A 202,627-nucleotide genomic window follows, 5' to 3' on the forward strand; every position below is an offset into this window, starting at 1 on the left:
GGGAGCTCCATTTCTTCCGGCAGTCACGCTGCCCACCTCACGCGGCGTTAAGACGGGTTTCCAGTTTAGCCCCCCCCCCCTCCTGTTTCTAGCAAAGGTTCTTGAATAATGAAGAGCACGCTATCACAGGTCAGACATTGTTATTCTTAGATCTTGACATCGCCAGACCGCACGTTAGAGGAATGCCCAGGCCAGGCGAATCGACGCCTTTTAATATTGGATGCAGAGAAGCAGGGCGCTGCGTCTAATTCACGGGCGGAAGGGAGACGGTGGATCGGGCCAAGTCACCCAAAGTCCCAAGTCTACCTGTCCTGGCGTGTCGGTGGATCGTCCAGCTTGCACCTTTTGGCGGTCGGCCGTCTCTTTTGACATTGACTGATTTGATTGATCTACCGTCCTAGCACATTCGCGACTTGTTGTAGTAGCAGCAGCATCAACAGCGAATGGAACGAGATGGGCGCAAGTCGATCGCACAGCAGTTGTTGCCCTTTGTAAACGTGACCTTTTGTGGCACTTTCCTGGCCAAGCAAAGGGTAGGAAAAGAGAGAAACCCGAAGGCAGGATGTATCACCGTCCAACAGGCATAAGGTACACCGTCAGGTAGCATATCCAAAGACAGGCAAGCAAGCAAGCAAGCAGGCCGAGACAGGCCAGTAGGACTTAGATGAAGAAGTGAAAAGGTACCTTACCTTGCCTAACATGTGCACCTCCCGCAGGAGAAAACGGCGCATCCAAAAAAGTACTCGTCCCGACCCTGACTAAGGTAAGGCGCCCTCCACCGACGAATACCTACGGATACACCAACAGGAGGTGGTTGGTCCCCTCCCAGCGATATCCCGTCTTGTATCCAGACTCTGGGCTTGTCTGCCAGTTTTGGTACCGTCCTATCAATCTATCCCCAGCTTTCGACGCCTGTCCCAACCAAGCACCTCCAGTCTCCAGTCCCCGACCCAGTTCTAGCCCAATGCCGATGACTTAGCACCAACGACGACCAGTAACCCAGCAGCACCCTCTTCCACCACCACCACCACCACCTCCTCCACCACGAACCACCACGGCCACCACCATCCTTCGACTTTTTGCCCGCAACATTTCCTAGCCGCCAGCAACAAGTTACTCAGCATTGCTATCGCCTGCCCGCACAACTGCGCTGCCTTGCCTTAACCCGACGCTCCTTTTCGCATCGTCTCGAGATAAACAAAAGTCGCCAGATTTGCCGTGGCTCGGTTTCTTTTTCGTCGCCTTCCCTGTTTCCTTTCTTCTTGACCCCCCCTTCGACAATCGCCCGGGTCAGGGCCCTGTGTCAAATCATAGGCCCATAACGTCACCCGGCCCATCCTAGAAAGGGGACGCAGAACACCTAGAACGAAGGGGAAACGGATAGCAACCACCAAAAAAATCTCCCCCACGCTGGCCACCGCCTCTCCGCCAAACCGACGACTGCCGCGTCGACCTCTGCCTTCAGTTCCGCCAATTGTGCCCTTCGAGTTGTTTGGGCGGTCCTGTGTCTCCTCGCCATAGTCGGCGGCCGTTGAGGCCTTACGTTGTTAGTACTACACCTCTCATTCTCTTGTACCACATTTTTCTCCACCTTGGCACACTCGCCATCTCTCCCCTTTAAACCAACCCACGACCAAAAGCTGATAAGGGCCTTGTCGCCGACTTCCAGTTTCCTTCATCGAACCCATCATGTCCGACTACCGCGGCGACCCGAGGGGTCACTCGTCCAACTACCAGCGCGAAGCCGCCTACTCTAACATTTTCGGCGCCAATCCCCCGCCGGGACGTTCCCAGACAATGACCTCTTCTTCGATGCCTCCCCAGATGATGCCACAACAGCAAGGAGGAAGGACACAGACAATGTCATCCTCCATGTCGTCTATGCAGCGACAGCCGCCCCCGAGGGTGCCTCCAGGCCAGTACATGGACCGCGACCCGGGCTCTCCGAGAGGTGCTCCCATGCAGCCGAATGGGTACCCGGCTCAACAACGCTCAGCGTCCGGCGGCTACCAAGTGCCCAACCCGCAAGCACAATACATGCAGCAACAACAGGCTCGCCGCCCATACGGAGGACCTGCCGGGCCTATCCCCCAGCGTGATGGGAGGGGGCCGCCGCCATCCCAAGGGCAGTACGGTCCGCCAAGAACGGCAGCACAGCGATTTTACCAAGGAGCAGGAGGCGCGGCGCCAGCTATGAATAACGATGCGTACCGCTCACAGTCTCTTGCATCCGCCCCGAGACCGAACATGTACCAGCCTTCTTCAAATGGATACGGCTCACAGCAGCCGAGTCACCAGGCCCCGGCCAATGCTTTCCGCCAGGCTCCGTACAATCCGAGCTCGTCTCGCACAACAGCACAAGGAAGGGTCGTTCCAGAACGCCAAGACGATCGAGCCATGTCAATGACTGGCTATCATCCGCAGGACCGCGATATGCACCAGTATCAGAATTCCCACCAGACTATGAGCGGTCGGGTCATTCCAAACAGAAGGGCGCCCGTAGAATTGCCGGCTACCAATGGAAGTTTCGGAGGAGGCTATACACCAGCGCCAGGTTCCCAGACGAGAACGATGAGCATGGCTTCTTCGACGGCCGGTGATCCGAACAATCAGAGGACGATGTCGATGGCGTCTACGGTGGCACCAACGATAACGCCTTCGGAGAGCGAGGCGACCCTGGCGCATAGACCTTCTATGAGCAAGTCTATCGACGGTGAACGACCTCCAACTGGCAAAATCCGACCCCCCCTGGTATATCCCGCACTGCTATCGCGAGTGGCCGACTGCTTCCGGCAGAAGATCATTACGGGCGACCGAACGAAGAACGAGCTCACGTATAAGAACGCCTTCAGTGGTGCCGAAGCTGTGGATGTCTTATCGTATATTATTAGGACGACAGACAGGAATCTGGCGCTGCTGTTGGGACGAGCTCTTGATGCCCAGAAGTTCTTCCACGACGTCACCTACGAACACCGCTTGCGAGACTCCACGTCAGAAATGTACCAATTCCGGGAAACTCTCGTGGAAGAGACGGAAGAGAGACCTGCCGTCGACGGTGTCTTTGTGCTACTTTCCGAGTGCTACTCGCCGACTTGTACAAGAGATCAGCTCTGCTACTCCATTGCATGCCCTCGTAGACTGGAGCAGGTATCTCGGCTGAACTTGAAGATTCAGCCTGGCCTGAAGAAGGAGTCTGAGAACGTCTCGAACGAAGACGATGTCGACCAGACCGATGAGCAGAAACTTTGGATCAACTCCGTTCCGAAGGAAGTGGCCGACAGCATAGGCGACCGAGAGAAGAAGAGGCAGGAAGTCATTTCAGAAATCTGCTATACAGAGAGAGATTTCGTCAAGGACTTGGAATATCTGCGCGACTTTTGGATTATGCCTCTGCGCTCCAAGGCTTCTCCGATTCCTGCCAACAAGAGGGAGAAGGTTGTCAAGGCAATTTTCAGCAATATTGTGGACCATCCGAGTCTGCATGCTGTGAGCGCAAAATTCGCCAAGATGTTGACAGAGCGGCAACAGAAGAATCCGGTTGTTGGCGCTATTGGCGACATTTTCATGGAGTGTGTGCCTCAGTTCGAGCCATTTATTTGGTATGGTTCCAAGCAATTGGAGGCCAAATTCGAATTTGAGAACGAACGATCAGCCAATCCCTACTTTGCGAAGTTTGTTGACGAAATTGAACGACGGAAAGAGTCGCGCAAGCTGGAACTCAACGGTTACCTCACCAAGCCGACAACCCGTCTGGCTCGTTACCCACTTTTGCTAGAAAACGTGCTCAAGTATACAGAGGACGGTAGTTCCGACAAGGAAGACATCCCCAAGGTCCTCAAGTTGATCCGCGACCTCTTGACGAGAGTCAATGCCGAGTCAGGAAAGGCCGAGAACAGATTCAACCTGAGGCGACTCCATGAGCAACTACGCTTCCGGCCCAACGAGAGGGTGGATCTACGACTGACGGAGGAAGGCAGAGAGTTGGTGTTTAAGAGTCAGTTGAAGAAGACACCGCAAGACGCGTCTGAGATCACTGCTTTCTTGTTCGACCACGCGGTACTTCTGGTGAGAATCAAGCAGGCCGGCAAAGGCGAAGAGATCAAGGCATACAGGCGGCCGATTCCCTTGGAATTGCTCGCTATCCGCGAGATGGAAGAGGTTATTCCAGGTTCTGGTGCCATGAAGCGATCTTCGTCGAGCTTGCTTCCCGCGCTTCGAGCCAACACCAATGACAACAAGAAGAGCGAGGGCTGGCCGATCACGTTTAGGCACTTGGGCAAAGCCGGGTACGAACTGACGCTTTACGCGTCTAACCAGGCTGCACGTAAAAAGTGGCTCGAGTTCATTGACAGCGCCCAGCAACGTTTGAGAGCCCGCGCCGACTTCTTCAACACAAGCGTTATCTCCACAGGCTTCTTTGTGGGTACAAACCAAGTCAACTGCGTTACGCCGTACGATGGTGGCCGCAAGTTGCTGTACGGCACGGACAATGGCATTTACCTCTCTGATCGCAAGAGCAGAGACGCGATGCCCAAGCGCGTCATCGAGACGACGAGCGTCACCCAGCTCGACGTTCTTGAGGAATATGGCCTCCTTCTGGTGCTATCCAACAAGGCACTCTATTCATACCCTCTTGGAGCATTGGATCCGAACGAACCTGCTCTTTCCAAGCGACCCAAGAAAATCCAGAGTCACTGCAACTTCTTCAAGACAGGTATCTGCCTCGGCAGGCATCTTGTGTGCTGCGTTAAGTCCTCAGCTCTCTCGACTACAATAAAGGTGTACGAACCCAACGATGCCATGTCGAAGGGTAAGAAGCAAAAGGGCTTCGGCAAGATGTTTGCTGGACAAGACGAGCTCAAGCCGTTCAAGGAGTTCTACATTCCCACTGAATCATCGTCCGTACACTTCCTCAAGTCGAAGTTGTGTGTGGCATGTGCCCGTGGATTTGAGGTGGTGTCGCTTGAGACTCTTGAGACACAATCATTGCTCGACCAGGCAGACACGAGTCTTGACTTCGTTGCAAGGAAGGAGAATGTCAAGCCAATTCATATTGAGCGTCTCAACGGCGAGTTTCTCCTCAACTACTCCGAATTCTCGTTCTTCGTCAATCGTAATGGATGGCGCGCAAGACCTGAATGGCGGATCGACTGGGAGGGCACACCAGGAAGCTTTGCTCTTAGCTACCCGTGGATCCTTGCGTTCGAGCAGAACTTCATTGAGCTCAGGAACATTGAGAATGGTGCTGTGCATATTGTGCCACACAAGAACATTCGGATGCTGCACAGCAGCACGCATGAGGTAATGCTTTCTATCCGTCCCGTATTACGCGCCCCACTAACAAATTATAGATCATCTTCGCCTATGAAGACGAGAAGGGAGAGGACGTTGTCGAAGCCATCGATTTCTGGAAGAGCAACAGGAGATCCGAAATCCCTTGATTTCACTCCACGACCCAGCTGCTTCTCATCAGTCTTCCGAGGGAAAACATGTTTTAAAGATCGATACCAGAGTGATTTTACTCAACAAATTCTTTTCCAGCCGCATCCGTGGCAGCCTTTTGGTCATGAAGGGGGTTGCGGTCTACCTGACGTACGTCATACTCCGGGGCCGGCGGTGTCGGCGATGATGCTTCATGTAGAAGGGGTGACAGCAATCCTGCTTCGCCATCGATACGTGGTTCTTTTTGCATTGTTCTTTTTACTTGGATGAGGATTATTGTTCGACTGGGAACTCAGCCCGTCCGCATGCCAAGGCTTGGATGTGGGAGGGATTGGCAAGGAGACAGGATGGGATTGGGAAGAGAGAGAGAGGATTGAGGGCGAGAATCTAGAGAGAAAGGCGAGCGGCTGGCTGGAACAATTCGAAAGAAGTTGTTCCCATGCAAAGATGCTTGTGTATCGCGTGAACCGTGAGGAACGTGAGGCGACGACGATGAAGGTAGGAATGGGGGCATGGCGTGAGGGAATTATCTTACGCATTGTCGTTTGAGCTTTGGGTCTGACGTTGCATACAGTAGTGCGCGGGCGGTTGGATTATGTTCAACTCTTTGTAATTGCATGAGCATGTTGGAGAATAAGATATGGACGTTTACTGGCATTGTATTGGTCCCTCTGCTGGTGTGATAAGTGACGATGTGTCCATGTGTCGAACGATGTTTGAGAAGGGAGAGTTATGCTGTCCCGTCTACCTTTGGAAATCGAGCATCAAGCGGGAGGGATGTGATATGAAGCTACTCGAGGGGGGGACTTGAGAGGACGTATGAGCCGAGATGTGCGGTCCCAAGTCTTCATCACAATCAAGTGATAGTAAGATATGGCGGAAGGCCTGCTATGATGCCCAGTGCCGCAGCCAAGGATGCCCTGCATGTCATCGGCGCTATTATATAAAGGGGTGGGAATCACTTGCTGTATGCTGTAAAGATGAACCACACCGCGTCCAGTGGCAGTTGGTCATTGCGGCGCTCGGAGCAGAGGGAACCCAGGGGCTTCTTCAGTTCCTTTGCAGACAGTTGCACGGCATTTAATAAACACCCAATCAGACGGGATCTAGGCTTCACCCTGTCTACCATTTGTGTTCCCCCACTTGTCGGACCTGGTTATTATTCGTGTATTGGTAGTGGAATAACGTCGGAATGTGGAAGGGCGGCTACGGTCGTGATGCCTGTTTGTGCTGTCTTGTCTGTATGCGTCTCTCTAGCCGGTTGGACAAGAAAGCGAGTTCCAAATCGGAGTCAATGCGAGGAACTCAACCGCCGTGGACAGAATCCGGTGGTGTATCCGGTGGTGTGGTACCTGTGGAAGATGCGCCTCCTGAAGACGAACAAAAGGCGGCAAACACTTCGTATTTGTATCTTGGGTAGGTTCTTCTACCTCCAGCAGCTCGCCTCCTGCGGGAACTTCCAGTGCGAATCACCATCAGTGTTTTTTGTTTTTTTGTGGAAATGTCGAGGCAGGCTTCAGTCCCATGAATGCTCTCGGCCGCTTGAGTTCAAGGGAGCGAGGAGGTGCGGTGTGAGACCTCGACCGAGCAACCTCAGTTGATCGAGGCACGTCCTCACGGGCGCGTGGGTTAGACTGGAAGCTATCTAGTTATCTCGTAAAGAGGTTATTTTCGAGGATGAGGTCGTCGGAGCCTGTCCCTGGAGCTTGGTGGTCTTTGTCGGCTCGCCCCTAGGCGGTCGCTTTCTTGATGGTCCGGCGCCTGTAGGCTATCTCATAATGAGAGGAGGCAGCTCACACTCAGTCGTGACATTCGAGGAAGAAGGCTTTGTACAAATTCAAGTAGGCTGGGTCCAAGGGCCTATTATTTTCAGTAACTTATCAGTCATTATACATAAGAATGTAGTCACTCTGGTAGTAATAGTGACGAGTTTCATCGTGCCCAGTTATATGTTGTCCTCTGCGAGAACTATACTCGCTTGACTGCGATGCTCATGTTTTTGTACCGGCTTGGATCCTATATTGCAGTTCCAAAAAGCCTCATCTAAGTGTCACTACACGAAATCACACCCGCCTGTTACTCAGTTCGTCTGAAAGACCATTGTATTTTCTGAAGTGACGAAACCTCAGAGCATACATTTGCCAGAGCATTGGGTGCTGAACCAAGCTTCTGGAGCGTTAGATAGACAACCAAAAAGATATTCTCAATATGATCAATATATGTATGCTATCCTCACTTCTGTTTCATATGTATCTGCCGAAAAAAAACACGACTGCCAGCAAAGTTTCAAAGACTCTGTTCAGGACTGGCGCTGTCAATCTGCAAAGTCAGGCCAGTCAACCCATGAGATATAAGTGATCATATAAGTCAACGAACTTACCTGCTTGCTACCTTATATAACGGCCAAGTCGCATCTAAATCTTGACAAGAATCTTTCTTTGGCTTTTCAGCACAACAAACGCAGATGTAGGGTAACTTGAATCGTCAGGAAAATGCCTGCCTACGACGTCTTATTAGATAGGTAGGAAGGACCTGGCCTCTATTCTCCCACGTTCCTTTCCTGCACACTTTCACCGACGCACTTGCCTTCTCATCGATAGCCCAGGCGGCCTCAGCCCCCAGGGCTTTCCTTCCTCGCTTCGAAACTGACCACACCCTTCTCACACTTCACCATTTACTCTTGCCACAAAATGCTTCCACATCTTAATCTCATTCTCACCACGCCAATACCTCATACCTACTTGCCACAAACCGTCCACCTCACTCAGTCAACCCAACCGGAAAGGCTTGCACGATGGCTGAGGAGAATCATCGATGGATGATTGAAACCGGCAGGTTGTCGGATTTCAGACTCATCTGCCAGGGCAAGGAGATCCACGTTCACAAGACAATGCTCGCCAGTCACTCCAAGTACTTTGAAACTCTTTTTAACAGCGGCTTTAAGGTTGTACTCTCCGGATGGTTTGAATCATGTAACTAGAACTGACACGCCAGATAGGAGAATATGGATGGCGTGGCTTTTTTCCAAGACATTGAACCAGAGCTTATGCGTCACCTCCTCGACTACTTCTACAAAGGCACCACCGAATGGAATGCCCCAAAGGCCGATTTGGAGCTACATGTCCGACTCTGGATCCTTGCCGATCGGTTGGAGGCTTTGACAGTCATGCTTACTATTGAGAAGCGAATGATGGACGCGCTTTCGTCTTACCAGAGCAAGCCCCAGGCCATTGATCTCATCGATTTGGTCTTCGCGCACCAGGCTTGTGCAAGATCTGCTATGGGATACATCTTTAGCGAGGCCGCTTGGGTTGTGTACCTTGATACGAAGCGCCCTGACTCTGCCACACGTGTGGCGAGGGCATTCGGCAGACATCATTACCTGGCAAACATGATGGTTTGGTGGTCTGCTCGATGCATCATATCCAGTAACAAGCATGACAAGGCCGTTTTATCGACAAGAAGTGTGCTTGCAAGAGACACTGCGATCAAAGATCATCTCACGAAGACGTCCTGAAATCCGGTCAAGAACAAGCCGGAGCCAGAGGCCAGAGATCGAGGCTCGCCTCCCGTCGACCGTTAGAGTCGAATCAGATCGCAAAGCCACTCCGTTTGCATACCTACATTCACCACGCAACACACTCAGAACCAGGAGCATTGCTAAATGGTCTGGGGAGCGGCTCTTATTGTCAGCCACTGATGGTGAGAGGTCTGAGGAAAGGGGGATGAAGGGGGATGAAAAGCGTGAGATTCGCATTGTTCGTCGCGAGGGGGTCGCTTATCACCAATCCACCTCTCGTCGTTAGGGCTCGAAAGATAGAGACAGATGGGTTACACGAGCATTCAATGAGAAGACGAATCTGGTCCATTTTCATCGGCCAGAGTAACTGGTGTTTTCCACAGTGCCTTCCGCGAGGATAAAGTTATTTGCACCTTGCTTTGCGGGTTTGGCTTGTGATATAAGTGTTATTGTATTCTAACGTGGTATCGAGCTAAAGTAAACACAAGCGCCGTCATGCAAACCATCAAATCATCACCGACCATCTCCATTGTGACACAAAAACCAGACTACTCCTCTATTTCTTGGTACCAGCCAGGTGCCACTCAAACACCTTCCTAAACCTCTCCTTTCCATCGCCCTGGATGGTATCTCCGTGGCAAGGAATAAGCGTGTCAAAGTCCCACGCGTCAATCCTCTGGATGCTCTCGTTGAAGCTCGGTCTGTCCTTGCTGCTCATCACGTACCACTGGAAGCGCTTCACCCACTTGACGTCGCCCTCGGTAGTCTGCAGGCCGCCGAAAAGCTTGTTGCCGAACCCGGAGGAAGTGTCGCGCTCGCCCTCGGGCGCCTTGGAGTACTGCTCCCTCGGAGGCAGGTTGAAGAGCAAATCAGCCTGGATGAGCACGCGCTCAGGCTTGAAGTAAAAGACGAGCTCCTTGTTGGCGTGCGCATCGACGTACTCATACTCGAAATCGGCATCAAACTCGGGGGTAATAGTGACGCTCCTCTTCTCAGCGCCATCCTTGAAAACGACAAAGAACTCGTCTGCCGTGTTGATCTTGGGATCGCCCGTCTGCTTAGCGCGCTTCTGCGGCAGGCCGTCGGGGCCGATGATCTTGGCTTGCGGGTAGGCGGCCTTGTACTCGGAGATGAAGATGTGGTGCTCCATGTCGGGCGCGATGATGTAGGCGAGGTTCCCGCCCTTTTCGGCGATCTTGGCCTTGACTGCGTCGGTGAGGGCGACGGGGCTGAAGACGGCGAGGGCGCCGGATGTGAGGCGGACCAAGGTGGCGCGGCCGCCGATTTTGAGGGTGCCGAAGCGGGAGAAGGGGACGGAGAAGGTTGTGATGTTTGGGGTGAGGTCGCGGATGACCATCACGTCGGCCGGGTTTTGGGGGATGAGTTTTGAGGACATTGTGAGTTTGTCCTTGGCGGATTTCAGAGGGTTGGTGTTGTGGTGGTTGTCTTTGAGTTGTTGTTCTGGCGAGTCGAGGGTGTGTTGGCCCTGGGTTGGTGACTGCGAGTTGGTGTTGCTATTGTTGGTTTGAGATGAGGTTCCTGCTGCTGATTCCTGTGCTTGGGACTGAGCTTGCGGGTTATGAGTTGCCGTGAACGCTCTGCGATGAATGCGCGAGGGGTTGAGGTTGCGGGCGTGGGCTGTAATAGCCGGGTATCTCAGTAGTCTCTATTATATGAGGGATGGTATTAGAAATGCGAACGTGCGTGACGAAGTGCGAAACGGCAGGTCTTGGAGCTCTTTATGACTTGTGTGATCAGAGTGAGGAGGGCGGGCGACTATTTATGAGGTAATGGGGCGGCGTGCTGCTGGGATGAGGCAAGTTCACGAGCTAAGAAAAAGCACGTACCATTTCAAATTCAAAGTACCTTGAGGTAAGGGTCCAAGTCCGAGGGACGTCGTTCTAGAATTGGGAGGTGGGAGGGCGCGGGAGTGGTGGGGGATGCCGTCAGCAAATGGGCTTTGCCAATTTTTCAGAGGTCTTGGGAATGGTTTGATAGGTGATTGGGATGAGTTCCGCGCAGAGAGAGATCGTCCGGGTGTGGTCGGGAAATGGTGCTGAGTCGGGGAGACGACGTTTCATGGAATCCGATGGGGTGACCGGCGCGTGGGAAATGAGATTGAGTGCCTTGTTCGGGTCGGCCGAGCTTTTTCTTCTCAGCTGCCTATGGGACCTTTGGTAGGACCAGACCAAACCAGAACTCTTCTTCTCTATTCTTGTTGCGGCGAGCTTTGCTCTTTGTCTGCTATCTTTGTTCCACTTTCTGGCGATGTCTTACTGTAAGATCCTCGATGTGTAATGATTGATGTTGACAGATGATCGGCCTCTGGCTGTTGCAAAAAGTCTCCAAACAATCATTTGGATTGACATGCGAGTGCGAATATGTCAAATTGGTATTCAATGTGTTGGTGGTGGTCAGTTGTATCTCCGGACCAGCCGCAGCGGGTGCTCCTGCAGCATGCTGTCAGTCAGAACGTTGTTTCCTTTCCCAGCCCACTGACAGGCGCTGGGCGTGGCACCCCCAAGTCATGACATCACTGGCCAGGTTGTGTGGGAACTGCATCAGAGTGACATCTTCCATTGCGCCTTACACTACCGCGCTGTTACTAAGCCAGCGCCAGCAGCATCTGCAATAGCATATTAGTGCCTTTGCTAATCCCAAGCTCCAATTCCAAAAGAGCTCGATATTACTCTGTTTGGTATCTCGCGGCCGAGGTAGAATCGGAGACGGCGGATCGTAGACGCCGCTCAAGGCCCCGAACGAATGGGTTTCGATGAGTTGGTGCAAGTGCCGGGCCCGGGTGACGGGATCCTCTCTTCCTTCAACTTGCTTGTCTTGGTAATCCAAAACGTCCCCAGCAAGCAGCGCGCTTGCGGTTCCGCGAAACGTTTCCTCCGATTCCCTTTTATTTTTATGGGAACCGGGGATTCGAGTCGTTCCGTTCAGGGCAGAGGTTGCAAAACAGAAAGGTACGGGGGCCGAGGCACAGACGCCGGACTAGACCGAAAGTGGGAATCTTCTGGATAGTGGGGCTCCCGGTGCGCTAGTCCCTTTTCCGCCCCGTAAGTGCGGTGACAGAATTCGGAATTGTACCGTTGCGCCATATACAAAAGAGAGATCCCTCTACTGCATTTAGGTAGTTGTGGGTACATATAGTTTCCGTCATGCGGCTTCTTTCCATCTTTTCTTCTCTCTCTTTTCATGGTGGGCGTGGCCCAGGGTCCCGGGACGGAACTGGAAACTGGACATGAATGACACGACAAGGGCCCGGTTCCCCGAATTCCAAATCATGCATCGGAGGGCTGAGCGGAGGTCAGGCAGTCGTAGGTCAGTTAGTCAGTCACGTACGCAAGCCTGTCGTTTTCGTTTCCTGTCAAGGCCCTTGTCAAGAGGGGACTCACGGATCGTCAACTGGCAAATGATGCTATGTTTCTCAAAATCTCTGCATGCTATTTCCCAAAACAGTACCCATCCGTAGAAACAACCAACACTCTCGTTCATGAGGTAAGCAATAAGCAAACTAACGAGCTACAAACGCCGTTGAACTCCGTGGAACCCTAAACCGACGATCCGAACAATTGCTCCCTGCAGACTTCCCGGACATGCATACGCAATGCCGTTTATCGTTTATCCATCATCAGGCGAAAGGCTTCTACCATACACACACTTTGCCCATTGCCAAAATCTCCGTCTACTGACAGATCCCCCGCCAAGAAACGCCGGACGTCCTCCCGTCTCCCGTCTTCCGCCTCCCGCGCCTTCCACGGGCACATTCTCTAACCTCAAAGTTCCTCTTCTCATACCGCCGCCCCTTCGCCAGTAGTGAAAGGCACAGCAGGCTTAGTAGCAGAGAACCCAGCAAGCCTCATATCGATCCCGTCGATACCCCACCACCTCGACCGCTCCGGGTGCAAAGCCCTCTCGATAAAGTACGCCCTCGTGACCCCGTTGGCCATATCGTAGATCCTCTGCACGGCCCACGTCGCCGTGAGCGCCTGGTACAAGCAGTAGAACCAGTACAAGACGACCGCGTCTTTGATGACCAGCGCCGCGGGCTTGGGCTCCGGAAACGCTGGCCTGCTCGGCTTCCAGCTGCTGCCGGGCAGCGGGTAGACGAGTAAGCAAACGAGGCCGTCGAACGCAAAGTGTAATGCCTGCCGCCATGAGACGTAGTGGATGCGTATGCAACTCCAGAAGGCGAGGAGGAGGCGGAAGAGGTAGCTTGGGCGCGGGTGCGCGATTCGTTCTCTCGTGGCGCTGTCCATTTCCATGATGCCGGCTAGTCGCACCAGGAGAAGGCCGTCGTCTTCGGGGACCATTGTCTCCGTTCCGGACTCGGGTCCGGTGGCCGTGTTGCTTCCGTCCGTCTCGCCGTTGGGCTTACGGCCACAGCATCTTTTGTACTGATCGTACACCTTGACGAGGTCGTTGACATGTTGTCTAGCAGCCGGAGTCGTCTCCTGTGAAGCTGCCGACCTGTTTGATGAATCGCAGCCACCGAGACAGGGGCAGCTACAATTCTTGCCGTTTCCTGTCTGTTCCTTACCTGGTCCACGAGGACCGCTGACCGGTCTGCCGCCAGAGTCGCCGCTGGAACCCTCACCGGGGTCATCGTCGTCATCATCGTCGTCGTCGGGATCACCACCAGGACCACCAGGACCACCACCAGGTACGCCTGCGCGCTGCTTCCCCTTATCCTTCACGTCCTGCCCAGGCTTCTCTTCTGACGTTCCCTCTCCAGCAGCTTTCAAGTTCTTTTCATCTTGATCGATCATCATATCTACATGGTCACGAAGCTGCTGCTGCTGCTGCTGCTGCTTCTCCATCAGTGCCATCCTCGCCCTAGCATGTTTGAGCTGCATCCTTTCGGCCTGCAACTCCAATTCGCAGAGACCGAGTCGCCGCCTTTGCGAAGACATAATATCTCTCATCTTGGACTGCTGAAGCTTGATGGAAATGTCTCGTTTAGCCAGTCGGTCATCGTAGTCTTGCTTTTGCTGGGTGATTCGATGTTTGTGTTGATCATACAGCTTCGCCCACTGCCTCACCTGCTCATTGATGATGTCAATCAAGCCCTCCTCTCGCTCCGTCTCCCCCTGTTCCGGGAATTCTTGGACCTCGTAGTTGTCGATTGCGGAAAGATCTAGGTGTAGAGCGTGAGAGATGCGCTCCCTCATCCGAACTAGCTTTTGTGCGTCAGTTCCCGACGATCCGTCCGTGGTGATGTCTAGTGCCCGTTCCATATCGGTTGTGAACGTCTTGCCTCTGTCCTCCAACTTTTCGTTGTCCTTCCGCAGCTGGCGGATCTCTCCTTGAAGATCTTTGATGGCCTCGATGGTCTCATCGAATAAGGCACTCTTCGACGACTGCTCCTCGGCAAGCTTGCCCTCCAGCTCCGAAATCCTGCGCGTCTTCTTTTCTATTTCCTTCTTTTGCTCTCCGTAATAGTACACCGTCTCACGGATCTGCTTGTCTACACCATCGTCGATGGCCTCTTGCCTGTCGTCTTCCATGGCGCTGATTTTCTGTTCCAGCTTTTCCTTGATCGTCTGCAAGGTCATGGCGCGGCTGTTTGCACGGAAATATCTCGTTCTGGTCTCGCCCTGTATACCCACGGCTATCTTCTTGTAATCCTTGAGCTTCTTTTCCCACACTTCGTTCTCTTTCTTGAGCCGCCGAGCCTCTTCGACGAGCTCGCTGTCCGACATGCCCACGAACTCGTCAGGCTCCCTTGCCTGGAGGTTAGCGACTGTCGCATTGGCCTTTTCGAGGAGGATCTTGAGCTGTCGAGCTCTGCTGCGTAGCCACTCGTAGTTTTGGGAATTGACGCCGTCGTGGATGAGGCTCTCAATCACGTAGTCGAGTCGCTCAAGGTTGCTATAAACATTCTCACAGCTCATGGACCACTCGTTCAGGGGGTCCCAAATGCTTCGTGGGAGGTAGGAGGGCAGGATCCGGTCCGTGGCGTGAAGGGCGACGAAATCGCTGGAAGACTGCGAGGAAAGTTCGGTTGTGAGGTCGTCAAAGGCGTTGTGGCTCTGGAATGCCCGCCGGGACTCGTCGCTTGGGCTATCCGGGATGGCTGGCTGCGCGGTAGTCGACGACGGTCCTGCCTGAGGAGATCCTGGGTCTACTTGATTCGCGGGTGCGCTGGGGAGCGGATGTGCGGAAAGTCTAGAGGACGTTGGCCCTGGCTGCTGACGGATGGGGTCATCGGCGACTTGCAGATTCCGCGTTGCCTCCATGATGGCATTACGAGCGAAAATGCAAGCCCGTTGTTCCGCATATGTTTGCGTCAAAATCTCCCGGATGGCATGTACGCGTGCCTCCCAAGCAGTCCGCTTGGGTGAACTGTACCGATCGATGTCCCCATCGACGGAGCTGTCACCTGAACTTCCTGGATCGCCGTCGTCGGGGAACCTGTAAGCCTTCTTCTTCCCTCTCCACTTGTCCAGGCCCTCTGGCAGACGGTTGAATGTAGAATCCGGGGGCAGCGGAGGGTCGGCGACATTGGGCTGGGCGCCGGCGGCTGAGCTTGGCCCGGCCACGGTGGCCTCCGAGTCATCTAGGTCTCTGACGGCCTGTGCCACGGCCTCTATTTCTCGTTGAATTTGTCGGGCTGGTTCGCGCGGGTTGCCTATATCTTGATATATCTGGTTGAAAATCCCTCCGAAGTGATCGATAGTTACGCGCAAAAGTTGCCCTTCTTCCCGCAGAGTCGACTCGGCTATGTTCTTCTTGCTCTCCAACGCGTGGATGGATTTGCGGAGTTTCTTTGGGTCGTTAATGGGGTCCGGTCCGTCTTCATCAAAATCACTATCATCGTCGCCGCCAGAAGGAGTTTCGCCACTGCTAGCAGTCTCCCAGTCACTGCCCCCGGACTGATCAGGTTGATTCCCACCACCACTCCCGCCGGCACCGTTTCCGACGCCATCTTCGTCGGCTGCCTCCTTGGCCGCCATGGTCTCGATCCTCACGAGTCTTTTCTTGTACTCATCAATCTTCTTCGTGAGTGCGTATAGTCCCTCCGGGTAGTGCTCGAAGGTCACTTCAGCATGATGCTTCTTTTGCAAGGCCAGTTCTTGCATTTTAGTGCGAGCTTCGTGGAGGGCGTTACGCAGGTCTACCATGCGGTCAACCTGGTACTCGTTGGGATCTTCTGGTAGGTCCATTTTCTCCAGTGTGTCGCACAAGCTCTTGAGGAAAGAATCAAGCTTGTTAGCAGTGGTTGAATGCATTTGTATCAGACTTCTAAACGTGTTTTGGAACTGCTGGTGCATGGCTCTGAACTCAGGAGGGGCGTGTTGATTGCCTGATGTCGTCCCCAAAGTCTCATCGCTAGGCAGTTGGTAATCAGGAATTCGCGTCAAGTCTTCGACCGGCGATGTGTCGCGAGTCTGCGTGCCCTGATGAGAAGTCATGTTCCCTCTTGGCAACGTCGTGCCCGACAAGACCCGTGTGAGTTCGTCGTTCTCGGCTGTCAGAGACTGGATTTGTTTTTCGAGTCCAGCCACCTCTGTTAGGCGTTTCTGTTCCATATCCATCATAGTGAGCATCTTCAGATGGTCTCCCTTTTCATGATTCCGAATCTCAAGCTTGAGGGAATCCACCGTCTTCTGATGTTCATCTTTGATCTTGGCCAGATCAGCATTCTCGTCAGCGGCTGGGTTTCGACTCTCCAGCTCTTGAATTCTGAGCTTCAGCTCTTGAATTCTGAGCTTGAGCTCATCTAGTGTTTTCTGGTGTTCAGCTGTGGGTTCCGTCGGACCAGCACCCTCGCAAGCAGCCGACTTGCGGCTCTCCAGGTCGCGAATCTTGAACTCGAGGCCGTCCACTTCCTCCTGATGAGTAGTTTGGATTCTCTCCAGCTCAGCTTTGCCTACTTCGGCTCTTCTCTCCAAGGCCTGGATTTCTTTCTCTAGCCTCTCAGCAATTTTGTTGTGCTCCGTCATCCAATCTTCTCGCAACTCTTTGTCTTCAGTAACAAGCTTGCCCTTGATCTCGTTTCTGAGGTGTTCGACACCCTTTTCCTCCAAGATAACGCGCCTCTTTTGCTCACTTTTGAATTTTTCTTCAGCAAAGCTCCATTTGTTACGGAAATCGAACACGCTCTCTTCAAGTCTGGCTATCTCCGCCTTGAGCGTGGCAATCCGTGGGTCCTCGGACGGGCCAGTTGGCGGGTTCTTCAAGTCGGCGACCTGCTTCTTGAGGCGCTCGCCGTGCTCGTGGCAGTCGTCGAGAGCCTCCTGCTTTGCTTTCAATACCTTCTTCTTTTCCTTGAGTAAGAAGTCCTTTTCTCGTATCTCCCCATCCTTCTTTTGGATTTCTTCGTCCTTGTTTTTGATCTCTTCAATCTTCTTCCGCATTTGCTGCTCGATCTGTTGGAATTGGTCCAGGAGTCTGACGTTTTGTTCTGCAACTTCGTCCGTAGAATCCACGTACGCCTTGAGATCCTCCTTTAACGCATCTTTCTGTTGCGCCAGTTTCACCTTTTCTTTTAGTAGCTGGTTTCTCTCAAGAGCCAGACTGTCCCTTTCGTCCCGGAGATGCTTGATATCCTCATCGAGGCCTGACACCATATCTTGGATCTCTTGAAGATCTTTGCGGCTCGCCGCCTGGTCGCTCTCCGCCTTGTCCACGCGGTCGATCAAGTCGGCCACAAGCTGAAGGTGTTCACCCGGATCGTCCGGCAAGCTCGACGTGATGCTCGATTCGTCCGCTGTGGCCACCTCTTGTGCCAACTTTTCTCGTGCCAGCTTCTCTCGCGCGCAGGCAAACGCAGCTTTTGCCTCAACTTTGCCGAGTTTGTGGTGGACTGCGCTCAATTGCCCCTTGAGCTGCTCAGAGACCTGCGACATGAAATTGTCCCTCTGCTTGAATTTCTTGAGCTCCTTAGTCCGTTGCTTGAGCGTAGCTTCTAGGTCCTTGATCTTATTGTCGGCATATTTGCGACTGGTCTCGGCTTCGTCTTCGTCGCGCGCCTGGATGGCCGAAATTCCGTTGGCATCTTCCCTCATTCGGCCGGCAATGGTTTCGCCCTCCTTGATGCTCTGCTCCAGCACGCGAGCACTTGCTTTTAGCTCCGCAATCTCATCAACAAGTTTCTTGGCATCGTCTCTGAGTTCTTTGATCTCCTTGTCAGCTTCCTTGCGAAGATGTTGACACTCATCCAATGCTTTCCGAGTATTGCGAAGCTCAAGTGAGACGTCCCCTTGGCCGATCTTGCTCCCCTGGGAGCCCTGCACACTGGTTAGTATTATCTCAAGAATGTAGGGGCTTGAACTCACTGCCGAAGACACTCTATCAAGCCTGGCGAGTTCATCCTCGAGTGTCTGTTGTGTTCGATTAGGGCTGCTCTGGTTCTCTTCCGGTTCCTGTGGATGCAATTAGTGTTGTTCTCCAGTCTCGAGAGTATCGATTCATCTTACCATGGAGGACTGGCTGTTGCAACCTTCGAGCTCATTCGCAAGGTTAAGTCCCCCCTCAGGCTCGCTCTCGGTCTGCGATGCGTCGGATTTCAACGCCACCGCCCCAGAACTTCGCTTGGGGGGCGAGAACAAATCATCAGACAGCGACTGCGAAGGCTTTTCGTCGGAAAGCACAACGGCGTGAGGGTATTTGTGGAAGCCGTCGTTGCCGTCGCACACCAAGTCCGATAATCTAGCTTCCTCTTCCCGCCAGTTGCTGTAGAGGTTGCTCACGGCATCCTCCATAGCGAGGCCGTAGAAACCGACGAGCTCTCCCATGACCATGTCCCGCACATCGTCCATGGGAACGTCTTGATTTAGAGCAACGTCGCGATCAGTCTCTGCTTGAACGAGACGCTTTTCCAAGTCTGATATCTCGCCTCTCGCATTGTCGACGAGCTTACGGAATTCGGCAAGGGGAACGATCTTGTGATCGACGTTGAAAGCCATGTTTTCCGCCTCGATTTGGGCTTGCGCGGCTTTCCTGGTCTGCTCCACCAATTGCTTTTGCAAGTTCCTGGCCATAGCTTGCGCTTCCTTGACTTGCTTTTGGTGGTCCACCAACTGCTTTTCCATGTAAGAAATGTCATCTCTATACCGCGTCTCTTTGGCCTGCGATCCGTTCCTCTCCTCCTCAAGTTTGCGCTCCGCTGCCGCCTTGGCTGTGATTTCGTCAATGAGCTTATCTCGGAGCTCGGAAATGGTGTTTTTCAGTTCTTCCTCGTTCACGGGAGGAGCCATCTGCTGGATGCGCATCTGAACCTCATTGTGCTTGGCTGTGACTTGCTGGAGGGTAATCTCCTTTTCGTTAAGCTCGTTCTCAGTCATCTTGAGCTTCTCTTGACTTGCTTGTAGGTCCGACTTGAATCTGTCTCGCTCGGTCATACAGCTTTTGACCTGGTCACCAAGTTCTTGTGCCTTTTTCTCAAGTAAGCCGAATTCGCCCAGTTTGTCTGCTTGCTTCGCGACGATCTCTTGCAGTGCAGTCTTCTCGCCCTCAAGTTGCGCGTGTGCTTGAGACGAGGCCTCGAATTTTGAAGTCTCGGCCTGAAGCTTCTTATGACTCGTACTGCATTCTTCGGAGATCTTTGAGGCAAAGTTCTTGAAGAGCTCCTCGCATGTTGTGGGTGCCGGCTCCTCGTTGACTAAGTGGAGAATGTTGTGTGATTCCGCGAGGCTTCTCAAGAACTTCCTCGTCTCCTCGAGCCTCTTTGACTCAGTCGACTCAATGGGCTCTGTATCTAGAGCTGGGGCGCTCGGTTGCTTCTCCTGGCCTTCTTGTTGGACTAGCGGAGTCGACTCAGGCATGGTTGGAGCCGGACTATTGGGTCGGCTTGTCTGCCTTTTTTGTTGAATGGGCGTAGTGCTATTGCGAGAGTTGGAATTGCGACCTCTTCCCCTGGAAACTGAACCACCGCGCTGGGAGACGTTTGAGCCCCTGGGGGCTGGACCTGATGGCACTGCTTCGTCTTTACCTCGACTGACTGGAAGCCCTGCTGGTGAAGCAGGACGACTGGAGGGTAGGTCCTGTATGGCTGATACAGGCGTGGCTGGTGTTGTGAGATCACCCTGCGAAGGGATCGCCACGCTCCGCATATCCAACTTTGCCCCAGTGGCACCCTTCCCGGCCATAACAGCCCAGGACAATATGGAGGAATTGACTGTTGTTGGCGAGTCATCGTGAGGCGCTGATGACATAGACGCTCTGCTTTCACTTCGCCGTTGCTCCTCATTTGCTGGAGGCGGTTCGGAGCCCTGGTCCGACGAAGTCCGCACATGCAATTCATCTTTCTCAGATGTTGTTGTGGCTGGAGGACCCTCGCGAGAGCTTTTTCGGCCTCGGGAAACCTCTCTCTCTGGAACCTCCTCACCCTTCTCCCCAGCCATCTCGCTCGATGCCAAATGTGTCAGTCTCTTAGCAAGGTGTACTTACAGTTTCTCTCGTATAATTTGTGGTGTCTGATAGCAAGGAAAACAGAATAGAGAAAGATAACAGGAGGAATGAAAATAACAAAAGCTGCTCAAACGTCTTTGATCTGCGTGGACACACCGTACTTATGCCATAGCTTATTTCCAGGATGTCGAATACTGATTTGGTCACGAGAAGCTCCAACGTAGTAAAGATACTGAGGGTAATACCATCGGCTTGTTGAAAGAATTCGACGTTTTCCCAGGGGTAGATTCTCCCAAGTCGAGGGAGATGACAATGCCTCCGTTTGCATACCAGACTGCGCTGGCGTCAGTGCAACTCCCATTCAACTTTCAACAAAGCTTCCAACACCGAATCTGGAAATAACAATTCAAAGGATCATTGACGCATAAGGGAGCCTGGAACAACAATGAGTACTCTAATATTGGGCAAAGACTTGCGGACGTGCGCATCCCTCGGAGTTTTGGGCCTTCTTTGTGGACAATTTCCCCTACCTCGCGCCCTCGCCTCGTTGGTCTCTTCGTACCTTACCTTATGACATGGCACATTGTTAGCAAGCGCATTCTGAAGTTTCGGTAAGGCAGGGACGGTCCAGAGAGTGATGATGCTGCAGACGGCGTCAGTTGCCCCATTCATTCATTGCTAGGTAGGTCAAACAACTCCCCAATATTGGCGTCCATGGGAATATTCCTCCAATCCTCCGTTCTGTAATGCCTCCCACAAAACTCCATTGCAACATCTTGACCTGGTATTCTATATATCGTTCAGCACCAATGAACGATGGAACTGAAATGCAATGCCGAAACTCCGAATACGCCGTGTTGTCCTCTTCTAGCTGTACCATCCCCTAGCTCCGGGACCTTGCGCTGTTGCTTCTTTCCGATGGGTAATCATCGGCTCTTCGATCTCAAATGTGTCAATGATATCTTGCCATGTCTGCATATCCATGGAAAAGATTGCTTGCTGCTTCGCCGCCTCACGCTTGGCCATACCGTCCTCATTCGCGTCTCCATTGCTGATGGGATCTAAAATCAGTCAGTACAGTTCAAGTGACCTGTTAGATGAGGGCCGGCTTACTGAGAGAGGGATACTCGTCGCTGTCAAACTCGATGCCAACCTTTCCATCACGAATGAGGAAACTGACGTAGAACATGTTTTCGACCGTTTGGCCGAAGGACCTGGGGTTGACAACAAAGCGAAGGAGGTCAACACCGCCTGTATCCCGTAGACCATATTTCTGCATAAGTTGAATCTGCTCGGCGTCGTCCATTTCGGTGGTTTCGAATATTTCGGAGAGTTCGGTCTGAATGCTGCTTTGCACCTTGTCCAGCTGCTTCAGAATCTTACCGCAGATAGCGGTCAGATCATTCTCCTTCTTGGCAAGGTCCTCAACATTCAACACCTCAGGTCTTGTCTCTTCAAGGTTGTTGGGTCTGAAAGGGGCGGTGCGCTTCGATATCTTGCGGACTTTCTTCTCCACGGACAAGGGACCAAGAAGAAAACCGGGCAGGGCTGGCCGACGAACATTTGGTAATGATGCGAAGCGTCCGAGATGGCTCCAGTTGAACGCCTCATCGTTTCCTTCATCCTCGTCATCGCGGGAGTTGCCGTTCGTGCGGCGTCTCCGTCTTTGTGTACCCGATAGCTCTGGCGCCTCGTCGTCTGCGATTCCACCGGCTTGCCGCATGTAGGTGCAGCACTTGGAGACGAACTCATCCACATCGACACCCTCAGTGGAGCTTCCCTGCATCAACCTTACGGTTTTGCGGTACGACATATCGACAGCACTGACAAGCAGGCGAGAGTCGATGGTCGCTTCCGTCGTTTGTTTCACGCCTTTCGCGACCCGCTGAGCCATCATCAAGGTATCCTTTAGACCCGTTGAGCCTGGCAGCATGTACTCCTCCATATTTTCGGTGATGCCCTTCTGAAGATCTCGTAGCTTTCGTTGGATCTCTCGACGCTCCTCCATCGGTTGGTCTGGGTCGTAGATATCTGAATCGTATTCCTCTTCTCTCTCAATGGAGCGCGTAGCTCGGCGACGGGAAGCATGACCGCCATTTTCTGTGTCTGTACGTTTCCGCTTGCCAATGGAGACATCGCGACCTTTGCCTTTGTCTCTCGCGGCGAGATGGCCGCGCGCAGGACGGGGCGCATCATCTTCGCTCGACTCGGGGGAGGACGAGCCTCCTACTCTCGCCGGCATTCTCGATGTCGATGGGGCTGGTAGGTGGCAAGTTGCTGTGTGCTCGATATTATGGTCGTCGGGGATTTTGACGTGTTATGAGGTCGAACCTGGCGTAGAACAAAAGAGCACGCCTTCTGCCCGGGGTTCGATGACGATTTCGGGTGGTTGTGCAGGATATCGCGCGTGAAATTGCGACTGAGCATGGAAGACGCGACAGGCACTTCCCAGGCGACCCTTCCACTCAACGCGCTCAGCAAGGTCCAACAATCGTTATCGTAGGTACCTGTGAATGCGTGGGGTGAATGTGGCTGAGTGCGACTATCGATAAGAGATAAGCACACTGACATGTGGCTGAAGCGGGGCGGGCAGACGATAGAGGTCCACAGCTTGCCCGCCCATGCTGGGGTGTACTAATGCGCTCCACTGGAGCTTCCCACAGTCAGCTGCCGCCTACCGGTGGCTATGCAGTCTGGGGCAGTCAGTGACCTCAACCTGCGCTACTCAAACACATGCAACCGCTGTCTGTCGCATTCGCTGAACGACATTCTGCAACTTGCCAGCTTCATTGCATAATGGACTCATAACCTCCTCGAATGAGCTCCTATCCTCACAATGGAGCCATTTTCATTTGCCAGCTCCGAGTCTCTAGACTACCCAGTCAGCATTCGCATGTATGCGCCCATCCACTGCGTCGTTCCCAACCCGGATAATACGCGAGACTGACGCTGCCATGATAGCATTAATCTAGAGGGCGACGAAACACCATTTCTGCATTCTACTTTATTGGAAAAGGCCGAGCTGAGACACATCGGTTCTAACACAAGGTGACACCCTCTGCGTAGCTGCTGACCGCTATCGCTGACTTGCTAGTTCGCACTCCGATCTCTACGTCACCGTCCAGGTATGGGCTGGCTCGAAGCCGTTGACCGTGCCTATTCAGACGGCATACAAATCGTTTCGCAATGAGAGGAGGTAAGAATTCCCATAGGTCTGGTTCTTGGTCCTAGAGAAAGCCCTCTGACGCAGAGTGCGCATAGATGGAACGAATGGCTCACACTACCGATCAACTACAAAACCCTCCCTCTAAACTCCTGCTTAGCCATCACATTATGGGACTCTTCACCAGCTGGAGGAAAACAGGCGAGAGGCCATGCGATCCCCTTCGGCGGCACAACACTTCCACTATTCGACCGAGACAACCAGGTGCAGAAGGGCCGGCAGAAATGCATGGTCCACCGACACAAGAACGCTGATGGGAATGACAATACCGCTACGCCTGCGGTTCCGCGCAAAAAACGGGACAGCTCGAGGAAAGGAGCGGCTCCAACCGTAGATAAGGATGCTGAAGAGCTGGAGCGCATGGAGAAGCTGTTCAAGAAGCACGAAATGGGCGAGATACCCAGAGTCGACTGGCTTGATCAGCTTGTCTTCCGTGGCTTTGAGAAGCGCGGACTACAGTCGGCAAAAGCATCACTCAAGACTATGCAACGCCAGAGGACGACAAATGGAGATGCGTCAGCCGAAAAGAAGGGAGTTTCAGACGACAAAGGCACTGTGGACACCGAGTCCCATCCAGGGTTTTCCAAGTTTCAACTTAACGTTGAGTTGCCGCGATTTGACTTTCCAGTTGTTTTCGCCGACCTGGAGTACGACCCCCCGCCGATTTCGGCGCTTCAGCATGTGTCTGCTTCTCAGTCTAACGTAATGCTGAAGCCACCTCCTGAAGTGCAGTTTGGTCCCGGTATCGACGCGCTTGACGATTCAGCTGGGAGTCGATTGATGAAGGTGTATGATCCTGAGGTCGGTGCTCGTGACAACCCAGCCGAAAGCAAGCACAGGAGGCTCGTCAGAAGTCAGCATCGCCATGGGGTTCTTGACAAGGATCTTAAACCAAATGCGAAGGTCCGGGATGAGCTGAACCTGATCATGTCGTATTCGCCAACCCACACGTTGACCCCGGAGGAGAAGGATTTAATCTGGAAGTTCCGCTATCATCTCACTCGCGACAAACGGGCTGTCACCAAGTTTGTTAAATCAGTCAACTGGCAAGACCAAAGCGAAGCCAAGCAGGCGGTGCAAGTCTTGGGACGCTGGACCGAAATCGACGTCGACGACGCCCTAGAGTTGCTTGGCCCCACCTTCGACAACCAAGCTGTTCGGGCATATGCTGTGGAAAGGCTACGTAAGGCGGATGATCATGAGCTGCTCCTTTATCTGCTGCAGTTGGTGCAAGCCTTGAAGTACGAGCACATCCAGGCCGACTCCTCCCAGGAGGCCATTCATGATTCGTCTCTGGCTCAGTTCTTGATATCCCGAGCAGCCGGTAACTTCCTTCTTGGCAACTACTTCCATTGGTACCTGATGGTCGAATGCGACGATCATAGCCCTGAGCAGGGGTTAGATAACCGCAACATCTACCGAAAAGTGGCTTACGACTTCATGACTGAACTGGTGAAGCAACCGGATGGGGTCGAATCGAGAAAGACACTCCTGAGACAGGCCGAGTTGATTGCCATCTTATCCAAGATCTCTGGAGAGGTCAAAACGTCACACGAATCTATCGCCAAAAAGACTGACCGCGTCAAACACTTCTTAGCAGATCCAAAGAATGAAATTTTGACAATCGACCCGCCATTGCCTTTGCCGCTCGACCCTACCATGCTAGTTGTCGGAGTGGTTCCTGACGAGACAACGGTCTTCAAATCATCTCTTTGCCCAATCAAGGTCACCTTCAAAACCAGCACCGGCAAGAAGTATCCCATCATCTTCAAGACTGGTGACGACCTGCGCCAGGACCAGTTGGTCATTCAAATCATTACTCTCATGGACCAACTCCTGCAGAAAGAGAACTTGGATTTGAAACTATCTCCCTACAAAATCCTGGCCACCAGCACCACGGCAGGCGCATCTCAATTTGTTCCATCCGTCAGCTTCCAAAGCATTGCTTCGAAATTCAGGAACAATCCGGCACTGACCTACTTGAAATCCAATAACCCAGACGACCGACAACCCCTAGGGTTACGTCAAGAAACTCTGGACACCTATATCAAGTCTTGTGCAGGATACTGCGTGATTACCTATATTCTAGGTGTCGGCGATCGGCATTTGGATAACCTTCTTCTCGCTCCGGATGGTCATTTCTTCCACGCTGACTTTGGATTCATCCTCGGACGAGACCCAAAGCCATTTGCACCAGTCATGAAACTCTCCAAGGAAATGGTAGACTGTATGGGCGGTGTCAACTCAGAGCATTTCAAACAGTTCAAGCAGTACTGCTTCCTGGCATACACTGCTTTACGTAAATCCTCCAACCTCATACTCAACTTGTTCAGCCTCATGGTGGACGCGAACATTCCTGACATTCGACTCGAGCCCGACAAGGCGGTCCTAAAGGTTCGTGAGCGATTTCACCTGGAACTCACAGAGGAGGAGTCAATGCTGTTCTTCGAGAGGATCATTGAAGACACACTCGGAGCCATTGCTCCGGTTGTCATTGACAAACTACATGAGCTCGTGCAGGCTTTCCGAAACTAAAGGGCGGGTGTCAGGCTTGGAGAGTCCTTATGCTTTAGAGTTTGAGGTCATAATGAACAGCAACAACAACGTTGACAAGTACCAAGAAACTACAGAAGTCTCGCGGGTCCACCTGATTCTTATTCTTCACTTTGGTGGAAATCCCTTATCGGAGATATCATGCACGTCGCTGCCGCTACCTTGATGGGAGTCTGTACTGTCCGGTGTGAGCAAGATCGGGAAGACTACGACCTTCACAACGAGGGAGCAGAAGTGCTATGCAAGGCATTTTCATAGCGAATCAGTACATAATGAAGTACATTCTGTGTGCGAAACTCTTGCGAATTGTGTGTGTCGTATACGGTCACTTGAGACACGGCTCGGAAATCCATCACAGTCCAACTATATCCTGCACCGGGTTGGCTAAACTATAGTGCCAGCCAAAGGTAAAACCGGACCCATCTCCGATACATAGACTCATATTGGGATCTTGGGAACTCACGGAAAAAATATATATAAAGGCCCTAGGCCCTTCGTTAGAAGTCCATTCTTTCTCAAGCCAACAACTCCAACAAGTCAATCATAATCCACTTCTCTTCAAATCCCTCAATCTTCTATTCCGTCTCTTCGACTAAAGTACAATTAAATGGACGCCCATAACCTTCCCAGTGTTGAGGAGCGCCTTGAGCGACTTTGGGAAGTCCTCGACTTCCTCGGAGATACCGACCCTGCGAGCGTGGCTCCTGTGCTGCGTGAGCCTCTGAGACTATTGGGCTTTCGCGCTCATGCTTGCCGCGCACCATATATTGCAAACGTCGAAGAAGAAGTCGCAATGTGGAAGGACTTCCTCAACATCAGGGAGGAAATCCACAGAGTCACGAATTACCGCCGCTTCCTCTGTAGAGTGAAGGAAGCAGACACAAAGAACTTACTCGACACTTATCTCTCAGGTCGACGCTGGGCCCGAGGGTGGTTGCCGAACGGAGGTGCCGCTCGAAAGGCCTGTGAGCAATGCAAGAATTGGCTCCCTAGTCGTGAGCAAGAAACCGACTGCCGGTTCATATCCGAGCCTCTGGATATAATCTTCCAGGATTACCGCCGTGAACGAGCTCAGTTTAACAAGTGGCTTATCGATGCCGCGATGGAAAAAGCAAACGAGCCTCAGCCACCGTCCCCCGTACACGACTTCATTCTACGGGCCACCAAATATAGCATGGAACACGACGCCTATGGAAAGAAATGGGATATGGAAGATGTCTACACTGTATTGTCACAGGCGCACAGCCATGCGAGGGGCGATCAGATCACTTGCCGCGACTTCCTCCCGATGGGTTGGAAAGCTACGATGAAGAGAATCAATTGGGACCAGAAGACCGTTCTCACTCGCGTCCGCAGTACTCTCAAGGACGACGAGACTGAGGAGCTCGTGGAGGCGATTCATTACGATGGCCTGATGTACTACGTCTCATCATTCCATCTCGACAACGATGGCACATATGTCAACCAACAGCCCCGCCAATGGGTCATCAATGCCCTGGAAGCGAATCCGCGGCCGCGGGACATCTATCATGGCATCCCGTTTTGCCGCATTCAGACCGTCAGCAACGTCAGGCCCACTTTCTACTTCGAAGACGCTGGGGACATCACGATATTCTGCCAGTTCGCAGAGGATGGTGGCGAGTGGACGGGATGTTGGGTCGGCTTACTCCGCCGAGCCCGTTATAACGATGGGGCTGTATTGCAAGAGGATGGTGTATTATATGATGGGCGCCGTCGTCATCAACCTAACGTCAACGTCGGTCATGACGACGTGCCGGTAAACGATCCGGAGGATGATGACGGATCCGACATTGATGACGATGGCGTCGTTGCTCCTCCCGGCGAAGAGGCACCGGGTCATGGAACCCCTGGCGAGGAGGAGGGCATTGGTCGGAATGAGGCGAGCCTCGACAATGTCGCCTCCGCTCTCACTTCCGCTGCTAGTGATGCAGCCCGTCGTGTTGCCGAGACACGACCCTTCGTCCAAGTCTACGAAGGAGTCCTCAGAGGAGTCGATGCTCTCGCTCCGACTTTCCAGGAATTGGCGGAGCATCTCGGAAACATCGTGGATGAGGATGGAGCGGCTGCGGATGTTATCCATGATGAGATGTTGAATGAACGGCCGGGGATGTGAGACGTGGTGATGACGGAGCCATTGAGGCTAAGGGATTGGGGTGGTAGACAAAACTCATGTAGTCTACTGTAATATACAGACTACACCCACCTATTGTGCCTTTCGTGAAGACGTGTAGGCATGTTCCGCATCACAGGCGAGACATACCAGTACGAATACATGCGACAGATGCTGGATATGTTTTACTCGTTCTATGAGTTCAACATAATCTCAGAGATTGGGATTGTGATAGGATGCTAAAAGTCGGGTCTACTTCGAGCCCGACCCGTAACTCGGAGCCTATAATAAACAACTTACCGCACGCGAGCCATCTTAATATGAAGCTGTATAGTTTATCGAGCACTAATCTATGGTAGAGGCACTAAAAGGAATAGAAGCCATCCTCTCCATGAGGTAGGTATACATCAGGCAGCAAGAGTCAGGGTGGTCCCTTCCTCAACGGCTACTAAAACCACGACCTCGCGCCTTCCCTTGGCCTTTCGCAGGCTGCGCAAATTTTATGAGAGACACACGGCGCGTTAGAAAGTTGCTTACCACCAGAACTTCCCAGCCCTCCTCACCTTTCCTCACGCTCACCTTCTCACACTCGTCTTCTCATACACGTACCTTCACCTCGCCTCATCACTGCCTTCATCTAGCCCCAAACTTCCCCACTCCCTCTATCACTCAATTAAACTTCCATCGGGATTTTTAATCATCATACACAAGTCCACTGGGCCTCTCCAAGACTTCCTCGACAAGCCCATCAAACAATGGTGCGGCAAGTCATCACCTCCGCACCCTGCATGGCGCCGCCAACACCTCCACAGTCTCGAAAAGAGGCGAAAGCTCCTCCGAAAGCGAGGCGCTTCTAGTGGGCAAATAGAAGATTCCGTGGGTGGATAATTGAGGGAAGCATTGAAGATTCTTGCCGACCAGCTGTACAGCAAACCAGCCCATTTCATCTTGGAGCTCCTTCAAAATGCCGACGATAACGACTACTCCGCGGTCACCAAACAGAACTTACGCCCAAGCTTCTCAATGAGTCTCAAGGCCTTGCTTTTGATGCCGACGGGAAGAAATCCTACGACTTAGAGACCGGATGCAACGAGAATGGCTTTTCTCTAGAGCAGATCGTCGCCCTCTGCAGCATTGGAAAGAGCACGAAGAAGTCAGCAAAAGAGGTCCACTCGGGATATATAGGAGAGAAGGGCATAGGCTTCAAGTCAGTTTTCAAGGTTGCAAGCGTTGTCCATATCTCGAGCGGCTTTTACCACTTCAAGCTCAACAAGACTGAGGACATGTTGGGCGTATTGCTACCCTTGCCTTCCCCAGTCATCAACAAACAGCATGACACGGAAACAACAAGAATGAGATTACGTATCAGCGACAGACATGCTCACGGGAGAATCGCCAAAGATCTGCGCAAGATCAAACCAGAAGTCTTGCTCTTTCTCCGCCGACTGAGGCATTTCGCTGTCCAGGTGGGAACAGAGGAAGCTGAATACCAAGCTACGTACACAAGTCACGACGAGGAATTCCAAGGGGAACTGAGATCTGTCGCCATAAGGAAGAGTTCCACGGAGTCAAAGAAAGAGAGGAAGTACATTATCGTTCGGAGAACAGTAGATGAGATGCCAACAGAACCCAAGAGAGAGGGCATCCACCAGTCAGAAGTGACTTTGGCATTTCCTGTCAAAGATGATGGCAGCGCTATCATTCATGAGCAGCAGACTTTTACCTATCTTCCAGTTGGAAATTACGGATTCCGGGTAAGACTTGCGCATTCAAAGCCCCACCAGAAACGACTAACCAAAGGCACAGTTCCTCATTCAGAGCGACTTCATTTTACTCGCAGACAGAGAGCGCCTCCCCCAAGGAAACGCGTGGAACAATAAACTTGCAGAAGTAATTGTAAAGGCGTATTGGAATGCAGTCGAGAGATTCAACAAGATCGGCGGTTCTCTACAGTACTCATGGCCCCAGTACTTGGAGAGGACGCCGTCTCGCGACGCTTTCTGGGATAGTCTCGACGCCGAACTAGTCAAATACCTCATGTCTCTTCGAGTTCTTGAAAGTCGTTCAGGCTGTTTCCAGGTCCCCGACACTTTGGTCTTCATTCCACCCGAGTTCTGCCTCGACGATGCGCCCCTAATCGACTGCCCGAAACAGCGTGCTCGTCATCTAGCTGCCGACTACACACCACAGAACTGCCTGCCTCTAGGTCTTGGTCGTCTCGGGGTAAAGACCATGAACCGGAAGAGATTCATTTCCGACTTTTGCGATTGGGTCTCTCAAGAAAAGCCTGATCTTGGTTCCAAGTCCCCTTAATGGCATGGCAAAGTATCGGCCATTTTCGTCGCTACCGGACAATGCTCAGGGAGGTTGCGCAGCTTGGCAGTTTTGCCTACAATGAATGGAACATTCGCGGCTGCCTCAACGACTAACTTGTTCTTGGCTTCGAGAGACGTGGCTTGGAGTGCTCCTAAGGGTCTAGGGTTTGTCTTTGTGGACCCTGAGGCTCGTGATGATCATCGCAGAGAGGCCCTCTTTCACGGGCTCGGAGTCAAGAAGCTAAGCAAAAGAGAAATTTGCGAACGGATTGTGGAAGACCACCGCACGAAGGACAAGCGCGATGGCCCGCGCCCGCTAGATTGCCTGGTAGAGGAGATGGTATATCTCTTTCTCCATCGTCACTTACTGAGCAGCTTGAGAGACGCAAGGGACCTCCAAAGTATCTGGGTTCAAGCTGATGACAATCTAGGTCCAACCCGCGCCCGATATGTCTATTACGTCGCCCCAGATGCGCCTCCTGACCTTCTCAGCCAACATCTTAGGAATTCACCAGCTCCCATGAGAGTATTGCACCCGGCATACTTTGAGCGGGCAAGTTACCTGCTAACGATTAGGGAGAGCGCAACTCTTGAAGATTCAATAGCAACAGCGGATCTCCAGCTCGAAGCCGGGTTGGCTGACGAGATCTCGATGCCAAATAAAGAGAAACATCCCTTCATCAAATGGCTACAGTCCTCCTGCGGAGTAGCAGTGCTCCCAAGATTAACGTTCTTTGATATGGACCTCAAGGATAGGACGTTTAGCAGGGAATTCCATTGGTTGATCGCCAATGACCCTGAAGGACTTTTGTTACTCCTCAGAGATCACTTGCTGAAGGACTGCCAGTCAGATCTCTATTACATACGGAACGAGGACCGGGAAATGCAAATTTCTTGTCGAGATGGTCGAAGGCGGCAACTGAAAGACACTGCAGTGCCGTCTAAATCCCTTCTCGACTCTTGCCCTCACCTCAAATTTGGAGAGTTTCCCGATCCGGATAACCCCAAGTGGTCATGTTTCTCGAGCTTCTCGGTGACCACCGAAGCCAGTGTCATGGCCTACATGCAGGAGCTTAAAGCAATCCGCCTGTCGTACATCGGCACAGAAGCTCTGGGGGCCGTGGGGCAGATTTACGAGTACCTGTCCAAAAACTGCCACAAGTTGAAGGGGGATGCAAAGTAAATACATAATCTATCGAGTCCGAAACGACAAAGCTGACAGCCACACTACCAGCGACAAGCTCCGATCTGTCATGGATTTCGTGTACCATCCGCAAGGCGGTTGGGTGCCCTTGGATGCCTGTATCTGGCAAGGCTCTAGTTATCTCCCAAACTCTCTGGCGCTCGCCAACGTCTATCCCGCTTGTGCTGAGCTTTTCCGGCGCAGGCTGGGGGTTTCGGATGTGGGTGTCGCCGAAATTGTCAAAGAGCTTGTTCGTGTCGACAACATTCCGGATTCTTCACGAGATCACCCTTTGTTGAAGACAACCATTCTTGCCTTAAGCGAATCCCGGGGAAAAGGCCAACCGAGTCCAGTCAAACTGAATGATGACCTCCGAGGTAAGATGCGAGATTTGAAAATCTTCCCGATGGCCTCAACAGCCGAGTCTTCAGGTGAAGCCCCCAGTGTGGTGTACAGATCCATCGACAAGGACTGGTACATTGGGGACAGGAGCGTATTGAGACGAGCATTCGTCGGAAAGGTTGACATCCTGAATTTCGACATTGGGGATATTGACAAGCTCATGCCCTTGATCAAGTGGCTATCTCTTGACAACAAACTTCTGAGTGCAGCAGTGCAACAACGGACAGTTAACGTAGGATCACCCGTGTACAATCGCGGCTGGTCCAATGACATCCGGAAAAGAGCGAGATATATCGCTCTGTAAGTTCGCACATGCCGGACTAGAACGGACCGTGCTAATTCATCATAGTCTCGGCACCGACACAGACGTGAAGTTGCCCCAGTTCGAGGTGTCGCTCGCCTCAGGGTTGAGCGTGGAAAGGACAATCGGCGACATACGCGGCGAAACTGAAGTTGGGCATGTCTCCATCACGGAAAGCAACGACTCTGTCAAAATCGTTGTCTTGAAGGACCCTTTCAAGAATAGCAGCCCGCGGTTTGACAGAGAGCTCGTAGACTTCTTCATTCGCCGGTGTGCCATCGAGGACGTCAGCCGTGTCTCGCTCGTCTCGCTCGTCCTGAGAGCCAGCTTTGGCGACGTGCGAGATTTATTAGAGGGAGCAAATATCCGAGAATCCATCGAGGATCTTGACTTCCGCGTCGACGAGGCTGAAGAGCATGCTGCTGCCGAGACTGGAGGGATGGCGGGTGTGAACGCTGTGGCGAGAGGTCCAAATGCAGAGTTAGGTCTTGGGGTACTGCGTTCTCAGGCGTATGCGACTGATCACAGCCCTCGGATCTACACATCCGCTCAACGAGACTTGTCTAGCCGTTTCAAGGAGATTGGACTCAAGGCCGAGATACACGTGAGTTTGACATTGCCAAATATGATGGTGGCATTCTCCTAACAGTTTCCTCAGGTCAACGAATACTTCAAACAGCATCTATTAGACTGGAAGCCCGAGAAGAATTGGACAAGTCATCTTCGGGAAGAGAAGGGCCATCCCTTGTTCCTTGGCGACGAATCAACCACAGCAGACTTCACTTACACCGATATGGAGGGGAGAATGCTCGAGGCTCTTGGAGTGGTTCGCAAATCGTGGTTTTCGCATACGATCACTTACCACATCGAGGTGAAGGGAACAGTCTGCGAACTCGAAGAGCCCTTCCACTTCAGCCAGAACCAAATGAACTTGGTAAGTTTTGTCCACTGACTTCCAGGTTCATCAGAGATAGAGAGAATCTAACATGAATGCAGGCCCGAAACTACGCTTTCAAGCATGGCAAGATACCAACGGACGTCTTTCTTATTGGCCGTGTGTACAATGTGGAGAAGAAGAAGCCGGATCTGAAATTCTACTGGAACCCGTGGGAGATGAATAACAAAGGCCGGCTCGTCATGACAGTTAGTGAAGGGTACCGCATCGCCCCTGGCAATGCAGCAGCGACACCCAAAGCAGCTTGAGGGAGGACCTCAGTTGGGCACCTGATTTGGACAGGATCGATAGGAGGAAATACGTTGGACTGTAAGGATAGATAAAGACAATGTCGAAATAAGTTCTCCTCAGTTGACTTTGGTGCTTTCGATCTCCACTGAGCGCTTGCTTCATCATCAGCATGGTCGACCTTTGGCTCTCCAAACTGTCAAAATAACTATCGCGTGCAGTCGAGATATCAAAACTCGAACCCCGGGAAACCCGAACCCTATTCAAACCCACCGGAGACTTTCTAACTCCAACTTGCGGAGCACTAACGATCGATGGCTTCATCGAGACATGACCAGCCGGGCGGAAAATGAGCACAGCGGCCAGATGTGACCTTCAACGGGACGAGCTTTCGCGTGTGAGCAAAGAATATGAATTGTGGAGAAGGTCGGGCATTGCCCAGACAGTGTTGCCGGAGGAAAAAGAAAGACGACTCATCGGTTGTTGATATTCCCACGAGAGAATCGTTGCGGGGAGTTGCACGGCAAAAAACATGGGCACTAAGACGGGGATCAGAGCTCGTGTCGGGTGGGTTTATTGCCAGCGGGGATCGGCATATCAGAGCAAGGAATATTTTCCAAGGAACAACCTTTTGTGAGTCGACCAGCGACTGGAGTTGGAGGTCCGAACGTTGGTACCGAAGCGAACTCCACGTTTATTTGGTAGCCGAAGCTCGGGGAAGCTTCCAAGTCGTCGAACATTCGGCTTGCTGTTATTAATATCGTTCGTGTTTACTCCACGGGGTTACTACTGGGTTGCGTGTATGCAACACATGGCAAAGTTGGCGGTCAGAAGAAACGACTTCGAAGCCGTTGTGCGTGGAGAGCGGCAGGGTGTCTCTGAGAAGCGCGGGAGCGCCAGCGCCATGTTTCTTGTGATGAATAAACCAACCGAGATGAGCTTGAGTGACGGAAGAAAACCCCTCGGCTGATAAGGCAAGTCTAGAAGGTTCAATGTTTCTTTGCCTTTCTAACTAACCTTTTCCCTTTCCTTCTCAGTAAAATTAATCAGAAACTCTACAGTGCGTATCCCAGTCTGTTCGGCCACAGAGTTACCAGAAGGCGCCTAGGCAACCTGCAGAATAGAGTAGTTCATTGTTTATTCGCTGCAAGGAACATATTGTCAGTGACAAACTCTAATGAAATTGGTCAAATCAGGTGTTTACCGTGGGGCTCACTCTCTCTTTTCCCTCTTTACCACAGTCACCAGGACGGCAAAAACGGCCATTGGTCTCTTTGGTCATTGGGTTTCCCCGTGCGGCAAGTATTCTTACTGACCCCTGGCCCCTGGTCTGCTGGTCCCGCATGTCACCTCGCACGATGTCATGCCAGCCCGGCACTCAGGTCACAGAACCGGCCGGCCATCAACTCGCTCTTTTCGGGTCCTTTTTGCTACTACCAAGACGGCGACGCGTCAGGTCTGTCGAGCCTCGACAACTTAGCTCATCTCTGTGCGGATAGCTTGCCGGCGGCCGACCAGCTAAGAACAGTGAGAGCGGCAGACTCAGTGACTAACAAAACCTTGGAGGGGGCACCGGCGGCAAAGCAGGACTGATGGGAATAAAAAGTGCCGACACAACAGGGCAGATCATGGGCAAGTCGAGGCAATTCGATTCAATCCGATGGTTGTCTCAGCACAGCCAGCCGGCTCAACGCGTTCTTGGTTGGGCTCAAGCCACCTGCCATCCAATCAAAACGCACATATGCCCGTATTTCGTCCATCTCTTCGGCTGCCACACTTTTCTTGAGGCTGGACGCTAAGCCAAGATCGACGGGCAATCAAGAGTCAGGACACGAGCTAGACAGCTGAAGCGTGAGTTGTTTAGACGGACGGACGGACCGCGAGACAGCGTGGACCACCTAGATAGATAGCTAGACAGCAAGATAGCTGCTAGACTGTGGACAACCTCGCGGAAGAATCCAGCTCGTTGTGCGCCAGCCCGTTGCTCGAATGAGCTCGAAAAAGGGATACAGCAATTCGCTGACGTTCCATTGGAGCCAGAACGGTCAACTGGATGTCACCTCAATGACCAGCGCCACAAATCAGTTCACTCGCCCAGCTCAAGAATGACTGATTCGCCCGTCTTTCTTGCCCCTGCCAACCCTTTTCCACCCGGAGCCAACTTGCCATCCATTGACCAAAGAGATCATGGTTGCATGTTCCTGGCCAGAACCTGGTCAGTAGCCTAGGGTCTAGCTATAGGTCGAATGGGTCCAGGTCCAGGTTCCCAAGTCCCAGTTCTTCGCAGTAGTTCGACGGCCCCAAGGTTCACACCCCCTTGCTCAGTCAAGGTCGCGTCGCCCCAGCAGAAAAGCGAAAAGCTAACGCCTCCCCAAGCGGAGCTAACGTAACCCTCCACCCTCCACGAGTCCACCCCAATGGATATTGGAGACGCCGCCGTCGCGCGCGCCCGCCGCTGCGCGGTGCGGATATTTGGGATAAGCCTTTTGCGAGCAGAGGGCAGAAGGGGAAAAGCTTCAGGTCAGGGCCAGGGGTCCCTCTCACTCGCTCGCTCTTGTCGCTCTCTTGCCCGAAGGAACGTGGTGGCTTGCGGCACACGTTGGACTCATATTTATGGCCCATCCCGTCTCCTTGGGTCGACGTTGAGTACTTCCCCTTGATTCCTGTCTTGTTCAACTTCACGTCCACTCATCCCAACGTCCTATATCCTCCCGATATATCAACCTAATACCGTGTAATACTTACAACAACCACATAACGTTCACAATGAAGTTCACACTCGCCCTCGTTGCCGCCGGCCTTGTCGTCGCCCAGGACTTCTCTGGCCAGCCCCAGTGCGCCGTACGTCACAGTCCTCCTCCACCCCTATGACCCAAAACTAACATTCCTCCCCCTCAGATTCCCTGCCTTACGGATGCCATCCCCAAGGTCGGCTGCGCCCTGACCGACACCGCCTGCCAGTGCACCAAGGAGAAGCAGGAGGCCCTCGTCCCCGCCGCCGCCTCCTGCCTGCTCGCTGCCTGCAACTCGGCCGACCTCACCAAGGCCCAGTCCGCTGCCGCTGCCGCTTGCGCCGCCTACGCTGCCACCGCCGGCTCTGCCTCGGCCACTTCCGCCGCGGCTTCCGCCGCGGCTTCCGCTTCCGCTTCCGCTGCTGCTTCCTCGGCCGCCGTCTCCGTCTCCGTTTCCGGTGCCGTCTCCTCTGCTCTCGCTTCCGTCAGCGCCAGCGCGAGCGCCGCCCTGTCTTCTGCCTCTGCTTCCGCCTCCGCTATCGTCACCTCTGCCCGTAACGCCACTGCCCGTAACACCACTGCCTCTGTCAGCAGCGCTACTCCCTCCGCCTCCCGCACCGCCTCTACTGCCTTCACCGGCACTGGCACCGGCGCCAGCGCCACTGCTTCTTCCACCGGCAACGCTGCTCCCCAGAGCGGCGTCGCTGTTGGTGGCCTTGCTATTGCCGCCATTGCTGGTATCGTTGCTGCTCTGTAAGGGGTCGCCACTTGACGATGGTTATGGGAGAGGTTTACCCCCTGAAAAGGGGTAGCATGTATGGACATATTGTGTCGATGAAACTACGCCACAGGGATTGGATGTGTAGGATGATTTAAAGCAATGGGCACGTCTAGACTTAATGAGGATGGGCGGAGGAATGGGAAAGAAGAAAAAGTTCATGATCATGGCCTGTTTTGTTGCTGTTGGCGCAACTGTCTAGCAAAGACACAGGGTAACATACTTTCTAATCGAATATACCAAATATACAAGATCAACAACACCATTGCTTCCTCGTGGAACTGCCCACCGTCACAGCCATCGTTTTCGCTCGTTCCGTGTAGGTATGTGTTAGTATACACGTCAGCAGGGGCCTGAGGGCCGTACGAAGCTCAATAATCTTGGTATTGAACTGCGTATGTATAAGGAGGAAGTTGGTGGACAGAGCCCAAGATTCCTCCGTTGGGTATAAGTAGGTGGAAGGGCCGTTTGCTACGGCCCAGACCACCTTCCAAATCCACCTTTTCTGCCAATATTCCAACAGTATGTCTTTGAGAGGAGGCATCCTAAACTTTTATGATGCAGAAAGGCTGTCCAGGATCGGATGAAGTTAGGCGATGCCAATGTCACAGGCAAAAGCTTCGCTGGTGACGCCATTACTGACGTTGGGTTTCCCATATCAATCGGTGGTGCTAGGACCTTGCTTGTCCAATCGGACTCGTGATCAAGCCTTGCCACATCGTCTGTTGGTGAGCTCGCCAGCACTTATTCTCGTCTGCTCAATGAAGGATTTATGTCTCGAACTCGTTTGAATCAAGAATAACGGTGTGAGAGATGACGTCGTTTTCGGCTTGTGTTAGAACTAGGTGAATGAACTCTAAGATGGGTAGGCGCGTTGAACAGATACTAGTAGTTCTGTCCGTGTTTGACCCAGGCAGGTGCTTATCCCATCAACTGCTAGATGGCGTCACTACATCTGTCTCCAGTCTTTCTTTAATTTTGCTCTATTTCCCTTATATCCGCCTATGAATAATCTCGAATCAGATCAAAGTTAGAGAAAGACTGGAGACGGATGTAGTGACGCCATCTAGCAGTTGAAGGGATACCTCCTTAGATACGCGCTCTTCACTTGCGTGAGCAAGTACGAATCTGATGTGTCCGAAAGGCTCTATAGAGTGTGTTTCATGTGATGAGCTATGCTGATATACCGTCAATGAAACCCACCAATTGTACTCGCTCAAGTATCACCAGGGTGCCTCTCAGCCGGCTTTCTGTCCAATGGGCTTTACGAGCGGGTGTCTGGAAGCGCAACAACAGCAACGAGACCCAGTCCGCACACACAAAAGCAACAAAGTCAACGCCTTCGGTCTTTTCGACACTGGCCAGAGTAGTTCGCTCAGCGCAGCCCCCACTAGAGATTACTACAGCGAGACTATATGGCTAATTCCCAACCTCTTTTGGGGGTGTGCCATCTTTTCTTTCTTCTTCAACTCTACCAACGTAATCTTGACAAACAAGTTCGATGGGTGTCCGTTAAGAAATATGGCATACAAGGGAAGGTTGTCGCGCCGTTAAGCTATTTCTTCACGGAGCCAGGAGACATGTTTTACGAGATTCTCCTGAGCTACCTTTTTTCGTTCCATGTGACTATTCTCTTTGGCTTCATCACGGATGATTTGACATCAAAGCATATCACAAGATGTGGTAGACTCTGGATGCGTTGCTTTTTCTGGGTTTGGGCTCTTGGAACTCATGCTACATACACGATCCGGGTGCTCTATTCTCCCTCTGATTCCGAAGCACACAAGGGCGTCCGCTGGCAACTGGGAGATATTTGCATTGTCACATTGGCGATATATGGCATGTATACTATCTCCTCCATTTCTATCATTTTTCGTCGACTCCAGGAATCTATATAAAGGCTGCAATACCTGACTTCCATAATCTCATCGCGATATTTGAAGATGGAGATGAAATAAAACGATCTTTACAGAAATAAGTGCCACAATACGCAATATCCAGTCTACTGTTGATGTAGTTGATGAAGGACACTGATGAAAGCCATCTGAACTCCGAAAATTGGACTTCAGGCATAATAGCATCCCCAAAACCCGTTGTAGAAGTGTCGAAGTTGTTCAAGTGATCCATCGGGTGCACCGAAACTACGCCCACGCACGTCCGTTCCGATGTGGGGCCGCTTTCGGGGTCAACCAACGGCCGCTGTTGCCGCCCGCCGCTATGGGGACGACATACCGGTCAAGGAAAGCTGTTTTGTGGCCAGAAACGACGGCTTCTCATCTTAAAATGTCGATTGGTCGAAAGCTTTGCGCCCCCAACATGCAGGCAGAGCAATACCGTCAACTGTCAGGTAGCCAAGGCCCCTCCAGGATTTGATTTCGACACCCACAAGTCGTCAGGCCCGATCTCATAGGTCAGCCTGATTGAAAACAGCATCAGGATGTTGGCTCATTTTGGGTTCCACGACATCATTGATGACAATGCTCCCAGCATTCCCATTTAATGGTGCAAAAGGCACCTGTTGGTTCCACGAGGTCGTATACGACAAATAGTGGTAGCAATTATCACTCGTCTGTTGGTGATCCTATTGCTTGTTCTTGTTTTTTCTATCTTACATTGTAGGCAGGAGTCGGTCGAAGTAGGTAGTGACGGCCTGGGTGATTGTCCCACCTTTATCCGGCCGTGATGACTAAGCCAGTTGTCCCCCTTCGCCCAGGGCAGGTGCCAGCCAGCCCATGGTACCTGCCTATTACTCCTTATCAGCCTTTGCTGTTCCAACAGCACCGCTTTGGAGCGGGCGTCACATTGAGTGTACATGGGGCCATCCAGAGCCGAAGATGGTGTGGCTCCCGTCAGGCAGGGACATTCCAGCGCATGGGAGGCAAACATATAAGCTTACCACTAGGTCCATTCTCTACAATCTTTGATTTTGCTGAAGGTCTCGGCATTTTGACAAGGCTCTTTCCCTGCAAACCCCCCTACTTAATCATCTGACGAAACAATGGACATTGCTGGGTGTCCTTTCAACGTCAGTTGCGACGGGTTGAATGAGTGGAAATCGAACAGTGATGTAGCAGGTCTTGGGGTAAGTCTTATGCCCGGCGAGGATTGTGTTCCCTTTTTTGGTGAACTTCGACAGCCATAAGCAACTAACCTCGATTGTCGTTTCTCAAGGTTCTGATCGGCTTCGTCGGGACAGCTTACATTGTTTTTGCTCTCATCCTGGCCAACTACTTCGTTGCATACGATCCGGAAATCCCGCCGCCACGACAAAAACATAGCGTGGAACGTCAAATACAATCAACTGTGCGACGAGTTCTAACAAGTGCAGAACCTGCCGTCAACACGTCAGTGGATCCAGTTAATTGGGCCCAAATCCGATCGATGTCAAGTTGCTGGCTTGGTTGAGGCTCCAAGCCAGGAAGGTACTCAAGAAATGCCGAATTGTATTACCCGCCTTGGGACGAGCACGCTCAGAACAAGTCAGAATCGGCTTCAACAAGGTAGGCTCGGTGCCTATCGGCGTTATCCGGGACAGAAAAGGCTTCTTAACTAACAGCGAATCCTGCATTAGTCAATATTAAACATGTGCGACGCTCAAATACTTACAGGAATAAGTATCCTTGCTAGCGGTTTTATATCCCTAGACGATTCTCTATCATCTTTGTATTGGAAGATGATAGTGTACTTGGCTTGGTTTTCTTGCGTTACTCACTTGTCAGGCTTGACGGTCCTGAGGAGACACTTGCAGGGCGAATCGTGGGCGAGATACACCCGGTTGATGTTGATGTTCGTCCTCTTGATTATGCTTATTGTAGCTATGGTACCGACAGCTTTCTTCAACTGGGAAGAGGGCGAGAAAAAGTACTATGACAGCGCCGCCGATCTTCAAACACCAGCCATTTGCTTTTTTTCTATCAGTTGTGGGAAAGGGCTCTACGACAGGCAGCACCCCGATGTACCCATCAGCCGGACACCTGCTTTTGTGGAAATGTTGATCTCCCAGACATTCATTATTTTCGGATTCCTCGCAAGATCAATCAAGCTCTCGACAAGCCTGTCCGAAACGCTGCATCGGAATATTCGTACACCTTTCAGTAAATTCGCCCATTGTCGGCTACAGAGACTTGAGGTCTTCTTGTACAACAGAAGACCTACAAGTACTAGAACAAATGGTAGTTCCGACTTGGGATCTCTGCGGTATGGAATGATCATTCGGCCAATCTTGGCCTTGGTCATAATGTTTCGCACGCAAGCCGACTTGTTCTACTCCATGCTGGGAGAAGTAAACAGAATCCTTCAGGTGCTATCCGACAAACTGACTAACATTGACGCTTACTTAGATATTTTGGCTCTGGGTCACCCTGCTCTGGGGTACTTCGAAATTGGGAATAGCCTCTTACGACGAATGGGAACGTTCTTCCCAACAAGAACACCTTTCTCAGAGTGACCGCTGGCAATTTGGCCAAGTACTGCCAGTACTACTTCTAGCGGCACCTCTAATAACTTTTCTCGGTCCCTTTGTCTCTGGGTCAACATCTACCGACTGCCAGACTCATGGAACGGAACAGATACTGACTTCCGATCATGTTTCACAGCCCGCGCCTGAAATTGATCAAGTCCAGCATATCGATAGAGCTCCGATTTCCGTGGCAATGTCACCGCTTTTGGTGCGAGAGGCTAGCCAGGAGAGGCGGCAGCAGGAAACGGGTGACTTTGGCGATCACGTCAACGTGATTCGAGTCAGCCAAAGACGTCGCATGGGTTTAGCCTCCGCTGTCTCTGGTGAATACTATTCCGATATGGAATGGATGCTGCCCTACCTGGCCTCGAGCCTTTCCATAATTGGAGTACACGTCTTTTTTCTCTTCCGATATGCGACGGACATATTTTTGATTCTGTACTAGTATCTGGATAATACCGAGCCCGATTGGGTATATCCGTACTGGAACCCCACAGATTACATGTTCACCGAAGGTGGCGTGTTCTATCTAGTCATCTTGAGCTATGCGTTCGCAGGACACGCTGCCATTTTACTCGGATTAACAGCTCATGACTGGGCGAAGCAGCCTACTAAGACACTTGGCTTCAACTGGCGACCTAGTATCTTTTGGCTATTCGCAATTGCAGTGCAAGGCTTATACGCCTGGATTACATACTGGAAGGCGATCCCTTTGTACTGGAAGATCACATCAGTCATCTTACTAGCGTTGGTACTGTATGTACTATATGCTATTACCTGGTTCGTTCACTTCAGGCATCGAACATTGGAGCGGGTGAGGACAAACTTGGTGTAATCGTACGATCTGGTAGTAGATGGAGCCTCAGAAGCAGAGTGTCTTATGGAAATGCGAGTCTGTTATAGACGGACACGATAATCTATGTATGAGATTGGGATGTGATCAACACTTCCCTTCACCTAGCAACACCGCGCTAGGTATGTACGTGAAGTAAGCCGCCGGAATAGTCAATAACGAGTGCGAGTTTCCATCCATTGGTGCTAGGAAACCCGTGATGGTGATCTGCTCAAGAACTGGAGGTTGTAGGGCTCCCGAAGGATTCAAAAGACCCCCGCTGCCGAGCCCGCGGTTGCCGCCCACTGCAGCACCCCATAAGTGGGGCCGAAGGCCGGAGCCGATCTTGACGTCGGCGGGCGCGGTCCGTCTATTCGGACTCTACCAAGTCCTACTTTGTGGTGTAGAGGTAAATCGCCTTACGTAAAAGGAATTCATTTTCTGTCTGTATTATCTATCCTGTCGGCTACGCTCGATCTGGCTCCAAGCAGAATGGGTGTTGCGCATGCAGAGAGCCGGTAGCTCACATGCAGAATGGCAAGGGCTGATGGTGATAGGCCAGCCTGATCTAAATCAGTTTGCTATAACGATCATTGCGGTAGTACAGAGTAATCTCATGCGAAATGATACAATGATTCTGCCAGAAAATGTGTGATTTCACTTGTGAAACGGACTGCGAAGCTGGCGTCCTTGTGGCTTGGGTGCACCATGATGCAAGGGAGAGCCAGTGTCTCTCTCCTGCAGAATCACGATCAAGATTTCTACGAAATTTCGCACTCCGCGCTTAACTTGGCAATTCTAAAAGAATAAGAAGGCTGAGCCTCGCCCACAGATGTTTGCGATTCCGGTACGCTCCATCAAGCACCTATGCAGGTCGAACTCGACCCCACAGGATCCAGATTCTCGGCTCCAGGATAGTCAATACGATCTCCATTGGCACTTTTCATAATGTCACAATCTGCTTGTCCAGCCAGATTCAACTGCGAGTCAGCTGACGCCTGGGAGCCCAACAGTGATATAGCTGGCTTGAGGGTGAGTTTCTGCACACATCGTGCACATGAGCACACAAGCTCGTGATGGCCAGAACATAAGTGTGTATAATTTGCTGATAAGATTCCAGGTTCTGATTGGGTTCGTAGGGACAGGCTATCTTGTCTTTGCCCTCCTCGTAGTTCACTACTTCGTAGCATACGAGCCACAGCTTCCTCCACCCCAGCAGACACGGAATGACGAGAGACCAAGCCAAGCAGCGATCCATGAGCACTCGATGGTGAATCGATCAGAAAGTCGCGTTGTGAATGCCGGCACTCATACGGATCCAATTCACTGGGAGCCAAATCCCATCGACGTTAAGCTTTTAGCTTGGGTCAGATCAAGGACGGCAAAGCTTCTGGTCTTTCTGGGAGCGTCGCTTCCGCTTGTTAGCAAGACCAGCTCTAACCGTGTCAATTGTTGTTTCAACATGGTCAGTAATGGAGACCCATATTCCATTACTCAACAAAGACAAAAGCACCTGTTAACATACTGTGTCTAGGGTGTTGTCGCCATGTGCGACGTACAAATAGTCACAGGCATAAGCATACTCATCAGCGGCTTCATTTGCTTAGACAAAAACTTGTCGGCTCTTCACTGGAAGATCATCACTTACCTCGCATGGTTCTCCTGTGTCACGCATCTATCTGGCCTAACGGCCCTGAGGAGATATTTTCAGACACACCAACGAGAGAAGTCTCTGAGAATCACTCTAATGTTTGTCTTGCTGGCTATTCTTATAGTGGCCATGGTTCCATCTGGATTCTTCAACTGGAGATCGCCACGGGCTGACTTATCCATACCTCAGCCGACTGCAGCTTCAGCCAAAACGTCCGCGGCATGCTTCTACAACCTGGCCTGTGGCAAAGAACTCTACTACCTGGATGCAAGTCGTGTGAATTGCACCAAATCTTGCGCCAACTCCCCCAATAAGATGTTCAATCCGCACGACTGTAAAATTTCCCCAAGCTTGTCTACTGAAGAATTGGACTGCACTTCGTTGAGCAAATCATCTGCAATGCAAGAAATGATAATTTCAACCGTCATGCTTCTCTTCGGATTTTTTTCAAGGGTAATAAAGCTGTCGACTCACATTTCGAGCACAACTCGTCGGAGAATGGTTATGCCCATGAGAAACTGTACGGTCGGTCTACTGCTTCTTCAAGTTAGCATGCTTGATTTCACCCCCCGATGCACACACTACGGGAAAGTGGCACCTCCATACAACCTTGTATGAAGCATGGCGAGGTTTGGTTGTGAGGCCTGTACTCGGAATTCTAATCTTCGTGTCGGCACATATCAACCTTTTGAACTCAATGCTCGGTGAAGTAAGTCGTTCATCGTCTCATACTGCAGTTTCACTGATTACTTGGACAGTTGAGCTGGTTATTGGCTATTCTTCTTTGGGGCACCACGAAACTTATGTCCGCATACTACGACGAGGTGTTTTATACGTTGCAAAGCGTAAAGCAACAAAAGACCGGTAAAGACCCAACGAGATGGGAATTTGGCCAGATTCTGCCTATTCTACTCCTAGCTGCTCCTCTTGTTGCTGTCATTGGAACGTTCATCTCATCTGACAAGGCCGGCGAAGCAAATCCACCAAGAGACCGCCTCGAAGCCACAGACTTTGATAATACTGCAAGTGGAGACCACCGCTCTCGACGGTCTGAAGGAGGTTCTTTTGAGCCGGCAAATCTACCGATACCAGAGAGGATCCCAGAGAGGAGCTTGATGAATCGAAGGCAAGACGACAGCATCCCGATCCACGTGGAAGCGGGCCAGGCTGGTCCCTTAAACACTCGGAATCAATCAATCCATGGTCGCAATATCTTTGCAAGAGACTACTACAGCGAGACATTGTGGATGTCGCCTTGGATCATCTTCAGCTTTATGGTGATTTGGGTTCACACATTTTTCCTTTTCTGGTTTGCGACTGATGCTTTCATGATTTCTGATCCATAACAGTCGGGACCAGCGGGGAAAATGTCAAATGCGTTGGATTATCTCTTCCAAGGCTACGATACCGGCGTATTCTATCGGATACTCACGAGTTATTCAGTGGCTGGCCACGCAATCATCATCTTGGGGCTCACAGCTGACGAATGGGCAAACACGCACCATAAATGCAAGCCCTACCAAAGCTGGATGTTCTGGTTTTGGACATCCCTCATCCATTCTACCTATGTCTTTTCCATTTATCCGTTTGCTGGAGTGGTAAAGACTGCGGACAAGGGGGAAATTGACTGGAGTAGATTTGTACCTACCATTATTGGAATCATCAGCGGTGTGCTGTACGCGGTGTATGGATCGTGGTGTGTAACTTGTTCAGTATTAAGTTGGAAATATCGTTATTCAAGAAGAAGCTCTTGAGTCCATGGAACACAGCGTGGACTACTCAACCGTGCGACAGGTCGTTCGAAGATGTAGTTGATATACTCAGTCGTATCTCGTCACTAGTTTAGTCAACTGTCCAAGCCTATTCCATGAAAATTTTTTCCACCGTAATGATTATTCACTTCATAGCTTAGCATCCCGTGATGTTAATCACTAGTGACAAGAGCTGGAGGATTGCAGAGCTTCGGAAGGATTCAAAAGGACCCCCGCCGCCGAGCCCGCGGTTGCCGCCCACTACAGCACCCCACCAACGCATCCCAAAAGCACGCCAACACGGGCCATGTGCAGCCCAGACCCCGGGCAAGTGCGCTGACAGACGGGGATCAGGTCCCCCAAAAAGGGACGTCTTGGCCGGCGCGCCGTCCACTGGGAGGGAAGGCGGTGGCCCGGCGGTTAGGAAAATGGTTGAAAATCGGCCGGTCCCGCCATGTTGGGCCGGTTGCGGTGCAGCGGTGGTGCAGCGGTGGTTGAGAACCGGACCAGTCAGGCGAGCGGGAGCGTCACATGAAGAAGGAAACTGGCGGGTCTTCTCACCCCCGTGGCCCCCCCCCCCCCTCATGGCTCGTGGCGACTCCGATAGCTCCCCACTGCTGCATCCCGACCACCACCACCTTCCCTAGGGCGATAGTGCAGCTGAAGGTTTTTTTTTCTTTCTTTTCTGCTGTTGGTTCGGTACCCACTGGGATGTTGCCGCGATAGAAAAATCCAGTAGCCAGCCGCCTCGTCGCATTCTTCATACACTTCTCTTCCCCTCCCTCTCTTGCGACAGCTCGAAGCAAAGTTTTGCGCCGGTACCAAATCGCCTTCATCACGCGCTGCCGACCAAGAGGCATCTGGAAACCACTCCAACACACTCGACGACAATCATATGTTGCGCGCCGCCTCGGCCAACTTCTTCGCATACCACTTCCCGGCGCATCGTCCATGTGCCGTGCTATCGTAAGATAGACAATACAGCGAGCGACTTGAGTCTTTGCGCTTGCTGCCAGGGGACGAGAAAGACCAGAGCAGTTAATACTACCACAAATCTATACCAATAACCACACATCGCGACAACAGAACTCGACCGAGAGTTCAGACTGTTTTGCGCAGACGATATACCGTCTGAATACACTCGCGTGCGTACCAAGGTATGTTGAACGAAGCCGGCAAACAAGATGATCTCCACACATCTACGTGTGACAAAGACAGCAGACGACTAACCTTACCCCAGATCGCTGTATGCCCAGCATCGCATCCCGCCGCTTCGAGTCCATTCTGTCGCTACCGCTGCAGCTGCCGCGCCTACCCTTCACCAGGACCGCAGACACCAACGCCGACCCCGGCCACGCCTACGAACCGCTGCCCACCATGGCCGCCGACGACGACACCACCAAGAACCTCAATACCTCGCCGGTGACGACGACGCAAATCACCGCCGGCCACGACGAGTCCGAGCTCGTAGGCCAAGGCCTGCACGACATCGAGGCCCGTAAGGTGCACTGGTGGAGCTACTTCACCACTGTCGACTTCTGGATCGTCCTCATCATCGGCCAGATCCTCGCTCTGTGTATCACCTCGACAAACACCTTCACCTCCTTCCTCGCCAACAACGGAGTCTCGATCCCGGCCTTCCAAACCGTCTTCAACTACATCTTGCTGTTCCTCATCTACTTCCCCGTCACCATCTACAAGTACGGATTCAAGAAGTGGGGCAAGATCGTTCTCCGCGACGGCTGGAAGTACTTCATCCTCTCCTTCCTCGATGTCGAAGGCAACTACTTCACCGTCCTGGCCTACCGCTACACCAACATCCTCTCGGCCCAGCTCCTCAACTTCTGGGCCATCGTCGTCGTCATCATCCTCTCCTTCTTCCTCCTCCGCGTCCGCTACAAGGTCTTCCAGATCGTCGGCATCATCGTCGCCATTGGCGGCTGCGGCGTCCTCCTGGCCAGCGACCACATCACCGGCTCCAACGGCGGGCCCGGAATCGACATGGTCAAGGGCGACCTCTTCGCCCTCCTCGGCGCGACCCTGTACGGCGTCACCAACGTCGCAGAGGAGTGGTTCGTCAGCCGCCGGCCCGTCTACGAGGTTCTCTCCTTCATGGGCATGTGGGGCATGTGCATCAACGGCGTCCAGGCTGCCATCTTTGACCGCGAGTCCTTCCGCGAAGCCACCTGGAACGGCCCCGCCATCGGATACCTCCTCGGCTACACGTTTGCGCTCTGCCTGTTCTACAGCCTGGTGCCGTTGCTCCTGCGCATGGCTAGCGCCGCGTTTTACAACATTTCGCTGCTGACGGGCAACTTTTGGGGCATCATTATCGGTGTCAACGTCTTTGGCTACTCCATCCACTGGATGTACCCCATCGCCTTTGTGCTCATCATCCTCGGCCAGGTCGCGTACTTCCTCGCGGGCAGCATGCTGGGTGATTCCAAGAAGCCGTGGCTGGGCGACAACCAGGAGAACGGCGTCGCTGGTCTCGGCACGGCCAAGTTGAAAGCCATCAACGCGGCGCGGAAGAGGCAGATGGCTGCTGCTGAGCCTCCGGCGTACGCCTGAACGGGTCGTAAAGGTCAAGCCTGTACAGGATTTTGTGGGTTTTCGATCGAGGGGGGAGTATGAAGGATTCATGTTGACTTCTTAATCTGAGTGTTCAGCACGGAAGCAGTCGTCATCGTGGCTTACTACGCTTGTCAAAGCAAGCGCCCCCCTTTTCCCTGGAAAACTCACCAAATCTTTCCATCTCCAAATATACACTAACGTAATATCAATACACTATTGGATACCAATACTCGTTAGTTCCCGCTTAAGCTGCCGCTGCTGCTGCCGCTGCCGCGTCTCTGCCGCGTCATGACCGTGAAAATTAATTAGACCCTGGCTCTTATCTTTTTGCAGCCAATGTTTCCAAGTGATGGGATTCTCTCGACGACGCAAGCTCGGTTTACGTCTCTTTGAACAGGAAGACGAACTTCTGGAAGGTCTACGGGTGACTGAAGACTGAGGTATCGTAAGGAAGAGCGTAAAAGAGAGCCGCACGGCCCTATGCGAACTTCGACGACGTCAGGTCCGGTCTTACCGCCCGTAACCGTCTACCGACGGGGCGGATGGCACTGGTCGTCCGGTGGCCCCTCTCAATCCCAGGGCAAAGCAATCATTGCGCCTCGCTTGAGAAGTTGAGGCCCGGTGGCCTGGACTCGGGTCCTCCTTTATAGATTCTATGATGCGTTATGCGTAAATGCGAGAAGCGTCAAGATGTGACAGACCTCGAATCGGAATGATATAGCTTTGACGCTATAGAAGGACAGGACGACTCTTTGCATCTTGCGAGGTCATCTTTCCGTTCAATTTCGTTCGTCTCTCTTCCAGTTGCAAAGTTTCTCTCAAAGTTACGAGGTATCATCTTGGGGGCGTCCAAGTCGTGGACTAGCAAGCCCCATGCTTTCTTTATACCTACCTACCTTACGATGCCTTCCCTTAGGTAAGATAGGTAAGGTACCTCACAGACTTACCTAGATAACTTTGCACCAAAATACATGCACGTTCGACACTTCGTCCTCGGTATAGACAGCGCAGGAAGGAAAAAAGGAACCCCGAGGGCAGTGCAAAAACCACGACTTTTTCCTCCCCTGCTATGCCATGTTAGAAGCACCAACCAACCAACCAACCAAAGACTGAGGTGCCGACGGGAGCGCACGCTCGCTTCACACCGCTGCACGACGTCAGGCGGCAGAACCGGCCGGGCGCAGAACTATCGTGCCTGTCGTGCGCAGGCCCGCCGCCCGCAGGGTGCAGTTGTGACTTGCATTGGCGTCGCACTCACGGCACTCAACACTGCAACAGAGAGGGAGGGGAGGGAGATACGTGCGCACTTCCCGTCCCTCCCACTCCGTCCGCGTCCAGGTCCAGGTCCAGGTCCAGGTCCAAGTCCAGGTCCAGGGATCGAGGGTTGATTTTCTGGTAATTCTGCGAAATCGCCCCAATTGCCCCTTACCTGTGGCCCCCAAGAGTTCTCTTACAGCTATCTGCCTTTATGTACCTACCTCACCAACTCACGTCCGGCATCTATAGCTTATCTTCCTATCTCTCTTCTGCATCTTCAACTGTAGCAATTCCAGCGAGGGACTGTGACACGAATCATACACAGTAGATACCCACGTTACCCCCAAGAAGAAGAAAGAAAAAAAGAAGAAAAAAAAAACATTCTTCTGCACTAAAAACCTCTCTTCGGCGCCGGCACAGACACCATCACCCCCCGTTACGGATAGTTAGTCGACCTACGACCTACCTAGCCTCAGCTTTCATTAGTCCCGATCCCGATAGGCGTTCCTACTGTGTAGTCAGGGCGCTCGGGGCCAAAAAAGAGGGTTTCTTGGCAGTCCCGTCTGCCTTTTGCCAAGTCTCGCCAATCTCTACGAGGCGGCCCTAGGTACACTAATCCGTATCGTAGCAGGAAAGTTTAGAAAAATAGACAAGAGGAAGAGAGGGAAGAGAAAGCGAAAAGAGACTGTTCCTGGGTTTTTTTGTTTTTTTTTGCGTAAACGATTTCGCGGCGTCTGATTGTCTAATACGTCGGGCAACATGACTAACCGCCTTTGTCCCTCGTACGTCTTGGGGTGTTTCTTGGGTGTAAGCAGCGGCTACCTGCCTAGCCGCAACTCTCCCACTTTGCGCTGTGGCCGATAAGAGGAAAAGGAAAGCAGACACTAAAAAGAGACAGGGCACTAAAAGGAAGCTCTCGGGATTGGATGCGAGGTCCAGGACAACGGGCGTACGTCTTCTCACCTTAGAGAACACGACTGCAAAAAAGTCGCGCGCGATTGGAGGCGGCGGGACTTGAGAGTTGCGTCGTCGCCCTCTTGCGCCTCTTTCGAGTCCACGTCAAGGGTCAAAAGGCAGCCGCCCGATTGGCCACGCCATTTCCCAAGCTCTCGCCCGGCTCGAGTATTACACGTGTATCCATCCGTACGATTGTTACTTTCGTGAGGCCTCGAGGTCATGTTCGACAACCTCGAAAAGTGTTTGTGTATCCCCAAACTCGCCGCCCGGCTTGTGCTGTCTGGTCCAAATCTTACCCGCAGCCTCCGGCCGTCCTGGCTTTCTCACTTGCGGCGATCAAATCTCCTTGGCCTTATCCCAAGGACCCAAGCACCTCAACTCTCTGGATGATTGGCAAGTTGCTCGATAGTGTCGAACCCAAAGATGGATGCCTTGCTGCGCGAACTGCGCGGCCCTGTTCGCCCCCAATTAGTGGGCACAATCAAACAACCTTTTTCCTTCCTTCTTCCGCCCATGCCGTCCACGTAAAATGTCCTACTTTACCGCCTAGTTCTGCCATCCCTACGCTGGGACGCCGAGCCTCGAAGATCATTTCAGTTCCAAAAGTTTTGTGGTCTCTGGGTTTGCTGCTCTGCTGGCAAACAATCGCTGGGCTGTCCGGACCGCCAAGACTTTCCCGTACAATTCATACGCCAGAACCTCCCCCCCCCCCCCTGACTTCGTCTCAGAATTCTGCGTTGACCTTTGACGAGGGTTCTTAACTCTCTTCGTCCCGTCTCTGTGCTTCCTCTTTCTCCACGATTCTTATGCTTCTGGCCTTGCCTAATCTTTTTGCCTCTTCTTCTGTATCGGGATTGGCTTGTGAGAAAAGAGAGTTGCGCAGCGGGCGATTCCATCAACGACCAAAATAAGTGCTCGCCCTTTGCCGCCCCGGCCACCGTCCCCTGGGTAGCTCCGGCGAGAAAAGGCAGCTTACGAGTCGTCGCAACAAAATACAAAGTCTATTTTCGTTCTCGCCCAACCCACTTGTGTCCACAGATCGCAGGAGTTGTTTACTCACCCTGCCAAAAAAAAAAAAAAAAAAAAGAGGAGGTCTGAGCTCAACGGCCGGTTCGAGCGTCATCTGATATAGCGCGGGGTGTTCGCCCAAATTCCTGCGGTTCCCTTCACCTGTTTTCATACCGAAAGGGCCGTTCAAGGGTTCCTGGATTTATACCTTTTTACCCTTCTGGTCAACTCATCCCTCTCACAACATCAGCACGAGGAGCAAGCGGGAAAAGCAGAAGAGATTGGAAACTTACCGGAAGCCAAAGGACCATGGGTCCGACACACGACCACACCATGATCGCAAACCAATCTCGATGGGCAGTACTGAGGAATGGCTCCTCTCGCCGGTCAAAAGTGCTCGTCGGCGCCTTGCTCATTTTCCTATTGTCCGCGATCTTGGTACTGCAGCCACACTGGCACGTCGCCAGCTCCGGGCTACCAGTGCCTAGCTTACACCGACCTATACCAGAGTCTACACCGAAGGCGCCGGCCGGGAGCGATCGTGGCGATAACGGGGCCGGCTCACGTACAGCTGTTTTGACCCCCGACGCTGATGGGGTTCTGTTGTCTGCGGGAACGCCCATTTTCACATCCCCTAGCGGTCGTCATGCTCTCGTTCTACAGGATGATGGCGATCTGGTTCTCGATAGGGTTGATGACGACGGCAGCTCACATGCCGTGTGGTGGACCGCGACAGGTGATTTGCACAAGGGCGGGCGCACAGTCGTTCTTGAGAACAAAAAAGGTCATGTTCGTATCGTATTAAACGCCATGTTGAAGAACACTTGGACGACGGTTTGGCATAGCGACCTCGAACCGGCCTGTAAGAAGACGAACGGAGGCGTCATGGGACGTAGCGAGGACGACGAGTCGGAAACAATCGCCATGACGAAGAGAAGCTCTGGTCAACTTGAGCTGTCGGATACAGGGAGACTCGCGATTCCCGGGCTATGCGATTTGTACGTGCCACCGAGTGAGCGGGAAAAGGAGCGCAGCCTGGCTGTCATCATTGCCGGGTTGTACAGGACCAACCATGTCACCTGCAAGACGCACATGTCGGAACTCATCGCCGACCACCCAGCTTTTTCAAGAATCGACGTCTTCGCCTACATGCTCTACGAGCCCGCCGACGTAGATGTGTTCAACCGAACTAAGGAATCCATCGAAGCGAGCCTACGGGAGTGCTATGGCTCACACTTGCGGTCGGTTGACGTTCTGCCTGTAAGCGAGATAGAGGTAGAATACCCCGGCGGCAAGGAGGCGATGATGGCGACGCCGTGTGGTAAGAGGCTGGGCAGATTGAACAATCAGCTGAAAACTGTATCGCTGGCGGCGGAACGGTGGTGGGCTTGGAGTGTCGCCAACGGATATACCCACGATACAGTACTGCGGATTCGGCCGGATACGTCGTTGTGGGCGAGACCTCAGTTCAAGACGCTGGAGGAGCTGGGTCCAAACACGCTCATTCTGCCACACCCGCGAGGTGAACACTACTTCTACTGCGCCCGTATGAGCGGACGCGTCGGCGTTGGTAAGTGAATCTCCACGAGGCGTTCGAATTACGGCGTAGGATGACAGCTGACCTGATCACTCGGATAGGACCAACCGATCAAATCGCGTACGGAAGCGCCGCGGCCATGGGCCATTGGCTGTACATGTACGATCGGTTCCAACAGATGGTCGACCTTGCAGCGAATCCCTCTCGACCGGCGCTCCGTGACTTCTCCGGATGCGAGGTTATGCCATCAGGACCCTTGGCAAGCGACTGCCCAACGCCGGCGCCTTGCTCAATTGAGTGTCTTGTAGCCTGGTTTCTCGAGGCCCGCGGTGTGGACTTCCACATCGAGTGGGGATGGGAGCAGAACCCTCTGAGGTGGAAGGATATTGGCCAGCTTGGCGCAGAGGAAGAGAGGCTGGCCGATCACGACGATGAGGACGATGGGATGACGTGGGGGTAAGAGGGTTTGGAGGTGAGACAGTAGGAGAGGTGGTTCATTTTCCTATGTTGTTTGTTTTGGAAAGCGTGGTGTTTGGGTGATTTGTGAAGCCCTTGAATTCAAGTGCCAGGTTCGAAATGTGTAAGCGAAGGAAGGAGTGACGGATGGTTGTGCATGTGACTTGCATTGGGTATTTCTTCGCTTGAAGAATCGAAAAGAACAACATGAAAGCGGGAGAACCCGCGATAGCATAAGAAAAGGCTCATAAAGGGCACAGCTCAAGCCAAAAAAATGAAACAAGTTGAAAAGAAGTATTAAAAACTGTAGTCGAACTTTGACTCGTGATTCGCGTCTGCGTCCCAGATGACCTGTCCAAGGCAACGTTCTTGTGCGCTCCCGTCCCTTACGAGGTCTTGACGTTGGACCAACTGCATTAAAGCCACAACATCTTATGATTCTCTGCTGAGCATGGCGTCTTCTGGTGGTAGGTCTCGAGTTTCATTCCAACGGTCAATGATATTCATGAGATGAAGTTGACGGAGCAAGCGAGATCTGCCGACAGGGGTTGAGGACATCCGGGTGGTAAAGGATCGGGCGGGGTAGGTGGAATGTGGGTCGTTTTGGTCTCTTCCTCCCGTCTTCCTCTTGCCTTTTTCGGACAACACCGAGGCCAACTTCAATAATGTAACGACCCTGTGTTTTCCATGTTCATCTAATGTTCACAGCAGCTAATGCTACTTACCATCCAGATCTTGGCCAGAGCCTAATCTAACTTCGGAAACAAGAAGATTGATGGCCTCCATTGCTCTAAATGCAATGGGTTGGATAAGAGGTGCGAAACCACAGCAGGGCACTTGCCAGGCCACCCACACGCCTAGAACGGGCATGTTGTGGAGGAAATGAAGTATAGAGAAATGCCTCTTTCTATGCCAATCGCCTTATTGGATGTTGAAAATTTGGTTCAACTGTACCGAGTAAACCAGATCTTGGTTATTCGCAGGGATCCGCATCCGCCTTCTACATAGTACTGTAAAGGGCCGACCCAATGACATGGGGATGGGGCGTGTCCCCGTCTGCCACCCGTTGATGGGCGCCGTCATGGAGTTCTTGGTCCTCTTGATGTTCTTGGCGCGTGAAACAAAAGATGCTCGACGGCCCCCAAACCACCACGAGGGCAAGACACGTGCCAGCAACCCGACCCTTAGAACAGAAAGAGCGAGGAAAGTGCCTTCAGTGTCAAGGAACGTCATCGACAGATGTATTCGGGGCTTGGCTAACCAAGATTGAAAAGAGCGCGTTTGATGAGAGGTGTGTGAAAAGGACTTTGGTGCTGGTAGCTTACCAAAGTCCCAAAATATTGTGGACGGTGTGGACGGCGTGCCGCCTCTCTGCAGCCACCAATTTCCTATCTTCCACCGTTCGGTCGGTAAGGCGCATCCCACGACCCACCACAACGGATAAAACGTGATTCCATGGGGAAACTCGAACTATGTTGGTCTCGCTGAGGTGTAGCTGGACTTATGGCCTTGTTCCTCCTAAATTTACTCCGTACGTGGGTACGGATAGGAGTCAGTGTTTCTGGGGCTAGAAAGATGTCACCTTCATCACGTGTATGTGACCTCATGTAAGTGATCTCGCTCGCGGCCCAATCCTGTCACCTGCAAATAAGAATTTTCACAAACTCTCGCACCTTTCTCGGGGAAATCCACAGATATGTCTGCATAGATGCTGTCTTGGGCCTCAACTCAACTGAATTCTCCGAGGTAATTAGTGTGCCAGACCAGAGTGATCAAGGGCTCACAGCAAACAGGCAGCAAGACTACCACGGCATCTCCATCATTGAGACCCAGCGTAGCGGGATATTCTCTTATGATCTCTCCACCAACTGGGCTGAGAATATGACTAGTAAAAAAGACGGCTTCAAGACCGGAACGTCGGCCAGCTTCTGTCGTCGATGCAACCAAGCCCCGAAGGCCCAGAGCTGTGGGTTGCAGGTCCAACCGTGGTTGAAGTCTGCATTGGCGCCGCTGACAGGCAGTAGTTCCACCTAATTCAGGGGACACAGCGAATCAGACACGCGAGACAACCCCTATTCACACGTCGCTTGGTCGACGCTAGTCCTGTTCCTGTCCGTTCAGCAGCCTCCATTGGAGCCGGCCGGCGTTGTCGTGCGCCGGACAGCGAGAGCCGGACCGCCGCCCGAGAAGGCGCCCACTGGAGAAACGCTTGCCTATTGGGGAAGTCGTGCCTCCGGTGTGTGCCCACAGCCGCCCACTTTTGGAACCTCGTCTCTTCCATCGTCACCTCTTCAACTCCGCTCGCCACAACGCCGTCGTCCGCATTGTCTACACACCCACCCGCTAATACATGCATCCCACATCGTCGCCGTTGCCGCCTGCGCCGCTCGTGGGCGTCAACGCCTATTCGCACCTCTTGAGTAGTCCTCACGAGGGAGGAAATTGGTCCACAACACACCTCGCCATGGCTTACACCCACAAGTCAATTTGCCTCTAGGCAATGTTCTTCAACCGTCCCCTAATGTAGTTAGTCACTACATCGTCGCGCCGCTTCGTGGAGAGCGGCAGTGGTTCAGTTATGAACGAGAGCCTTCCCCCCCCGTCCCATGTAATCCTCCTTTTCTCTCTTTCCTGATTTCCTCACTCCATCTCTGTTCCTGTCGAGAAGCTAGAGACGGTGTGTGTTCACCATCTTGCGAACGTTCGTGTTTGCGTCCTTTCTTTGATCCTAGATCACATCTACACTCTTTCCACGGCCTCGGCCACCTTACGATCGTTGCGAATTACGTACAAAAACACTTAATTCTCTAATTCTACCACTACAAACATGCTCTTCAGCAAGTCATTCATTGCCGCCGCCGCGGCCATCAGCCCGGCCCTGGCTCATTCTTCCTCACGGACAACCACAAGTGCCTCGCCACTTCTTGGACTCAACCTGTACTGGGGACAGTACGGCCAGCCTACCGACCGCCTCTCAACCTACTGTGACGCTCCCGGCGTCACCTCCGTCTCTCTGTCCTTCGTCACATACTCCCCCAAGAACAGCGCTGGATACCCCGGTACCAACTTCGCCGGCCACTGCGGCGGCGAAGTCTATCACAAGAACCCCAAGACTGGCGAAGACACCAAGTTGATCATGAACTGTGACTACGTCAAGAAGGATATTCAGTACTGCCAAGCCAAGGGCATCAAGATTCTCCTGGCTATTGGTGGCTACTGCCCTACCGGAGGCCCCTGCAGCTACGACATTGACAGTGAGCAGGACGGTCATGAGTTCGGTGATTTGTTGCACAAGACTTTTGGTCCTTACGATCAGGGCTGGAACGGACCTCGTCCTTTTGATATCAGCGAGACCGAGCACGTTGCTGTCGACGGTTTCGACTTTGACCTGGAGTTCAAGTATCGTATGTTGATAAGCCTGCACCCCTTTTTATGATGGATGATGATATTGACCTCAACCATAGCCGACCAAAAGCCCTGGATCAAGATGGTTGAGAAGCTCCGCAGCTGTGGAATCTACCACATTTCTGCCGCTCCTCAGTGCCCGACGTCAGACACCTGGTTCCAGCTCAAGGAGCTCATCTACAACGCCCAGTTCGATTCCCTCTTCATCCAGTTCTACAACAACCCGGGCTGCCAAGTCACCGACACCCCCAACTACGACGACTGGGAGACGGTCATTTCTCAGACCTCCAAGAGCAAGGATGCGAAGCTCTACATTGGCGTCCTCGCCAGCGTCGAGTCCGGATGGAACGGTTATGCTCCTCCTTCCACCATCAAGGATTTGATCTGCAAGTACCAGAGCAAGCCGCACTTTGGAGGTGTTTCTATCTGGGATGCTACCCGTGGCGCCATCAACCAGATCAACGGCCAGTCGTTCCACGAGGCCATTGCTGATGCTATCAAGTACGGTTGCAACCCCATCCCTGCCAAGACCTCCATCATCAGCATCTCGACTTCGACTTCGTCCTTGGTGTCTTCCACCAGCACCTCTTCTGCCATCGTTTCCACCACTTCGACAAGCTCCAGCTCCAGCTCCAGCTCCAGCTCCGCGTCCTCAAGCTCCAGCCAGTCCGCCTCGGCATCCGTTTCTGCTTCTGCCTCATCCTCTGCTTCCGCGTCGGCCACTGTCTCAGCATCAGCGTCTGCCTCTGCCTCCGGCTCTGCTTCCGGCTCCGCTCCTGGCTCAGCGTCTGGCTCAGCGTCTGGCTCAGTATCAGCGTCTGCCTCGGTCTCGGCCTCAGCTTCTCTCACCTTCTTTGGCAACTCTTCGGCGTCCGCCACCGGATCTGCTTCGTCTCGCATCATCACATCCTTGAGCGCCAACGCCACTGCCACTGCTAGCGCTTCGGCGACCAAGTCTGCTACTGTCTCCGACACTTGCGACGAGGACGACGAGGACTTCCCCACCACCACGATGGGCAACTCCCATACTGCCACTGCCACTGCCACTGGCTCAGCAAATGCAACCAAGACTGCCTCGGGAAGCATCACCGACAAGGCCACTGGCCCTGCCACTGGTTCTGCTACCGGGCCCGCCCAGAACTCCTTGACGGTTTCCATCTCAGACAAGCCCAGCGGCAGCAAATCAGCTATCGAGTCCGCCAAGAACACACTCAGTGCCCCCGAGCAGCTGACCACGAGCACGGTTTTCACCACCAAGATCACCACCGTCACTTCTTGCAAGCCCGATGTGCCCTGCACTAAGGGCGCGGTTGTGACCGAGACCATCCCGTGGTATACCACTGTCTGCCCCGTCACGGCAACGGCGGACGACGTTGCCGTACCCACGATCAGCCCTCCCCCTCAATGGGTCACCAGCACAGTCTACACTACCAATACCTACACCATCACATCCTGCGCTCCTGATGTGCCCAACTGCCCTGTCGGCCAAGTCACGACTAAGGTCGTCCCTGCCTACACCACCGTCTGCCCGTACACTGAGACGACTCCCGGTAGCACTAAGCCTTCAGGCGACGTTCCCAACCCTCCCAAGCCTTCCGGCGACGTTCCTCAGCCTCCTAAGCCTACCGGCGATGTTCCCAAGCCTACTGGCGGTCAAGGAGGAAACAAGCCCTCTGGCGATATTCCCCAGCCTCCCAAGCCTACTGGGGATGCTCCCAAGCCCTCCGGTAGCCAAGGAGAGAGCAAGCCCTCGGGCGACGTGCCTCAGCCTCCTAGGCCTACGGGTAGCCAGGGTGGCAGCAAGCCTTCTGGCGACATTGTTCCCCCCAAGCCTACCGCAACCCCCGTTGTCCCTGGCAAGGAGGACGATTCGACGACTTTCATCTACAAGACCCTGACGGTCCCTGTCACGATTGGCAAATACAACTCCACACTCGCGGGTACCGGCTCCAACTACAAGCCCACCTCCACGGGCGGGTTCCCCAGCTACACAACGGCTGCTGCCGTCCCCAGCAAGCCTGTACAGGCTGGGGCTGCCAAGATTGGGGCTTTCGGAGTCGGTGGCTTCGCCGCCCTTGCCGTTGCTCTTCTTCTATGAAGTGTGTGAGAGATTGATGATTGGTCAACACGGGATATGGCATTTATTTCTTTGATTCTGTTCACGAGATGTATAAACATGACTAGTATTTCCTTTGTATATGGTACTGCACTCGGGGCATGTAAAAGCAAGCCTTGGTGTACAGAGCCTCGTGGAAGGGCACTTGGCGCATTGGATACCAGAGCATATAGTTGAGAAAACGTGATGTATGTATATGCAAGCAATGCAAGCAGCCCGTTGCTGGAAACGTATTATTGTTCCTTGAACAACCTGATGTTTGACTTTGGGAGTCGCCCATGCGCTTTTGCCGCCAAGGTTCTCTGTCGTTCGGCCGAATAAGCGTGCCCGGGCGCTGAACGAACCGATCTCGGGAGCAAGACCATCCAAATAGCTTGCTGACTGATGCCGGCCCGGTTCCAAAGGGCCGCCCGGCAGAGATTGCGCGCCGTTTCCAGGAAACATCGTAGTAAGGAGCGATCATGGTCAATCAGTCCCTGATGCGGTTGGTTTACGGAGTGCGACTAAGGTAGTTTCTTCAGCTCTTGTGTGTGGCTCAAACAACGGGCGCCACAGGCACCCGGCGACCTTTGCCTGTTTATGGTAAAGTAAGGTGCCTATTCGTAAGGCAAGGCAAAACAAGATACACGGAATTATTTTTTTTTTACCTTGGTAACCTTAGCATTTACCTTGCGGATACAAATTACCCCTCTGCATCCCACCGTGTCCCCCCCCCCCCCCCCCCCCCCAAAAAGGGACCAAAAGGGGTGTTATCATCGGGTGGCATTAAAAGGGTATTAGGGTGTGTCGCCTAATTAAGTCCGTTTCCATGGAAGACTCGCCATGTAGGATATGATAATATGATTGGCTGGGGTTCACGGATGGGATGGAGCCCGGAGTGGTTTCGTCATCCCTTGACCCCCCATCTCCAAGGACGGGAACGTCATTTCTGAATTTCTGGATTGCTGCAGGGAACCTGGAAAGGGAGGGAGAGAGAGCCTGAGAGGGGAGAGGGGAGGGGGGAGGGGGGGAGCAAAATGAGGGGCGCTCCACAGCAGGCCAAGGGTTGGATTTGCGATGACCTTGTTGCACAAAATCACACTAGGCGCCTTTCTGGACAGTCGTCGAGGTTCTATCGTGTTCATCAATGGGGCTATGCTGGAATAGCGTCGGGACCTTGGTTGCTTGGGTTCTTTATTACAACCTGAGCTGAGGTGGTAACCTTATGTAATTAAGGCGCAGATAGACTCGGCACGAGGGGAGATGGAGATATCCGTACCCGTGGACGAACAGTCGAGAAGAAAGAAAGAGAGGCGTATCAGCCAGCTCCTCCATCTATCTACCCATCCATCCGTCCAACCAACCAACCAACCAACCAACCATCCCACCTTGCTTCTACACTACCTTACACTACACTGCATCCTCAGCTCGCTTTCGTTCTCGTGCGACTTGCAGGAAACTTGGCAGCAGCAACAACACCGTCATCCTTCACGAACGACAGCGGCTTCCAACGTTGGATTCTTCTCTTTCGTGGGATAATTCGTGCGTAATTGGTTCCAACCTGCGCCGCTCACTCACCTCGATACCTATCTATCTCTATCATCGGATATTCATTACAGCCAGCATCCACAGCTCTATCCGTACGCATTATTCAACTCACCCCACCATTGTCTGTGGTCGCCGACCGAAGCGTCTCACATTCCCCCCAACCGAACCGACGTCCACGTCCCTCATTCAGCATCCTCCACCAATTCTCCTCCTCATCCAAACCCCCCCGCCGACCTATCAGCAGGTCCGAGTACCCAGTATTCCTGCGAGCATAAGCTATAAACTGCCTTACCTTTTCTTTACCCATCTTTTTTTTTGGGTTTTTTTTGGGGGGGCTCCGGAGTACGACGAATACAGCCTACGGATAACCAGCCCGTCCCTTGTGCTTGACCTCCAGCTGCTCCATTCTTTACCTTACATTACCTCCCCACGACACGGAGTACGGGATCAAGGACACGCTCATACGTAGTATAAACTCAGACTATCTTACGAGGAAGTGGGGAAACCAACCTTGGCTGGCCCGCGTTCCAGAGGTGTCCATAATAGCATCCTTTTACGGATACAGTTGCTCTCCAGCTCTCTGTGTGTGTGTGTGTGTGAGTGAAGCCGAGCTTCCTCACTGCTCTGCAAGCATGTCGGACGCTGGCGATAGGTACGTGATGATCCACCTCAACCTGCTCCCGTCTTCTCCACGCCTGTGGCATTTCAACTGCTATGCACACAATCTCCCTTCCCTCCTGTCATCATCCTCCCATTCCCATTACACTGTCATCGGTGCAGAGCTCCAGGCGCCTGCCCACACACTTTCCCAGGCCGCCTGCAGCAGCAAGCGACAGCACCAGCAGCACCAGCAGCACCAGCACCAGCACCAGCACCAGCACCTTCCGCATCCCGACCTTGGCGGCAGCAAAGCTAACCCTCTCCTGATTCTCCAGCACCCACAAGCGGTCAAAGTCGGCCGCTGCCCTCTCACTCCTCCGACGAAACCACTCCCGCAGCGAAGAAGATCCATCCACAACGGATGACGGAGCGCCGCTGACGTCGCCACCTTCTACAGCGGCTTCCGCGACAAACATCTCCATGGCTCAAAACGTCCCCCGCGGCAACACGGCCAACAGGCTCTCCATCTCCCCTTCCATGGGCCGAACCCCTTCCCACAACAGCCCGCCCTCCGCAACCGCATCCACATCCGCTTCCAAGATGAGCGTCGCAGGTAGCGAAAAGGGCGTCTCCCTCGAGCAGTCTGTTCGCAAGTTCCGCATCGTCGAGGCCCTGCGAAGCGGCGACACTGCCTCCATTTCCAAGGCCATCAGGGATACCGCCGAGGGCGGCCCCCGCACGAGCATCTCCTCCATCAACACCCTCAGCGGCACCGGTCTCGACGACACCACCGTACTTCACCTTGCGATCCAATGCGCCGAGTACCCCGTTGTCGAGTACGTCCTGTCTGACGGCGCTGGAACCATCGATATCAACGCGAGAGACAAGGATGGCAATACCCCGCTACACGTAGCTGCCGTCCAGGGTCGAACCCAGGTCGTCAAGCTCTTGCTCGACCAGAAAGAAATCAACGATGCCGTCGCCAACTACCAGGGCCGACTGCCCATCGACGTCGCTCGAAACCCCGACATTTTCCAGCTCCTTCAGCTGTCGCGGTCCATTTTCGCCGAGAACAAGGTCAGACAGATCCAGGGCTTGATTGCGCAGAACGACTACAAGGCCTTGGAGACTGTCTTGGAGGAGTCACGTCTCAAGCAGATTCTCGACATCAACAGCACCGAATTCGTTACCGAACCAACGACCCTCCAGGCCGGCGGAAACCTTCTCCACGAGGCCGCCCGCAAGAAGAATACCCAGCTCATCCAGGTCCTCCTGCTCCACGGAGCCGACCCCTTCCGTCGAGACCGCAAGGGCAAGCTCCCGCAGGACGTGACAAAGGACGATACCACACGCGCCATGCTTAAGCGATCCCCCGCTGCCGTCGCGGCTCAGAGAGGCATCCAGGAGAAAGCTGTTCTCGGCCAGGCGGCTTCGCAGGGCGCTGGGGCTGCGGCCTCTGCCGATCCTGTGGCCGGAAAGGAGGCAAGAGAGATGAAGGGCTACCTGAAGAAGTGGACCAACTACCGCAAGGGATACCAGCTCCGATGGTTCGTTCTCGAGGACGGCGTTCTGAGCTACTACAAGCATCAGGACGATGCCGGCTCCGCTTGCCGTGGCGCCATCAACACGCGCATTGCCAAGCTGCACATGAGCGCCGACGAAAAGACAAAGTTCGAGATTATCGGCAAGTCCTCTGTCAAGTACACCCTCAAGGCCAACCACGAGGTCGAGGCGAAGCGCTGGTTCTGGGCTCTCAACAACTCTATTCAGTGGACAAAGGATCAGGCAAAGGAAGAAGAACGCCAGCGCGCTCGCGGCGCCGAGCTTCTGAGGCAGGCAAAGGCTGAGCAGTCTGGAAAGTCGCCAGAGCTGTCCATCAACGAGGCTCAGAGCGAGAGCGCCAGCGTGGCCGATGGAAGAAGCAGTGTTCAGATCCCCAGGACTATGTCGCACAGCAAGATGTCCGTCCCCAGAAGCGACTTTGCTGGCGCAAGCACTGTCGCTAGCAACGACGATGACTTCGCCGATGCCGCGACAGATGCGGGCCAGTCCCGTGTAACGAGAGGGCATCACGGACCAGACGATGACGATGATGATGACGACTTTGAGGATGTCAGTAGTCGTGAAGAGCCCTCTGTCAGCAAGGACGCTTTCAGCATCACAGCTCAGTCGGCCAAGCTACAACTCGACACCATTTCTGCTGTCAACGCTGCGATGCTATCCGAGGCCTCCAAGAACCCGAACACGGTCGTCTCTGACGCAAAGGTCACTCAAGCTCTCACAACCTACGACGCAGCTGTCAGGAGTCTGACGGGACTTATCGGAGACCTGATGCGGATTTCCAAGGATCGCGATGCCTACTGGCAGTACCGACTGGACCGCGAAATCGACATGCGCCGCATGTGGGAGGAGAGCATGGCCAAGGTTGCCAAGGAGCAAGAGATTCTTGAGGAGCGTGTCGACCAGGCCGAGCAGAAGCGCAAGGCGGCCAAGCGTGCGCTGCGCGAAGTTATGAACGAGCAGCCAACGGCCCCCAGCCAGGATCTCGGGGGTGACAGAAAGGTGGATGGCACCTCGACTGTTGAGGCTGCTGTCGGCGCCGACGACACGAATATCGCAGCGCCGCCAGCGCCCGAGAGGACTTTGACAAGGAAGAAGACGGTTCTGGATTCGCTTGAGCTGTCTGACTCCGAGTCGGATGGTGAGGATGAGTTTTTTGATGCAGTTGATGCTGGAGAGGTTGAGGTCAGCCACTTGCCTCATGCCGATGCGGTGCCTACTCCCCACGAGGAGAAGGAAGAGCAGCAACTTGTTGTCTCTGGTGGCACGGATCTCAGCAGCTCCTTCAAGGGTTATGAGAATGGCATCAGAAGTCGTCTCAAGATGGATGCTGATGATCGGCCCAAGATCTCCCTTTGGGTAAATTACACCGTTCCAAGTGCTTTCTTTGCCCAGTTTACTAATGCGTTTGCAGGGTATTCTGAAGTCCATGATTGGCAAAGACATGACAAAGATGACGTTGCCTGTGTCCTTCAACGAGCCCACTTCACTGTTATACCGCGCCGGTGAGGATATGGAATACGTCGACCTTCTGGACCAAGCTGTGGAGCGATCCGACTCTATCGAACGTCTCATCTACGTGGCTGCCTTTGCCGCTAGTGAGTACGCCTCTACAGTTGGTCGTGTGGCGAAACCCTTCAACCCGCTTCTTGGAGAGACTTTTGAATACGTCCGGCCTGACAAGAACTACCGCTTCTTTATTGAGCAGGTTTCCCACCACCCTCCAGTGGGTGCTGCCTGGGCTGAATCACCTAATTGGACCTACTGGGGTGAATCGGCCGTGAAGACCAAGTTCTATGGCAAGTCCTTTGATGCCAACCCTCTTGGAACCTGGTTCTTGAAGCTTCGACCCAAGTCTGGGGGCAAAGAGGACCTCTACACATGGAGAAAGGTTACGACATCCGTCATTGGTATCATCACCGGTAACCCCACCGTTGACAACTATGGACCCATGGAAGTCAAGAACTGGACAACTGGCGAAGTGTGCCAGATCGAGTTCCAGCCGCGTGGCTGGAAGGCGTCTAGCGCATACAAGATCTCTGGCAAGGTCCTCGACTCTGATGGAAGAGTCCGGTACAGTATGGGCGGCCGATGGAACTCTAAGCTGTACGCTCGCCTCACGCCTGGATATGAGGCCACAGTCGAGGATCCCGGTGACTCGGCCTCGCTTCACAAGGGCAGCATCACCGACCCCAACAAGGCGTTCCTCATCTGGCAAGCCAATCCCCGCCCGCCCGGCATTCCCTTCAACCTCACCCCCTTCGTGCTCACCTTCAACCACATCGACGACAAGCTCAAGCCTTGGCTGCCACCCACGGACTCTCGTCTGCGTCCTGATCAGCGCGCCATGGAGGACGGAGAGTACGACTTTGCCGCCGAGGAAAAGAACCGTCTGGAGGAGGCGCAGCGCGCGAGAAGAAAGATGCGTGAGGAGAAGGGTGTCGAGTTCCGCCCCGCGTGGTTCGAGAAGACGACGTGCGAGATTACCGGCGAGGATTACTGGAAGTTCAATGGCAAGTACTGGCAGCAGAGAGAGAAGGCCGGTCCCGAGGGAAGCCCGCAGCAGGCTTGGGAGGGTCTGGAGCCCATCTACGAGGACGTCAAATAGGAGTCCCGCGTCGCTCTGGGAGGTGTTCGTTCTATGAGTGGTGGGGTCGGCGGTGGTGGTGGTAACAGGTATGCGGACAAGAAGCCGGAGCAGGTGCGTCTGGTGCATAGGCCGAGCGGCTTTCGGTGGACTGTTGCCGGAAACAGGTAGATCCCACCTGCACTGCGTGTCGGAAAGCCAGGATGCATACGATGTAACATAGATGATATTGAAATAAGCAATCGCTCGTTCTCGGCATGTGTGTGCGTGGTACTGTTTACTGTGAAGGTGAAAGGGCTTTAATTAAAGGCCCAGACTGCTGGACAGGGTCAGATGATGGATGATACGAGCGCTTCGCTTCGTTCAATGATCTGGGTGTGTCTTGACCAATCCCATTGGGAGACAGCTTGACTTTAGCAAAGTGAGAGGCTCGCGATACGCGGATGGTGTGTTGCTTGTTAAAGAGGAAGCCGAGAAAGGTCTGGTAATCAAGGAGGTCATTTTGGTGAAAGTGCGGAGAGTACCTTGGAAAGATAGACTTGGGTACTTGGACGGACGCGCCTGGAAATCTGCTTAATGGGTTCAGGGTTTTTTTCCTTAACACCTAAAGGTCGCGGAAGGCACGACCAGGTGGAGCCTCGCCCGCCCTCCTCGCCGGCAAAGGTATCTAAGGCAACCCGATGCTCGCCTCTGGATAGGTAGGTCTCACTCAATCAGGCGAGGTCATCACCTCTGTCGCTTGGGCTGCGATTCCTTCTCCTGACCCTCCATGACCTGGTGTATCTCAGGGCAGATGGAAGCGCAGCATCTCTTTGATTGTGACTTTCTTCTTGTCCTTGTACTGCGGGAGTAGATGCTGCCCGCTGGCGGGCTTGGTCCCCTCTCATGTATTTGGTTATGAATATGCGGGGATGAGTGTGGTATGGCCACAAGGCTTATATGTTCCCCGCCTCCTATTTCAAGCGGTATTGACGAGGCAGTTCGGGATTCCGATGGAGGTCGAAGACGACGATGTCATCGGAGCCTCCTCGGGCCCCGAAGCCCTGGTCGTCGCCATGGTAACCGAACTCGACTTTGGCGTGCTAGTCGACGTCTCCTCCGGGCTGAACCGCGAAGTTTTTATAGACATGGCGGTCTGGCTTGCGAGAGACACGAAAGAACCAATGCTCGACCTTTACCTACCGTACTTTGTATACTTGTATATATATATATATTTTTTATATAAATATATGTTCTACCTTGGGCATCAATGATGGGCGCCTTCCCTGCCAGCATAAAGCCAGGTCGTTGGGCTTTCGTTGCTAGATTTTGTCTTGAGTAAGTATGTGAAGCCAGGCATCGTGACGAATACCTGGATCAGGGCTTCGATGGTTATGAGCACCGTTACCTGCCTACCGTTTGCTGAACATGAGTACCTAGACGCCGTTGCCAATTGGCATTGCGATTAAATGTCCAAGGTGTGACTGAGATGAAATACCGGGAAGGCGGCAAGCACAAGACCCAACTTCCAGTTTCCAAAGAAGAAGTCTGTACCCCGATGTTTGGCTTGCATTTGGCATACTGAAGCTCTAGAGCCGAGGCATGCGGCGGCACGGGGCGATTAGTGAACCTGTGGAATGCCGGAAATGCTTCCGCAGACGCGCTTCGTCCGGACGGGGGAGATCGAACCGCCGTCGACTATCTGGCCTTCAAACCGTGATGAAACTGTTGCATCAAAAAGGTAGACCGCACAATTGAAATGTGTGAAGTGATATGTGAGGGAGTTTATCTACGGCCAGCAGTGGAGGATATTGTACGTCGCGGAGTTGCCACTTTGGGTATTTGTATGCCCTCCTTGGGAAATCTTCTGCCTCTCCGCAGTACCTACAGCGCAGTCTCGAGTGATGCTTCCCCTTGACCGGTCACCGCTGGTGCAGTTGAGCCTGTTGGGCATCTGCCCCGCCAAGAAGCTTGTGATACCGGTCGGAGCTCGGAGTGGAGGGCGGCGTGTGCACCGGCGCCCGTGGGAGATGGGACTCTTAGGGAGCCACTCACCGAATCCCGGGAGCACCTCGGTGAGCTCGGGTGGGTCCGTGATCCCCTGACCGCAGCAGTGACATCCAATAAAAAACGCCCCCCCTTGCTTGACCACTGACCACGACCCAAATTGATGTCACATTTAGGTGACCTGGTCGCGCATCTCAATCCGGACTCTTGGGTTCACAAGCGAATCCTTTCTCAGTTCCCCTTGTGTCAGTATCTTTCTTCGCTCTTCATACCATCCCTTTCTCCTCATTTGCTTCACGGCGTCGAGACGAGTAGATTGAGAGACGCGCAACGCACCGGAGCGGTCGTGTTTGACTCTGCGAAACGCCAAGACTCGATGTTTAGAGGAGATTTTCGTCGGGCTTAGAGGCGAGCTCATCAACATCATCATCAAAAGACGATAGACAGCAATCGATTTAGAGTCAGAATCTGGGTGCAGAGAGAATACCGGCACAATGGCATCAGGTAGATCAACAATCATCCGGCCCCCGCCGGATGACCCGAACAAGAGTCCGATGGAGAACGTATTGGAGGTGACGGAGCTCGGCGTCCTGGGTCCGGTGAGTGAATCCCACCGGAAGCCGTCGGCCACATGTCCCCCCCCCCCAACGACACGATCGTACATGTCACAGGAGAATGCAAACTGACTCCGTAAACAGGACATCTTCACTAACACGCGCACGCCATGGCACCCTCCCGGCGCTCGCGGCATCTTTGGCGGCGCCGTCATCGCGCAGTGCCTCGCCTCCGCACAGAAGACGGTGCCCAACGACTTCTTCGTCCATTCGTGCCACTGCTACTTCCTCCTCGCGGGCTCCTCCGAGATCCCCATCCTCTTTCACGTGGAGCGCGTCCGCGACGGCCGTTCCTTCGCCACGCGCACCGTGCAGGCCCGCCAGCGCGGGCGATGCATCTTCACGACGACGGTCTCGTTCGTCAAAGAGGGCAGCGGCGGCGAGAAGCAGGTCCGGCACGCGGCGCCGTTGCCTGACGGTGTGAGGGCGCCTGCCGACGACTGGAAGGGCGAGCCCGAGTGGAGCACGCACTCCCCGTTCCAGACGCACCGGATCTCGATTGTCGGGGACCGGAACAAGGGCAAGCGGCTCGACGAGCTGAAATCGCGCAACTGGGTGCGCGCGCGGGGCCGCATCTCGGTGGGCGGCGGCCACCAGGCGCACCTCAACGCGCTGGCGTACATGTCGGACAGCTACTTCATCGGCACCGTCGGGCGCATCCACAGGCTGTGGCGGTTCCCCTTCAAGCCGGAAGAGTTTGACGACCTCCCGCCCGAGCTAAGGGAGCAGGTCGAGCGGCTCAACGAGTTTGAGGGCAACACCGAGGCCGGCGGGATCGAGTACTGGAAGACGAGGCCGCATTTGGGTATGATGGTCAGCTTGGACCACTCCATCTACTTCCACGAGCCGAGGCGGTTGAGGGCGGACGAGTGGATGTTTACCGAGATGGAGAGCCCTTGGAGCGGCGACGGAAGAGGCGTGGTGCTGCAGAAGATTTTTGCGAGCGATGGCACGCTTTTGGCGACTTGTGTTCAGGAGGTGAGTTTTACCCTTCATTGCTGCTATTTTTTGTTCTTTGTCTTCTCCTTGATATGTGATCCGTGCTGACTTTGTCTGATACAGGGTGTTATTCGGTTGAAGCAACAGGAGGAAGATGACGAGAAGGAGCCAAAGTCCAAGCTGTAGGAGTGCGACTCTGGCGTGTATGAGTGTGTAGAGGTAGTGTACTAGCTCTGAGTCTGCTTTAATGTTCTCGTTATCCACGAACAGCGTTTATCATTTGGATGCTTTCATCACAAGGTCTTCCCGCTCATGGAACGATGGGGACTGCAATGCCCTTAACGAAAGCATCCTACTGGAACACGCTGTTCTTGAATGTTGAGGAGAGTCAAACATGGAACGCCGTTTACAACGACAACGATCGAGATATCCGAGTTACTCCCATGTGGGATTGTGAAGATTGCGATACCAGCGAGCCTTCGTACTTGGGCGTCCTCCGTGATGACTAGCAGAGTTCTGTTGCAGAAGCCGAGACTCGTTTAGGGAACCTGTCACCGGTCGCCTCTATCACGAATACGCGTCCGCACTGCCGACTGATGTACGTCACATACTTTCCAGGAACAATGCTCCTCCAAGCGTCCGAGAGGGTGGTACGGGAAGTCGATCAAGTGGGTGTCGAGGGGGGGGTGTGTGGGTGTGTGGTGTGGTCGCTTTGGGGAAGTCCAGAAAACCCTAACCGTACTCTCAAACTTGAAAAGCCTGAGAACCATGAAACGTATGGGTGGGATAAACAAGCTCAAGCTTCAGATTCAGCCTTTCCATTTCCAAAGCTTCAGGCTCAAGCTCCCGAGGGGAACCAGAATAAACGCAAAAAAGTTGAGATTGCAAATTAGAGAGGCTTCATTGGGCAGGAAAGTGCCGACTCTCAAAGCTCCCCCTCGCAACGGACCATCTTGATTGATCACTCAACAAACCTGCAGCACAGAGTCGTACACACGATAAAATTCAAGCTTGCATCCTGAAGCTGTAGGGAGGGTTGCTCTAGAAGAAGAGAAAACGCTAGGTTTCTCCGCCCCCGCCCGTCCCGTCCCTTTGCATATCGCAGCTCGGTTTGTGACGCAAACGCACATACCTGGCTTGTCAAATGGCATCCGGGCCACCCGGGCAGAAACCTCGTCTGATCAAGACCAACAATAACACACGATACCACGCCCATCTACAGGAGTCCGATGGGGATTGTCTATACGCTCGCGCGCGCGCGCAGCTTCCTTGATGGCATATTGGCCCCCCGTGAAACTCGTTCGTATCACAAAACATAACTCTGTGTGTGAGAATCATGAGGCCACAAGCCTGGACATGGGAACAATATTCTTCTTGCGTCGTCTCGCAGGAAACGAGAAGCATCATTGATCTTTGGTCACTGCGTCATCCATCAGACGGTCTGGATCGGTGCGGTTTCTTGGGAAGTGTAAATATAATAACATCTTCATATCTCCAGTAGCAAAACGCTGCAAGTTATTGACAACGCAGGCTTCAATCCCCGGGCCTCAAAACATTTACATAAGCATTCGTCATACTTCCGTTCTCGTCAACTTTAAGCAGCGAAGCTCGCAATCATGTCCGGCCCTCCTCCTAACCTTGGTCCCACGCGAGTGATTCTCCACGTGAAGGGAGACGTGCCAGACTGGAAGGAGGAGTTTAAGCAGTTCCTGTTGACAGTGAAGGATTCGAAAGGATATTTCCGCTACCGATGGGGTCCTTGGGAGGAGGACCATAGCAAGCTGGAGATCCTCGCGAGTATGTTCTCCTTGCTTCGCCCTGACTTATCAACACCGCAACCTCCTAACCAAGACCTGAATTGAAACTGACCTTTCTTTTCCTTCCCCAGCCTGGGCCCCAGTCGAGCACCGCCAAGCCTTCGGCCGCTGTGCCCACCACCAAAAGGCCATCGACGCCCTCATGCCCGTCCTCAAAGCCGTGCCCTCCAAGTGTCCCCGCGTCGACTTTGACGTCAGCACTATTGTCCCGCCGCCGCCGCAGCTCATCAACAGTCCCATATGCGAGATCATCACCATTACGCACTTCACCGGCGACAAGGACGCCGCGGCGGCCATGATTAAGAAAGTGGAGGAGAATGCCGGGTGTCTGGCGTCTCACTCTGGTATCACGGCGACGGATACGCCTGATAACGGCACCGTGTGGCTGGGCTTTGTGGGATGGCAGGATTATGCGTCTAGTAAGGCGTCGGATAAGAGTGCGTATATACCGGCTGGGGTGGGTAAGGTTGAGTCGCATCATATCAACTTCAATTTTCCTATTAAGGGGTTCTCTGTTACCAATCCTGGTAGATAAGGTACTTTGTAGTTGGATGAATGAGAACACTTGGATTTTGAGCCGAGACTTTTACTTGCTTCGAGCTGTGATGACGGCTCGCCACGTTATTTCGCGAATCAAAATCAGTTTCGAGCTTCTGAAGAACCATGACGCCGGTCCAATCTGGTGTAATATCTGCGCCGGTGGGTACGGACGGGAAGTCTCTCGGAGTGTGGGTGTGCTTGGGTGTAGGTTCTATCACAGAGGCAACATTCAGGCTTTCCGTTGAGAAAGATGATGAAGGTTTACTATGCCCAGAATCCAAGGCTGGTCAGCTGACCTCTTAGAACTTCCGAATCGAGCAGCTTTCACAAGATCACAGCTACATAGAACATCTGGCGCTTGAATCTCTGACCCTGGTACATTTCCGTTCTGGTGGTCACCGTAGATCTCCACGGGCGTCAACAAGGCTTACTCAAGTAGTTCCATGTAATGCCCCGGAACCATCAATTACAAATGTAAACAAGGCTGGTCAAAATATTTGAGGCTTTGGCTTCTGCTGTATCTGCTCAGTTGAGCCTTCCGCCTCCTTAGAATATATTGGCTGCCGCGGCATGGACCGATGGGATGTGTCAACCCAAGAAAACTTAGAGTCCGACTTGTCCATTCAGAGTGTTGGAACCTGGTGCGTACAACCAGAGCTGCGGTAAACCATCTGTATCATATGACTTGGTGCTCTAGTAGATCGGATGACAGCTGAAGAGAGAGTGTGTGCGAACGGCTTTCCAGGAATAGTTAGACGATGAACCTGGCACATGAATAGTGACGGCAGGGCTGGAATAATGGAGGTCGGCGATGTCATGTTGCGTAATGTATTCCAACCGGATGGGAGACCCGAAATGGTTACACAAAGCAGTGGACTATCGGAGGTTCACATGATGGTACAGCGAGGGGAATTCCGTATAGATTGAATGGTGGCCATTTCGAGTAAAGACCGTCTTGTTTCAACTGTCCGTAGATACGGTGGATGGAACTGTGTACTTTGAGTATTCAATTTATAGCATGAACCATCACGTCGGTAGTTGTCAAAGTGCCCTCACTCTTCCATCCACAGGACCCATCGTCCCGTTTCATTACGTCGATCAGGTAAATCTTAAGAAGACCCATGCAGACTTGTATTCGTATCTTCGAGTATTTACAAGGCTTGACTCAGCCAATGTACTTCTTTCCCATCATCCAAGCGTCCTTGTCGTAGCACTTTGGCCAGACACCGCCTCTTCCGGGAGCCAGAATGCCATTGGGGTCCAGGGTGTCGTGAATCTCCTCATGCATCTTCCACAGGGCTCCATTATTGAAGTCATAAGCATCCGCAACTTGGTCCATCAGACCCACGTGAGTCCTGAAGACGCTCCAACCGCGAGCCTTCCATTCCTTGACCAGGGTCCGGCCCAGCCACTGCGCGCGACCACGCATGTCCTTGTCCTTTCTGTCATACGGGATGATGCACACGTTGTCTGAAAGTGCGATGTCAGTTCATGTGAATCAGTCTTTCGAGCCTACGATCAAGGGGATACTTACGCATAGTCCGGAAGTATGCAACATAGTGACTGATGTAGTCGATGCCCGCCTTGGCGAAGAGCTCCTTTGCCAAGGAGTACTGCTCCCACACGGCCTTACCCTCCAGTCTGGAAATAGCCGCGACCATGATGACGGAGCAGTTGGGCAGCCACTGCTTCATCCAAGCGAACTCTCCCATGGACGAGATACCTTGAAGGTACGTGGCTCTGACACGAACCAGGTTCTGCTCGCCGGGGCACTCGTCGAGCGTAGCCCACTTGCTGCCCGGGACCTTTGTCAACTCCTTTTTGATATCCTCGATGAGAGCCGCGCGCACTTTGTCGGAACCGAATACGGCGCCAATGTAGCGCCACCGGCCCGTGTTGAGCTTCTTGGCCATCTTCTCAAAGTCCTCTTCGGGGATGACTTCCTTATGAGAGGCATTGGTGTAGCTGGACCTAGGGCCATAGTGGGCAGCCTCGAGCGTGAGGTTGCGCAGACTGACGGAACTCTGAAGTGTGCCGTTCTTTGTAGAATTAAGAGTTAATTTGACGCAACGATTTGAATCCTGGGCCATGGACTTACGAGATCAAGGGGTTGAATGCAGTCAACCAAGGCGGCCAGATCGGCCTCCCTCTCAAAAGTGACTGAGAACGGCGTCATGCCCTGAGGAGCAGGCATCAACTATGATGAAAATTGTCAGCAAACCATTTCTGACGATTTGGTCGTACTGAGCCGGGTTTCATTGGACGGTGCATCTCACCCAGAATCCCATCTTCGTGACAATGCCAGCATTGCCCTGCGAGAACAGTCCATCATTCATTGGACCCCAACCGTACGGGAACAGAGCGAAACACTCATTCAGCTTCTGATCGGCCGGGTGAACGCCTTGCTCCGCCTGTTTTCGGCCCTCCGGGTCCTGGATCGCGCCCATGCCCATCCTGGCGACCTCGCCGTTGGGCAGGACGACCTCCATTCCGCTGTGTTTTCCCCATCTGTCACCATACAAGGAAGCACCACCTCCGCGGTCCAGGGCGTTGCCAATCATGGATCCCCATCCGAGACCTGACGAGTCTACTCGGATCTTGTCCAAGAGACCGCGGTCGCGCAGATAACTTTTTTGTGGCAAGCTTGTCAGTCTCTCGGTTTCTGAGAATCTTGATGGGATGACCGCAACCTACTCGCTCATTTGCATGAAAGTGACACCCGGCTCGACGATGCAGACACACGCTGTCTCATCCAAGTGCAAGATACGGTTCATATGCGTGCTCAGGATCATGACCAGCGATCCAGGAACCTTGAGATATCGTCAGTCTACAATGGCGGGAGCTGTTTAATACAGGTTATTGTGCTTACTCTCGGTGCCGAGCCACCGTACGCGAGGTTTCGTCCCGTGCTGATGGGCCATACGGGGACCTTTGACTCGTTGCAAGCAGCAAGAACAGCCTGGATATCTTGCACGCTGCGCGGGTGACACAGAGCTGAGCCCACCAACTCGCACTCGTCGTCAAAGGAGCGGTAGTAGTCGTGGGTGCGGCAGTTGCGGCCAAAGTCATCATCTTCGTAGCCTTCAAAATCACAGCCAGCCGTGATGACAGTGAAGTTTTCGCCTCCTCCAACTGCTTGAATTACTTGGCGAGCAAACTTGGTGAATCCGGCCTGTGTCACTCCAGGAGGAAGAATCTTGGGGACTTCCACATCTTGTTGCTGTTGTTGTTGCGCCGGCGCTCCGTTCTTGGCTCCGTTGCCGGCACCGAGCCAGAAGTGGCCACTGCTGAGGTTAGGGGGAACAGCGGCGGTGGTCATGTTTCCGATCTGAGCTGATAAGTGTATTGAATGCACAGAAAAATAGAAGGAAGAGTTGACAAGTTGTATGCAGTGGCAGCGGCAACGATGGTAGCAATGTTCTTGTTGATATTCGAGATAAGTTGGTTGACGAGGAAGCTTACTCGCGCATATCTTATTTTATACCTTCTATTTGTCAAGATCTATATCCCTTCAATGTCCGAGTCCTAACCGCATCACCGTTCACAATCAGTCCACGCCCCCTCCTCGACATCACGAACTTCAGGTAAATGCCTTTATGGGAAATCATTGCTCATGGGGTCTCCCCCGCGAAGAGAGAGGCCAGGGACGGGAACCCAATTTCCGTCCCCCCCGTCAAGTATCTTTTCCATGGATCAACGATACTTGATGGGGGCAAAGATACAAAGTGTTAACTTTCCAATATGTAGGAAGATACTGCTAGCTTTGCCCTGCACGGAGCTCGATTCCGCCTACAGTATAAGCGCTCGAGTGACATCTGTGCGTATGTCAATCGCGGACGTGCCCGCGGGCCGAAGTGTAGTCACTTCCGTCTGTACACATTGGCCACTGTATTTCTACTAAGTTTTGGTCTAACGTTTCCATGCTTTCCACGCGCTCCCCCATGGCGCTAGCGACCTCCTCGCAATGTCTACCAATGCCCGTACGTTGCTTTTCCTATCTCCCTCAAAGCTTCTTTTCTAGCACTGAAACGGCGTTGAAAACACCAATACTCGTTTAACTGTGTGCACAACCTTTGTCATTAAGCTCCACGGAAATGGAGACGGCCAACCCAGATCGCCTCGGCCCCGGCCCCGATAAGGTTGCAAGCAGGACATTTCAGGTCTGCGTAGGCGATCGAAGATGATCAGCAGGCATGATGGACATACTTGCGGACAACTTGAATCCTCAGTTGACTTTGAGGAGTTACTTAGTCTATATACAGCCCCACCACATAGTTTTACTTCAAATCTTGGCAGCAGTCAGCCAGTATCACGGTCGACGACATGCTCGCCGAATTGGATCAGCACCATGGATATTTTGATATTTACAACATGTATCTTGCCTGTAATAACACGTATAATGGCCGACGGCCTTTTGGATTCAAGGCGGAATCAAATATAAGCAAGGCGGAAACTACAGTCTACGCCACGGACTCGCAGTTTTATCCTGATGCTTTCTGATCGCAGCATGTCCTTCAAGCGCTCCAGGGCGGTTTTAGAGTGCGATTAGATACTACATTGGGCTCGGTCCGATAACCTCGTAATAGAGTCCTATAAACGATCCTCGCGGTGGAGAAACAAAAGTTCCCTGCAGGCTGCAGACTGATGTAGCTGTTTTGGTACCAACAACTCGCGGGAGACATAAGTAAGTAACTGGACCTGTCCTTTTTTCAAGGCATCATAGACATCCCACATGTGTCAACCTTTCCCAGACCTTTCTTCTAACGAACTATTACATCAAGTCTACATTCACAATGTCTCATTCTTCAGTTGCCGCAGCACCCTTCTCACTTCATCCCGCCCTATCATCAACCCAAAAGGGACACCAAACTCGGAACAATGACTTGTTGCCGCAACGTACCCATGGGGTTCGCGAAAAGATGCTGTTGCAGCTCCACGGGCAAAAAATTCGCATTCCCGACCTAGGCCGGTTGATGAAAGATTGGCCGAGAGACCAGAATCCACGCCTTGATGCTGTAGATAGCAAGATTCTCCAGATCATCGAGAGGTAAGAGGATGGGATGATGATAGTTGGGGCTCCACTGACAGCAATGTACTAGTCACGCAGTAAACGATGCTGTTCGCGGACGTCTAACAAAAGCCATGCTATCGAAGCAACTAACGGGCTGGTACCCATATGCATCCTGCGATAGAATCGAAGCCCTCACCTCCTTCCAGGCCTGGATGTTTATTGTCGACGATATGCTGGACCAGTACTCGCTCATGCACAAGTTCGACTTCGCGTCGCTGCATGTTCTTCTGGCCGACTGTCGGGACTTCATTCACCGTAGCCTCGGACTCCTCACTACCTCTGAGACCAGTCAACCGCAGTACCGAGACCACGACGCCGTCGTATCATTTGCAGAGTACGCTCAAGCCGTCATGAAGGCAAACGGGGACAATTACAGCTATCGACAACGCATCGCCAAAGAAGCTACTGCCACCCTCGATGGCTACCGACAAGAAGCCGTGAACCGGTATGCTGGCAGGGCCACGTCGCTCCAAGAGTACCTCGGATACCGTGAGGCATCATCCTGTATCATGCAGGTGGCAGTCAACCTCGAGTTTGCCAACGGCATCAACCTTCCCGAGGAGGTCATGGCATCCCCTGAGATGCGTGAGCTGTACCGCGCTGCAGTCGCCATCGTCTGGATCGTCAACGACATCGTAAGTCTACGAAAGGAGCTCAAGGAAGGATTTGTCGAGAACCTTGTCGTCTTGCTAGCCAATGGCGATGCTCAAAAGGGGCTTGATGGCGCCGTGGCTCGCCTGGAGCACGAGGTCTCTGCGCTCAACGACGCCGTTGAAGCTTGTGCTCGCCGCTTCGACGACACGCCTTACAAGAGTTACGTCGCTCTGCTGGCGAAAAATTGCAAGAATATGTGCATGGCAAACTGGCTATGGAGGTAAGAAAAAGTCATGTTATTAATCCCGGTGCTTGAATCTGACCGCATCATCAAACAGTATGAAGACGCCCCGGTACTGTCTTTCAGACATCAAGCCTGATGCCGAAGGCGGGTATACTTTTACGGTTGACTCCACGCCGGAGGAGGACTGAACCCTTCATTCAATGAAGACTCCTGTAGCTCGCCGTCATGATGAACATGAAGAAGCATATAACGCATTGGTCGCCTTGAGATGTTGCAAGTTAGGAAGCTGGGCTGATTGATGATTCTAGACTGAGAGCCCGGTCGCTCTGTACGGTAGAACTTCATCTTTGCCAAACCCTCAAATTGAATTTAGATACGTGTTATCGGTATCGTTGAAGTTGCCCTACTAGGTGCATCGTTCAATGATGTCGAGGCCTTCGGATGTCTCATCATCAACCTTTGCAAGATTGTGTGGCTCAATGGTTCACCTGTGAAACTTTTGACCACCATCGACTCAAAGGTTGAACATCGGTATCGTTTAGCTCAGCATAAGCTTCTCATCTCCAATTGGCCGTGAATTGATTCGCTTTATCTAATGTAACACACAGTTTGTACCCCTTCGATCGGTTCTTCGCTTAGTGAGTCGTTCGCTTTCGCTTTTCACATGTATCGTGGTGTTCACCCTTCCTCCGTTATGACTGCAGCTTCACATGCTGTAGCAGTGTAAGGTCTACCTCGTCAGACTTGTTTGTGAGCGGACCACCTTTCATAAGGCCCGCCGGCCCGGTGGTTCGCCCGGAGCGTCCGGTGGTCCCGGTGTTCCAGGCCCAACTTGAGCAACTGACGTACGGAGTAGAGAGGTGTGGGTGACACCCACACATTTAGATTAGGCTTTGGCTGATTTCCCCAACCGTAACTGTAGTCGATCTTCATAGGGCGGGTGTGCTCCAGCGGCAAGGATTCAGGATCTTGCCCCCAGCTTAGTGGGGCGTTGCTCGTCGGAAAGGGCTCAAAGTGTCATGAAATAACATTCAGCCAACCAAACTCGCTGCTGTTGAGTGCTAGACAAGAGCTACGAAACATAATCCGCACAGCAGATGAACAACTCATATGTCATGAAAGCATACGGGCATGAAGGAAACACCCTTGCGAAACCACTTTAATCTGCTTACACGCCAAAGACTTACAACAGTATTCAGGAGGGCGAATGTGGAATACCAAGGAGGACTGAACGTGAACGGGTGGCCCGGGCCGTGACGGGTGAAGCAACGAGAAAATTGACTCTATTCAAGTCGAGCCACTATCGGCACAGGATAGATCCATCAGGGTACTCGAATTTGAAGTCGTAATTGAAGCAGCTCGCATCATTCGCAGCATATCTCTTGCAGTTATTGTAGAACTCATTTCCATCAATCTGGCCACTGATCGCCTTGAGCTGTTGTCATAAGTCAGTCATGCCGTTGCGGCTGAGCACGCTGCACTCAACTGATTGAGCCGGACTTGAACTTGCAAACCGCCCTTGGAACCTCGGTCCTGAACCAGATGACCGACCAATCCAGAACTGCCCTGAGTTTTGACCTAAATGTTGTAAGCTGCCTGACTCCAATTGGCAAGAGCAAGACCTACCATAGGTGTAGCCATTTCTGCAGTCACCGGCCAACAGATCAGTGGCGGCATAGTCGACAGCTGAGTTGGTTTTATATTGACATGCGCAGTAGTCGTGCATGTCGGCCATTGACAGACCCCTGGCGATCGTTAGCGACATTAGCTTAAGATTCATCAGGTAGGAATACTAGGGACATACAAGAAAAGAGTCATGACAAGGAGAACGGAGAAACGCATGTTGGAAGTTGACTGTGATTGACAAAGATGTTGGCTTGGACCAAAGAAGATAGTGAACGTGGTTAGAGAGCGTAGTTGTCTTGAAATGAATGAAGCGATGCACCAAAAGTTATAGGTCAGACCTCAAGTAAACAGCGACTTGGAACTTATATGCCTGGCTCTAGGGAACTCCAGGATTAGCGAACCCCGCGGGTTCCGTTCGCAAGCAGTCGCTGTATTGAGCGTAAGTTTAATTGCGTTCTCGTGATCATATAAGAGAGTCGGTTTTTGAGCTCCGAGTTCCGAACTAAGAGTCCGAAAGATTCCATTGAAAATAGCCACTATTCCCATTAGGAAAGGCAGAAGAAGTAAAGATTCTGGAATAGATGAGCTCACGTAAAAAGCAATCAAGGTTTTTGACAATTAACAACTCGAGTCAAGTCATAAGCCTTTAGCTGTGGGCGCTTTTAGGCCCGTGTTATGAGCCTCATATCCCAGCTGGGCAGCATCGGGGAGAAGCGTGAATATTCAACGTCGAAAACCCCGAAAGTCACATATTTGAATTTGAGACGTAAGATCACGAAGATATTGTTCCGCGTGCATATGCCGAACTCCATCATGTCTGTTCAGCTAGATATATAGCGGTGCACTCAAGCTCCCAGATCACGACAACTCTTCAGAGAAATCTCGCCAGCTCGACATTCAAGCCCAACTCACACCGTTCTTTCTTACACATACAAGACACTCTTACATCCAACACTCAATATGCTTTGGTTCATTGCCTTATTCCTCACTCTGGCTTCATGCTCTCCAGTTCTCCAGCCTCTGGTGCAGGAGCGAGGCCTGACATGTGTCGGTTACCGCGGCGCCCCAGCGGAACTCCCCGCCATTTGCATCGACCTTCGCAGCGACATCGAAGCCCACGTATTTGATGGCGCAAACCCCAGTCTTTCACAGCTTCCCCTGAAAACATGGGCCGGTTCGGATCGTAATCACCGCCTGGAGTACCGTGCATGGAGAAGCACCGGAAGTAACGGTATCTTCAACGTCCATCTCGAGGTTCAAGTTACCGGCTACGCCAACGTCTTCGTCAACTTTGGCGCACAATCTGACCGCGGTAACGGCGATCCGGGTCTGTCTCGTGTTGACAACGGCTTGGCTGTTGGTTCTGGCTCGAACCCTTACCCGAGGCGAACTTTCTTCAGAATGGCTCTTGGAACCATTCACCGCAACTTCAACTACAACTTAGCCGGAAATTGGAGTAAGTATCCTACCTGTATATTTATTACCCTGCAAGTTTTCTGACTATTTGTAGGGCTCTGAGTGCTCTCTTTCCATGCGACCCTTGGGACTTGAGGGGTTTGCCAGTCTGGTAGCAAGGTCATGGGCACTTGCCTTCCCCATACCTATCCCAACAGCATCACTCTGCCTATTCGCGAAACCGCCGTATCTTCCAAGTTCTAGGAGACTTCTTGGGGATCAGGACAATGGGATTTGAGAGTTAGTAGGAACTAAGGCAAGCTGCCAGGGACCGGAAGGGGCCAAGCATACATACATACCGACTTGTCTCCACCAGAAGCTTGAACTGAGATGGGTCCAGATGAAGAGGTGAAAATCACAGATGTAGATCAACTGGTTACTCGCATGAAACACTCTTGTCGGTATAGCGAAGCGTGCATGATGCCTGGAATGTCACAACACAGCATGTGACTACTGCATATGATACAGACGGTCTAATATCAAAAGGGTCACACCACGAGCAAAACAAAACATACAACACCAGGTATTCGCTGGTCGTCACCGACCCAACTACTAATCCGGCCCTCATTGGCTTATCTATGGGAGAGCGGACGGGATCCCGAGTTTTCCAATGGGTATGGTCGTATGTGGTGGTTGAAGCTCAACAGACGGGATATCAGGATCACACTGACAGCCGTCATCGTGACAACCACAACAGTGCTCACCAACGTTGTCGCTTGTAGCTCGTTACTTTGAGCCAATTAACCTAGGAGTTACCTTTATCAAAATCATATTCAAAGTTAAAAGGGAATCCCACTTGACATATCAGTCATAGCTGCTGTGAAGAAGATTTGGATTGGGTCATTGAGCTTTCATGTTTCGCCCAGCGCAACGTCAGCCATCCCGGCGACTGCTAGATAGCGTCAATATATCCATCTCTAATGTTTCTCTATTTTTAATCTATTTGATATCATACTTAAGCGAATAGAAAATGAATAGGTTCGGATTAATGTACAATTTATGGTGACTCTTTCGGAAAGTGCTTACATGTATTAACGCCATCTAGCACTTCATAGGATAAGACACAAGAAAGAAGTTCGGCCACTCCGATGCATAATACAAACCTCTGCTTTTCTTCTAAAACATATAGAGTCATTCGCATAGCTGCTTCCGGCTTCAGATAGGATGCAAAAGACTACTAAAAGTGCATGTCTTTGGCCTCCACCCCACTAGAACCACGACCTTGCCAGAACTACTCAGCTCTTAATGCCTTAGACATGATTCAGAAGTGTTTAAGCATCGAGTTAAAAGACTATAGGTCGTTGAGAATGGTTCTATCAACTGCTAAGGCTCGTAGAGCCTGTTTTTCCACAACAGCAGACAAGAAATAGTTGCAATTATCCGGGCGTGTATGATCAGGCTGTGCAGTATGCACCCGGAAACTCGATGTGAGAGCGACCTATTTAAATCCCGAGCTCCCTTTCTTCAAGGGCCTGGCACTTTGCTTGGAAAACCGACAACGAAGAAGAGAATCTACTATTCGGACCTAGGCACGGCTGTACTGTCTTTGATCTGCCTCGCCCTTGGAATCTTTGTGGTTTCCGATGAATACATCTCTTGGTATCTTGGTGTCAGGAACAATCAGCTCATCGTCGTCGGATTCCTGCTCAGCATCATGAGTTTGTGCCTAGGCAGCATCACGCCGACCCTGTTCATGCTCATCGAGGCCAGGTATGGCGAGTCCACCGTCCAGAACTACGACGCGCTTCTGCGCAACAAGCCTACCGCCTCAAGACTCGGTATCTCTTGGAGGGTCACTCTCAGTCTCATGTTGGCGCTTCCTATTGCTCTCAGTGTCGCGTACAAGACATTCACTGGCGGCGAGAGTAAGATGAAGATCAACAGCTTTGACTACATCTCCAACAAGACCTACTACGGCATGTTCCAGCCGCCCGGCATACTCTCGTTCCACGGGGCCTCTGGGTTTTTCAACGCAACCACGGCGTTTCGGGAAGCCACGAAGCTGAACTCAAACGGTTCTGAGCCATCTTTGCCACCGCTTCCGCACGCATATGGCTACAATATTCTGCTGGTAAATGAAACAAGCGTCGCGGCGCTTGATACTCTCCAGGCAGACTATGTAATCAAAATACAGGAGCATCTCGCAATAGGCGAATCGTGGACCATCACTGCACCGGTGATCGGGACAGTAGCCACCTTGAATAAGACGAGAACTGTCGAAAGCGAGTTCGCGTCTTATTGTCGGAGCAGCAATACCTGGAAACCGACACCACAAACATGTTCAACAGGTGGTCATTCACCCTCATGAACCAGGAAGCTCAGTCCGACCAATCAATACAGTACATTGGACTGGCACCAAGTGGCCTGGACTGTAATTCCCTTTCGAAACATGTCTATCTATACAAAATCTACCGGTAGCAATGCAATGGAACTTGGTCAGTTACTCGAGGTGGCTTTCCGCTGCTGAACGGCACTTGCGACGACGACATGTTGCCTCCGCCTCAGCAATTACCATTTACTTACACAAACCTCGCACTCTCGTCTTGGTACATGTACCCTTTGATGGAAATGCTAAGCCCTTTCTGCGGAGATAGCAAGGAGTGTAACAGAGGCCCCAAGTCCCGTTGGAGGAAGCCATATATGGCCACGTCAGTGGCTGCGATGCTGTGGTCAAGGAACGCATTCATGAAAGGCTATGGGCCCTTCAACTCGGAGGAGTTCAACATAAGCTCGATGAGCTGGGTGCTGGCGTACAATACCAATGTCTCATTCAAAGATGTCCGAAACAAGTACAGAGTCGATAAAGCCGATCAGACTATATTCTACAGCCGACCAACGCTGCGGAAATCGCCTTGGCTTTATCTGGTGCTTGCTATCCAGCCACTCTTGATAGTTATCATCCTGGGACTGATCGTCATGCTTCACTCAGAGCCCCTGGGCAGGGGGTTCGGCCTCTCAATTTTGTCGGGTATCGACCGTCAGAGTCTCAACAGCTTGGCGGGGGCATCGCTTCGAGGAGAGCTGTCACGGTCTGTCAAGCTGACAATGTCTCCTGTTCGGACTGGCGATACGAATGCGATCCAGTATCGTGCGGCGACATCATTGAAGGGGCAGAACCGTAATGGGAAGTTGGAAAGGAACGTCGTGTATCATTGAGACTCTTGGATCTTACGTAGGGCATGTAGAGAAGGACGATATCGCATCACTTGTATGTACCTTAGTAGTTCTGGCAGTGCCAATTTGGTTTAGTAGCCAGAACTTAGACATCATCAGCGAGATAATGGACAGAAATCTTCAACGCATGTTTCACTTCATTAGCTAGCTATTCGCCAACGACCAAACAGGAATTGTAAGTTGCCGTCACCAAAGCATAAAGAAGGCAACAGTAGCTGTTGGTATATTCCTCAGCAGGGCAGCCTGAGGGCCATGTACGAAGCTCAATAATCTTGGCATTGAACTACGTATATATAAGGAGGAAGTTGGTGGGCGTAGCTTACGATTCCTCCGTTGGGTATAAGTAGGTAGAAGGGCCGTTTGCAACGGCCCAGACTACCTTCAAATCCACCTTTTCTGCCAATATTCCAACAGTTGCACTTATCAAAGCCTTAAGCATCGGATTGAGTCAGATGAGGGATTATACAAGTCGGCAAGCGCCTGGAAACAGCCATTGCCGTATGCCACACGAGCAGGGGTTGGGGCATTTCAAGATATCCGACTATCATGAGACTAATGATGATGCCCAGCTCAGGGACAAGAGAGCCCAGGATCTGCGGCACTGCCCCTACCGACACATCCAACTTTCATCTCGTCCAGTGCCATCTACCGTACACATAGGAGATGGGCAGCACCTAAGGCGGTTGACTTTCTATCAGATTAAGGAGAGAACCATCAGTCTGGACGAGAGTGTTTCAGTTCCGGAACGTCATCTCTTCAAGAACCGCTTTCAAATGGTCCTCAAATGCTAGGAGTCTCACCCGAGAGAATGATATACTTTGAAGAACCTATGACAAGTCTCCATCTTGTGAACAGGCCTAGGGACAACCTTGAAACCCATGAAAAGGGTTTGCGTCTGCATACTTAGGAAGGTAGTCGTGGAGATGACCTCAGGGAAACTAGATAGGCCCTCAGAGGTGGGCATGTTGTCTAGATGACTTGCTCATCAAGACAACATGCTTGATACTATTGTTAGTATATCCTATCAGAAGAAAGATCGGAGGCAGTGCAACAGAAATAGCCAGACAAGCCGATGACTGAAAGACCTTACTCTCTTCTTTGATGTTGGGCTTGAACATATGAAGTGAGAAACCGAGGCTAGCGGGAATCAAGCTCATACTACGGGCGTCTTCGATGAACCTCATTCTCGCCAAGCCTCAAGTCGAGCTCACAGAGGCAGGCATCCGCAAAGACTCGGCCGTCTGACGTATCTTCCTTGGCCAGACCAGACTAGACAAGACCAAGTCCTCGACTCTGCAGCTTCCCGCCGGCCAACACCACGCCACGTGTTTCCGAACAGCAATTCGCCCGTTCAAAAAAGACTCTCATCCAGGGTTCCGAAACAGAGAAAATCCCGTCGGCCGCTCGCATCCAAGCACGACACAGCCGTCGCCGCTGGTCGTAGGCAGTCGAATCGGAGGATTTGATTCTGAGCCCTACCTACATCCCCTGAAGCTGAAGGAAGCGGTCAGAGGCCTGGCCCGGCACGTTCGCTGTTAGTATCTCATTGGTGAGTATGATGTACCGGCGGCGGCCAAGTGAGGTGACTGGAGATATGCGGTGTGGCAAGTCAGGGCCTCCTTCTCTTGACCAACATATGGCGTTACACGGTACGTGGGATGGCGAACTTGGTCCTGGCAATTTCACATCAGCGTATTCGGGTTGAGTCTGCCATGGACGAGCAAAGTGGTGCTTTACTGCATGCTTGGAGTTGAGGCGGCAAAGCGCAGATGACTGAAGGCTGCTCTTAGTCTCCAAGCCCAACCAGCAGACATCGACGGGCCATATTGCCAGTAGTCGAATCCTGAGCCGTAGGTCTCGCGACGAACGACAGCCAATGAAGCCAATATCGCAACGAGCCGGATCAGTGGACATCCGTGACCTTGCTGAATGATCTTCGTTGCATTAGGATGCAGTAGGCAGAGTCTGGGGGGCCGCGTTGGGGGGACCTGAACTCATTTCAACGTCCTCAAAATCGCAAAAGGGAAGGGAGTGCATCGAAGATAGAGAGAGAGAGAGCAGGGTTGACGACGACCTGTCGTTTGAGCGTGGTCCTGGAATTGGTTCTTCGCGTAACGGCAGGGCGGTACTGTAACGTCGACAACACCCCAGTTCACAGCAAGGTCCCCGCCAGACCGGAGAGTTTGGGCCGCCCTTTGGTCTGGGATCTGGGACCGTCTCATTGGAAACCACAGATTGACGACAATGCTTCTGTCCCAAGTTGAAGGATTTCGCGGGACGCGTTTCGGTCTTACCCCAGAAAAATCGCGAAATCTCGAGAAGTGTTCGCCACACTAGCAATATCTAGATAGGAATCTAGATCCCCATTTGAGGACGCGAGCTGATGTCGTTGCCAACTTTGGAGGATTCGGCATGTACAGGCACAGCACAGCCACGACACGTTAGTGAAAGGAGACCGGCAAGCAAGCATTTATGACAGGCCAAAGTCTCCTCACCAATAAAGAAAGCCGGAGCAAGGATGCCATGCGCCATCCGGTGGCTTGTTGACCAGCGCCGCACGGAATGGACGATGTATCCGTACGGATACAACATTTGTGCCACTCGCTGATCCACCTTGGAGATCTCCTTTCACACATCTAGCCGGATTAGAGATCCAGGCACCACTTGGCTGATGGTTCTACCGAGTCTTCAGGTTCCAGATTGAATTGATTTGCCGGCACTTGCGTAACTCGCTCTTAATCCAGGCGAATGACAAGTGCGTCGACGCTCGAGGGAAGACAGAGCGCCTAGGGCCCTCGGCGGCCGGGTCACGACTGATATATTGGAGATGAGAAGCAAAGGTTGGACTAGAACCAGCCGACAAATGTGCCCTTTCCCACAAGGTGCCAAAGCAGCCTGAATATTGCTTGCTGAGTTGCCCTCACTGCAAGCATATCAATCCAAACGATGCAAGACTCAGGAGATAGGCAGACATAGGCGCTGCTGAGGGAAAGCCCGATGTTCCGTTCGGTGTGAGCGGTGGTCGATCAGTGTCCCGCCAATTTCATGACAAGGATTGTTAATTGAGGCGACAGGTAGCCAATAACACCGAGTCAACGCTCATCTCTGGCCTGTCTGACTCTAATCATCTAATGATCGATCCATAGACATTTCAGCTGAGCAGCACACTCGACTTGAGGCCGCGGTGAAGGTGGTTCCGACCACAGTCCAGCATTGGATTAAGAAATTGCGTTATGCGAAGGACGCAACGCAGCCGCCAAGGGATACAAGCGCGTACTCGTATTGCCGAAACGCGTTAACGGCTGGCTGCAGACAAGATGCTGATTCTCAGCCTCAACCCCCTTCCGCGATGTCTTGCTTTTTCTTTGCCGTAGCCGCTCCTGCGAACTGAGGAACGGCTCTGAGCATAAAAGGAATCGAACGACCGGCGTTGGCTGGGTTTGATAACGGCTTTCGGTTGCATTGAACGCGCGAGACCGTGTCTTGGCTAAGCAGCTCGTGGCGTTGTTCCCGAAGAAGCCGCCTGTTTTTGGGTCTTTGGGAGGAGCGTTAAGAGGACGGCTAATATAGACGAGGATCCATGATTGTGGCGCGGCCTGTCGCCCTAAGAGGTTACGTTCAGCGTCCGTGAGTAGCATTCGGTGCGTCATCCATCAACAAGGTCAACTTTTTAATAGAGATTGGTCAGGGGGCAATAGCTCTCAGCAAAACGAGTTCGCGTGCCTTTGAGAGCGGGTTTCTCCCGGGAGAAGTGGGGGAAACAACGGTGTTCTGGGCTTTGAGATATGAGTCGGCCGCGCCGCGAGCTCAACAGCATCGAGCAAAAGACGATTGGTCATCCAAACATTTCGAGAGCGATTGAGAAGACAAGTCCGGTGCGGCGTTGGAAAAGTTTGCAAGGACCTAGACAGCTGAAGATTTGACATCCCGAGAGAAAATTTGGCCCCTGAGTCTTCCCGTCGCGGAGCTCATCAACGACTAGCATGGGCTAGCGTCCTGTCTGTCTCTCCAAAAATCGAGCCGCTCGAGTCAAGAAAAAGAGGGAGGTGGCACAGACGATGATTTGACGGGTGCCAATATGACGAATTGCTGATGACAAGACCAGTGCAGCTGAAGGATTGCTGCTAAGAGCCTGGGACCACGACCACGGAGGGCTTTCCCTAGCCTAGCCAGGTGCCAGTGGAGGACAGGCCAGGATGGCGAGTCTCGGGGGGCCATATCAAGCTGTGTCTAACTTTGGTGCTAAGGCGACTCAGCTGCAGGGATGCGCGGCACACCTTTTCAAGCACCTCACCACAACTTGGCATCTTGGATGGTCTCTTGCTAATTTCCCTTCCAAGGTTGAGATGCAGCAACACACATGGCCGGGAAAACAACCGAATCCTGATGTTGCTTTGGGGCCGCAGAATGCCTGCATGTCAGCCTGCTCTCCTGTCCGAGGCGTCTTTGGGCCTTTGGTCGCGAAGTATCCGTACGGAGTAGCTTGTTGCGATTGCCATCCATTGATGACCCCTGGTAGATGAAATCGGCCAAAGTGCATCTTCGCAAGTTCGTCAGGCCTGGGAACCTGTCGGGAGCGCATGCAGGGAAGCTTGAAAAGACATTTGATTTGCAATCCCGCGGCCGGGCTCGCCAGGCACGCCGACAGCCAGGGGTATGATTGACAAATGGGGCAGCCTAAATCATCTTTTGCCGGGGCTCCGGATCGCCTTTCTTTGGTATCTTCTTTGCTCTCGCCGACAACCTATATTCGTACAAGGTGGTGCGGTTGCTATCCGAAAGACGCGGCGAGCAGCCATAGACACGCGTATATTGATATTCGTGGATACGCCTCATCCTTGCTTGGCGGTCTTTCCAGCCTCTAGGCTCCGATGCGACTTCTGCTGTGCCTCCGTTCTGCGAGCGTGTTTTGCTGATATGCGGTCGAGAGGCCCGAAGATACATAGATAACAGTGGGGGGCCATGGGATATTATTGCTGCTGCTGCATTGTAACATGGCCCGTATCAAGGCAGAGCGGCAACGGGCTGCATGATACCTTGTGCGACCTCTGTTGCGCCCTGATGGTATAACCGGGTCTTGGCGACATCGACACGAGAAAGGCGCATGCGGAGCCTACAGAGACAGGTTGCAATGGTTAGCACTGAGGCTGGTGATATAGTTTGTGCTCATCATGTTCGGAATAAACAGCGGTTGTGGGAATGTGGGAGGGCCCAGGGGGATTGTTGATGGAGTTTTTTTTCCTTGGGGTGCGGCGTACCGATTTGAGGCGCCACTTTTGACTTGCAAGGAGTGGAGCGGAGTCTAAGTGCAATTGGGATGGAACGATGGGCGATCGAAGATCCAACAATGCTGGTGCAGCCGAATTCTGATTCTGGGCCTGAGCAGCAGCAGCAGGATGCAAATCTGTTAAGCGAACCTTCGCCAGCCTAGAAGGCTGCTTTGTAATTTGTTTGCGTGAAACGCATATCCAGTGCGGCGCAAGATGAAGCTGGAGTGAAGCGACAGCAACTTGTAAGCTGCTGATTCTTCAATGTCCGTTTCCGTTCTCCTGTCGGATGGCTGAGCACCTCAGGCGGAGGCAAGCGGATCCAAATTCTTCATCCATAACTTCGGGCCTGGTATCCGAGCAACGGCATGGCCTCCGGATGTTTTAGGTGGACGTTGATGGCATATGGAATGCAAGTTGACAACAACAGCTGGCGTCGAATGCTGATACGTCGTCAATAAGTCGTCATGTGCTCGACAATAGTGCTGGACTGTCTTACGGATACTCTGGGATGCGTCTTCATCTCGTCTGTATTCCAGGTGTCGTGGTGTTGTGTAACTTTGGTCTATCAACGGGGATAAATGCCGTCGAAAGGTCTTTGGCCGTGTTTCCAGTACCTGTGATATCCACCTTTATTGTGCATCCCGTTGGCAGTCTTGGCAGCCAAGTGGGACCGTGCAAGGAATGGGACGCCAGCAACAAGCACCGCCAGGCAGGATGGGGAATTGGAGTCTTAAGAGATGGGGATTTCGCTCCACCAGTCCATGCCGGTAGGGTCGCAAGCAGGCGGGCATCTGTGGTCCCTCCAGGCTGGCTTCGGCCGTCGTCTCATGCAAAAGAGGGAAAACCATGGCAGAGGCGGTAGAAAATAGTGGGATAGGTCGTGCTTGCGGCCTGCCAGCTTGGTTAGAAAGGCGCTCCCGTCGATAGATCATGGCAGCACGTCCGAAGGTCCGGCCGATGTGCAGAAAGGAGGAGTTGAAGAGAAAATACCTGTTTCGTGCTTGACCCAATTGAGCCATGATGTGGACGGATCGAATGCCATGATTAGCGAGTAAGATACGTATCGGCAGTCTCTGCTATTCCCGCTGAATCAGATGTGTTGACACTTGATATTGCTGAGGTGTTGCCGTGAGGAATCCGAGCTGGCCACAGACTGGCATGTGGATGACCGATGATGAGCTGCTGGGGGGTACTAGTACGGAGCACTGGGACTGGGAGTTTGTAAATGTTGGAATGGTGGATGCTGGACCGTGCCCACGATGTCGGACGGACCGTGGACGTTGGATGGCACCGTTTTTGATACAGTACAGCGCCGCAGCGCTACATAGGAGATGAGATGATGACGGGAAAGGGTATTATGGAGATTCGCCGGTCCGTTTTTAATGTCCTCGAGTAAGGTGCTTCAGCCTACGAAATATCTAGGTACTGTAAGATAGGTGCGAGGAAGGTAGCCCCCAAGACTGGGACACCCGTCGCAACTGCCTGCCCGATAGTTAGAGAGAACTTGGGAAGGAGATACGAAACAAGACGATTAATTGGCAACGTCTTGCCGTGGTTCGGACGGAAAGAGCCCCCCCCATCATGTTCATTGAACTTCTGACTTGCTTCAGCCTTCCTCATCTATGAAACCTTGGGGTGCACCTGGCCAAGCAGTCGCCTTCCCAGTTCATCCGTTCTCTCAGACACCTCGGGTTGATTGAGGAGTGGATTCGCCTTCTGGAAGGAACAACCTGAGCAAGTGCCTTCACGTATTCGTACCTACCTTTCTCAAGGCGTAAGTAAGTACCGGTACTCCATCTGAGACCTTACTTCCAATGCCTTCCATTGTACAAACACCCTCCCAAGCATGGAAAATCAGGACAAGCTCAACCATCGCCTCGATATTCCTGTCACCTTGATCCAATCTGTTGCTCTGACATGATGCCGCTGCCTGATTAACCGTTCCACATCAGGCACACGAAATTTCTCTTGCCAAGCAAACTCAATTCAAAGAAACCCAAAAAAGGTGGCCCGAGACATCGTTCTTCCGTCTGTGAAATTGACACAAAGTTATAGGCATTCAGGGTTGCTCTCTGCCTTAACCGCCTTTGGTGCTGTCGGGTCTTTCCCAATGCATCGGTTTCCCACGGAGACCCGGATCCCGCCGGGTCCGCCAGGCCTTCTCAACGGTCCCGTCCCGCCCGCCGATTGACGTGGGAAGTATCTGCATCGTCAAGCAATCCTGCACGCCACCAACGAGTACCCGCCTGAGACTTTGAGGTTGGCTACCACGCTGCCTTCTACGGATACGCTACCTGTCCTGTCAAACGCGTTGGCCTTTGATCTCCCTAACGATACATACTGCGTAGGCCTGCCTGTCAATACATCTGTCATCTGTCTGCTTGCTTACGGAGATCAACAGTTCGCCAAGTCCGTACCGCACCTGCGCAGACCCTCGCCCTCGCGCTCCCCACCTCAAAGAATCCAACCAGAAGGTTGCGGGCTCGTGGTTCCACGCTAAAGAGGACACAGCCACAGGGGAAGCACGATTTTGACGTGTTCCCGTGTCCTGAGAGTGCGTTGACTGCGTCGTATACCTTTGTTCTGCCCCACGTTAGAATACCAGAATACGGCCCCTCTGCCCAACCCCTGAGCAGTGAGCACGCCAATGGCCGCGACACGAACACTGAGGCATGAGGTGGTGTCGTCGCATTGGCAGTCGCTGTTGACAGCTATTGGTCGTGCCTCAACACGCAAGTCTGCGGGTTCCGTCGATTTTTTTTTTCTTTTTGGCCAAAGAACGAACCGATTGCTGACCTTGCCGGGGACAGACAGACTATTGCGTACAGTACCTCAGATCTGCGGGTATCAAGCCATGCTGCGAATATGGCGGGTGGATGCCATCCCCTTCTCAACTTTGTAAGACATGCGGCGAACCCCGTTACTGCAAAGGTTGGTCGTTGCGTTGTTCTGGCTCGGACCTCCGGCGCGCAACTTGCAAGATAGTCAGAAGAGTTACCGAAGCCACGCCACGACATGCACGACAACACACACATCAATGATCAGTGACAGAGGATGGAGGACCGGCGGGATAGTGTCCGACATCTGCCAGGCGTGCTCTATTACCAACGCTCGGGCACCGAGCTAACATCCTGGTGACGAGCAGAGGTGGGATGTTGACCGTCTCTTTGCTTACAGATCTCCGGTGTCTGTTCCCTCGCCTGCAAACGAAATGGGATGGGGGATTGCCTTATTGCATTTTCTTGCTGACTTAGCTGCAGCAGTCTGAGGGTTGCCGTTGTCTGCCTAACCCTTACCAAGCTGGAGCATACGGATACAGCAGCGTTGTGCTTGGACATTTCTTTCTTTCTTCATGGGCATCCCAACTTCCGACTCGCCCGCCCTGTTTGCCCGGCTCTTGCGCTGCAAGGCCTTGCTTCTGCATTGCATCACAGCAAATGGAACCTCGCAACGAAATACGCCCTGTGGCCCTGTAGTGCTGCGTCGCTCTGTCATTCTAACTTGGCTCGTCGGATTCGCCCCTTGTAGCCTGCCCTGTCAGGCTTGACAGCAGCGACTTCGGAAGTACGGATGCATGCCTTCTTTTTCGTATCCAACCCGTCCTCAGATGCTGGCTGCCCACAAACTGCCTGCTTCAACCTCAGTTGCTTTAAACGAGCCATTGAGTCCCAATTGTCGGTCCTGCGTTCTCTCGGGCACACATCGTCTTCAATCCTCTTTCCTTCTCCCTCGGGCCTCACTTGATGATCCAGTTGGTAACATTCGGACCGTCGGGTTTAGACGGGGTTGAATCATTCCTTATCGCCCGGTGCAAATTTCATAAGCCATTTATTTTCTTGTTGCTTCTGATCCAATCCAGCCTAGTCTGACCACAGGAGTGACCAAACAGGGGGGACATGTCCGATCCAGTCAACAACTCACCACCACGTAGACCCCCGAGCCAGTAGTGGAAGATCCCGCGCGCGCTCGCCGGCGGTGTCGTTACTCGAGTACCTATCCGTACTTAGACCGCCAAGGAGGGATAGCGCGATGAGATGCCCCTTGAAAGGTCGCTACAATGTGTATCCGTAGATGTATGGGACTATGGGTTCCTTCAATATCTTTAAAGACCCCAAGCCGGACCAAGTACTTGTCATACAAATACTGCTACTAGGACACTCTGTGATCGGAGATTTTGGTACAGGGAAGGGGCCTCTCTGCGAATGCAGCAAGGAGGTACTCGGTAGACTGTAGCACATCTCAAATGTTGGCTAACATACCCATGGGGGCCCAAAATGCCTCCCGAGTTCCCGGGGAGGAGAAAAGAACAAAACGGAGCCAGTGTCTGTACTATCTGCCCGGGTCGGTACGTATCTGACTATTGGATGGGTACCGACGTTTGGTGGGATGCTGCACGCAGTACAGATAGGAGGAGAGGAGAGGCATCTCCCCAAAGTACCTACATCTTTATTGGTCCTACTGCAAGAAGGTAAAGGCGTTGGCAAGGGAAAATCAAACACGCGGGAAACCATCGGCAATTCTTTCTCTTTCGTTTCTCCCTTGACTTTCCTCCGAGCTATGCATTTGTCGATAGACGCGCAGTGCAGCTTAGAAATGAGGTACAGGAAACTTACGGTCCGGCCTACGGCAATGGTGACAGGAGATGGAGGCAGACTGCCTGTCAGTTGGCAGCAGATAGGACAGACAGGCATAGAGATTTGAGAGAGATTGAGAAGGCCTGTCATGCTGCCCCAATTCAATATGCACCGGGTCCCAGTCAGTTTAGTTTAGTTTACCTAGTCCAGTCCAGTCCATCCCAATTGCAACCCACTTTCGATCCGATTGCCATCCCATCCCATTCCATCCGTTCTCCCCGTCCCCATTTTCTCCCATCCGTCCACGTTTAGAACGGTGAACTGGTGCCTGACTGACTGGGAGTCTGTCTGTTATTGCTTGGAGACTGGAGTGACGAACTAAACTCACCCACCCCGGCCTGTCCCATCTCTCTTTCCAATTCGCCCTGAGACAGACGCCCAGAAATGTCAATATTTGTCTCCATCTTGTTTTCTGTCTCTTTTTGCTTGAGAGTTGTTTTCGCGCTCTCGTTCAGCCCGTTTCTCTCTCCTTCTTTCTGCTACGATACCTTAAGTGCCTGACTGTGTGTCTGGTTCTGTCTCAGTGAATTTCTTTACGTATACCGAATTGGACGCCAGTCAATTGGAAGTACTTTGGTAGTTTGTCAAGCATCTGTGCCTAAGGTGCCTACCGTAAGAGACAATCCTCTCATCGCCGGCGCCTACATTCACGGTCCACGCCCGTCCTCCTTGAACCCCCCCCCCCCCCCATGTCCCTCCCGTCCTTCTCCTGCCTTCCGCAGACGCCGCCCACCTCATCCTCCATCTCCCCCAAATTCACCCACGTACGTCGTACGCACTACCTTCGTACGCACGGCACGGCCACACTGGAGACTTTTTTTCTCCTCTGCTGCTCCTGCTCCTGCTTGCTGGCACCGCGTGGCTCTCTCCTCATCCCATCATCCCAACTCTGTCACCGCACCTCCCTACGACTCTCCCCTACCTCCCTTTTACCTGGTCGTGACTTCCTTCGCTGGCATCCGCAGAGGTGTCTTTGCCCGAAACACACCACGCTTCTTACACACCTCCCGCACAGCCCGAGGTACCTCGCGTGTCCCTTGGTACCTGCCTCTCCTACTTTACTTTTAGACGCCTCCTCCAGCCATTGCCGCTCTCCACCACCTTTGGCTCACTCACCCTCCTTCTATCATCCCGTCCCAGTCTCTAACCACTCTGCCCTCTCTACCTTACCTCTTCCCTCCATATCCTCCTCGTTGTTTATTCGCACCGAGCGAGACTGTGTTTGTCCTACGAAAAGAACGACAGACAGCTCAATCCTAACCCGTCTCCTTTTCCTTCTTGTAATCCTAAACCTCGTCATCTCCTTTCGACGATCACGCCCCCCGTTCGCTGTCCTCCCCAAGACCGGCCAGTCTTCGAAACACGACACCACCTCGGGGCAGCCAATCCATTCGTTACATAGACAGAAAGTTGCTTGCACATTCACACTCCCACACATTCACCTTGCCGCAATCTGTCGACAAGTACCAATTCGACCTCGCATCATCCACCCTCTTCTCTTGACTGTGCTCCAAGCCAGCTGCTATCGTTGTTGTTGTTGTTGCATCGTCTCGCCGTTTCCAAGGGTCCATTCAGTTAGCCCACTTCAGCTCGACCAGCCGCCCCCGACTTCGACTAGCCACTACAGGCGACACGTTCGTTAATTCTGCTGCATCGAGAGAAGCCTTGGTTTTCGATCCTGCGCCACCAGACTACCAGAACCAAGAGACACTGACGACCCGTCGCCGAATCGCTTCATTTCCTCGTCGCCCCAAATCCACGCCCCGATACGCTTGCCAGCGTCGAATGGGTCTGACGCCCGACGCACCCACAGACGCGCCCACCTGCCGACCTGCTGTCGCCTACGCCTAGTAGGGGGATTTGGAACACAGGAAGCAGGAAAGGAACAATCAACCACTTGTGCGTGTGCGATACACAGGTCGCTACACCTAATTCGACTGCAATCGACGATTGAACGAAGCCACACGCTGGTTGCTGTTCCATTCGCCGTCGTTGTACAAGGCCCCAGAAGCCGTCTGCGTTGTCGCGAAAAAGAGGTGTACAGAGGGTACAGCAGGCGACCACTTGGCCCAGCCCACCAGCTAATCCACAATTGGGCCCATCATGGCACCCATGACGCCCCGGCTCAAGATCCTCTCAGGTGCGTCCCATTTCTTTCCTGGCTTCCAGTCTTCCCGCCCGCTCGCTCCAGTAATTGCTTCTTCTTGCATCAGTGCGACGGTGTGGATCGGAATTTTGTGTCCCTTTATCTCTATCCGTCAGCCCGGCTTTTCTCCTCCCCCATTACACCTTTCCCATCGCAGACCACACTCGTTTTTCTTCCCCTCTCTTTGTTTTTCCTTCTTAATATACACAGTACTCGTCAATACAGGGACCGGTGCTCTTGCATCGTGTCGAGTGCAATTCAGCATGGCCGACGACAGCGAGCTAATGAAAACCTGTGTAGTGGGAGGGAATCCAGTTTCTGCCTTTCTGTCATGGAGATTACAAGCGACGAATGCTTGCGACGTTACACTGGTGTGGAAGTCGGGATTCGATCACGTTGCGCAATACGGAATTTCCTTCAAGTACGTCGCCTATTCTCTCCTGCGGGCGCGCGTCTAATCAAACATTGGCAGGTCTCCCATATTTGGCAACGAACGATTTAAGCCGCGACATGGTAAGCTCCCAATCGGCAGTGGTCGAGAAGGTGATATGAAGGTTGCTGACAGTCTGAACCCATAGTCGTACGCGTTCCCGAAGAAGCCGCACACGGCGGTGGCCCATTCGACTATGTGATCCTCTGCATCAAGGCTCTGCCCGACGTTTACGACCTTGCCGCCGTCATTGACGCCGTCGTCACCCCTCAGCACACGTGCATTCTCGTCAACACGACGCACACTCTCGGTGTTGAGGCCGCTATTGAGGAGCGATTCCCTACCAACGTTGTGCTTTCGCTGGTTTCCAATGCCGAACTCTCCCAACTCGGCCAAAGCGAGTTCGAACACAAGGGCTCAACAGAAATCTGGGTTGGACCATCTTGCAAAAATGAAAACATTCCCGGCGCGATCCAGGGGGATATGGCCGAGGCATTGGCAATGACGTTGAACACGGCTCAGGTTGACTGCAAAGTTTCCCAGAACATCCGTCAGCAGCAGTACGAGCGGGTCATTGGGTAAGTCCTAGTATGGATGGATCTTGTTCGGCAGACTTGCTAACTTGTCGACAGACCTATTGCTTTCCACCCCGCAAGCGTCATCTTTGAGACAGCGAGCCACGCTCAACTGCTTGAGAAAGTTGGTGTGAAGGATATGGTAACTGGCGTAATTGACGAGTTGCTTGCCTTGGCAGACGCACACGGCTGCAAGTTGTCTCCCGACTTCAAACAAAAGACCATTGACGAAATGACGAAACCCACGAACCCCGAGAGCATCATGTGGCAGGACTACATCGCAAAGCGACCGATGGAAGTCGAGACGTATCTGGGCTCGCCGATAAAATTGGCCAAAGAGGCCCGCGTCCCTGTCCCTCGCATCGAATCGCTTTACGCTATTCTGCATAACCTTAATATTGTCAACCGCCAGAAACCGCCCAAGCCTATCGATGTAACAATGGCACCTCCCGGCTCGCCCACATCTCAGTCACCCCTCCCAAGGATGTCGTCGTCAAACGGTGCCCGACCCATGATGAATGGCAATGGCATGCCACCGAACCGAGGACCTCGCCCGCGCAACTCATCAAATTTGGGCCCAGGACCACCACCCGGTATGCGTCGACCTCCCATGAATGGCGGCCCTCCCAACGGCTTCCCACGTGGCCCCCCTCCTCCGGGATCTAGAGCTGCTTCGAGACGCGGGTCTATGGAAGGAAACGACTTGGAAGAGTTCTCACATCTCATGATGTATGACGATATCCCGGAAGGTGGAGAACCTGGCTACAGTCATGGCCCTGAGGGCTCCGAATTGGCGATCCGCGAGCGTGAGATGGAATTGCGTCAGAGAGAGCTGGCACTGAGAGAGCGCGAGATGCGAATGAGATCGAGGGGTCCTCCCCCAAGGAGAGGCCCCCACCCGATGCGCAACAGCGCTCAGGTTTTCGACGAGGAGGATGATGACGACGACTACTTCGACCCCAACTCTGGACCGCCAGCCCCGATGATTGACCCAGACAACTTCGACATGATGAGCGTTACGTCACGGAAGAACCGGAAGGCCGCAGCCGCAGCACCGCCCAGCCGTGCTCAGTACCACAAGAACGAGATTTACGATGCTGGAGGGGCACCGCCCGCCAGATCCTCCCGATTCCGTCCCAACTTTGGACGCAATCGTTCGAGCCAGATTGCTAGTATCCCTGCTGCGAATGAGAACATCCTGGACGATCCCCTTTTCTCCTACTCATCGAATCGATACGGTGCCGTTGACAGAGGTACGATGCAGGCAGGCTCGAGAGCCAACTCGCTGACGGCCTCACGTCTGGACGAGATGCACATGGGCGGAGGCCCCATGGCCATGGGCATGAACGGAGCCTTTCCGCGACGAGCTAGCCAGTCTCCCGGAAACCCCTACAGTCCCTCGATCCGAGGTGGCAGCGGCCGACCGTCGCCGCCTAACGGATACCACGGCCCTCCGATGAACGGTCGTCCCTCCCCTCCCGACGGCATGCGTCAGCCCGTGCCCCGATACCCTCCCGGCCATGGTAACGCAGTCGCGCCACAGCAGGTTGAGCAACATATCGGGGTGAGCGGTCTTGTCCCTCCACCTAAGCAGAAGAACATGAGAAGTCTGACTGGTAGTGCGAGCGCCAGCGCGGGCAGTGGTGAATCACAGAATGACACCGAGCCTTCGGCCCACAGCAGCCAAAGCAGTCTCGGGCCGAGACCGGCCATAGGAGTTCGGTAAATCTCGCTCACGAGGCTGCTTTAATTGCGCTATTGCATTGACGACGGCACGGCCGGTGACACGGAACGAAATCGACTTGCTTTGGCCCAATTGCGATCCGAAACGAACTCTACGACTACGTCCTCCGTCCTTCTACATACTCATAGACCCAGGCTTGCTCTTGCATCCCGTTGGTCTCAAGAGGCCACTCGAGAGTTTCTCACATATCGATGCGCAGCAACACGATGACGACACGAAACGATTAGACAGGAATCGGTCTATCATTCGCGGTACAACACATAGTTAATTCGACGACTTTTTCTTTTTCTCAATCGGACGCAAGTCCAGTACATACGGCATTGTGACGATGGGGGCAAATTCTCTTCGACTTCTGGTAATAGCAGCAGCATTGGCGTGGACAACATCCATGTTCTCGTTCGACAATGGGAAACCAGCGTTGGGGGTTGGATAGTAGACGACGTACCGGCAACCCGATGGCTTCGGACTCGTCACTCGCACCGAGGCCTGGATCAGAGACAAAGGGGGAACGTGAGATCTGACCATCCTTGAGCCATCTTGGGCGCAGCGAGAAGTTGGATGTGTATAAAACGGAACGCCCCTCTGGGCAGTTTCCTTTTCTTTTGTGTCTGTCCTTTACGAAAAAAAACATTTCTTTTGAAGCCAAGGCACAGCCACGGCTAGGTACGTCGAGGGGATTACAAGTAACGAGCATAGACAGGGGGGGGGGGGGGGGGCCGGAGGAGGTTTTGATCCGGCAATACAAAGATGGGCAATATTATTGCATGGTAGCAAACAACGATTGGGGGACATGCTCAGACCGAAGCCTCTCTTCATAAGGGATTTTGGCTTTCCATAATTTTTAGTTTCCCGACGATGAGCGAAGGGCGATGAAGGGCGCAACCCATGGGGATGAGGAGGAAAGGGGTGTATGGATGTAAAAGTTTAAGGGGCAGGCAAGTAGGCAGCCCCTTTAGGGGAGATCAATTGAACGCAATGGAAGTCAGACAGGTGCGAGACTTGGTATCGTGAAAACAAACGTGATGTCTAGCAAGCTTCTCCACCACGGGTGTGTGCACTACACTTTGGCTCCTACTTGAGGTAAGGTACGTCGCCAGACGAGGTAAGGTAAGCAATACCTAGGTGAAGGGGTTTTTTACAATTGCACATCTACGGATACGTCCAGGAGTCCGTCGCCCCGGCCGAGGCTTGTGGCGGGCTTGGGCTTGGTGTCAGGCGCGACTGATGAGACGCTGGCATGTTGGTGATTCAGAACTAAGGTGAGGTAAGACGTCGTCGCTGACCTGAGGGGGGGGGGGTTGAACATTGGGGGAGGGGGGAAGGGGGTAAGAACGCGCCAGGCAAAGCCACCACCGATCAAATATGGCGCCGCGTCCCTAAAGGCCGAAGGAAAGAAAGGAAAAGAACGGATGCTGGAGGAACTACTTAGGAAGAGAAAATGCGCGGTTGACACGTGACTTGAGTATTCTGGGATCCACGCGACATGATCTGATTATATGATGTGATACATGTAAGGTAGTTTGCCTCATGATATGATGTGATATTTCGCATAGTAGGTACGTCACGGTAGATAGGTAGGCAGGGTCCTCACCGCTCACCGAGGGAGCAATGGTTGAATGTTCGGTATGGAGGGGCTTTCTTTCCCGGGAGGGGCTTTTGTTGTTTTTCCCTTTGAGGGATGTTGCCGTGCCGGGGATCCGGGAAAGTTCAGTCCTGCCCTGGGCGGACATGCATGGAAGCGAACAGCCACCCCGAGACTCTTTTTTCATGTGTGCCTTACGGTGTTGGTTGCCCTTGCAGCGAGCGTCAGGTTTTCGTGGGTGACGGGAGGTGGTGGGTGAGGTGGTTTGACGCTGCCTTATCTCATCGGCAGCGCGGGAGGAGGCAGTCGCGCAGTCGCGTAAGGCCGTGCACGGATCACATCTCGCTTGGTACCTGGCACCTGCCTCCAAGAACTCAATGACGCATCAGCAAATCAAAAGTCGATGTTTTGTTTACTTTCTGCGGGGTGGTAGTCAAGCCCGCCCCACTTCCGTCGTCCGACGACATCCCAAACAATTTCAAGCATTTGGATGTGAGAGGGCATGAATTAACGGCCGTCTGTTAAGATATCCTCCCCCACCACCACCAACGTTCCCGCCCGCAGAAAAGAAAAGGTGTTTGGACGAAAGGGTGAGAAGAGAGGAACAGCATAAGAAGAAAAAAATTAAGCAGCAAGGTTGCATGAACCGTCTGAAGAGTTGTTGATTACTACTTCTTCTTTTTTTTCTTGGCGGCTACCTACTTTATCTGAAGTACTTTACCTGCAGACGGATTTTCCTGAGTTGGTGTTGAGGCTCTGCCGGTTGTTGTTTCGGATTTTTGACGACAAGCGATACGAGGTGAGTGGTGTTTTTTTGGTTGCTTTTCGTTGTGAGGAAGGCGGCGCGAGATGAGAATCGACCGCGAGCCTGAGTAACAAGTCCGTTCTCAGTGAGATGAGGTTTTGTGACGTATTTTTTCAAGACGCTTAGCTAATTTAGACTTCTAAGGACGACTAAACAGTGTTCACTGTCGGCAACTTTGCGGCACTCACGAGGGTTGTCTCTCGTCACACCACAATAGTGAGAGAACCAGAAGCTACAAGCCCGGAAAAGATGGCGTCGAGGAGTATCAGCATGGGTCAGACGACGAGGCCGTCCATGTCGTCTAGCTCTGGTAACGCGATGAAGACGCGGCAGTTGGTGAGTTATTCTTCCTCCTTTACCTTGTGGTGCGCGTTTTTATCTCTGAGATGTGATGGCGTGAAAGGCAGAGGAAGAGGAAGAGAAGGGGTTCGAGGGAAGCGATGAGATGCTCATCGGAGAAGATATTAGCTCTGAGGTGGACTTCATTTGAGCTGACTGGAACCGGTATCGCAGACACATCTTCATTCTCAGCTGGCGCAGCTGTCTGCCAACCTCTCTGACACGGAGAACCTGGTCCGCATGACGAGCGTCCAGGCCGAGAGTATGCGGGGGTTGGGGGCGTGGCATGGTGGCATGTGAGTAGTCCTTCTCTTCCCCCTGTCTGTATCTACCCCTCTCAGTAAATGTTTGTATAGCCCTTGCCGCTGTTTCTTTCCCGTGTCGGTATGATGCTGGGCTGGCGCCGGAGCCGCCTGCGGCTTGGATTAGGGTGTGGGTACTTTGCAGATGATGATGTTCTCCTTGCTGACGGTATGCGATGGTAGGTTCATGGCTGCGAGTAAGGTGCTCGGGGAAGAGGCCATCAACCGCGATGCAGCGGCACAGGCGAGGGGTGGCCAGAGATGAGAGAGGCCCTTGGAGACTTGAGGAGAGAAACATGAACCGAAGCTGAGAGGTTGTGGCTCAACGCCGCTAGCCCGTCAGAGGCTCTTTTATGCGTCGTTGCGGGAATAGGAAGACGCTATCTGGCTGGGTTACTTAACGATCAATGAATTTCGAGTATGACACAGTATGTGCCCACTTCATGCAGGACGTGCGAGGTTCCATTCTTGTGATGCAATGGTGCCGGAGTTGAAAGCACTCGCTTCGAATGAAACTTTTAAATGGGAAGTGGCTTCGGAGATCAGTCCTCCTCAGAGGCCTGGTGATGTCTTTGGGTACATGCCATCGTCTCATTCTCATTTTTTACGCTCGGTGCTTGCGGAACATGGACTGCCAGCCAGGTATGCTTCGAAGTTCAGCCCTTGCCAGGAAGTCTCTATCGAGTAACCTCAGAGGATGCTTGTGAGAGAAGGAGGAGACACCGGGATGTTCCTCCGTGAGCATGGCTTCGGTCGTCGGTGCCGGGCTTCAGTTTGGTCTAGGAGATTCCGGGTGTCATTGCCTGCGATACGTTGCGTTCAAGATATCGTGGTACATCGATCGTATTCAGCTCAAGGATCGAGCAAGTAATGGAGCACTCCCTACAAGGTCTGAGCAACGATGCTGTCACGAATCATCGAGGCTCGCTAGCATAGCGGGGAGCTGCATCATCGAAGAGAGTAGGTCCGCCCGCCATGAGTATTCCTGATGTCTCAGCATGAGTCGAGGCCTTGCTTCTTGCAGAAGACACGGGTGGTGTTTTTGGAGAAGTTTCGGTGCTATAAAATGCTAGCAAGCAAGGAAGGCATCGCTGGACCTGGTCTTGCCATATGCAATGATAACATGGGCGGTATGCAGTTCTCGCTTCGGGTGGCAATTCACCGCCGAGTACTTACGTGCTTGGTATGGCAGTATTTACGTTGGTACTTTCTCAAAGGTATATAAGACAAGTACTTCACCGTCTCAGTGCAAGTTACCAGGGCCAAGAAAGTCTTCTGGACGTTCTTAAGGCGGGTATCATGTGTTATCGATTTCATGTTCCTTCGAGGCGACCGGCAGACTCTGGGTCTGGTAGTGAGTGTAAAGAAATCGCGACACGCCATATAAGTCAATCAATAGTAGTAGGCTCTTGTTAGCATCTCATGTGTATAGTAGCTTGTATATATTACAAGTCGTGACACCCAGTGCCATAAAGGGTGTAGAGCGTGACGACAAGCTATGGGGAAAGAGCCGGGGCCTGGCTATGCCGGCATTGAGAACATACAACCGAACGAGGTGAGACTTTGGGTTTTCATTGGGAAAGGTCTGTCGCAGACATGCATGTGTGAACTTTCGGTCTCTTCTTTCCCTGGTGATACTTTTGCTTGCTTTTATAAGGATATTGTCACCTACCTCGAAGCCGCTCACCTTTACGCCCAGCCGCAACCTGACTGAGTGTTCCAAGCCATACCATGGATCCCATTAAACCAGGCGCAAGAATGACAGCGGGTGCGCGACTGGGTCGATAGATGGCGGTGGCCTTACGCAAGTAGTCGAGGTTATACCTATCCATTCTACACATGTATAGAAGCACGTACTAGACCGTGAGTAAAGCCACGTGAGTCATGTTGAAGTTCTTGATGATATTTTCTTCACTATAATGTAGCTTTTTTCGTGTAAGATCGTAGGATGTAGGACTCAGTGGCATCTTTGGTAGATGATGCCGCCAAGAGAATTCGCTTCCTTTGAGCATGTTGACAACCTTTTGAATTCTTCTGCGAGGCGAGAATACATCTACGCATCGAGCAATAACTGTACTTTCCGCTATCGCGGCAAGGCCAGCCTGCCAATCAAGCTCACTTGACATTAGCTTTCCCTCACTGGATGTATAAGTGTCTCTGTCCGCTTCCATGCCGTCCCACGAGCCAGGTACTTGGAAGCCAGACTCTTGAGCGATAGTAGATGGGCGGCACGCTGCCAACAAACGCTAGTCCTAGAGAGCTCCAGCGTTCCGTCGAGTTTTCAAAGTGCTGGTTGTTTCATTGATCGGTTGCCGTAGCTCGAGTCTGTTCTTTATGGAATGAACGCAGCCTTCGTGCCACCGCGCTCCTCTCCTCGCCTAGAAGCAACGTGCTAAGGCCAACTCTAGATCTTTGTATGGAGGCTTGTTAGTGTAGGATCTATGGTGTACATATTCCATCGCAGTTCGTGACTTTCGAGCCCACTGGCAGATCTCAGAACAATTAAGACACCCAGGATTATGCTGGGAGGTAATGTTAGGGATTGCAGCAGCTTAATATATCAGAGGCCAGCTTCTGTCTATGCGACCCGGGAGATGGTGAGGAGAGGGTAAATGTGGTGCAACATGTTTATGCAGTCGACTGGAAAGTTTGTATACCGATCTCTATAGAAAGAAGCTTATTCCACTGGCTTTATGTCAAGGTACGCTTGTTGCACTTCAATGACTCCATACTTTGTTACCTTATACTAAGGTAGTTCAAGTACGCTCGCTCTCGCAAGGTTTCAATGCCGGCAAGGTAGGTAACATGAAGCAGTCACAACAAGGACGAAGGTAAAGAAGACATGGATAATAGTCCCTAGCTCGCAATATCGTCCCATACGTATTCGAAAACGGATACGTTATGGGGCTGGTGAGGAGGAAGGTAAGCACAGCCTTGTATGAGTATGGTGATGTGAGGCGTGAAGCGATAACAACCCGAAGCACTCGTTTAAAACTTGCCGTCGGCCGACCTCAAGTTTTCGTTCAACTGGGTCTTGGGGTGAGTCTCTTAGCTAGCCTTACAAAATGTTACGTTTATACTTGGTTAAGTAGATGGAGAAAGCTATCTGCATTTTTGTCATTTTTGAGTGACTTGAATGAGAGCTAGGATGTATTGTCTACTACCTCCTCGAGCTAAACATCGTAGCTCAAGGCTCACTATGAGACATACAATGTGGCTTGACCTTATTCTGCCGACTTATAATTTTTCGTTGGCGATAACCGCTGATTGATTCTAGGTCTCGCCAATGCTATTGTACTTATAAGTAACACCTTTGAGGAGTAAGTACTCGAGCGAGCATGGCCAACAGGGAATTCAAGTAATATGACAACAAGAATTTGGAAGTAGCGTGTCTATATTAACCAAAAGATGCTACCATGACCTAATCATTCCACTCATACCTTGAATATCCAGCTCAGCAAACCCACGGTTGCACAGTAGGCCAAAATATGAAGTAAATCAAAGCCAAGACCAGCCCGAAAGACAGGATGGCAACCTCCTCGGAGCCAAAGTGGAACCCGTACCGCACGTTATCCAGCTTCTTATTTCCTGGTGACTGGCTCTGCGGCTTCAAAATACCGTCAAAGCCCCTAGCCCAGGGTACTTCCAGGCCGCGGTCATCGAGGATCTGCTCCGCCGTGATCTTGGCACCAGCCATTACGATTGGCACGCCGGTACCGGGGTGCGTGCTGGCGCCAACGAAATACGCGTTCTCCAAACCCTCCGCGCGTGTGCGCGGGCGGAAAGCCAGGACGTTGAAGATACCATGCGTCAAGCCCAAGATGGCGCCCTTGTCCAAGTTGAACTTATCTTCCCACGTCAGGGGCGTGTTGACAATCTCATGCGTAACGGAGTCAGTCAGGGGCGCGCAGCCCGTTCTGGCACTCACAATCTCCACGACGGCCGCACGGGCTCGGGCGACGATGTCGTCCCAGTGCTTAGGGTCCGACGTCAAACCCGGCCCGTCGCCCTTTGACTCTTGGAGATGGCCAACAGGGACCAAGACGATGACGGTGTCTTTTCCTTCAGGCGCTGCCGAGGGATCGATCCTGCTGGGCACGTTGACGTAGAAGCTGGGCTGGCTTGGGAGGGAATGCTTCTTGAAGATTGCGTCAAAGGATTCCTGGTACTCTTCGGCGAGGAAGATGTTGTGGACGGAGAGCTCGGGGATCTTGCGGTCCATGCACCAGTAAAAGGAGATGGAGCTGCAGCTGGCCTCCCTCTTGCGGAGAGACTTTGTGTAGTCCATGATGGCGGGGGTCTTGGGGAGGAGGTTGCCGTAGGCGTAGACGAGGTCAGCGTTGACGATAACGACGTCTGCCGTGAGGGATTCGCCGGACTCGAGCTCCACGCCCGTCGCCTTCTGGCCATCTGTTAGGACGCGGGAGACGGGCGTATTGAGGCGGTAGTCGACGCCCATCCGCTCGCCGATGCGCACCAGCGCCGCCACGACCTGGTGGAAGCCGCCGCGGGGGTACCAGATGCCCTCGGCGAACTCGGTGTACTGAAGCAAAGAGTACGTCGCGGGAGCGTCAAAGGGTGACATGCCCATGTACATGACGGCGAACGTAAACACCCTCCGCAGCCTCTCAGTCCAGAAGTACCTGCTCGCGCGGCTCCAGATACTCTCCAGCGGGTGCAGGTTCACAACGTGCCTTACAAAACCGGGCCTCGCAAGATCGAGAAACTTGCCAAAATTCCGGTGCAACACGTCCTTGACGGAGATCTCATAGTGCGTGTGAGCCTCCCGGAGCCACTTGAGATACCGCTCGAAGCCATCCTTTCCCTCCCAGCGCTCAATCTGCGTCTTCATGGCGGCGAGGTCGGACGAGTGCTTGAAGAGCTCGCCGTCGTGGAACCAGATGTTGTAGTTTGTCTCGCAGCGCAGCAGGTCGACGCCGGCGTCGGCCATGGTGGTGTCCAGGTCCCGGAAGGTCTCGTGGAAGAGCTGGGGGAGGAGGAAGAGGGAGGGGCCTTGGTCGAAGCGGTGGCCTTCGTGGTGCATGAGGGAGCAGCGGCCGCCCGTGAAGGAGTTCTTCTCGAGGACGGTGACGGAGAAGCCTGCCTTTGCGAGGCGGGCGGCGAGGGCTACGCCGCCGGCGCCTGCGCCGACGATGATGGCCTTCTTGGGCTTTTCCCCGAGTTGAGGCATTGCTTATGGAGTGTGTGAGATTATATGGTGGATTGTCTATTGAGTAGGTAGGATGAGATAGATCGCTGCACTAAGTGTAGGGCAATAAGTGATGCCCGTGAGATTGTCGTGAGATTGTCGTGAGATTGTAACAGATGAGATCGAGTGCCCAATCAGATTATCACCAGCTCACAAGGCAAAGAGAGAACTTGATCAAGCAGACAGAGGATTGGCGCAAGGGAAGATGATTAACATTCATACTAGAATAATTGTCCCGTCATTCCAGCAAGCATGTGAAGAGAGACGCGGCGGCCAATTGTCCCTCGCATGCCATGGGATCCACAAAAGCATCGGAGCGGCAAGTGCAGGGGGTGGGATTGAAATCGCACGAGGATGAGCTCCGCACCGGCCGGTTCGGGGGTGAGAGTTGAGAGAGTGATGACACCTCGACTTCGGAGGAAGTTCCTGGCTGACGAACGTCGTAGAGACAAGACGGGCGGACGGCGCACAAACTTCACCCCAACTTTTTGTGCAGCTTCTTTCTGAGCTGCAGCCTGCCACTGGCTTGGGGTGGTATAAGGCGTACGAAGCAAGGGGCGTGCCGCATGAGAGCTCATGCACAAACAAGCTAGCTACAGGTACAACCAAACAAAACGGTCGTTGAGACATTGATATCGTATTCGCAGATCGCGATCGTTTTATTCCGCTTCATCGGCTATTGCTTTAGATTGAGGCAGGTTAAAGAGCCAAGCTTCGCGGACTCGGACATTTGTAACAGTTTAGTCTTCCAGCTCGCCATTTGCCGTGAACTCATCAATTAGACGTTTGGTGATGAATCACCTTGAACCTCATTCATCTGGCCCGGCCTCCAAACGACCCGGGCGTTCCAGATAGGTAGTAGCCACCGTGGAATCTTCCCGTCTGAAAGGCAAACCGGCACCTGGCATCCATCCCGCCTTGTCTTACTCACCCCTTCCCACCATGTTTGACACATGGCCGTATCTCCCTATCTTTGAGCTCTCTTCTCAAGAAAACATTTAGTGCCTCCTCTCCCACCTGGCTAAAAACCCACTAGATCCGCGCCCGCTTACTACCCGTTCATCAATCCCTGATCCGATCAGAACCTGAAAGTGGGCTGGCTGGTTGTATGCAAAATCCCATGTTGGGACGACGCGCATATGGTCGTCATAGACTTTGCAATTCCCCTCGGACTCGGCCAACCAACCACGCCGGGCCGGACCAGCCACCATTGAAGTTGGAGCTTTCGAATTAATCAACGTGTAGCTTACACCAAGACGCCAGAGGGAGAGCTGCAGCTGCACCTTGGATCCTCAACAATTCCATTCCCATTCCCAATACAAGCTCCATCCCTGCCTTTCTTTCCAGACACAGCTCCTCCCCCCACCTGGTCCAGCGCACTCACTGTCTTGCCGGATCCGGAAAGAAGCTCTGTCTACGGGATCCTCGCAAGCGCCACCACAACCATCTTACACCACCTTGCACGACGAAGTACAGTCCGTCGGCACCCTTGGCATCTTCGTTGCCTTCGTCTGGAATCTCTGAACTTCAGAAAAGTCCGAGCCCCGAGCAAAAAAAAAAAAAAACAGCGCGTGGAAACACGGCCGGAGAAACGTTCCCGCAAGACAACGACCAACCCGGATTTCTATCCCACTCCACTCGGGACAATTCACCATTCCTCCCACCGGGAACTACCCGACCGGCCTCCGTTATCCTCTCGGAGTCACAAAGTCCAGCTAGCAACGGTGAATAGTCCGTCTTCGACAGAACAATCAAAAGGGACGATAAAACGGCAGTGGCAGGTTTACGTGCAAGTCGCAACGCTGCAACGCCGACGTGGGGTCTCACCTCACCTCTCTTCACCTTACTTGCCTACCTACCTTACCCTGACGCTAACCTCTCCGTCATAATTGCGTTAACACCCGCCCGGTCTAATCCCACCTCACCTTTCGTCTCTCTCACACGCCCCAAGGTACCGTCTTTCTTTTGTGCAACCTAGCCGCAGGAACAGCTTGCAATCTGTCCTGCTTCGGAGTCGGACGGACTGTAGACAGGGCGAGCGCTGCGGGCAGGAGCCGCCGAAAGAACAAGCCTCAATTCTTATCAACCCTCAACGTCGCCGAGCCTGCGTATTCTTCCTTCAGCACCCTATGAGAATCTGCTCATTTTTGTGACTCTTCACGGCCTTCAGAAATTGCAGCCCTCCCAAGATGGGCTACGACTACGCGTTGGTGTAAGTGATCTTGCCGCTCAGCTCTTTTTCAACAGCACTTACTCATCCCTTGCTAGGCACGTCAAGTACACCATCCCTCTGGCGGGACTGCTCGCGTTTATCTCATACCCTCTCTTTACGCGCCTCGATGTCGTGAGGACTCTCTTCATTGTGACAATCGCTTTTACAGCCACGATTCCCTGGGATTCGTATCTGATCAGAACCGGCATCTGGACGTATCCCCCAAACGCGGTATTGGGACCGACCCTCTATGACATCCCAATTGAGGAGCTATTCTTCTTCGTCATACAAACGTACATCACCGCTCAGCTCTACATTATCCTCAACAAGCCTGTACTTCATGCCCAGTACCTTAACTCCCCTACCACGCTACCGAAATGGATAAAGACTGCGAAGCCTCTCGGCCAGCTAGCGCTCTTCAGCAGCGTCGCCCTCGGCGCATGGCTGATTGCCAAGGAGGGTGAAGGCACCTACCTGGGCCTGATTTTGGTTTGGGCATGCTCTTTTGCGCTCCTCACCTGGACTATTACGTCGCAGTTCCTCCTGGCTCTGCCATTAGCTTGCACTGCTCTACCCATCTTACTGCCTACGATCTACCTATGGGTCGTTGACGAGATGGCCTTGGGCCGTGGCACCTGGGCCATTGAAAGTGGCACGAAACTCGAGTTCAAGCTCTTTGGCAGCCTCGAGATTGAAGAGGCGACCTTCTTCCTCGTCACCAACATGCTCATCGTCTTTGGCGTGGCTGCCTTTGACAAGGCCGTTGCGGTCTGCGATGCATTCCCAGACAAGTTTGACAAGCCAGCCGACGCCCTGTCCATGTCACTCCTCCGAGCCCGCGTTTTCCCCTCATCTCAGTACGACATGGAGCGCATCTTGGGCATTCGCCAGGCGGTCACCAGACTGGCCAGGAAGAGTCGTAGCTTCCATCTCGCCAGCTCCGTCTTCCCAGGCCGCCTACGGATCGACCTGACGCTGCTGTAAGTAGAGTTCCAGCGCCCTAAACCTAAATGTAACCCCGTGTCGCTGACCATCTCCTCCCCTCTGCAGCTACTCATACTGCCGTCTAGCCGACGATCTTGTCGACGATGCCGAGACCCCTGACGAGGCCGCCTCCTGGATCTCCAAACTCGACCGCCATCTAAGTCTGCTCTACAAAGACCCCGACGCGACCTCGGCGCCCCTCGCCGCGAAATACGCTGCCGAAAACTTTCCAGAATCCGCCCTCTCAGCCTTGGACCTCCTCCCCGCATCGCTCATGCCCCGCGAACCCCTCGCTGAGCTCCTCAAGGGTTTCGAGATGGACCTCTCCTTCAGCAAAGACACCTTCCCGATCACGGACCCCGAGGACCTAGAGCTCTACGCTGCCCGCGTCGCCAGCACCGTCGGACAGGCCTGCCTAGAGCTGGTCTTCCGCCACTGCCAGCACGGCCTGCCCGACTACATGCAAGCCTACCTACGCAACACAGCGCGCCAGATGGGCCTCGCGTTGCAGTTCGTCAACATTGCCCGCGACATTGCCGTAGACGCCAAAATCGGGCGAGTCTATCTGCCCACAACCTGGCTCAAGGAGGAGGGCCTGACGCCCAAGGATGTTCTCGCGAACCCTAACAGCGAAGGCGCCGGCAATGTGCGCCGTCGCATCCTCGCTAAGGCCTTTGACCACTACGGCGAGGCGAGAGACTCTATGGAGTGGATTCCCTCGGAGGCGCGCGGCCCCATGGTCGTCGCCGTGGAGAGCTACATGGAAATTGGCCGGGTCCTCATGCGCAACGACGGCGCTGCGGCAGACGGGAGTGGGCGAGCGACGGTGCCCAAGTCGCGTCGCATCTGGGTTGCCTGGAGCACGTTGATGGCCGCGTAGATTTGATTCTGGGTTTTGGTAGAGCCTAGGGAGTATGCACTTTTCGTCTTAGATCTCTTTCGTCATTTCGTTCTTCTTTGGGAGTGTTTCTCCTCCTCTCTCCCCCTCCCCTCAAGCCCCTCCAATGGCATTGATAGAGGCATTACGAATAGACAGCTTGGCGTCCATAGGAGTGGTAGCAGTATGACATAGACGTGACCCCGATACAAAAGGCGTATCCCCGCTGCTTTCTTCGATACCAGGTTCACGATGAGATGCCTTTGTTTCGTGTTCCCCACAGAGATCGATCCATCCGATCGAATTATTGCAGCAGTGACATCACATCAAGCTCCGTGGTCCTATCCAAGATTGCTCCGGGAGCTATGTAAGCGAGGATCCGTGCGCAGCCTGAAAGGGGTGAGCTGGTCCAAGCTTCTTTACCGAGCTCAATCGACTCACCGAGCCCGCTATGAAGGCTCACCGAAACCCGGCGACCAAACGAATATGGGTCTCCACCAAAAGTTGAGCCTCCATTGACAACTTCTCAAATCGCCAAGTTTCCACCTTCACCCACCTCGACTCCATCACGGGGGAGAAGAACCACCACGCCTCCCACCCAATTGAGCCGGTCGCGCGAAGCGCTCACTGTCATTACACGGAACCGAATGCGCCAATTGTAGACACTCGACAGACAAACAACAACCTTCAAGATGATACCCAGAGCGCCCGCCCGCCGTCTCCTCCGGGACATCGTCCCCGCGCACCGCATCGCACCGCGACCCTTCCTCCGACCCTTTACCTCAACGCCCTCCTCCCGCCTGCAAGCGCAGCGCCCGCCGCCGCCGCCTCCGACCGCGCAATCACCCCTCCAAACCCAACAACAACAGGCCGCCGCCAACGCAACCCTCTCGAACCTATCCCACCTCACCCCGGCACAAATCACAGCCCTCCTCTCGACGACACCACCATCAACACCACCAGGAGGAGCAGGAGGCATCCCCGGGGCCCCGATCCCCCCTCCCGGTTCACCAGCCGGAGCAGCAGCAGCAGGCCCCGGCGTCGGCCCCTCCCGCCGCTCAATCCTCCTCCGCCGCACCCTCTGGGCCCTCTTCTTCTTCGCCCTAGGCTACAAGCTCACCGACGACCAAATCGCAAACATACGCTTCACGGCCCCCTTTCTCTACCCGCCCGTCGAAGCAGACGAGCAGCAGATCCCCCTCTTCCGCGCCCACGCCACCTTCCAAGCCATCGAGGACTACCCCATCCTCCAGTCCCTCGTCCCCACCATGCCCCCCGGCAGCGCCCCCGTCCCCGGCGGCGTCGCGACGCCGCAACTGCCCCTATCGGACTGGGAGAACTGGGAACCCTACCAAGACTTCTCCCCCGAGCGCACGGCGCACCACCTCTGCGCGGGCCCCGCGCTGAATAACCCCAACGGCCTGGGCCTCGTCAACATCGTGTTCAGGCACAAGTACACGGGCGAACTCATCCTCGCCATCATGTTCGGGCAGGGAACGTCGGGGTGGCCGTCCGTGGTGCACGGCGGGATGTTGTCGACCATCATGGACGAGGCCATGGGCCGCCTCGCGGCGCTGAATTTCACTGCCAACACGGCTGTTACGGCCAAGTTGGCCATGGATTTCAAGGTGCCTGTCACGCCGGGCATGCTTTACATTGTTCGTGTGGGGAAGGCGCTGCCTGAGTGGCAGAAGGAGAGGCCTGATGAGGAGGACAAGACGGATCGCAAGTTGTGGATTATCGGGCGGATGGAGGATCCGGATGGGGCTACTGTAGTTGAGGCAAAGGGGCTTTTTGTGGTGCCCAAGGGGATTGAGGTGCAGCCTCTTGGTGGGAGGTTCTGAGAGGGCGAGGGTTTGACACACGAAGGTGGCTATCGAAAAGGGGGAGATGGTAAAAGAGGGGAAGTTGAAGTGCATTCATTCCATGGCGTTGCAAAAGGGACACACGATGCCTCGATGCCTCTAACCTAAAATTGAGGCAGGGAAAAGGGGGCGGGAGGTCACTGAAAGTGCCATGTACCGATAGATGTGGGTTCATAAAAAAAGAAGAAGCAATAGATAAAACTCGTGATACCTCCAAAATCAGGAAAATATAACAAACATACCATTCAGCCAGAACAGAAGTTTGACACCATCAGTGACATCTACAGCGAGGTACTTTGATTCAACCGCGCATATACTGCTCACGAAGGTAATACTTGATATATGGTCGAGTCTAGCCTTTTGCCTCCAGGAGAAAAGCGAGTTGTAGTCTCGATTCAAGGAGAGCCTAGATCAATTCCTGTACTTGAGTCAAAATTGGTTTCCAGTAGTGCCTAACCCAGCCTGCTATGGTCATTCTGACTATGTATACCGCTCATTGCCTACCCGTCTTTGCTTGATCGTGTGCGACACTGACGTTATGTTCATGGGGTACAACCACAAGACACTAGAAGCTTCAAAGTTACAAAGGCTTTGGAGCCTGACAGGTGGTCATCGTACCCAGTTATTTGTAGACCGTGACTGCTAATGTAGTCTAGTCACGCATCAGGACCATCTTCGCACCTATTTCGCTTGCTGGACACCAATGGGACTTCAAGGCAAGTGACCAAGTAAAATGTTGATTTTTATATCAACGCGAAGAAAGCGCTAGGTACATTTCGTGCGTGCGTATTATACATTGCCTGTAGAGGCTGATCGCTCGGATTGACTGCAACACTCCTCACTGCGCAACCAAATTTCTAATCACGCCAGTTGTGACATTTGACTTCATCCTTCGTTGGTGAGTTGTGGCCTGACCGCAACAACGCATCCCATATCCAACCTGTACCGTCTGTATTTCTCATCGTTGATCCGCACCCAACATGTATCAATATGGGCGACTCAACCAAAATGTAGGGAACCACCAACTTTGATTATAATGTCACCGTGCTGTGGAAGACCGAGGTGAATGAACTTCCAACGGCCTGAATGCCATGGTTGGCAGTGATAAGGCGTGTGCTCCCAACGGGGTAGTCGATAGTTGCCGTAAGAGTTCCTTTCGCAATGACAGCGGATGTAAAAGTGAGACCATGGATAAGCCCATGGTGCGCAACGTTCCGGAGTGTGTGTATAACGAGGCAGCAGATGGTTGCCCAAACCCATCATTCTACACCAACAGACGTCCTACGTCTGAGGACCAGAGGTTGCAGTTGTCCATTGCGGACGAGGCTGATTGTTGGGATGAGAGCTCGGCATGTAGTATGTGTTGAAGCCCCCTCCCCTGCCACCACTGAATATTCCTCGACCGCCACGGTAGCCACCTCCACTCCCGCCCCCGCTCCCACCGCCTCCACCTCGACCACCGCGTCCGCCACGATAGCCACCACGGAAGTCGCCACGGTACCCTCCGTTTCCTCCGTTGGTACGGTATCCCTGAGGGCCGTTGGGTGGAGATCTAGATGAAGAGTGACCTGTCGAACCTTGGTCTGAAGCAGCACCGTTGGAGTGGCCATAACCACCGTTGGAGCTACCCGATCCCGGTGGAGGTCCCCTGGCCGGTCCACCGTTAGACCCATTGCTCTGGTGAGAATTGCCTCGGCCTCGTCGGCGGTTGTTATACTGCCGTCTGCCAGTTTTGGGTTTCCCTTCTACCGAGAAGTCGATCTTCTTGATAGGATCTGTGACCATAATGTTGTTGTTCAGACCAAGACGTTCCAACTCATCCGCGGGTGTGGTGCATAGTTGGAACACATTCTCCAACTTTTCAACTTTACGAGTTTCAACTACCCAAGCTTTGACATATTCTCCGTCCTTGTCGTAGTCAAAGGCTTGTTTGACAGGGTTGAAGATTCTGTTGTCGCCACGAGGGTCATTGCCGACACCAGCGACGTACTGCCAGTTGGACCAATTTGAGCTCACGTCGTAGTCGACGAGAAGGTACTCGTACCATTCGGCTCCGTACCGCCAGTCGATACCAAGATGCTTACTTAAGAACGAAGCCACGTTCTGGCGAGCTCTGTTAGAAGTGTAACCAGTGTGGTAAAGTTCGCGTTGCGAAGCGTCGATCAGACCCATGCCAGTAGTTCCCTCGAGGAACCTGTTCAGTGTCTTTTGGATATCGTCGGGCGATGCACCGAGGTTATCGTCAGAAACCACATGCTCAGGATCTGCTGACTTCCACTTGGGTGTCTTGTCGGCCTTGAAGCCAGTGACGTGGAAGAGCTGTCCTCTAAACTTCTTTGTGCAAAGTCGCATGTAGTCGCGCCAGAGGAGTTCGAACCGCACAGCCTTGGTTCCGTCGTTTTCTCCCTTGCCGTACCCGGGCGTATCGTTGTATTTTGCGTCTTGTCCATCCTCAAACTTAACCATGGCCTCATGGATTTGGCGAGACGTCAAGCATCCAAGTGAAAGATAGGCTGACAGCTTGGTGCTAAAGTCAACTCCGAGGAGACCATTGCGAGTATCCTTGTAGCTAGACATGGATCCAGTCTTGACGAGATGGTCAAGACGCTCGATGCCAACATCCTCGCCACCACTGAAAGGATGAACAGAGGTGGCTTTCTCAGGGAATTTGGGCTCTTGCTCGAACGGACACTTCAATGGCTTGAGAAGACCTGCCTCTAGAGCATCGTAGGTGGATGGAATCTCGAATGGTGCTTGCTGGGGAGGAATGACGGACTGCTCAGGATAGGGTGGGAGGGAACCCTTCGCAGGGCGTGACAGTGCAGGCCTTGGTTTCTCGCGGAGCGGCTCCTGGGTTTTTCTGAAGGCTGTGAAGACGTCTGCAAGATCGCTGGGAGCTTTAAAGCCCAGGTCGCGACTGTTGAAAGGAGGGCCGTTAGATCGTAAACATCGCGTCAACTGAGATACACTTACTCGTCGATGAAGTACTTCTCGTCCAGCCAAGTCTTGAACTGGACCCCGTGCTTTTCGCAGGCTTTGGCCACTGCCTTCTCGTCCTTCTTCTCTTCAATGGCTTCCTCCTCGACCATCCAGACTGCGCCAACCTTTAGGCGCTTGTCCGCAAATCCTTGGAGAAGGTCGCCAACGACGTCACCAAACCTGCCTGCACGTAGAGCCATGCCACTTCCCACGCCTTCCAGAGAATCTTTGACGTTCCATACAGATTGGGCAATGAACTTTGTTCGATGAGGTCCACACCGCCAGAACTTGCCAATCTCGCTGCGAGCTTCTGGGTAGGGAGACTTGCCCCCTTCGCGCAAGAGGCCGGAAATTTCGATCTGATGTGCCGGGAATACGTAGACAGGGAGGACGTGTGTGAAGCCGTGATCAGACGCGGTTGTGAGATGGTGGAGGATAGGATTGTCCGCAATGCGAAGATCATGCCGGAGCAGGTAGATGAGGATATTGGATGCCGCCATCGTGGATAGATATTGTTCGGATTGTGCTTTCTAGTAAAAGCAGTGCAGAGACAATGTTTAGTCCGTTTGCTGCAGTGCCTAGCTGGCACGGAGTTTGAAGTGGATGGAGTGTTCGACTGTGTTCAGACAACGGTTCGCTGGCAGGATAGAGAGTAAAGAGTGATACCGTAAGTTAGGAGTTCTGAGAGCGAGGGAGTGGGTTAAGACAAGTTTGTGTTGGTAGGACTCTAAACCAAAGTCATGGCGTAAGAGAAGCCGTTAGATCTGCTTTAGCTCCCGACCAGCTGGGAAAGAGACTAGTCTTGGAGTCGCCGCAGAAATTGCAATGATGATGTGCGAGCGGGATGCAAGTACCTAGTAGAAGGGGCGAGGTTGAGTGGAAGGGGAGGGTAGGTAGGCGAGGAGCGGGAGACAGGGTTCCCCTTAGGGCCTTAGGGCAAGGAACAAGCTAGGAGGAACCTTGGACTCTGGGTCCTGGAGCGGAAGGGAAGGGTGAGGTTAGGTTGGGGCCGAAGAGAATGACGCAGTAGCCGCTAGCCCAGGGGTCTTGCCGCGATGCGATGGTTGTGTGGTCGGATGATGAGGCTGCAAGAGAGCTACGGCATCGACTTTTAGGTTAGATGATCGGGAGTGAGATGGGAAAGCATGGAGAGGCGAGAAAGAGAGAAGGGGAAGGACGATCTGTCTCTTTGTAGCCGTTCTAGGCACGAACAAGACGGAGCGGCCTCTGATGGGGTAAGAAGGGCAGAGTTTTTGTCCAGATGAGCATCAAAGTCCCGGGGCGTTTTGCTTAGCAGTTCTAGCTGACTGGAGCACTGCAGAGAGTCGTTTACGCAGTTCCTGATGAACACTGGGACACATGCAGGGTCAAGCCGCCGTCCCAACTGAGCTGAACCCGGAAGGTTCACGACGCAAGCTCGCTAAAGGGGTGGAGTACTATGCAGTGAGATAGGCACCGCGTTCTGGGAAGAAAGTTGATGGTTGACTTGGCCGTAGGATATTGTTATTCCGAGATTTGATTCAACGAGATGGAACAACAGACTGACTGGAGGGTGAGAGGTTGTACGCAGTCAGGTATGGATGGAATGGAGGTCGTCAGACAAGAGAATGATAGAAGTGTCCAATCAGTTTGCACGGACAAACCGCCGATGGCTTAGAGTAGTCATGACGCCTCCTCCTACTGTTCACGTCCTCGAATGGCAAGCAGAGACACAAAGTCACATTGGACCCTGAAATTTCATGATCCTTCCGGGTCTGGGCCCCCCCGGCCACCCCCCTTCCCAGTCTGTTCGGGTGGCCGCCAGATTTGGATTTGCCATGCATACGGAGTACCCAAGAGACAGGAGAGGTTCGGCAAGAATTGGTACATACAGACTGAGACTGGCACGTTGTCCCTGCCTGTCGGCCGATTCTGAATGAGGCAAGGAGGACGGCCATGGCGGTTACCGGGGCCAGCTCCGCGACCATAGACAGGGCACGGCGCCATGGCCGACAAGATACCTAGAATCTGACTGTAAGAAAGAGGCATGTCGAAGAGGCCGAGACGTGGCAGGGGGGGAAAGCGTGGGTAGCAAGGAACAGGAGAAAGGGCCGCAAGATTGCATGGCGATGGTGAGGGCATGGGAAAGATGGATAGCAGTGCACCGAGATCGAGGGGCACTTCTGATGCAGACATAAAGTCCGGGGTTCCAGAGATCGAGTCCACCCGGACGGATCCCATGGCACTAGTTTAGTGGAGAACACCACAGGGAAGTTGGGAACGTACCTCACCACCCTGCCACCTTATCTGAGGTAGGTATCCTAGGTACGTACCTGCTGCCCTACCAGGGACCACACAACCCTCAGGCCACCGGCGAGCACCCAGTATCCGTACTGACTCTACGGACACTACGTACCAAGTAACCACTTGCTTACCTCACGTACCTACGGATACATCCTCCTACACCGTACGCAGTGCTCGTCTTTGTCACATCTCTGATTCATCGGATTCTGCTTTCCTCGAGCAGCAATGGGATACGAATACTCCCGACTGCCTTGCCCTGGGCCCTTGGCATGGCACTGCATGAGAAAGCGCCGTCAAACCTGCCGAAAAGAGCTTACCGAATTCAACACCCTTGACCATCTCGCTGTGCTCGCCGACACAGATTCCCATCCACGATATCCCCTGAACCATCGTACTCCATCGCGAAAAAAAGAACCACCCGATCGATGCCATCGTCGTGTGTCAAGCTGCAGCAACCGAGCATCGCGGGCAGAGCGCAAACCCGTTTTCAACCCACCTCCCTGCCTGTCAATGCAGGTCGCAATGAAATTGGAGCTCGGGGCGGCTTGCGGCTTGCCGCTTGCCGCTTCCACCGGGGAATATGATGAATCATCGAGCACCACCAAACGTTCCCGCTTTGTTCCCAGACTCTGTCTTTGGCTTTGGTGCCGCCGCCGCCCCTACGACGAAGTGCACGCCCACACGCCACAGCCACTCGGCCGATCCATTGATGGATTGGGAATGACAGCTCGGTATCCGTAAACTACCTACGTGCCTACGTACCTACGGAGCACGAGAGCAGCCTCCAGACTCTAGACTCAAGAGTCCTCGCAAGCTTTAGCGCCTTCGTAACTCTATCGAGTTAGTCTCCGGTTTAACTCGCCGTATCGACACTGCAGTCTGCGCGGCACTTATTTCGCGCGCAACCTATTTGGAAAGCTTTGGCAATTTCCTACTCTACGCCCCCTCCCTCTATGTCTCCCTCCAGACAACCCAACTGAGAAGAGACGGATCGTTGGTCACTTCGAAATCCTAACTTTTGGGTAGCTCAGCTGAACGGTTGTGCAGCTGGGCACCCTGTCTCGACAAGCTTCAACAGCTAAAAGATGGACTGTTATTCGTCAATAGCACACCAACCTCCAGCTGAACCAGGGTTCCGGCTCCAGTATTTTTCTGAGCTACAACCCACTGGCGTGTCATGAATTCCGACAAGACTCTTGAGACTCATTCTCCAAGGTGCACATCGTCCCCAACTCGCCAACTGATCAAGCTATGATTGAGTATATGGAGTCGCCATTCGGGTTGCAAAACACCGGTCGTAGTCAGATTGAGTTGCGGGCAGGAAAAAGAAAGTCAGCCGTCTTGGGAGGGAGACTTCAAACCCCATCTGCTAATTCGAAAGCCGCACTTCGCGGCATCTCTCAAGCAGTACCCGGCCTTCGTTCCCGCGGGCACCAAAGGCTAAAGTTGCCTTGCCTTACTCACACATCACTTCCAATCAAATAGCACGGGGCTGATACACAACTCGGTGCCGGATCTCGAACCCCTGGCCAGGGCGACGACTTCCTTCAACTCGATCTGCGTTCAGAGCTTGGCCACCCAGCATCACAGCTCCAGGAAGATGCGGGCTCGCTGAAGCTCTGGCGAACGGAGAGTAAGGTAATTGTGATAGACAATGGACAAAAGCAACCGCGCTCCTTCAGCCTGGCCGACAGTGCTGCGCCGAAACCCCTAGATTACTGAGCCAATGACGTCCGTCCGCGCCAAACCTCGATCTGCGGGCTCGATGCTCAGAGAGCCATGCTGATGGATCAGACCGGGTGTCTGCGTTGGTGGCTTTGTGGTCCCATTCTGGGCCCTTGATCCTGAACCGGCAATCGTGTCGAAGAATCCACCACCACAAAACGTGCGTCGGCTTGGTGCTTGGCTCTTAAGCAAACGGCGCCCCGCCGTCAGACCTGCGAACACCTGTTGTTGCACTGCAGCCGTGGGTTTCACCTTCAACAACGTGGATGTCGTTTCTTCTTCCAGAACTTTGAATGCGACAAGGAGGCGCGCTACAGCGTGCCTCGCGATGCAAAATGAGTAGCGGCAAGGCTAGTATCGGAAGCCCACATTCGACACCGTATGCTGCACGAGGCCTAGACTCTCGAGTCTGAGGGAGGAATTGCCTGTGCGGATGAAGCACACCTCGAATCGGCTCTGTGCATCGTACCTTGCTCACAGAACACGGCACCTAGGCTATGCCGTCGATCGAGGCGCTCCAGTACATGCTTAACCATCGAATTCATCCGACCGGTGTTGCTCCGCCGGGCTGCAGCTTGTCGAACGAGGTCTCATTCCCGTCCCGAAATTCTAGGCCCGCCCAAAACCGGTGACACCCGGGTGAGGTACCGGACTCGGACTCCCCGTCCCCCATTTCATCGACATCCGGATCGGGGTTACGAAGCCGACCTGGGAAATATCGTTGTCTCACATTTTTCAACGACAACGACTTTCATTCCATACTTCAAGTTCTCCATGCCACGCACGGCACTGCGTGCTCGCCACGCTACAGTGTTTTTCCAGAGCCTGATTGCTTTCACCGACTGCGTGCTTAATTATCCCTGTCTGCAGGTCTTAGACTCAACGCCGCTGCAAGGACTCGCGCGTGCCTGGCATGCGAACAGGCCAGAATAAGAAGTCTCGACCGTAACCGACTCTACCACACACACGTCATTGGCGCAGACTCTAGCCTTCAGTCATCCGCATATGGACCGGCCGGGCTTCACTTGTTATTAGCCTTGGAGTTGCGTTCATGATACCTCATCCAGCTCGATAAAACTGCCTGTTTACCCTTCGAGAATTTCAGACACAAATCTCTTGTAATATCTAGGGATTGACTCGCCCACCTCCTCTCTGCGTATCAACTAACAACGCCTCCGCACGAGTTATTTGCGGTCCATCTGAGAGATTGCTACGTGGTGTCTGCCCCCCATGCCTACTAGGTTGATAATCCAGCTTGACACGACTGAAAAGGTCGATGATGGGTCTGGACCACAGATGGGCATGTCCGAAAAAAGAAAAGAAAAAAAGAAAAGAAAAAAAGAAAAGAAAAAAAAGAAACGAAGGAGAAGGATCGCCCCCGACGATCATCATCCAACCGTCCTATGGCATCATCGGTTTCAATTCACCTACGAACCAGGTCTCTGGAGTCTGGGCAAATGCAGCCGCCATCTTGTAGCCGATGCCAATCAGATGCGGTATCATGAATACCCATAGCATTCTCCTGCTATTTCCTGATCGCCATGTGGCAGTCAGCGTGCACCATCGTCCAGACGTGTTTTATAACTCCTCGGAGGTATTCGTGGTTCAGCGATCTTCTCCCTGCGCGGCCGTTGAAGCTCACCGTGTCAGCTTGACCGGCTTTTGTCTGGTCTGGCTGATGTTGACAAGTAGCGCATCGATTCCGTGGAAGAGTTGTTATGGATACAGCCGGTTCTCCCGCTGCAACATGGGAAAATCTCCGCGCGGTCGAGTGACGTCTTGGTCAAGTGGCGATTACTGCGTATGGGCTTCTCGGTTATGTACAAAATACGCTAAAACTCCACTCTTCTGGGCCAATCTTTTCCCAGCGGTGGTCAGTGGCGGCCCCGGAGCCGAAGGAGGGCCCAGCTGGGGGACTTCATGGCACGTATGGCTGAGTGACTACATGGTAAAGGGCCGCACTAGGTAGAATCCAAGGGGGAAAGGTCTCGTGGTATGCTCTACGAGCGGCAGCAAGGGCCGGCCCGGTGCCTTTCGATAGCTTCAAAGTTTCGACATCTTGTCTGGAAGGAGTAGACTATGAATCGGCGGGATCCGATGATCGCTTAATGGGCGTCAACCTGGCGTTTCTATAAACGACACGATACCCCTGCAACGCCAGACTGCCGCAACTGTGACACGCCTCATTGGTGCAGGAAGGAAGGTGTTGACCGCCGATGCGCGATTCCTTTCGTATATTGAGGTTCTAGTTTATTGCTGCTTGGATCGCCATCACGGACGCTGTTGCTCTGACCCAACGATTGGATTGTGCGGCAAGTGAGCTCCAGTTGCGGTAGCTACTAGCGCCATGATCAACAGACTGCGTAAGATTCGTACTTGTCCTAACTGAAAGTAGGGTCTTGTCGAGAATGATGTTGGCTCAATGCAAGCCTCCTCTAGATGACCACACTTCAAGCAGAGCTCTCTCCCACCACTGTGACATGCTAAATCGATAGCCTGCTCCTTTAGTCATTCCAATCCAGTGTACAGGATCGTAAGGAACTATGTCTATGCCGCGAGGTGACTTGACTAGCAGGCCGCTATCTCGGTCACACCATCCCATCAACTGCTCGATGGCGTCAGTACATCGGTCTCCAGCTTTTTCTATTCTGCTTCATGTTGAGATTCTTTGTAGACGGATATGGAGAAATAAGATGAGATTAATATCCAACTCGTTATTACCTCTCATAAAGTCCATGCAAACTTATCGACGCTATGTAGTAGTTGATGACATAGGTTTTTGCTAATGGGAAGGCCTGCGCCTCGCCGCTGACATTGACTACCGAAGGTTGAGAAAGTTGCCATCCGCGTGAGATACACCTTACCCGTCTGGTGCAACTAGAAAATCATTCACATCGTCAAATGAGCCTGCCTTTATGCTGTGTGCCTAGCCGCTATCGCGCTTAGTTTGCGCAGCAGGGAAACGCAGCTCGGTCGTGAACACAAATCATGACAAACGCTGGTCCCGTATACAGCGGATTGAAGTTACAATCGTTTCTCCTTTCTCAGTCCTGGACTTCACGAAGCTTCTGAAGCGTACCCTAAAAACACAACGATGAATGGGGTAAAGGCTACAGATGAGTTCCCATGTGGGCATATCAAGACTTCACTAGAGTAAACGTAATGAGGCTGCTGGAACCGGGTTCGTAATGCTCGAGCATGAAGATATTTAACAGGCAGCTCAAGGCAGCTACTGATTCTTAACTTGGCTTGGGTGGGCTATGATTCGATGGTCTGACGGTACTATGTAGGTATTCCAGCTAGTCCATGACTTATTCTCACCCCCATAGTAACAGAAAACAAGAATATTTGGGTATAAAGTTGTTGAGGGAGTGGTGTGGGGGGTTTGAGAAACCAAAAACATAAATAAGTGCTACCCCCCCCCCTAAACCACTACGACGACTGTTGACTCAAAGAGACCTCGGGGCGCAACCAGTCAAACGTATCAAGCAAATCAAAGTTGAAATCAAGCTGCGTGGAGAAATCCCAGTCCATGGGGATATCCAATACCCCGGGCAACCCGCCGTCGACGGCAGACGAGGCCGACGCCGCGGGGCCGTTGAGAGCCTGGTCGAGGACGCGCTGGATGATGACTTTGCAGTCTGCGCAGAGGTCACCGTTGGGCGCCGTGGGGCTGACCCAGTCTAGGAAGCCGACGAGGAGGCTCAGCTTCTGGATGATGCTTGACCGGGATACTTGGGGATTCTGCGGGTGGTGGCCGCCGTGGAGGGTGGGTTTTAGGAGCTCCAGGCAGAGGATGCCGCCTCCTGGGGCGGCGTAGGCCATTACCTGGTGACTGTGTAAGTCTTCTTCGTGTTCTGAAGATAGTCCTTGCGCAAGAGGTACTGAATGGAAGAGGAACTTCGGGGGTTGAGTACGTACGAGCCATTCAAAGTCTCCGTTCATGCAAGACAGGCGGTCCATGTTTGTCCAAAACATGAGGGTTTTGGAAACCATCTCGAAGCTGACAGACAGCAAGGCGCCATCGTCGTGCCCCCTTTTCGAGAGCAGCCGCTGGATAAAAAACATGTTTTGGAGATGTTCCAGCTTTATGATCAGTCGAGTGTACAGCAACGAGATGTCAAGTTTCCTGTTTTGTATGTCTTCTTCTTTAAAAGTCATGATATCAGGGAACCCGGCAACCGTCCGAAGTTGCCTTTCTTTGATTTCTCTGAACAAATCAAGTTAGCAACGCATTCATGCCATCGAAAAGGTAGATACATGTAGCAACTACCACACGCGTCACTTACAACAGTGTCTCCACCAGCGTCACGGAACCTTGGCCAAGCGCGATCTCGAAGATCTCGTCCCGGATGTGTGCCAGCATCACCCGGGACCGTACAATGGTGGCCGAGTAGAGCCCGCCCTCGGTATTCCACCCGTTCTCGTCGAGTGCGGCCACGTGGCGCGCCAGCGTGGCCTCGTCGGAGAGGAGGTGGTCGTCCTTTAGATCCAGCGGGGGCGGCGTGCGTGCGTACCGGCGGCTGATGAGGGGCGGCCTGCCGGCGAACGAGGCCAGGACTTTGTCCACGTAGAAGATGTAGCAGAAGAGCTTGCGCTTGATCTCGGAGCAGACGGTCGGCTTGTAGCCAACCCCCGGCGCCGCTGCGACTTCGTCGTGGAAGCCGAGGAAGGTGGATAGGGCTACTGTTTCTGCGTGGAGTTGCCAGCAGGCGAAGCCTAATATGAATCGTCAGTTGACATCTACACCGAGATTAATAATATTGCTTCACTCCACAAACGGAGACGATAGTAGCCTTCTAGGATCCAAAAGAAGATGTAACTTACTAGCATCGCCCGAGAAGAGCGACTCGATAATCGTCCGCTTCGAACACATGAAGAGGAGTAGTGTATTCCCCCCACTCCCAGCAGCCTTGGTCAACTCTATACAAGCGCCAAGGCAATACCGATACTGCATAACCACTTTCGTCCCTTCATCAACACATTGAAATCGGGAGCCGACGTCAGGCCGGTACGGTCCGAGATATCGAGCCGCTAGCTCCCAGTACGCAAACATCACGCCCAACGATTCCCACCGCAAATTGGTGCCGGTGAACTGCGCCATCCACTTGGCCGGGTCCGATTCCTCGTCAGACACGCACTTTGCAGTGTTTCCACAGATAGTGCGGGCGAGCGCGGTTAGCTGGGCATCATCCGGCCGTCGCTCGTGTTCGTTGGCGGAGAAGTACTGCGGAAACGTGTCGTACAGCGATATCATCATGTGCTTTGCCGCCAGACGGATCCACCCATCACTCGGGTTCAAGTGGCTGTCGAACAGCTTGAGCCCCGTCTCGCGGTCCGGGACGTGGCGGAGGATAGTCAGGCATGTCTCGAGCGCCTGGGCCGTCAGGGGCGGAGAGCACTCGAGCCCGCAGTACGCGGTGGTCCCGATCTCGCCGATGGGCGCCGCGGTGGACGGCTGGAGCTGCTTTAGACTTGATCTGGTCTCTTCGTAGATGCCGCAGAAGGAGGTGAAGCCGAGGTAGCCGATGCCGAGGACGGCCGGCGTGACTGCCGGTGTGGCTGCCGTGCTGGCCGAGTCCGGGCTGGTGGGGAGACTTGCGGGGAGTGAGGGGCGGTGCCGGGTCGTGGATGTTGCGGGCGACGTTGTGGCTGTAGCCGTTGATGCCGTCTGTGATACCACAGCGGGCCCGGGTCCTAGTTGCGATAATGATGTTGCGGTAGGCTGAAAGGTTGAAGTCAGCGGGGTAGACGGCGCCCTCGAAGCACGCCGTTGCTCCCGCGGCCGAGTCTGTCTTGAAGTTTCTCTTGATGCTGCCGGACTGTCACTGAGAATGTACTCGCACACCTCCCCGGGGCGCTTCGACTTTCTGCATCTGTTGCATACTGGTTGTGCATGATCGCAGGCGACTTTGCGTTTTCGGCACGGCTCACACGCCTGCGGTCGCCCGTTCTTTCGGAATAAGAGCCGGGGTGGTGTTTGCGTTGAATCCATACTTGGGAACACGACTCTTCTCTCTACTCAATCAATCAAAGAAAAGTCCACTATGTTCCCCGTATTACAAAGTTGAAAATTCGAGCCGTTGTTTCGTAAGAGAAACCTCGGGAAGTGAATTGGAAATTCCCATCAACACGTCGTCGGCTCGACCGTTAACCGCGTGAAGTTGGTGATGGAAGGTCTCGGCTTCGGCTTCGGGAACACGGGCGGTTGGGGTCGGCTTCGGAAGTGGATCCTGGCTGTCCGCTGGTCCCCAATCTTTCTAAGCCGTCATCCTATTATTACTAAATTCTCATCGTTTGACTCCTCCACCTCTCTAACCCGACTCGACTGACCGAACAAAACTCCAAGTTGAAAGTAGTCAGACTGGTCGTGCAGGTCTAGCCCAAAACGACTGGCCGTACAAGCCTTCTCGCCAAGAACACTCACCAACCGGCCGATGCGACTTTCAGCCCGAGGATTGGGAACGAGGCGTGATTGGTTTTAGGAATCCTCCTCCTAGGTCGGAGAGCCGGCGGGCACCTCCACTTCGGCAGCGATCCCCCCGTCTTACCCCCAGTCGGAAACAGACACTAGCATTGACAAGACTTGTACCAAAGTGAACTTTTTCAGACCTACGACTCACAACCGCGCCCTTTGACATGATGCCATGTACATTGGACATGCGTTCGTGCCATTTCGTGAGTCAACTGGGGACTTAACCTGCCGAAGCCGCGTTTGCATTGGTCATCAACATCGTGCTCGTGATATATAAAAGACCCGCCCATGACCTCCTTGCCGGAACCTTAGATCTAGGCCGTATATAATCAAGCACGCACGACATTCAGTTCATTACAAACCCATTGACGATACTTCCAAGTCAACAAGCCAATAACTACTTCTTCATTCTACTCCTCCTCCACATGAGTTCCATCGAATCCCAACAATACCTCAAGGCCATCCTCAAGGACAAGACAGACAGTAGCAAGACAGGCAACAGCAAGACAAGCAACAGCAAGACAAGCAACAGCAAGACAAGCAACAGCAAGACAAGCAACAGCAAGAGCAATACCAATACAATGTCGGGCTCCTTCTACGAATCAGCTTTCATCATCCCTCACATGCAGGCTTCTGCCATGCCTCGTAGGCCCCGCCAGCCTGCTCCGGCACCGCGAGCAACTGTCGGCGCCATGTCTTCAGAGTCAACCCTCGTTGACAAGGACGGCGTTCCTGTGATGTCCAAGGAGAAGAACGAAGCCAATGGCGACATCTCTGGTAAGCCATCTCAATCCTTACAGTCCATTCTCCATCGAACCCCTATCCCATCACCCTCGGGCCTTGTATGGTCGACCGGCACCTCGGAACGTCTGGCCTCGAAAAATCACAAAGGCCGAGATTGCTAACGTGGTTTCCGACAGGTTCGTCATCATCGAGCAAGAATCTACTCAAGCGTCTTTTGAAGAAGGCTTGATTGTTCCTGCAGACACAAAAGACCCATCCGGGCATACAATTTACGCTCTACTGCATCACATGGGACTTTTGGAGTCCCGGGCTGGCGTCAGCCTTTTGCTGATCCTTCTGCTTTATTACGACGACTACTGCGAATCATCTTAGCGCTTATACCCGCAACGGGCGCATGGCTGCAGGTCTTACATCGGTCTATATGATCTGGCCATGCTTCATTGCCATGAGAATGCCAACCGCACTTGCTTGGTTATCAGGACCATTGGCCCCATTTCACGACAACAAATCGACCATGCCCCGCGACATAATACTCTTTCATACACATACACTCTTTGAGTTATAATTCCAGATCCATCTCTGCGCAATTTGGGATTACATGTGCCCTTGATCGCGGGTCGGCTTGGAATTGCCCCAGTCTCTGTCATACACTTCTTCGGAGACGCAGAGGACATAGTTTGGCCGAGCGGAACTGAACAATACGGCTCTTGAAGGAGAATATAACCCGGGGGGTTAAAATTCAGCTTGCAACAAAGTTTCGAGTCCGAAAGCCCACAAGGGTTGGGAGCCGTGGTTTGGCTTGAGCCTCTGAAGCCCTAGTTTTCGCATAACGACCCGCAAACTCTGCATTTGCACCTTGTCTTCCATGGCAGTTTAGACTCTTTCAAAATCAGAAATCAAATAGCGGAGAATTATTTTCCACTTATTAATCTAAACCACAAGAGTGTCCCCAAGTTTAAAAACTTCCAAGGTGCAACATCATCCTGCGTACCATTTACTCCTTTGGGCACATCGCAGGTCATTATCTTCAACAACCACCGCAACAGTCTGACCAGTCGCCCGGGAAATACATACACGCACACCATGATCTTCCAGACCATGATGTTCCCTATCTTTGGCATGGCGTCGCTTGCCAGCGTCGCACTTGCCCAAGCATCTGAACGTTCTTCCCTCAATACTGCAAGGGACCCGCTCAACTGGTGCGGCCAGGGTGATAAAGCTCATGGAATTGGAAGAGAAGACGACTTGGCCGCTCTTGAGGCCTTCTCCAAGCGCTCCTTGAACCCGGAGCAGGACTCTATTCACGTACCTGTTAAGGTATTCCTGGTCGGAACGGAAGAACAGCGAAAGTCGGTCAAAAACGTACGTATCCCACCACTAGCTCATCAGCAAAACCACGTCTTTAAGTCTATCTGCGCACCCACGTACTGACTTGGTATTTTCAATCAGAAACACGAGATCCAGCGGATCGGAACCACCCTCGAGGAAGGCTACGCCAAGCACGGCATCATCTTCGGCCCCATCGAGACGTACGAGGTCGTCAACGACGCATACGCCGACATGAACCACATGGAGAACCGATATACGCAGACTCGGATTATGCAGCAATCGCTTCGCATCGGCGGACCCGAGACTTTGAATCTGTACATTGTGCCGAAGTTGAATATCGGCCTCCTCGGGTACGCCTCCTTTCCTGATTTATTGACAGGCGCCATCGTTGTCCCGGGAGCGCAAGGAACATCGTTTGGTGGGGACGGCGTCATCATCGGCTACAGCGCTATGGACGGTCCTCTGTTCAACAAGGCTGTGATCCATGAGATAGGACACTGGCTGGGGCTCTTCCACCCGTTTCAGGGCGGCTGCGCCGTCCCCGACGGTGACTACGTCCCGGACACGCCGCAGTCGCGACACGAAAACTTCGCATGCAAGCGTAAGGACACGTGCCCTGGCTTTCCAGGCGAAGATCTGGTCTGGAATTACATGGCGTACTCGATGTGGTAGGTTGAACCTCTTTTGTGCGAGCTGCGTATGTGATAGACGGCCATGCTGACGAATTTTCAGTGACAAGGACCTCTCTTTCACAGCTGGTCAAGTGTAAGTAGAATCAATCCTTGTCTCTACGCCTCAATCTTTGGTTAACATTTTGTCCCGCAGCCTTTTCATGCGTCAATCTTGGCATAGTTACCGCGACCCCAAGACTAGAGACCTTCCTGCAGACGCGAATGTTCCTATTCGGACGACACCTAATAAGGACATGATTGTCCGTTCGAGATTCTCCCAGTAAACAGCCCCTACGAGCCTCATAACTCTGTGACGATGGGACCCGCGGCTGGAATTGATGTTATCGGTTCCGATAAATTGTTATGGCTATCAAGTCGAGCAGTGTGCGGAATGGGCTGTGATTCGTGACTCATTGTTGTGTTGATGGCCTTGAAGTTTCTTTCAGGAACGAACCTGGCTGGGAAGTACACGAATACAAGCACTATTTAGAACCTAAGAACCAGATATACTCTGATGTGAGGCTATTCATATTCAAGCTTGGTACCTTGGGATGCTTCTGTTTGCTCTCGGCTTAGTACCTTTCAATCATCAGTTGACATTTCAGTTCAATACCTTAACGTGGGCCTTAGTTGGCTGCGCCATACGGCCCCACTCCGGCTCCGGCCCGGTTCCTTCAGGCCGGAGCGACATCGGAGGTAACCTCAAGTCGACAAGCTCACTATCGCTCCAGAAGCATGGTGGAGGTTTTTACTGTATGTTTTTGGTGCTACATGTTGAGAACTCATGCGGTCTTAAGGTCACCTCATTGCCTTTGGGTACATATGAACTATTGGCGACATGCACTCAAACAGCGCGAACGTCTAGATCCCCTTGGTCCGGACTGAGCCTATCGCTGACCAGCGTAGCTTTATATTCAAGGGCTGTAGTAATAATTGGATCATTCACTTCCCTGCACCTCAGTAAAGTCTTGAAGTTTACTTACCAAGCAATCAGACCCATGTCTCCAAGTGGTGCACTTTGAGAGATTGAACTGCCTTTTTTGCAACAAGATGGTTCTTACAGTACTATACATATGGCTTCAGGGGCAAAATATTGAAGATCTCAACTGACCTTAGAAAGTCGGGTCCAGTCGGTAGGTAATTACATGTAGCTTTTCTATGCCAGTGTTTCTCCACATGCCTTGCATATAATCCAAACCTCTCTGGCCGAGGGTACACTGTGGTCATTGTTGAACTTGAGCGAGGTTATTGTTCGACTTGAATGAACAAGAAGCAAGCAAGCCACACTGACATGCATACCTTTTGGGTGGTTGTGAACGTTGTGGCCGTTGTGAGGATTTCCCGCAATCGCATTGGCGGTGGGATCACCAATCGCAAGGGCGTGGCTCTAGCCAGACCTGGGGACTCGCTAACCCCGCTGGGGGATGTCCCACTCAGCCCCGCGAATCTGCCGTCCCCCCACGTCAAGTCGAGCCTTTTTCAGCTTCACTTGCATTCATTGCCTCAGATAGCTACTTATTTCACTTCTCATAAGGACTCAAAAGTCAGGTCCTCAGTCATCTTTAGAGAGTCTGAGTGCTGGTGTCCTAGCTGAAACGCAGGTCACCGAGCGACTAGTTACTACAACCTCATCTCATCCACCTGGAAGCAACCTCAACTCTTCAATTTTTTTTACTCATCCTTCACCCGCGCTTCCTCACTTTCACCGCGCAGCCCAAAATGGCTGATCTCATTGTAACCCAATACGGCTCGGAAAAGGACGTCAAGTTCGCCTCCGCAACGCCCGCCCAGCGCGAGGCCGCATGGCGCCTCAACGGCGTCTCATGGGCCCCTCCAATGTCCCTTGAGAACTACATGGCCCGCGAGGTCGCGCTCTCCAAGACGGCGCTTTCATCTCAGTGCAACTACTACGTCCTATTCAACCCGGCCGACCCAGAGCACATCATCTCATCCTGCGAAGCAACCGCAAAGACCCTCCTCATCCGCGATGCCTCTTCTTCAACGCTCCGCGAGGAAAAGGCCTACGCCATCGCCTCCGTTTACACCAACCCGACCTACCGCAGCCACGGCATGGCAACGCTACTACTGAACCGCCTAAAGGAAGCCATGGACGCCGACTCCAAGGCAAGCGCGCTCTACAGCGACATCGGTCTCACCTACTACGCCCGCCTCGGCTGGGCCGTCTACCCGTCCCTGCAAGTCTCCCTCATCCCCGATGACCCTTCCGTCCTGCGCAAGCCCGACGGTGTACGATACCTCGAGGAAAGCGAGGTCCCCGCCTACTGCGAAAAGGACGTCGAAATCTTAAAGAAGAAGCTCGCGAACCTGCCCGAGGACGGAAAGACGCACGTCGCCTTTGCGCCATCGGCCGACCAGATGCTCTGGCACTTCACGCGGGACAGCTTCATGGCCAAGCAGCTTTCCGGCCGCGATGTGACGCACCGTGGGGCGGCTACCGTCGACGGCAAGGCGTGGGTGTACTGGGACCACGACTTCCGCGAGAAGAAGCTCAAGGTCCTCCGCGTGGCTGGCGACCCTGAGGCGGATGTCACTGCGCTGCTACAGGCCGCGGTGATTGAGGCCGCCGAATGGGGGCTCGCAAAGGTTCTGGTCTGGAACCCTGATGAGGGCGTCTCGGCTTCGGCGAAGAGGGTGAGTGATAGGACCGGGGGTGCCGTGCGGGTCGTCTTTGACGAGAGACTTGATGGCAGCATTCCCAGTCTGCGGTGGAAGGGTGAAGGTGAGGTCGTGTGGGAAGATAATGAGTATTATGCTTGGTGCTAGACGGCTACGGAAAAGCGTATCAATGATGATCTCATTAAGTTACAGATTCTCTCTAAATACTCATACATCAACGCAGAAGCCCTTTTATTCTTCCATCTCTTGCAATGCCAGCGCTTGAATCAGACCCGCGAACCCTAGTTCAATGGCATTCTTCATCCCGTCAGCGACCAAGTCCTGATTCTCAGAGAACGAATCCCTCCATCGCCCGCCCTTACCAAAATACGCGTCAACAAGAGGGAAAGACAGGCCTTTTAAGCTTCCCTCACCACTGGAACCTTCATTACGATAAGTCTTCGAGCATCGCGGCTACAAGCTCCTCTACTTTTCCACAAAACATCTTAGCCGTTCCCGGCTTGATGGCCTCCTGAACGTCTACCCATATTGCCTCCCGTTGCGCGAACGTTAGTTGCGAGCCGAGCTCCTCATCTTGCTCAAACACCAGCAATGCCAACTTACACTCCAACCGCTTCTTTCTGTCGGATGGAAGATGAATGTCGACAATGTCAATGTGCCGCTGGATCTGCTCCCGCATGCTATTCATCGACCAGGTGGCTGCTGTCCACTTTCCTACCACAGCGATCCATATTTTGAAATCCGCATCTGACAAAGACGATTGCCATCTCACTGGCGTTTCTTGGCCGGCCTTTTGGCTGCGACGTGTATCACCTCCATAACTTGTGTGAGGGCAATGCCAATGACGGCGTATCGCACCTCCCGCCAGACGGTCTCCCATAAAAGACTTCGGATAGTGTCCGAGATCTTCCTTTGGGAGTTCGTTTCCAATAGTAGCACATGGTGTATCGCGTCCGTCGTCGTAAGTCGTGGATGAACATCGTACTTGTCATCAAGGTTCACGACATCATCTGTCCTTGCAAAGTTGTCGTTGAACGGATGAATGAGTGTCACATTGACAGGCGGTCCCTTCCAGCTCTTCGCCATACGTACGAACTTGCCGACGATGGCAAACTCCTGTTCGCCGACGGATCCGATGGTGATATAAATCATGCAACCTCCGAGGACTTTAGTAAGGTAGAGGAAGAATTTCCAGAGAGACGCCACATTGTTGTTAGCCTCTCTGAACTGCTCCAAATCAATCCGGGCGTCTATTATGACCTCCGTCTTTTGGACTAGTATCTGATCCACGAGTGATGCTATCGCTGATTGTGCTGTCATCCCGCGTGTTCAAATTAAATACGCCGACGGGACGTGCGAAGCGAACTTGCGCTGCTGCTGCTGCTTCTTCCAGACCAGGGCATACTGCGGATCCGGGGCGTCGCACTCTGCCTGTATCACTTTTGTCTCGTGAGAGTATCCTGAGGGAACGTATTTCTGCTCCATTTTAAACCACTCGATCCACGCTTTTGATGTGGTGACCTCGTACGTGGCTTGCAACTCTTGGTGGAATCCGGCCTGGACTTCGAAGTTCTTGAACAAATTCTTCCGTATCGCTTTGAATAGGTCTGCTGTAGGGTTCTTGGCGACGGCTGCGATACGTTAGCGGGTGTCCGTCTTTTTCAGATGCCACCTTGCGTACATTTGAAAGCTTGGTGCATCGTGTGCCTCTGAAGCGGTAGTGCTGTCCGGTATCTGTCTATCGCGTGATTTACCATTGCCTGCCTGACATGGAAGCATAGCTCTGCGTCCTCGCGGATGTGTCTTTGCGTTTTTTTCATCTTGGCTACAAGTTCTCCATATCGGACCTCAAAGGGCTGCAGAAAAGTCGTCATCGCACGCTCTATGCTTTAATTAGGTGTGGTAAAGCGCATGAAAGCTGGCTTAAGATCATACTTAGGATACTCTTCTCTGCATTCTTCGCGTCTTTGATTACCTTCTCCAGAAATTCAACTATCGCTGCATAAAGTTCGGCCGAGAACTCGAGCATTCGCGGAGTTGGATACAGCGCAGTGTACCCTCGTATTCTTTCCAGATCCCGCCCAATGTCTATCATCACGTCGATTACTTTGGAGAGCACATTGGAATTATTCTTCGTCACCTGTCATTCAATAAGTAAGGCTGCCATCTAAGTATGAGAGAGGTGACTACCTACCAGGAGTACAAACTTCAGACCACCCCAGATCAATGGTAGACCTGAGAACTCCGCCTGCGACAGAATGTCAAATACTCCCTGGTAGTGATCCAAGCACTCGATCAGTTTCTTAGTCTTTCCCTCCCCCAGATTTGCCTCTTTGGTCCGTTGTATATCCCAAGAAATCTGATGAAGTTCTGCTTTGGGATCACTCTGCTTGCCAACGGTGCCTTTCTGTAGTACTGTCGCAACTTCATCTTTATTGAGATGAGCCTGGAGTGACTTGACAGCGTTTTTGTATGCCACTTCGGCTTTTCTATAATATTTCTCAGCAAGTGATCACCGCGAGATCGCCGTGGCGGGTATAGGTCTGTTGCAAGAGCCCACATCTTCGGACGGACGGGTACCTTTCAGGATCAGACTTACTCGAAAGTCGTTTGGTCAATCCCACCCTCTTCTTCCGTTGCGTCATCGGAGAAGCGTCGAAAGACCTCGTTACGTGGGTTCCAGCGGATGATTGGACTGGACGCACTCTTCGGGCTCCCATCTTCACGACTCCAAGATGGCGTCCGAAACACGACGCTGGTGTTCAAGGAGGGAAATCGATGCATGGCGCTGGAACATGTCGGCGAGCCTCAGATTCAAAATCGGTCTTATAAAGGTAGCGAAAGCTCTGAAAGATGTTCTAGCGGCGTAGTACAAATACTTGAACGCACACTACTTGGCTGTGCAGTATATAGCAGATGAAATTTCATCGAGAGTTTTGATTCTTCCCAAGATCACCAGGGAGAGACTTGATGCAACGGAATCTCGCCCTCCTATACACGAGAGTCAAGAACAGAGTGCCACCATGACTGTTCAGGGGCATCTCGGAGACCTTGGCAGGACCCTCCAACTGCAGCTGTCGGCCTCTGGTTCACATTTGCAGGACTTGGGGCATCACAAGACGAGGGGTATGAGACAGAAAGGAGAGAGTGAACGTATGCAAAACTGCTTGTTTGTCCAAGGTTACCAATCAGTACGAGCACAGCCTCCGCGTTTTCAATGGTGGCGCCGGCTTGTGTCTCGAACAGGATACATGCCTTTTCGTGCTGAAAGCCTGAGACTGGTACTTTTCACTTGTCGAGGCCTCTGGCCATGGAACATCAGCGGTACAGATGCAATAGGAGTCTTAAGCTGAGGTCGCATTCCCAGCTGAGGACTTGTGGTGTTACGAACTACCATTATTCACACAAGACTTCCCGAATAATGATCTTGGAGACGAGCTCCAACGCCTTTACTGAGACGCGTATGTGACCCCAGTCTTTTCTCGATACAAGCCCAGTATGAGGAATGTGATGCAAAACGCCACTATCATCACGGCACGCAAGGATGCCGATACTGCCGAGCATGGAGTTGCTCAGCTTCCTGACACACAGCTTCGATATGGTTCATTGAATGCATAAAATTTACTAGCGCATATTTCAGCCGAATCAGACCTACTCGAGAAGTGGCTTCTCCCGTCCGATTGATCTCCTGATTCTTGAAGCATATATGTGCTGGTAGAGAGGCCTGAAGGGTGGGGAATAAAGTCACCGGCATCCCGAAAGAAAACTGGCCGAGTGAGATAACTCAGAACTCTGAAAGACAAAGTCACGCCAATGGTGCTCTACGCAGAACTCATACCCACGAGGCAATGCTTCTGTGTCGACAAGCGCGCTTAGACAACTAAAGCAAATGGAGAAAAGTCATAGAATGAGTTGACGACCGAATATTGGCCCCTAGTCCGAGGAGGAAGCCGGAGAATAGAGCGCATTTTAGCCTGCGCGTCAAGTGGGCCATGCGGACCGGAGCCACGCCGTGCTTGGTCCCGTTTCCAGACTGACGGGCCAGTGACAGGCCGAGAGATGGACCCTGAATACGGGGGACATGCAGCAAAGCGGAGTACCACGTGACTTATCGCCACGATAAGCCAATGTTGCCATCAAGGTGGTCCGTCCCAGGGGTTCGAGTCCCAGTTGCGATTTTGGGATACAGAGAAATTAAGGGAAAGAATTGTTCGGCTCGGCGTTTACTTCAAGGAAAAAGAGGCTACGTCGCACAAACATCACGGTCCATGACCAAGTAACGACCTATACTTCGCCTCTGCCCTCCGGCAACCCCCGTCAAACCATGTCGATACGCCGTCCCAGCGCAAGGTCCCGGGCGGACCGCGACAACACTAGCCTCCTTGCCCCCGATACGTACGACGACGACGCCTCATCCCTCCACAGCACGCGAAGCGACCAGGACAGCGATAGCGACGATGACCAGCTACAATTGCGTGCGCGGAACAGCCGCGAGCTGCGCGCCGCCGACAGTCTAGTCTTCATGGAAGAAGAAGAGATCGAAACACTAGTCGAGGAGACGCGCAAGAAAAAGGAGCTCCAACGCCGAGGATCTGGTCTCGCTGTCCCGAACCCGTTAAAGTTATTCGGCCGAGGCCCAGACGGCCAGCGGCCCGGATCCAGAGATGGCTCGTCCGAGGATCTTCTCAACGAAAAGGACAGACGCCAACAGCGCCGCACGAGGAGGAAACAGAAGAAGGACCGGCTGCTGGAGAAGGCGACATACGGCGAGGACGGCGAGCTGATGTACGAGATGGAGGAAGGGGCCATGAAGGAGGGAAGCTCGACCGGCGATAGCAGCGAAAGGGACGACAGCGACGAACTCGACCGACAGAGACTCAAGATAGTGACCAATGCGAAGAGCGATAAGAAGAGGAGCTGGCGGCGTTGGATGGTCATACACAGCATGATTGCCGTCGGTTTCGCGATCCTCTTTCTAGTGGCGTGGAAGTTGTCAATCAGCAGTAGGTCGGCGCACAAGACCGAGTTCGTCAGCAATGGCACGGCGCTCTTCGCGCCGACGACAATCATCATCAGTCTCGACGGCTTCCGCGCCGACTTTTTGCAGCGCGGGATCACGCCGAGGTTGAACGCTTTCGTGAAGGAGGGTGTTTCGCCAAAGTACATGCTCCCGGCCTTCCCGTCTGTAACATTCCCGAATCACTACACGCTGGCGACTGGTCTTCACCCTGAAAGTCACGGGATTGTTGGAAACACCTTCTGGGACCCCGACATGCAGGCCGAGTTCTATTATACCGATCCGGCACGGAGTCTCGATGCGAAGTGGTGGAGTGGAGAGCCGTTTTGGGTAACAGCCGAGAGGCAAGGAATCCGGTCGGCGATCCACATGTGGCCCGGCAGTGAGGCGCACATCCTCGGTGTTGAGCCAACCTTCCTCGACAAATTTAATGGGAAGGAAATACTTGACAATAAGGTCAGCAGGATCCTCGAATTCCTCGACAAGCCGGGCTTGGAGGATCAGACTGCCAAGGTCGAAGACATGCGACCACAGCTCATCGCTGCCTATGTGCCCAATGTCGATGCGGACGGCCATAAATACGGGCCGAACAGCACGGAGATCCGGGTCTCCATTGAATCAGCCGACGCTATGATGGATCAGCTCTTCCTGGCTCTCGAGCAGCGCAACCTTACCAACATTGTCAACGTCATCGTTGTATCTGATCACGGCATGGCCACGACGGACACGGCACGCCTGCTACAGCTCGAGGATCTCGTCGATACCTCAAAGATTGAGCACACCGATGGCTGGCCTCTATACGGTCTCCGGCCGAAGAACCCCGACGATCTTCAGGGGTTGTATGATGGCTTGGTTGAGAGGTCCAAGACGAACCCCAACTTTGAGGTCTACCTCCGCGACGTCAACATGCCCGAGCGCTACCACTTTTCCAAGAATAAGCGCATTGCACCCTTGTGGATCGTGCCCAAGGCCGGATGGGCCATTGTCACGAAGGAAGAGATGGATGTCGAGAAGGCGCTGAAGGATGGTACGGTGTACAACCCCCGCGGGCTGCATGGATATGATCATGAGCATCCTCTCATGCGCGCCATCTTCATAGCCCGCGGACCGGCTTTCCCCCATCCGCCAAACAGCCAGATCGACAATTTCCGTGAGTGTGCCCCTACTTGTCATGTCATGCCATGAAGTCCGACTAACGTTAGTAGAAAACATCAACGTGTACAACATTCTTTGCGATTCCGTCGGTCTCATCCCAGAGCCCAACAACGGCACACTGCGCCTGCCGCTCACCACTATGGGTACTCACAAGTCTGAGGATACGCCTCCAGAGCCCGAGGACCCTGTACCCCCGTACATCACAACACAGATTCCAGCTTCTGCCAGCAAACCGCCAGCGGCACAGTCGGTTACCCCCGAAAAGTCCATCCAGGTGGACCCCGTTCCCCAGCCGACGTCTTCCGCGCCGGCGTCGAACGATGACGAGAAAGGAGATGATGATGAAGAGAGCGAAGGAGCCGATGAAGACGCCATACACAAAGGCAAGGAAGCCATGATTGGCGTTTGGGATTGGCTCAAGGATAAGTTTGGAAAGGTTTGGGACAAGATCAAGGGATCAAAGGGGGAGAAGGAATCGGAAGAGAAGGAGGGATCGGAATGATTTCCTGTGTAGAATTGGGTACATGATTTGGCGTTCACGGGTGGGAGGCATACTTTAGTTTTCATTTGATACTCCCGGCGAATTTCTGTATTCTCTATAGACTGAAACCCCCAAGGTTGTTGTTTCTTCTCATTGATTGCTCGTTTTGCTCGCCAACCGACTCATCTCGCCTCGCATGCAGCTGCTCATTCGCTGTAGGCAAGTCTCAATTCCCTCGCCCTCGCTGCCAACCTTGATTGTCAGTTCGGGAACCTCTGGTACGCATCGAATCAGACTTACCAGAGCTAAGACGTTGTCTCCTCTGAAGATATCTTTAGCAGAAATGGGTTTCCGCATAGTCCACTACTTAGGCCATCTCACTTGCGCTTCGCTTTATCGCGACGCGATCGTTGACGCAGTTGTCTGTCTTCTCATAGGCGAACTCCACAAAATTGCGATGAATGACATCAGGGGTAGACGGTAACATGTCAGACGGTGAAATGCTGAAGCCCGTTTCAGCATCAAAATAGGTTTCTTTGACGTTGATCAGATCCGGAAGAGGGTTGCTCATCTCTTCGCATATCAGCATTTCGCCCTCGAGGAATGTAGTGGTCCCGAAAAGCCTCTCCACCCTGTCAAACTCAGGCTTGCCGCTGACCCAGTCCTTGGTGACGCGTAGTCCGATGCGAAGAAGCTGCCATGGAACAGCGATCTGAGGATGATCGCCGTGAAACATGTGGACCGGCCCATTGATTGTCATCGTGAGGGGTGTGATGATAGCCCACTCGTTGGTACCGCGCCCCACGGTTTTCTGGTCTAGATAAAGCCAAGCCATGGTGTCTTTCTTCACTTCCCGTAAGGGATAGACGTTTGGATGGAAGAGAAATGCGAGCGATGCTTTCTCCTTGGTCCAGTCCTCCTTCAGCTGGACGGCAACGATCTTCTCAGTCGTCATGATGGGAGTCGAGATTGTGCTTCGGGTTGTCGTAGCTGTGAATCGGTCAGCTTGTGTTGATGAGATATGGCGCTGGAAGTTTTAATACTTACTCTGAAGTAATTGGAAAAGCTTAATATTCCTTTCCCAGGTTTCAATTTTGGCAGGAGGTTTCTGCGTGGCGAACGAGGACGGTAGCAGAATCAGAGTGTAGACGGTCAGCAGAGATATTCCGTCCTGCCACTCAAAATGATGCAAGAAGGAACCCAAAGTCCTATTGAAGTACCAGCGCCTGCCTAGAGGCTGCCTACGAAGACTGCGTGGGTATCTTAGGTAGGTACGAACGCAAGTGAAGAAGGAGGCGTATGAAATTAGGAAGGTCACGTGGACAACACCACGAAGCGTTTCCCAGAGACGACCACATGTATATTCGCAAATGTGCTACCAAGTTAATCAGGTCTATCTCCGTTCGTCATCTGCACCTTCCATCAGTGTGACTGTCTATGCCTCCTCCACGCTCCTGGTTAACCACACTTCGGCGCAACTTCCTCCCCGGTCGTGCCCCTGATCGAGTCTCGGGTTGCAGATTAAGCCATGGTACACATCTGCCAATCACAGTTAGAACAGTCTCCATTCGTGCCCAAGAATCAACTTCACTTACCGAGAATGTCAATACTGACCTATTACCAAGCACTGAACTAGTTCTTGACAGTCACAGGACCGCCCATCTGCAAGCCATACTCGACAAAGTCGCGAGGAATAGCTTGTTCGACGCCAGATATGTAATAGCCCCCCGAATATTTAGTAGGGCTGATGCCAAGCTTCTTGATCAAGAGAATATCGGGCACGTCAATGGCAAAGTGGTCGCAGACAGCCATATCCCCAGCCTTGAAAGACTCGTTCTCGGACTGAGGGGTATTGGTGTTGGTCTTGGTGTTAGTCATGGTGCTAATCTTGGGCGCCATGTTGTCAAACTCCGGAACACCGGGTCCAAAATCCTTGACAATGCGAACGCCAATGCGGAGGAACTGGGCCGGGACGTCGACCCCGGCATCGACCCAGGGAAGCACGTAGGTAAGGCCGGTCTCGGTATGCTGAACGGGCTGGATGGTGATGAGGGGGTTGTCCAATGGGCCTTCGGACTTCTGGTTCAGGTTGACAAGGGCTGTGGTGCCTGACTTGAGGAGACGGAAGGGCTTTGTGGTAGGGTGGACGAGGAAGGCGAACTTGGCCCCGGCTTCGTTCCATTCGTTCTTGAGCTGAACGGCGACTCTTGTAGAAATTTTCACGGTGGCTCTGGAGTGCTCCCCGATAGGAGTTGATTCAGCCTCCTCAGAAGGAGGCTGGTCTGAGGCGGACGACATCTTCGACGTGTTGACCTTGTTGAGGGCCGATTGAGGAGAAGGTTTGTCGGCGGGTGACCACATCGTCAATGCGAATAAGTAAATGTGAGAGCAGAGTGTTTGTGGGCGATTGCAGTGTCAATGGGTGAGAGAGGTGTGGGAGATGATAACCAGATCTGGCTTTGGGTAGCTCTGATTCAATACTTATGGGAGAACTTCTGCGGTTGCCTGACAGGCAGTTTGATCCTGAAGAGAGAGGCGGTCTCACTTACGCCGTCTTCACAGGTGAAAGGAAGCTAAATCATTAAATAAGACAAAGGAATAAATCATTAGAGACCATTAAAAAAAAGAGTTCACCACCGGTGTGGCTACGTCTCTTGGTGCTCATGCTGGGATTCGAACTCGGGTACTCGCTAAGCCTGTCGTCGAGTAGGCTAGTTGGCGTTAAATGTTGACATTAAACCACTCCACCATCCAGCCAGTTTGACCTGACCCCCGACCTAGAGGGCGCCTGCTGGCTGGTGACGAGAATGGAGTTGAGGGGGGGTATAAAGGCATCTCCTGTGCGTATTCCATTCAGATGGTGGAAGTAGGGTGTCACGTGTGGAAAGTCCGGTGGCGCCTTGAGGATCGGTATGAGGCCTACAGTTCAGGCATCAAAGACCCCGAGTGAGGTTCGACTGACTTTAATGTGAGCGTAGTCAAAGCTGCTGCCTGCAGTCACCTTTGACCACCACTCGCAGAAAAGCAGAGGAAAGCTGCATCGTCCTACCAAACAGAGACACGGGTTTAGCCAGGCCTTTAGCATCTTACAAACTCCCGTGATGTCAACACGCGAGAAGTACACAACATGACGCGGTTCAGGTTTATCATGTCTTGCAGAGAAGTGCAAACCCATTTGACACAAGTTCCTTGCAGCTGTAATTCAAACTAGTACTGGGGTACGGGGGGGGGGCTGTTCAGCCTGGTGTTCTGTTGATCTATCCTGCTCCAGAAGCTGTGAGAGCTATAGTTCGCCTGGCCTGCGAAGGTTTCTTGTTCCCGACTTCGTTTCTCCTGCTTCCTAAACATCCCACAGAACATGCAGCCATTGCCGACTCTATTGCTGTTAGCTTGCTACTTTGATCCATCAGCCCGAGACTACAGCTTACCGAGACAAACGCATATAGATGCCATCGTCAATCCGAGATAGTTCAGAGACTATTTCAAAGCTTCGGACCAAAGCTTCGGTTCTTCGGGCCGGGTGGGATCCCATATCTCACAAAGCTGTAAGGAATGAGACAGTGTCTTCTTTGTCCATCGGCGGTCCGATCAGCACCGCGGACTCTGAGAATCATTGGAGGGTCCATGGAGAATTCCTCGTGCGTGGCCACGTCGCCCTTCAAGAAGATGCCTACTTCTCCATGAGGTTGTTGGGCGACTAGAGTATCGTATTCGGGCACTCCAGGCACGAAATCTCGAAAAACAAAGACTTCCGCGCTGAGATAAGAGACCGGAACCTGTGCCAGGCGAATATCATACGGGTAGTAGTAGTCCTCCAAGGAATCCCAAAGAATACTCCCGCTTCTATTTGAATCCAAGAGAACCGGTGAAGACGGGTAGTAGAGCGCGATGGCAGCCCATTCGCGATAGTCCCCGAGTTTCCGGGATGGTTCTTGTCTTGGAAGCCAGGCAACGAAACCTTTTTGCAGGATGATAGGTTTTGGGATGAAAGGTCCCCCAGAGCCGTCGGAACGGAAACTTCTGCAAATCCGATTTTCGGGAGTCCAGTCGCGCTTCAGAACCAAAACGATACCAGAGGGGAACCCCATTGCGCTGTGTGAGGTCAAGTATTGCGTTCCTGAAATAACTGTTGCGAGGGCCTCGGTGCGAAGTGATCGTATGCAAGCTGTTTCAACGTAGTGCCGTTTGGGTGCGGGAAGATGCGGAATTGATGCAATAGACAGAGATGATGCTTGATGTAGGCAGAATACGTGTCGTCGTTGAATGTGTCGTTGTTTCGTGAAGATGGGTTTAGTGGGGAGGGGATGTGTAGCATTCCTTTCCAGGGGATTCCAAGTTCAACACTGGAAGTGACGTTGAGGGAAGTGCTTCGGAAAGAATGTTTGGACAGCAGCTGCCTGTTGTGTTCCAACAGGAGCAAGAGGCAGGAGGTGGACGCACATGTTTCCTCGCCTATGCTCGTACTTCATCCTCGTTGTTCCTGACTAGTTATACATCAGGAGTCTGAGTAGGCAAGCACTCCTTTGATTGAAAGGTCCCGTTCGGTTTGACGATTTTGCCAAACGTCAATATCACAACATCTACCAGAACACGTTCCACAATCATACCATGGTAGACCAGAGTGCAATAGTCGTTCATGTCTGCGCAGACTGGACTAGCGAGCTGATAACAATGTACAAGAGCATTGAAGCATCATACTTGCCCACGCGACCACTCCCGAAAGGCACCAAAGCATTCTTCTTTCCACGAGATCAGCTACCGGGCATGGACGCCATCATTGCTCCTTACAGTATACCGGGCGGAGACCGTGCCGAAACAAACTGGCCATTCAGTCCCGACGCCATGCTTCCTCGACACCACCTGACCGTCAAGATTGTTTTCAAGAAGGATTGGGGCCTCAATGAACGAGCGTATCGTCGAGTGAAAGGCCGGGGAGACTGCGTGCGACCTTTCAAAGTTGGCGATACTGCCATGACTGAGTTGTTCTACACCCCAGGCAATCTTCCCCTGACGTTCAAGGTCGTCCGCGTCGGAGTCGACGGCCACTGGCCGGGGACACACTGCAGCGCGGTCTAGGTTCACCGCGACTGGATCAAGTACGGCGTTAGCTAGACTGGAGGTGTCAGTCCGGATTGCCCCTTTCGTGAGCAGGTGAGGATATCGTGTAAGTTTCTCCCTAGAAAACTGTCCTGAGGCAATTGTAGTATGTCCATGTACTTACATCAAAAACAGAGTAGGACGTGTACAAGTAAACGATTAAGACCATCCGATACCATGATCTTATGCTGCTGGAGAAGGTGGGACATGCGCTGGACGTTGAATCGGGTGGAGATGTGACTGCTAGGAGAAATACGACAATGACGGGGTTGGCAAATTTTTGTGATAGACATCAGGTAGACATCGTAACTGAGCATTGGGGCCCCCTGTTCGCTGGTAAAATTGTGCCTGCTAAGTGACATCCAACGGCTCTTTTCAGTGCGCCCGACCCGGTGTATGTAACACTTAGCCTGAGAACCGCGGGAGAAATTCGTGCCAGTGCTTAAAGTGTTCGAAGGATTGCCTGGCGTCCGAGTTGTGATCAAAGATGGAAGAAGAATTCGCTTTCTATCCCGCAGGAATCACTGCCCTGACAAGAAGATATTCAGTTATCGAACCAAGGACCCAACAGGAACGACGCCAGAGGTTCTAAGCAGGAGAGTATGCTCGGGAGCTGCCATAACGGTCCCGGCTTGGCGGTGTCGATGAGGAAGAACAATTCCAAAAATGCAACATGTCTTGTTGTCTTCGTAACTTGTGATCCTATGAACCAGAAACCCTCATCTTTTGCCGTTGTCCTTCTTCCCATATTTTTTCATCCTCATACCTCTCCTCTGACACTTTCCCATACTAAGACCTCATTCCAAGCTCATCTTCCTACGAGAGCCAAGTGGAAACGGAAGAGCACGGAAGTACAGCCCACGGCAGCATTCGTGCGTGTAAGCAAGAGATAGATGTCCTTAAGGGGCACACTAGCTCCGTCTACGACATGACTTCATGCGCGGAAAGCCTTCTCGCAACAATACTAGCAAAGACACCCACTCGGGAGGAGTCTAGACAGCTCAACAACTTAGACTCCGTGGTGTTGTCATGTCCCATCTCGTGGGTTCTTCAAACCGGTCGATGTGGTACTTTCGTATGTTGGCTTGCCTCAGTAGGTACATGATTTGCATAGGCAGAACATCGTGTTCGGAAGGTCGATGGGCATCGGCAGTAGGTGAAATCGTTCTTATCCGAAAAAGTTCTGTAGGGGATTGTCGACTGGGTCAAGACCCTCACGGTATCGCAGGAGTCGCTTTACTGGGGTAGACAGCTTCGAAGCTGTGGTTCCTCAACTCGTCCCAAAGTTCTCTGGTCAATTTCTGTCATGTCAGTCCAATGAAAGCGGAAGAGAAGTCATCTTCGTAACAGAGCCTTCTAGGAATTCGTCCATCAGCTTGCGACTCGCCGGCGAGCTGTCTTGTGTCGTCGCCAGCCCCGCGGGTCTTCGTCGGATGACGTCGAGCGAGGTCATGTGACTTCATCTCCGGCCTCGTGGAGCCGGCGGTTTCCGACGTCGTCCGTCGCCACCGCCGTCGTCTCTGTTCCCAATTAGGAAATTTCAGAAATGGCCAGTGATCGCCGCAAAGAAGATGCGCATCAACTGGCGTGGGATATGGGCTGGTTTAAACAACATTCATGAAGGATGGAAGAGCTTCATCACGTGATGCTAGATTTTTTTTCTGTCTCGGAGTTCAGCCCCTTATCGCAAGCGCAAAAAGCATGGAGGGGCATGGAATACCCCTCATTCTGCTCTCAATTTTTTTTTTCTTATGGCTCGGCGGTGCTTCGTGTGAGGGAGGGGTCTTGCGCCTGGGCTGGGGCGGGCGATCGCACTCGTCTTGGTCTTATTTGGTCTGGCGCCCCTCTCTCTCCGTGGCCCCCCTCATACGTGTCCCTGCACCGCACCGCGTTGTCCGTTCATGCTGCGAATCTGGCCGCCCGATAGATTCTCACTCTAGGTATTTCGGGAAGAGAGATGCCAACGCGATGGCAAATATGCATGCAGCCGCGATACTACCTCGCTGTCTGGGAAATCTCGCTCTGCGAGGATGCGAGAGGATGAGAATAATTGTCCCTTGACGGGCGGCGCAGGCGCTTAGAACGGGTTGTTCAGGTACCTTTCACCTGCACGTCACCCTTGAGGCCAGGATCTGTCGGACACCCATGTCCGTAGTACAGCTTTTTTTTTTTTTTTTGCCTCTTCTCTTTCTGAGATCAGATTTTTTCAACCCCGCACCCCGTCAGAAAGCCGCATCAGCCACAATTCTTTTCGGAGTTAATGCACCGACAGTTTGTGACAATAATGAAGAGTATGGTAGCGCAGGGCCCGCTTGGGTCGGCATTCCCTTTGCCCAAGAAAAGGATTAAGCAACACAAGGAGGAAATCACAATGCCCCTTGACGATCGATAATTCCTACGGAAACCAAAGCAGACAAGGAAAAGCCCCGCGGAGGAGCCTTGGTTTCGAGGTGGGATGGACCATGGCTATGGCGAGGGCGACCACGGCCCCAAACCAAAAACTACGACGGAGGGGCCCCAAGCACCGAAAAGGTATGCAGGAGAAGGCTGGAGCTGTGCCAGATACGTGACTCATGCCGAACGAATGGGTTGGGCACACACTCTGACGGTCTGACGGTCAAAAAAAAAAAAAACCTGGGCGGCGTCGTCGAGGGGCAAGGAGGGGGCCCAGGTTGGGCTGCGCGGCAACCTACCTTGTGTGTCTGACAGGGATTGGGCGGGGTGGAGGGGCAGAGTTCGAAGCTGTGGATGTCTTATCGTTGGCAAAGTAGATCGAGGTCACTCGGAACAAAGCGCTCCCTCTGGTGAGAATTTTCGTGTGTGCCAAACGGCGCTGTGTGTCTGTTTGTGTCTGGCCGGTAAGGTATGGATGGATGGGACGAAAAGAGAGAGGCACACTTGAGACGCGGCCGATGGTCTGCCTCGAGGTGGACTCCAACAGAAAGAAAAAAAAACGAGGTGAAGTGGCCCAACAACGAGGGGGAGGACTCAGGAAGGTCCACATTGCCCCTCATTTCCTTCCAAAAAGAAGGCGGCTAGCTAGTGCCCGAGGGAAAATTTGATCGTGATGAATGCGTTTGTTATTGTTCATTACTTTAGCTGGGCTGGCGATTCGACGAATTGACATCACTGGGATCTGCAGCAATGAGGCCTGGAGCTTCCACGGTGGGGTTGACAAGGCCAGGATCGTTTGCAGCGCCCCCGCGACACAGAGAGCGCGGTGAGAGCTGCAGAGTGCCCCTCCATCCCCCCTTACCTCATCAGTATGCCATCCATCCTGTTGCCTCAACTCCTGCTGCCGCAACAAGAGCTGGATTAACGTACAATATGCTCTTTTGAAGTCTAGAGACAGTATTTCAAAGTCAAGGATAGTGATATGGTCAATAGAGACCAAATTTTCAATTTAATTTTTTTTGAATTGTGTAGGCAGCTGGAACAGTATGATCATGGATAGCGACGATGAGCTTTACCGCCCGTCGCATGCCGCAGGAAGGAGAGACTAAAGGAGGGGTGATACGATACGTACCTGCCTTGAGCGGGCCCGCTTAGTTCGTGCCGTGGCGAGCCTGAACCAAGGTACAACGCGCTACTTGTCCGTGAGCCACGATCTGCTAAGAAGCCATCTACACTTGGAATAAACAACAACCACCCAACCAACCACGAAAAAACTGAGCCTGTGAGTGAAAAATTCTACCTTAGGGCATCCAAAGCAAGAGCCTTTGACCCCACCTTCCTGCCTTCTTATCCCTGCAGCCTTTGGTACAGACTAGCCCACTCCCCCTCCCACCTCTACTCAACCCACTTTGACCCTCTCACACTCACACTCCACCACCCAACTTTTCCACTCACAAACATACAAAAGCCTCGCCCGCCCACCAAAGCAAAGCTTTTCCTTCCCTCTTCTGCTCTTCGTCGTACATACCGAATCCAAATTTACGGATCACCTGTGCAGTGAGTATTTATTTTACCGCACTTGATTTCACTCGTCAGAATCTCATCACTAACTCATCATCCTCACTCAGCTTTTACCTTTCAAACACACAACTCGATCACATCCCACCGCCAAAATGGGTAAGGAAGAGAAGAACCACATCAACGTCGTCGTTATCGGCCACGTCGATTCCGGCAAGTCGACCACCACTGGTCACTTGATCTACCAGTGCGGTGGTATCGACAAGCGTACCATCGAGAAGTTCGAGAAGGAGGGTAAGCATATTTCCACCACCACATTGACAACTCTGAACATATAACTAACTTTTTCGAAGCGGCTGAACTTGTAGGCTGAAATACCTCGTTATTTTGATTTTGCGGAATTTTCTGACACATTTTACAGGGCAAGGGTTCCTTCAAGTACGCGTGGGTTCTTGACAAGCTCAAGGCCGAGCGTGAGCGTGGTATCACCATCGACATTGCCCTCTGGAAGTTCGAGACTCCCAAGTACTATGTCACCGTCATTGGTAAGTTGTTTCCCTTCATCATTCCTCTCATTTCGAGCAGCTCCTGCCGCGTTTTGATGAGTGATGAAAAATCATTTTTCGCTTCACTCGCTTACTCTTGCCTTCCAGACGCTCCCGGTCACCGTGACTTCATCAAGAACATGATTACCGGTACCTCCCAGGCCGACTGCGCTGTTCTTATCATCGCTGCCGGTGTTGGTGAGTTCGAGGCTGGTATCTCCAAGGATGGCCAGACCCGTGAGCACGCTCTGCTCGCCTACACCCTCGGTGTCAAGCAGCTCATCGTCGCCATCAACAAGATGGACACCACCAAGTGGTCCGAGGCCCGTTACGAGGAGATCATCAAGGAGACCTCCGGTTTCATCAAGAAGGTCGGCTACAACCCCAAGACCGTTGCCTTCGTCCCCATCTCCGGCTTCCACGGCGACAACATGCTTGCCCCCACCACCAACGCTCCTTGGTACAAGGGTTGGGAGAAGGAGACCAAGGCTGGCAAGTCCACTGGCAAGACCCTTCTCGAGGCCATTGACGCCATCGACACCCCCAAGCGTCCCACCGACAAGCCCCTCCGTCTTCCCCTCCAGGATGTCTACAAGATCGGTGGTATTGGAACAGTGCCCGTCGGCCGTATCGAGACTGGTGTCCTCAAGCCCGGCATGGTCGTCACCTTCGCCCCTGCCAACGTCACCACTGAAGTCAAGTCCGTCGAGATGCACCACGAGCAGCTTACTGAGGGTCTCCCCGGTGACAACGTTGGTTTCAACGTGAAGAACGTCTCCGTCAAGGATATCCGCCGTGGCAACGTCGCCGGTGACTCCAAGAACGACCCCCCCATGGGTGCCGCTTCCTTCAACGCCCAGGTCATCGTCCTTAACCACCCCGGTCAGGTCGGTGCTGGATACGCCCCGGTTCTCGACTGCCACACTGCCCACATTGCCTGCAAGTTCTCCGAGATCCTCGAGAAGATTGACAGACGTACCGGAAAGTCCGTTGAGAACAACCCCAAGTTCATCAAGTCTGGTGACGCCGCCATCGTCAAGATGGTTCCCTCCAAGCCCATGTGCGTTGAGGCCTTCACCGACTACCCTCCTCTGGGACGTTTCGCCGTCCGTGACATGCGCCAGACCGTCGCCGTCGGTGTCATCAAGTCCGTCGAGAAGTCCGCTGGTAACGCTGGCAAGGTATGTTCATCCAACTCACCCCCCTCTCATGTGTCTTCATCATCTAACATCTTCATCACCAGGTCACCAAGTCCGCTGCCAAGGCCGGCAAGAAATAAGCGATTCACCTCACCAGGGTTGGTTGCCGAGTTCGCCCATGGCTTCACCGCCGTGGCTCACTCACTTCTACGGCTTTACGAATTCCCTTTGCGTAGCATGAGGACATTATGATATGGCGGAAAGCACGAATATCGAGAGGAAGGTTGGACCGGATGATTCTACGTCAAAAAAGCTTCTCATGATACGTGCCTAGTAGCACAAAAATAGAGTCCTAGAAGTGATTCCCAAGTTAAAAAACAACGTTCCCCAATGCCGTGACATGATGCTTTCGTGATGTGATCCTCCTAATCAAAGTCGTCTACCCCAGGGAGTGCCTTCCTATGTTGCTGTTCCAATACCCGCCCTGTTACGGTTACCTTGTCAGACTTTTGTAGCGAGAATGAGGCAGCTACGTGTCTTCCCACGATGTGTCAAGCCCGCCTAAGGTAGTTCGGTTCCGAGGTTTTCGGTTGCCTCTCCACAAGCCAAGGTTTGATGGTGGTGGACCTTGATGTGGACCTGGTCTGGTACTTGGGAGCGGCGAATGATGCTCAAACTTCAGCGGATATCTAAATCTGTTTGAAGCCGTGCCACTCATGCCTCAATGGACGTTTAGATTGGACAAAAGTAGGTAATCTGACTGACAAATCTCGGGGTGACCAGCCACCTTTTCTAGCTCAGCGTCCAAACTAAGAGAGGAGGGCATTCGTACCTTCATCTTGACCAACGACATCCAGCTCATTACGTCCTCAGTGAACTATGCCATATTTTTGATCAAATAGCGTTGAGTGATTAAACGTGTTATACATCAGTGATAGTACAGTTGATCTACAATTATTTGCTACATGGTTTTACAAGTCATCCTTCTTTGGCGTCTCAGCCTCGTCGCCCACAGAGGTCTCAGCCTCGCCGTCCATTGATGTCTCTGCTTTCTCCTCTTCTGCGGCGTCCAGCTGCTCCTCAGCAAGATCAAGCTCACTTTCACCAAAAGCTTGCTCCTCCCCAGCTTCCTCAACCTCAATCTCCTTAACCGCCGCCGCCGTCGTCTCTTCAACTTGCTCAAACTCTCTAGTAATATCCCTCTCCCCAATCCACTGCACAACACCTCCTCTCACAAAGTCCTCCGCGATGTCAAGGTACTTCCTCACATACGCCTTCTGTTCGTATTTTGACAGCTTCGCGTCGGCCCGAGCCGGCACAGCCTCAAGGTTCATCTGAGAGCGGCGACCGCCGTGCAGACCGGCCTCGATGCTCGCGTACTGGATCTTGTGACCCTCGTAACTCACCTCGAGAGTCCGACGCATCTCGAGACCGGCAAACATGTACTTCACGGGCCCGGAGACGCTGCCGTCGTCCTCGGCGGAAGGCAGACCCGACAGCTCCACCTCGGGAGGCGGGCGCAGGCGTCCTTCGAGGAGGATGAGCTTTGCGGTCTCAATGTACTCGCGGAACGCAGATGAGTCGAGGGCATCTGGAGACATGGTGGATACCAACGGCTGAGAGAGGCGCAGGTCGACGGGTTCCGAGGGGTACGCGACGTCGGTGAAGGTCTGGCTGAGGATGGCGACGAGGCGCTTGGGAGTGGCGTCCCACGCCAAGGGGCCATCGGGTAGGTCATCCGGGACGGTCAGATGGAGTTCAAGAAAATCGGGGAGGCTGCGGGTTGTTTCCTTGGCCACGGAAGGGTGAGGTCGGAAGCCGAGGACGAGAGTAGTTATGATGGCGCTTTCAGGGTTTGCAGAAGTGACTGACTCCACGATGGGTGCGAGACCTGCGGGCGGCGGGGAGGCGGGTGAGAAGATGTGGTTTTTGGTTTTAGCTGCCTTGGCGATTGCGAAGCTTCCTTCATCGTACTTGTGGAGAATTTGGCCAAAGGAGGCGGTTGTCGAGACGTACGGCTTGCTCCACGGAGCATCTGAATCCGCGGCCTGGACCTTGGTGGTCAGAGGTAGAGGCAGAATTTCGCCCTCCGTAATGGTGAAGGTCCTGTCGAGAGAGGTTTCTCGACTGCCTTGCTTCACCCAGCGAGACCACTGTGTGAGCCTCTCCTTCCACGAAAGCTTCTCGTTACCGCGAGGCTCGGCAACAAGTCTTGCCCTCTTCACGTTTGGCTCATGCTTCAGGATGATGGACTGCTCTCTCGGGAAGAGGGCAGAGTGTAGCAGACGCTGAACGATGTGACCCAGCTGTTCACCCGTGTCGTCTTGGTCTACCTGTTCACCGATGGCAACTTCGGTATTTCCATTTTTGATCCACGACACCTCAATCTGCTCCGCTGTTAGACATGGCCATCCCGCAATACAGGAAGTCAAACGCACCTCTTGACGGTTTTTACGGTCGATGAAAGTATTGGTGAGCTGGCCCAAGTTCCAGAGTAACTTGCCGTCGACGTTGCTGTCAGCAAGCCAATCGGCTTTGAAAGTCTTCACGACGATAGCCTTGGAAGCTTCGTCCAGTCTCTGAAGGATCGCCTGTGTCTTGGCCTTGGTGGCGTTGATCTTTATTATCGAATCCGAGATATCAATACTTTCGCCCGGATCAAGATAGGACTCCCTGATGGCGTCCAGTCGCTGTTCTTCGTCTGCTTGTGTGTTAGACAGCATCTCCATTACCGGGTCGCATTACTCACTCGTAAGCAGGGCAAAGAAACGCTCATCAATACGCCCGCTCAGGTAACCCTGGCCTTCGACAATCTCCCTCATGGTCAAGCGCCAGGCCTCCAGCATGAGAGTCAATCCGAGCCTCTCCTTAGCCGAGCCATCGATCTCGACACTTGCCGAGGGGGTCCAGGGTGTCAACACTTCTACAGAATCGTAGAGCTGCTGCTGCTTCTTCTTCTCCTTCGCCGCAATCGCAGCCCTTGCGTTCGCGCGGCTCAGATATGCCCTAAGCTGGGCAACTGTGAAGCCATTGATGAGGACATCTAGCAGCGTATAAAAGTCATCGTACGCGACAATGGGGTCCCAGGGTCGGATCTCGTCAAGGTTTGATAGTGCCTCCTCCATCGTCAGATCCTTCTCTTCAGCCTCAAGGCTTTGGCTGATGTCGAATGCATCGGGGATAATCTCGTGAATGGGCAATTGCTTAACGTTCTGGTTGCTGCCTCTCATGTCGCGCATTACGATCGCTTGTCCTTTTTCTCCCAGTATGCTGATGCCCAGTGCCTCGGAATGGACGTATACGCTACGATTGCCTACGCGACGTCTCGAGAGGCGGTCGAGAGGGTCTTCGCCAATGTAGTATCTCTTCAAGAGAGGACCGCTTCGCTTTATTGGACCACCGGACAAGGTAGGAGCTGTTGGTTCGGTTTCGATCGATGCGCCATCTTGTTTTACTGTCGTGGAAGACGTCTGAGAAGGCTGTTCATTGCTAGGCGAGGTATCCCTCTCAGGCACTTGTCTGGTTGACGGATATTCATCCTTTCCTTCTGAGGTTCTGGTAAGGCGCTCCCATGCCGACTCGGAACTATACGTCCTTCGCTGGAGGAATTCGGTTCGAAAAGGGGCGATTCGAAGTGAGCTATGAGCTCTCGGTCGGTCGAGGATTCGTAATTGGCATCGCAGGCACACACCACGAGCAAACACTGCTCGCGAAATCATTTGAAGGAAAGAAACGAAGATCAACGCTGTATGAGCATTCACATGCCTTTGCGAACATACAACCATGTCACTCAAACCAGAGCTCCCAAATTTTTGCGACGGGAGCTGATGGTGATAAGATAAGAGATAAGATAAGAAAGCGCGAACTTCCTGCAGGTGCGAAGGGCCTAAAGTGGCACCGCCAAAAGCGCGTCGCGTCGCTCCGGACTGCAAGTCCATTGAACTTTAGCTGCCTATTTACTTTATCCAGGTGAACAGCCTACACTTTGAACAATCTATTACATGTAAACTACGAAACTTGAGTCTTTGAGATCGTCCCGTCAGAATCAAATTCCTTTCCGTTACTCAGAACCACCCAGAACCAATATGCCTCCTTCACAAAGACGGAGACGACCCGTATGCCCCGCGCCGAATCCTCAAAGGTCGCATTCGAGACTAACAGCACCTAGGTGGACGATGAAGACTCAGAGGAGGAACCCAGGCATCCTAGGCAACGGCGGAATCAAGAAGAATCTGCCGAGGAAGAAGGATCTGAACACGGTGCAGTAGACGCAGAGGCGAGCGCAGAAGATCAGCTGGCGAAAAAGCTGGTTCGATATGCTCTTGCCTGCGAATTTTCCCGGACGCCTATCCGTCGAGATGGTATCAAGGAGCGAGGTACGGAGCTGCAATGGACTCGGAGCACAGTGAACATTACTGACGAACGCTTCAGTACTTGGAGACCAGGGCAGAGCCTTTAGAAAAGTCTTCGACCTGGCGCAACAGCAGCTCCGCCTCGTCTGGGGTATGGAGCTGCGGGAACTGGCAGTGAGGGAAAAGTTCACAATGGCGGAGAAGCGACAAGGTAAGTCTCAATTACAACTCGAGATTATCTGGCGACCCCCGCTAACACCATGCAGCATTAAAGTCCGGCTCCCAAGCAAAGACCAGCTCAGGCGTCTACGTTCTATCCTCGACCCTTCCCTCCGAATACCGCGCCCCGAGCATCCTCGCCCCCTCAAAAGCACCGAGCACCGACGCCGAAGCCTCCTACGTAGGCTTCTACACCATGATCGTGACCATCATCTTCCTCAGCGGCGGCGAGCTGTCTGAGCAGAAACTGCGCCGGCACCTGAATCGCCTCAACGCCGAGGCCAACGTGGCGGTAGAGAGGACGGAGGATGTTCTAAAGCGCATGCAGACACAGGGCTACGTCGTGCGGAAAGTGCAGAAGAATGCGGCGACGCAGGCGCAGGACGGCAGTGAGGATATCACGTGGCTCATTGGACCGCGCGGGCTCGAGGAGATTGGCGCCGAGGGGGCGGCGGGCATGGTGCGTTCTGTCTGGGCTGAGCAGGCTGATGCAGAGCTGGAGAAGAAGATTGGGGCGAGCTTTGGGATTCGTCCGGCTGAGGATGGGGATGGCGATGTGGATATGTCACAGGCCGAAGCTGGGCCATCGCATTGAGGTAGGCGTGGCGGCATAGAGACAGAGAGGAGGTCCAAGGTTAGGGACGCAATGTTCGGTGGAACGGGATACCCAAGAAGTAGCAAGCATTCCGAGCGTATGCATTTATGAACAGCCAAAGAACGGCGAATGGATTTCTGAGGGTGTCTAGCCCTCCATTACTGATTCCGAACCACAATATCCCCAACGCCAGTGCCCTTGCAAACCCAGATATTTCTTCCAAGATCTATGCTTCGGTAGTCGTCGCTGATCGTTAATCTTCGCGTTGTGGTGGTGGGCCGGCGGGTTGCATCATTTTCTAGGAGCAGTCAGCAGGCGCGTCTCGAATCGCCTGGGGCACGTAGGTAGGCTGGAACATACCCTGATTAACCTCGCACGCAGGAGCTGTGTAGGTTCATTCTCGGCCAACGCCATGTACGACAGCATAGGGGGGTGGCCGGCGATGGATGAGTACGTGTCGCGGTAGATGTTGGTCTTCCACTCCCAACTCGTCGTATCGGGGTGTCCTGTGCCAACGTACTTGGCCTGAAGGCGCTCGAGTTCTTGCTGGTTGCGGAGTTTATCGGCCTACATAGCACTATAGTTAGATACTTCCCACATTTTTACGGACAAGTCTACATACCATGTTGTCTTGTGTTGCTGAGCCAAAGTGTGGATGGTGTTTACGATATCGAAAAGCTTCAATGCACAGTACCTTCCTTACCTTAGGTACTCTTCCATGGATGCGCCGGCTGAAGCTCGGCAGACGTTCACCGAACGAAGCTGGAAGGGACGTGCACGTCCAAGCTACCTTCACCTTGGAGACCCACTCCTTTCCAACTCAACCACGGACTTCTCAGTCTCCTTCGTCTACCTTACGTCTCAACGTAAACAAAGGAACTCCATCAAACAGACAATCTTGCATCTCATTGAAATTCTCTACTACTCTCATTATCAAATCAGTTTTGGGGTGTTGAAATCCTATTTCTTCCCCAATCGACACATTCGTTGCCTACGACAAACACGACAACGACGCCGAGATGAGCAAGACTCAGATCCAGCAGAGGGCTCTGCAGGCCAAGCGGAAACGGCAGAAAAATGAGGCCGAATCCATCGAAAAATTGAAGACCAAGTGCGCGGAGGAGCACAGCAAGGCACACGTTGCCCACTGCAAGGACTGTTACGGGGAGGTTGTGGAAACGATGAGAAGCAGATATGCTGATTCCAAGGATGAGTGGTTCACCGACAACAAGGCCTTCCTGAGTGATCTCGATGGCTTATTCACCAAGCTGAAAGACTTTACGGAAGACCTCAAGTCCATCGAGGCTCGGATCGACAAGGAAAAGCAGAGACATTACCGCGAAACTCTGCCCAAATCGGTAGCGGGACAGATCGCTGAGGCCTCAATTGGTAAAGACGAATTCCAGACTTCGTTGGAGGACGAGCAGAAATCCACCACTGCTCTTATTGAGGATGTTCGAAAAGTAGTCGGTAGAGGAGCCAACAACGCACCGGGTTTGGAGGAGCTGGCACCGAAATTTGACGACCTCCCGCCAGAGAAGGCGACCGATGTCCTCATTGACGTCTTCTTCCGCAACCCGAGCACGGGCGAAATTCCGGCATCATGCAGTAAGTACGTGGAGAAGCTGCGGTCCGGAGCATCCATCGACGAAGTGATGGGGGCCATGCAGGCCGACAAGTCGGCTAGGTCCAACGCTGCCGGGAACATGGACAAGCACAAGCGGACACTGAACGAGCTTAAGAGGGCGCAAGCAGCACACGAGCAGGATAAGCTCCTGAAAGCTCAGAAGCGGCAGCAGCCCCCGCCTCAGGGACCGCAAGTCAACAAGGAATTGTACGATCTCCCGCCGTGCCTCGCATGCTCCGGCAAGGTCTCGTCGGACGTGGTCGCGTGCCCTCTGTGTTTGATCTTTGCCGAGTTGAGCCTCACTAAGAGGACAGTCTTCGACTCGGAGAAGTGTTACGAGGCGGCATACGTCAGTCGTTTTCTACCACTACACCAATTCATCATAAGCTAATATGAGATGCAGGATGAACACGTCAACACGGCGCACAGCTGTGCGGCAGGGAAGGGATGCATCCAGCTCAAGGAGGAAGATGAGGAGATGGGCGGTAGCGGCGAGGGGCCTGTGATCTGTGAAGAATGCGCAGAACAGCTGGGACAGAGTATAGTGTATTGTTCATCCCGCTGCGCCAGCTCGGATTTCCAGCCTCATCGAGAAGGTGTTCACATCCCGAATTGGAAGGGACTCGGCATCGACCTCGGCACTCAAGGGGAGCACTTGGTCTACGACAACGATGAGAAGACCAAGTATCACGTCAACGACATCTCCAAGTTTGTGTGGCGGCTTGACGACGCGTTTGATCGCGTCTTCAAGGGGAGCAATCCTGATATCAAAGATGTACAGCGCTAGTGAGATGCTTATCGGCATTTTCCTTTGAAGACTTTCAGTTAGACCTGGTACAGCGCGACATTTCTTACGAGGCGAATCTTGCCCGTGAGGTCGGCTTACAACAACAAACATATCCCATTCAAATACCAAAGCATTATTCTACCAAACCTCCCAACTCAAATGAGCGTATTCGTGAGTGGTTTACGAGGCTCATGGTGACGTTTCAGAAAGCCACGCTGCCCTTCAAAGACTCCGATGCGGTTCGGAACTTATCGTCAGCACCAAGGCCAAAGCCACAACCATGGCACCTAAGCCGGTTCGATAAAGCATCCAAACTTCCAAAAAAGACCCCTGGAATCCGCCCTAAGAGCGGAGCCGCTTAGCCTGACGCATGCAGTTCCCCAAGGCACCGGCCAATCAACAACATCCGAAGGTCGTCGGAGGACTCGTTCGACTCATTCGCCGCCCTTTTCCTCAACCCTTGTCTCTCTCACCCCGCGAAATTCCCAAAGTGCCGGACGGTCTGGTTCTGGTTCTTGTGGAATTACACCCACCCCCATTCGCTCACCTGCAAGACATCCAAGGCGCAAGCTGAGCTCTGAGCTGATCAGATAACGCTCTCATTCTATCGGCTCCACCGTCTTCTCTTAGCTTGGCGTACCTAGCTTCGTAGGCAGTGGATCTTGACTTTACTCTCCCAGCTCGTCCAGATACGGGAGGTCGCCAGTCACTACCTCTCCATCTCTCTCACACTCCCTGCCAAGCTCTTCTGCAAACTTATTCGGCACTCGTGCTTGTCACATTACTCTTTTCCGGGCCGAATACCCGAGTACCCCATAGTCCCGATCCGTCACTCCGCTTCGCCAACGCATCATGGAGCCCGGTACCGATCCTGACGCCGGCGCCAACCCGCGGCAGAGGGTGACCAATGCCTGTGAAGCGTGCAGGGCAGCCAAGGTCAAGTGCCAGACCAGCGTGCAGCTGGGAATATGTCGAAGGTTTGTTGTGTGTGGCCACCCTTAAGCCGGGCGGTACTCCCCGAGCTGCCCCGGCGTATAAGTCGTTTCGTCCGTATGCTCACCAGCCGACCAACCAACCCAGATGTCTCGACTTCAAGAGAGAATGCATCTTCCGCACCGGGCCCAGGACCCGTCGTCCACGGCAGTCTAAGCAGTAAGCTCTCTCTCAATCCTCTCCGTTCTCTCTGCCTCCTTTTGGATGATGAATCAACTTCCTACTGGGTTTACCGCCTCACCTACTATACTCACATGTACACTGCACCAGAAATCAGGACACCCCTAGACCACCCCCTCCACCGGGGCCCTCAAAGACATTTAGCATCGACTTTGAGATGCCCCAAGTAGAAGAAGCCGACGACCTTGAAAACCTCGCCGCGCGCCACGACAAGTACTTGGAGGAGTTTCTGCCCCCAGAGTCCGACCTAGAGTCCATAGACATGATGTTCGGCCTCGACGGCGGCTCCCGCAGCGGTCCCCACTCGGCCATCTCGTCCCCACCGTCCTCGGGCCCGTCTGTCTCGGTATCGAGCTTCGGTCTCAAACCGCAGTTCAACCTAGACTCGGCCGAAAAGCTGCTGTCGACCTTCCGCGTCATGCTCAAGCATTTCCCATGCGTGGCACTTCCGCCCGACGCCACAGTCACGTCCTTGTCAAAGACGAAACCGTTCATGCTCCTCGCAATTCTCTCGACGGCGTCTGCTACTAGTGCATTGCAGGGCCACACCCTCTACGATGAAGAGTTCCGCAAGATCCTCGGTCTCAAGTTCGTGGCTGGCGGCGAGCGGACGCTGGAACTCCTCCAAGGCCTGCTCATCTACACAGCATGGTAAGCTTTGCAAAGATTCTCACGCCCCTTTCCTGTTTCTTGAGCGAAACCCCCTTACAAAATTCAGGTATCCCTTTCACCTCCGCCCAAAGAACAAACAAGCCTTCCAATACGTCCGCATGGCGGCCGAGATCCTCCACGATCTCGAGCTGAACCATCCACCTCAAGGCGCAGGCTCACAAGCTGGTTGCGGGGCGGCGTCGTCGTCGTCGTCCTCTGCGCCAGATCAAATGGACGGTATCCGTGCCTACGTGTCCTGCTACTATCTGGTCTCAGCGCACGTACTGCCCTTTCTGCAGTATTTCCGCCGCACGACTCTGACCGATGCTAGATTCGCAATGGCCTGGGCCAAGATGGCGATCCTGGCCCTCGACTACACATCGTGGACGGCCACCTGCTGCGATCTGCTCGAGCAAAACTCTGCGCTTAAGGGAGATCACACTCTCGCGTGGCTCGCTAGGCTGGTTCACATTACCGAGGAATCGGCTGCCATCTCAAAGACGATACCGCAAGGGGAGCAGACGAAGCAGCAGGTTCATTTCATGTTTCTCGGGCTCGAGAGCCAGCTGAGGGAGTGGCAAGGCCGGATACCAAGCAGCCTCGGCGACATCAGTCAGTCTTTCATTCTCTCATCCATCCGACAACTCACACTCCCTTTTATACTAACTCAACCCGTCCCAGACTCCCTCACGCTAGCAAACCTATTCACCGAAATGTTCCTCCTCGCCAGCCCAATCTACACCCTCCGCTCAACAGCAAAAATAGGTGATAGCGACCTCGGCCCTCCCATCCCAGCCCCCCGCCTCGAAAAGTGCCTGACCCTCCTCCGCACCCTCTTCGACTTCATAACCAACCTCCCCGCCGCCGCCTTCGTCGAGCTCAGCTCCATAGACTGGGGCCGCTTCATCCAGACCGTCATCCTCGCCATCCGCCTCTCTTTCCCGATGCCACTCTGCCCGGAGTGGGACCACGCCCGCGCCCGCGAGCAGCTGCAGTTCGACTCGTACCTCGCCCGCCTGTGCGCCAACAGCGAGGCGCTGACGCTGACGCCCGCGACGAAGAGTACCATGGACGTCTTGTCCGCCAGTAAAGTTGTCTTTGCGGTCGTTAAGCGGAAGTATGAAGCTCGCGTCGCCAATATCGAGACGCCGGTGAATAAGCTGCCGCGGACAATTCGCGGGTGTCCGATGTTCGACGGGAGTCTGGATCAGTATTTCCCGATTTGGGACCAGGATCTGAGTAGGGACGGGACGCATGGGCTAGTGACGCCGGCGCCGAATGGTACACCGGTGATGGTGAACGGGCAGCCTGTTTATAATGACCTGTGGGCGACGATGACTATGGACTGGCCTGATGGTATGGCTGGTGCCGCTACACCGGGGTTTGATTTGGGACAGGTCCAGGATCCGACGATGAACCTCGATCCTTCGTTTCAGGGGGCCATGAATCTTGGTCCTTCCCCTAGTGGTAGCGGGTAAAGGTTGTGTGGTCCGCAGCATTCGGCGCTCTGTTTGCTATTAGTGTCTTATTGAGCAGCGACAGCGAATCTTTTGCTTTTAAATTGGCGTTCAGTTCCGGGTCTCTTCTTTTTAAAAGGCGGGCGAGATGTTGGCTTCATCACACAATTGGCATCAAGGCGGGGGCTCATTCAGCATCATCAGCCCGTAGGGTGAGCAGCTTCATCTAGATCCGTTCCTTGGGACAATAGCTGCCCAGAAACATGTGATTTAGACGAAGCCCAGCCATAGTAGAGGATTCCATCCATTTACGGGGAGCAATAGTCTCAGGTAGTCATGGGAGATACTGACTCCGTCATTAATTTCGGAGTACGGGGTGTTACAATCTGGTAGAAGACCACCGTCATTATTGTTTCTAGATTGTCATCGTCACCCCCTTACCTCATTGACACATACATTGTGTAGTACAAGAGAAAGACCAGATGGCTACTGCCTTGGGCCTGCTCATTGCGGAGTATAAAAGGCGCCACGGTAGAAGGCAAGCAGCTGGAAATTAACCAACCCCAGTAGCATGGACAGAATGCCCCTACGTTGTTGATGAGAGCCGGGGGGTGGGGGGGGGGAGGCTTGAGGGCGTTAACCGCAGTGATCAGAGTCAATAAAGTTGAAGAAGATACGAAAAGCTCTCTGCTGGAGAGACAAAGGCTCTGCGTTCGTTCATTTCTCGTTACCCCGCTCGTATTCGTCTCGTACTAATAACGAATATCACGATAGTAACGAAGCAGGAGGGACAAATCTCTCGACTAGGGAGATAAAGCCTTGATGTTTATTTACTTCCCGTTGCCCTGCCCGTATTTTTCTTATGCTTATAACGAATGTTCTCTATAGCATTACGAGTCTAGGTGTAGACTCGAGATATTTGGGGCAAGGCCGGTTAAGGTGGGACAGCATCTCAATCAGTAGTCAATTCAAACAAGGCGAAGGAAAAGCTTTCTGTTAGTAAGGCCCTATTGTTAAGTTTAAAAGACCTATAGCAGCTATAGGTAGCAAACAGCCGACAGAACCAATCATAGGCCTTCGTAAGGGCCACCAAAGCCATGGGGGCCATCTGGGCCACGGTACAATCCAACTCTTCTTCGACATTATATATTTAGACGTGGATTTGAAATATATAAAAGTTAAGAAGGAACGGGACAAAGCTCAAAACTAGTGAGACAAAGGCTCGGTGTTCGTTCACTTTCTATGATCCTGTTCATATTTGTCTCACGCTTACGACGAATAATATGATAATAACACAGTGGGATGTTGCGGCTGGCATTTGTATCTTGGATAATAGAAAGATATAAGAGCATTAAGAACATATACCTACACATGCACACAACCCACCGCAACTCACTCGGCAACAATGACCTGGAGATTGGACAGAAAAAGATCACCGCTTCCAGAACATGTCTGGCAAGAATTGTGGCGAGTAGACTCGGCGTTCAGGCTTAGATAGTCAGTGAGGTTGGTAGTGGTGCTGTTTAGCTGCCTTGCTAAGGGTAATTATACTGGCAGCCTTGCAGTGTGAATCTCTGGCTAGTATCGTCCTTAATAAACGAGCACTGCCTGAAGAACGAGACTGACAAGACAGTTGAAGATGGACTTGGATTATAGTCTACACGTTGATCGCGAGGGTTTGCCATGGAGGTCTCGGCCGTTTTTGTTTTCACGGGGCAATGGTACAAGTATCTAATGAAAGCAGACAAGAACATCAAGCCGTGAGTCGTGACTTAGAACTATATCGAGGTTCCTGTAGTAATATGAGGCCGTTGAGAAACTTGTCTATCCTATTCAGAGAAATTGATACACCACTCGTTACTCAAAACGAAATAGACAGGAACGTGGAGGTTCGACTCGTTTTTCAGAATTCCATCACAAGCTTGATATCATGAAGTAGCTTGCGGGGAACTCTGGATCGTCTTCTCATAGAGGACAATAGATGCAGTATTCATGCAAGTGCCCATTCCGAGAGAGATGTCAAAACTGGCTTCTCAACATCAAAACTGAATTCCCAAATATGTTCATGGCAAATATCCTTTTGCTTCTAAAGGGACTACATCCGCAACTCTGTCATCTCTGTTTCGACTGGCAACCTATCTAAACAATCACATATCATGAGCCCCTGTGTATCAGCCTCCCTTCATCTTCACCTTCCGCATGCCAACTTCTGCTCGAGGTAGGATCTCCAAGCAAGATTGGACTCATCAGCTTAGGGCGTCTGCCGCATCGTCCTGACATCTGACGTTACATTAAAGGGGACTAAGGCCCGCTGACATCTCTCTCTTACCTAGATCTCTCCCTCTCAGCCACTTGATCTGACTACATTCAGTTGATATACCCTTGGCCCTCACCGTAACACGAACACATGGTGACCACGCCAGACAACCACTCACCTTCCCCCTCGAACAGGCCTCGTCAGAATCGAAAACACATCCCCAATCCACCCAGTCCACCCCCTAACATACTCAACTGTATTCATCACCCGAATCCACCTCCATACAAAAGCCTCGCAATCCTTATAATCCTCCGCATACACATCCCAAACCGCAACCTTTCCCTTCTTCTCACCACCCACCATCCCCCCCTCCCCGTCCTCACCTCCCTCCATCAACCCCAAAGCATCAACCTCCGGCCCAACAAGCAGCGCCCTCCCAACAACCCCTTCGTCAGCAACAAGCCTCGTCGCAGCATCAACCACATCCCTCTCCTGCGCCCCGCCCGCCCCGCCCCCAAGCAACGCCGCCTCCGCCGCCCCAGGAAACATCTGGCTGCCGCTCACAAAGTACGGACACACCATATTCATCCGCACCTGGTGCCTCATATACGCCGTCCCGCGCATCGCCCGGAACAAGCCCGTAACGGCGTGCTTCGACATGGTATACGGCGCCTGGCCCGGGAAATGTCCCACGCCGGCAACGGAGCCGACGAGCAACAGACACCTGTCGCGGGCAGAACCAGAACCAGAACCACCGGCGCCACCAGCACCGTTCCCGTTCCGTGGAAGCCAGAAGAGGGCGAGGTGCGTCGTATACGACAACCCCGTAACATTGACGTCGATAATCTTGGTCGACGGCTCCCGCGGCGCGTCAGGGTCCGTCCTCGAAGCCTGCGGCATCTCAAAGCGCCCGTTTGCACCAGGCTCGTTGACGCCCGCGTTGGCCACGACGACGTCAATGACGCCGCTCGGCGAGAGGCGCGCACCCTCTTTGAAGAAGTTTACCTGCGACTCCCAGGAGGTAACGTCGCAGGTGACAAAGTGGTGCGATCCTCCTCCTACTCCACCTCCTCCATCTCCTTTTACTCCTTCGCCTCCCCGTTTCGGATACGCAGCGCGAAGCTCGGCGACAAGTGCCTCGCCCGCGGACGGGTTGATATCACCAACGATAACATTAGCCCCGTGCGAGGCCCACTCCCTCGCAAATGCCGCGCCGAGGCCGAGGGCGCCGCCGGTGATGAGAACGGTCTTGCCGGCGAGGGTGGAGGGGTCGTAGGGCTGCGTTGTGTCGATGGGTGGCGAGAGGTTCGTGACGGGGATGAGGTTGTGGTAACCCTGTGCGACTGTCATGATGGAAACGCGGGAGGATGGAACGGCGCAGGCGCAGGCGCGTGAGAGCGGTGAGCGGCGAGTGAGTGAGGAGAGGGGAGGGTGAGTTACACGCGGCTGTGACCACGCTGTTGTGAGACGTTGTGATTTTTTGTTGAGATGCGGGAGGTTGCAGTAGTCGATGAGCAACGTCCCGGGGTGACTTTTGTGATGAGTGAAGCAGATCAAGTCAAGACAGTAGTAGGTAAGATTTTCAGATGTGTTTGAATTTTTCATGTATGTAGCAGAAAAAGGGGTCATATGAAGAGGCAGTTTTATTAGTATTACACATTCTTAAAGACCAGCCAGGTGTTCAGATTACATATGTCAAATCATCCCTAACAAGCCACGCGATGCGAGGGCTGGAAACGATAGAAAAGAAGTGGACTTGGAACTGAGACTGACGCGGCCAAAGTGCCCCGTCGGGTAAGAATTTGACAGCGCCGCCAGGTCACTCTGTAAGGTATAAGGTAAGCACCGTATACCGTAGCGCGCTGCGGCTGAATTACAAGACCCGAGCCATGTGTCGCCTCGGCTGGCAGGATTCCCGTCCCTGCATCAAGTTGCGCGCGAAAGGTGGGAAAAATAAGGGGCGGAGGAGGGGGGAGGGTGAGGCACAGTTTGTCGTGCAAAGTTGACGACGGATCTTTCATCAAAGGAGGTCTTCGTCTCCGCCCCGGTGACCGGCGCGATGTTCAAGGACCACATTCGGTCGGGCAGAGAAGCAAAACACGGAGCGGGGCGCCGGAGCTTCACTGAAAGGTGCTCTCCCGATCCGTTGGACTAGTGGGGGAACGTTTGAAGAAACTCTTTTGATATGAACAACTTCGAGTCAGGGGAAACAAAATAGCACCTCATGCAACTCTCGCCGGAGCCGCTTGACCTAGACGGGCAGATAGGTACGCGGCGGCAGGGGCCCAGCGGGCGTCGAGCCCGTGTTCGGAGCCTGTATTCGGGCTGAGTATCCTTACTCTGTATCTGTATATCCATAGTTAGTATTCGTAGTCAGCCACTTGCTTAAAGACTGAAGCACCTGCACGTCGACAAGCAGGACGAGGTTTAAAAAGCTAACCCTGGAGATAAAACCCCAGACGCAGTGTGGCATGGGGCTCTGTGGGCTCCGTGCCAGGCTTGTCGCGCACACCCCCTTAACACCAAACCTGCCCCCCTCCACCCCCGCCTAATGTTTCGGTTGTCTCGGGGCCTGCCTATAGTTGCTGCTGCCCGTGAAGTCTCCCAAAAGTGTGTGGTCCAAATTTAGACTCGATGGGAAGGAGAGCGAGGAGGGTGTATGGTTGCGGCGGTTTTCGGATGAGTGCTGTTTGGTGTGCTGCAGCTCGCACGCTTGTTGATGACAGAAAGAAGAAAGAAAACAAGCTTGGGGAAGGCATATTTTTGCTCTCACAGGCACAGATTTTTGTCGTTGGAGAAGACCCTTGCTTTGACCTTCTTCTCACTTACAGAAAACAGACCTAATCCTCGAGATAGCCTGCCTGAGCAAAAAGCAAGACTTTCTGACGGCCAGGCAACCCTGTCTGCCCAAGACCGCGGAAGCCCCCCGAGTGGTTGATTGGCGAGGGGACAGAGATTCCCATAGAGGTCAGATGACCTTGACTTTGAGCGGGCAGAGTTGGCCGCGCCTCTATTACCGTGGCTTCATGGGCACCCGGGAGTGCTTTCAACGCTGGCAGTGGATCGTGGATAGACCAGCTCCTTGGGCCTTTGGAAGCGCGGCGGCCCAGAATCACGGAACAGACGCGCTCCGATTGTCTTGCGCATACCATCGTTCGGAACCTGAAGTGTTCATGTTGGGCTGACCTGTGATCGGGCAGGATCTGTAATGATAATGCAGGCTCTGCTCTGCGCAAACAAATACCGTCCAGCCTGGGCCTGGCGGCGGCTCGGCGCTTCGGCCACCCGAACGCCTGTCTTGTCCAATGTTGAGAGATGTTGTTCGCTTCAGTTCCCAAATACTCCAAACTCTTTCCAACATGCTTGAGAATTAGCTCTTCCGGTCCTTTGCAAGACAACGCAAGCAATAGCATTGGCTTCTAAACGCACCTGCCAAACTTCAGCCAGCCACATTCTGATGTTGGCTCATTTGCTCGTGTATCTCTTACGCTTCGAGTGGGTCTCACCTCGAATCTGATGTTTCAATGGAAAGCCCGGCCGAGATCAGTGGCACGGGAAGGACATGGAACCGGACAAGGGGAGAACAGGTCCCGTAGGATATCAGCGGGTTTCCGTAGGCTTTCCAACGTCGGCAGTCATCTGGGCAAGTTCGTGAGAATCGACAGCGCCAAGCTTTCCCAAGAACCCCGCAGACCCCTCTTGTGAACGGTGGGACAGGCGACTCCATCGTATCGGAAGTCTTCCTGGCAGACACCCTCCCCGTTGGGTGGTCCTGACTCTCCATTCCTTCGTCTTGGGCCGCTTTCAGTCCAGTCGACCCCGCCATCATTCAATCTTAGCGCTTCTGCTTGGTCGAATCCCCCCTCATGAATGTGCTCATACTTCGTCATTGTTCGCAGTGTCTCTCACCTTCAGCATCTAGAGTTTAAAGGCCGGAGAAAAATTCGCTGCTGTGACAACCCTTCTCGTCGTGCTGGTAATTGTGGGTGGCTGCTATTTGTAACCTATCGCATCTCCATATCTCCTCGGCAAATTGAGCTCGACCTGATACAACGGCCATAGAAGGTTACTATCACCTCTGAGAATCCAGTCACTAAAAATGTGACACGTGACGGTCGACTGCGTGCTACGGGAGAACCGAGGCTGCTTCACTCGGCCTTCAAGAGACCCAGGATTAACGAATTTGTATGGAAATTGTGTAGAATTCAGATCGAAGATACAGAGGCAATAGCCAGCGTTCGGTGTCAGTTTGTGAGTACCCCGCTGCGGATAGAGATGCGCCGTTGCGGATCATTCACAAGTGACAGATGTCAGACCGAGCCTCCAAGGCCCAGGCCTGACGGTGTAGCTGGCTTAGCCGGAGCGGGACACATGCCGACAGCATATCGTTGTTGGTCTCGGTAGTGAAGAGAAGTCATGATTGGCAGACCTCCTCACCCTCAACCAGCCGCGACGGCCTGGTGTATGTTCATGAGGTTACGAATTACCGAGTCAAACTGGGGCTTGCTTATGGGTATTTCTCATCCTGTCCATGTCGTCCTAGACAGCACCCAGGCCGCTAATCCAAGTCGGCATAGGGTCGCTCAGAAGACATTAGAATGCGCCGGTGTGCTCTGCCCAGTGCTATGCGAGAAGCAAAGTTTGGACCCATCTCTCCAAACGCTGAGCGCTTGAATTCGTCCCAACATTGCATCTTCCTTGCTAGTTTCAGGATTCTGCATCCGGAAGTGACTGGCCATGGCATCCGTACAGTAGCCCCATGCACGACAAGTGGTACTTTCCAGGGTTGCCGGCCAATGAGACTTTACTTTCTTGAAGTCATCTCTGCTGTGCGTGATTTGACTTTTCAATGGTTGGCTGACGAACAAAGGACGTACTCGGTCGTTCAGGGAACAGAAAGATATCAGAATGGGTGACACATGAGAAAGTGGTTTACCCTGAGTATCGTTTGGACTTGGTACTTATGTGAAGATTCAATGTCGGACCTGACTCCTCGTAAGCTGTCGACGCACCTCGCACTTCTGTTGACAGCTTAGGATCTTTCGTCGATGCCGCGTTGATGAGGAATATCAAATTCACTCTGTTGAAGCGATGAAGGTTAGTTGCAGAGAGACAGGTCAAAACCCACGGCGCTTGAACTTTAAGTTCAGAGAGAAAAGCACAAAAGGCGAACTCATGCAAGGCTGGAGTTCCTCGAACGTTCCCTGCGCATGGTCAACCGCGAAGTCTGTTCTTTTGTGTAACCCCAGCGCGACAAAACAGTACACAAGATGAGCCTCAAGGAGGTGAACTGTCGAAGATTCGCCCGCTCTACGCAGGTGGCTTCAGAGATAAGAGGTGAATCGACAGCCTTTGGAAATAGATGGTTTACAAGAGCAACTACGCTCCTGGTAAGCTTGTGATTGTCGTTTGCGTTCGTATCTGTAATTGCACTGGGCCATGGAGAAGAATAGTCAGTACGTCTTGAGAGCTCGCGCTCTTCTCTTGGGTCTTTGGCTACCACTAACCAGTACTCAAATTGACGAGTAGCTAATTGCCCGAAGAAAGCATGGGTGCCCTTTGTTGCTTCGATACAACCTAAGAATTGCTGGTGTGCATTTCGAGGCCCTCCGGGAGTAGGGAACGAAGTGTAGAGCGGCATATGCTGAAGAGTGCAGGGGAAAGCTCGGCAAAGATAGCATGGATCCCTTTCCAAAGATAAATGCGGTACCTGAGCTTTTGGAAGGTTGATTCGTTTGTGACACACAGTTCTATTCCCAGCCTCGTATCTCTGACCTGCTGGTCCTTCTGGTATTGCTGTATTCAGAGCGTTCGCTAATTTTGTGAAAGGGCGAAAGCGAGGTGGCTCTCGGATTTTTTCTGGCTAAAACCTGTCATTCCATCCAACTAATTGTACTCTCTGTCGGGGTAGGATGGTCCTTCAAGTTGTTGATGCGATGGTGAGCGGATGAGGGGCCAAACCAGATGTCAGCAAAGAGCATTACATCGCAGACGTGATGACCGGACCGCGGTAAGACGTTAACTCAGACACCAAACGTGACTATGTAGAGTGTTTTAGACATATCGCGGAATCTGTCTAAGAAAGAGAGTGTGAAGGCAAGGCTCTGCAATGTGATAAAGTCCTTATACAATACCGATAAATACCTTACAGGCGTCCGGGGGAACCCGGAGAAAGACGCTGTTAGGAAGCTGTGGTTTTGAATACGCCAAGACGAAGTTCTAGAGATCAAGTGAGGGAGGAACTCTCGTAGAGTCTTGAGTGTTGCAGTGTCTACCTCGCGCGGCAGTTGAAACAGCTTATATCCGTGAGGTTGATGGCTGGTGTCATGGGAAAGAGAGCAGCGCGAGGCTTCGAGTTGCAACTTGAGTATTTTGATAAGATGGAAACATTGCCCGCTTCCGACATTTGTGAGAATATTTGATGAAGGTGGTGAAGTCGATAGAGTGTGCCGGTAGCACGCCAAACTGACACAACGACCTGACGAGCTGGCCATACCCGCCTGTCCGCGAGCAAGCAACCGCTGGAGGAGGGCAACAAGTGTTGTAGCAATGCCACAAGTTCGTTGCTTCAAGATATTGGTAGTAGTCCCTGCTCTGATTCAGCCTTCCTTGTGAGGGCGAAACAAACAAACAATGGTAAGAGCAGTCGGGAAGCCTCCAGCGTTGGCCAGAGAGAGTTTTCTCTTCACAACAGCTCACCCCAGAGTGTAATCCCCCGGACTGACCGCATACGAATAAGCGCGGACCGGAGAGCGGCTTCGATATCGAGCGAGCGAGCTAGGGAGCGAGAAGCTAGGGCTGCATTGGGCAAGGAAGGTCCTGTCGTGCAAATCGTCTTTGGCGACCCAGCGCAGAGGGGATTATCCGTCTGTCAACGTCTAGCAAGAGTAGGAGAGCTTGTGAACCCACCAAATTGACCCAGAGTGATGCGAGGGGGTCTGAGTACGCACGCGTGCACCTTGCGCCTTGCACCCGCTTGAGGTCTCTCCGCCTTCAGGTGCAAGATGTGCCCGTACAAGCCTGCAGGTCATCGGCTGGCTGAGAGCATGTGCTTGCGAGGCGAGGAGCTCTTTGAATTTCTTCGGATTTTGGACTGTATCAGCGGCGAGCAGAGTTGCAGAACAACAAGGGTTTGAAGATGCCCAATGAAAGGCGCACTGCCATTCCAGGGAAGAGCCATGTTTGATAAGTCGGCGGGGTCGAGACTGGACGAGTTGGGTCGGGGCAAAGACCGATCCATTGGTTTCTGTCCGGCATAGCCAGAGGCAACCCCCGGGCCGGAGGGGTTTGGAAAAAGAGTGGCGTCGTGTTGAGAGCCGGAAAATCGGAGCTTGCTCGGGCAATCCAATGGGCAGCCGTAGTCTTGCTCTAGCGTCAGCGTGGGAGGCTGGCCATGGTCGGCGTGAGTGACTAGGTACGAGAACCGGTCAGTCAGCAGTGCCGGGGGACTCTGTCAAAGTAAACGCAGCAATCTAAAGCAAAGAAAGTGTCCAAGAAGGAGGGAAATGATGCCACAACTCTCAGGGCCGATCTGCAGGTTGAGAAAAGTAAGGGATACGCTGTGCTGTGCTTGACGTGGATTCAGGGCCCAAAGCCGTCATACCTTCTCGAAACCGCTCCATCTGTAGCTTGCCAGTTCCCTTGCTAGACGGTGTCAGGCGTATTGCTTTGCAGTCCAAATAGGTTTCTCCGTCTTCGAGTGTGATGGATAGAGACACGCTTCCCAAGCCCCTTTCAACTTTGGCGGGCTCCGAAGCCACCCCCACACTCAAGAGACAACCTGGCAGCCTTGATGACAAGTCGGCCAGCATCGCGATTGATAGGTGGCATCCACTCGTTCAACCTCCCGGCTGGGCTGCTATCACGTCTGCTCTGGCCGTAGCAGAACCTCGAGGTGCCAAAGTCTCGACTGCATATCATACCCGTAACCAAAGAGTGCGCCCATGTAGATACTTGCCTGCAGGTATATGTGTGGTCTGCTAAAGGCTTTCGGGGGGTCTCACCGCAGAAGTTTGATTATCTGCATTTGGCGGCACCAGCAGGCTTGCGCCTCGGCGCATGCAGAATGTGATTGTGTGAGGCGGGAACGGGTGAAGGACGTTTTGACTGCCGGCAGGATGGCTGGTGATGTCTAGACGCGGCACAGACTCAACTACCCAGAACTCAAATTATACAACGTTGTCGGGTCAGAGCAGGAAAAATATCCATAGGTGAGAGGGCAATCCGAATATCGTCGGCGTCTCCAAGGATCTTGGCAGTCGAGCCCCAAGGACCATGAGCGACAAAGTGCATGTATCCTCCAGCCGTGACCAGACACGGCCTACGGGTACCTAGCTAGCAGCTCCCCCCAACCAAGGTTCCGATATGGAGAGTATTTTGCACTTCCTGACGGCGGACGCACGATGACGGTCCATGATGCAGCGGTGCAGTTGACAAGAGCAAGGGGTTTCATCGAAAAGAAGCGTACGGAGAGGTGACAGGGCTGGCGTCGACACCATCTTTTGTCTGCGTCGTAGAAAGTTGTTGGCCTTGTCCGCAGGTTGACACTTGGAGGGGGAACTTGGAAGCCGTCGGAGGAGTGAGATAGAGCCCTACAGAAACGAAATGAATACCCCGTGTGGGCAGCAGCCCATGTCCAGGTCCTGGGTCACGCTATCGCAGCTCTGCACGGGCATAAGGGTCTGGTCGGGTCCCTTGCTTCGCGGATGCGGATGCGGTGTTCCTTGCCCCATGCTGCTGGGCTGGTGGATAAGCACACGAGGTATCCGTAGGTACTTGGAGACGGAATTGTTGTCGAGAATGGTGGGTGCTGCTACGTACGAGTACCGGGTCCGGTCTGGTAAGGCAAGATGAGTGGGTTGGTAGGCTAACGTTCTATGCAGCTTGGTTTGGTTTCCGCCAACTGACCGGCGTGATGGGCACATGGCCTCATCTGGTCTGTGGTCTCGCGTGGTAGATCAGGGCCGACAGATTTGTTGGAGCCAAGGTGGTGCCGTGGGTGCCTGTCTGTGACTCTGTCCAACACTCGGCGGGCGAAGGCGCACAGGAGAGGCAGAACAATGAGGTATTCGTAGTCCCGCAAAAGTCGATGTCAGAGGCGCGAGGCGCGAGGTGCAGAGTGCGCGCAGCACATGCTGTGAAGGTATCCCACCCGACACTTGATGCCGTCTTCCCGAGCGGTTGCAAAGGCGCATCGAGGGCGAGGCACACACTTGTCTAGCTTCATGCAATGACCCCGTTCCCAATCCTCCCAAGTTTCAGCGGCGGCAGCTTACGATGCATGCCGGGCTGCTGCGGCGGACTCGAGAGGTTTCTTCATCCTTTGGCTTGGTTCTTCAGGGACAATACTGGTGATGCGTGCGCCGGCATCCACATGGTAGCGAGATGCATCGAGCATCCTCAAAGCATCAGTATTCGTGCAATTAGAACATGGGCAAAAGGGGTGGAGGGGATGCCGCTGATCGAATTTACCTTACGTGCTTATCTTCCACACGTGCATCCACAGCTGCTCCTCCAACTATTGCTTGACGCAAACAGCAAAAAGCAAAAGCTCAAAAAAAAAATTTAAAAAAAAAAAAAGATGACAAAAATAAAGCTTACCGAGAAAAAGACGAAGAAGTCAGTCGAGGTATCTGTAAGGCGAGGTACATTGCTCAGGGCTTGGATATGCGTGAAGGGAGGAGGATGCAGTTACCACTTGCACGAGGCACATGTGGACAGTGTTGCAGATATGGCTCCCGTACAGTGCAATGATGCCTGGCTCGTCCAATGCCTTCCTTCCATTTCGGTCCCATTAAGGAATCGGCCAAGGTACGGGCATTTAGCTCCCTGTTGCTGATGGCAGGTGCTTCAGGGAGGGAAGGAAGGTGAATCTGCAATCTGCGTTGTTCCTTCTTTTCCTGTTTCGAAAAGGCCGACTCCACCCTGTCGTTGCTGCCTCCCACGTCGAACTCAGATTGGCGAGGGCAGGAAAGTACCATGCAGTGATGTAGTGCTGGCAGGTACGAATACTCGCAGGGCAAGAGCACCTCAACACACAGAAGGTAGGTACTTATTCGTGAGTACGGAGTATGGGGGCAGGAAGGACATTCAAATCTCAAGGAAAGTGCGACGACGGTGCATCATTTTTGCTGGCCAATTCATTCCCAATTTCGTAGGTACCTACCTAATTACCAAGGTAGGTCTTCCATTGCCCACAGTGTCTGGATATTTCCGTCCCAGTCATCTCCTTCACCTTACTGATGCTCCCGTCCTCGCCCAACCGAACCGCTTGACCGAGAAATCTGTACAGATTCTGTTGCTCCTCCCCTCCGTCACCCAGATACCGTTGGAGTCACCAGCAACCCCACATCGACATTTCGTATCTCTCCTTCTCTTTCCACTTCACCAGATTCCCATTCTCATTCCTTCTTCCGCCCCTCGACGTTTCCTCTGGCATATGTAGGTAGGCATATGTCGCGCTCGTACTCCCTACAACTACCTTCACACCTCGTACAAAGACAAAAAAAACCGGGCAGACACCTTCGGCCCGCACGGTTCTTACACACGCTCTTCCAGTTTACGCGCACTTTACACGCACACACGCACAGACAATAGCACACGCGCAGCCCTTCTACGGTTCTACTCCCGTACCCCAAAAGACACAGACGGACAGACTGGCAAGACAAGAGGCAGACGACAGCCCACGCCGATATCCAAAAGAGAGACACCACCGTCCACCACACGCGCCTCCTGGCAAGCACCAGCCCTCAAACGGTGCCAACGATCGCCGAAAGTCTACAAGACCCCTGAGCCCGGTCGCACTGCTACCACCACCTTGGACCAATCCGCACCCTCTCCTGACGCCGTTATCCCCTCTAAAGCCTGTGCCACCAAGAAAACCGGCCTAACAGGAAGACGTACCGGCAGGGGCCTCCCTTCTCTTGTCTCTCGCTCGCTCGCCCGCCCGTCCGCTAGCCTGCATCCCGCCCTCCAGGTTAATTCCGTCGCCCACCACCTCCACGGTCCACCTCACGCAAAAGTTGGATCCCCTCGACCTCGACCTCGACCTCGAGCGAGAACCACCGTCACCACCGCTTGCCTACCCTACCATACCATTACCACGACCGCGACCTGCCTCTGCTGCTACGGCGATCAAAGACATACCTCCACGAGCAAGCAACCCTTACAACCCTCATTACCTACGCATACCTACCACAGGACAGCCTACACGTATCTCCTCCGCACTCTCCTATTCCCGCTTCTCATCTGCGGCTTGCTCCCCACGACTCCCACAACTCTCAGTCTCTTTGGAACGACACTGGCGCACTTCATCCCACCCATACCAACTTCACTCGCTGCACACACCCCCGACAGAGCGCCACGGCAAGAGCACAGACGCACAAGCCGTCGACGCAATTCGCCAAATGCTCTCGATATCAAACATTTTTCTGTAAAGGAACAGCGTCGAGCCGGTCGTTCATAGGGTCCTCTGGGTGAGGCAGAGATAACGCAATCGCTGTCTATCTGTACGAATACTGCATTCTCGACAACGACGACTGCGACAGGCTAGTCACTTACACAGAACCTTCGTCAGGGTGGTTGCACCTCCCCACCAGGCAAAGTAGACAAAAAGTATACTTCCAGATTGTGCCTTAGCATTGCCTTGGCCCACACCAAACGCTTTCCCACCTTACGCGATCGGCTTCTGATTGGTACGATACGTCCCTCCCGAGTGCTCCAGCGGCGGCGCAATTAGACCTCCACAGCACGAGCATCCCTTGTCCATCCCTTCCACTCCCACTTTTCCACTCCCACTTTCTCGAGTCCAGAAGTCCAAACGCGACTGGAGTGGTGGACTGGACTGGACCACAATCCAAAAGAGCTCGAACGAGGGCCACCACTTTGAGAGGAACCACCGTCGACGCCCCTAGGCCCAACAGCCACCGCGACCGACCGAGTCTGCTTTCACACACCCTCTCAGCGCCGCAGCTGCAGCCTTTCCGCTTCACTGGCTTTTCGATACTAGCCGGGTACTTCACGTCTGTACTTCCTTCGTACGGAAACACCACTTCTCATCTCCCTCCACGTCGCCAGATTCCCATCATCAAGCGAACTCCCTGGGTTCCCTTAGGTACAGACCCAACAGACTTTGGCTACAAGCCACTTTTTCTCGATACTTTGCGCCGCCAAACCCCACGATAAACCGACGACATTGACGCCGTCCTGCAGCATCTTTCCGCACTTCCGCCCGCTTTTTAACCACCCCCCTCTTCTCTCGCCCAGGCTTAGCACTTTCGCGCGCAGGCTCACAAACAAAATTGTGCCCCCAGCTTCTTCTGTCCTGCCGACCAGGACCCAAGCAGTCCAAGTCCAGAGGGACCCCCCGTCACGGTAGTCGTGCTGTCGAGTTTGGCTTAGTCGTTTTCCGACTCTAATCATTGAGTCAACCCACCCGTGTATGTAGTCCTATTGGATACCTGTCACCATCAAGCTTCGAGGGCCCCCGGCAAGTCGACTTACTCTAGCCTGTCATCTGCTGCGCGTGCCTACCGCTCGCCGGTACCCAAGTCTCAGTCACCTCGTCCCAGTTTCCCAGAAGCTACAGATACCCGACTGTCGAACGCAACCAGCCCAGCATTTACACACTGCTCCCCGAGTCCCCCCCCCCCCATGCTCTTGGAGCGAAGCAGGCCAGCCAGGAGCCCGTCCCTTCCCTCCTCCATACCCGCTGTCCTGACGCACCGCACCGCGCCACACTCAACCCAACTCAACTCAACCCATCAAGGCGCGCACACCATTCCTCCTGGCCATCTCTCTCACTTTAACCACTTCATACTTCGCCCACCACACACACACACACACACACACACACACACACACACACACACACACACACTTCCCACCATCACACCTTGCCTTTGCATCCATTTCTCTGCCATTAGTGCCACTACTCCCTCCCGGTACCTTTATACCCTGCTCAATTTCTCTCCTCCTCCCCGAACTTTAAGGCACGATACATAACCTTGCGACAACTCCTCGCGCACGCTCCATCTTCTTCCCCCCCCCTTCTCCCAAAACCTGTCCAACCCCCCCAACTTTTCGACATCGCCCTCTGCAACATTCTTTCGTCGCCCTGTATCCTCCCGTCGCGCATTCGAAAATCGACATCAACACCCGATAATTTCACCGCGTCTTGGCCCATTTTCCCGCATTCTTGTTCACACGCGCTTCCAACAGTTCCCACCTGAGCAGCGCGACTGTGGCAATCCTCCCTCTCCTTGTCGCACTTCCGAGGCAATCCAAGGCACCACGCGCGAGCGCATGCACCGCAACACCGGCGGATGACAGGCGAGCAAAGGTGAACCAGGCGCATCTACAGTCTCATCAGCCGCACTCGACCTTCTGGGATGACATCGAGTCGCGACAACCCTCCTACATCAACAACGACAAATATCAACCAACTAAACAATTATTGCCATGGCTGCGCCGGCTTTTCTACAACAATCGCAACCCTTCAGGTCCTCAAACACCCAAGCCCCGTTCCTCTCGTCCGTCAACCCCTTTGAGCGCGATGCGGCTATGCCTGTCGGAACGCCATACGCCAACCCGTCCTCGGTGGCCGCCTCTGTCCTGATTCGTCGCCTCCCGCTGAACACCTCGGAGGAATCACTTCGACTCATGGTGGTTTGGTCCAAAGAGCTTGTCGATGTCGAGGTGCTTCCCGTAGATCAATCAGAAGACAAGGGATTCCGATCGGCCATCTTGAAGTTCCGGACCACGAATGGGGCAATCGAAACAAAGAACATGCTTAATGGGAAATCCAACATTTCCAACGACGCAAATATGATTGTCGAGATTCTCGGAGGTAGCCCAACGACGTCGAGAAGATACGCCGAAGCCCCAGGAACCGGATCGTCGAGTACTGCATCCTCCGCAGCGTCTTCAGCCCCATCCTCGCGACAGCCATCACGATTCAACGGCGCATTCCAATCTCTCGAGAAGATCTCGCCGCCTATGAATGGCATATACGGCTCCAGCGAATTGCCCAACCCAGAGTCCAGCGCGCACTATCAGAACCTGTTCTCGCCACAGTCTCCCATCGGAAATCACCTCACCGAACGGACTCGCATTTCTGGAAAATCGTTGATTAACAATGATGCCGCCGATGATGACGAGACCGGCGAGCTATTGAAGGATCCAGTCGCCTACGCGGAAAACGGAGCTACAGCTCAGAGAAGAGCCACCGCCCCACAGCTACCCATATCGCGTTTGGCGAGCCTGTCCCTCAATACCACCAGTACATCACCCAGCCCATCCTCGCTCCCGCAGTACGGTCAACAAGGCATGTCAGCGATGTCGGCTCACCCAGTCATGTCACCCACTGTGATGGGCGGGGGCCCACATACTGTACCCTTCCACATGGGAACCGGTCCTTACGGCCGTCATAACTTTCCGCCGGTCAACCCTGCCGACCAGAACCCGCCTTGCAATACCCTCTACGTGGGCAACCTCCCCATCGATACGTCTGAGGAGGAATTGAAGGCCATGTTCTCCAAGCAACGGGGTTACAAGAGGCTTTGCTTCCGCACCAAGCAGAACGGGCCCATGTGCTTCGTGGAGTTTGAGGATGTTTCCTTTGCTACGAAGGCTCTCCATGAGCTTTACGGCCACCCACTTCACAACAGCGTCAAGGGCGGGATCCGCCTCAGCTTTTCGAAGAACCCCTTGGGAGTCAGGTCGGGTCAGACCCCAGGTCAGTCAACGTCTCCGATGAGTGGCATGATGACAGGTTCCACGAATGGGTTCAAGACTACCAACGGTCCGCCTCCAGGACTTTCGGCGCCACCTGGACTCGGTTCTGGGCGATTCAATAACGGCTCTTCGGGCACTCCACCTTACACCGTTGCTGGCTTCCCAGCAAGCGGCAATAACAACGTGTGGAACGGGTACAACAGCAGTGCCATGACTGCTGGTGGGCCTGGTTCTATGATGAATGGAAACAACTCGAATTATCTGCCACCACACATGCTTGGCAGGTAAGGCATGCAGCTACGTAAGGATCCCCATCTGGCTGCCAGAGGCAGTGTGGCGAGAGTTCTGGCGTTACGGTGTTAAGTGCGGATACGCGGCAATAAGGCAAAGCCAGAAGATACTTGGGCAGCATCAAGGACGGCGCTGTTTAAAGATCTCGGCGCATACGCATTTTCATCGGCATCTGATTTTCCCGGCATCAGTCATTTAACTTGATTTTTCCTCCTTTCCAATCTCGCACGATTCTCACTCGCCCTTTTCCGACGGGCCTGATTTCACTGGTCTGCCACAGCCATCAATGCTGGAGTCGTGTTGGTCACTTCGTTCATGTTCTCATCGGAGTTCAGGAACAAATCATCAGTGGGCGTTCATTCTGATGACTTCGGACACCAGGCTATAGTTCGGTTGAGGCTTTCTTCCGGCCTTGTCTTTCCTTCGTTGACCAATCAATTTCAGTTTGGGTTTCTTTATTTTCATTCAGCATGGCGCGTGGAACGGACATTTACTATGGTAGACGAACTTTGGGGAATCTGGTCTCATGCCCTTCGGACAACAAATACCCAGCGCCGACGACTCAAGGATGGAGTTCTTAGGTTCGGCATTTTCGGTGATGCCTTCGCGAGGCGTCCTGACGATTTGGGGCTACGGGTTCGAGGTTCTCACGAGAGAATGGGATATTTACTGGCACAGCGACTAGCGATTGATGTATGGGAAGGGAACGTTGTATTGAGTCTTGGGAGCATGGCATGAGTTCACCCCAAAAGAGAAAACGCCCAAAAGCACAGAAGAGAGCGCGAATGGATTCGGTTGATCTCGCAGCACCCGCCAACCAAAACAAAAAATACGGCATGGAAGTCCAGAAGAACTCTTTCGTTTGTTTCACTCAACGCATGTACGAGAGATAAAAGGCACGCTTCACCAGAGGGTGGAAGGTGGAGAAGGGAGAGCCATCTGGCAGCGACACTTTCTGGTCACATCAGAAACTTTCGTTGGGTCAGGTCAGGACCATCACTGGATGGATGGTTTGTGGAGGCCAGGCTGCATCGAGCTGTTACGCACAAACTTAACGGATACGCATTATCGGGGTTATCGTTCGGCATCAAGGCGGAAGGGACCTCATCATCACACATCCAAGGGTTTGGTCGGGACACAAATGGGGGTTTAGGAAACTGGGAAGGGTTGTTCCAGTCCAGGTTCTGGTCCTTGAGGGGCATTGTCATGTTTCATTTGATTTCATTTTCTTCTCTGATTTGTTTTCCCCTCCTCCCAGCCCGTTAGTTTTCCATATCCATCCCCCCTTTCCCTTACACTGACTGGGACCGAACTTTGACTTGCACATTGTGGGAGCGAACATACCCCCTTATGGGATTCTCATAGGCCAAAGAAAGGAGTTTTTGATTTGCTGATGATATAACCTGCCCTTCTTGTCTTGCCACTCTCGATTGGCTATTTGAGGATAAAGTGAATGACGATCTTGGGCGACCCGGTGGCCAGGTACATAGGGTCGGTGGGCATGTGGACAATCATGAGCCCCGCTGATTGACAGGCACGAACCACCTCAGGCCCGGTGTCACAGTGTCGGCGGAGACCGGGGTGTCTAGAGCCTTGTGGGGCCATCTGCTTATGGGCGTGTACTCTGTACTTCCGTACACATTAAACTTGTTTCTGTAGAGATATGTCCGCTCTCATGCCTCATAGTTCAATATTCGCGATGGAAGCCAGCGGTGACCTTTCCTCAAAGGAGAGATGCCGAGCTTCGGTGTAAAGGGAACGGACGAAGGCGCCGAGGCGCGAGGCGGGGGAGAAGAAGGATGCGCCACTTTGAACCCCAGTTGATCCACGTGAAGACATCAAAACTTCGGCATAAGGTGGGACCCCAGTCCTTGTTCTCTGCTCATAGGGGAGGGAGGCTGCCGGTACACTATTGCATCTGCGACATTATTTGGATACGGCAGATGCTCTTTATCAAGAGCAACGTGCGGCTTCTTCTACTTGGGAGTTTACCCAACATAACTCCCCTCAGCTGTGGTTTTCGGAGGCAGGACACCGGATGCACGGGAACACTTTTCACCGACACTTTTCTACAACAGTAAAGGTTGTAAATAGTTCCTGGACGGCCATAAGAATCGGGTGAAGTATTCAATTAGCAATGGTTCTCTAGTACATCAAGAGAGAAACCGTCGCCGACCGAAGTGGTTTGCGCATGTGAAGCGTGATGCAGAGGTATAGCCGGATGCCGGAGCTGCCTCCGAGGCGTTTGGCTCAGGCGGGGTTGGGGCCCATACGCCCGAGGAATCGTGCGATTGATCACGACCTCGCATCCCGTAAACCGCCGTTTGAAGACACACAATATGCATCTGTCGTTTCGAGCACTGTGTTACCGGTCAAATTTGCAGTCCCGCGGCAAATTACCTAGTAGCCTGCGCGCGATAAGGTCCAACGTCTCTCCGTGCTGGCAGTAAGGACGTTGGAAAAGGGCTGTAGTGCCCCAACGACATTGCCAGTCCTCGCAACATGGCATTGCGAAAGGGTTGCAGAAGAAGCGTGTCTCGAAAGACCGTTCTGCAGTCGGCAGCCATCCACAAAAAACGGCTTGCGATGATCGTGGCGTCCGAGACAACCCACGTTGAATGAATTTGGGATGAAGGTGGTGATCCAGCATTCTTGAAGGGTGCACCACGCATGTACGTAGTGGTACCATACTTGCTCATTGGATGGAGCTCTACCTCCTGCTGCCAGTCATTGGTTGCCAGGGGCCTGGCTGGTGGTGTGGAGGCTACCATCAACCTGAAGCGTGGGAGTCGCAAGTTGGTGGTGATGGGATGAAAGTGATGGTTGCGCCAGCTGGACTCTGGAAGTCTTGGGCCATCGCCCTGATGGGACTTTATTTACTGTGCCTCGCGGCGCCCGCGCGTATAGGTAAAATCGATGTTTTGAGAGGATTGGATTGTGGGATGCCGGCAATTGCACGACCCGAGGTTCTCAACGTTCTGCAGCCTCTGGCAGAGGTTCTGATGATTACGCGGGACATCGAGATATCGAGAAACGCTTTCCGTGGGGGAAGGAGGTGTGAGGAGGGTGAAATCAGAATCAGAGGTCGAATCGTCATCGAGGGCTTTGCTCCGGATCATGCGACAGCCTTGAAAGTGAAACGCGATGCCTGTACCAGTAAGCAGAGACTGTTCATCGATAAGCAATGCATCTCAGGATGGGGAAAGTGCAAGACGCAACAGCAGGCTGCGTGCGAGTGCATATCTGTGAACGAACCTACAGAACCTGTTATTCTGCGGCACAGACGCCATGGGACGCGGGCGCGCTCGCGCTACCTTGGCCCGTTCTGACGTGTTCTAGGCCCAAATATCCCCGGTGTGGCACGCAAACATTACGGACGAATGAGGGCGTGACAGCGACATTGTCGATTCTTTGTTGTATCGTGTGGTGTGCAGGACGAAGGCCAGTCAGAAGTACAGTGTAGATGCAGAGGAGAAGGGGAAGGTTGGAGAAAGCGTTGTGGAGGATGGGTAGAGGGCACCAACGCCAGGACTAGCGACGGCGCGGCGGTAGGGACGGCTCTTCTCCCTAACGCTCCCGACACGACCCTTTAACTGCTCCGGTCAAAGTGCTAGATGGGCCAAGTATCGTACCAAGGGTCTTGCGGGAGGGTGGCATTCGTGTCATCCAGGTGCAGTGGTGATGGTGGTGACCAGCTGTTAGTCGGGCGAGGACGGACTGTGGCTGGCGGGATAGGCTTCACCGGTGAGGGGCGGCGTCTAGGGACGGGACGGGACCGGTGAGGGCAGGTGAGTGAGATTCGAGGAAGAAGAGGTCGACGTTTGTTTCGTGCACACAAGTTGGACGGTACTGGTGGTAGAGGTTGAGGAGGGGGTAAGCTGGAACCGAGGCCCGGCCGCTAAGGCAGGATGAAGTGGCAGGGGGTAAAGATGTGTAAGAGGCGACGGGAGGGAGGGGGGGAGGGAGGAAACTGTCACGTTGTGATTACCCCGAGGAGCAATCTCTGTCAGTTGTTCGATTTCCGGCGTTGAAGAGTAAATCTGCCATCTGCAAGTTGCTTGAAAGGGGATGTTTGACGAGAAGGCCGCTGAAGAATGGGAAAGAAAAGAGATGATGTTGGCATGGTCGTGTGGACGCTCTCACCCCTAGCGACTTCCAATGTTTGGTTCGCTTAAAAATCCTGGAGGGTGTCGAGGTAGGAGGGAACGCGGAGGTGGCGGCGACCGGTCTGGACTTTCTGCCTAGAGAGGCTGCTTGCCCTCATCTCATCTTGCTTCTGTTCTGGGCGGCGATCAGGAGGGAAGTGACCAACAAGCCCACTACGCGCGCCCATATCTCGGCGATCCGGGCCCGGGACCGATGGGTGGGGCCGATGTGGGCGTAACCTCCACCGGTGCGGGCCCCGACCACCGTCGTGCGACCACCTCTCTGATTGTCACGCCTCAACGGTGTGTTAAACAAGCTTGTAAGCGGGCATGATTTTCGCTGCGGTGTAACCCGATGGTTGGAAGATGTGGGGATGAGGTATTGTCACACCGTGAGATGGTTTTCGGTAAGGTATCTTGGCTTGAGATGGGGCTGAAGCCTGATATGACACGACTTGATCAGCTGGGAGAATTAGGGTGGCACAGCAGATCTCTATAAGGAGACATATTTTGTATGATCCCGGATCATGGGGGTAAGCGGAAAGCATCGGGCTTGGTTTATATCCTGATGGAGGAGAGTTTCGGTCTGAAATATTACGATCGAAAGGAGGTTTCTCTCGTGCACATGACCATGGTTGTTTCATGTGAGATGAGGTATTATACAGGCTTGAGGTGTTCATTCAGAGTATACCAAGGTCCATATCAGAAAAGAAGAAGTCTTGTGAGTGTAGGGTACGGTGTTGCAATAGCAAGAAGCTCGAAACTTCATAGGTCCATGAGCAACATGTTCAAGCTCAAACTCGCAGTTTTCACTTTCAGTAATTCTTATGTGGCGTAGGTAGCGTACAGCGTTCTCTTTGCTCGCTTCACTCCTGAAGCGGACAGTTCCTTGACTGACTAAGGCAATCTACAGCCGTGTAGGTGATGATAAGACTTTCTAAATACCGCACAAGGGGCAAAATTCCGTTCAACTATCTCAATTATATGTCCAATGATAATGTCTCATGTTCACCTAGCCTAAGTAGATTTCAACGGCCAAGACATACGTGAGCCATTCAGATACCTCAGCTCAGAGTTGGAATGTTCTTTACTCGACTATCAAAGTCTTAAAATGCTCATGGCGACTCGTTCACTGGGCAGTGTTTTGCTACTTTGACCTTAGACATAGTTAAACACCAATTTTAAGATGAACTATTGCGCACTTCGACTCGTTTCCATTGCCCTTCCAGACTTGTACTTGATTCATCGCCAAGATTGAACCTGATTTCGTCCATTCACTGGAACTTTAAGAATAGTACGGCTCCTGGGCTCGTGAACTTGCGGACTTGAGACAGTCTGAACTTGGCTGTTAAAACAGAACCGCAACATGCCGAATTATAATGGCTCACATATGCCACTTGCCACTCTTATCACAGGGGCTTTGCCTACTTGTACCATACGATTTTGGGAACCGAGTTTTCATGCGCGCTTTACATCGTTCCCCTTGCTGTCTCAAAGTAAGCATGGGGATTAACGAGCCGAGATCTAGAAGTACACCACTCATGCCTGAAAAATGACAAACGCGATGCCGTAGTAAGACGATCTACATACAATCCTCGAAGGAGACACACGAGATCAAAGTGTGAGAGCAGCGGCATGTCTTGGTCCGCTCTCTGACCAAAATTTACTGCTATCACATACTAAGATTGCCTCCCATCAGCCGGCGAGATTCGCGCAGCCTGGCCATGTCCTCGTCCACTGCTAATGCGTCGGCCGAGTACATGACACTGGCTTCTCCGCGCTGCTCGCGGCGGTCTTTTGCTAACGCGTGTCTTATTATCTCTTCACCCTCGCTCGTGGAGACGGCCAGCAGCCGGGAGTCAGTGCCCAACATACTGGAAACATTGTTTCCCGGTCGATAGTGCTTCTGGACGTTGGCGGTGGTCTCGGCGATGCTGATGAGGTAACCAGTCTCATGTCGTCGTCGAGATGGGACCATCACGTTATGGATAGATAACGTCGTGTACCGCGGTAGCCGTCGTCGTCCTTGGTATGATTCAGGGCGAAATATGCAGGGGGGGGGGGGGGGGGCGTGAGGTGTAACGAGGGAGCATACTCGCGTTCGTCGTCGTTTCTGGTCGACTCTTATTGCATTGGAACTGCGCATAGTGTACTCGGCTTCCCTCGGCAAGGACAAGCTGGAGATTCTGCGCCAAGCAATGTCTGCCGACCAGCAATACAAGATCTTCATCCTTTTCCAGTCAAGCAAGAAGATCAAGTCCGCCATCCAGGAAGGGAGCGCTAAGCCGACCATGGCGAAGCTTACCAGGGCTGAGACCGACGACATCTTCGCATTGATCCTTGCATATTACACGCTCAGTTTCAAGAGGCGACAGTCAGTAAGCGCGCTCAAGTGGCGCATATAGATGGTGAGTTCCTGATTCAAAATTTAGGAGATCCCCTTTTTATAGTGATCATTGCCAGGAATCACGCTCTCCTCACCTGGGCATTAGTAAGTCGTCAGAGGGGCAGGAGGCCCCTCACCTGCATCTGTAATGGTAGACTGGCATGAGTTTCAGAGTATCATCCGTATACAGCGGCAACTTAGTCTTGAAGTGGCTGCCGGCGAGCATGACCTCCATGACTTCGTGTGCGTCTGCTGAGGTTACCAAGATCCAATATATATGTGCACATAAAGCAGCTACATACGAGTAGGTAAACCCAACGTGGCAACAATTATCATTCTTGTGGTTGTCTATGCTGTTTGCGATCAACACAGGCATAGTCCCAGAAAGATGCTATATCAGCAGTGAGCCGCATGAGGAGGAGCTAAGAGGAACATGGATCAGAGCATAAGGTAAGTATAGGAAAGAGCAAGACATCATCAATCTTAATGCATAGGAGGAGAGAGAGTACTCTGAAAGGACGAAAAGGCTGAACTTTTAACCGAGACAGTAGACTCGACATGGATGGATTAATCATGACCGTGACCTTGAATCCAATCCTTGGTAAGCTAAGTTTGACAATGGTTCGGAAGTAAATAGCTAGATCCTACCCAGCTCCGTGTATCGTAGCAGTTACCGACACTGATTATTAGTAACATAGACGCAAATAGTCCTCGCGGAGAAGGCACCTCCTCATTCTTCATTTCCTAAATCCTATGGTCCACCGAACTGATCCATCGCATAGCCAGGCTTCCCTTCAACATGAACTTGCTGGTCTCTGACTATCGGATATAATTGCACACTCACTCCTAGGCTCTCGACATACCTCCCTCAAGCTATATCATGCTCAAGTCTCATATTCGAACAAGATTTCAGAGGTCAATCCATGCACGATCTCCCTACAAACGGCTCATCTCATGGAAGCGGCGGGTCATTGCCACAACATCAAAACTGACAGCTCGCAAATCCTTCTCATCAAAAGGCACACGAGTACGGCCGAGTCTGACAGCTCCCATTTCCGGCTTTGGTTTTCTCGACTCTACCAGGCTGAAAAGTAAGTCTCGCCGCACAAATCCAAACCGAGGGAGGGCAAAAGAAAAGCATTACCAACACATCACATCGCCGCAACGAGCAAAAGGATGGACGATCTGGGAATCGAACCCAGGACCTACCGCATGCTAAGCGGTCATTATACCACTAAACCAATCGCCCAATCGATGATCTAGCCCGGACTTGAACCGGAGACCTTCAGTGTGCTCAGTCCGAGTTGCCTCGAATCTGTTAGACTGACGTGATAACCAACTACACCACCAGACCAGTTATTGTTGAAGACGATTGGCATAATTGGGCTTTATCAATGCAAGCATCGAGTTGTGCGCGGTGAACGGCGGGACCCGCTTGGTTGCGGAAGCGGAGCCCTAAGGCACGCTGCAGAAAAGTCTGGTTCATGCCGGATGAGGTGGGTCATTTGATGCAGGCCCAATCAGTACCGGCCCGATGTCTCGTCAGAGAAACTCCCGCTGTCCACCGAATCGAATTCTGGGATTATGGTTGTGGTCTCGCTTGAGCAAGGTACCTGCAATGTGATTTCATGTTTCGTTTCCGACCCCGTCGTCTGGCTAGGGGTGAGGGAACAGTTGGGGGCGCTGCAACCTCTAAAGTCGATAATGGCGACAATCGTGATGTAGAAAATCGACCAGACCGTTCGGGGAAGGTAGTAAGGAGGTCTGGGTTTTACTCGTCTTGGTAAGTTGCCCGGACTGATAAGACGACATCTTGAATGGTGCCGTATATCCAGACAGCTTCGCTTCTCGGTAATGTCAAACCCCCACGCTGCCTTTCGTCAAATTTTTCTCGCAATATTCTCCGAAAGCTGTCCAAAGTCCGGCCATGACGACGACCTGCATGCAGCTGCGGCGTGGGGTGCTACAATAGTAGGGCACGCGTGAGCCGCATTCGAATAGACGACACACTGGTCCATAGAGACGTCTTACACGCAGCAACGGCAACGTATTGAGGGCTCGCAAACGTAGAGTATGTGCTGTGCGTGCCAGTCGTACAAACAACCGGCTCCCTGCTTCGTCGGAAGTTTTGCCCAGTCAATGAGCCATGCGGGGATTCCATGATGTCTTCGGACAGACGAAGAGTTGACACGGCGAAAGCTGATGTGGCTTCCAAGCCGTGTGTCCTAATGCCTAGGTATCGAGACCTCGTGTCCTAAGTGCAGTCCTCGAGGACATCTGCCGTCCGTGATAGCTCTGACCTCGTACTCGGGCTGAGACGTCAACTGACGGAGGTATTCACCTGAAGTTCCGCGCCTCCCGAACACGTGAAAGCATGCCATGGGACAGTTTGCTATGCCTTCAACATACTTGAGGCAACTTTTTGACTGCTTCGTCCTCGCATTCGGAGCCATGTAGCAGCGGAATCTCACTGCTCGGACCTCAAAAAGCCTAATATAGCTACGTTGGTCAGTGCGTTGCAGAATGGCAGCAGCGAGCTAGATACGCACTCGACAAATTCGAGAGTTCGGCATTGCAAAGCGTGTTCGGCTGGAGATCCCTTTAGAACCAGATGATTTGTCCATGTTGCTCATGCAGGTGCAGATCCTCCGCATACTGTCGCTGGGAAATCCATGGAATGAATGGCCTGGCATTTCTTTTGCTGGGCCTGTGCTTGCAGCGTCCCAAGTAATCGTTTTTGGGACATCTCAATCCAAGGAAAAAAGATAGAATGCCTCGTGATGAGCAAGGAAACCAGGATGCCTCAAGTCCTTGCTCTGAGCCATCAAAGACCGAGCAAGACCGTACTATCGAGAGATGTCGTCGGGCATCCAAGACCATTTGTTAAGGACAACATAGTACTGCATCAATCTCGAAATGAAGCCCCAGGATGTTAAACCGAAGACTTGGGGGCCGAGCATTTATTAGCAACCGTGACTAGCACCGGCCGCATTGACTTGGTCGTGGAAGGCTTGCACGGGTTGGGAACTAGAGGATTTGGAGTTCCTGCCTGAAACTCAAAGGTGGACTGACACAACTGGTTAGCGTGGTGATGGTGCAGTCCATCTCATCTTAGCCACGTGGAAAGGTGACATGGCGGAGATGTGTGTGGTCTGGGCGCCTAGGTGTGAAGAGTTTCCTCGTCTATCCGAACCTCTTGACTCTGGAAAAGACGTTTCTATGGGTATGGTTTGTTGAGATAACTCCACGTAGCTATAGAGGCAGTCACTGAGAACATTGAAGCCGACGATAATCGTACCAGAGTCGTTGGATATGCTCCATAGACAATACCGCAATGACCGAGACGGGGGATCGGGCAGGGGATCTTCCAGGAAGCGAAGTTGACAGCTCACATTGGAAGAGGTGAAATAGACCAGGGCCTAGACGTCGCTTGTCGAGTATGGAACCCAGCAGACCGGTTCTCCGGTTTGAGCAAAGGCTGTTCTTCAGAAGCTGCCAACTCGGAGATAGGGAGGGGATAGGAATGATCCTTGGGGCCAATAAACTCTGGCTTGACCTGGTCTGCAAGGTCTGAAGGAGCTGGCGATCTGGGCGACCATGGGCTGCGGGAGTGACGTCTTGACGACAACGACGCGGCCCGAGGACATGGTTGACGATCGGTCGCTGCATCGAGCACTCAGTCACACATGCCAGATTCGGGTCAGCTACCAAAGTAGGAGATCAAGTCGGATACAACGTCAAGAAAACGACAGGGAAGGCGCCGAGAACCAGACGAGGCATAAGAATTCAGTTTTGCGAGCTCCCCTTCGTCGTCATGGGATGAGTCCGCCACGCGTAGTGGTGTCCTTGGCTGTAACGGGAACAGGAACTCAAACTTGAATGGGAGGGGCGCGCGAGCAACGAAGTGTCTATTCGTACAGTCGCATCTGCGGCTAGCATTCATCCTGGGGACCCCGGAATCCCACCAGTCGGTTCTCAGGTACAAGATGCAGGGGCGCATGCTCGGTCGTCAGTAGTCGAGATCAGGCTATTCTGGAGAGGGAAGAATTTTCTCGATCCCCTCGCGAACCGAGGTGACGAGTGAGGCGAGGGAATTGGACGCCATGATTGGCGAAGTAACGACCGGCAACGAGCTGTCTCTAGTTGGAGTAATTTTGTGGCGGTGTTGGTTTGCCTCGGATGAACTCAAGTGAGGTAGTCGACCGCGTATATCCAGGACGAGGCACTGGGATGGTTGGCTGTCGTGGAAGCGGAATTTTAGCAACGGTTGCGACGTTGCAATGGCTAGATAGAGAGGTTAGCTGCTAGGCAGCGTCCCTGGCCAGTGTCTCGGCTCCGGGCCTCGGTCGATGGTCGTATCCAACCCGCAGATCGTTTGTGGCCCTTGCTGCACTTTATTTGAAGCTCTCTGGTGCCGAGAGACCGTGTAAAGCTTGTGCTAGTCGAGATTGTAGTGTAGAGTCTCTGGTCACTGGGTACCTAGCGATTGGGAGGGCCGTGGCGGATCTTTCGGGAACACATCGTTGGGTATCGACTATCGACTATCGAGGACGGAACGTGGCCTTGAAGCTTTGTGAAAAAGAGAAGGATTATCGGAACAACCCCTCATTGCTTGCGCGGACGTAGAGCAAAAGTCTAGTAGATGGAAGACGATTCTTCTCGATGAAGTGCATAGTGGCCTGCCCTGGGTTGACAGGGACAGGCCGGAATGCAGGAGAAGTCGAGACAAGGTGGGCAGAGTGGATGCGTCTAGAAGAGTTGAGAGATAAAAAAAAACCAAAACCGAGTCTAAGGCAAGGTCCAGAGACTGGGAGACTGGCATTGATGCAGGTTGCAGGTCGCAGGATGGATTCCTCAATGGCATGGCACCTGCATGTAGTCGAGTGCTTGAGTGCGGCGGTTCTTCACGGTGTCGCCTTGGAAGTTGGATCAAGTTCTAGCACTGGTCCCGTCGCGGCGTCGCCTAGACTTACCTGCCAGGATGACAGCCTTGCAGCAACGAGGAAGGATCGAGCAGTAAGAGCTAAGGTGGTTGAAGCTGCGTGATACTCTGTACAGGCAAAGTCAAAGTTTGAGGTTGGAAAGCTCACTGCTGTGGGGAACGAGGGACCTTGGGTGGAGATATTTGCCTGAGTACCTTCTTATGTGCCTCCCTAATCCAATTGACACTTGTAGCAAACTGGAAGTTTCCAATTGAGTCCTGGGCCAAGGCCTTGGATTGTATGTAAAAAAGATAGGAGTGAAGGAGCATCACGGCTGAAGCAAGCAGGTGCAACTAAACATGGTCACATAAGGCGACGAGTTGTGAAGTGTGAATTGGTCGGAAAGAAAAGTGAGTTACTTGAGGTATGCATTCATACCAAGTCCATGACACAGTGACTACCACATGAACTCGGGCCTTCGAATTGGAATCCAATGTAAATCTATCAAGTACAGTAGCGACGGGAACTTCATGTTGGGAAAGGATGAGACGGAGACAGCGTGTAGTTGGGAGGAAGGCATGGATGATGGATGATACAGGTAATGATGATGGTGATGGCAGGTACACTGTGGGATGCCTGGAAAAGGAAACGGCAGGGAAGGCATGGCGCGGCATGGGAAAGGAAGGAAGGACGCAAAGAAAAGGAGAAGGAAAGAACGGCAGCCGCATGTCTCCATGTCCCTTCCATGTTGGGGCCGGGGGATCGCGCGCCTGCCTCAGTCACAGTGAGAAACCTCTGACTGTGAGGGTACACTGCGGATAGTGTACTCCGTATAAGGTAAGGCAGCGGCAGAAAACCATGAAGGTGAGGTAAGAGAGACTGGGAACTCGGGGATAAACCACGAGTTGGTTCCTTCCCTGTCCCAAGACACCACGTTGAAGTATCTCTGCCTTCACACGTTGAGGGTAGGTACGAATACCTAACACTAACAGTCCGTATCTCAAGCCTCAAGGTAAGCAATGGGGCAAGCATCCATCTGCATCTCTGCTCTTGCACCTGCAGCTGTCCACCTGCGCTTTCGGTGCCCACTATCTCCCATGCACGCAGCTCCCAGCACGCAGCAAGACTCCATCTGCGGAACGAACGAACATGGGAACATGGGATGGAAGCAGAAACGGAAACATCACGGAGCGCGCTAAAACATGCCTTCTCGGCAATCCACTGCGACCTGAAATCCACAGGACCAGGGCACCACCACACGTCCTGTCAACTTTGCTCGACACTGCCCGGGGAGGGGCTCGAGAGCCCGTCTGCGCATGGCGGCCATGGGCCTTGCTTGCCCGTGAGAGGCCCGGCGACTATCCAGAGCCCACGCAAACTGCCCGCCTCGACTACCTAGGTATCCGTACGGAGTACATACGCACCATGGCACACTGGCACCTCCGTTGCGGCGTCGCCCCCTCTCTCCTTAGCCCTGAAGACACATGGGAAGAGAGGAACCTCACCACATGGGACGGGTGGGACAAGACTGGAGAGTCCCACCTATGCAGGAGCTGTGTTCGTGCGCGCTGCACTCAACTGGAGTCTTGCTCTGGCTAAACGGCAGACAAACCCTGACTCAGCTACATTGGGACAGAGACCCGTTCCCACGCTGAACCCACGGACTCTGAGCCTGTCGACAGCTCAAAAAGTGCCGGCCGAAACGAGGTTGCTTTACAGACTGCTATGGTCTATGCTATGCATACGGATACGGATACGCATACGTACAGACTACGGGAGTATTCGTACCCTACCTATCCGGTCACTAATTATTCCATAGTATCCAGCCTACTGACAATATGAAGATGTATCCCGAGGTGTCATGCCTACTTGTACCTTACTCTATCCGTACTCTACCTACTACGTAAGCCATGGCTTGTTGGAAGCTGGTCACAGAAACAAAGTACCTACCAACCTACCTTACTTGAGCCAAATACCACTCTACTTGGATCCCGTCGGCCTCGGTCAAAAAGGCAGCCAAGAGACGGCACGGCATCGCATCCTCTTTTCCCGCCTCCGCCTCCGCGAAGAGACAAGCCAGAAGCCAAAAGTCAGAGGCCAGCAAGCACCTCATCCTCAGGACCTTCCTCAATAATCCCCGCCGCCGTCGTCGTGTGAGCGGGATGCCACGCCGCCTTACCCAATCATTGCAATGGCAAAGTGTCGCTTGCCGAAGGGCCCAATTGGAACCCTACCTCGACTACTTCGACACCCATTGGATCTTGCCTCGCGCCGCAGTGCCTCACACCAAAAGGGCACAGTTCCATTTCAGGAAAGAAGGAAGACGGCAAGGATTGGAGTTGGAGTGGACGGGGAAACCAACAAAAAAAAGAGTCTCCAAAAGTTGGACGTCGCAACGCAACCGCTCCCGACCTCAGTTACCTACCTCACTATGTAAGGCAGTGTAAGTTGACCAACGTTGTCCGGCCGGTGGCCCCCGGATCAACATGACGCTCAAGCACCACACCACCACGCCCAACTCCCTACACTGTAACACGCCAATGATGACCGCCAACCTCGACTTCAGCTAAAACCCATTCCTTTGAAGCCCTGCGACAAAGTCATCAAAGCTCCGTCCCCGGTTCTCTGCCCTAAATAGCGACGACGTTGAAGCTACCGCGCAAGCGTCCGACAGTAGTGTCAGCCTCTCCGTTATTTCGAGACAGGAGGCTTCCAATCTGTGAGACAATCCCACATGCTTCTCTTACTCTCCACCCTTCTTCTCCTCTTCCGCCTTCATACCTAATACCTTACGTAGTACGTGGGGATTTTCTCCAAGGGTACAGCACTGCAGCACTGCAGCCCGGCATCTAGGTAGGAAGTCTGTCCCGTTTGTATTCTCACAATGCACAGCCAATTCTCACCCTCAGGTTGGCGGTAAAATCTGGTTCTCTGGCTGTCTTGCATGGTCCCTCCCGTCGACCCGTCGAATCGACTAGTCGTCAGCATCAACTAGCCTGGCAAAGCCTCTCTCTCTCTTCACTCGTCCATTCACCTGCCAGTCATCAGTCACATCACCTACATCGCATCGCGTCCCGTCACGCACCTTGCCTACTCGCGTCACCTCCATTACGTCCTGTCTTTCTACTCGCCACAATTCGCTTCTCACCTCCGGCTAGTCGTTTGACTTCCTAGGCTTGCTCGCTCGACTAGACACCCTGGTCAAAAACGGTATGTCACCCGGCGGCTGTGTCTCTCAGCGTGCACCCGCATCCAATTCCACATATCTCATCACCCTCTCTCTATCTCGTTGCCGCTCGTCTGAGACTCAGCATCGAGTGCGGCCTAATAGGGTTTCTTCTCCTGCTTGGGATGCTGAACCCACTCTGAATGAACCGGATTTGCTCTTCTGTTGCTTTCCTTCTCTCCAAATGCCTACGTCCGGTGGCCAGTGTCATCCATCTCGGCAGCCGGCAAGCGGAAATAACCTTAGTTGAACAGAGTTATCGAACCAGATCAGCCAGCCACCAACCTGCCCTCATCAGCCTCTGGGCGCTGTCGATTGTTCATCGCAAGGCGAAGCTGCAACAGTGATCGACGGCCATTGACCAGTACTGGCCTCCCTTGCCTTTTTGTCTGCCTCTAGATATCCCCACCCTCTTCAACCGGGGACCATACTCTGTACTGCAACTGGCCTTCTCGTGCAGTTCAGTATTCGTACTGACGTAGCCTGGCACCCAGTATCCGTAAACCTTCATCTCCCTTACGCTCCCGTCGTCTTGCTCAGCTCCGACTGTGCTATACCTGAAGCTGTACGTACCCGCTCAGGACCTCAGCCAGCTAGCTACCTTACTCAACCCGACTACCCGACTTTACCTCACCAGATTCGTCCACAGGGCGCCAACAACAGGGCGCCTTATCTATGGGGGGGGGGTCCTCCAGACGCCCAGGTCACCAAGTACCCCAGCAAGGTACCTCTCACCTACCCTACCTTGCCTTAGCTACCCTCTCCTCAGTTTAGCGCAGCTGGCTGGCGAGAGGCCCTTGCAGACGACAGAACGACCAAAAACTGCTGCACCAACACCCTTTATTTGTTTTTAATTGGGCAGCTGGCGTGTGAGAGGAAGAGAGCTGGTTGGGGACTTTGACTCTTCTTTTTTTCTTGTCCTGACCCGGCTCGTCGTTGTCTGTTTCTTCTTCTTTTACTTTCCCATTCTTGTTCATCGTCTTTGACAACTTCCAGGGTTTCCATATTCTTCGTGTCCTTTCTCTCATCCTCTCCTACTACTTCTCTTCTCGCCTCCCCTCTACCAGTCTCTCTCTCTCTCTCTCTCTCTCTCTCTCTCTCTCTTTCTTTCTCTCTCTGCATCCAGTCACTCTGCTTTTGTATTTTTCCCATTCCCCTGCTCGTCCCCCGTTCCCCGTCAACTTCCCCCCTCCCCTCCCCTCGGGCCCCTTTAAAGCACCCCTCCTTGGTCTCCTGTGGTCCCCACTCTTCCAATCAATTCGGACGGGCCAGACCCAGAGCTCCCTGACCCGAGCCCCCGACTTTCAAACTTCGACACTCCTGTGCTCCAACTACAATTGATCCGGACCCCCCCCCCCCCGCCATTCTCCTTCGTCCCTTCCAGGTACCTTGTTGCGTCCTCTGGAAATCGCGCCCATCCACTCCCGATATAGAGTGATTTGCACGGCAATCCGCAGCCTCGATTCCGCTACCTGGCTTTCGGACCTCACCACTTCTCCGCCATACCAAACCCTCCGCCTCGCCGACAATCTATTTAACCTTGCTGTCGTCCCTTGCCGCATGACGCGCCGATTGTGAAGTACTCAGCCCGGCGGCCCTTCCTCAAAGGAAGACGACCAGCTGTTGAAGCTTTTCCAACACACCAATTCGTCCCGGCTCTTTTCTATCATCTGAATTGAGCTGCTCAGACATCTTTCTCGCAAGGACACACACAAAACCAACAGCAACCAGGTCGCAGCTTGGCCAGCAAAGACGCCATGTCACGCCACAACAGGCATCATCAGTCATGGTATGCTCCGCAACGATGCCAGCCCAACTTTGAGGGAGAGAGATATAGGGAGCGCAAGCTGATTATGTGTAGTCGTGAGCTGCATGTCGTGGTGCTGGGTGCTGGTGAGTCCTTGTTGAGAATTACGCCTGTCACGTGCGCGGCCCACTGACTTTGCATTTAGGAGGTGTTGGAAAGAGTTGCTTAACAGGTGAGCGCCGCGTAGCGCAGTGCTCGTCTCGTGTCAAATGTGCAGCTCAGCTAACCAATGCAAAAGCCCAATTCGTTCACAATGAGTGGATCGAGAGTTACGACCCGACAATTGAAGACACCTACCGGACACAACTACAGGTTGATGTGAGTTGATCTTATGCGGGTACTACTTGTTGCGACGAATCACTGACTCGATTCATTCCAGGGACGGCAAGTGGTCTTGGAAATGTGAGTAACGAGGGCACATTTTAGCTGCCGTGAGACCATCCATCTAACAATAGATCAGCCTTGACACCGCGGGCACAGAGCAGTTCGGTAAGCAACTTTTGTATGTAGTTCGTCCAAGCCCCTAGCTGACCGTCAATCCAGTTGCCATGCGTGACCTTTATATGAAATCTGGTCAAGGCTTCATTCTGGTCTTCAGCATCACGTCATCCTCGTCAATGAACGAGATTGAGATGCTCCGAGAGGAAATCACCCGTATCAAGGACGACGACAATGTCCCCATCGTCATCGTCGGCAATAAGGCCGACTTGGAAGAGCAGCGGTCCGTACCTAGACAAAGGGCTTTTGCATGCTCTCAGATGTGGGATGCGCCTTACTACGAGACGAGTGCAAGGACACGAAGTAAGCCGATAGCGAGGTACTTAGACAAGATGATGCTAACTAGACTCATCAGCCAACGTCGACGCTGTATTTATAGACATTTGCCGCCAGCTTCTCATGAAGGACGAGAAGTTTCAAAACCAAGCCGCTCACGAAGACGACGATCACGAGTACGAGAAAAACCCAGGCCTCATGGGTTTTGCCAAGCGGAAGCACCGAAGACGCAGACGCCCTGACGGTCACCGATGCGTGATTCTCTGAGTTGCCGATCATGCCCTTCTATCGACGACACGTACAAGGCCGAGACGCCCACTAACCACGGATCTCCCCTACAAGTGGAAGTACCTGGCGCTTTTTGTTGTCAGCATCTACGGATCAAACGGTTCACATTAAAATTCGACGCATTCCGCAGTCGGCATTCGTATGCTTCAACCCCGACAAAGAAAAGGGACACACTCATTCAGGCCCTTCATGTTTCCTTTTACATTTATCTTTCGCGCTCAAGACGACATTGTCTCATCGGCACAACATACCCTCTCATAAAATTTCGACATCAAATTCGCGGCAATGAAGTTTTACACCTATGTTTCCGACACGGCTTTTTGTACGCTTTACGACTTCATTTCAAACTTCCATCCGAGGACAGCTGGATGATAGCATAGGAGATCAATTTCGGTTCATCTTTGAGCATCGCAGCAGCAAGATTCCCAACTGCAGAAAGACTTGCTATTTTTTTCCTCCTTTTCTTTTTACGACGGGACGAACTTTGGACAAAGACCCATCACCCACATCACATAGCTTACTTCATTTCATTTCATTTTCGTCGTTGATTTTCTCTTCTATTTTTTTCTCATCATACCTTTGGGGAAGGAGACAAAACAAAACAGTAGGGCAAAGGGATGGAGTTTTACTTACCAAAAAACAAGATTTTTGGGCGGGATTCGGCTTCATCGGGCGTTAGGAAAAACAAACTGGTGTGTCCTACAAAGGTAGTGAGCGAGGCTGACAGCAGCTGTGTGTGGGGTCCATTGAGGGAGTTAGGGATTTGCTCGCTTTCATCCCCCTCCCCCCCATATGGGCCAGAATTGATGGTATTTCTTGGCCGCATGCTTTGGATAAGCTGTAAAGCTCTATCGGGCGAACTGTCCGATTTGTGACAAGTGATAATGGTATGTGACGATCGTTGACGAGCAGGCTGGCTGGCCCACGTTCGAAAGCATGTGACTGTTGCAACCCTCACTGCCCACGTTCCGTCTCTCCCTGGTATGTTGGTGCAGGTTACATGAGGCTCTGTCGTTACGCGTCAACCGAGGCTTCGGGTTCGGATTGGTCGTTGAGCAGCTGACTTTCAATGTCGGAGATTTCGCATTTTCTGTCGTCCGCTGCATGTGTCTCTGTGCTTGCATGATTACTAGAAGATGTTATCTTCCGCCTGCATTGATACGCCGTAATCGAAAACGGTCCATCTCAAAGAGGGTAGATAGATGGTCCGGGCAATTTGATAATGAGGACTCAATCTACGGCCAACAGTCTCCAAAACGGGCCATGAACACAGTGTGGTCACGAGCGTCACCATGGGGAATAGGCGCAATTGATCCCTTGGACTTTGAAGGTTGTAGCCCGTGTCAGTTTGCACCTACGGAAAGAACCATGAGGCAGCACCACCACCTGTATCAGCTTCGATGTCCAGCTCCCATCAATCTCCTTGGCCGGGAGCGGTCAAGGGAGGAGGGGCGTCTCCCCGCGTTCGACGGGTTTGCTAGATGAAGACCAATTTCCCTGCAAAGGACTGTCGAGATGTCAACTAACCTGAGTATTCCTCTGATTGGAAAGTGCCAGTTGAAGGATCACAGGTGACGCGGTGCAAGCCTCAAAACGCATGGAGTCTACGGTATATAAGGTCTAGTCGGTCGAGGTAGGTAGGCGTACAACGAAAAACACCGCCGATGCACGCGAGACATCCTCCCTACTTGCCACCTGTGGCTAAGGTGCCCCATAATGAGTATCGCAGTGAATTGACGAATCGAAAGTACGAAAGCAGAAAGCAGCATCGTGTCGTGGACTAGTTGCCAAGCATTCCGAATAGTCTATCTGCTTCGGTTGTGGCGAATGGTGCGTGGATGAAAGGAAGGAAACTGAGAGTTAAGTTGGTTGTAGTCATAAACGACTGCCCGACCGTCAGGTCGACCTGTCGTATATCTGACTGTCTCATATCTGGGTGTCCGAGGTGATCTTTTTGGCTCGACGACCGCAGCCTTGACCTGGGCTTGAACAGGGAAAGATATTGTCAAGGTTTGTTGGCACGATCAGTTTAAGCCCAGAGCTCACAGGCAGCAAAAATTGAAGACTCGGAAATCCGGCTGGTCCCAACCCAGAGCTTATTTCAATGCATCGTAATACTCGACAATCGCAGTATCGGTTACCCAAGCAGCCCAGATACCCACAATCTCGCCAGAATCTAACTGCAAAATATAAGAGAGTCGGTAACGGCGGAGCTCCGTTATGCTGTAATAGTTCCTCTAAAGCGTACCGGACAGCATCGAAGGACGAGATCTCCGAGGCCGCTGGGAGAGGCACCAAGCGAGGGCGTCGTATCTCCATTCACGAGTTGCTTGGCCTGAACCAAGGTGACTTGAAACGCAGATAGCTTCTCACAAACCGCCTCGCAGTCACGAAAGTAGCTTCATTGTCTCCTGTCTCTAGGTTTAGGTTCTGTCTCTCTCGTGTTAGGTGAATATACCCTCGATGGCAGACCACCAGAGATGACGAATTGGCTATTGTACCACGGACTTGCGCGTTATGAAGTTCTAGTTCACCTCCGTGGAAATCGATCCAGTCAGTTCCGCCAGGTTAAGCCTCGAAACGCCTTCGTCAGAGTGTTGATACGTGGATGCGCAGAAATTACACTCGGTCGAGCAATTCTATGCTTGTCAGGAAGAGACGACGAGGGAGTGTGACTGGGAGATTATGAAAAGGTCGACGTCAACGACAACAAGATGAGAAGAAGGAAGGGGCTATCCGCTCAACGTTTGCATCGCGAGGGTCCCCGTTTGCGCAATCCCGTGGCCAAAGTCGCCGGGATCACGTAGGCGATATTCTGCATCTTCTGGTAGATTTCTCCCGCTTACTCTTTGGGCTATCGATATAACTTTACAAACTGCTGCGTGAAATGCTAAAGCTGATATCAGATATAGTCTTTCAGTCAGCTGGCTAGTGTTTATCCCCTCTTCCTCTACTCACATCCCCATGGCCAATTGATTCATGAACTGAGAAGCAGGAGACGTTCCCTTGGCAAATTAGCCGCCATCACAACTTACAAAAAGTCAGGTCTTGGAGTTGAAGTACTCCACGAATGGGAGAAGTCGACACGGTTAAAATCTACAAGCACAATGTGACTATCAGACCAATCAAGCAAAGCGCGAAGCGAGCCTACACTCTCACACACACGTAGCAGTCTTCTTGAACCTCCATAGCGACCAAGACGCAGCCCACACGAAGAGTATCCAGTTCCAACGCGCCGTCAGTACGTAAAGTTCTCCCTCCCCGTCAGTAAGCACAAAAGCAAAGAGCAAGTCGGACCAAGCCCCCCCCCCCCCAGCGTCTTCCTCGTCTCATTCTCGTGCATGCCGGGGAAACCCTGAGAACAGCAAGGCTGGAGCAGCGGAGCGGGCGATTGTAGCAACCTTTCTGCGCAGACAGTCGACGTCTTGACAAGAAGAGGTGTAACTGATGTTTCTATTCCCAACTGACATCTTCCGACCCTGAGTAGTCCTGATGCGCAGTCTGGATGCCTTTCATTCCCGAATATACTAGAAAAGAAAGTGTTCTAGAATAGAACTCCATAAGTCGTGTATTCCCTAAAGAGACATCAGAACAATAGAAAACAAGTATAAGTCGCAGCAGTGCCACCTTTCTCAGAATCCGCGTTCCTGGCTTTTGAGTGTTGAAGTACGACGAACAAAAGGAAACAACAGCAGTCTTGAGGGAGCTAGGACTCTTCTGGTATCTATGATGCTGGCTCACCGTGCTAGAAGGGGCCGCCGAGTCTCGAATATCCATCTCCCTCGTTTCTCATCCAACGGATAGCAGGCGGCGGTGCTTAGATCGCAACACCCAAGCTTAGAAACATAACTAATTCACTTTGATCAGAAGAAAACCAGTCTCAAGCAACTCCACCGTTCACGAGACTCCCTCACGGAGAACATGGATCACCACTCAAAAGTCTTTGAACAAATAAACGCTTGATGTCATTTCAATCTCATTGGGCAGCCGCTCTTCAGCAAAGCCACAGCTTTCGTCTATTGATGGTTCCAAGATCAAGAAAACACGTCGCCGGTGTTTCTCAATCCTCCGCAAATCCGGTCCTCAAGTCAACTTTTTACTCCAGAAATCGTATGTAGCTAAGGAGGAAAAAAGAAGAAGTGTAAAGAAAAGAAGAAGAAAAAAAAAGACATTAAACGTCGCTTCCTCGTGTCGTCCTCCCCTCCTCATGCATTGATCCATCCTCCACCTGCGTAAGCGACGCTCAATTAAATCAAAGTTGTCCAAAGCCAACCAAAGTTAGCCAAGACAAAGTTTGTGTGGTGTTATAATGAACACATAAGAAAAGAAGAAAACGAGGGAGAGAATATGTTGGAATAAATAAGTTGGGTATCGGTGAAGTTGAATCGCCCTTTTGGGAGGAAATTGTCCGGGAACTGGAGGGCGGAATGGCAGTAACGAGCTACGCATAAATATCGTAGTAACGGAGGGCATGCCACTCGCAGAAGTGTCTGCAAATTAAAAGAGCCTCGGCGGTCCATTAGACGGAGGCGGCTTGTCATCCTTTTGGTTGACCTTGACGATGCCCACCAGCACACCCACAATCAACGCGATCAGGAACACCAAGACAGCGCAGAGTATGCCAGCGAGAATGCCAAGCTTCATCTTTCTCTTCTTCCTCGCTTGCGCCACCGGGCCAAGTTGTCCTGGACTATTGCCGTACGCCGGCATCCCGCCCGTCATCGATTGCAAATAGGCGCGCGGCCCGCTCCGTTCCCCTTGTCCCGGCGCCGCGTCGGCTACGTGAGCTGCCGCCGGTGCGGGAGCTTGCTGTGGGGTGCTGGTGTAGTTACTCTGAGGTCGCGGGGCGTGCGCTGCATTCTGCTGCTGCTGTCCGCTGAGAAGGGCACTCTCTGACGGGTTTGGTGATATCGGATCGCGGGGCGTCGAGGGGTTGGTGGTCCCCGTGCCTGGCCTCGAGGGGTCGTACGGCGGTGGCGGCGGGAGGTTAGGGTTCGCGGCGGACATGCCATCCGGGGTCCACGGTGCTATGGGCCCACGAGCGGGAGAGTACAACGGATCGTGGTTCGGCGGCTGGTTCCAACCTGGCGACTGCTGGAAAGGTGCTGGAGCATTGGTTGGGTACGGCGGAAACTGCGCTTGTGCTTGTGTACTGCCGCTGCTGTTGGCGGCGCCGGAACTGGCATTGCGGTTGTTGTTGTTGTTGTTGTTGTTGTTGTTGTTGTTGTTGTTGTTGTTGTTGTAGGATTGAGAGTAACGGGCATTAGGCATGGCGAGCTTATCGTCGGTGGGCATCGTCGGGTCAGATGGCCGGTAGGCTGAGTCTGAAGGGTAGGCGGCATTGCTGATGGAGTTGGAGGGGTGACCGCCGGGCTGGTAGCTCGAGTCTCCGGGATATGCGGCGTTGTCAATTGAGTTTGACGGGTGGTGATGCTGGTTGTAGTCCATGATGGGCGTGTTTGTCGATGGCGTGGAGGTATGTCTACGTTGTCTGGGGATGTGTGGAAGTGCGACTTGGGATGATTTCGAGATGCGATGAAGTCGGACTCTGGGGGAGGGGAACGTCGAGGTTCAACCGCTTAGAGTGCAAGTCCAAACCGGATCCGGACACAAAGCCTTGCGAGGAGAAGATGGAAGGGATCCAACAGTGTGCCGTCGAGTCAGCTAGGCCAGGCGACGCCAGAAGCGTGACTGTGATATGTCTGCGCGCGTCGAGGAACGGCCCACGTAAGGACGACTGGCGTCGTCTTAATGCGATGAGCAACCCAAGATGAGCGTGAGCCAAAAAAAAAAGGAACGGACAGCTAAAATCGCAAGAGGAGCGAGTAGACTGTATAGGTGGGTGGCAAGGAAGAACAGAACAAAAGCGGGAAACCTTTTCCTCCCTTCGATGGAGAGCGACTGACTAGGTAGACGGGTAAAGGAGCGAATAAGGTTGAAAAGTCAGGCGAAGGGAAAGGATGGCCCGCGAGAGGAGCAGTTTTGGGGGAGGAGTTGAGGAGTGAAAGGAAAAGGATGAGGAAGAGAAAGTAAGTAAGCCAAGCCAAGGAACAAGAAGGTAAGGTAAAGTGAGATGGCGGCAGATTGAGAGCGAGGGAGAGAGCAAGGAAGGGGTCATCCAGGATGAGCAGCCAACCCACTTGTGAGCCAAAAAGCAAAAGCCCAGTCCAGTTGCCGTCCCCGGCTGGTGTCTCTTTGCCTCTTCTTCCTCGTCCTGCTGCTCCAAGGCCAGGCCCAACAGGGCGCGGCCGGGATTAGAGTAATGATGCTGCAGCCATCAGCGGCATCCGCTGGCGCCAAGTGGGCTCTGTTGCTATTCATTGCTACTCTCAGGACCCAAGTGCGTTCTGCAGATGTGGGTGTGTGTGTCTGTTGCAAAGTAAGTACTCTCTGGGGGTCATCTACGCTAGACAGTACCTGCTTATCCATAGTGTAAGGTACTTGACGGTTTCTCCTCCCTCTCTGGCGTCTGGACAGACTGGACTCCTGGAGAATGGTTCGTCCCCTCCACAGCCTCAATGGGCGGCTTAGCTGGCCCTTCTTAGCAAAGGGGGAGGGGGGGGAAGAGCCACGAAGTGGATGGTGGGCATGGCGGGATGGGAGGGACGGGCGAGTCTACCTTATTTTCCGTTGGATGCGTGCTATGTGATGCAGGTGAGCCGACGTGGTAACGCGCGCCGGACTGCGACACGATGACCGTAGTCGCGTTCTTTGCATCTTTGCGCAAAGCCTCCTCTGTCACTCTGATAGCTGCTGCTACTGTGCGCGTGCTACGAAGACGAGGGAGGCTGTGTGGCTGTGTCTGGCATGTCTCTCCGTGAGAGGTCACCGTTCTCCTACGAAATTTGACAGACAACTTCAGGGGGTTCGGGACGGTCCAGAACGGATGATGGGTTTCAAGATAACCCGACGAACACGTTTTTGGCTGACACTTCAGTCCGGATTTTTGGACTTTGAGGAACATCGTTCCAGTCCTTATTCCCATATTTTGTCCTTCTCTCCCCCTTCCTCTGTGGGACACCGGACAAACAGCCCGCCCATGGTGCCGCAATCACCCTTGAACCGATTCCCTCATCCACTGAGGGAAATCCACTCTGGCCCCCCAAGGCTCAAGCGAACGGCATCTGCAACCAAGCAGGTTGGCAGGCACTGGCAGGCACCGCCGCAGGGCACGCAGGTGGAGGGGATGGAGGAGGGGGGCACGGGGGGAAGGACTTGGGAAGGGAAGGATTGGCACCGATGCAGGAACCCTTGCTCTGGCACGCCTGCGCCTGGAAAGGGGGTCGAGAAATCGCAGGGGTGTTTAGGTGGAGAAGGGGGGAGGATCTGTTAGTGCGTGGGAAAGTGAGAGTGAGAGTGAGAGAGCGCAGCGCCACAGACTGAGAGAGAGAGTGTGTGTGAGAGACTCCTATCCACTCAGGAATACGGAGTAGAGGTTGGAGGAACGGCACTCGGAGCAGTCTAGCAGAGACAGACGACAGTATATGCCCATGATCGAGGAAACTTCGCCCGGGGGACTCTGGGCTCTCCCCCGCGCTACCAACTACTACCGCCGTTGATGGGGACCATGTTTCCTTGCCCTGAGATAACCGGGCTGGGGGCACTTCAGTTTCGCCATTCTCGACCCTGCTGTGGCCCCCGGCAGACGAGGAGTCCAGGACCACAATGTGGGTGAGCATCGAGACTCAGAGATTCCCAGCGGGGGCGCCAAAAAAAAAAAAAAAAAAAGAAAAAAAAAAAAGAGGCGGACTCTCCGCGGGGCCAACGTACGGGTACAGCGGAATGCACCTACCTACATTTTGCTATGAAAGATAATTCCAGATGCTCCAAGATAGTCAAGAGTTCAAAGCGAAAAAAGAGAGAGACATCGAGAAAACGCTCAGGCCACCACGAAAGGATATCAAACTTCAACCCGCCAAGAAAGACCAACTTTTCTGCACATACCCCCCACCTGCAACTGACTACATGAATAGCAAAGTTTCTCGGAAAGAAACTTAACAAGACACTTGCCCATGCTCAATCCATCCTAGCGCAAACCTCCCGCCCATCTCAACTTCCGGCGACTTGGCAAAACCCTTGAAAAAAAGCCCGTATCTTTGGTCGTCAAGACTCTCCCCCTCAGCCTCATGAGGCCAAGTCCAACATTGTGTACTTAGTTGAATGTGGCACAACAGCAATTTGGCAAATTATCAGTTGCTCTCGATGGTCGTACAGTGTACACAACCTTCCTTCAATCTTGCATCCGTACTCCGTACTCCATCCAGTCAAATCAACATGCTGGGGAAACACAAAATCGCAAAAAAGAAAGAAAGG

The 202,627-nt window shown here is 53.0% G+C and overlaps 59 protein-coding genes and 2 non-coding genes across 61 annotated transcripts; 37 read left to right on the top strand and 24 right to left on the bottom strand.

Moving 5' to 3' along the window:
• Positions 1-1,689: 1,689 nt before the first annotated feature.
• Positions 1,690-5,441, top strand: BDP81DRAFT_306420 (CNH domain-containing protein; the record flags this gene model as incomplete). The annotated part of the gene is made up of 2 exons (XM_060583272.1): positions 1,690-5,301; positions 5,352-5,441. The coding sequence occupies 2 exons, from the start codon at positions 1,690-1,692 to the stop codon at positions 5,439-5,441; spliced, it is 3,702 nt and encodes a 1,233-aa protein (XP_060452033.1).
• A 2,795-nt stretch (positions 5,442-8,236) lies between these two features.
• On the top strand, positions 8,237-8,959 carry BDP81DRAFT_444614 (BTB/POZ protein; the record flags this gene model as incomplete). The annotated part of the gene is made up of 2 exons (XM_060591858.1): positions 8,237-8,386; positions 8,441-8,959. The coding sequence occupies 2 exons, from the start codon at positions 8,237-8,239 to the stop codon at positions 8,957-8,959; spliced, it is 669 nt and encodes a 222-aa protein (XP_060452034.1).
• Positions 8,960-9,318: 359 nt separating this feature from the next.
• On the bottom strand, positions 9,319-10,699 carry BDP81DRAFT_413940 (beta-lactamase-like protein). Its single transcript, XM_060589318.1, has one exon. It carries the CDS (start codon positions 10,356-10,358, stop codon positions 9,519-9,521), a length of 840 nt encoding a protein of 279 aa, XP_060452035.1. The 5' UTR covers positions 10,359-10,699; the 3' UTR covers positions 9,319-9,518.
• A 2,342-nt stretch (positions 10,700-13,041) lies between these two features.
• Positions 13,042-13,777, bottom strand: BDP81DRAFT_413943 (uncharacterized protein). Its single transcript, XM_060589319.1, has one exon. It carries the CDS (start codon positions 13,584-13,586, stop codon positions 13,242-13,244), a length of 345 nt encoding a protein of 114 aa, XP_060452036.1. The 5' UTR covers positions 13,587-13,777; the 3' UTR covers positions 13,042-13,241.
• Positions 13,778-20,708: 6,931 nt separating this feature from the next.
• On the bottom strand, positions 20,709-22,728 carry BDP81DRAFT_338123 (Nse4 C-terminal-domain-containing protein). The gene is made up of 3 exons (XM_060585983.1): positions 21,437-22,728; positions 20,891-21,384; positions 20,709-20,757 (listed from the first exon to the last, which is right to left on the bottom strand). Exons 1-2 carry the CDS (start codon positions 22,563-22,565, stop codon positions 21,191-21,193), a joined length of 1,323 nt encoding a protein of 440 aa, XP_060452037.1. The 5' UTR covers positions 22,566-22,728; the 3' UTR covers positions 20,709-20,757; positions 20,891-21,190.
• A 431-nt stretch (positions 22,729-23,159) lies between these two features.
• Positions 23,160-26,081, top strand: BDP81DRAFT_456759 (phosphatidylinositol 3; the record flags this gene model as incomplete). Its single annotated transcript, XM_060593212.1, has 4 exons — positions 23,160-23,218; positions 23,285-23,371; positions 23,418-23,519; positions 23,585-26,081. The coding sequence occupies 4 exons, from the start codon at positions 23,160-23,162 to the stop codon at positions 26,079-26,081; spliced, it is 2,745 nt and encodes a 914-aa protein (XP_060452038.1).
• A 625-nt stretch (positions 26,082-26,706) lies between these two features.
• BDP81DRAFT_388850 (uncharacterized protein) lies at positions 26,707-28,233 on the top strand (the record flags this gene model as incomplete). Its single annotated transcript, XM_060587181.1, has 1 exon — positions 26,707-28,233. The coding sequence occupies one exon, from the start codon at positions 26,707-26,709 to the stop codon at positions 28,231-28,233; it is 1,527 nt and encodes a 508-aa protein (XP_060452039.1).
• Positions 28,234-29,846: 1,613 nt separating this feature from the next.
• On the top strand, positions 29,847-30,543 carry BDP81DRAFT_388851 (uncharacterized protein; the record flags this gene model as incomplete). The annotated part of the gene is made up of 2 exons (XM_060587182.1): positions 29,847-29,984; positions 30,037-30,543. 2 exons carry the CDS (start codon positions 29,847-29,849, stop codon positions 30,541-30,543), a joined length of 645 nt encoding a protein of 214 aa, XP_060452040.1.
• Positions 30,544-30,624: 81 nt separating this feature from the next.
• On the top strand, positions 30,625-31,069 carry BDP81DRAFT_388852 (uncharacterized protein; the record flags this gene model as incomplete). The annotated part of the gene is made up of 2 exons (XM_060587183.1): positions 30,625-30,885; positions 30,977-31,069. The coding sequence occupies 2 exons, from the start codon at positions 30,625-30,627 to the stop codon at positions 31,067-31,069; spliced, it is 354 nt and encodes a 117-aa protein (XP_060452041.1).
• A 530-nt stretch (positions 31,070-31,599) lies between these two features.
• Positions 31,600-33,634, top strand: BDP81DRAFT_388853 (uncharacterized protein; the record flags this gene model as incomplete). Its single annotated transcript, XM_060587184.1, has 5 exons — positions 31,600-31,724; positions 31,780-32,430; positions 32,480-33,035; positions 33,090-33,365; positions 33,428-33,634. 5 exons carry the CDS (start codon positions 31,600-31,602, stop codon positions 33,632-33,634), a joined length of 1,815 nt encoding a protein of 604 aa, XP_060452042.1.
• A 2,450-nt stretch (positions 33,635-36,084) lies between these two features.
• BDP81DRAFT_413951 (uncharacterized protein) lies at positions 36,085-37,444 on the top strand. Its single transcript, XM_060589320.1, has 2 exons — positions 36,085-36,455; positions 36,513-37,444. Exons 1-2 carry the CDS (start codon positions 36,381-36,383, stop codon positions 37,101-37,103), a joined length of 666 nt encoding a protein of 221 aa, XP_060452043.1. The 5' UTR covers positions 36,085-36,380; the 3' UTR covers positions 37,104-37,444.
• A 5,878-nt stretch (positions 37,445-43,322) lies between these two features.
• On the top strand, positions 43,323-44,765 carry BDP81DRAFT_13844 (uncharacterized protein). The gene is made up of 3 exons (XM_060581805.1): positions 43,323-43,447; positions 43,536-43,880; positions 43,950-44,765. The coding sequence occupies exons 1-3, from the start codon at positions 43,364-43,366 to the stop codon at positions 44,682-44,684; spliced, it is 1,164 nt and encodes a 387-aa protein (XP_060452044.1). The 5' UTR covers positions 43,323-43,363; the 3' UTR covers positions 44,685-44,765.
• A 555-nt stretch (positions 44,766-45,320) lies between these two features.
• On the top strand, positions 45,321-45,897 carry BDP81DRAFT_13846 (uncharacterized protein). Its single transcript, XM_060581807.1, has one exon. The coding sequence runs from the start codon at positions 45,434-45,436 to the stop codon at positions 45,818-45,820; it is 387 nt and encodes a 128-aa protein (XP_060452045.1). The 5' UTR covers positions 45,321-45,433; the 3' UTR covers positions 45,821-45,897.
• A 1,104-nt stretch (positions 45,898-47,001) lies between these two features.
• BDP81DRAFT_444622 (uncharacterized protein) lies at positions 47,002-48,388 on the top strand (the record flags this gene model as incomplete). The annotated part of the gene is made up of 2 exons (XM_060591859.1): positions 47,002-47,020; positions 47,058-48,388. 2 exons carry the CDS (start codon positions 47,002-47,004, stop codon positions 48,386-48,388), a joined length of 1,350 nt encoding a protein of 449 aa, XP_060452046.1.
• A 3,268-nt stretch (positions 48,389-51,656) lies between these two features.
• Positions 51,657-53,901, top strand: BDP81DRAFT_413964 (uncharacterized protein). The gene is made up of 2 exons (XM_060589321.1): positions 51,657-53,183; positions 53,252-53,901. Exons 1-2 carry the CDS (start codon positions 51,923-51,925, stop codon positions 53,608-53,610), a joined length of 1,620 nt encoding a protein of 539 aa, XP_060452047.1. The 5' UTR covers positions 51,657-51,922; the 3' UTR covers positions 53,611-53,901.
• Positions 53,902-56,232: 2,331 nt separating this feature from the next.
• BDP81DRAFT_13904 (glycoside hydrolase superfamily) lies at positions 56,233-59,121 on the top strand. Its single transcript, XM_060581813.1, has 2 exons — positions 56,233-57,010; positions 57,071-59,121. Exons 1-2 carry the CDS (start codon positions 56,434-56,436, stop codon positions 59,107-59,109), a joined length of 2,616 nt encoding a protein of 871 aa, XP_060452048.1. The 5' UTR covers positions 56,233-56,433; the 3' UTR covers positions 59,110-59,121.
• A 2,165-nt stretch (positions 59,122-61,286) lies between these two features.
• On the top strand, positions 61,287-65,422 carry BDP81DRAFT_456763 (oxysterol-binding protein; the record flags this gene model as incomplete). Its single annotated transcript, XM_060593213.1, has 3 exons — positions 61,287-61,306; positions 61,590-64,173; positions 64,229-65,422. 3 exons carry the CDS (start codon positions 61,287-61,289, stop codon positions 65,420-65,422), a joined length of 3,798 nt encoding a protein of 1,265 aa, XP_060452049.1.
• Positions 65,423-67,881: 2,459 nt separating this feature from the next.
• BDP81DRAFT_305873 (acyl-CoA thioesterase II) lies at positions 67,882-69,126 on the top strand (the record flags this gene model as incomplete). The annotated part of the gene is made up of 3 exons (XM_060583217.1): positions 67,882-67,986; positions 68,086-68,979; positions 69,064-69,126. 3 exons carry the CDS (start codon positions 67,882-67,884, stop codon positions 69,124-69,126), a joined length of 1,062 nt encoding a protein of 353 aa, XP_060452050.1.
• A 1,408-nt stretch (positions 69,127-70,534) lies between these two features.
• Positions 70,535-71,297, top strand: BDP81DRAFT_487261 (uncharacterized protein). The gene is made up of 2 exons (XM_060595217.1): positions 70,535-70,737; positions 70,829-71,297. The coding sequence occupies exons 1-2, from the start codon at positions 70,557-70,559 to the stop codon at positions 71,290-71,292; spliced, it is 645 nt and encodes a 214-aa protein (XP_060452051.1). The 5' UTR covers positions 70,535-70,556; the 3' UTR covers positions 71,293-71,297.
• A 1,165-nt stretch (positions 71,298-72,462) lies between these two features.
• On the bottom strand, positions 72,463-74,616 carry BDP81DRAFT_388861 (FAD binding domain-containing protein; the record flags this gene model as incomplete). The annotated part of the gene is made up of 6 exons (XM_060587185.1): positions 72,463-72,767; positions 72,832-73,336; positions 73,396-73,494; positions 73,574-73,925; positions 73,992-74,107; positions 74,167-74,616. 6 exons carry the CDS (start codon positions 74,614-74,616, stop codon positions 72,463-72,465), a joined length of 1,827 nt encoding a protein of 608 aa, XP_060452052.1.
• Positions 74,617-76,090: 1,474 nt separating this feature from the next.
• On the top strand, positions 76,091-77,394 carry BDP81DRAFT_306140 (terpene synthase family protein; the record flags this gene model as incomplete). The annotated part of the gene is made up of 3 exons (XM_060583243.1): positions 76,091-76,344; positions 76,397-77,242; positions 77,301-77,394. 3 exons carry the CDS (start codon positions 76,091-76,093, stop codon positions 77,392-77,394), a joined length of 1,194 nt encoding a protein of 397 aa, XP_060452053.1.
• A 1,246-nt stretch (positions 77,395-78,640) lies between these two features.
• On the bottom strand, positions 78,641-79,081 carry BDP81DRAFT_413972 (uncharacterized protein). Its single transcript, XM_060589322.1, has 3 exons — positions 79,011-79,081; positions 78,833-78,951; positions 78,641-78,784 (listed from the first exon to the last, which is right to left on the bottom strand). The coding sequence occupies exons 1-3, from the start codon at positions 79,046-79,048 to the stop codon at positions 78,648-78,650; spliced, it is 294 nt and encodes a 97-aa protein (XP_060452054.1). The 5' UTR covers positions 79,049-79,081; the 3' UTR covers positions 78,641-78,647.
• Positions 79,082-79,792: 711 nt separating this feature from the next.
• On the top strand, positions 79,793-80,350 carry BDP81DRAFT_444630 (uncharacterized protein; the record flags this gene model as incomplete). The annotated part of the gene is made up of 2 exons (XM_060591860.1): positions 79,793-80,288; positions 80,343-80,350. 2 exons carry the CDS (start codon positions 79,793-79,795, stop codon positions 80,348-80,350), a joined length of 504 nt encoding a protein of 167 aa, XP_060452055.1.
• Positions 80,351-81,941: 1,591 nt separating this feature from the next.
• On the top strand, positions 81,942-82,410 carry BDP81DRAFT_444631 (uncharacterized protein; the record flags this gene model as incomplete). Its single annotated transcript, XM_060591861.1, has 2 exons — positions 81,942-82,358; positions 82,402-82,410. The coding sequence occupies 2 exons, from the start codon at positions 81,942-81,944 to the stop codon at positions 82,408-82,410; spliced, it is 426 nt and encodes a 141-aa protein (XP_060452056.1).
• Positions 82,411-89,128: 6,718 nt separating this feature from the next.
• Positions 89,129-89,893, top strand: BDP81DRAFT_413979 (uncharacterized protein). Its single transcript, XM_060589323.1, has 2 exons — positions 89,129-89,622; positions 89,722-89,893. Exon 1 carries the CDS (start codon positions 89,240-89,242, stop codon positions 89,591-89,593), a length of 354 nt encoding a protein of 117 aa, XP_060452057.1. The 5' UTR covers positions 89,129-89,239; the 3' UTR covers positions 89,594-89,622; positions 89,722-89,893.
• A 1,715-nt stretch (positions 89,894-91,608) lies between these two features.
• On the top strand, positions 91,609-92,001 carry BDP81DRAFT_413981 (uncharacterized protein). Its single transcript, XM_060589324.1, has one exon. It carries the CDS (start codon positions 91,637-91,639, stop codon positions 91,856-91,858), a length of 222 nt encoding a protein of 73 aa, XP_060452058.1. The 5' UTR covers positions 91,609-91,636; the 3' UTR covers positions 91,859-92,001.
• Positions 92,002-95,468: 3,467 nt separating this feature from the next.
• On the top strand, positions 95,469-98,242 carry BDP81DRAFT_388865 (ketopantoate reductase PanE/ApbA-domain-containing protein; the record flags this gene model as incomplete). Its single annotated transcript, XM_060587186.1, has 5 exons — positions 95,469-95,505; positions 95,812-95,932; positions 95,984-96,024; positions 96,090-96,519; positions 96,574-98,242. The coding sequence occupies 5 exons, from the start codon at positions 95,469-95,471 to the stop codon at positions 98,240-98,242; spliced, it is 2,298 nt and encodes a 765-aa protein (XP_060452059.1).
• Positions 98,243-100,782: 2,540 nt separating this feature from the next.
• Positions 100,783-101,815, top strand: BDP81DRAFT_413986 (DASH complex subunit Hsk3 like-domain-containing protein). The gene is made up of 3 exons (XM_060589325.1): positions 100,783-100,983; positions 101,161-101,282; positions 101,472-101,815. The coding sequence occupies exons 1-3, from the start codon at positions 100,897-100,899 to the stop codon at positions 101,551-101,553; spliced, it is 291 nt and encodes a 96-aa protein (XP_060452060.1). The 5' UTR covers positions 100,783-100,896; the 3' UTR covers positions 101,554-101,815.
• A 2,579-nt stretch (positions 101,816-104,394) lies between these two features.
• Positions 104,395-106,687, bottom strand: BDP81DRAFT_413987 (phytoene desaturase). Its single transcript, XM_060589326.1, has one exon. It carries the CDS (start codon positions 106,477-106,479, stop codon positions 104,743-104,745), a length of 1,737 nt encoding a protein of 578 aa, XP_060452061.1. The 5' UTR covers positions 106,480-106,687; the 3' UTR covers positions 104,395-104,742.
• A 2,166-nt stretch (positions 106,688-108,853) lies between these two features.
• On the top strand, positions 108,854-110,573 carry BDP81DRAFT_306662 (terpene synthase; the record flags this gene model as incomplete). The annotated part of the gene is made up of 2 exons (XM_060583298.1): positions 108,854-109,689; positions 109,760-110,573. Coding segments are annotated over 2 exons (1,650 nt in total), but the record flags the coding sequence as incomplete, so codon positions are not given.
• A 689-nt stretch (positions 110,574-111,262) lies between these two features.
• On the top strand, positions 111,263-112,414 carry BDP81DRAFT_388869 (HotDog domain-containing protein; the record flags this gene model as incomplete). The annotated part of the gene is made up of 1 exon (XM_060587187.1): positions 111,263-112,414. The coding sequence occupies one exon, from the start codon at positions 111,263-111,265 to the stop codon at positions 112,412-112,414; it is 1,152 nt and encodes a 383-aa protein (XP_060452063.1).
• Positions 112,415-113,716: 1,302 nt separating this feature from the next.
• On the bottom strand, positions 113,717-115,914 carry BDP81DRAFT_456771 (DASH family cryptochrome; the record flags this gene model as incomplete). The annotated part of the gene is made up of 2 exons (XM_060593214.1): positions 113,717-115,352; positions 115,409-115,914. The coding sequence occupies 2 exons, from the start codon at positions 115,912-115,914 to the stop codon at positions 113,717-113,719; spliced, it is 2,142 nt and encodes a 713-aa protein (XP_060452064.1).
• A 1,936-nt stretch (positions 115,915-117,850) lies between these two features.
• BDP81DRAFT_413993 (uncharacterized protein) lies at positions 117,851-118,304 on the bottom strand. The gene has a single exon (XM_060589327.1). It carries the CDS (start codon positions 118,127-118,129, stop codon positions 117,881-117,883), a length of 249 nt encoding a protein of 82 aa, XP_060452065.1. The 5' UTR covers positions 118,130-118,304; the 3' UTR covers positions 117,851-117,880.
• A 4,297-nt stretch (positions 118,305-122,601) lies between these two features.
• On the bottom strand, positions 122,602-122,851 carry BDP81DRAFT_413999 (uncharacterized protein). Its single transcript, XM_060589328.1, has one exon. The coding sequence runs from the start codon at positions 122,823-122,825 to the stop codon at positions 122,652-122,654; it is 174 nt and encodes a 57-aa protein (XP_060452066.1). The 5' UTR covers positions 122,826-122,851; the 3' UTR covers positions 122,602-122,651.
• Positions 122,852-122,854: 3 nt separating this feature from the next.
• Positions 122,855-125,747, bottom strand: BDP81DRAFT_467418 (fungal-specific transcription factor domain-containing protein; the record flags this gene model as incomplete). Its single annotated transcript, XM_060594455.1, has 4 exons — positions 124,250-125,747; positions 123,712-124,141; positions 123,344-123,632; positions 122,855-123,250 (listed from the first exon to the last, which is right to left on the bottom strand). The coding sequence occupies exons 1-4, from the start codon at positions 125,415-125,417 to the stop codon at positions 122,855-122,857; spliced, it is 2,283 nt and encodes a 760-aa protein (XP_060452067.1). The 5' UTR covers positions 125,418-125,747.
• Positions 125,748-126,201: 454 nt separating this feature from the next.
• Positions 126,202-126,974, top strand: BDP81DRAFT_14158 (uncharacterized protein). Its single transcript, XM_060581843.1, has 2 exons — positions 126,202-126,674; positions 126,818-126,974. Exons 1-2 carry the CDS (start codon positions 126,323-126,325, stop codon positions 126,868-126,870), a joined length of 405 nt encoding a protein of 134 aa, XP_060452068.1. The 5' UTR covers positions 126,202-126,322; the 3' UTR covers positions 126,871-126,974.
• Positions 126,975-127,520: 546 nt separating this feature from the next.
• On the top strand, positions 127,521-129,252 carry BDP81DRAFT_14160 (uncharacterized protein). The gene is made up of 4 exons (XM_060581844.1): positions 127,521-128,003; positions 128,091-128,638; positions 128,703-128,735; positions 128,796-129,252. Exons 1-4 carry the CDS (start codon positions 127,725-127,727, stop codon positions 128,923-128,925), a joined length of 990 nt encoding a protein of 329 aa, XP_060452069.1. The 5' UTR covers positions 127,521-127,724; the 3' UTR covers positions 128,926-129,252.
• Positions 129,253-130,155: 903 nt separating this feature from the next.
• Positions 130,156-131,520, top strand: BDP81DRAFT_414005 (uncharacterized protein). The gene has a single exon (XM_060589329.1). The coding sequence runs from the start codon at positions 130,361-130,363 to the stop codon at positions 131,423-131,425; it is 1,065 nt and encodes a 354-aa protein (XP_060452070.1). The 5' UTR covers positions 130,156-130,360; the 3' UTR covers positions 131,426-131,520.
• Positions 131,510-134,376, bottom strand: BDP81DRAFT_477536 (uncharacterized protein; the record flags this gene model as incomplete). Its single annotated transcript, XM_060594819.1, has 8 exons — positions 133,878-134,376; positions 133,473-133,767; positions 133,214-133,418; positions 132,960-133,160; positions 132,632-132,909; positions 132,101-132,559; positions 131,748-132,068; positions 131,510-131,716 (listed from the first exon to the last, which is right to left on the bottom strand). Exons 1-8 carry the CDS (start codon positions 134,060-134,062, stop codon positions 131,510-131,512), a joined length of 2,151 nt encoding a protein of 716 aa, XP_060452071.1. The 5' UTR covers positions 134,063-134,376.
• Positions 134,377-135,602: 1,226 nt separating this feature from the next.
• On the top strand, positions 135,603-137,952 carry BDP81DRAFT_456775 (type I phosphodiesterase/nucleotide pyrophosphatase; the record flags this gene model as incomplete). The annotated part of the gene is made up of 2 exons (XM_060593215.1): positions 135,603-137,445; positions 137,501-137,952. The coding sequence occupies 2 exons, from the start codon at positions 135,603-135,605 to the stop codon at positions 137,950-137,952; spliced, it is 2,295 nt and encodes a 764-aa protein (XP_060452072.1).
• A 346-nt stretch (positions 137,953-138,298) lies between these two features.
• Positions 138,299-138,886, bottom strand: BDP81DRAFT_388877 (uncharacterized protein; the record flags this gene model as incomplete). The annotated part of the gene is made up of 1 exon (XM_060587188.1): positions 138,299-138,886. The coding sequence occupies one exon, from the start codon at positions 138,884-138,886 to the stop codon at positions 138,299-138,301; it is 588 nt and encodes a 195-aa protein (XP_060452073.1).
• A 386-nt stretch (positions 138,887-139,272) lies between these two features.
• On the bottom strand, positions 139,273-140,554 carry BDP81DRAFT_467424 (uncharacterized protein). The gene is made up of 2 exons (XM_060594456.1): positions 139,527-140,554; positions 139,273-139,470 (listed from the first exon to the last, which is right to left on the bottom strand). The coding sequence occupies exon 1, from the start codon at positions 140,290-140,292 to the stop codon at positions 139,564-139,566; it is 729 nt and encodes a 242-aa protein (XP_060452074.1). The 5' UTR covers positions 140,293-140,554; the 3' UTR covers positions 139,273-139,470; positions 139,527-139,563.
• Positions 140,555-141,146: 592 nt separating this feature from the next.
• On the bottom strand, positions 141,147-142,146 carry BDP81DRAFT_414011 (uncharacterized protein). Its single transcript, XM_060589330.1, has 2 exons — positions 141,360-142,146; positions 141,147-141,307 (listed from the first exon to the last, which is right to left on the bottom strand). The coding sequence occupies exon 1, from the start codon at positions 142,017-142,019 to the stop codon at positions 141,414-141,416; it is 606 nt and encodes a 201-aa protein (XP_060452075.1). The 5' UTR covers positions 142,020-142,146; the 3' UTR covers positions 141,147-141,307; positions 141,360-141,413.
• A 393-nt stretch (positions 142,147-142,539) lies between these two features.
• Positions 142,540-143,007, top strand: BDP81DRAFT_388880 (uncharacterized protein; the record flags this gene model as incomplete). The annotated part of the gene is made up of 1 exon (XM_060587189.1): positions 142,540-143,007. The coding sequence occupies one exon, from the start codon at positions 142,540-142,542 to the stop codon at positions 143,005-143,007; it is 468 nt and encodes a 155-aa protein (XP_060452076.1).
• A 2,658-nt stretch (positions 143,008-145,665) lies between these two features.
• BDP81DRAFT_14212 (uncharacterized protein) lies at positions 145,666-146,095 on the bottom strand. The gene has a single exon (XM_060581850.1). The coding sequence runs from the start codon at positions 146,030-146,032 to the stop codon at positions 145,718-145,720; it is 315 nt and encodes a 104-aa protein (XP_060452077.1). The 5' UTR covers positions 146,033-146,095; the 3' UTR covers positions 145,666-145,717.
• Positions 146,096-146,745: 650 nt separating this feature from the next.
• On the top strand, positions 146,746-149,002 carry BDP81DRAFT_477538 (translation elongation factor EF-1 alpha). Its single transcript, XM_060594820.1, has 6 exons — positions 146,746-146,979; positions 147,051-147,234; positions 147,294-147,304; positions 147,362-147,485; positions 147,594-148,666; positions 148,729-149,002. Exons 2-6 carry the CDS (start codon positions 147,096-147,098, stop codon positions 148,762-148,764), a joined length of 1,383 nt encoding a protein of 460 aa, XP_060452078.1. The 5' UTR covers positions 146,746-146,979; positions 147,051-147,095; the 3' UTR covers positions 148,765-149,002.
• Positions 149,003-149,595: 593 nt separating this feature from the next.
• Positions 149,596-152,343, bottom strand: BDP81DRAFT_305875 (mitochondrial inner-membrane-bound regulator-domain-containing protein; the record flags this gene model as incomplete). The annotated part of the gene is made up of 3 exons (XM_060583218.1): positions 149,596-151,014; positions 151,063-151,325; positions 151,374-152,343. 3 exons carry the CDS (start codon positions 152,341-152,343, stop codon positions 149,596-149,598), a joined length of 2,652 nt encoding a protein of 883 aa, XP_060452079.1.
• A 366-nt stretch (positions 152,344-152,709) lies between these two features.
• On the top strand, positions 152,710-153,790 carry BDP81DRAFT_444647 (MAGE family protein; the record flags this gene model as incomplete). The annotated part of the gene is made up of 4 exons (XM_060591862.1): positions 152,710-152,739; positions 152,793-153,000; positions 153,056-153,187; positions 153,243-153,790. 4 exons carry the CDS (start codon positions 152,710-152,712, stop codon positions 153,788-153,790), a joined length of 918 nt encoding a protein of 305 aa, XP_060452080.1.
• A 253-nt stretch (positions 153,791-154,043) lies between these two features.
• BDP81DRAFT_388884 (splicing factor 3B subunit 10) lies at positions 154,044-154,415 on the bottom strand (the record flags this gene model as incomplete). The annotated part of the gene is made up of 3 exons (XM_060587190.1): positions 154,044-154,088; positions 154,151-154,357; positions 154,401-154,415. 3 exons carry the CDS (start codon positions 154,413-154,415, stop codon positions 154,044-154,046), a joined length of 267 nt encoding a protein of 88 aa, XP_060452081.1.
• Positions 154,416-154,639: 224 nt separating this feature from the next.
• On the top strand, positions 154,640-156,348 carry BDP81DRAFT_401971 (uncharacterized protein). Its single transcript, XM_060588831.1, has 2 exons — positions 154,640-155,766; positions 155,821-156,348. Exons 1-2 carry the CDS (start codon positions 154,810-154,812, stop codon positions 156,202-156,204), a joined length of 1,341 nt encoding a protein of 446 aa, XP_060452082.1. The 5' UTR covers positions 154,640-154,809; the 3' UTR covers positions 156,205-156,348.
• Positions 156,349-157,056: 708 nt separating this feature from the next.
• BDP81DRAFT_305857 (uncharacterized protein) lies at positions 157,057-159,506 on the top strand (the record flags this gene model as incomplete). The annotated part of the gene is made up of 5 exons (XM_060583214.1): positions 157,057-157,181; positions 157,285-157,356; positions 157,468-158,028; positions 158,096-158,640; positions 158,710-159,506. The coding sequence occupies 5 exons, from the start codon at positions 157,057-157,059 to the stop codon at positions 159,504-159,506; spliced, it is 2,100 nt and encodes a 699-aa protein (XP_060452083.1).
• A 2,410-nt stretch (positions 159,507-161,916) lies between these two features.
• On the bottom strand, positions 161,917-163,092 carry BDP81DRAFT_444650 (short chain dehydrogenase; the record flags this gene model as incomplete). Its single annotated transcript, XM_060591863.1, has 1 exon — positions 161,917-163,092. One exon carries the CDS (start codon positions 163,090-163,092, stop codon positions 161,917-161,919), a length of 1,176 nt encoding a protein of 391 aa, XP_060452084.1.
• Positions 163,093-164,268: 1,176 nt separating this feature from the next.
• BDP81DRAFT_14277 (uncharacterized protein) lies at positions 164,269-165,248 on the bottom strand. Its single transcript, XM_060581857.1, has one exon. It carries the CDS (start codon positions 165,153-165,155, stop codon positions 164,583-164,585), a length of 573 nt encoding a protein of 190 aa, XP_060452085.1. The 5' UTR covers positions 165,156-165,248; the 3' UTR covers positions 164,269-164,582.
• Positions 165,249-166,787: 1,539 nt separating this feature from the next.
• On the bottom strand, positions 166,788-167,574 carry BDP81DRAFT_14290 (uncharacterized protein). The gene has a single exon (XM_060581858.1). It carries the CDS (start codon positions 167,381-167,383, stop codon positions 166,916-166,918), a length of 468 nt encoding a protein of 155 aa, XP_060452086.1. The 5' UTR covers positions 167,384-167,574; the 3' UTR covers positions 166,788-166,915.
• BDP81DRAFT_14313 (uncharacterized protein) lies at positions 167,548-168,393 on the bottom strand. Its single transcript, XM_060581859.1, has one exon. It carries the CDS (start codon positions 168,234-168,236, stop codon positions 167,766-167,768), a length of 471 nt encoding a protein of 156 aa, XP_060452087.1. The 5' UTR covers positions 168,237-168,393; the 3' UTR covers positions 167,548-167,765.
• A 6,807-nt stretch (positions 168,394-175,200) lies between these two features.
• Positions 175,201-176,763, top strand: BDP81DRAFT_305571 (RNA recognition domain-containing protein; the record flags this gene model as incomplete). The annotated part of the gene is made up of 1 exon (XM_060583188.1): positions 175,201-176,763. One exon carries the CDS (start codon positions 175,201-175,203, stop codon positions 176,761-176,763), a length of 1,563 nt encoding a protein of 520 aa, XP_060452088.1.
• A 2,556-nt stretch (positions 176,764-179,319) lies between these two features.
• BDP81DRAFT_14341 (uncharacterized protein) lies at positions 179,320-180,309 on the top strand. The gene has a single exon (XM_060581860.1). The coding sequence runs from the start codon at positions 179,469-179,471 to the stop codon at positions 180,093-180,095; it is 627 nt and encodes a 208-aa protein (XP_060452089.1). The 5' UTR covers positions 179,320-179,468; the 3' UTR covers positions 180,096-180,309.
• Positions 180,310-184,474: 4,165 nt separating this feature from the next.
• On the bottom strand, positions 184,475-184,546 carry BDP81DRAFT_t21. The gene has a single exon. It is a non-coding gene; the product is annotated as a tRNA-Ala (tRNA).
• A 6-nt stretch (positions 184,547-184,552) lies between these two features.
• Positions 184,553-184,651, bottom strand: BDP81DRAFT_t20. The gene has a single exon. It is a non-coding gene; the product is annotated as a tRNA-Val (tRNA).
• An 8,454-nt stretch (positions 184,652-193,105) lies between these two features.
• Positions 193,106-194,454, top strand: BDP81DRAFT_14465 (ras family protein). The gene is made up of 8 exons (XM_060581871.1): positions 193,106-193,234; positions 193,307-193,338; positions 193,398-193,424; positions 193,491-193,570; positions 193,632-193,654; positions 193,713-193,741; positions 193,796-194,053; positions 194,106-194,454. The coding sequence occupies exons 1-8, from the start codon at positions 193,203-193,205 to the stop codon at positions 194,291-194,293; spliced, it is 669 nt and encodes a 222-aa protein (XP_060452090.1). The 5' UTR covers positions 193,106-193,202; the 3' UTR covers positions 194,294-194,454.
• A 4,357-nt stretch (positions 194,455-198,811) lies between these two features.
• BDP81DRAFT_388892 (uncharacterized protein) lies at positions 198,812-199,762 on the bottom strand (the record flags this gene model as incomplete). Its single annotated transcript, XM_060587191.1, has 1 exon — positions 198,812-199,762. One exon carries the CDS (start codon positions 199,760-199,762, stop codon positions 198,812-198,814), a length of 951 nt encoding a protein of 316 aa, XP_060452091.1.
• Positions 199,763-202,627: the final 2,865 nt, after the last annotated feature.

This window comes from Colletotrichum phormii, assembly GCF_030913505.1.
Source record: "Colletotrichum phormii strain CBS 102054 chromosome Unknown BDP81scaffold_1, whole genome shotgun sequence".
In the NCBI taxonomy this organism is placed as follows: Eukaryota; Fungi; Ascomycota; class Sordariomycetes; order Glomerellales; family Glomerellaceae; genus Colletotrichum; species Colletotrichum phormii.

Bases quoted from the DNA above. Each gene is read 5' to 3' on its own strand.
- BDP81DRAFT_413940 (XM_060589318.1), bottom strand. From the start codon at position 10,358: ATGTCCTCAAAACTCATCCCCCAAAACCCGGCCGACGTGATGGTCATC.
- BDP81DRAFT_413943 (XM_060589319.1), bottom strand. From the start codon at position 13,586: ATGATGACGACGATGACCCCGGTGAGGGTTCCAGCGGCGACTCTGGCG.
- BDP81DRAFT_338123 (XM_060585983.1), bottom strand. From the start codon at position 22,565: ATGCCGGCGAGAGTAGGAGGCTCGTCCTCCCCCGAGTCGAGCGAAGAT. The intron at 21,385-21,436 runs GTAAGCCGGCCC...GACTGATTTTAG, and splicing joins CGACGAGTATCCCTCTCTCA to ATCCCATCAGCAATGGAGAC.
- BDP81DRAFT_413951 (XM_060589320.1), top strand. From the start codon at position 36,381: ATGAAGTTCACACTCGCCCTCGTTGCCGCCGGCCTTGTCGTCGCCCAG. The intron at 36,456-36,512 runs GTACGTCACAGT...CCTCCCCCTCAG, and splicing joins CTGGCCAGCCCCAGTGCGCC to ATTCCCTGCCTTACGGATGC.
- BDP81DRAFT_13844 (XM_060581805.1), top strand. From the start codon at position 43,364: ATGTCACAATCTGCTTGTCCAGCCAGATTCAACTGCGAGTCAGCTGAC. The intron at 43,448-43,535 runs GTGAGTTTCTGC...ATAAGATTCCAG, and splicing joins GTGATATAGCTGGCTTGAGG to GTTCTGATTGGGTTCGTAGG. The intron at 43,881-43,949 runs GTCAGTAATGGA...TACTGTGTCTAG, and splicing joins TCAATTGTTGTTTCAACATG to GGTGTTGTCGCCATGTGCGA.
- BDP81DRAFT_13846 (XM_060581807.1), top strand. From the start codon at position 45,434: ATGTCAAATGCGTTGGATTATCTCTTCCAAGGCTACGATACCGGCGTA.
- BDP81DRAFT_413964 (XM_060589321.1), top strand. From the start codon at position 51,923: ATGGGTCCGACACACGACCACACCATGATCGCAAACCAATCTCGATGG. The intron at 53,184-53,251 runs GTAAGTGAATCT...TCACTCGGATAG, and splicing joins GAGCGGACGCGTCGGCGTTG to GACCAACCGATCAAATCGCG.
- BDP81DRAFT_13904 (XM_060581813.1), top strand. From the start codon at position 56,434: ATGCTCTTCAGCAAGTCATTCATTGCCGCCGCCGCGGCCATCAGCCCG. The intron at 57,011-57,070 runs GTATGTTGATAA...CCTCAACCATAG, and splicing joins TGACCTGGAGTTCAAGTATC to CCGACCAAAAGCCCTGGATC.
- BDP81DRAFT_487261 (XM_060595217.1), top strand. From the start codon at position 70,557: ATGTCCGGCCCTCCTCCTAACCTTGGTCCCACGCGAGTGATTCTCCAC. The intron at 70,738-70,828 runs GTATGTTCTCCT...TTCCTTCCCCAG, and splicing joins CAAGCTGGAGATCCTCGCGA to CCTGGGCCCCAGTCGAGCAC.
- BDP81DRAFT_413972 (XM_060589322.1), bottom strand. From the start codon at position 79,048: ATGCGTTTCTCCGTTCTCCTTGTCATGACTCTTTTCTT. The intron at 78,952-79,010 runs GTATGTCCCTAG...AACGATCGCCAG, and splicing joins CTTGTCATGACTCTTTTCTT to GGGTCTGTCAATGGCCGACA. The intron at 78,785-78,832 runs GTAGGTCTTGCT...TACAACATTTAG, and splicing joins CAGAAATGGCTACACCTATG to GTCAAAACTCAGGGCAGTTC.
- BDP81DRAFT_413979 (XM_060589323.1), top strand. From the start codon at position 89,240: ATGCGTCTTCATCTCGTCTGTATTCCAGGTGTCGTGGTGTTGTGTAAC.
- BDP81DRAFT_413981 (XM_060589324.1), top strand. From the start codon at position 91,637: ATGCGGCGAACCCCGTTACTGCAAAGGTTGGTCGTTGCGTTGTTCTGG.
- BDP81DRAFT_413986 (XM_060589325.1), top strand. From the start codon at position 100,897: ATGGCGTCGAGGAGTATCAGCATGGGTCAGACGACGAGGCCGTCCATG. The intron at 100,984-101,160 runs GTGAGTTATTCT...CCGGTATCGCAG, and splicing joins CGATGAAGACGCGGCAGTTG to ACACATCTTCATTCTCAGCT. The intron at 101,283-101,471 runs GTGAGTAGTCCT...ATGCGATGGTAG, and splicing joins GGGGCGTGGCATGGTGGCAT to GTTCATGGCTGCGAGTAAGG.
- BDP81DRAFT_413987 (XM_060589326.1), bottom strand. From the start codon at position 106,479: ATGCCTCAACTCGGGGAAAAGCCCAAGAAGGCCATCATCGTCGGCGCA.
- BDP81DRAFT_413993 (XM_060589327.1), bottom strand. From the start codon at position 118,129: ATGGCATCGATCGGGTGGTTCTTTTTTTCGCGATGGAGTACGATGGTT.
- BDP81DRAFT_413999 (XM_060589328.1), bottom strand. From the start codon at position 122,825: ATGTTTTTGGTTTCTCAAACCCCCCACACCACTCCCTCAACAACTTTA.
- BDP81DRAFT_14158 (XM_060581843.1), top strand. From the start codon at position 126,323: ATGAGTTCCATCGAATCCCAACAATACCTCAAGGCCATCCTCAAGGAC. The intron at 126,675-126,817 runs GTAAGCCATCTC...GGTTTCCGACAG, and splicing joins AGCCAATGGCGACATCTCTG to GTTCGTCATCATCGAGCAAG.
- BDP81DRAFT_14160 (XM_060581844.1), top strand. From the start codon at position 127,725: ATGATCTTCCAGACCATGATGTTCCCTATCTTTGGCATGGCGTCGCTT. The intron at 128,004-128,090 runs GTACGTATCCCA...ATTTTCAATCAG, and splicing joins AGCGAAAGTCGGTCAAAAAC to AAACACGAGATCCAGCGGAT. The intron at 128,639-128,702 runs GTAGGTTGAACC...ACGAATTTTCAG, and splicing joins TACATGGCGTACTCGATGTG to TGACAAGGACCTCTCTTTCA.
- BDP81DRAFT_414005 (XM_060589329.1), top strand. From the start codon at position 130,361: ATGGCTGATCTCATTGTAACCCAATACGGCTCGGAAAAGGACGTCAAG.
- BDP81DRAFT_467424 (XM_060594456.1), bottom strand. From the start codon at position 140,292: ATGTGGTCACCCGCCGACAAACCTTCTCCTCAATCGGCCCTCAACAAG.
- BDP81DRAFT_414011 (XM_060589330.1), bottom strand. From the start codon at position 142,019: ATGGGGTTCCCCTCTGGTATCGTTTTGGTTCTGAAGCGCGACTGGACT.
- BDP81DRAFT_14212 (XM_060581850.1), bottom strand. From the start codon at position 146,032: ATGTGGACCTTCCTGAGTCCTCCCCCTCGTTGTTGGGCCACTTCACCT.
- BDP81DRAFT_477538 (XM_060594820.1), top strand. From the start codon at position 147,096: ATGGGTAAGGAAGAGAAGAACCACATCAACGTCGTCGTTATCGGCCAC. The intron at 147,486-147,593 runs GTAAGTTGTTTC...CTTGCCTTCCAG, and splicing joins GTACTATGTCACCGTCATTG to ACGCTCCCGGTCACCGTGAC. The intron at 148,667-148,728 runs GTATGTTCATCC...CTTCATCACCAG, and splicing joins CCGCTGGTAACGCTGGCAAG to GTCACCAAGTCCGCTGCCAA.
- BDP81DRAFT_401971 (XM_060588831.1), top strand. From the start codon at position 154,810: ATGAGCAAGACTCAGATCCAGCAGAGGGCTCTGCAGGCCAAGCGGAAA. The intron at 155,767-155,820 runs GTCAGTCGTTTT...TATGAGATGCAG, and splicing joins AGTGTTACGAGGCGGCATAC to GATGAACACGTCAACACGGC.
- BDP81DRAFT_14277 (XM_060581857.1), bottom strand. From the start codon at position 165,155: ATGCTATTGCTTGCGTTGTCTTGCAAAGGACCGGAAGAGCTAATTCTC.
- BDP81DRAFT_14290 (XM_060581858.1), bottom strand. From the start codon at position 167,383: ATGCCGCTCTACACTTCGTTCCCTACTCCCGGAGGGCCTCGAAATGCA.
- BDP81DRAFT_14313 (XM_060581859.1), bottom strand. From the start codon at position 168,236: ATGGCCAGCTCGTCAGGTCGTTGTGTCAGTTTGGCGTGCTACCGGCAC.
- BDP81DRAFT_14341 (XM_060581860.1), top strand. From the start codon at position 179,469: ATGGAGCTCTACCTCCTGCTGCCAGTCATTGGTTGCCAGGGGCCTGGC.
- BDP81DRAFT_14465 (XM_060581871.1), top strand. From the start codon at position 193,203: ATGTCACGCCACAACAGGCATCATCAGTCATG. The intron at 193,425-193,490 runs GTGAGCGCCGCG...CCAATGCAAAAG, and splicing joins TGGAAAGAGTTGCTTAACAG to CCCAATTCGTTCACAATGAG. The intron at 193,655-193,712 runs GTGAGTAACGAG...ACAATAGATCAG, and splicing joins CGGCAAGTGGTCTTGGAAAT to CCTTGACACCGCGGGCACAG.